A 277,528-nucleotide genomic window follows, 5' to 3' on the forward strand; every position below is an offset into this window, starting at 1 on the left:
GAGCCAGTTAACCACAGCACAGCAAGCACATCACAGCCGATCGATAGCCCAAAGTGCTGGAACAGCCGAGAAGTTGTTGCTATGGATTTATATAGGGTTATAAATTTTAAAGGTAGGTCACCAGAGAATAATCTTAAGAAGCAGGAACAGCAACTTCTCTTCTATGTGGAAGCAAAGAGAGGTGATACCGGGACAGGCAAAGTTGTAAACGTCATATTAAGGCATTTGGGAATGGAGCGAAGGCAAGACGATGTAAAAGCTGGCTTAGGTTGTTTAAAAGATATTTTTATTGCCTGCGGGTGATACATTGAAGGACATAAATGTGGATTTCTCAGTCTGAGTTTCTGATTAAGAAAGCCAGCGAATTACAGACCAGAACTGGAGCCTCTCTGAGAGGCAGCAAGATGGAGTGATCCATCCTCCGCCCCCGCTGCCTGCCCCTGCCTGCACCGCTGCTCCGTGGGGAGGGAGGTCCCCGAGCAGCACACCACCACCACCTGCCCCAGGCTGGGGACTCGTGTGACCCGAGTGGCAGATACAAAGCATCTACCTTCTCGAGGGAACTGTGGAGGGGCTTGTGGCAGAGCTGGCTGCCGCAGCTGCCCTGACCTGGGTTGTCCTGCCCCATTTTCCCCCTCCCCTCCGCCTCCTGCCTGGAGCCACGTAGACAGGCTTTCACGTCCGTATTAAAAGGGATCTGCCAGCAGAAGTATTGCCGTGGGAGGAGAGCATTTACCTCCACCAAAGGGTCTGACTGACCTCTCTGATACATGCAAAAGCAGCTCATGGTGTGTGTTTAGACCAACCTGAATGCGCCTGCCTGCTGGCTGTGCTCTGTACGTGGAACTCCACCACTACACCCACGCTAATCTGTTCTGCCCCTACCCTGGCACCTGGAAAAAATGACCCACAGGGCATTGTGCTGCCTATCACACCCCAAAGGCAGGTCTTGAAGATGTCCTTCAGGTAGGCCAACAGCATGGCGTGCCCTTTAGGGTCATCCTGGCCACAAAACAGCACATAAAGGTGAGGCAGGCTAAGTCTTCAGTGCTTGCTCTGAAGACCTTAGGGATGTTACATGCAAAATCTCACTCCTGTTGTGTCTATTCACCTCTGAAGGTAGGTGACTTTCAAGAGACAGAGAATAAACCCCACCAACAGCTTACAGATCCTTCTGAGGAGCACTGAGAGACAAAGCAAGGTGCAGACCTGATAGAGCCAAGCATTTTTGTTTGCATCTTCACCAGACTGGTCCACAGTTCCCTCCCAGTTGTGGTTTTCCCAGGTGTAGCAAGAGCAGAAGTGGCACAGAAGTGCTAGGGGGAGCAATCCCCTCTGAGGTGACATCCACCCAACTCCTCACACATGAAACACCTCCAAGAGAAGTGGTAACGCTGTCTCAAAAGAGAGGAAAATGGAGATGCAGTTGAGGAAAGGCAGTTCAGGCCAAGAGCAGGAAACCCAACATTTTCACAGTGCCTTCAGGGAAGAGAGAAGGAAAGGCAACCTCTGGGGCAGAAATGAAGGCAAATAGGGGTGTCAGGGTAAGAACTGAGAGAAACAGGAACCACAGACACATATGGATGTCCCCAAAGTGGAAACAGAAGACATGCATCCTATCTGTGCTTTCTAGAGAAGCACCTTGTTCCGGGAGCAAAACGACTTTTCTGATGTTCTTTGGTAGCTCCTAAGCAAGTTTCACTGCTGCCTCATTTTCTCATATCATCATTTTCTGCCCCGCAGAGGAGGAGGATAACAGAGCACAGGCTTTTGTGTAGGTATCCACCTCTCACCTGTTACCACATAGGGATGCTCCACAGAGTGGGATAAAACACTTTCCGTGTCTTGATCTGCCCAGTCATAAGCTGTACTCATGAGACGCACCCACAGCACCGATACGCTCCTCAGTTTCTGTCAGGGATAAGATGGGGAGGGGGTGCTGAGGGGCTCGTGCCCTGCGCAGCACTGCCTGAGACACCAGAAAATTGCTGGAGAGGTGGAAACACAGCCACGTAGCTCAGCAGGCAAACGGGATAAGCAACCGCTTGGGCAGAAAACTAGTTCTGCTGCCTGCATGATAAAGGAGCCCAACTGACATCGTCAAGTCAAGTATCAGCCAGATTCGGTGTGTTTCTGCCTGCTCAGATAAAGTAACTAGTGCCTATTGCAGACCAAGCATGGCTGGACGGAAGAGTATTATTAAGAAGCTTTTATAGATCTGACCAATACTACGGACAACCTACAGTCAGGAAAAAGGTCCCAGTTTTAATGACGATGAAGGCAGAGTCAGAGCCTTCCCCAACCTCTAAAACATATCTTATGAAAGAAGATAATCAGGGATGCTCTGGTTGGCACAATAAGTACCACGTGCTCCTAAAGCAGCGGTGGGTTTCCAGCAGACGAGCCAGCACCAGCATATTTATCTAAATAGGGCTGGGAGAGTGGTAGTGCTTCAAAGAGTCTTTATATCCCCAAAACGCACCTCCCGTGGAACTGATGCCATCTGACAGCACAGCAACTACAATGCATGCTAATCTCTCCAATTTCATTGCAAATGAAGCTAATGCAATTAGCTGTTCCCTTTCACAAATAGGCAGTGTCTGATTACTCTTAGGGCTCGCTATTCCAGCATTACAAGGCCTGGTACAATGGATTGCTCTGCAAATACCTGTCTCTCACATGATGGTCTTTGAGTGCCACGGAGCAGCTCAGATCCCCGGGAGAAGGGACTCCGTCTTCAACCACACCAAGTTGAGAAGCTGCTCAAAGTCTGGGGTTTATGCTCACACACAGATCACAGTTCATCCCCAAACCCTCCCTGCAAAAGGCTTTCTGATGTGTTTATTTTTGACAGAGTAATTTAATCACCTTTGTTAATTTCTTTGAACCATTTATAGAACAGCAGGTGTACAGAAAGGTGGAGCCCTTTTACTTTATTTGTCTCCCATTTTTCTTATTTGCCACTGCACAACTACATATAAAACAGGATACACCACTGTTTGGAAAGATCATAAATGCTTTAGGAAAATCTAACTTTCTACTGATTACAAAAAATTAGCACAGGATCAAAAGCAGAAACCGATCTTGGGAAGGAGCAAGCATATTTTATGATGCATCTTATTTCTGACAGAAGAAACTCATTTTGACAACACCTTAGTATTACCTAGATTAATGTCTTTCTATAAAAAGCAGCAACAACTAGAAGTGACAAGTTATATCTGCCTGCAGGTGTACAATCACATTATCTTACTGTGATGCAAAGGATAACGTGTCACTGAAAGTGATGATTAAAAAACTTCCATCATTCCAAATGTGTCCTAGATCTAATTACATTTTATAGGAGACTCAACCTTTATTCAAACAATCTGTGTCTTGGAGAATGTTTCCAGAGCCTCTCATTCTGCCTTGGTTTTAAATGTAATTACTAATCTGCATGCCACCATCCTGTCAGTGAGAAAATGAGTACTGATCCATGCAAAATAAGCATTATCTCAAGATACAAGGTTCAAGCTATTTTTTAAAATCTTGTTCCAAACCTCCCATGAAAAATCTCATTCTTTCAATTGAGCGACAAACTGAAGCCACCACACAACAAGGAGGCCACTTGGAGAAACTCCTTCCTAGGAAAAACAGCTTTGTTTAAAACCAGACAGGAGCTAGACAGTGAGAAGCAGAAAAAAAAGCATGAAAATATTCCCCAGGCTCAGAATGTCTTTCCTTCCGCCAGAGCCGATTCGCCTCCTCCTGACCCCATCCAGTCCCTGTGCCTGTAGCATCGGAGCCAGCCCGTCCCTGCCATCGCGGCATCAATGGACCAAAACACCCTGTGCTAGAGAAACAAGTGTTTCCCACAGTGCTGATAAACCTCCATTGCATAAAAAAACCCCTCTCTGCCAATATCCTGGGCTCAGCCCCTTTCTCTGCTGGAGGGAATTTAAGCCTGTGGAAACATTGGCCACTGTCGATTGATTTGGTACTTGCAGGTCCAGTCAGCAAGCAAGATTGCTGAGGGACTCACCTTTAGGAATAGGGGTGCTTAAATCCTTTTCCTAATTCTAATCCTAAGCATCTAATTCTCACTTTCAAGTGCTGACACATCTTTAAAAATCTGCCATAGTACAGATTTTACATGCTAACCAAGGAAAATGAGGAAGCCTTTTTTCTTCCTGAGCAAAGCTGGAGAGGTAGATAAACTCAGAAGCAGGAGCTCAATTCACACAGTATTGTTTCTTTTTCTTGATTACAGACCTGTAATTCCTATTTACATAGTCATAAAGAAATGCACGTGTAAAGAGATACAGCTCGACTCAGAAAAAAGTTCCCTTAACAGTTATTTTATATTTGCTGTTTCCACTCATCACCTCCTGTAATACCCGCGGGCACCAGCAACAGATAAAAGCTGGGAACCTACGTGCAGTCAAACGCTGGCAGATATTTTCCCAGGTATTTTCCTCATCAGCCAGGTTCTGACGCCGTGCTCAGCTGTGAGCGAGATCGAGAGCAACCTTGCATCGTCTCACACTGCTGTAAGGAAATAGCACCTCCTGGAGATGCTCCAGTAAGCAAAGACCCATAACAAGGCACAGCTTTCTGGATATGTGGAGGCACAAACCAGAGCTCATGTCAGGTAACACAGTAGTGCAGTGGTCCATCAGTGTGGGTGACATAAAACACATGGAAAGATAAGGAAAACCCAACAAACATGAATAGGACATAGCGAAGGCACTGAGGACACCTCTTGGTTTGTGTACTCTTGGGACGTGATAATTTTTGTTTCTTTATTTTAATGGGTTTGCTCTTTTCATGCATTTGATGCACCATGATTGGATGCTTAGTCTTCCTGCCCTGGACCCAAATAAGTGTTATAGAAACACAGCCTCCTTTGGCTGAAAACAAAGGAAAATGTCGGTTCTTTAAGGAAAACAGTAAGGAACATGGACTAACCAAGACTGGCTGTGCTCAGGTGCAAGGGCTGATGGTGGGCGCAGTGCCCAGCTCCTGCTCTGGTCCTGCCTGTGTGGAGAAGAAGCCTGTGCCATAGGGAGAGCTGCTGGGAAGCCCTCTGCTTGCACAGGGAAGGTGCAAAGATGCTCTGCCCCTGCACCTTGTGTCAGGGGCACGGAGGGCAGCAGGGGATAGAAGAGGTATGTCGTCTTGTAGGTGATTGCCAAGTCTGAGCTTGCAGCTAGAAGCTTAATTGTGCTCAAAGGCAGGGTGAAAGGTGGATCTTGACTATGTTTTGTTCCTCCACAAGGCTGTGCAGCAGTATGTTGGGCAGTTCAAGTGATCCGCCTGTACTTACAATTGTCCACTTGAGGGGTCTGGAATTGGTGATAACTCAAATGATGCTGCAATGAAGAAATGGTTTTGGTCTCTTTTTTTCATGTGTGACACCAACCCGTTGCTGGAAGGGCACACTGCATTTGGCTGATGTATGCCAGGCACCTGTTTCTATGTTGTGCGTGATAAGTTGAACCACTGTGCTCTTCACCTAACACAGATATTAGTATGTTATCTTTTAGAATCACAGAATCATAGAATTGCCTGGGTTGGAAGGGACCTTTCAGGTCATCTAGTCCAACCATCAACCTAACTCTGACAAAAAACATCACTAAACCATATTTCTAAGCACTATGTCTACCCATCTTCTACCCATCCCACCTCCAGGGATGGTGACTCAACCACTTCCCTGGGCAGCCTGTTCCAATGCTTAATAACCCTTTCAGCATAAAAATTTTTCCTAATATCCAGTCTAAACCTCCCCTAGTGCTACTTGACACCATTTCCTCTTGTCCTATCGCCTGTCACTTGGGAGAAGAGACCGATCCCCACCTCTCTACACCCTCCTTTCAGGTAGCTGTAGAGAGCGATAAGGTCTCCCCTCAGCCTCCTTTTCTCCAGGCTGAACAACCCCAGCTCCCTCAGCCGCTCCTCATAAGACTTGTTCTCCAGACCCCTCACCAGCTTCGTTGCCCTTTCCCCTTGCTCTTTCCCTCCCACCATTTGTATTACGATGCCAGCAAAGTAGGATGATAAAAAAAAGAATGGGAATCTGCTGGGTAAAAACCCCTTCGCTATCAGTGTTTGCCATGACGTGTGGACACCACACAGAGATCACGCCACTACTTCACCTCCTGTCACCTTCTGTCACTTCGAGCTGACATGAGCAGACCTGCCTCCGCTGAACCAGTTGCCACATCTACTGGCAGCGCTGAGTCAGCACTTACGTCTCTCCAGGCAGCAGTTGGATTATTTCCATGCCCAGTTACTGCCCTTGATAAATGAAATGCTGCACCCGGAAGAATGTTTTCCCTGGGAGAGCTCTCCGCAGTCAGAGTTTAAACATCAATAGGGCAGGGAAACGCCTGTTGGTTTTCCACCCCAGAGCTGCTCCCTGAGCTTTCAGCTGCAGCAGGTCCCAGGGAGGAGGTCACTCCATGAGGACCGGGCAATGGGAGACAACTCACAGCTCAGAATGTCCCCCAAACAAGCAAAACCAGCATGGGTTCAGGTGAGCTCCAGATGTCCTCATCCTCCATGCAGAGCTGAAGCGCACCTGCTGGGTCGCTCCTTGCCCTCCGAGTCGCATGTCTCCATCACGAAGCAGCAAGAAGGAAAAAACATGGGTTTTTTTCGTTTTCCCCCTCATCTTCTTTTCTTTTTAAATGACTACCACAAAAGCTAGCTGAAGAGCTTAAGAGCAGCTGCACTACCAGAAATTATTTTTACCTCATTAATAAAATTTATCCTTTTAAAATGAGAGCGGCAGAATGGAGATTAGAGCTTCTAGGGCTTCGCCGGGTGTTACTTAGTACCTGTGGATCATTACATTGATAAAAATATGTACAGACTCACTTTTCAGGTTTAAAAGTGTTTTGTCCTTTTGTTTGCTTAGCTAAATAAAGAGGTTTTGTTTGACCTGTGATTTTGAATCCAGCTGGCTTTTTAATATACAGTGACTCATACATAGCAGCCTGCAGAGTCGGTCCTGTTTCCACCGTTACACCGCCGGTTTCAGCAGAAACCTCACAGAAAATCAGGCGGTGGGGGGGGGCTTTTGGCCCGGCTCCTGACCAGGCTTCCTCACCAGAGCTGTGCTCTTCTCTCTCCAACCGTTCCCGCCGAAATGAGGGAGTTAATCACAGCGAGAGGCACTTCACACAAGCCAAATTGCTAGGATCTGGCCTTTCGAGGCACTGCAAGTCTCCCGTAAGACTTTCAAGGTTAGTACCAAACCATTAGTTTCAAATGAAAATTGGAGCTGAGGCCAAGGACTTCCTGCCTCAAAATGGTATTTTTTTATAATGAGATACTGTCATTATCCTGGCTGATGTGCAGTAGAGCATCACTGGTTTTAGTGGGAGCACGCTGGGAGCTCTTTAGACCAAGACTGACATTTTTCTATGTACTTCAGAATAAGCCAAAGAATTTTTAAGGGTGTTAAAGCAGGAAATCTCATTTCCGTTTTCATTATGGAATTTGGTATCATTACCAAACGCTGGGCCTGATCCTTGCACCTAACTCAGTGTGTGTTTTCTCCCCTCACAGAGCGCGCCAGTGACGTGAGAACATAAAAACCATTGAGCACATGGGCCCGCAGGGACAAGGGAAGATCCGTGCTCACCAGTGGTAATGGCAATTCCTAATGCAGTTCTGCAGTCTCTAAGCAGGCAAATTTGCCTGTTGACTTTTGGAAACGCAAGATCAGACACAATACACAGTTGTCCCCATCGCTGGCTCCCCATCAGGGCTGCCTGGGGGTCACGGTGATGCACTGCCCAGCGACTGGCAATGAGGGTTCCAGGAATTTGTCTTCCACAAAACATTTCAGGACCAAGGTAAAAGTGCCGTCATCTGACAACAAGAGGAGTTTGTGGGTCCAGATACTGCAGATGTAACACAATTTTCTCCAATAAATGTCTGCTGTTTCGATAAAACACCCAGCACGGCAAATATAGGCATCACTGTACACAATTCCTGGACTTCCTCCATCAGCTCCTCTTTTTCTAAAGTGAGATGTTAGTTGGGGAGACGAGAGATTATGTAGCCTGCTTTATGTTATTCAGCTCAGGTATCCCTGCAGACCAGGACTTGCTTTGAAAATGAAAGGCCGTATTTTACTGCAAGTGGGTTGACGTCAATTCCACTCTCAGGGCTAACCAAAAACCATCAAAATACTCTCTCCTATTTTGCCTTAGTCTTTCCCAGAAAATATGAGTCAGCAAAAGCTTTCTGAACATGGTATATAGAAAAAAAACCCCACATTTGTATTGTCCCAACAGAATGAATGGTGAAGATCACTGTAACCCAAATGTGCTTCGTAGGAGAGGGGAAGAACGCTCAGGGAAATACCTTAAGTGTGTTGTATTTTTAAGAGGAGGGTCCCAGCTTTATTTTGTAGATAGAGCAAATCATTGGGGAAAGTGGTAGACTGAAAATGTGGTTGTAGAGTAAAAAAAAAAAAGAAAATGGAACAAAACAAATAACATGTTGGGCTAAAAATGGAAAAGTAAGTCATCTAAGTCCTTTCACTCCTCGATTAAGTGGTTTATTAGTGAATTAGGATTCTATTTGTCTAAGTTTTCTACATCTAATTTTTATACGGGTTGTCACTGCTTAATGAATTTATGGTGAAAATCCCTGACGCCCAGTTTCTGACAGACTTAATGGAGGTGGCATCAGGAGCGATCTCTAGCAGATTCTCTCTCCCTAACTTTAGGGTCTAAAAGTATACATAAGAAATTTCTCCTAGGGGCTTTTAGAGCCTATACTGGTCTTCAGAGCCTGCGCAGGGCTCCCAGGAGCCTGCTCAGGTCCTACTCAGCATCTCACACCGAGGTGCAGGTTCAGTGCCGGGGTGAGAGGACGTGCATCGCCTGGCGCGGAGCGCTGCCTGCAGGAAACACTCCGGAAGGGAACAGATGGCAACCCTGTGTCCTGGTTTGAGGTAGAACAGAACCAACTTTTTGCTCAGTGATTTTACTTCTTAGCTAAGCCCCTTCTAACTCTCTGAAATTAACAACATGTTGTGCTGAAAACAGTTCATTCTTAGAGTGATAAGACTAATGTTTAGTTAGTGCCAGGGAATGGTATGCGCAGAGGCTCTTGCTTATACTTATTGCTGTAACAACCAAGGTCACCTAATTTCGTTATTTGCCCTGTTGAAGGGTCGGAAACAAAAGCGTAGAGGGGTCCCACCTGTGGGGAGGAGCAGACAGGACAGGTGACCAAAAATTGACCAACAGGGGTATTCCATCCCATCTGCCCCATGCTCAGTATAAAAGCTGAGGGATCAACGGGTCAGCTCTCTCTTTCTTCAATGGCCAATGTCTGAAGGGGACCCTGTCTGTTCATCTGCCTTTGATCCCGATACATGTGTTCCTGACTCCAGCTGTGGAATCCAGTTCCCACCCACCGCTGAGTCCAGTCTGGGACTTCCCCAGTGTCTGCTGGTGATGTCCTCCTGGGAGCTTAATACGGTTTTGTATATACTGTATCTATTTCATTTTTTCCTTTTTATTTTATTATGAATATTTCATTAAAGTAGTTCAGTTTCTTCTAAACTCCTAAATCTCTTTATCTCTCCTCCTCCTCTCCATGTGCAAGGGCTGTGGTCCACACAGGAATGATGAAGATTTATGAGTCTAAAGCCTAGCAAATGGCAAGTTTTCCAGTTTTACCGGAAAGTTTTGCCAGATTTCACCAGTCTGAGGCACTTGCTGGTCATTTCTCTCAGCAGTTACTACCGTGGGCGATGCAGCATCTTTGGCTGAGTCTATGCAGGTTACTAGAACAGGGCCAGGATGCTCCAGCCAGCAGTTTGGTCCCTGGCTTTGCAGGGGGTAAAGAGCTTGGGCATGATCTGTGCCACCCAGCCTCGGGGCTAGAGGGCAGGCCTTGACCTCTTTTATTTACTAGCTTAGACCCAGTGTATGAGATAAGGGCTTAAAAGAGGGAGAAAAATAATCTTTCTCACTAGCAACTTTAGAGTTCTTAGTCCGAACAATGTTTTGACCTATCATAAGATCTGATTTAAATCATATTTGTAACATCACTGCAATGGTGCCCTGATGAGCTGCGTGCCTGAAGGTGTTCATCAATTACGATGTCACATTTGTAATTATTAGAATTGATAAGAATAATAGGGCTAGCAGAGTCTGGAATACAGTTTTGGTTTTGTTTTTTTTTTTTTTATTAAATGAAATATCTTCGTACTATCAGTGAAATTATACTGTTTTTCATAATACTTGCCCCCACGTAAATACAGCATTACTGATTCACAGCCTCACTGAGGCTTATGGGATCCTTGTGGCCCCAGCTGCTCCAGCCCACAAATGCTTTATGCATTGCCCAGTCATAAGCTGGGAAACACATTAGTCCAAACTTTTTATACGGTACTGTGCGCGTGAAAGTAATTTGTTTCAGCCCTTAAATAAAAATTGAAATGATAGTGATAAACTATAACATAACCAGGATGTAAATGCAGCCTAACTATAAATAAATAAGCAGCAGCAGTGCTTCTGAAATCTGCCGTGGGTGTTATTGCTCTAAATAATCAGTCGCCGGTGAATTTGAACCTGAGTGAAGAAGTGTTTCTGAACTCTGAACAACATTGACCTCTCATGGGCTCTTTGAAGCCACTAAACTGTGGGATTATCAGAAAACTGTGTAGTGCTCCGAGACAGGCAGACAGCAAAGATGCACTTAAATGATTTTGCTACAGCACGCAGTCCAAAAAAAGGAGGGGAAAACCAACTCAGGTTCCCCTCAGAACTGCACTTGATAAGGAAAGTCAACCTATTGTGGCATTTTACAGGCTTTTAGGAAAGAAGGCTGTGACTTGTTTTCTTTTTTCCTTTTCTCCCCTCCAGGGTTAGACTAAAAGAGGAAAAAAGGAGCCTAGCTTAGAGTCCGATTTTTCCCCACAGTTTGCTAACTTTTTAATGGAGCATTATCATAAAGGGCTAACTTATAACCTGAAAATGAAAGCTACTGCAAACCTGGAGAATGACTGTACTTAGCCTGTTTGACTGGGCTTTGTGTTTCTTTTGTTGCTGGAGAATAAAAAGGAGTTTGTGCTCTTCATTACTCTCTCTTTGCCAGAGTAAAGAAGAGACCAAACAAACAAACAAGCAAGCAGGAAGGTGCCTTTCTTGGTGCAGAATTTCATCTCCATAGTGAATGATGATCTCTCGAGGCAGAGTTACATGGGGAGCTTTCAAAAGTAAACAAAGGGACTTTGCTCAACTGGCAGGTTTGAAAGCCCTCTTATTTCCAAAAGCATCTAAACACACAAACTTATATTACCTCTTAAATGTTTTTATTTGTATACAAAATGTTATAATTTATCGATATTGTGCAGCGAAGTACAGATACACACATACATACGTACGCCCCCCCCCCCCCCCCAAACACACACACATGTACAAATACAACACAAATACCACTGTCTTTCTCTCTGCCCTTCAGAAAGGCAACACTGTTTTGGCAGGTCAGCAGCTAGAAATAAGGTGCTATAATTAAGCAGTATCGGAATGTCTTCACTTTACAAATGTGATGTGCAAATTTATATACAACCACTTTTTTTTCCACGGAACCCCAAACTCCATACCCCGAACCACTCTCAGCGATACAAACATGTATAAAGTGCTAATACTTAAGCATGTTTCCAACGACTTCACGACGTAGTTTGAAGTTTAGAACAGGCACTGTAATAGTTCACTGGGTAGATTGTCACTCTGTGCGGTACGACAGAGAGAAAAGTCACTCAGACATCGCTGGGGGACCGGGAGCGAAAGGACACTTTTGCCTGAAAGCAGCCACAGAAGAGCACCCACATGGACCTCTGGATTTCCTGGTTCCTGTAGGCGTAAATGATGGGGTTGATCATGGAGTTGTAGGTAGCGGGTAGAAGTGTGGCGTACGTGTACACGGACGGGTAGTCGGGATCCCCCACTACACAGTAGATGGCAAAAGGCAGCCAGCTGGCTCCGAAAGTCCCGAGGATTATAGCGAGGGTAGAGACTCCCTTTTTGGTGGCCACATAGTGGGAAGCAGTCAGAAAGTGCTGCTGGAGAGCTATCTGATGGGCATGCCTGCAAACGATCTTGCAGATCTCGATGTAGAGATGGAGCATGATGAGGAAAATGAGAAAGAAAGAGGCGGACAGCAGCGTCACATTGCTCTTGGTCAAGGGTCTGACGACGCTGCAGGTGGCACGGTCGTGGAGGCAGTTCCAGCCCAGGATGGGCAGCAGCCCCAGACAGAGGGAGACCCCCCAGGCACCCGCCAGCATGGTATGGATGCAGAGCACCGTCCTCTCCGAGTAGTAGGTGAGGGCATTGTAAAGGGAGAGGTAGCGATCGACCGTGATGGCCAGCAAGCTACTCACAGAGGCGGCGAAGGAGGCGACGAGGAAGCCCACCGTCAGCAGGCTGACCGTCTCAGAGCGGATCACGTACTGGAAAACGAAGTTGAGGATGAGGCCGAGGCCGGCCAGGAGGTCGGCGGTGGCCAGGCTGCCCACCAGCACGAACATGGGGGTGCGCAGGGCGGGCGAGTAGCAGATGATGGCCACCACCAGGGCGTTCTCGCAGGCGATGGCGGTGCCGGAGACGCAGAGCATCACATCCCAGGGGTTGAGGGTGGAGGGCGCGGGGGGCCGCGACGACAGCTCCAGCGAGGCGTTGCCGCCGCTGCCGCTGCCGCTGCCAGCCGGCAGCCGGTGGGCGGCCGCTGCGCTGTGGTTCAGCGCCGCCGGTGCGTCCATGGCCGCCCGGTCCGGCGCGGCGGCGGAGCGGGGGCAGAGGCGGCGCGCGGGGGCGGCGGGGCGGCGGGGCGCGCATCGCCGCGCCCGCCCCTGCGCTGTCTCTGGTGCTGAACCCGCGGAAGTTTCCCGCCGGTCCGGACACCACCCCCTCCGCCCCCCGCCTCTCCAACGGTTGCCCCGCCCCTCTGACGTCACAAGGGGGGGAGGGGCTGGCACGGACGCGGAGCACCGAGGGGGGTTCGTTCGCTCCGGGAGCGGAGAAGGTGGGAGCGAAACTGCCGCCCGGGACGAGCTCTCCCTCCCCGCCGTCCCCCGGCTCCCTCCTGCCCCTGCGACTTTTCCTCGCGCTGGGCAATAGGTTTTTCTCCGCCTCGAGGGACACCCGAACCCCTTTTTGGGGGGAAGATGGCAAGTTTTGTGTTCGTACAGCACTTGCCGTAATGGCTCTGAAGCCGGCGGGGGGCTTCGTACGCCACCGAATGTAAACGTTTCCAAACAGCGCTGTGAATTGCTGTGGAAAAGCCCCCTTCACGCTTATCCTCCCCGAACGACGTAGACTCTAGGGTTAACAAGCTGTTTGCCAGTGCAAGCATCCGCATGATTTCTTGAGGTCCCCCCAGAATATTTCCTGAGGTCCCCCAAAGTGTTAAGGTCAAACCAGAGAAGACACGATTGCATGGGCATAAAAATTACCAGCTTTCTCTTCGTCTCACCCGTTGCACCTCGCAAAGAACCAGCAGCCACTGTTATTTTCCCCTCTAAAGCACACAAATCGAAGCAGCAAAGGACACCTGCCTTGTGCCATTTGCCACCAAACCCAGTGCCAAATGGATGCAGGCAGCTGGCAGTTTCCATCTGCAGCAAACGTGGCTCCCCTGGCACTGAGGGGACAAGCCAAAAGGTGCTCTCCCCAGCCTGGGAGAGCGTTTGTGCTGTAACTGCTGATCAAAAGAATGTGGAAATAAATTGACCTCTTGGTTATGGCAGCAGTGTGCAAACCATTTAGACGCAATTTTGAAAAACTCATTAGAAGAAAATGTGTTTAGTGTCTTGGGCAGTCCAAATGAAGATGGCACACAGGTGGCGCCATGGTGAAAAGTGGGCACATTCAAAGGGAATTAGAGTGTCAGCATCCATCACATCGATCCCCATCTCTGTCCTCCCGCAGGCTAAACACTATCAAGACAAGCTGCGGACACCTTGTATCTCTGTAAACAACCAAAGCCATTTCTTCTGAGGATTTCTGAAACATGAAGCTCAAAACAGTTTAATTTGGAAGGGGCCCATGGAGGTCACGTCTGGGGCACCTCTTTGGTCCCATCACTGGCTCAGAGCAGGGGCAGCATCAACTGTGCAAAGGTTTTCCTTGGGGTCTCGTTCAGTCAAGTCTGAGTATCTCCAAGGAATGAGATTGTACAGCCTCTCCAGACAACCTGTGCCTCAACTGTGAAGATTTTTCCCTTTTATCTAGTGGGACTTTCCTTCACTGCAACTTGTGCCCGCAGCCCTTGTCCAGTGTGGCATCCCGCTGCTGTACATTCTCCCATGCCTATGCAGGCATTGCACCACCATTTAAAGCTGCAGCAAAACCACTTGCAAGAAGGTCTAAGAGGGTTTGCAAGTCTGCACGGCTCAAGCACTTGATCAGGTACCCCACTATTGTTCAGAAAATGCCGTGTTATCATCTCATTCCCTTTGCCAAGTGGAGAACGGGCTGGGTATGGTCAACCTTCACTTGGATTAAGATTAAGATTAAGACTGAGACCACAAGAATCCCAGTGCAGAAACGGGTGCTACGGAGCAAAGCAAAAGAAGGCAAGGTAAAATCCAAGGTAAAGTAAAATTTTCGATTTGCCCAGAGGAAATCCCCCAATCTAGCCCCCAAACAGAGGTGGCTTATTTCAACACTAATTAGAATGGCTGTGACAGAATAATTTATTCCAAACATTTTTCAAAATGGATTAAAAATGGTGCCATTCAAACGTAGCAAGTCGGGTTTATAAACAGGAACCAGTTGGGCTCCACAATGAAACCGTAAGATATGCAGTATTTTTGTGTCATCCATAAAGCATAGAGGGAAACATGTACCTTATCTGCTTTTCAGTAACGAAATGTGGTATGGAAGGTCTCAATTGTGGGTGACTTGCCACATCTTTGACCAACCTGTTACCTCTGGGAAACAAGTGTGTGGCAGGTCTTTTCTATAATAGCATGTATATCACAAGGTAGTGGATGCTTTTTAAATTCTGGATATAGGTCATTTTAAACCTCTATGTTCTCGAATACTTTTTCCTTAACTGAAAACATTGAGAGCCCATGCTATCAAGGGAGAAGTCATTTCACATGTGGTGAAACCTTGTGAGAGCATTAAGATCTCAGAGTAAGACGTAGGAAGAGTTTTCGACCTATGAGCCAGCCCAGCCTCACAGCCCTTGCCTGTCGTCACCCATTTCACTCAGGGAAAGAATTGTTCAAGCATTGCAGTGTGCCTGTGAAAGGGAGATGCCTGTGTCCAGCTTGACTTTGCTCCTTGTTGTCAGGTGTTTTCTGAGTTCTTCTGGCTGTTTTGTCCCTGTGTTTCTCTGGGCCTTTCCCCTTTCAAGAGGAGAATGCTCTTACAGTCCGCGTCAGGTTCTCACTGAGCGCAGCGAGCGGCGCTGTGCATCTCCCTCATCTCCCTCATCTCCCTCACTGTGCCCAGTAGCAATTGGCAGGGTTAGTGACCAGCTCCCCACTTATTAAAATGGTTACACCTCCTTGGGAACTGTTTATATTTCCAGAGCAATCGTTAAAGGCCTTTTATCGTCTCAGTACATCTTCTTGCATCAGTCATCCCAACAAAAGGTGAGCCATCTGGATTGTTCTTGATTTTAACCGTTTGAGGGAAAAAGAGGATTCAAAGAGCAGCTAAAGCTGGCATCTGACAGCCACGATCATTTACCACGGCGCCATAAGGAGCAGCGGAGAGAGAAGTCTGGCCAGACCTCCTGCACCGGCACCAAGATGTTTTCATCTTGGTTTCCTAACTGAGACTGAATCCGCAGACCTCACCATAAAAATAAAAAGGCCATAAAAATAAAAAGCTATGCTTCAGCAGCGCACACCTAAGCACAGCGTATGATGTAACTCAGTAATCATCTTAGCGAATTTCTGAAAATTAAGCAGCAACAAAATTAAAAAGTTGCTGAAATAAATGATCTGAAAGCTCTCTGCTTGACTTCTCCATCTGTTCTGAGGGCTGAGCAATATTGTGGTGTAATTTTAATATGTGATTATTTAATTTCGGTTAACTATGGATTATTTTGATAGTTGGTATTCTTTAATGATTAATAAGTAGGCTGAGTAAATGTTAAGTATTATTATATGTGCTTTACATAGCATGAGTTGGAACCAAAAAAAAAGCACTTCAAAATTTATCTTTCCAATAACACGCTGAAAATATTGAGGAGTCATTTTTCTTCTGGCAACATAAAGAAGCCTTAAAATAAAGGCAGGAGGAGGGGAAGAGAGAGGGGGATAACACAGATGGTGAGCTAACCAGCACTGGCATTTCGGAGATTTCTACACAGCTGGCGTGAAAAGATGTTTTAAACTCTTAGCATTCCATTTAGGCACCTCTTCAGGTTTGTCATTTTCCTGACTCGGTGAACTCAGCCTCGTCATCTGGTGTCACCGATGACTAGGTCCTCACTAACGATACCTCCCTGGCTGATCCTTCCGATTTACACAGGTGTCCACCTGCAAACAGGCTGTATTGCAAAACCTACTGATGACATAAACCTCAGAGGGGTTCAGGCACCATTTAGAATTTCAGTCGCATCCTACACAGTCCCGTTTCTCCGCCACACGCTGTGTTTCTCACACGGTCCTTGACTGGGTTTCTTGGTGGAGCGCTCACCGTGCCATCAGTCCCCTTGGGATGAGTGTTCAGCTGCCTGGCCGCTCTGTCCCTCGCACACATACTGTCCAGAAAACAGCCTGCATGTCTGTAAAATCTATTTCACTTGCACCCTGAGGCTATATGGGACCGCAGAAACACATGAACACAACCGCCATGCTTTTTCTTGGGATGCTTGGGATGAAAATCATGGTTTACTCTGTTGCATTCACAAAGCTGCATTGCGCCAGTGGATTTTATGGGTGCTTTGGAAAGTGGTACTATGTCTTATGTAGTCTCTGAATCACGAGTAGAAAGTGCAGGGACAAACTTTACATAAGCAGGTGCAAATCTGCTTTAAATAGTGCAACAAATACTTATTGTCAGGGATGAATTCAGACTGAACCTTAAGTTGAAAAGTGCAGAGTTTGAGCTATCCTGCATTCCGTTTTCACTGAGAAGAAAATATAAATGCAGGTATGTACGGAAAAACAGACAGAAGCACAGTGAACACTATTTTGAGCTTTCACTTGTGGCTCTCAAAGGACTTTGCAACAATTTAAAGTGAGAGCCTTCCTCCAGCCCTTTTCCTTCGGGGGTGGGATTCCCACCCAGCCTCCCCTCTCCCTGTCCCATCCCGCAGCTTCGGCAGCTGCCAGTTCTGCCTGTGGATGACAGTGGCAGGGTCCCAGGCTATGAGCCCTTCTCCTCCTACCGCTCCCTCTTCAGATGGGATAACTTTTTGATGCAGCTTTGACCGCTTAAGCTTAGTCAGGCAGGGACTCTCCCCTGGGAGGCGCCTCTTCTGAGTGCTCACCACCCAGAGAATTCTTTTTTTTCAGGTGCTTGAGCTTTCCTACCACCTTTTGGTAGGGACCCAGTGACTACGAGAGCGACCTACACATCTGCTTAGCAATCTCCACATCTGTCAGCCCGCTTCCACCAGCCAGCTAGGCTAAGCCAAAGCACCTGGCTTAGCTTCCGAAGGAATAACATTTGCCAGCAACACTTGGATGCTAAATGAGCTCCACATGGGTTTGTAGAGAGTTTGTTAGGAAAGGCACAGTCATTGCTTACCTTTATTAAAAAAGATAGCCTCTGGTCCACTCTGTTTATTTCTAGAGATTAGTGATGAATATACTGAAGCTAAATACACATATTTTGCAATTTTTCCTTCCTTACCCCGCTTGTTCTGTTGATGGAAAGAAATCAGCAGCGGCAAAGGTCATTCATTGTTAGATGTGTCATCAGGCGCAATGGAACAAGGTCTTTTATTGGTTTCATTCTTTTAAACTTTTCCAAAGCACTTTTCCTCAAGTTTTTAAATGGCTTCAAACTAGCCTTTAAATTGTTCAAGGGCTTTTCTGCACATCTAAGTGAGGGAGTCCTGAGTTTACCTAACCAATGTCTTTTTGCGGCTTTGTAAAAACAAGCTGCAAATTTATTTCACTAAAATGTTTGCGTTGTTTCACGTGATCCTATAAGTTGCTGATTAGTTACTACACAGGAGGCCATAGATATATTTTTTTCATTAAAGTTAACAGTGAGTTTGAGAACTTTTCCAGATACTAGAATGCAAACGATAATGCAAATAATACTAGAATGCAAATGACTAAACGATAAGAAAACATAGAATCATAGAATCAGTTAGGTTGGAAAAAACCTTTAAGATCATCAAGTCCGGCCATTAACCTATCACACCAAGTCCACCAATAAACCATATCCCTAAACGACACATCTACACATCTTTTAAATACCTGCAGGGATGGTGAGTCAACCACTTCCCTGGGCAGCCTGTCCCAATGCTTGAGAACCCTTTCAGTGAAGAAATTTTTCCTAATATCCAATCTAAACCTCCCCTGGCACAACGTGAGGTCATTTCCTCTTGTCCTATTGCCTGTTCCTTGGGAGAAGAGACCGACCCCCACCTCTCTACATCCTCCTTTCAGGTAGTCATAGAGAGCGATAAGGTCTCCCCTCAGCCTCCTCTTCTCCAGGCTAAACAACTCCAGCTCCCTCAGCCTCTCTTCAGAGGACTTGTTCTCCAGACCCCTCACCAGCTTCACTGTTCTTCTTTGGACATGCTCCAGCAACTCAATGTCCTTCTGGTAGTGAGGGACATCCCAGACATCAGAGAAGATTGCGTACGAAAAAGACACAGAAGAAAAGACAGGATTTTGTTTGTTAATGGCAAGAAAGCGGGTGAAGAGCTGCTGCAGAGAGGAAGGCTGTACCTTCAGTAGTGGGGCACAGTATGAGGAGAAAGCAAGGTCCCTGCCCACCAGTGGGAATGCTGTCCTGGGGGGCTTGGCCTGGGAATTTGGCATCACAGGCACAAATCCGTACATCCCAGCCAAATGTATTATATGTGAAAGTAGACATTTTCCAGAGACATTAATGACTCAGGTTGAAACCAATACCCTCATTATAATAACGTTGAGTGCTTTACATGTCTTATTTGAGTCTTCCAGATATGAATATAGTTTTGTGTTTCTTTACATGTCAGCTTGGCAACACTTAGCAAAGACATTTCTTCTAAGAGAACAAATTAAAGCAACTTCAAAACAAGTCTGTTATTGCTCAACAGCCTGGGTCTCTGCCAGCAAGAAACAAATTGGTGATTATTTAGCTGTGGCAGTAAAAGAGAATTGTAAATTCTCAGAAAACTTTTTTTTTTTTTTTTTTCTGATCGTGTCAGCTTTAATATAAAAGTGAAGGTGGCAAGGTTGAAGTTATTAGCATCGCAGGGTGCCTCCAGGGCAGAGCGGAGGGGCCGGGACGGTTACATCTCCCAAGGCAGCAGCAAAAGCTGGGGAAGATCCAGGGGCAGAGCGACGCTCGGGTGCTGGCAGCAAGCAAAGCCCATGGCTGTCCCGCGGGCACCCAGCCCAGTCCCCCCCTCCTCACCCCATACAGGAGCACACGCTCGGCTTCGCAGCAGCAAGTGCAGGATACTACACCCAGTGGGGTAATAGCCATTTGTCTGGGACCGCCCCCGAAAAGTGTTCGTACTGATGTAGATCACAAATGAGTAGTTTTTCCAGGCAGAAGGAAAATTGCTTAGTCTCTGTATCCCTGCGGAGGGGCCTGTTTCCTGAGGTGAACGCTAGAACGACCTTTTAATATACGCTATCCCGTTTTCACTATTATTTCCAAAGAGTCCTGTGAGATAGCAGAATGGGTTTGAAACACAGTGCTGGAATATAAAGAGCTTTAAATCTGAAATTATGGGTTGAGTCACTAGCTGGAAGTTCAGGAAAAAATGAGGGAGTCTGAAGAGCTGAAGGTAGCAAAGTGCTCTGGGGAGGGAGGCAAGGAGCAAAACGCAGGTCGAGCATCGATACTTTACTCAGCTGTTGATATATGTGCTAATTGGTAGCATCCACTTTTTATCTAATCAAGGAAGTGTGTATATGTGCCATAAAAAATAAAAATCGATTGCTCCCTGCTATGGCCACAAGCACAGTGTCATGGTGTGCAGCGGCTGAGCTGAGCCTTCGGTTCCTCTCCTTGGGAATCCCAGGGTAGGGGTTGAGCCTCCCTAAGAGACTGCTCCCCTCGTGAACATCAGTATTTCAGCCCGGAGAAAATGTAGAAAATATCACTTGCCACCAATAACAATGGCTTTCGGTGTCTAAAAATAGCAAGAAGGCCTTTTTAACCCCGGCTATATTCAGCTAGAGATAATTTGATGGTAAATTATGTTCTGACAAAGAAGAGTTAATCACTGACCTAAAAATTAGCTGTTGCCTAGGTATCCCTGGTCAGGCTCTGTTGACATTTACCTTGTGCAAACAGAATGCAATACCAACCGCTCAGATGTATATTTAGGCCTTTAAAATGGCCGGTTTTCCAAAGTGTAATGCAACGGCTGGGAACGTGAGTTTAACGGTGGAAACGTTGGTGCCCCCCCGCTTCTGTCCACAATATTGTTTCATTCACGTAACTTCTGCATTCGAACTGTTGGTTACCCTTCGAAGCATGCTCCTGGGGGGCTTGCAAGGCAAGGCCCTGTGTCAGAGCCTTGGCAATCTTCAGTAAGATTGTCATAAGATTGTAAAGAGATTGTAAAGAGATTATAAAGAGAGTGGCAAACCCAACGTGATGAAACATGATTTTGAAAAACAAGTGATAAAGAACGTTTTGCAATGGGTCCAGCAAGTCAGTTACACTTTTCTTTTTTTTTTAGCTGTTGACTTGATTTGATGCTAGGAACATATTTTTATTAATAACAAATTATTTAAAGGCAGTTGCCCTGCTAAAGGGACACTCGGCCATTTCAATGTTTTTCATGTGCTTCCCTAAGAGCCCAGAACCTTTTCTGAGCACAATGGCTAATACCTACTCAATGTGCCATAGTGGGGACGGTCGGAGCAGGGAAAACTCTTCAAAACAAAGCTGTCCCCACAAATATCCCACAGCAGGCAGGGCGGTGGCCGGTGTCCCTGGCTCCAGCTCAGGCTGCCTGTCTGGGGCTGTTGGCTGGACGTGAGCCGCACCATGCTCAGATTTGGACTAGAAATCAAAAGAAAGGAGAAAAAAGGTCCTTCCACTTAGAGGACTTGTGGTCCTGCTGTGACCATGGAAAGGAAGAAAATGTCCCTGAGGCGACCTGCCCATCTCAGGAGGAGGGCTCTAAGCTGTGCATGCCAGAAAGACAGCCATATGACCCTGCTGGTGAAGTTATGGGTGAATACCGCGCTCTCTGCTGCGAACAGAGAGGAGGAAGCTGAGATTGCTGCTCTGAGACGCCCCCCAGCCCTTCAGCGCGGGGGTGGTGGTGGTGGTGAGGGCAGAGGTTTCCTTACCACCAGACCATTTGGACCACAATGCCTCCAAAACAGTGCCCATCGGTGGCGGGGGTATGGTTGCGTGCACATCTGCCATCCACCATAGGGACACTGATTTGAGAGCACCGATAGCCCAGGAGCAAACCCCACCTGGCGTGGAGGAGCGTGACTTTGGGACCCTTAGCCACCCTGCAAGCCTCTGCTCCTCAGGTGGGTTTTGGGGTTTGGGGTTTTTTTTCTCCCCCAACCCAATGAATCACTGAGAGGCGTTGAAAGGGCAGATGGTTTGTGCTGCCTCCTCCTGCCAGCCCACTGCTCCTCTCCTTGGGAAGCAGCCCCAGGTGCAGGCTGGCATGCCAGGTGGGGCTTGCTAATATTAGCTGTGAAGATTGGTTCGTTTGCAAGTTAGGAAAAGATCGCCGGTTCCCCATTTGCACCTGTGGGCTTCAGGCACTCCAGTCTGATTTTTTCCTGGTCTGCTTTGAAAAAGGAAATGTGTTAGAAGATCAGCCCAAAGATCTGCTCCGACGTCGGCCTTGTCACCTACCTCTGCAGCACACGCTTGATGCAGTAGTAAGTGTGTGTTCCCATAGCAACGGGAGGAATTAATTATATGATATTATTAGGCCTTATTTATATGCACACACACACACCTGCACATTGTGCACCCACACATGGAGAAAAAGAAAATGCGCAAGTCCTACTCTTCAAGAAGATCCCTATGAGAAGTCAGTCCTGTAGATGAGGTTCGCAATGATCACAAGATCCTGATTTTCACCTTACAGGTGGAAAACCAAAAGCCGACCTGCCAGCCAAAACAAATTCAGCAGCACAGACCTACGGCAAAGGGGTCCAACCCCATGGCAGCGCTATGGCTGGGAGGGGGAACCCCATCATCCGGAGGCTGGAGGTCCCCCCCTCTCATTGCCCACCCCACATGCCACCTCTTGCCGTGCAGGTGGTGCCAGGCAGGAGGCAAAGCCCCACTCTGCCTGCGCTGCCCACGCAGGAGTGGATTAGCAGTGACATTTCTGTCCCGTCCGAGCCCCCTTTGCGCTGCGGGAGGACGCTGCGCACTGAGCTTCACAGTGTCTTGTCTACTCCATCCCAGTGCCGGTGGCTTTGGGGCAACCTTTGTACCGTCAAACACGAGACAGAGATTTCCATAAGCTCTGAAGCACTTCTTGTCTGTTGCCCTCCTGCTCCTCGCAGTTACACATTAGCCAAATAAAATTCAGGTAGAGCCTAGTCTCTCTTTTCATGTTAAACCACTGGTACTGTACCTCAGACTAGCTCACAAAGAGCTATTCGTTGATGGTAAGAACACCACCGTTTATTCTCAGATACCATTCCCTGAGCAAATTCTTCAGTAACTTTGGTATTGGAACTAAATTGTTCAGAAAACCTTGTTGTGAATTCTTCATGGGAGTCAAGAGATACAAAAAAGCAGCTTACTTGGTAAGAGTTTTCAAAAAATTATGTTCCCCTATCTTTTTGACATTTAAAATGCTAATGTGGCTTTGCTTATATTTATTGTCTAAGGGCGTACAAATGTTTATTTTAAAATGTCCAAAGGGTCAGAGTTCATCTCTAGGTAAAGACATTTTGTAGACCATCAAGACAACTTTCTAAATTAGTTGTCACTCTCAAGGTGAAAAGATTTATCTGAAAGTATTCCAGTACAATTTGAGAGATGAGCCACTCCTGCATTCCCACACATCCCCGTGCCGTGCCCAGCTGCTGCCCTGCTATGGGAGCAGGGGAAGATTTCAGGGCTGGCTTGAAAAAGACGTGAAGCTCATTTTCAGGGGAGCATCCCTTCGTGTGTTCGCAATGACCTCCTTGTTGCTGGTTTGGAGTTGATGTGCAGTGCCAAAATTAAGCACAAGCTTTTTGTGTGTGTGTGTGTGTGTGTGTGTGTGTCACTGATAGACTACGAATGGTGTTTTCTTCATTGGTTATCTCTCAGCTTTCTCCAATAATATTCACAGTTAAAGCACTTTTTTTTTTAATCTACCCAAGTAATGATCTAACTGATCTAATCTCTAGTAGTGGGGATATGCACCTCTATTATGTATCTGAACATTATCAGAGGTGCCGGTCCAACGATGCTCTCACGGGTTGCATCAGATGTCTCCATTTCTAACCTCCCAATTTGCTCCTTTCCTTTCTTGTGCAGCACCAGGGACCTTTAAAAAATCCTGGAAGTGAACAGCTGAGCGACTGGAGAGGAAAGCACAGTTACTGGGCAAGGGGAGGAATGTGATGCAAAGGTGACCAGCACAGAAAAATCTTCTACTTCCTCGGGGACTTGGGCTTTTCACCCCTTGGACCTCCTCAAATGCAGGAGCTGCTCCTCGGCAGCCTGTTGCGGATGGACAAACAGTGCCAGAAGTGCACCTGTACACAGGGATTTCATCCTTCGCTCACGCCGCATTGCTTTTGTACCAACCAGAGGAGCCTGCGCTGTGCTGCCCCTGCATTTTCAAGGAATTTCCTGAAATCCCTGTACGGGGATGACTTGATCTCCATCCCGGCAGAAGCGAGCTGAAAGACAGCAAACCCCCACAGCCAGCAGCTGTTGGTAGGGCAGAGGCAGGTGAATGATAAAAATTACAGCTATAGAGAGAAATGCAGTGAGTGGGATGACAAGAGAAGGTGGGGAGCGTGTCGCAGGGCACGCGCCCTTTGCAAGCCTCTGGCCCAGTGGCTGAGATTTGGCACAAACAGGTCTGGGATTTTATTTGCAGGACGTAGTCTCATGGACTGAAGGGAGCACGGGTTTTTCCCAGGTGGGAGTTGATTTTGCGTTGAAATATGTCTAGGTAGGTCCTTTCTCTGGATCACAGCCCCATGTCCGTGCACGCGCAACAGAGCTGAATGCCTGTGGCTCGCGGGGAGCCTCAGTGCCCAGCGGCAGCAATGGCTGATACCAAGAGAGATCTTAAATAAAGGGCGTTTAACTGCAGGACTGGGCATTTCAGCGGACAAGACGCGACCTGGGAGGCTATAGACCCTGGCAAATGGCACTAACAAGCCCCAAATCCCTCGGCACTGGGCTAAGCAGGGACAGGCAGGGCTGGGGGCTGTGCCGGTCCTGGCGGGAGCAAGCAGGCTGCAGCTCTCGTGGCCTCAAGATGAATCAGAACAAGAAGGAACAGCTCGCTCCTGCCCACGGCAAACAAAAGGCTGAGAAGAAAATGTGTTGAGAAGCTTTGCAGCTCAAGAAATCCAGATTATTCCTCATCATTTGGGGATTGTGGGGAAGGAAGGAGAGATGTGGGATGAATTTGAACACCCAAAGGACTTCATAAAATAACTCTGCGCCATACCAGCAGGATCCCACACAGGTACCATTGCCTTAATCATACTGTGGCTGGTGTGGAGTCTCAGTCTCTGAACCATTTAGGGGTTTAAAACTTCAACCCCAAGAAGCATTAATAAGCCATTTGTCCCCGGTGAGTGGAAATAACGATTGTATATTTTTAAACACAGAAGCAGACACGGGATCATCAGTCCTGTGGGTCTGCACCATGGATGCCAGCTATCCAAGCAACAGCACAAAGGCACGGGGAGCAGAGATTTGGGGATGTAGCTATCCCAGGGCAGCTTTTCAGGGGGCTTGGGCCTTGCTGCATGACACGGTGCCCGAGTAGGGCAGCACAGGCTGCAGCGGGAGGAGGGAGCTGCAAATCCTCGCTCAACAGCACATGAGAAAAAGCCGCGTGTCCCAGCCACTGCTGCTACACCCTTCTCTTGGGAGAGCAGGGAGTCGAGATGCTGAGGCACAAAAGATGGAACCATCTTCATCAAAGCCGCCAATATAAATTTGCCTTTATTTCAGTCCCTTCCCCAACCTGCTGTTACCGCTTTTGTCCTGACTAAATGGAGACTTCATACTTGGAATTCATCCATGCTCCGAAAATATCTGGATACAGAGAGAAAAGCACTGGATGAGTCACCAAAAATCCAAGCTGAAGAGTTTAAGAATGCATTTTAATTATGTTTAGCATCAATTTAATGCTGCCTACAATGCCTTTCATTACAGAGTCATTTATTTTTAGCACCAAAATGCAGAAAAATATGCTTTCCTTTATTTTGGAGTACTTGACTTTAGCATATGCAAGATTCAAAAGGGAGACCCAACTGTAACCATCATGATATAGTTTATAATATTATTATTCCCCAAAATCAGTTGGGTCTTGCAAAGTCACAGGTGGGACACCTGAAAACCTCGAACAATTACTTTGAAGAGTAATGGGAAAGGACGGCAAGGGTTGAGGACGTCAGTGCTCAGAAATGAACTTGGTTCCTCATGCTGCTGAATACAAGGCAGCGCACAGCGAAAAGGCAAAGCTGCTGAGTTTCAAAAAGCTGTTTGCCGGTCACTTTTAAAAAACAACTCTGGTCATGCCTATTTCTAAAAATCTACTTTTGAACCTGATGGCTTAGCAAATAATCGTCTCATATCAAATTTTCCTTTCAAAGCCTTAATGCTGGAACATGCAGTGCTGATATGGCTGAATATAAGCACTTAAATAAAGGTTATTATTTCCAGGACTGTGGAAAAAAAATATGCAGCAATAGGGCAGCTGTGTTCAAAAGATGCTGAATAAACTTATATAAATGCTGATTCTGGTCAGCTGTTCCCCTTTATTACGTTGCTACAAGCCCATGAATCTCTCCTTGCTCCAATGGTGCTGACAGCACCTTCCTTGATGGTCCTTCAGGGGCAACCATACCCCGTTCCCGGGGGTGCCAGTCCACCCCATTCTCTGCTTACAGTACCAGGACGGTGCTACAAGCACCCAGTGTCAAGACCCATTCACGTAGTCAGCTCAGAGAAATCAGAATTTTGTGGTCTAGCCTCTCACTTTAATGCAGGTGGTTTTACCCCATTAGGAAATTTAAAAAAAAAAAAGTCCTGATACTGTCCTCTTGTGTGTTCACTGAAGCCAGAAGCAGCTGCAGGGGGGTTTCGATGCTCCTGTCATTTCAAGCTGTTGCTATACACTGCATTACATTGCATTAAACACCTTTGAGGTCTGCGCATGGTAACTCTCTTGTCTCTTGATTGAGGAAACCACCCCCAGAAATACATGTGTTGGTGTGCAGGGAACCCAACCCATGCCAAACGCAGCCGCTGTGTGCCCTTGACATTTTTTTCTTCTGATGGCCAAATAGTCAAATTCCTTTCTTCCATCTAAACAAGATTCAAGGCAGGGTATGAAGAAAAAGGTATGCCCCACTGGCCTGGTCTTCAGGCCTGTAGTCTGGATCTTCAGGGTTCTGCTGGGTTTTGGACTTCTCTATAGTCATCTTCAAGTTACCTTCAGTCAGTTCATACCATAGCTCTTTACCTACCCTACGAATAATCTATGAGTGTATACACTGCTTTTAGCCACGGCCACAGTCTGCTAAATATATGCCACAGAGCAGCTTACTCCATTGAAATCAATATAATTGCTAGGACATGACCAGCTAATTGCTAGAAGCACAGCCAGCAGGTCGAGGGAGGCGATTCTGCCCCTCTGCTCCACTCTGGTGAGACCCCACCTGGAGTCCTGCGTCCAGCTCTGGAGCCCCCAACATAAGAAGGACACGGACCTGTTGGAATGGGTCCAGAGGAGGGCCACAAAGATGATCAGAGGGCTGGAGCACCTCTGCTATGAGGACAGGCTGGGAGAGTTGGGGCTGTTCAGCCTGGAGAAGAGAAGGCTCCAGAGAGACCTTATTGGAGACTTTCAGTAGTTAAAGGGGGCTTATAAGAAAGATGGAGACAAACTTTTTAGCAGGGCCTGTTGCGATAGGACCAGGGGTAATGGTTTTAAACTAAAAGAGGGTAAATTTAGACTAGATATAAGGAAGAATTTTTTTACAATGAGGGTGGTGAGACACTGGAACAGGTTGCCCAGAGAGGTGGTAGTTGCCCCAACCCTGGAAACATTCAAGGTCAGGTTGGACGGGGCTCTGAGCAACCTGGTCTAAGTGAAGATGTCCCTGCAGGGCGTTTGGACTAGATGACCTTTAAAGGTCCCTTCCAACCCAAACTATTCTATGATTCTGTGATGTAAAGATGGTCGAAGGAGGATAAAGGTGATAGAAGTCACCCTTCAAGGTGTTCCATTGCCTGTCGGTTGGTTTGGCTTCATTCTCTCCCCTCCCTTGGATTTTTTTAAGTAGTTATGGCTGAAGGACATAGTTGAACTCCTTCCCTCCCAGCGCCGTGCCTGGCAGAGAGGAGAGGGAGAGGCTCAGCCCAGCAAGCTGCCAAGTGCTCTGGCCCTCCATCGGCAAAGCACTTAAGTACATGCTTGTCTGTAAGTATTTAAGCAGGGCCATTGACAGAAAGCCCATAGTACGGAGCCCTCAGGATCCTAATCAAGGCTAAACGACACGTGTGGGATCTTAAAATACCTTTTTTTTTCTTCCCAACAATGGTGAAATACTTGCCCAAATGAAGAAACAATACTGTCCTATTAAAAGGCTGCTCATCTGGCTCCTCTCCTAGGTGTACTAGGGCGAACAATATGGCTTATCTAGCTTGGGTGGTTATTATATAAACATATGATATTATAGGATAGAATATATATAATGTATATAATATGATATGATATATATGATGTATTTTATATATATAAAGGGTGGGCCATATCTTTATAGCAGACAGTAATATGCATTGAAGGGAGGGCATGAGAACAACGGCTCTGATTTTCTGGCTGCTCTGCCATGAAAAGCTTCAGCCCAAAGAGTGAAGCTCAGCAAAGGCATAGCAACCAAAACCAGGGTTCTGGACATGGTCAGGGAAGCGCAGTGGATACCACCGCCTCCTATGCTGCCCCTGAGAAGCAAAGCTGGAAGCGCAACCACAATCTGAGGTGCACGTGCCTCTAAGTGTTCCATAAATGCGCACGATTCCTGGGATACATTTCAGAGGAAAATGCACAGGGGCTGTGACAGGTTGCATGGTCTGGTAATTATTATGCCTGTGTGCACCATGTGTGATGTATGATGGATAATGTGTTACAGATTCTGCAGGATAAACACTCTAAACTAGGCGTATTTTCAGCTCAAAATAAGTGAAGGGTAAGCCAAACCACTCAAAATTCAAACCAAATGTAAGTCAGTGCTTTCCTATTGAGTAACCTTAAAAAATAAATGTCATTAACTCTTGATGATTCATCCTTAACCTGCACTATTTCATCCTGGGTTTTACTGACATTTTCCGCAATGGCCTTTGTCTGGTTGTGGCTAGGTCAGCAATGCCTGTACTCCTTGAAATTATTTGTTAACCTATTGACCAGACCTTATCTTCTCTGTGATTTTGAAGTCACTAGAAGTCAATTTATCTAAGCAGATGGGCCTTCAGTGGTAACGGAACTCCAGTTCAGAAAAACATACCTCCTCTTTTCCTGAAGTTAAGTGATTTTGTTCTCAGATCAATGTGTGGTTTATTGAACTCTCTGCTCTGAGAGCAAGTTAAGTTCCTTATTGCTTAAGCAGAAAGTTCTTTCATGCCTGGTCAGACTGAGCCCCAACTCATTCGACTCAAAAAATACAGTGTTCCTGTAGCGTTAGTTAATGGTTGGGTGGGAAGAAATAAGAAATTTCTCTTGCAAATCCATGCTGGATTCTCCATCAATCTAAATACACAAGCCATCAGCAATGGCCACCTAAACTACCTAACTATGAGCCCAAGACCATGCTACTGGTCTCCTTTCCCTGTGCCCTCTTACAGCCCAGATACATCAGTGTGCCCCAACTTCTGCAAGCCCCAGGCCAGGGATGCAAGGGGCCACCATCAGTTGGTGGAGATGTAGAGAACAGAACAGCAGGGAGATGTTAGGACAAAAGACTGTAAATATGTGAGTGAAAGCAAGTGGGTCATCAACACCAGGCAGATGAGAGGAAGCTGTGGTGAAAAGAGGATGGGGAGAATGATTACAGCACATTCCCACCAGCACCTGAAATAAACACAGGATTCCCTGGACTTGGTGCCCCTGTGCCAGGGAATACCAGGGAAACATCTGATTTCATGTTCTCCTTGCGGTTAGTTGGTGCAGAAGGTCACATCTGGCAGTGCTGTTGGTTGCTCTGTGGTCTGAAGTGGTAAAGGCTGAGGCCGTGAATCCACTGACTAAATCTTGGCCATGGACCACCTGAACTGTCAAAATTGCACTGTTGGAAAGTCAACAAAATTGTCAATTGAGGGACAACATGAGCAAAAGCACAGAACAAGAGCAGAGGTGTTTGTTAGCAGGAGAAGCAGCAGGTGGGACTTTGGCCCATGTATAACACCACCCACCTCCTGGCACTTGCAGGTCCCTAAGCAGTAACCCAAGGCAGGCAGACGATGTGAACCTCCTTATACATACCTGAAGTAGCCCCATAACATACACAGAGTCTTTTATGTGGTGGGGAGTGAGCTGGGGGTTTCGGATGGCCACAAACACTGTAAAATGCTGTTCACTTAGCGCTTATCTCAAGCAGCATTGTTACAGGTTGGATGCTGTGGCACATCCCAACCATCACCATGAAAGGCAGCTTCTAGAGAGCTGCTTTGTGCGTGTCTGTGGTGCAGGATCCATGTTTGATACCAGGAGACATTCCTTACTTATTTTTCTAGATCATTTACAGCATCTTTGTACAATGTGTTATCACTTACCTAGATTCCTTCTATTCCATATGCCAAAATATTTACAAAAGTGATTTTATCCATCCCTGCGAATTAGCCAGCACCAGCACTGGGAACCAGAGAGAAGATCCCCAAGTCCTACCCCAGAACCATTGCCGGACCACATCATGTCCGACAGGAATCCCAGCTCAATAAAACCGACATTAAAGTCTCCATGTTGCTTACTGGCACTAAAAAGAAAATATTATCCAAACATCTAAGAGGTGCTAGAACACATGGTACCAACACATAAGCAATGGTGCAGGCTTCGTTTCACTGCCCGAGGAATGTGGTGCCTGCAGGCACAGCACCGGGACTCTGGGCAATTGCTTTTGCTTCCTTCTGGTTCCCACACTGGCTTTCTTCCCTGCCTACATCCCCACCTAGAACTGATGGCTTCGGTATCTAGCTGCTACGCTCTGCCCACAGGTGAGTGTAGCAAAGAAACTGTTGTCAGATGGGGAGGTAGGAAGAATCATAGAATCATAGGGTTGGAAGGGACCTCTGGAGATCATCTAGTCCAACCCCCCTGCCAGAGCAGGGTCACCCAGCGCAGGTTGCACAGGAACGCGTCCAGGTGGGTTTGGAATGTCTCCAGAGACGGAGACTCCACCACCTCTCTGGGCAGCCTGTGCCAGTGCTCTGCCACCCTCAAAGGAAAGAAGTTCCTCCTCATGTTGAGGTGGAACTTCCTCTGCTCAAGTTTGTGCCCGTTACCTCTTGTCCTGTCGCTGGGCACCACTGAAAAGAGCCTGGCCCCATCCTCCTGACACCCACCCTTTAAGTATTTATAAGTGTTGGTAAGATGCCCCCTCGGTCATCTTTTTTCCAGACTGAAGAGACCCGAATCCCTCAGCCTTTCTTCATAAGAGAGGTGTTCCAGTCCCCTGATCATCTTCATAGCCCTTTGCTGCACCCTCTCCAGCAGTTCCCTGTCCTTCTTGAACCGGGGAGCCCAGAACTGGACACAGTACTCCAGATGCGGCCTCACCAAGGCAGAGTAGAGGGGGAGGAAGACCTCCCTCAACCTGCTGGCCACACTCTTCTTGATGCACCCCAGGATGCCATTGGCCTTCTTGGCCACGAGGGCACATTGCTGGCTCATGGTCATCCTGTTGTCCACCAGGACAGGTCTCTTTCAGCTGAGCTGCTCTCCAGCAGGTCAGCCCCCAACCTGTACTGGTGCATGGGGTTATTCCTCCCCAGGTGCAGCATCCCACACTTGCCCTTATTGAATTTCATAACAAGGGCAAGAGAGGAAGAACAAGATGGGAAAGCGAAGCGCGCAGAGAGCAATTACCAGAGAGACCAGAGCCTAGACAGGGAAGAGGCCACTTCTTTTACAAAGACATTTCTGAGGGAAATGGGTTTTGTTGGTTGCATTTTCTAGAGTACTGAGTAAATGAAAGACAGAATTCACAGTGTATTCTTTCAGTTATTCTTGCCTAACACAGGCTGAAAAATGCTGTTACAGCTGACAAAAGACACTATAGTCCGGGGAATCTTCAGGGTGTCACTGAAGATGCCCCTGGTTACACCATCACCTTGCTGCTGTTAAATGCGGTGCTGCTGGACAACGTGAGAAAAATACTGTGTGTATACAGTATGGCATAGTTCTATCTGTGTACCACAGGTTTTAGAAAGTTTTTATGGTCACATTTTAGACCTGATGCTATTCCCACTGAATACAAAGCACTATTCCCACAAAGCTCCATGTGAGAAAGACTTGGCACTAGATATCAACGGCCTTAAAAATGAGTTCTTATTGATGAAGCAGAGACAAAGTTATGTGTACGCTTTCCTTCTGCCATCCTGTTTCCAGAGTTGAAACTCCACCGTAGTCTTCGTAGCTGAAGCAAAAAGCACCTCCTGTCACGTTGGTGTCATTTGAAATGAAGGATGCTCTGCGCAGACTGAAGCGAGAGCAACAGCTTTTAGGCACGTTAAAGCGAGTAGCAAATCTCCAAAAGCCACTTGAGGTTATTGGAAGACTATCTGAGACGGAGCCCGTGGCGGACCGTGGCATGCCAGGAACAAACCGCTGCAAAAGAGAGGAGGGAAAAGGGAGTAAGAGGGAGGGAAAAGAGAGGAAGGGAGCGTGAGTGCGAGGAAGCTTACCAGCCGTGCTGGCAAAAGGCAGCCTGTCAGCAGAGAGGATGTTTACAGTCTTGAAGTTTGGATTCCAAGAGCAAATGCCTGGCATGAGTCCGCACTCCGGCCCCTCAAAGCAGGGGAAGGCGGAGAACACAAACCCCTGGGACCGGCTCTCAGGATAGAAGAGAACTGGAGACTTCCTACTTGTGCTCCTGGCTGTAGATTTGTTGAGTTACAAACCGGTCAACGTGCAAAATGACCCAAAGCCAAGTGCAAATGCATGCTCTAAAATCACAGCACTTACAAGGAAAGCACTGGCAAATCTTTTTTTTTTTTTTTTTTTTACCAGTAAAAAAGGAAGTGAGAAATAGAGAAATATTCATTACATCAAAGTACATTAATTTCTTTATAGGGGTGCTTGTGATTGCTCCCTAATTAGAAGCTGAAAAGCACCCTATGCTTATGAAGAATGCATGCATATCCTTCCCAGAGTCATAGCACTTACATTGAAGATAAACATTTTTCGGAGGATTTACAGACTGATCCAATAATCAGCTCAAGTTAAATGGTTCCTTTGAGAAAATTCATTGGGTACCAAACACTTTGTACTACTGACAGTGTTTTAATGAAATTTTTATTTTGTACTGGAAAACTTATCCTCTAACAAAAAATAAAGCCCTTTAGCTTCAGGGGATTCTGTGGAAAATGCAACGGTCTTTCAAAATGCCTCCCGCTGTGACGGGAACACAAGCCAGCCCGCGCTGGCCCGGCGCCGTTGCCTGTGCCCAAGTGTTGACATACAGCTGCGCAGAGACCCAGCGATGCTCAGCCCGAAACACATTTGAGCAGTTGAGAAGGACGGATGGGATCTGGGAACGTTTTCCATCTTCTGCAGGAGCGGACCGGCGGGACCACCTGCCTGTGCATGGGGGTGAAGAGCTGTCAGAGATTTCAGGTGGCGGCAGGAGCTTTTGATGAAGTTCAAGGGGGAAAAGAGACATTTTGCTTTTATGTCTTCTCAGGCTTTTTCTGAATAACCTTTTCTCTTACGAGGATGTAATGAAGTGTCCCTAGAAGGGTATTTCAGGACTGCACCCTCAGCACTCGCTGCAATTTCAGCCCATGACAACCTGTTGAGAGCACGGAAAGGGTGTTAACTGCCTTCATCAACTGCAGCCTCTATTTCTACAGGCACAGCTCATAGCCTCTGAGCCTCTGATGAGGAAAATAAAAAATTAAACAGAAGGAAAATATTAGGGGATAGATATAACCAGAGACATCTAGTTCCAAGTCTGCCCAAATCTTGCAGTCCAGAAACAACAATGAAGCAAACTAACGCCTCAAGGAAGAATAAGCAGGAAACACACCCTTGAGTAGACTTCCCAGCTTCAATCTTCAACTACAGAGCTGGAAAGGCGAAGGGCAGTTTTGTGATTGCTTTCGAGCAGGAATCGTGGCCCTGTGCTCAGCCCCATGATACTCGAGATGTGCAGAAGGACTTCTAAAATCAGCAACGGCAAAGATATGTAGAATGAAAGCAGTAAAAAAAAGATGTCTAAGTAAGTTGGATGTTGTAAGTAAAAAAATGTAAATGGCCCCTCTGGGAAACAACTAAACCAATGTAGTATTTGTGCTACCACAGTATACTCTGCAGCCAACATTTAATAAATGGGAGGCTGGAGGAGATGAGTGGTGATGATTAAAACAGACCAGTAGATTCAGTGATCTGTTGGACACGTTCAATATTGAACATCCAAAAACGGGATACATGACGTCAAGTGGTGTTTATATTGGCAGGTAAGTGAAGATTCCCAGTTGTGACCAGTTACTTCTGACCGAAAAAAAGCAGGTATCCTTGTCTTCAGGCTGTGGACCCTTTCCTGTGCTTAGGGCAGAGTGATGCTCCCCCAGGCCGAGTGTGTGGCTTTTGCTCAGCAGGCTGCAGTGCCAACTAATTCTATCCAAACCCAGCCTTCGAAGGCAAAGCATTTAATGAGTGGGAAGTGGATGGGTCTGTGGACTCTCTAATGGTATAAATGTTACTGGAAAAGCCATTCCTTAACATAACGTTTGTCAGAGATCCAAGCCAAGGCAGCAGATGGAGAATATGCTGGCAGCAGGCAGGGGAGAAGCAGAGGTAAGCTTTGCGAGTCTCAGAGGAGTCAGGGAGAGTTGGTCCTTGGATGAGGCTCCAGACATGGGTAGAGAAGTGACCACAACCCATCAGCAGTGGAGACGCAGACAAGTCCTGTTTTGGTCAAAGCCACTGATGACTGACAAGCTCTGTCTGCTGACCCCAAGCAGCTTGTTCTCTGCACTGGCTGGTGATAGATCAGAAGTCCCATGTACTCCTCACAACATGGAGTAGACCTGAAGTGGCATATGCCCATATTTTAGCAAAGCATTGTACCAGAGGTGTGTCTGGCTGGAGTGGTTGAGCCAGAGGTTAAAGCCATAAAATCATTTTGTAAGGGACCCGTTGTCAACTATGATGTTATAGCTCTGGTCCCTTATCTCACAACTCTGCCAGGTTTTATAAAGGCTACCAAGGGACTTGTCTAATTTTAGTTTTTTAAATGCAGGTGTCTTGGCTAAGCCAGTTGTGTAGGTTCCTCCGAGGCGGCACAATGGGGAGCAATAAGCACCTGCAGAGGGGTAGCTCATCCTATCCTAAGACAGGTGAGCTGACTCACCTCTGGAAGCACTCCTCTCTGTTTACAGCCTACCTGGCTCTGATGCCACTGCCATCAGGTAAGATGGACTTTAATCAGGTGGTCCTACAGACCAACCTACATCTCCAGAGAGGTGCTCTATGGGTTTCATGCAACACCCAGCAAGATGGGCCCGCTAGGTCAAAATCTGATCACCTACACAGTGTGTCTGGTACACAGCCCCCTCTCCTACGACACCCCTTAAGCAGAGAGCAGAGTAGACGAGCCCGAGGCCTCGGTGGTAGCCCTGTGCTGCACCGCTTGGTTACAACAGCACGTCCCGAGGCCATTGCACAGGACCAGCTGGAGACACTTGTTAATGAGAACGCCGGTACACCGAGAATGACAAATGTGACCTTTGGAAATTCAAATTAGGCTTGGCACATGTATCTTCCAAATGACTGCTGTGACTCCCGTCAGGGTTCATGTGGATATGGGGTATGTCTCAACTGCAGGCTCGCTGCTTGTTTTACACGTGCTGCGACCCAGCCTCCTCCCCACCACGGCAGCACAAGCCCTTCGCTCCACATGTCTCTGTGCGTGTTGGACCCATGCTCACACGCTCAGCTGGGGCTCCGCGACACGGTGTGCTCCGGCTTTGTAATGCCAACCTACACACTTGCCTGACAACGTGAAAGCAAACGAGGTGCGTGTGCCCAGGCTCATGCACGGCTCTTCTGCAGTTCCTAGCAACTAAATTACGGCCTTCTCACCAATCTAGTCTTCCCTGTACATCAGCTTCACTGTTCAAATACAACCCACTGAGGTCCAAGCCTCTATTTTCACTCAGACAACTCTAGCTCTTCCCTTGTTTGCCTTTTTCCCTTTCCTTTTCCCCTTGCCTCACTGAGATGCATCCTAGTTCTGCTCCCTAGTGTTAAGTCCACCATAAGGGACTGCGGTTTACAGGGAGAGAAGGGAGAGCAAAAGGAAAAATACCTAAAAAGCTCACTTAGGCTGTGCTGTGGAAAGGTTAGGAGAGTTTTGGGGAAAAAGGATTCTCTACCAGAGGATAGGTCTAACTCCTCCTTAAAATCCTGCCTCCGTTAGAAGTTGTTTCACTGAATTGTCCCTCTCTTGCTGAGCAAGGAGTTCATGATCCTACAAAACGTCTTTGTAATCTGGGGAGGAGGAAAACAAAACTTCTCAAAATAGAGTGCAGAGCCTTAAGCCCAGCATCAGGCTTCACAGCCAGGACTTGTGACCATCTGAGTCTATTATCCAGTAGTTTGATCAGGGAAAAAACTGGGAAGAGAGTGGCACAGAACATTTATTGTTATTACGGGAGAAGTCGTTACAGGATTTCTGAGCTGTGGAGAATGTTTGAACTTCAGTGGGATTTTGAGCACCAGCACTTCTGCAAAACCAGCTCAACACACACTGTTGATAACTACGTCTGGATGCCCGAATTTTGAAAGAAATGTTGGCAGCAGACACAAGCTATTGCCACCTCTGCGAACCTGACACAGCATGAGCTCATGTCACCTGTCACCTTACTGGCGTGCGTTAGTGCTGGAGGGTGTGCGGGGGGGTGATGATTGAATTCCACTTTGCACAGGAAGTTCTGTGTCACAGAAAAAAAATGGCTCCTGATGCAGCGTTAAAGTAATGTGTTGCTTATCTTCGGAAGAATAAATAACACAGCCCGTAAGCGGCTTTTTCTTATATCTTAGAGACGCTTTAACCCTATTCAATCAAGATATCTGAGAAACAATAGCACATGCTTTAAGGAATGGATGCAGATAAATATTTTCTGGAAGCACTCAGATGAAAGTCACCAGAGGCTGATTTTAAGCATGTGAAGCTGCTTTTCAAACTGAGCTTTTACTCACACAAGTCAACGCGTACCACCCATCCTCCCAAAGCCAACAAAAGGCATTCTAAGTATATTCCAGGATTAAGAGAGTGGGTATAATTAGGCAATAACATAATCAGCATTCATTATCTTCCTTCTTTGAGAAACAATGGAACCCTCCCCCATGTAACCACAAGGGCTGTCACGTTTTGCGTGTGCGTGGGGTGCCCCCTGTGTGTCCCCTGTGGCCCCCGCCCGGGGGGGTTCTGGGGCAGAGCAGAGCCTGTGCTTGAGCTTAACCCTGCAGCACGGCTCATGCCGGTTCGAGCACGGGTGACAGCCACAGGGGATACGAGTCCCATCCCTCTGCATGTCCCAGCCCAGTGCTAATGCCGAGGAAGAGGCACTGGGAGGGAACAGAGGCATCAGAACCCCTACGGGACCCGAGCCAGGCTTGTCACTGCAAAAATCTCTCTCTCACTGGGCACGCCAGTGAACTTTGACACGTGCCAACACTATCTAATTCAAACGGGCTGGATCCACTTTCTTGTGAGTATGAGCAAAAAACCTGCCTCCCTCCCCCTTGGACAACTCCAGGCAGCAGGTTGCAGAGTGCTGTCATAGCAAGACTAGAGACAATCAGAGGGGACCACTTTAAATGCTCTCTTACTTTCTTAATCAGAGCGGCACTTGGCTTTCTCTAGAGGAAAAGATTTTTAAGTGATGTCTACAATTTGTTCAAGCACTAACATCCTGTACCCAAGCAAAGCACTTCTCAAGAATATGTTACCAAGACACAGAGAACCCAAGAGAGACAATACACGCGTCTGTCGCCACCACAGGAGGCAGGGAATTGGGCAGGGCAGAGGATGGCACAGCCTGCATTGAAAAAGGAGGGCTATGGGTTGCCAAAGAAAGCATTAAGGTTTTTCAAGAAAAGGATAAAATTTCCTTCAGGAAGTGAAACCTCCAAAAGGATATGGATATAGTGGGCCAACTGCAACTTGTGGCACAGCTCTGGCTAAAAGAAAGGATTCTGAACCACAGGTGGTGAAGAAAGGGGAAGGGAAATCAAACAAACTACCACAAAATCAGAGGAAAAAGAAGGGAGACAGAATAACAAAAGATAATCATTACCGAAAAAAAGAGTACCTGAGCTGTTAGGGAATAGAAAATAACAGTGCTCTCTCAAGGCCTAGTGTTTCTGAGAGGACTTGGAGGCTGTGACGGGCACGCTATAGCGTACGTGCTGCATGCTAAAAATGGGAAGACGATCACAAATGCATATTCTGCAGCTACTGTAATATCTAAAAACCACACCGGGCTTTACTGCCAGCAGCATAGCTACACCTAGAATGGGAAAATGCAAATGAACCATCAAAGATGGGTCATTACATGCTGCTTGCCCGTCCTACCTTTATTACGCTCTCTCTTTATTCTTCACAGATTAATATATTCAAAAGAATGGAATTTATATATATTAAAACCCTGGGTCGGATGTGGCAAAAAGCATGAATTGCTCCTCCAGAAATATATAGTTATGTTGAACATTGTTTTTCGTGCCTTTTCACAGTACTCTCTCACTTGACTCTAATAGATTAGCAGCTGTACTAGTTTTCTTTGTAGCATACAGATTTAAGAACTCCAGTAGGGAACTGACGCTTACCAATATTTGCAAGGGTTGCAATTTCAATGTATGATTTTTTTTTTTCATTAATAACATCTTGCATGTAACACATTGCACTAGATCCACATTACTTTTAAATCACCACCAAAAGTAACAACTTGAATTAGATTTTCTAACTATACAGAAGACAGAGGGAGGCATTTGGGAGCCAAGCACATTGTATTTTTTCCCTACCAGGCTCCAGGTGATCAATCTGATCCAATCTATGCAAGAAAATGGAACAATACTTTATACGTAACTTAACACTCATGCAACTATTGAAGTATGCACTGTATTTGTATGTGTAATTATTCAGGCGGCACCGATAGGGTGAAAATCCTACGGAGAAGGAAATGATCTCCCAAGTGAAATGGGTATTTCCTCTTACTGTAAAACATGAGTATTTGACAGGCCACCTTCTTTGGAGTTTATACAAGTGAAGGCTGGCCTGAGGCTGCGAAAGCCAGCAGAACCTCCCTGGGATCCTGTGCAAAAATCTCAAAAACTCAACACCAAAACAAAGAGCTGCCACAAATGTCATCCCAGAAGTACGTACAGCGCTCTCACTTTCTCCTCTCTGGTAGCTGCAGCTGCGTGCACATCAAAAGGATCCTATTTCAGGGTCACATCTGAGTCTTTCTGGAAAGGAATGAGAGGGAGAGAACAAAAAGTCAGTGGGTTTTGCAGGTGGAAGCAAAACTCACAAGGACGGCAAACTACCAAAGAAAGTGTTGGGGAATGACTGCTCCGAAGAGGAGAAGTATCAATCTGAAGAGGCTCATAGAACAGAGCTTAAGCTGTTGGACTGGCATCAAAGAACCACTGGCTCAGAAATGATGGAGACCTAACCTGATGTCCATGCCTCTGTGAACCCACAAGAAACGGACCCAAAGTCAATATTCTCCAGATGTACATTTTAGCATTGTATTTCAGTGTAACCTTCAAACATGCTGAAACAAACTAAATATATTTTGGAGGAAAACCAACACATTTCTCATAAATGTTTTATTTGTCCATATAGCTTAATCATTAGCACTTAAGAGTCAAAAAGAGCACCATGTTAGTCTTCAGACCCAACACGGACCATTCTTTTTGTGTTTATACTTATTTTACACACTTTTTCCTCAGCTTCTGAAAGGGAAATACAGGCATTTATTCTGAACTTCTAGCACAATTGAGAACTGAAGCATATTATCACAAGAAAAGAATCAAATAGGTAGATACAGAGGCAGCATCTCTGGAGCTGAACTTGTTATATGGGTGATGAGAGTATTTTCTTTTTAAAGTAACCATTTACATACATTAGGCAGTGGATCAATTCAGCCTGTTGAAAGGTTATCACTCAGGCAGTGCTAAGCTGGAGTCTTGGTTTGTGTGTTTTGTTTTTTTTTTAAACAAACCTAGTAAACAGTTGACTTTAGCACCCTGAGGTATTCTTAGCAGCTGTTAAGAGTACACTGATGGTAGATCATAGAAGCTATCACCCGAATATTAATACCCAAGCACGTGAAGTAATGCACATGGCTTAAATCCCCATAAGCGGCTAGGAGAAACGAGCAGCAGTCACACACACTAAGATTCAAGGGGACACCACGACAGGACTGTCATGGCACACATTTACAGAGACACTGAAAAGCCTGGCGTTATACTACAGAGAACGGACCAAGATATCATTCATCTCTCAAAACTTTGTAAAAATGAAACCCTTTAATCCTCTTTTCCTGAGGACTCCGAATTGCTGAAGTGTGCACGTATTTTCTCTTAGAGCTGTGAAATTATTACAGTTTCATATTTTGCAACATTAGACCTTGAAAAAGAAAGCATCACCTTCTGCCTTATCCATGGTTACGTGGTACGCTTTCAAGAGCAACTTCTATGTATGACCAGTATCCATGAAAAACAAAAGGATTGTGACAGTCTAGAAAACAAGCTTTGAAATAGTTTAAGTGCAGCAAGAAAAGCATGCATTTGCCTTATTAGAATAAGGACTCCAGCTCTACATTTTTCCAAAGCAAGCATTTATTCCTTCAAATTATTTTTCATATTACACAAAAGAATTCAGTACACTTTTTTCCAGAGAAAAAAAAACATCAACAGTTGCAATGAAGTATTATCTAAAGTGACAATTCGTTCTTGCATCTCCTAAAATACATTCCTTTCTCTCAAAACAGGATTAATCAATTAAAAAAAAAAAAAAAAGAGATTGGTCACCAAAATTTTTTAGTAGCTTGAGGTACCATGTTCTCTCACTGTGTACAAGTCACTCCCTGAAACACACATACTTTTATCACAAGAAACTTCTGTCTTTTCCCTTTACCCACTGCATCTTTTCTCTCATTGAATTACTGATGAAAATGCAACTTACTGGATAAAATATGCAAACATATTCAGAATATGTTTGCAGCATGCAGACAAGAATCTGGGGTAGCTGCCCGCAAGCAATTTACTAGGAATACAAACATGTTCTCAACATCTAGCACATGAAGCTGGCTGACATTCCTAAAAGAGTTATTTAGTTATTCCAGAAAATCCTCAAATATGGTCTGTACAAGCTTACAGAATAATGTGATTTGTCAAGGATGCTGCTGACACTGTCAGTACATTTCAAGGCAAAGGGCTAGAAAGCAGTGTTGGGAATTTGGGAATTTTAGCTTGTAATAGCAAATAATAGGGGTTTCAATCCACCCCCCCCCCTTTTTTTTTTAATTTGAGAAATGTTTTAACAACAAGCCCAAATTAAACAACCTATTTTCAGATACCTGCTGCCTCTCCACTTCTTACCTAGCACTGGGCATGATATTCTTGCCTAACCCATATACTGCTTCCTCTTGCATGATCACCCCAGCTGATCCAGTCCCTAACCCTCACTCACCCATCCTGGTATCGTGGGAGGCTGTAGGCTTGAACCTGAAAGCATCTCGCAGGAGCACAAATACGGGGATGGAAAGAGCATGCTGCAAAAAGGGTAACGCCTGTCATACAGAAAAACGACAGGAGGGTTTTGTGCCCTCTAAGAATTTAAACTGAGTAAAGCGGAGCTCATTCCTTCATTTGCAGAGTCAGTCAGTAAGCAGTTCGCCTCAGATTCCTACTAGAAGCCCATGATAATTAGTCACAAGCCATTTTCACCCTGCATGTGGCACAGATTCTGTAACTACTAGCACCAGTGAGATTAGTTTTGACACAAATTAGGGTTACAAAGTTTGTTAGTCTAGAAGCAAATTTTTATTTTGAAATAAGCCACACATTTTCCACTTTTGTTTAAGAAAGCAGTAAATTACAAGCAGTCATTTTAGCACTCGGTTTGCTAAAAATGTCAAGAAATATCAGAAAACATTCTGTTGTAAAAAAGATTGTTTGCTGTCATGGAACAAAGAGGAAGAAAAGTATTATCTTCTGATTTGTATGTACAAATCACTTCAACTTTACTAGCAAACATAACAAAGTAAGAAATTAATAAAAAAAAGCCTAAAGATGCAGTATTTTCTTTCCCATAAATTGCTACTTACTCTTCAGTGAATGTAGGTGCTCTGAATAATCACTTAAGATACACTTTCTCTTTCAGCCAAAGAGCAGATATTAAATCACTTTTTTCCTGTAAAGCACTATACTGTAAATGTATAATAGTAAAGCATAATAAATAGAAATGTTAGATAATAAACTTATTACTGCAAAATACCAAACTAGTTTTCCTTTCTAAAATTATTTTTATGACCTATCAGTGCAGTAGACTTGTCAGGAAAATCCAGCTTGTGTTTACAGGTATCTGTTTCGAATGTACTCTCTGTACATGAGGAAGTCATCTTTTCCCAGTGGTTGCATGTTTCCTCTTCCAGCCTGAATGTGTGCATGAAAAATCTCTATTGATTTCCTATCGGCTCTTGGAGGCTGGACTTCGTAAATATTGTCTTGAGAAAAGGAGGAGATGGGTATTCTGGGAAAAAAAAAACCAAACAACAAAACAATGAAACACAGAATATTTGGAATTTTAGGTAAAAATTTTCCACAGAGATAGGAGTATTTCTTTTCCTTCATATATATATATATCAGTCAATGAAAGGGAAACTTCCCACTAGATAATTCATTTACCTAGATTTTTATCACTACTGCAGACTTGATCAGACCCAGCTTTCCAAGTAGGGTAATTAGGTAAGTTGTCACTAATCACATTACAGAATACTTTCTCACTTCCCTCCAGACTCTGTCCTCATTTCTTCATCCTCCCTCACATCTGCTACCATCAGTAAGTACCCAAGCTGAAAAAGATCTGTGCCATGCATTATAGCCGGTAACAGGAAAACTTTGAGCTATCCACTTAGTGGTAATTATGACATGCAAGTTATCATACTCTGAAACAACATATAGAAAGGATTTATCAGATAAGAATTTTCTATCTGATTACTGGGAAACACCCAACTTACTACCAGCAAAGAGCACTCTGTACACTGGTACAGCTCATATTTTATGAAAATGTTTTTTTAAATAGCTGTGTACCATAAATGCTGTCTTTGTATCCTAATATTTAAATGTACTCATCTTATGAGAAAAAGATGTAGTTTGGAAGTTTACGAGAACCTGAGAATGTCAGACCTTTGCTAAGCACTATTGTAAATCACACTCCCTCATAAAGTAGAAACTGGCCTTTTAACTGCAACTCGTGAAAACTGCATAGCCAACAGGTCAAGTAAAGCGATTGTTTCCCTCTGTTCAGGGCTTGAGCTACCACATGTGGAGAACTGTGCCCACTCTTGGGCTCTTCAGTACAAGACAGACAAGGAAGTACTTGGATGAATCCAGCAAGGGTCACCAAGATTATTAGACAGCTGGAACACATGGCATAAGAAGAGAGGCTGTAAGTGTTGGGTTTGTCCAGCCCAGAGAAGAGAAGCTAAGGGGCACCTTATTGCTTTCAACAGCTACCTAACGAGAGGGTATGAATAGTGAAAAGCCAGACTCTTCCTGGAGTGCGTGATTAAAAGACAAATTTCAAAAATGGAATACATATTGCAACATGGGACATTCTGATTAGATACAAGGGAACTTTTTTGCACCATGAGGGTGGTTTACCACTGGAACGGGTTGCTCAGAGAGGCTGTGGAACCTCCCTCCTTAAGGATAATCAAAATGCAAGGGTATGTGGCCATGACCAGCCTCATCTAATTTGGTCCTCCTCTGAGCAGGGGGCTGGATCAGATGACCGCCACGGTCCTTTCCAATTTATAATATTCTACAGTTCTAAGCCAAACACTTCAGTAGTAATGTCTTCTCCACAAACAACTGCAAGATAGCAACAGAACTATTTATACACAATACATAATAAATTAATAAACACTAGAAGTATCGTGTAGTAAATCACTTCAATTTTAAAGCACTTTAGCTATTGTGAAAGCTGTATTCAGAAATACACTATGTACATTTCCCAGCAGTATTTTAGTAATTTATTTATAAAATACTCCCAGAGCGGAACAGTATAGATGTTTAACCTGTGTAATAGCAGATCATTTTGGATTCCACAACAGAATATTCAATGACTAACACATTGCCATCTGAAGGTAACTTATGCATTAACTTCTCCTTTTGTCGATACAGTTTGATTTAGAGGAAATCAAAGTTTGAAATGAACTCCAAGGAAAAACAATCTGACAGAGCTATGATTATCTAGACCAGTGGATGCAATGCACCTATAAATGCTAAACAGGAAAAATAAATTCCTTCTCAATTACAAAAAAAAAAAAAAAAAGAAAAGACATCCATGTTTCAAAGAACTCTCTAAATCATCAGTGTCATACATTTTTAGTTCCTATTTCAGCTGGAAAAGCTAATTTCCTTTCTAGCTAGCTACTAAAATACTGCTGCTTTACAAATACTTCATATAAACAAAGCTGCCCAAGTATTCAGTACAACACAAAGATCTGAATTCTAGAGACTCACTTTCCTACCACTACGTACACTGAACGCTTCTCTAAATCAGATCTTTCTTTCCAGGTTGAACCAAAATTTCATGGGGCCGATGAGCCTGTCTCATGGAGTAGCTACCAGCAATTTTTAAGGACAGATTATTAAAATAGAACAGGTACTTTGCAATCCCTTCTACAGTATACCCTCCTGTATTTGAGCAACCAGGATTTATGATCTACCTTGGGCAAAATTTGAAACCAGACTACTGTTTCATGAAAAGTCATTTCCACAGGTTTTCACTGTTTCTTCTAGGATTTGACACTCACAGAATCCTGTGGGAATAAATTCCGTTACTTGTGTCTGATGTGACATTCCTGTCATTTGTTATCACGAGCCTGGTTGCTTGTAATTCTTACATTGGGAGAAATGTAAGAATTGCCTCCTCATCATCATTATCATACAACCAAGCGTATTTCATCTCTCTTCATACACTAGGTTTTTTTTGATAAGCCTTGTCACCTTCCTATTTATGCAGAGTTCCAAGGTCTTCTCCGTCCTCCTCGATAATGCAGTGAGGACCAAAACTGCATTTAATACCTGGGATATTTTTTTTAACTAGCTTTTCATTTGCCATCTACTGTTTTAGCTACCGAAGACAAATTTTCTAAATACTTTACATAATAGCATCTTGGAAGAGTAGCCAGCATCAGTGGCTAAAAACCAGTCAGAATGCTATTGTTAAATATTGTATGAGCATATGCACATATTTTTGTGCTCAAAAATTCTCAGGTAAGAAATTACAGCAGCAACTTACTGTCAAAGCTCACTATTTCCAAAAGCAATCATCGACCAGCCCAAATGCAATGAAGATTTCATAGACAGATACTAGCATCATTGCCATATTCCACAGAAGCCACAGTTATGACTCACTATCTGGGTGCTCTTCAAGAGATAAGAAGTTATTTTTGTGTGTATAAACTCCTCTTTTAAAGGGAAAAAACAAGGAATGATGCCTTTGAAGAACTGGAACACTCAAATGATGTCAGAGCCCTTCTATAAATGAAACGCAGTAATAATCTTTTAGTTGCATTATGAGCATAAACTAATGTTTGTCACTGTTTGTAAATCAGGATCTCTATTAAAACTGCCAAAAAAACTTGCGCTCTTATTTTGTAGCCTTTTATTTTATTAAAATACGATAGATTTTGGATGTTTCATCACGTGATGGTTTGTCAGTTTCATAAAATGACTGCAACGTGTTATGTAATATAGTACGCCTAATATTCCACTATAGCTGGAATATTGTATAAAAAGATTTCCATCTTAAAGTCATATTTTTCCATTTTACACAACAATAAATTCAGTTGATTATACTTTGACTGCAATGACAGAATTACTTACAGAGGTATACTATTGAATTTGAGACAACAAAATCACTGGTCACCCACAGAGTTTGGCTGCATCCTTAAAACTAAGTTACATTTTACGAGGCTGTAGACAGAATTTGCTAGGTTATGTCATAGAAACATTCGACCGTTCTAGAATTAGAGAAAAAAGTAAAGCTAAAGAGTTTGCAAAAAAGTGAAGCCTTACCGCATAGAATACATTTTTAATTTTCCTTATTTTAGATTGTATGACAATTGCTGTTTAGGCTTCTTAGTCATAGAATTCTGTGGCACTACAGTGGAAAGTAAACAAATACTAAAAAATGTGAGCAAGTTACCTGCCTGTATAATTAGGATAAAATTTCTAAAATGCTTACCATTTTTATGCTTTTCTTAAACAAAACAAAACTCTTATTTCTAAAGAGTTGAAACCCTTCTGAAGAGTCCAACCTCTGCTATTATGCTCTCACCAAATCAGTGTTTTATTTTACTTTTTGTTGGTAAACTGTATGACTAATACTATGGAAATTCTACCATATTTAACCTTTTCTTTCTATTTTTTTTTTTTCCCTACAGAGTGAGAGTTTCTTCTCATTATAACTATCATACTCTTCTCGTTTATTATAAAACATTAAGCTGGGTGTTTGCAGAACTGGTACTGAACCTTAGACTATCTAAATTTATATCTAGATGCTTTAACAGTAGATTGCTTTTCAAAGCACCCACAGCTTCTGCAGATACTTATTTATTGAGTTTTAAGCACTCAAGCTGGGACTCTAGCAATGGCATTCGACACTAGCACACTGTATTAATTTACCAATGTCACTAACAGCAAAAGACGTCACTTATTCAAATGTAGCTGGCCTGTCTAGTCCACTAGCAAGTGAACAATTAAGTAAAAAAAAAAAAGAAAAGAAAAGCCATAGCACTAATTTGATGCCTTCTCTATTTATTGATTTGTTTCTAAAGACATGACATTTCTGAAGCACTAATGAGTCAAAAGTAATTTCCGTAGGCACAACAGAAACCGGACAGCAAAGCGTATTTAATTTTGAGCGTTTAGTAACTAAATCTCAATTTTCCACCTACTTGCTTCAACATGATAAAAATATATTGAAAGAACCGCATGTTCGCGCATGCCAGTTTTGATTAATAACCCTGTATTGAGATGTAACTATTTGTAAAGTGCTTGTATTATCCAGTCATTTAATTAAAGTAATTTCTCTAACGCTATTCATGTAAAAATCTAATCCTCTTAATAAGTTTAGTATCTTACAATACAGTCATGAAGGAGAGCCCATTATTTATGACTTAGCTATCAGATCTCCCTAGAGACCTGTAGCTCTAGGGCTTTACAGGGAAAATTACATAGATAGGAACATAAACACTATGTCATGAAAGACAGCACCCTTGACATGCAAAGTAGAGTTATTTTCATCCCACTTGTGAACAGGCTTCACGGTGTTATGGTTTCACCAAGAGTACCATTCCCTCTGCAGAAAAAGAGGACACAGCTAAAATCTTCAGTTACAACAAAGATGTTCCACACTTTGAAGGAAAAGTGTGTGGTGATCCGCTTAGCTCTCAGAAATAATAGCAGTCACTAGAAAGCCACCACATTTGTTTCAACACTGATTAGCTCTCCTCAAGTGTCTAAAGTATATCTAAAGGAGACAAAATGTACTCTGGTGCCTCCTTTCAATCCTAAGCAAATATATCTGACCTACAAAACCATGGCAAGTCCAGAGTTTTTGTTTGGGTCGTCCATCCCCACTAAATGATACCCCTTTAAATTACTTGCTGTGCTCTTGAAAGAGCCTTCAGCAGAATTTTCCTTCTGTATCTTACAGAGGCGACGAGCAGCAAAACCTGGACTGTATCCAGGTCCCACAACAATCACCTGAAACTCCACCGGCATGTACAGTTTCAAAGGTCAAAGAAAGAAGAGACTCGCTTTACACAAGTATACATCTAAATGAGCATTTTACAATCCAAATTAGAAGCCGCTTCTCTACAGTGCGGACAGAGGGAATATGAGTGAAGGTCAGAACATCTGATACAGAAAGGTGATCTCCGAGGAAAGATAAATCTTAAGTAGGGATAATTTACGCTGACCACAAACTAATTCAAAATTTAAAGATTGAACACAGAAAGGAACCTAGGGGTAGTACAGGACAAAACAAAACAAGTACCAAAAGAGCTCTCTCACACACACACAAAAGAGGAATATTGTGTTTCTTTTTGGAAAGGAAAAGCTTAGACTTACTTTTTCAAACAGGATTATTTGAGGAAGACAGTTGTGTTAAATGGATGAACAGAAATTTATCACTTTACACAGAAGACAATGGGACAGGCTGAAGAAGGGTCCTGAGAATTTTCATTAACAAGTCTAAAAGTGGATGAGCTAAGGTTGCATATAGTTTAGTACTTCCTGGTTTTTGCTAGAGACTGCTAATACTACAAAATCCCAAATTCAACAAAACCATAATATATAATGTAGAAATAGCTAGATTTCCTGTCATATTTCACAGGAATTCGTTACAGTCACATTTTTAGAGGATATGACTTCAATGCTGCTGACATTAGGATCAAAATGAGACTTCACAGGCAAAAGTGAGAAACACCAGCTCACTAACCCCAAAATAAAATAATAAAAAAAAAAAAACAAGTTTCAAGCCACTGAACTTCTGAAGCATTTTAACAGTGATCACTGTAGTAAAGGATGCAATAGCTCTTTATTTAAAATTTGGAAAAAGGCAAATTTAATAACAGAACATATTTCAACACATTAAAAAACAGGATCTAAGACCAGTTATAAAACTCAAAATGTGTTTCTTTTCTAGTCTTGTGAGACTATTGCATTATCTTTTTAATACATGACACACAGAAATGCTAAACCAGGCGGACAGCAGATACAGACAAATTAAATTTTTATGTATGTTGCAGTGACAAGAAGGTCCCCATCAAGTCAGAATTGTACTGAACTATTGTTTTATAGCTCAAAGTGTTTTTTCAGGTGAAAAAAAAGGCCTTTTTTAAAAAAAGGGTTTTCAGAGACAATGGCTAAATTTCATCACAACAGACATTTCATCGTGAAGGTATGCATGCCACTATTACAGGCTTTTTTTTTTTTTACATCAATGGATGGCATGAAACTTGACATGTAAACTTTTGTTCAGGATTCAGTGTAGATAGGGAGGAAATGTGGAGGATGCAGAGGTCAAGTGTGAACATTTATGTAGTTAAAAATGCATTTATGGTTTTTAATTTCAAACAGACATAAATAAATGAAAATTATGATCTAAATCAGTATGAGGCGGATGAATGCTAACAGTTTTGTAATATGGAGTATCTCAGTTGACAACTCTACCAAAAAATGCTAGGCACATAAGCTTTTTAATCTGAAAAGCTCAGAGCTCAATATTGACAGACCAGATGAATGGGAAAAAGATAATTTTTCTACATACACATGGAGCTGAAGCACAAGGAGTTCAAACCATTTTCCCAAGATCCCTGGAAAAAGTGCATGCTCTGCTCCCCAATCTGTCAAAAGGGTGCTATGCAAGATGACTGAGCCAACCTAACAAGTTGCCACCAACCACATAAGAAAGTGCTGCTGAGTGTGACCCTATGGATCTGCCTCTCTAGTGCTGGCCCCGGTGACAACCGGGACTTTCACTGGTCTAAATAATCTCATTAATCTAACAGGAAACTATTTGCTTTTTTTTGCTGAATTAGTTTTCTGCAGAGTGATAAACTGAACTGATTTATGGAGCAGTGAAACAAGTAGCAAAGCTTGCACAAATAACTGAAAAAGTGCAAGATAAAGAAGGAAGGAAAGAGCAGGACCTCCCCCTTTTGGTGGCAATGAGCTGTTCAGAATTGGCTCAGCTCTTTTGTTAATTCTTCCATCAAATCCAGTCATGCTGTTACTATAATACCAAACCATTCCACCTGTCAAACTTCAGTAGAGCATTTTATAAACCATCACAACATGGACTTACTTATTTCCTTCAGTCCCCAGCCAGCTCTTTTCTGGAGAGCTCTACAACTCTGATCACACTATTGCTTTTCCCCAGACCCTTCCCAGAAGTATTCTTTTTGAGATGTGTGACTAAAAATGAACAGAGCATTCAAGCCCAAAATGACAAAATGATTCCTTTCACGTGGTGTTGATTCCTGATACTCTTTTGTCTCTTCTAGACAACATGAAGTACCAAGTACTTTCAGGGAAAATGCACACAATGACTTTAAAACCACTTCCCCAGAATATAAAATGAAGATACTCTCAATAACAGTCAGCTTAGTCGCTACTACTATTTAGAGATTTTGCATGTGTTTAATGTAAAAAATAAATATACTTAACACTCTAAACATACTTTATTCATTTACTTCTGCCTTTCAACATAATGAACCCCCCCAAGAACTCTTCTGATGTGAATACACAGTAAGATGACAAGTTCAACACTAACCTTTACTTTAGTATGGTTATAAATAAGTGATAATGCCATGTTTACAAATATAAAGCAATTGTTTATCTAATCCTCCAAGAAATAGACCTTATACTAACAGCCATATGGAAGTATTGAATAAACAAGAGAATTGCTCTAAACTGAGGTAACAGCTTTCAAAAGTAACTAGGGTTGTAAAACACTTCATTAAAATTTGAAAATGTACTGTTCTATTTTTACTTTTACATTTTAAAGTGGTGTTATAGATTAAAAATACTTCAGCAGAGCATTTAATTAACATAAATGGAAAACACAGGGTGCTTCACCTCACTGAAATTCGCTTCATTACTTTTATTTTGGTGAGAAAATAACGTATATAATGTGCATGTACACGGAAAAAAAACAGTAAAAGCAGCACACATCCTACTTGTACATAGATGATAACTTGTAGATTGCTAGTTGCCACTCAATTTTGATCACTACTTGGATGATCAGCAGAGTCTGGGTAGTCTTGATTTTTAAAAAAATAAAAATAAAGATTACACATTTAACACCAAGGGAACTTTTGAAAACATAGACTATATGACTTATCTCTTAAGACGGGGCATGTTTTTTAAATATTTAAAGAGAAGATAGCCCTGGACCATGCTGCAGGTATCACTCACTAATTTGTTCTCCTGCTTGAGCATCATCAGTGCCCCGCAAAATCGAACTGGAGAGTAGCACCACTGTATGAATTAAAGTTGTTTCACAAGCACTGTCGCTATATTGCATAGGCCACAACGGGCACAGGCACAGCACTCATCAAGAAGTGGTGCAGTGAATCAGAACACTCAATTCCCTGTTTGGGAGGCAATCACATTTCTCATAGTCCTAGATGCAAGAAGTACATTCGGAAAGTGATTCAGAGTGTATTTTTCCACAGTATTATTTATACCACACCACAATGAGTACTAGGGAACGAGGAACAGGTGCACTGCATCAGCCAACAGGAATTATACTACAGTACTCAAAGTCTTTCTTCACATACACGATAACATATCGTACTAAAAGTAGTTAAGCTCTGTCTAGCTCCATTTAGCTCTAACTAAAATTCTACCTTTTTTTCGTTCACAGAATTTCTATGAACAAAGAGAGGAACTTCAATATCCTTCCACATTCTTCACTCCTCTTCAGTATTATTTCACTGCATCACTGTAGTCCCTGTTCAAGCATCCATTTTTTGCTTCTAAGCTATACTTACAGTTTCTAAATTTAGGCCAGAAGCTTCTCTTCAGTATTTCTACAACGTATATTTGGGTTCATAAATATCACTGAAGTGACATTGTAAAAATAGGAAATATTTCTTTTCATATTGGCTTTCTGTATTTGACAAAAAGGCCACAAGGTTTAAGGTTGTGAGGTGTTTTGTTTTGGGTTTGTTTTGGTTTTTTTTTTTAAGATCAAAAAAGTATATTAAAAAAAAGATTTTCTTGAAAAGTGTGGAAATAACAGCAACTAACCTAAGCCTAAATTATATCTCACTGCTGATGAGAAACCAAAGTTTTAGATTGAGTACTTCACTTTACTATGAAAAGGACTGGGGTTTAATTGCATTTGTATCTAGAAGGAACTACTGGAGAATCAAATTTGCCAGATTGTTTTCAATTTAAAATGCACCTAACATCAAATTAATACAAGTTACCATAAATTTTCAATTTCTTCAAGTGCCCCTTGAGAAACAAGGAAATACACAGTCCAACAAGTGCAAGATGTGCCTCAGCTGCTGTTACTGAAAACTCTCTCAACCTAATCTTGAGTATTGTATGTTCATGCAATTTTATCTCTAAAAAGTTAGTATATTCTCCAAGGAAATTCCTGATTCAGAGCAGCATTTCAAACTCAGTAAGAGAACGCTTCTTTATTTCAACATCGAACAACATGCCTTTAAAGAATGGCTACATTTATGAGTTTTCTTGAAAGAATAATCTGTCATCGTCCAAACAGTTTCTAAACATTTTCTAAAAGTTGCAGAACAAAAGCTGAAGAAAATTTTTAAGCTGTATAAAGATATATTTTCAGAAAAAAAGTTACTGACTATAAGATACCGTTTCCTCTCAGATCTGCACAGAAGAGCACATTTGGTAGAACTGGTAGGGAAAGATGATCTACGTGACTTCAAAAGGAAGAGTGACAGGAGGCACAGATTTGTGTGCTCTATGACTTTTACACTTGTGCTATTCAAAAAACACATGGAAATTACACTTGGGAAAGGAGAAAAATGAACATCTGACTACCCAAAACCCATCGGAATTACGTGTATAGTCTCTCTTTAATGTGTTAATTTTACAGCAGCGTAGCATGGGGAATAATTTACTCTACTTTAAGGGGGCAAGAAACGAACTATTATCTCCTATACTATCAAACATGCTGAGAGATTTTGCAAAAAGGAATCGCCTTTGTTCATAGCAAAAATATTCCTATTATTATAAAACAATTTCTTAATAACCATTTCCCTTCAAAACATTCAGGGTTGTTCCTTCATATTTAAAAACCGTAAACTATAGCCACATTTACCTATAAAGTGTAAGCTTATCAATGATGAACCATGCGCAGTGGTATCACCACTTTAAATGTATATAATGCCAAATATCAAATATTAGGTAGTATTGTCTCATACACAATTTTAAATTGCTTCATGTTATCCTGCTCCCTCAGCGCCACTGAGACATCCCCAGGTTCTATCCTTACTTGGGTAAATGCTATATTCAAGGTTCCCTCACTTCATCAGCACAGAGGGGGTAGACTAGAGGCAGTGCAGGAAACAAAGCTGAGGGTTAAGAGATCACGTACCCCAGAGATAAAAGTAAATAAAAACCTACCTTGATGAAACTTTAAGCTGCCTACAGTATAAGATGATGTCAACTGGGAAGTTAGGACTTGATCATCTAAATTCTAAGACTTGCTTCAATAATACTATGACATTTGGATAATATCATGACCCTTTTTTTATACTACTACTAAGAAAAGATTCACATGATCTGGCCTATCACTAGAGGCCATTCTTGTACAGCAATAATCAATCCATAATCACACACAGTGAAATTCCTTATTTCATTATAAATTAAATATGTGCACCTATTGTCATTTTAGCATTAGAGTTATTTTTCATATTAATGGAAACTTACTCCATTCACAACAGAATACATAGAAGTTATTCCACATGGCAGATGTCCCTGGGGAGCAATCCTCCTAGAGTCCCAGGGACACAACTGGCTTTGTTGAATATGGCTCCCATACTTAACTCTTAGGATTAAAGTATTCAAGAAGTACTTCATTGACAAGAAGCATTTGGAGCTTGACCTTCCCTTACAACCTACCATCATCTCCTTACCTGTTTGGAACAAGATGCAAAAGTTATCTATAGTAACAAACAAACTGTTTAAAAAATTGCCTCCTCAGCTCAAAGCATCACTGACAAATGCATACAACCAGTATGTAACAAAGACCAGACAACCAAAAAAACCCAGGGAGATACTTCTGAGGAAAATGTATCAGACTTTAATTGTTAAAAAACATGTATGTAAGATTCAATATGTTCTCTTCCTCAGTTAAAACACTGCATGCTGATTAAAGCTAGGCTAGATCCTCTGACTTCAGTAACACAGATGGACATCAAGTGCACAAAACAAAGCAGGAATCAATTCCCACTTTACCCTACTCTCTCCAACACTCACCAGAAAAATAAAAATAAAAAAATATCCTGCTTGACCTCTCCAAACTCCTCAAATGTCCACTAAAACAAATATAGCACACTTGTAGCCTTCTCAGAACAACTAAATTCAGATAACTGCACACTACAGGCTGAATTGCAACTTTGAATGTTTTTTAACGAAGAATATGCAAGTCAACCAATCCTTTTCAAACTACCTCTTTCAAAAGTAATCACTCAGTAGCTGAGTACCAAGTAAACTCAGTAGCTTCAGCACTTTGTGTTGTGATAACTCAGCATTGCTAAGAATTTTGAATCTTGGCACTAAAAAAACAAACCCACCAAAAACCAAACCAAAACACCCCCAAAACCACAAATCAAAAACAAACAAGCAAAAAAAACCCAAACCCTAAAAAAATAGCCCCAACCCCCCAAAACCCCAACAAACAAAAAACCACAAAAAATACACTTTAAGTTACAAGGGTGAGGTAGGAACCCAATTCTTCTGCTATGCATTGAATGCCCTTATGCACTAAAAGCAACAGAAGTATGACTCAAACAATTTAACATCAAATTTACCTGATGATTTTTCAGGCCTAATGACAAAAGTAAAAACAGGCTAAAGGGAAAAAGAACAAGAATACTTACAAATTTATAACCTTATCGAAGTGGTGTTTTGAGCAAAATTGCTGGCTGCTCTTGTCTTGTTTATGCTGACTCTGTCCCAGCTGAACAAACCTGTGAAAAGCAATAGACAGAAGAATAAATCAAAGAAATAAAAGAACTAACCCAAAAAAATTCATCATATGAAAGAAAATGGCACCAAAAAATGAGTCTTTAGGTCATGTTATATAAGTCACCAATCACGATCTACCTGCCTGGTAAGTAAGAGGGATTTCTAAAACGTTACAGTGAGTGTATGTGAGAACTCAGCAGCTCCTTTCAGCTTGAAAAAGATTTGCCTGTTAATTGGTGTCACCTAGTATGTCATGGGATAGAAACAGGCCTCCGCTCCTATGAAACTGGCAGCCCGCTACAGTCAACTTCCTATGTCTTTTTCAAAGCAATCAGTCAGATGAATAGCCTATGGGAAAAGTCAGCACAAGAGATAGAAAGCCTCTCAAGTTTCAGATTTAAGTCAGTCCTCAGCCAAATTCAATCTAGTTTATTCAGCTGAAATGCTGTTTGTCCAGATCGCTTATTTACAAGCAAAACCTTTTAGACGAGTTCCCCCATCTCCAAATATTTGCTGGAAGACACTGAAGATGGAAAATACTCTTATGGCTTTTTTTCTTGGCAATGAATTGGAGCAAAATTAAAAAAAATAGTTAATCACTGATCTTATTCACTCGATCTAAGAGGAAAAGTCAGAGGGTTTCAATACATGTATATGCAGTTCAATTTGTTCACTCTCCAAACATCTGAAAACAGAAGTAAGTGTTAGTTATGATTTAACACTTTAATTTTCTGAGGCAGGGGGGGTTTCTTAATAGTTAGCTTCCATTTAGCTAAAAATAGTCCTATTTGTGTATTTCAGAAATATTTACTACATTTTAACAGGGGACAACTAACAGTGCAAAAGCAATCACATGGAAGAGCGTACAAGAGACAAAGGAACAATACATTCCTAAACAACTTATTGTGGCTTTTCTTTCTGCTCCATTCAGACCCTATACTGCAGAAACAAAAGCCTCAGAAACATGCAACATCACTTTGGATGCGAAGGAACAAATACTTACGTTTCTAAATAAGAGAATTATAAGTGGAAATTAAGATAATTAAAATCTAGTACAGGAGCTTGCTATTGAAACAAGCTTAAAAAAACAAATCAAGCTAAACTAAAGGTGTAAGTATTTTTATTAATTGCTTCAAATTATCCAATATTCTGAAACAAACAAGGCCTAAATTAACACAAGCAAGTTACCAGACATCAGTAAGATACCATGCACAGTTTATCTGCAGTACATATCCTTAAATTATTTGAGGAACCTCCTTGTCCCTTCCAGTCTCAACCAAACTGCGCTTCTGTGATTTCTATTTTGATGAGAATTAACATAAGTTACCCCCAGCCATCAGTGAAAATGGGCTGAACAGATTCAAATTACTTTTCATTTGCATAGAGACTTAATATAGATCAGTTGACGTAAAGTAATTTAACCTGAGGCATTTTAAATCTGTGAGTGCCTGATGCTAATAAAGAAAAAAATACATAACATGTCCAATGATGTCAAGTAGAGTCATGACCATATATCTCCATTTCCCTTATTACAATAATAGAAAAAGACTTGAAGTGAGAACTGTAATCATACTGTGAAATAAATTGCTGCTATTTTCAAGCGATGTACATTGTAATGAAGGACGTCAGTACAATCTATACTTTCCACATAAATCAGCACATCAGACCATAAATAGCACTACGTCTTGATAACTAAAAGAGGTAAGGAATTTATAATTGTTATATTTTTAAAACCTGCATTGCTTGAGGGAAATTAAATAAATGCAAGCTTTTTTTTGTCCTGAAAAGGATATGAATAGGGACCTTCAAAGCCCCCATGGAGTTTACAGTGCTACTGTAACAATAGACTGAATGGTAGGTCAGCCTAAGAAATTGTAAAATGGGAAGTAGTTCCAATTCTGGATGTTACCACAGAGTTGCTCATCTGCACAAAGTGACTTGTAGTAGACACCAGCTCACACTGTGCCATTTCCAGAACAATAACTATCCGGTGTACCAAAGGGTAATTGTCAAATTGGCATCCATTTTCTAGAGGTTAACATAAAGAACCAAAAATTAGAGGCACAGGTGAAGTCAAAAATTTCAGAAATAATGAGAAACATCCTCCTCAACCCTTGTCAAGTGTACTATCTTCAAATTACTCAGCATGTAGGAAATAGGTAGAAATAGGAATTTCAAAGAACCAAAGAGTGCAAGAGAAGTAGCTACTCCTAAAGAAAAATTAATAGAAAAAACCTGTTAAATAAAAAGGAAAAAAATAAAGCTTTGAGAGGATTAATGAACTAAGTCAGGATTAATCATTACATATCAACAAATGAGAATGTATCATTGTCGTGGTTTAGCCTCAGATGGCAACAAAGAACCACGTGCCGCTCGCTCGTGCCTTCCTAATACAGGAAGAATCGTAAGAAAAGGCAAGACTCTTGGGTTGAGACAAAGGCAGTTTAACAGAACAGCAAAGGGAACAGGCAAACAACAACAACAACACCACGGATAGGGGAATATACAAACGCGATTACGGAACCGCCGCTCCCCCGCCGCTCGCCGGCCGGACCCGGGCCGCCCCAGCCCGCTTTTAAGCAGCAACTTCCTGCCCCCTCCCCCGGCAGCTCAGGGTGGGCGTGGCTCACATGGCATGGAATACCAGGAAAAGTTAACCCTATCCCCACCGGAACCAGGACAATCATAGTGAATTAAAACTTCCCTCACATTGAAGAGGTTTCAAGTATAACTGCTATTACATATTAGAAAATCAAAAAAATGCACACAAGCCCATTTCAATGCATGCCTCACAGGTATTCACTTCGACATACACAGTGTTTTTCTGAAATGATGTATAGTTTTCTTAAGCCCCTTTTCCCAAACTCCATTAATTCTACATTCTAAGTGGGTGTTTGAAACATTAGTTTATTAAGCTAATGTAATTGATTTGCACTCCTGGTGTCTTGGATAAGCAGTTGCTCTCTTGGCAACAGCACTGTAAGTCTTCAAAACTAAGACGGTCTTCAATTTGGATCTAAATTTCTCCAACTGATCTCCAGTACTGAATTCCCATTATTCTGTCTAGTTTTCAAAGAAAAAGACTGCAGTTTAGGAAAGAATCTCCTCCATCAGGGAGTTACGTAACTTTTCAGTTCAGTTCTAGTTCATCTATAACTGAAATTATTCTAGTTCAGTTTTGGTTTGAGTCAAGAAATTAATTTGAGCCTTTTGAAATTTTGTGATTCAAGAAAAAAAGATTTGAACCAGGTTCTTTTTGGCTCCAGTGTTATTGTGTGCTATTGAGGAGAGAATTTGAGAACAATAGCATAAGTGCATGTTTTTTAACAATGGCAACACGTAGCCAGTGCTCTGTGTGGGGTTATGGCAATTCAGAAACAGCATTCCCAATGCAACGGAGTCACTGCCTTTCGTTGGAGAAGCATACTATTAATTTGCTGTTCGCTCTTGGGGAGCTGGTAGTTCATGGCTCCTGTGGAGCAGTGACCACTGGCTGGTACAGGATAAAGAACAAGTTATCCTTGATTAGAAGCAGAAGCTTTCGTGTAGTCAATACTGGGAGGCGATAGCTTGATGCTTGCCCACCAAACTCCTACCTCCGGCTGCTCACGATGAGGCAGCAGCTCCAGGCTCCTGAGGAGAGCCTGCCGGCGCTGTGCAGCACGCTGCCTCACATTGCAGCAGTTTACCTCAAAGTGCAGGAGCTGAGTGAGAATTTGCTGGACCACCCAAGGAGCGGTAGTTTGTCTTGCACCATGCTCTGACTTACTCATTTCCTGTACGTACGGTTTGAATGCACAAAACCATTTATTAAGAACAAGTGGCAGTACGATGCTGTTCTACATGCAGCATAGAAGAGCACATTATTACACAGCCTGCATTTAGTGCTGTGCATACAGACACACACGCAAACCCGCACACCACGTACATTTGCATGTCATTATTTCATGAAACTCTGATAACGGCAAGGGCCAAACTGACTTCTCCCTCTCCCGAAACTTAAAAGTACAAATATGTGTCACTTAGATATCCATGCTTCTACAGCGTGAGGTATTCTGACCTCTTTGCTCAGCTTTTCTCCTCACAGTCTATACCAGACTTAGCAATGGTCTCCCTGTCTCCCTATCAAATCCACAATTTTTTTATTTCAAGCTCAAAAGACCAAGATGTTTCAAGAAAAAGGCTGAACAGTATTCAGAAAAATAATTGTCCTTGAATGCCAAAAGCCACACAACTATTTAAATTTGAGTAAAAGGTAACAGTTAACACGTACCTCTACAAGACATTATGTTAAAAAAAAGACTTCTGTTGTTTTGTATGCATTGTTACAGAAGAGGCTATTTCACTTATGACTGATTTGAATTAGCGTAATTAGCATAATTCAACATTTGAAAAATGCAAAAAACACAGATTACATAGCTTAAAACCATGAAACCACTCCTAGTACGGAATTTGCTTATTCATTTCTAGGACTATAGTAAGTGACAGGTATTTCTGCTGATGCATCTTTCATTCGATTTAAGTTCTAAATTTTGCATTGAGACATCTGCGTAACTTCCACTGAAACCAGAGCTGACAGAGACTTCCAAAACCAGTTTGATTTAAAAACCAGAATAGCATATATAACCAAATATCTCTAAGATTTATAATTTAAATAAACTTAATCAAAGGCAGCACTTTGACAAGCTGTATTTAACTAGCTCCAATTATCTTTTACTGATTACCACTGGAAATTTATCTCACCTAGCATATATTGCAAGATCATCTTCTGAAGGAACATCTGAAAGATTGACTCCATACACATCTTTTGTCGATTGCACTACATTCTGGAACATAAGAAGAAAGATTCAGACCGAGGATACAGTAACATCCAAGGAAAAGTTTGCTTTTAAGCAAGGAATTCTAAACTTGAAAATAATTTCTAAAGAGCAGGCAAAACCAACCAAGTTTGTCATATACATAGTAATTTTAGCTTGCGCATGTTGTTTTTTTTAAACTAAAAAATAATTTATTAAAAACATTCTTCAAGACATTTGTTCAACAAGGAAAGAATTCTTGAAACATAATGTCAGATAAAACAACATATTAGGATAATAAATTATATTTATAGGACATATAATGACGTAGGTATTAAATTCTGTTCTGTGTTCAAATTTAATATAGAATAAATCATACTCATCCCACATTTGCTCTCACATTTCCTGCTGTCAATTCTGAAATAATTACAAACTTCAGGTTGAACAAAACTATTTTTATTTTATACATTACACAATCATGTCAGTCAACTATAACAAGGAGCTAACGCACATGCAATACTTCACGAACTGTGTCTAATGATTCAGTGTTAAACTGAGGGCGTTTACTGACGAGACACACGTGACTGCAAGTCAGTCAACTATAAAAATAGTTTTCTTTTAGTTCAAAAAGATCCAAAGTCAAAGAAGAACTTCGGAAAGATATGTCCTGACCAGAAGTATAAAAGCATTTTATTGTTAACTTCTGAGAGATAGGAATAGAAAGGACATAGCAGTTGGGGTTCCACCCTACCCAGCCCCATAATCGCACAATTTTTCTCAACTCTACCGTTGCTGATGTAAAAAATACCAAAATTCAAATCCCTCACCAAATATCCTTGTTTAGCTAACAGAGACATAAAATAGAATATTTGTAAGCTTAGGCTTTTAAACGCATTCTTCCTTAAAGTTTCTTTTTTAAGTTAAGCTTAACTTGAAAAAGAAAAAAAAAAGTGTCTGAAACATTTCTATGGTTTACCTGTTCTAGAAAGTAGACGTTTATTTAATCAACTGGACAACTGGATATAGTATCACCTTTTCCAGTCATAGTTCTTTTGTTTCTTGTTACATTATTCAGTTTCGCCATCAAGTTTTTAAACCCTCCATTACAGGTTTTCTTTTTAAACTTTTACTACATGTGTAGACACAACAAATAATTGCCATTTCCAGAGAAATAATTCCAAAACATTTATTGAAAAGCCTGTATTTGATGCTCTGCTTTTTCCTGGTAATGGAAAAATAACACTTCACAAGCTAAATGAAGATCAGCTGGTGAGCATGTTAAAATCTGATGTCTAACACAGTCCTTAAGACTACTGATTTTTATGTTTGGTTTCTGAACAGAATGTTTCCATAAACATCATACCCTCAAAAATAATGTATTTAAGAGAAGCTTTGTACTTTTGAAGAGAATAAACAAATTTGCAATGGTAGGCAGACATTAACGACAACCCAAGTTAATTGCTAATGTAGTAATTCAGCATAACCGAACAGGTAATTCTTTTCAGCACTTTTAATTTTAATAAGCAATGACACAAATTAACAACGCAAATTATGACTAAAATCCAATGCATGAAAAGGTGCCAATAAAATGGAAAATACTTCATGTGCATTACTAAAAGAATCAGAATAGCTCGCCCAATTGTAAGTCATTCAAAGTCAATACGATCTTAAACTATATTTTCTGTTACGTGCATCTTTCATTTAAGCATCTTAAAAATCTTAAAAAGATATCTTTGGTCTGAGTATTGAAGTGTGTTCAATACACAGACAGGAAAACTGAAGTGAGGTAACTTGTGCAACGGTAAGAATCAAGAATAAAATTTCAGGTTGGATTTCTGTTATTAACCCTGTAGAAGCAATCTGTGTTGCTGGAAAACAGGTACTCTTATTCAGAGATAATGGAAACTTTTCAGATAAAACATTGTGCATAAGCAGAAATAAATGCACTTGTACTGACATAACAATTTGAGTTGTCCAAAATTAATACCTTTGATTGTCCACAATAAATAACTTCATAGTTATTTTATTGAAAATGCTTCATTTAGGTTAGGAAGAAGACAGTGCTGTATAGAGGGCTGAAAATCCATTATCTGAGAACAACCAACCCTAGGCTAAAGAATAAATGTAATGAAAATTTGAATTGTAGCAGAAAAAAAAAAGACAGTTCTATTCTCTGTTGCCTATTAGGCACTATATTTTATACTGACTAAGGTCATAGATACTGAAGTTTCTTCAGAAGTGATAACATGTACAAGCACAACACTGTAACCATTTAAATTAGCTGTGACTAAAAAAAAAAACCCAAACAAACCAACCCCCCAAACCAACATAATTATTTTGCAAATTTGTATAATCTCCATTAGCATATCCTTTTGCTAAGACATTTTCAGTGGTACCCAAAATGGATATCTACAAGAAAGAATTTGAAGACATGTTACATGAATTAAGAAAATAGATATTTCCATAATACTTCATACAAATTAATATTTTCATTAAATTAGCACCTAAGGGATTCGAACAGAATTACAGTATGCTAGCAAAAAAGATAAGTAGCACACAACTGAGAATACACATTCTTTTAATATGACTGTGCATTCACGATTTCACTATTATCCTGCCATTATCTTCAATTTTAGTAGCAGTAATAGCCTAGAACCAACGTGACGAAATTATCATCCAAGTTTTTTTGAGTTAGTTTACTTTCTTTTTTTTTTTTTTTTTGAAATGTCAGACCATACAATTATGAAACAGCAATTTAAAAGTCTTCACATAAATCAGGTTGGAATTTAGCCAGATTGAACATTAATTTACAGTTATATCCACAGTGGTAATCATTCAGAAGGAACAGATTTCTAATTGAAAGAGGTGGTGCTCAGGACCTCAGAGCTATACATGTCTTTCATGTGGCTTGCTCCAGATATTAGCTCCCATGGACTAAATGTTGATTAGGTAAGTAGATCAGGTACATTCCCGGAGAAGCACCCAGGAATGCGGGATTTAGTTTCATCCAAACGGAATCCCATTTGTATGCTGCAAGACCACATCATGATGCAAGCCAGAACATGGTAAGGACCAATGATCAGAAGTGCACTACTGCTCTGAATTAGCACACTAACATATATGTATTTTATGGTTAATATTATGGACTACACCTGACCAGAGTACCTTTCAAATGCCATAGGTTTCCAACAGTATTTTTCATTTCTTGAAAATGTTATTTTTCTGTTGTATTTCACTATTACATGACAAGAATAATAGCAAAGTTTTACCATCAGTTTTGCTAATATCTACACAAAGAAAATACGTTGGATGCTCTTTTCGCTTAATTTCTCAGTGCTTTATTTCTGACTGTTCCATAACATTTACTGGTTCTTTTAAGGAAATGTAAATTTTAAGTCCACAATTAGCCTTCTTGCCTACCACAGTCATTTCTTACCTCTGTGATTTTTGTATTATCTCCTGTATCAGTAACCTTTACTGGAGTTGAACGCTGAGAAACTGCACCTTCATCTTCTTTGTCTGTCCCAGAATCATCTTCAGAACTACTTGAAACTGCTTCCTCACTTGGGGGTGGTGGAGCACTAGCAGCTGTTTTGCGCTGCAGCACGGTTTCTTCTCTATTACTTTTGTTCCTATTATGAAAGGCAATGTGTATTTATGAAATCAGCAAGATAGTAACAACAAGTATTTAAAATTCCTAATTTTTATTACAATCTTACTGAGAAAAATGAATTCTATCATCTGGAACAACTTATTACTCATCTTTTTAATCCCCCAATTGATTTACTGTTCATCAACCTCTTCTTATTCCAGAGCATTTCAAGAGAGCTCACAGGATTAAATGCCAGCTTTTCTCAACCAATTCTCTGACTCGTTACTTAAATCCCTCCCCCAGAGGGACTGACTGATGAAAAGGAATAAAAATTAATTGAGGCATATCATCTTTGGTTTTGACCTGGGGAAAAGTTTCACTTTCTGATTAACATTATCCACTCCACTTTCTTATTCTTGGGCCCCAAAATGTTAATCATAATGTCACTTTTTTCCCTTCCTTTTCCGTACCTCTCCCCTCAATTTAGTTCTTTAATCATCAACATCTCCTTATGCAGCATCTTTGTATTTCTTACTCTATAAATTCTAGTCAATATAAAGGGCTGCTTTAATTGTAAAAATTCTTCAAGATACAGCATCTGCATTTTCATAGGCTAGCAGCGGGTTTAGCCGTACAAGCTCTGAAAGGTATACGTTACTTTACCCATCAGAAATTGTACCACCCTTACATCCTCTGTACCCTTTCCTACTGGCCACAGAAGGGTATGTGGTTGCAGTTTCCCCTCAGACACTGTCACAATCTTTCAGGGACTCTGAAGGAAGAGGGACTGGAAGGCAGGCAATGAATATGTTTACAGGCAAATCAGTTCTGGAAACAGGGAAGCAACATCTCCTTGCTGAGGTGACTGTCTGTACATACACTGACACTGTGTGTGACTTACCCTGAAGGAAGGCCCTAGAGGAAGACAGCAGCATGCTAAGAGGCTTTGACAACAGCATGTTGTTTGGTGCAAATGCTATTTTGAGTTGCAGCTCTAGTGTTCTCATCAGCAAAGGCATGGAGGTCACCAGTGTCACTTGAGGTCTAGCGGAGCACACCATGACTATCACAAAGAGTTCTGCCTTTTACAGTCAAACTCATACAGCAATTTATCCCTGTGGCGAATTAGCTAACCTTTACATGTTTTAGGTACACATATAAACAAGCAGGAGAGTCCTCCCAAAGGTTCTTGATGTGAGAGCATACCCCACCCTCAAGGACATTAATATAGCAGAAGAATTCTTACAGCTGTAACAAACGCCTTAAGGGAAAAACAACAAAGGTAAGTTTAATTTCCAACCCAGCAGAAACTGACATGTCCTTAGAAATTTACAGTAAGTTATGAAGACATACTGCATTCTTTTTAGAGAAAATTAGAGTTATCTTCCCTACTTTTCTAAATGAGGTGAAGGTTAAAAGAAAAGCAGTCCTTTCTGAAAGGTGAAGTATAGAGCAAGTAGCCAAACTCTGATATAAATGATATCCCTACCCCTGACACATACTCAGAAGAAAGCCACGATCTAATTGTCCTAGGGGACCAGAACACTTATAGACGAGAACAGATCACCAAATCCTCCAGAAATGTCATAGAGGTCAAAAGATGATGACAAATGTGCAAGGCAAAGATACCACCTCTACCACGGGCTAAATACAGGGAAGGTGACTGAAGACATCTTTTACCCCACTACACAGCCAAAGCATGGGAAGCCTTATGAGCAATATCCAGGGAGTCCTGGAACATGGCTTTGATCCAGCTGATCTCGTAGCAAGCCCTAAAAGTCATAGTGGAGAGCTTGAAGCAAAGTGCCGGAGAAAAATGTGTAACAGTCAAGGATTTAATGAAATGTCTGGACAGAAATTAGTTAATCCAAAATCTGACATTATACCACAGTGGAAGAATAAAGCTTATCCTCAAAGGTACCCATAAACTCACAATTCTTAGCAGAGGTAAACTGTATAACTGCTGAACAGTCTTTCTGCTTATTCCCAGGGAACATCAGTAGCATGAAATCAGGTTCTACTAGCGATAAGCATAGTCTGCTCTCAACATTTATTGACAGTGAGTCCCTCAGGGTCAAGGCCCAATGGATGTTATTTATGAGACAGTCAAATTTTGTAGCTTTTAACAAAATGGCAAGTTTTCAGAAGAACTCATAACGTGTAACAGCACAGGTTTAGTCATTACTGACAATTTTTTTCTTAATATGTGGTATCAAAGAGAGAATGAAGTGGTTCAGAAGAAGAGTCCCCATAGGCCTTGTGTGATAAAGCAGACCAAAGACAACAATGGAATAAATGAAGTAACAAAGCAAGTCCGGGGTGCAAAACCAGATAATTTGTCCCAATAACTGAATTGTTTTATATAATTTCATCTATAAATATTTTTAATAACATTTTTTATCAAAAACTATGCTCAGATCAGATTTATTGCTGTTTCAGGATATGTTTTATTTATTCAAAATTTATTAATTTATTTTTAAAAAGACAACAATAATATATGCATTCCTGTCATCTCCAATGGAGAAGACAGTTGCCACTGGTACAAAGAAATGATCAAATTTTAACAACCTCTGTATCTTTATTCTAGATAAAATTTTCTCATGTGTGTCACTTAGAGGAGTAGAAGAAAACAGAAAAGATTTAAAAAGTCTGAATAAAGAATTCACAGTGTCAAATAAAAATCACAAATTAGATATGATTTTCAAAGTGTACAATTCCACAGTATAACACCAATGATTTTTTTTTCCTATGTAACAGAGAATATACTACATAGGCATACACACAGAGTTTATATATTTGCATTACAATTTCACTATTATTAAACCAGAACAAAATTTAATATTTCAGACTTACCCCAACACTGATTTTCCAGTTTCTTCGGGTTTACGAACAGTAAACGGACTTGGATCAATCCCCACATTCTTAGGCATAAAATCTCTGTCAAAATAGAAAGGAAAAACTGTTCATAAGCAATGTTCAATACATAAAATTTTTAAATTTTATGGAAGAATCACCTCTAACATCTACCTTACAATTAAAAAAAAAAATCATCATAAAAAGAAATATCAAGTTCTAACTTCATCATTACAAGTTAAAGTCATGTAAAGATAAATACCAAAGTATTTAAAAAGCTTTCAATTGCATTATTTAGTTGCATAACACAGCTGCAAACATTACTACTTGCCAAGAAGCCTAGAGCAATGTGCTCCATTCCTGTGCTGAAGAAGCACTGTAACACAGCTGCATTGTTTTCAAAATGCTGCCAACACTCAAATTGGGTCAAAAAGCTACATGAAACATAATCTGCCCAGAAGTCTTTAGCTAAAGTGTGATTAAAGATTATGCCTACAATATCCAGCTGATTGCTGCCAAAAAAAAAACAAAATAAAAAAAAATTGTCTGGCCAGCTGTGAGAACCTGATGAACTGAAGAAAACAACTGTAACACAAAAGCAGAATAATCAGAAAACAATTGTTTTGAAGGTAGCCTCTCTGATCTAATGAGTCCACAGAGAAAAGCCCACTTCACAGACTTCAAGTGCCCAAACTTTTGACACCCCATAATGGAAAATAATTGGAAATTTAAGTGCTATCTTAACAGATTTTTTTTAGAGTTGCATTTCCATTTTAGTATTGTGATTTAGTTTCTAGAAGTTTGCTAAATTTGAAGCTTAAAAAAACCCCAAACCCTCAAAACCAACACCCCAGAAAAGCTACAGTGTTACACAGATTTAATGAAATAAGTCAAATGTAACTTTAATTCACACTAAATCAACTTCCAGTTAAGGATTTATAGTCCCAAAAGATCCCAATATACCGTGTAGAATTGGTCATTGCCAAGCAGAAAGTCTCATCAAAACTGCTCAACTCATATGGCCGGAAAAACTCATTGTGGATATCAATTTCCTCTTCATACTTGTGGAACTTCTTCACTGTCAACTTGTGCCTGTTTTCAGCACATGTCACTGGGGAAAATAAGAAAATAATCTTTTTACTAACAGATAGTGACTCTGCAAAAATCTAAACAAACACTAGCCTGCTTACCTAGGCACCCTACCAGGCATTTTTCTACAGCCATACCCCCTCTAAGATAAGAAAATATGATATGAAGAAGATGATGCACTACACATCTTTAATAAATATGCATTAGCAATCACCTTTGATTTCCCTTCATGACGACAATTCCTAATAAAACATGCTCCACAGTATCCCAGAGAAATAAGACACACTAGCTATAACCTGTCATCTGCAACAGGACTGTAACCACCAGCATAGACTATAAATGTATGTCAATAGGCAAGGGAAAAAAAAACAAAAAGTGTGCCCTGGCACATAAACATATGGAGGTCAGGTTTCATCAAATTAGGTGTCTCTTGCATCCTGCAGTTGAAAAATCATAGCTCATTGCGGCAGGAAAGTATTTCGTAATCATTATGGAAACTTTTTTTTTTCCATATTTGGGATCTAAAACAGTTAAAAAGCATTTGTGACTAAAACTTCTTTTTCAAGATACTCTGTAAGATAAGGAGCAAATATAAATCCTACCTTCATCAAAAGGAAGAGGTAAATGCTTTAGCACACCTGTGGTCCACCAGTAAGTATAGCTGTACAGGAAAAACAGACACACAATTGATACTGATCTTGTATCCAGTATCATGATTTGGTCTTGTATCCAGTCTAAATGTTTGCCCATAACAGTTACCCAACGATACAGTGTCACTTTACTAAATATTTCTTTATAATTCATTTGTGGAAGAAAGTAAAGAATTATCCTCGGATCTAAGATTTCAACAGGCCCCTGCCCTACTACTTAGCTCTCAGGACACGAAAATTAAACATGTGAAGCTCAATACAGGTATGGAGGGAGGAGTGGGGTTTTTTTCCATTAAATAAAACACATTTCAGGTGCTGACCTCTACAGCACTGAAAATTAAGGTCTTAGTATATATAGAGGGTATTTATGTTTTTCTCTTGTTCTGGTCTAAAAAAAAAACCAAACCAAAACAAAAAACCACCAAAACCCCCTGTCAAGCCCCACCCAGCACTTGTTATTCAGCACTTGTTATTCCTATTCAAATTTAGGAAAAGGGTATGAAGAAATGGAGGTCAATGATAATAAAATCACAATATTGTCAAAGCAGTTGAATTCCGCACATAGAAATACATTTTGATGTGACAGCTAAGGACAGATGTCCTAAGTCTGAGAACTGTATGTTGGCATAGCTAACAGCAAAAACCAGGCTCTGCTGGAAGCTTACTCAGGATTTCCGAAAAACAACAAAAAGAAGTTAAGCAACATTCATTAAATAAAGCATGTTTTATCTTTCATTCGTGTTTACATATTTTTATTTTCCCTTCTCAAATATACTTTAATTTCTTCTCTAAATTGTTCTGATAGTTCCTTCTATTTCATTACTTGGGATGAAAAGACATTTATCTGCATTGATTTTTATTTCAAATATGTGTGTATTCACAACACTGTAAGGGCTGTAATCAGAGCATTAACGCGGTTATCTCCTACTCATGTCTATGTAGCCATCTGGAGCAGAAACAATGAGTGTATTTCCATGCCCAGGGTTAGACTTGTTAGTGGGATTTAGCAAACGGTGCAGAACAGGCAGGGCAACATACTTCAGTTCCAAAAACCGTGTATGTCCTAGACAAAAAGGACAAAGTTGTGCCTGACATTCACATCTCTTCCTTAAGTATTGTATCAGGCCATGTTAGCAAGCCATTTTCTCCAGTGCCTTCAGAAACTATGCAGACACACCCAGTTTTGCTGCATGCATAAATGATATTAATTCTGCAGCAACAGAAAGTCTCCTTTTCCATATTTACTGTCCTTTCCTGTGAATCACAAATTACATAAAAGTATATATGAAACTCATTATGAAATCTCTTCTTTCTGATGGAGAGGTAAATAGAATATAGGAAAAGCACAGACAGTCAAAAGACGTTTCAATTACAGGAAACATCTTCCTTCTCTTCCTATATCCTTGATTATATTATGAGTTTTCATTATTTCCTTTGCTGCTCTGCCCAAGGAATCCAACAGAGGCACTGCACAGAGAGGCAGGAAGAAGTTATACCAAGAACTTGTCCAATAGTTTGGTACAATCAAAAAAATACTTAGATTTTTTTTCACCTAACTACTTATTACATGGAGGTGTCATGTTGTTCACATGAGAAAACATCTTGGTTGTATATTATAAGTGCTCAGAAGAAATTCTGGCCAGAATGAAAGGTAAAACTAATTAACAAATAAATGAAGATAACCAACATATTTTTTTAAAATGTTCCACCTCATTTGAGGACAGTATCTGTGACAAGAGACAGTTGTTTAACAGGGTAACAGATGAAAAGGAGACCAAGACATTTGTATATTTGCCATGTATCAGTTGAATTAATTTTTGACATACAATAATGTTCAGAATCAGCAGGCAAGAAAATTGATGTTGCCTGTTTCACGTGTGTCTGAAATAGCACTTGGTTGTACGGCTGATAGGGGCTAGCATTAAGAGAAGTCTCAGGACACAAAAAAAGGACTGAAATTTAGAAACAGTCATATCACATGCCAGCTGCCGTGACAGGTTAATGGAATAAAGAGCCAACAGGGACTGAATACACTGCTTAAACACTTGCAAGTTTTCCCCAGACAAAAATCTACATGCAGATATTCAGATCTACCATTTGTGATACAGAGCCTTAAGACTCACAGAACGAACAAAGATACAAACAGTGAAATTCCTAAAAGATATCATTTAGTTAACAAGTCTAGTACTGCTGTTATTATTAATTTTTTTTTCTGGGGGGTGTGGAGGGGTTTAACACAGTATTTATAATCCTTAACAAGATCATTCCACATTGTGAAGCACTCTGAAATTACTTTAAAGTTTTTATGCTTTAGCTCTATTATTTCTATATATTACTGTGCAACTACAATGGAATGCAAATGAAGCCTAGACATGGCTGAAAGGAAAGCAGAAAACCATGGGCTTCTTGGTATGTACAGCTGCAGACTAAGCACACAAAAAATAAACAAATGTTATTCTCATCACCTAATCTCAAATTCAACACTTAATAAATCTGACCATCAAAAATACAACTGTACGCTGCTTAATGAGACAGCAGTAACCGTACTTCAGTAAAATAGTGAAGCATTTCGCACTGCAAGCTTCTTTTTCAGAACAACAGGAAAATAACATACTAAAGCAAATCCCTCAAAACAACGCTATGCAACATTTTTGGTAATCTCTTGAAGGTTTTGGTTTGGGTTTTTTTGTTTTTTGGGTTTTTTTCAAGTTTTTGTAAAAACTTAAAAAACAATAAGCAAGTTTTTGACAGGCTGGCAAAATTATTTGGTTAACAGCATGCATGCATTTAAATTTATTAGAGCAATACCAAACAAAATACCAAAAAATAAAAATAACAGCAAAATACCTTCGCCTGGTCTGTGACAGACTGAGAGTGTTCTTGTGATGCAAATAAAAATCAGTGGGAAGTTCCCAGAGATGAGGTTTTCCTTCTGTAGGCTTGAAAACTCCCAGAAAGAGATTGATAGAATCTTGCCTGTCCGCATCTGTTAGACAAGAGGTTACATTACACTTAGCGCCAGGAACATCGCAGAGCCCAAACCCATTCAGACTTGTCATGTTTGCTCCTCACGGACGGAGTGTGTATGTCCTACGACTTCTACAGGGCCCTCTGGGCTTCAACCACCGTCACGAAACTTCATTTAGCCCTGACCTTCTGCCACATTGCAGCACGCATTGGGCTGGTACCAGCGCTGCCTCTTTCCTTGGCTTCTCTCACCAAGGAGCTGAGGCAGAAACTCTGCTTAGAGGCTTTGCAGAATCAGATCTCATGCTGCAGCTTGGTCTCCCACCTCTGCATATATGTGTATGCATGAAGCACGTGTATGTATTTATGCATGTGCCAGGGAATCTGACATATCATGATGAATTTACTGCAGTCTAAACAACAGGAGAATGATGTACCCACACAATACACAAGTTTCCCACATGACACACAAATTATGAATTCTTTAGGTTTTTCTAGCCAAAATGTAATCAGTAAAATGATTAAACTTCACAAACACCTTCCAGTAATTTGGACTTTTTTTTCCTATTTGCTCACATCATCAATTTCTCTTGCCATAATCTAAGCCTCACCAAACCAAATAAGGCAATTGCTAAAATCCAGTAGTTACATACCCCTGCAGATGAAGCACAAAAAGAAATGTTGTTGTTCACTCACATCTTTAAGAACTCTCCTGCTACCTATCTGCAGATAGGATGAGTTACAACAGATACGAAAAAAAGCTGGAGTCAGATGAGGGCTTTGGGATAGTGAACCGTGATAAAGAGGACTTTGCAAGCAAAGCCACAGGGGCAGAGGAAGGATCTTCAGATACGGGGGAATATGTGGAGAACTGAGCTCTCTTTGTGCCCTGAGGAATTAGCATGTGGAAGGCTCTCGTCTCTACTCGTTTGCACTTCAGTAATCATCAGACAAGGAATAGTTCAGACTAGTTCAATAGATAGCGTTACTCCTGCAGTTCTCTCCACATTCCAAAAAGAGTATTGTGAGAGTTGAGCGTCCCTTTAGCAACACACTGCATCAAAAAAGTCAAACTGAAGTCTCAGTACACCAGAAAGCAGGTAAAAAACCAGGCAGAATCCACAAAGCGGTGGCATGACAGCAAGGACAAAGTTGGTTCCTGGCCACCACCCAAGTTTCAGTCAATACCTCCTTCTCCCCAGAATTCAAGTGTCTCTTCCCTCCGTGCAACATCTATTTTTTACAGGGAATCAAGACACACAAGCAGCTGACAAATGAAGTACTATGTAGAAATTTGGTGACAATAGGATTACAGAGAAGTATGGCACTTTACAGAAGCGTGCCTAAGTGGAGGCCAATATTTGGAAGTGGGATCTTCTGTATAAACATTCACGTGGTGTAACAGGGCAAGGCACCAAGAAAACGGAAAGAAAGGGGAAACCTCTTGATGTTGCGTGACTCCCCTTCCCTACTTAGAGGCCTTTCATCTGGAACCTGCCTTTTTTCTTCCTTTTCTATCCACTCGTACTCCCTCTAGATATTTACTGTCCCTTCAGAGCACTCTTACAAAAAGATATATTATTTTTTACCCTCTTTCTTGCTCCTCACCTTCACAATTTTCTTACGAGGATCAACATATAAACACTAACTCTTCTACACAGTAATACTCAAAAGCATGTGTAGGTCCTTATGGTTTGCAGGCCATATTGTTTCTGCAAAATAGTGTCACAGTTTAACCAAGACATAAGGAGAGAATGAGAAAGGCCAGAAACAGTGCAAGAAAGCTACACAAAACTCAGTAAAAAGGTCTGAAAAAAGAAACACCAAAAAAACCCTTGTTGAGGACACTGAGAATTAAAAAGAAAGGAAAAGTCACAAGCAATAACATGTATTCTTTCTTCGTGGTAAGTTATTTAGTTAGTGGTTTAACAAAGGTATTGAACAAAACCCAAGAAAGCTCTCTAAGCATAGAAACTGGTGGAGCCCTAAAGACAAAATTAGTTAACATGAACAAATAGGTTAAAATTGGTGGCAATTTCTGAAAGTTAAAGGCAGAGATCAGCCTCCTTTGTTCGTTTTCCATTGTTTCGCCTGCCAGGAACAGAAGGTATACTGAAATTGTTAACTAAATAATTGTAAAACAATTAGATTAAAACCAGATAATTCAGTTAACAAACTGTCACTACATATATGACAGATGCTAAAATGAAATTAAATGAAATGTGTTGTATGACAAACAGCTGGAATTTAAACTCATACTAACTGAATTAACCAATTCACTGTCTGAAACAGTCTATAGCAGCAGTTCATTAAAATATTGTTACCTTTCTTCCACAGCAAAAAAATGACTGCTGTTAAATGTTACCTCGCAAAGAGACTCAAACTCTCTTTACATTTATTGTTTCAGTTGTGCAGTGGTGTTTTAAACTTAACAGAAATACAGGACATTTATTAGAAAATTTCTTTCTACTGTCTTACTTCTCAACTCATAATTTGAAAGTAGGTAAAAAAACATATTACAGATTCTTGGTGCATAAGTCTTCAAGCAGGCACAAACACACACAAGCAACTGGGGAAGCAGATCATTAACTTCAATCCTCCCCTCACCTGACTTTAAGGGTTGAACAATTTTATGACTTAATTTTGAACAAAAATAATGAAAACTTTTGTCTTTCTTTGAAACACGGGCCAGAGAAAACGGGATATTAAGCTTTTCAGATCAATTTTCTTAGCTAGATAGAAAAATCTCTCTTTTCAAAAATAAATAAGAATATCAATGCATTGTGGAGCGCAGACAAAACAGCAAAGAGGTTTTCTCTCTTCATTGTTAGCACTGAATGTTATTGTGTACAAGCAAGTAGAAAGACTGCACTGATTTTTCAAAAGATACTGCAATGTACGTGTATACTAGCACATTTTTGAGACCATTTGAGAAAACAGGAACTGAAAGGGCCATTTAATTGAATTAGCCTACAATAATCTACTGCTTTCAATCTGAGTTTGCAACTGCACTACATGACAAATTACTAAATCATGAGAGATTCAACACAATTGGGACTATACCATCCCATGACTAAAAGGTTATAGTAATTAAGTTTACTTTCATACAACACTAAAAGGTAGTTTACTACGCCCAGTCCTGTTTGTGGATAAATAGATTATTCCAGATTCCAGAAGCTTATTATGCATGTTGCAACTCTAACACTGAAGTTTGCAATGTTACATTACTTTCTAAAAGGCATAAAAGCTAGAAAAATATTATTTGGAATACGATTTTCTAATTTCACTGATAATCACAAATGAAAGAAAAATGTTAGAATTCAACTAATCAGAATGCCTGTCAGAGAGGGCATTGAAGGAACACTTAATTCTTATCTGGATGATGTTGTTCTTTTCTGGTACAATTCGTTTGCTTACAACCAGGGTACTTCGAACAGTTGACTTCTCAAACTACACTGCACCCTCTACTTTTTTCAAATGCTAGAATTAAAAATATGCATGAAAAATTTTTTTTACCTAACCCTGTAAGGTTTTTTCAAGTTACTGTAAAATTAATTGCCTTGTATTTATATGTGGAAACCTTGGTTTTCTTCTAAGTTTTAGTTACTAACTTGATCCTGAGAACATTTTTTTAATTCTTCACTCTTCGATTACCTAGGTAACATATTACAAATTTATAGGTACAGAAAATCTATAGAAAAGCTAAGCCACTTATCATGAACTAGGGTGAAACTGCATTCAAAGTTATCTTTCCTACAAGTCCAAGTCTTATCTACTGGATCAGTATCTCCAGGCAAGTCACTTAACCGATACATGTCCTACTTCTTCTCATCTGTACAACTTAATTAGTAGTGATTATCCTAAGAGCTTTGAGGTCAACAGATGAAACCATTTTCTTAAAAGTATAAATTCTTTTTAGAATCATGTATTTTTTATGACTGACAAACAGAACAAGTGTGGCTAAGTGATTTATTCATCAGGCACTGTTAGAAGGCCACTTGTAATCTTGTTCTGAATCTGATATACAGTATGACTTCAAGCAAATCACTAAAATTTTCTGTGTCTGCTTACTATGGGTACACAAAATTCATACACATTAAAAGGAGTTTCTCAGATCATAAACACAAGGCAATGCTGGCTCGTGAACTGGCTAGCCCTCACGTTTTTATTTGTATTTTAAACACTATGTGATGGGTAGTAACAATAATAAGCACAGCATAGCAAATCAGAATCTTGTTCTAAAAATGCTTCCTTTATCTCTGCTTTCTGAGAAAACATCAAGAATAAAATGATCTCTCTCAAAGTGCCACATTAACAGCCTTGCAGATGCCATGTTTAAATTTCACTGAAATGAATCTTTTAAAATTTCATACTAAAAATGCTGTAAATACAACACTGAATGCTATATTTCAACAACGTTGTCTTCAAACATGAGGAATGCATAAAGCACCAAAAATGTTTGGCTCAAATGGGATTAAATACCAAAACCATACGTAAACTGGGGAAAGCGTGCAGCACCTTTATGAAAGTTTCGTTTTTCCTATTGACTTCAGTAAATACTAACATTTGTTCGTGTACTCAACCACCAGTTCGCCTAGGTGACAAGACGGCCTTTTTTCAGTCAGTGTTCTTTCTTCTTTTTGTAAGATCTTTTTCAGAACAAATTATTTTATTACTCAAACACGTGCATATCTGGACTAGCCTTGTGAGCAGACCACATCTCCAAATGTGGATGTGGAACTTTGCTCAAGCTTCCACCTAACCTAAGTGGCTGGCATAACAGTGAACAGCTTCAGAGATTGGTTCCATCCCGTACTTATCGGTACAGGTGATACTGCAAGCGTGCTGCCTTTTAGTCCTAGGAATTGATGAAGCCATACCTTATTGCCACTGCAAACAATGAGACCATATCACCGAAATAAACAGGTTCTCCATTTCTCATTTAATTTGGGCAAATATGATACTCAAATTACATTAATTACATTCAGAAACAGTACTTTAAATGCTGCGCTCTCACATCTTGTTACATACACAGAATTGTCACTAACAAAAGCAGCAACTTCAGCCAAAGAAACCAGAGATGATTTAAGTATTTCTAGCCAGTGTCCAACTCTCCATTTTAAAATTTACATACGTTTCTAAATAATCGCTGTCTACTAGGGAAAAAAAAAAAAAGCAACTTCCCTCCCTGGCTATGCAGCTTTTGTGAAAAAGAGTCAGAGAGAACTGGCAAAGTATTTAGAACACAGCAGCACTCACTGTTTCTGAGCCTGACATGTGTTAGACTGTCCTTTGATGATTCTTTTAGATCTTTCTCATGACTTCTAAAAACACTACGCATTTTTTTTCAGTTATTTTGCATAAGGTATGGCTCAGCATTTTTCAATAAGATTTTTTCTTAGCAATGCTGTCCAGGAGAAGTAGAACAGTATCAGTGATTGATACAAGCTAGTGAAGGAGTAAGCTAATATTTTACAACTTTTTTCCTCAAAGAATAGTTTGTTTACTTGGTGTGCCTTGCTTTTTAGATTAAATTTTGTCTTTCCTAGCACAGTTAGTAGCTTCTATTCATGCAAGACAATTACATGCATCAGAACTTGCTTTTTGTTTGAAGTCCTCAGGAACACCACAAGAAATACTCCACTTGAAGCCTTCTACTTGGATTTGCCAGTTTCCTTCTATTTGTTGAAGCCATTCTATCCATCTTTTTAACGGCTCTATTACAGCTACCTGTGTCTCTATTGATCTACAAATGTCACTGGAAATTTCAGCGTTACATGTGTACATTTTCTAAACACTTCTTACATCAGTTCACTAACTTTTATCAAATGAGGCCTGCACAGGATATGAGATAAACACTTCATCAGATCAGAATACTCATTTGATATCCACCAGATTTTACTGGATTATTTGGAAATTATCGTATCTCTGACATAAAATCATAGTACTGATTATTGAAGCATCACAAGTAAGATGTTTTTCAAATAATGGCTTAAAAGAAAGCACTTAAAACTAAATTTACCTGAGAAAGCATTACTATAGTATCTTGAGAGTGTTTGCATAATATCTTTGGAATGCTGAGTCCACGGAGCTATCTTTCTATAGGTTTTTACTCTGTGGACAAGCTGAGAACCTCCGTATTGCAGAGAAAGCGTGTCTCCATGATCTTCATATAATTCTTCAAATAATCTGAAGAAAAAGAAAAATGTGACAACTATCAAACTTCTAAAAAGAGGTTTTAAGGAAAAAAAAAGTATCATAATAACAAAGTCTCTGTTTAATGAGCAGTATGTTTTCTTCTCCTAAGCACTTCTCACAGTTAGAAAAACAAGTATTTCATTAAAACATGCTATTAACTTACAAGCACTAAAACTTAAAGCTATGTCTCTATTCTTTAGTCAGATAAATAGTGGAAATTTTATTCAAATACAATAATCACTAAGAAGGATTAGATTGTAAGATTTTAATTGATTTGTAATATATCAGAATGCATTCACACTACCGAATATGCACTTCTGCAGATTTGGGGAGATTAACATGTCGTACTAGCGTGCAGGGAGAACAGAAACCATATACCTTCACAAACTAAGATATTTTAAATACACTAAATGGGATAGAACATGTCAATATCTCAAGGCTATGTTTTCTGTCAAGTCCATGGGGAATGAAGCTAACATCAACATATCTTTCAAAAAGTCTCCCTAGTTATGACAATGATGGACCAAAAGTACAAAGAGAATAAACATGACTTCTAAGAAGTATGAAGGGCAGTCAGATATCATTAGCTGGGACTGGAAAAACATGATCAGCATCAAGTAGTTGTCAGTAGACTCCAAATTAAGAACAGTCCAAATAACAAAAATTATCAAGAAGCACCCCATCAATGGCAAAACCAAGACAACGGTCTCAGAAAACATGGCTACCCTAAGGAGATGACATCCAGTCCAAAAGATAACAGACTGAAAAGTGCTTCTCAGAAATGGGGACTATGGCCTTGCTGCAGCAAGGCAATGGATGATGTCTTGCTAAAAGAGGCTGAAAGTGTAGTTAAGAGGCAAAAAAAACAAAATAGAAGAAATCAAAACCCAAAAAACAACCAACCACTAAACCTGTGGAAATGTACTTCACGTCAGTATATCAAGACACGATAACTCAGGCATCTGCATGTGATACACTGTAATATCGGAGAAGTGGAGTGGAGAGGAAGGCAGAAACAAATAAAACAGCACAACAGCAGCAACACCACAATCACCATAAAAAAACCCAACAAAAGCATTCATTTAAGAAAGTTTCCAATAAAGGGATAGTGCTGCATAAGTAACCCAGCAACCATCTGACTGAAGTCCTCCTCAAAAGGTTCTATATGACGAACACTTATCTGAGCAGCAAATCTATTTCTGTAAAGACAAAGTGGCATCCAGCAAATCTTCTGCCCATGGTCAAGTATGAAAAGCTCCATTAGAAAGACAGAGCTGCTTATTAACTTAAAAAAAAAACACAAACAAACAAAAAACAAACAAAAAAACCCCAAAAAACAACACCACAAAACCACCACCAAACCAAACAAAACAGAAACCCCCAAACCACTTGCCTCCACACAAATTGTTAAGAGCTCATGATGCCATGGATGAGAATCTCCTGTTTGTTTCTTCGGTTTTACTGTGTTGTAGTTGTTTTGAAACAAGGGGAAAGACAGTAAGTAAATCCTGGTCAACTAAAAGCTAGAAAACCAGTTGAAGAAAACAACTGGTAGGTAAAAGTATGATACCTCTCAGAAATTTTCCAGTAAACCATGGGGGATAGATTAACAGAGTTGCAATGACCCTGCAATAAAGGTTCACAGAAAGCAGACAACATTAAATTCATTAAGGATGTTGATCCACTTGATTTGGAAAGGACTTGTAGAATTAAATTATCCTTCCACAGCCCCAAAATACTAAGCCTGCAGTCAAAGACAGACTAGACTTCTGTAGAGAAAAAAGTAGTTAACTACATATGATGAAATGAGCTGCTAGGGGACACTTTGTCTAGGAAACTTCCTAGATAGGACAACAATTACACTAAAGGAATCACTAAGAAATATAGCTCGCAGAAATGGCCCTGTGTGGCAAAGTCATTAAGAAGATTAATCTTGCTAGACACAAAATTGGACTGATCAAGATGCATGGTTTTTTCATCCTTCAGAATGGCCGAGTGAAATTACATACTGACTTCAGAAATCTATTTCAATAGAAATTCTGGATTGTAGCCAGCAGTGAGACCATATGAGAAAAATCAGAAGTATAGGAAGGACGGTCAAAGAACGTGATGAAGAAAAGTTAGTATTTCAGACACATTAGCTAAATTACGGAATACAGACGGCTACAGGTTACCCTTTTGGCCAACTAGAAGAGTGTAAATGAAGAGGCAGAGTATGCAGGAAGCAGATATTAGGTGTGAGACAATGCAGGAGGTCAAAGTGAGAGACCGCACAATGGAGAGAACGTACAACACATGCCTGTCTTCAGATTTTGTTGCACTTTGAAGCAGGATTTTTTAATTATTCTGAATTCAGTAATTCAGAAACAAGTCTTAGCAGATGACAAAACCAGTTTCAGCCAGGCATACAATCTAGTGCAATAGAGAAGAAAAAAAATAAATAAAATGCGGCCAGATAAAAGTAACCTCTTAAGCCAGACTAATAGCTGCATTTCAGAGAGATAATGACAAATAAAGTATCAGGAAAATAAGAGACAAAGCAACTACTATAATCTTAATAGATGATGGTAAGAGATGGAAATTTGTGTGGTTGGGGCATAGAGGGAAGAGGGGGACGGAAGAAGAGACAGGAAATATGGAACACTTGCAGCAGGAAGGAACGGAGGAAATTTGGGAGGGTAGAGGAAGGGCAAAGGTGGTGAAGCTTAAGGAAAGATAGCAAAATGCAGCCTGATGTGCTGAAATGAGTGGTAGCTGTAGAGGACACTACAGAGAGCAGAGATAAGAGACTTGTCCATCTCCTGATCCCCTCTAGTTAGCATCCAACAGTCCTGATTGCCAAATCCCCAGGGGGCTGCACAGCAACTGGTATTTAAAGCAGCAGATGCTTATTCCCAGAGGTAAGCATCCATCACCTAGCAGCTGGGACATGGTGGAGGAGAGGCACTGCTAGCACACTAAGGAAGTCAGGCAGCAGGTGTTCATCCTGACCATTGGGCAGAGGCCAGGCAGGAGCCACCCCTCGCACAGTGAACCAACACGCTGCATTTGAAATTGATTCTGTGGCACATACCTGCTCCTGGCACCAGGCAAGTGCTCAAAGCTAATGGGAGAAAGGAGAGGAGCTGACGGTACGTCTCAAGTAAAGGGGTGGGGAGATTGAGTACTTCGTCTTTTTTAAAATACAAGTTGCATCTCCACCTTCTAAAACTAATAAACTACTAGTCAAAAGCAGCAATGAAGTCATGAGTTTCACAGTCACAACAGGTATAAGGAATAAAAACAAATCAACTCAAGGACTCTTACATTAATTTCTGAAGCATATTCACAAGTTAGGTAGCTTAGGTCCCCCTGACCCTCAGAGCATTTCAATTTAAATGCTGGGTTTTCTTAAATGGTTTGAGGATGCTTGAATAAGTATTGCTGATACTTGGTTCGAGAGAACAACTTTGCTGAAAACTTTTCTTCAATAAATCAAAAAGAACAAAATTATTCCAAGGGAAAAAGTAGGAAATAGCAAGGTAAGATGTACTTCTACACAAATATCAGTTTGACATTCTCCATAAAAGCATGTATTTGTTTCAGGATTTTTTGGGTTGTTTCTTTTGTTTGTTTGGTTTCACGTTGGTTTTTTTGGGGGGCAGGTGGAGAGGGGATGGGGTGTTCTTGTGGGTTTTTTTGGGGTTTTTTTGGTTTTTGTTTTTTTTTTTTTCATTTTGCTTCAAGCAAGTGAAGTAAGTGTAAGAGACTGGGGCAGGTTTTTTGTTACATTTAAAATGGAAACTCTTTGCTTTAAGTTTAGGCATACAAGTAGAATGAAGTCAAGCAGTTATCTTGCAAGAAGCCTGATTAACATACTTTTCCAGAAGAGCACGTTTTCAGCATGACTGGATTTTCTCAAGAAAATTTCAAGTATGGATGATTTTTGAAACATGCACACATAAACATTTTTAAATCATTCCAAAAGAAAGAATTGCACTCCTCTACATAGACATATTTTTTCCTAAAAACCTTGACACTTTATTAAAAAAATAAAAATATTACACACTTTATTAATATATCTTACCTAACAGCATCCGTATCAAATTGTAAATTAGGTTTATCAATCAATCCCAATGAATAGAGTTGGTATGCCAAAGCACATTTTCCCACCATAAACTGGGCTGTGTTAGTGCGATCCAAACAGTCCACACAATTGGTTCGGAGAACTCCGGTCTGGTAAAGCAATCCAAATGAGACTTTTCTTAAACAACAAATTACTACACTCATAATTATTACTTTTTTCCCCTACTGTCCCAAGACTTGTCAAATCTCAAATACTGAATTTTATATCAGTTCACAAAAATTTAAGCAAAGACATTTTTAAAAAACATTAAAAAGCAATTTATCTCTAGCGAGCTACATTAGACTGCTGCAAGCCCTACTTTCAAAATATTCTGGCTTCTAGCATCACACAAACCGCAATCTCCTTCAACTTACAAACAGCCCTAAAGATTTAACTTAAAAAGAAAGACTGTGTTATTTCAGTAAAGGTGGTCTTATTTTCAACTATGTTGTAACTACTGCAAAAAATAAAGAACGCTTTCAGCCTGCTGTGGTTCTACTGTGATGGTGCTTTTATTTTAAGCTTTCCATATCTGGAGTAACACACGTGAACATTTTGTTGAAGATCTCCATCATGCACATATTCTTTTATGCTGCTTGCATCACCATTTTTCAATTCTGTAATGCACATGGAAAGTTTTTTTACAATATGAACAGCTGCAAGAATCATATTTTAATATAGCAGCATGGGGGATTCTTCTGCTCAAATATATGAGCATATACTCATACTACAGACTACATACAAGCTAGCTGGCTAAACTTTTATTATCTTAAAAAAGAAGCATTTTTTGGGTGTGAAGCACAAGATATCTATTCCAAGACAAGAAGAACTGTGATCCAAATGCTTACATAGTATGCCTATGGTGACTACCTCATATAATTAAGTGGAAAGATAGAAAAAATAATTATACCCCTAATACAGGTAAACCTGTAAGACTAATATTAAAAAAAATTAGCTAGCCTTGATATGTTTTAAAATAAAACAGATCAAAATCTGTCTACTCTGCTGTTTATCTGCCCTCAAGAAACATATCCCAGTGATCAGCTAGTAAAGGAATGGTCACATGCTTTCCAACTTACATGAACCACAAAATTGAACGGCAAGTCAAAAGCAACTAATGCTTCTTAAGAATACACCGTGTCCCAAGCATGCAATCATAACATTCAAGTATTACTTGAATGTTATATTCAAGTTACTCTATAGTCCAGTCAGGACTTTTCTGACGTTAAAGAATGCTGTGTTTCAGTTGTATTTTCTTTTTAGTGATGGAAATTACAACAAAGTACAGAATAGTCAGCAGTGGTGAAAATTCTTTTAATAACCCATTTTCACGTGTATGAATATGTCACCAGACTTAAGCATGTTTACTCCACATCTCTTCTATCTAACATTGTATTATGCTGTTCGTTAAAATGCTGCTGCTGTTAGCTGTAGCGCGACTGGTGCTGCTACACTGGTAGCACTACAGACTAAGTAGCAATAGAAAGTAGTTTAAAATATGAGCATTTCTCAGACTACCTCCAGCAAAAATACAGTTTCAACAGCATAAGGTTTTGCGGTACCACCTAAGAACCTTAAGCCCTATTTCCCAGTTGGGTTTCTGGGATGGACCGCAATAATGCTGTTTACTATAAACATTAATTTAAAAGCAATCTGTGAATCACCAATTGGATATTTAAGCGAAATGGTTCACTGGTCCTTTGGGAGAGCTGATCTACATCACTGTAACTATGAATTAGTAAAGTATATTTTAGTACCTGCAAGCGACCAGTGGAAACAACATAACCTCCCAGTTCGTTCCACCTGAAAGGGAAACAAAACAGAACTACTTACAAATCTTTAAAAAAAGCAAAAAACAGATCATACAATGTATAGATCTGCTCAGTGAAAAAGGCTGACAATTAAAAACCTGACACAAAGCAAATCTGATATCTCTGAATAGCACAAAGCAGTGAAAGCTCTATGCAATAGTAAGATTTTGTATTTAAACTGCATTTCAAAAAAATCTAGCCTAAAGCAGAAATATTCTAAAGCCATACAAAATATTTCCTTTGCTCTCCATAAAACAGAGTTAGAGCAGCAGAAGTGTTGCTAGATCGGCTCTTGAGTACACAAAAATTGCAGTAGCTACAATGCCAATGACTGGAAGGTAGAGGCATAACATACACTGTAGCACAAGCTGGTTGATTTAAGTCTTGCCCTCATACTGATTTCTAGACATACACGCTGAATACATACACACACATTGTCCAGGCCTTGCAATTCTATACAGGCCTTAGCTGTACCCCAGAGCTAGAGAACGTGAACGAGAAGTTAATGACATTTTGAGGCAGAGGAGCCATTATGCTTGGTGCAAGTAACCACTGAACTACTGAATATTTTCAAGTTAGTAGGGTGACCCAGCCTGACAGGAGCACTGCTATGGCAAGCCTATATACTACATTCGAGACTCACGGGACTATCTCTACAGAACACAGCATTACATGGATGTATTGGATCTTGTTCGTGCTAGACTGCAGTGGCCACATTTGCTGCACTGCATGGCAGAAACAAGCTCTAAGAGAGCCTAAGAAAGTTTTAGTTCAGACTGTTTCTAAATGAAGATAAACTAAAAAGACAAGGATGCTCTTAAAGTAAAATATGAATGCCCATTTGGGCAGTGATGAATTAGGTCCCTAATGTGAAAATGTGAATCAAAAACTTACTGAACTTTTAACGTGGAAGTTATTTTTACTTCTGGATTTTCAGGACTGATAGAATTCAGCTGAATAAATAACTGTACTTCAGCAGCAGTCTAAGCAAATACAGTTTTTATTTAAAAAAAAAATTTAAATTTTGTATGCATGAATACCATAAAATCCACTGGAAGACACCGGACTCTGTAACATTTAGATCATAGTTATCTTATTAGTATGCCTGAAAAGAAGCCACTTATTAAATTCCAGATGATGTCTGCTTTGTTAAATTTATCCCCAAATTTAGAATTACTTTGGTTAAAGTGAAAAAAACTCCAAAACTTTATATAAATACACATGGCACAAATTACAAGTAACAAATAACGGTTTCAAGTAAGAATTCGTTATAAGTAGAACAGCAGCAGCATGATTGTACTCTCTATAGATTTTTCACTGTATTAGTATTTCTTAGAACATGCTTCTGACTGCAATCCTTTTAGCTATAACTTCGTAACTAATTCTGTTTTTTCATATTAGTTTAAGCCTTAAAATAAGAAATAATGTATTAGACGTAGAAATTCCAGTCAACTTTCCAAGGAATAGATATTGTTCATTATGCATCGATTAAATTATACATACTTTTCATCTGGCCGCAAGATACTGCAGTAGGAATCAGGTCGATTTACAAAAAATCCAGTCTTCTTTACTACACTTTCTGCAATCACATTGAGTCTATCAAGAACATTGCAAAGTTTGCTGAGGAGAGAAAATAAACAAACCACACGGTCAAGATACATTAATGATAAAAAATTTTCACTGCTTGGAAAGTCTTTTAATAACAAAAATGATTTAAAGGAAGACTCACATCACAGTTTCATTTATCCAACAGTAATTATGTCTATTGTTTTCTTAGATTTTACAGACTTGGGAAACAGACACTGATGGTATCCCAGCAATTTTGTTTATTTATTAATAAAACATACTCCATAAACTAGAAGTGAAAGACTTCAAAAATCTAAAATTCCTTGACTTTTATATCACATTAATTTTCCTCTACCAAACTTTCTGTGATTCACAAAATAAGAATGAGGCAGAAAAGGATATACGATTATGCTAAATCATACTCCTTCGTTTTGTTTGCAAGGTGCTGTTTTGTTCAGTAACATTTGTTTCTGTGGATGGCCTTCACAATGTCCTGCATCTCCTGTTCAGATCAGGGCACCCATCCGTTCATTGTTGGGGACTTTAACTTCCATTTACTCATAATTTTACTCTCAAAAGATTTCATTACAGTGTTTACATTTCAACTAACAAAAACAATTATCTATTTTTTAAAGATTGCTTATACTGAGATGGAAGCAGTATTTTGGAACATTTCCACTGGTACTACTTTCCAGCAAACTTACTTCAAAACTACATGTTAAAGCAAACACGTTCTCAGTATTCCTGAAACTGTCAATTCCTTAGGCAGACATATATATTATCTTCCAATCTTAAATATCTCTTGCTTGCATAAATAATTAATCTTGTTCAAGGTCATCAGGTATCCTTTTTATTTCTGTATTAAGGTGGGTATGTATATAAATACACCTCGAGTTTACAGCAAAAAGGGGAATCCTTTTATCACCTAGTATCATTTCCCACATAGGACAGACCACTAAACTTCATCAGCCTCACTCCATATGAAACCCAAGAACTTGCATCTAGCATATCTTCTGAAAGGAAATCTAGCCTTATTTTAAGATTTGCTATTTAATCATAACACAAACAACTGCATATACACCTAGCTGTACACAATACCATTTTAGAATAAAAACATAGCGTGAAACCATGTCAAATTTTAAAGTAACAGTTTCACACCCACATGACCAACTGCATCAGCCAACCTGTAATCTCAAACAGTGAATAAGGATTGTTTTCCAAAGCTTTTTTCATAAAATTTTAATCAACAAACATTAATTATGTTCCTGCCCTTTGATCTAAACCAGGTTTTCCATTGTTACTGACATAGTAACAGATACCTGAAAGGTGATCCAACAATTCTTACCATTCTTCTAGAATTTTTGGCATTATAAAATACAGTAGACATACGCAGGTCAGAGAACTTCACAACCAAGTTGTGTGTTACTTAAGAATAGCAAACTATACCTGTAGATTTAAAATGTTGGTGTCTTGTAAATATTTCTACGTTTAGGAAAACATTCAACCTTTTCACATGTAGTAGTACAGCATTCTATTGTCCAAAATTACAGAATAAAAAGTTACAGAACACATTTGCCTTTCTAAGATACATGCTTCTAATAATCTAATTGTTTTATAACATTGAAATTAATGGCCTCATTTCCTTTTGGAAGAGGAAATGAAAAAGACAGATTGATATGAAACCCCTTGTTTTCCAAAATTTTCTAACTCAATACATTCAATGACTGAAATGTAAAACCTGACAAAATGCAGTATTTTGACTAATGCAAAATAAAATTGAATGTTGATAGGGGTTTTTGTGGCCTTTCTCTAAAATTTTCCTTTGCAGAGAATTTCAAAGTTTTCAGGTCTTGCTCCACTTTGGTAAGAAACCAAAGAAAACATTAAAAATCCTTCAAAAAGCTGAGGTTTTATTCTGTCCGTAAATCTTAATAAAATTCTCTCATCATTCCTAATCTACATTCAACTGAAAAGAAAGATACTCAGTAGCATGCAGTTATTTGTACTGTGGCTAAGAGCGCTATTACAAAGAAGGATTTTTTCTACCTTTTAGTGTATTTGGCCATATCCCAGGGTATGTATATAATTGCATGCTCTGGGGGTAAAAACTGGTTGAGATATGTCACAGCAGCAACAAGTTCTTCACTAAGAATCCGTTCATGCTTTCTTTTTTCACGTTCCTTTAGCAAGAAGAAAAGGAAGGTAACATTACAATTTTCGTTAACAAATCTATGTAACCTGTATACATGTACATATAAGAGAAATTAAAAGTGGAAGCCCTAACAACAGCAGGCAGAACTTCGTAACTAGTACAAATAAATTAAGAATGGAAGAGACAGAAAAATCTAAATGTTCTGGGTTTTTAATAATTGATCTATATTAAGAGCAAAAGTTACCCATCTCAACTGTGAATAATCATTGTCTGAAAAATGGAATCCCATAAAAGCAAAGAAGAGCATAAGGAAACTGCCCAGGGAAGTGGCTGAATCGACACTCCTGGAGGTATTTAAAAGACCGCTAGACATGGTGCTTAGGGACATGGTTTAGTGGTGGTTTTGTCAGTGTTAGATTGATGGTTGTACTCTATATCACAGAGTCCCTTCCAACCTAGATGATTCTATGAAACAAAGTGCTAATATGGAGGAAATGGACAAAGACAAAAGAGAAAGAAAAACACAGGCAAAAAGGAAAATGTCTCATTCAATTCTGGGATACAAGAGGACCCAGGCAAATTTTTCTCCATTACTGACAGGAGATGCGGAACAGCAGCTTCCATCTCCTAGCCTTGCAATAATTTAAAAAAAATGTGAATTATCTTGACATTCTCTGAATATACAGTACGTTTTGGCACTCTATATGCCAAAACATGTATGGCTTTCCTCTCAACTTCATCCAAACTAAAACCCGTTCTGAACTTACGTTACAGAAACTGCTTTAAATATGTAATAGCAGTCACAAATAAACAACCCCAAAGGAAGCCTAATACATTCAGTAGTAGTTAACAAGTTTCTAGGATAAAGGAGGTCATAGATTTATGTTTTATCAACACTTACGAAATCAAATAATAAAAGGACTGGAGATAGAAGCACTTAGCAGTTGTGTAAAAGCAACCGCAACATCCAAACAAAGGTGTTCAGGTTCGGGGGCTTTGCCCCCTGGCAACTTTATTAATTTTTTGATTTTATTTTTTTTTTTTAAGTGGTACATGAAGTCAGAAAGGAACATGAACTTTAGCATCTTAATATTGAGCATCTACAGAGATGGAAAGAAAGAGATGCATTTTAAGCCACCATATCAAAAGCCCTGTGAATAAAAGCATATAATAATTCACGTGTCAAGGTCATGTGAGCCCAGACTCACAGTATAACAATGGCTTTTGAAAGCTATGGCTGCAGGAGATAAAATCATTTTCTTGTCAACAAATGCCATCCTAAGTTGATTCCACAGACTATTGGAGAGTCTAAAAAGCACTCCTATCCAGGAAAGCTTCTAGAAATAGAAAACAGGTTATATAGTTGCCATTTATTACAACTTAAGAGTTTTAAAAGCCTTCCTTTTGTATTTTCCCTATTTTTTATAATAGGAACAGATCCTACATGCACATAAAAGATCCTTTTTTTCTACTGAATACAGTTCAACAACATGATAAACTAAGTATTTTTTTAAAGACAAAAAAGGACTAAGAGACGATTCAAGCAAAACAAATCAATATATTAAACTCAAATATGGAAATAGACACCACCACAGAAAACATCTGGATCAGAACAGAAAAAAAAAACAAAACAAAAATCTGCAACACAAATACAAGACGTAATAACCAAAATTACAGTGCCACCCAGAATACAGGCTTTGTACCACAGCCTCTCACACAGCGGTGAACTGAACTACTGCAGCAATCATGAAGCTCCCCCTGTTAGTCCAGCCCTGCTGCCAACGGCACTGCCCATTAGCTACATCAGATGCTTCAGTTCCCTCTCCCACTCATACTTCCATGACTCTACCAAACCAAGCAAACAACAGAAGATAAGTCTTTATCTTCAATATTTCAATTGTAATATTTCAAATAACTCGGTCATCTGCCTCAAGAGGCCTACAAACTTCACTTTGCACGGAACCACATATTTTAGCATTTTTTAGTGCTAAATTAAATTTAGTGGTTAATTTATTTGGACTTACTCACATCTAAGGGGTAATAACAAAAACCTGAAAAAAAACAACAAAAGGATGCTAGAAGTCTATCAACATGGAAGACTTCTTTTTTTGAAGGGCTGTTGTGGAAGCAGTCAGGGAGTTACATACTATTCCATGAAGGATGAGATTTATGGAGAAAATACATAATTTACAAGGTAGTATTAGTTCACAGGACAACCAAAATTACACAGAGACTGTACAGAAATAAGCATCATATCAAAAAGTAGAAAACACATAAAACATATTCAAAATATTGTACCTTCACAAGATTCAAAATAATAATGGGAGAGCCAAATCTCTGAAGCATTTGGTCAAAGTGAAGAGCAGCAACATGCGCAAAAGGATCTGCTTGGTCCACTGCAACAAATACATATATTCAGGACTATATTAAGCAAGCTGTAGTCACTTAAATCATTTTCCCTTAAAAATACTCTTCACAAAATACATACTAATTCTGCAACAGTTATGATACAATTACATGGTCTCTCCTCTTCTCATGCAAAAGCTGTTAAAAAAAATCTTCCCTTTTCCAAACTGGAAGTGACTTAACCAAAACTTTCATGCGATGCTTACAAAGTGAAATTATTCTGGCCCCATTAAACTTAGCCCAGATGCTTTCCACCATTTTCAACAGGTTCAAAATTGTATCCACAATACTAAGATAAAAGCAACTAACTTTGTATACAACATAATAAGCACAAAGAAAGCAGACACCTTCAAACAGAAGTTCTTTGTATTCCATTTCTGAATGTGAAGTCTAAGATGGAGATTTTTTTCTATTCCATTTCATCAAATGCAGCTTTTTATATGGTTGAATGTTTGTATGCCATCATGTTTATCATGAAGAACACTGGTTTACCTTAAATTATGACCTCCCCAAAACCAAATGCATAGGCAATTTGTTCATTTTTGCAAATTTAGTTTTCACTTTTGCTTGCAGGTGTTGCTTTAGGACAGCGCCAACCACAAACTATCACAAAGAATAATTTGTACATACACGTTATGGGTGGCTTAGGCATCATAGTTGAAATATCTTGAGACCAGTACAGAGGGACAGATCCTCGAACCTGAACATAGGAAGAATAACTTCCTGCAGAAAATGACATAACTGAAGCATCATAAAGTATTTGTTCAGTTTCCACTTCATTAGCAACATCTCCCTAAAACAAACAGAAATACACACGATGTAGACATGACACTTCAGAGCTGCATGCATTACAGAGAACTGATCATTACAAACAGGGTACAATTAAACTGTAAAACACCAAATCATTGTAGTGAGAACACCATGAAGCTTAAATTCCCATTTGTCTCCCTAAATGTATATTATTAGATTATTTTTTTCCTCTATTTAGGAAATAACATTATCTCTAAGCGTAAGAAAAAGAACTGCTGGTTAAGACTTATTATTTTAAAAACAGCTTTATTATCTGAATTAAAAATGTAATGATAGCTGTGATAACATTACCTAATAGCATAATTTACAACGAAAGCCCTAACAACCTTCGAAAACATTTCAGTTCTCCAGTCAGTCAAGCTTAAGCTTACATATTGTTGGAGGGGCAGGGGGGAACCCCTAAAATCACATTTAATTTACCTCGCAGTTTGCTCCTCGTTTCAGAAAACGTGTTCCAGCAAATTTGCTTGATCTTCTGGCTATCAGAGTGACATATATAGGCCGACCATATATTAACAGTTCTTGAAAGAGAAGTTAAGGTTTACATGTCACATGCGATTTTTCGTTCGCTTACTTCATGCAAGCAAAAATGAATTCTAAAAAAGGTGTATGAAGGTGAAACATCTGGTTTACTAAAGTCTCCTTAACAGAGATGAGTATCACTTCCAAATTTCTATTGCAGCTGGAAGAAAGCATTGCCCTTTTCAACAATCATTTTGAAAAACTTTAAAAAGGGAATCTGCGCTACAATACATCAATTACTTTTCACAACATTCGTAGGAGAAGTATTTCTATTTTATGAAGTGACAATGGAGGTGAAATAGGTACAGAATTCACCCTGGGCCGCAAATACTGCTTTTGTGAATACTAGGATTAAAGCCTGGGAGCTTCTATTTTCAGATCAGGTATATTAGTCACCCTAATTGTTTGGAAAAGTAGATACATTTGCAGCTACTTAAGTAACATCAAGTGAAAGCTAGAAGCACACAGCTATGGATGCTGTGGTGGCTGTCTTTCAGGCTTTTTATTTTTCATTAAAAACAAAAAAAGACAGAATAAGATGTCTAGCGTGACTATCACTGCTTCCTTAGCAGAAGGGAGACACAGGAAAGAGGGAAGAAGACATTTTCTCATCAAATACCTAAAGCAAAGACTGTTGTCACTCACAAAGCAGCTGCAGGCATAATGCTGGTGGTCAGATCCACAGCTACCTTTGATTAAGAAAGACCCCAGATGAAGTAGTGGGATATAAAAACAGATCTAGCTTTCCGTCTAGGGACCTAGCCAATGACCAGCACCCTTACAATCACGAAAAAAACAAAATCAAATTTTGCAAAGACACCACTAACCTTAACTTCATAATTGTATTTGCTTCCCCAGATATTTTTCTGACAGGCTTTTGAACTAACATGATACTGATGATGATTAAAATATAGTGTCTCTGTAATATACTAAATTCTTATCAATTAAGATGTTGAGATGGCATTTCTTTATGTGATATGTATTTGGTATTTTTCTCTTCCCTACTACAATGTACACAGACCCATTTACCCATTTTAAAGAATATATAGTCAGGAAAAAAGATTTTCAGATGTTCTAGTGTTTACTTAATTCTCTTCACACAGCAGGCATAAAGTTCTATCATCATCTGCAACAGAAACAGAATTTTTGCAAGTCTCAGTTACTAAAAAGATGTTTTAAAGGAGATTTGTAAGAGAACATGCCTATGTCAGCAATTCAGTTCCGTTTAGCTTTTTTCCCCTTCCTCAAATATCAGTGAAAAATACAACTGAGCCTTAAAATCCTCTCAAGCACTTTATTACTAAACCCCATGCTTACAACCAGTGCCTCACTGAGAATGCAGTCTACATGTCAGGACCCTGTAATAAGAAAATAACCATATTTCCTGTTTAGCCATAAACCCTAGAAAAGTAATACAGATGAAAAAATCTAAAATTGAAAGGTATTTACATGACAAGGAAATAATTCAATGTATTTCATACCTTCAGACTTTTTAAAAGTCGATAAACTAACATTCATTACAACACTAAAAGGATACTCGACTGCCCACAGAATCCGTGAATAATATACAGCAGCCAGTCACGATGAACAGTATTTTTTACTGCCTCCAGAAGTTTGCCATTCCACACATACTTTTCGTAAGGCTTACTGCAAACCCCAAATACACCTAGGAAGTTGTTACAATAAAAATGCATTAGCAATTAAGAAACAAATTCACCTGTATTGAACTGTTTTAAAATCCAGGTCACTGGACCTTTATTTTGATTTTCCCTCAACTGCAGCTCAGCTTATCATTTACTCGCATCCTTGCGGTTTACTAAACACAGATAACTTGAGGCACGTGCTAAAGTTCAGCATTTACAAAGATTTCCAATTTTTCTATGATTGCCACTCACTAATATTTGAGTGCTTTCATGCAGAAATTTCCAGTATTTCCAGTACTGAAAAGAGATCTCTGCATGGTAGCAACAGGGAATTTGATAACACAGGAAATAAATCAAGTAATGAATTACAGTTAAGGCAAAACCACTCTCATAGTAGGACTTCATAAGCTTTTCAGCTCTACATCACGTCTGGAGTTACCTATTAGGCTCTGGAAGATCATGCATAGCCCTGGCCCCCTTTACAAAAAGCATTCTCACATAATTTAGCCTGGTTTTCTTAATTTGCAGTGACACCAAGAAATGCAGCCATTGTTGACCTGCAAATTAAAATTCAATTTCTGATCTATCTGGAACCTAAGCCTTTTTCTGTTTCAAAAACCAGGACCATGATGACAACTGGCACTAAAAGGTGGTGAAGGGAACTGAATAAGCCTGAAGCTTAAAGAGAAGGAATAGGACAAGAACTTTATTAGCCATATTTTTTTGTCTAGGTTTTTCAAATACAGCTTCTGGCAGGATGAGTTATATTGTCGCAGTACGTGTGTCAATTATAGCAGCCAAATGTTCTTCTGGGAGAAAAAGATGAGTCCTCCCAACAGACCTAGTCACCCAACTTAGCACAAGCCCAGGGAAGATCAATGCTTTTGGTGAAGGAGTGTATATATTCAGTGGAACCTGGCCACAAACCCTTGATCAGCTCTTTTTCATTTCTAATAGTATTATTTTAGTGATAATTTGTTCTTGAATGACAGGCAGCTATTTCTTACATATATTCTATCATATGAACAGATATGTTGCTGATATCTACTGGAAATGGAGTTGCGTATGCTATCAGCATGTGCTGATGGGGTCAAGGTTATGGCATCTTTATCCGCCAATGTTTTCGTGAAGAGGTGGAAGCCACGATGCCATTTTAGGGATTCCTGAGGGATCTTACAAGTAAGAGCCTTTGCAGAGGGGGAATTCTTGTTCCCTCCACTCTTTACAGTCATTTCTGATACCCTGATATATACGACCCTGTTACTAATACCTTTTTCAGGCATGGGGGTGGGTAGAAACTTGGGAGGGGTGGTCTCTTTTCTTTAAAAGAAAATACATTATTTGATTATTTTTCAAATTTTCCATAGGATTTAGGGCATACTGGATACACAGCACTATTTTTTACTTTTAAACTTTTAAATGACAATACGCTAGATGTTTACAACTATTTAACACAGTAAGTTCTCGTATCAAAGATGATTAGATATTTACCTAACATTCATTATAATTTTTTGAGTTGTAGTCAGTGTAAGTCTATTCTAGGGTGTCAAAAATGAACAGGTGGACAGTGTACAAGTTTGTCTTGCATAAATTTGGGTTGGGGGTCATTTTGGACATTTTGATATTTTAATTATATGCTTGTCAGACCTTCAGAGGCCCCTCTGGAGACGCAGAAAGCAGGACTAATAAATTCCTTCTTCAGTGCCTCAGAAGATTCACTTTGGGTTAGAAGAGATAGCATGAACTGCATGACTCACCTTCTATGTCAAAGAACCAAATTTACTTTAGGATAGGTACTATATTTTGTGTGCAACAGAGGTTACACAGCAGGTGACTACAAATATGGGTGGTAATGCAGAGAGGCTTTATAACCAATACAAGCACAGATCCAGGCTCTATGTTGCATCTAAGCTGGCTTTCACATCAAGTTGATAGTGTTAAACAAAATAGTAGCAAACTTCCTCTACCCTATTGTTTTCTTACCAGTGATGTATTTAAAAGGCATGGTGTTCTATTACTACCTAAGAAGCTTAGTTGTAGCTCCACAGCTGTTTAAGACCACTTTTACAGCAATGTATTCATTATGAATCAAAGGCAGCACTGTTATTGCTAACGTTTCATGATTAAACAAGTGGTGTCACATGTACAATAATAAAAAGTAAAAAAAAAAATAAAATTTCATTTTTTGTCAAGCATTCAGATAATTAGTACAAGTCACAGGGCAATGAAACATTAAAAAAACAACATCAACAGAATGAAATCCAATATTAAGAATTTCAGGGGAATTAATTTTTATTTTTTTTTTTGAAGGGCGAAGCAAAAGTTTTCCTGGCTGGCTGGTCAACTTCACACACTTATGAACATGTTAGAGCCAAAGTGAAGGCTGTAGTTTTCAACTAAAATCAATAATTTTTCTTAGACTTCCTGATAGAGCTTACTACATCAAGTTGATACTAATTTCATACAATTCCTCTGCCGTCAATATTTTCCAATATGAAACAAAAAAGATTTATTAATACTTAATTAGCTATTACTTCCCACTCTCTTTGTAATTCACTCCTATTTGGAGTTTTACAAGTCAGTTGAAGAATCAATTAATGAAAAATGTCAGCATGCTCAATTATCTCCCTGAGTTGCAATTTAAATTAACAAAACAATGATGAATCACCTCTAGAAATTGCATTGTTCAAATTCAAATGTCTGTAATTGACACTTTATGTAATCTTTTATTAACTCACAACTGTTATGAGACTACTGATCAATAGAGAAGACCCAAGTGTTTCTCAGAAGTAAACTGAAATAGAACATATTCTAAATGTACTCATGACCAACAACATTAGCTTAGTTAGGCATATTGGCTTACCACTTCCACCCTGTGTTGAAAGTCCTTCATCTTCAAATATATCAAAACTCTCTTGTCGGGTCTGAGTTGTTTCAGTTCTTAATGTCTCAAGTGGCATTCTCAGGACAGTAAGATTATACTGAAGGGAGTGAGACAGATCATAGCTGTAACTGATAGACAGTTATCGCTTATTAATAATTGCAGATGCACAGGACTGTTCTGAAAGCCTTTACTCTCCATCTGTACTTATATTTAACACAGTACTACTTTATCCATTAAAAAAAAAAAAGATTTCTAAACAACATACACAGATTCTGAATCTATAATGGCAAATGATACAAATGATTTCCAAAAGATGCTTTACAAACATAGAAATTGTTTACAGTACAATAGCTGAAAAGTCCATATACATAGACAACCTCATTTTTCTGAGGTTTAATTGGTACTCTCTGATTCAAATGTTTTCCTATAACTAACTCCTAATTCTGTTCAGAATTTATATGAAAACCATGCAGAAAAATATGCTATGATTTCAGCCAAGAACAATTTAAATTAAGCTGATGTGTTTATCAGAGAGTCTATAAGAACCTTCTTTCCCCTCTATGCACAACCACAGAAGCAGTATACATTCATCATCTCCAAGCAGAAAAAAAAAAAACTTGAAAGTTGTACAATGTTGGGGCTGGGAGACAAAGCATGGAAGAAAAACATGGATTTTATACTGTGAAAAAGCCTTTCCATGCAAAACCACAAAGCAGACATGAAACTTTGGTAGGTTTCGTCTTCACAGATACAGTCATGACAAAAAGCTTTTATTTTCCAAGAGGGAGTGCGTTCTAGACTGATATACCTTTTGGTACTTGCAAGAGGGTTTTTTTATTTTGTCTTGGGGTTTTTTTTAAGTCTTAAAGTCTTCTAACTACTACTGCCAAGTTTATCGCTACATTTCCCCCATTTTTCTGCTGTCCCAAAAATCTCATGTGTAATAGTAGCTGGGACACAGAAGCTTGGCTCAGGTACGGCATTTATGAAGCAGTAAGCCAGAAAACTAGTAATGCCTAGAATCATAGAATGGTTTGGGTTGGAAGGGACCTTAAAGATCATCTAGTTCCAACCCCCCTGCCATGGGCAGGGACACCTCCCACTAGACCAGGCTGCTCAAAGCCCCATCCAACCTGGTCCTGAACGCTTCCAGGGATGGGGCATCCACAACTTCCCTGGGGAATCTGTCTCTCCACCCTCACAGTAAGGAATTTGTTTCTAATATCTAATCTAAATCTACCCTCTTTTGGTTTAAAAATGTTACCCCTCATCCTATCACTTCGCACCCTGATAAAGAGTCCCTCCCCATCTTTCCTGTAGGCCCCCTTTAAGTACTGGAAGGCTGCTGTAAGGTGTCCCCAGAGAAGGCCCTACAAAATATGCATCCCACACAGGGTATATCTTAGATAAGGACCTATTTCTGTATCTTTGTTTCTGAAATGAAGCAAAGCTTTATTTCTGGAAAATAAGATCAAGAAAGAAAAACAGACAGGACAAGCAAACCCCCTGAAATATACTACTTTCCCAAAGAAAAAAGTTCTGCATAATCCGACAAAGGTGAACAGTCAGTGGAAACAGTCATTTCAGTGTCTACCTTCTACCACGTCACTAATATTTCTACAGTTTTTCAACTTCATGGAGACTGCATTCCTAATCAATTTGTTGGAGAAAGTAGGTTCAAAAGACACAGATGAAAATGGACAAGCAGTGTGATCACATCTTGTTTCCCCAGAACACCAACCAAAAGCAGAATCTTAAAGGAAGTGTAAGTATACAATTTTATAACAGAAAATGGAATTAGTAGCAAATACTTACCTAAAATAGAAGTTGCTAGAAAGGTCCACATTTTGAAAGATTCTCAGATACCTAGCAAAATAATTCAATTTAAAAGGAAAGTTATTCCTTTAACCAGACAGACCCCAAGAAGTCATTCAGAGGATCTCAGAAATTAAACTATATATTAATCTTGACTCCTGCCATAAGTTCTCTAGCTATCTTACTGTAATAGTTTGGGTAAGTAATTCCACTAGAATGTCAGCATCTGGATTAAATACATCAAATAGCCTTTTTTGTTCGTCCAGCATCTAATCATATAAATATTGTTTCGTTAGGTAGTTGTAGATACAGTTATAGTTATAGTTCTATTTTCCAGATATGTGGGTCAAATTCTCTAGGACTTCCACAAGTAAACTCTCAACAGTACTATACAATAATTAAATGTTTTCAAAGTTATTCTCCAATAAATGAAAAAGAAAAGAAATACCTACTTCAACGTGTCATACACTTGCAAATTCTCAGAAGAAGCCATAATGCTGTCTATGAAAGATAAGATGGCTAACACGATAAATATATATAGGTGTAGCCCAAACCATGACAACAGTTTAGATAATGTGGTCTGCTGCATTCTACGAGGGGAGACTGAGGTTTATGATCAGTCATATCTTAAAGTGAAAATGTTTTTAATAGCTACCATTGGCTTGATTTTTTACTTGACATCAGTTTATCAAAATCCAACACAACTTTTAGACTATTCACACTTGGTACAGACTGAAAAGCAGTTTACTGATATAATTTGCCAGGTATTTCAAAGAAGTAGTTACCCCACTGTGAAAAAAACACCACCAAGATGTACTTGTACATTACATGCAAAATTCCCTGCTGATCAAAGGCCCACATGTCTGTCTTTGAAAAGAAGTCACAGAAAGGAAAAAAAGAAGCTAAACTTACCAGTGGGTCAGTTTATCACCCTTTACAACACCCACATTCACAAGATGAGAATCACTAAATTAAATAATCTACTCAGCACTTCTTGAAGGGCACAAAACCTGTCTTCGGGTGAGATTAACATGATGCTAGAGCTACTAACAAAAGAACAGTACCCCAAATAATATAAACCAGTATTAGCATTACTTTGCTCTTGTGGGATCAATGTTTCTATTGGATGCTTCCTGGTGCACATTTGGTAGGATATAGCTTTAACATGTAGGTGACATGGAGATGCGGACAAAAGCTCTGAAAGACTGTAACAGCTGTATTTACCCTCCAGGTTAGAGGCCACAGAACTTGTGGCCCACTCGCCATTCTTCCACGCTAATTTATCAACTAAGATAAAATGGCCTGAATGACACACATATTAACAGAAGGAATTCTATAGCCAAAATTTCTAGTTCTCTATTGCTTAGAAAATACTCAAAAAGTACACACTGTTTACCACCATTACTTACCTGGCTTCATCAGGATGAGTGACTCTTACAGAGTCATTAGGAATGTAGATCATATTCGTATCTTCTATTTTATATATTGCATGACCTCCAATATCTGCCATTTTTCTTCTTTTTGTTATTAACACAATGTAATAGCCTTCTAAAAACCTGACAAAACCTGTTAAAACAGCATTCAAATGCTATTAGTTGGATGTTTGCATTGATTTGATCAAACGTATTTTGAAAAACGGTATCAGAATTGTTTCAAGACCTTACAGAATTTTTCTTTGCTCTTAATGTTGCATGTATAATGTGCATATATATACACATACAAAAATATACATATACATAGACACAGAGTCTTACAATTCACTCCCAGTAAGCGTTAATCAATGAAGCACATAGTTGAGGGTTTTTTTCCCCTTCCACTGGGCATATTTTTAATATTAGGTAGCAGAGTTAAGATGCTGAAAATTCAGAATAAGTTGCTGCCTAAAGATACTTGTATTTGCTTTTTATAGGACTCGTTCAGAGCAAGGCATACCCTAGTTACTTCAGACACCAAAAGGTGAATTTCCCAGGGCAGGGAGGAATCCCAGTCCCCAGTTTTCTTTTCAGGTTTATGTATTCTATACTGGGGAGGGGCACAGAACAGCAAAAGGAGTTGAGGGTACTACAACACCTTTGAGCTCTCTCTCCTTAACAGCAGAGAATTAAATTCCCTGTCTACAGCAGCATCCCCCTCAGACTAGCCATTCAAAGCATCAAGGGTAATCCTTTCTTTCTACTTCCTCCCTCAGGTACCAACACTTGACCCTGCAGAAGTGCAGAGGGCTAAAGAGGTAAAATGGGCAGTGTCTGGCTTTATTGCCTATACAAAGGCGGCTTCTGAAGCCTCCAACCCCCATTCCTTAACACTACAGGACATAACCATGCCTCTTCACTGACTTATTTATTTGGATGTCTCTATTACATATCATTAGGAAAAAGTGTAACAAACCGTTAAATACAATACAAATGTATAAATTAAAATTAAAAATAGGAATAGGTAACCACCCCGAACCCAAATTTGTTTCTAATACGGTATAGGCAGTGATACAGCAGTACTAAGTTTTAATAACCAACAAATTACCTGAGTTAGCTCTTGAAGGTAGCAGCTTTGTGGGTTGCTACTAGTAAAGAGCCTGAAACTCAGTCACTGCTGCATTGTCTACAAATATATTAACTGGGGGAAAAAACGCCTCACAATTCACATTTTTACTTGTATTTATATTCAGTTCTTTTAGCTTTGCATTATAAATTAAAGAAGGATGAGCAAAACACACATTTTCCTCTCTGTCACTGCTGGAGGCTGCAATGTGATCGAATGAACTGCAATTCTTTTCTTCTGCCTTATTAGCCCCCCTTGGAAAAATACTCTCACCTGAACAAGGACAGGAGACCCTGCTGACAATAAGTAACAGTCTTTCATTTGAAGCAGCCAGACTATTGACATTCAGTTGTTAAATAGCAGTCAAAGCTCTTCCTGTATCCTCCAGGTACCGAAGTCACTTACATGAACAGTCTCTACCCTTTGAATTTAACCAAACGTTACACCAAAGTCTGATAAGAAACCCAGCTCTTTCCCTTGGCCTGGTTCTCTCCATTTAAAAGCAACTTCTACTTTCAAACACTATGCAATGAATCACAACTTAGCCTATCAGCACCTCCATTTTGAGTGCACCGAATACAGTCTCTGGTTAATGAAATAACCAGAGAACAGAAGAAAGCTGTCCTTTCCAATTCTACAAAAATTCACCCTGTCCTTCTGACCTGAGCCAGGAGGCAGAAAAAATGACCAGTTTTTACATTCCCTCAAATTACCTGTTCATACAGATATAAGATAGAATCAAGACGGAAGACATCTAAAGTATATACTTTAAAAGTGCAAGGTAATCTGAAGATCACTAAGAGAGCATGTTACTTCTAAAAAAAGAATAATCTAGAAATAGTACACCATATCTGATAACCAATACATTTGTCCAGCTACACAATAGAAACTATCCTGTCATGAGGAGTACATACAAACAAACGTACAATTGGGATGCAAAATTTTCATTGAACACAACCACTTTCCAACCCAATATATTATTGCATGTTTAGACAGTGAGCACTGATGGCTTGTGCAAAACAAGACAATGCTGCAAGACTGTCATAAGTTTCTTTAGGTTTACCTATGTTATTAATACTCTTAAATTAATAAGGAACATAAACATCATCCTAGGAATTTCTGAAAAATGGATCCATTGATAAGTTCCAAAATGCTTCATGGGCAAAAAGAATATAGAAGCAAGTTTGCTTAATCTGCCACTTTAGATTAGAATACTAATAATATTTTTCTTACGTTTGGGTTGTTATGCAAAATTCAGGAGCATCTTTTAAAGTAATTGCATTCTCCACCTCCCCTGCAGCTTTGGATTTAGATGTTCAGGTATATATTGATGCAAATAAAGCACAAAGTATGCTTGGGGGCTGTCAGAGCACGCACAGAGCACACATTACTTTGGAGACATCACCCATCAATATATCAACCTCAGTATCTGACAATAGGGAGGAAAGTAGTGACTTTCAGACGAAGTTAGAAGCTATTAAATCCTTGAAACAATTCTCTACGATTATGGACAGCTGATCAACATTCAGTTGACCTACTAGTCAGTTATACTTGTTCGAACATAAAAGAGAAATATTTAAGTATGTCACTGCAAAACGTTAACCAAAAAGAAAATTAAGTCATCTTTCTGAATAGAGTTAATGAAGAAATAAAACCTAACAAAGGATGTCAACTTTTGTTTTCTTTTAAAAAAGCATTCTATAGGCTCTGGAATTCAGGAGGCCATGTTCCACGTGATTTGTATCCTACAATCAGTTGAGTTTGGCGAGATCTTTAGCCAAGCTTCTACAATTTGGCTATTTCCTAGATCTCTCCCTTAATGACAAAGAAGAAACCAGTTACAGCACAATTCTCCCCCCTGTACTGGCCACCTGTTTTCAAAAAATACGTAGAAACTTATTTATCTTTGAGAATGAAATTTATCAATCATCTTCAGCTTTAAAAAAATATAATAAAATCCAGGGGAGACATAAAGATACGCAGTGCAACACAGCAAGCCTTACCTCCTTAAGAAAGAAAAGATTTTATAAAATCAAATGACACGCTTACCTACTACACCAAAAGCAGAGACAGCTCGAGATAATCCAGAAGAGCCCTTCTGCCCGATCTTTGTTCTGTTTCCCAGGTCTAAACGGCCAAGAAGTTCCCTCACCTCTTGTTGTGTATACACATGCTTTAAAATAAAAATTCATTTAAGTTGGTAGTTAAATGTTACTTTGGTAGTTAAATGTTATTTTGTGTCAGAGAACAGTAGAATTTACTTAATATACAATAAATCAAACATCTGCTCTATATTCTCTGTCTCCTGTTTCAGACCTACCAACAAGCACAAGTTTTTTTTATGCACAGAGTTCACTACTCTCTGCAACAGAAACAGTCGTCATCACATGTGAATTCAAATTTTTCTAAATTTTAAGTGTTAAGATTTTAAACCATAAACGTCATGGAAAGGAATTAAGTCTTCTTCTATTGTGTCCATTAAAACTCTTGTTGCTGCTGTTTATTTTGCTTCAGATATGATATATCAGAAACACTAAAAATTTGGCTAGATAGTAATTAAATGCATTTTGCACTTAGAACAGCATAGCTGAACATAAGAAAACCATTGGGAGCATATATGTAATAAACTGAAACACTTGGGAAAATTTCATTAAAGCAAAAATGCTGTTTGGAGATCTCGTGGCCACTCCCATACCATAACTAGTCATTATCATGCTAATACCGTCTGCATCTGAGATACGAGGAGAGTCAGGATTGAACAGCCTGCAGAAGAGAAAGCTCAGAGGGGATCAATATGTATAAATACCTGGTAGAAGGGAACAAAGAAAGTCTGAGGCAGACTTTTCTCAGTGGTATCCAGTCAAAGGACAAGAGGCAATGGGCACAAACTGAAATACGGGAAATTGCATTTGAACACAAGAAAAAGCTTTTTCACTGTGAGGATGGCTGAACACTGGAACAGGTTACCCAGAGACATCTCCATCCATAACCAAAACGCAACTGGGCATGGCCTTGAGCAACCTGATCTAGTTGGCATTGCTCTGAGCACAGGTGTAGCACTAGACAATCTCCAGAGATCCCCTCCAACCTTAATTGTTATATGACTCCATGATTCTGTAGCATACCTTTGCTGAAACAGATTAAATCTGTAATATTTAAATTAAGCTCAATATAGTCAGTATTATTTGGAATAACTGAAAAAAACCTAAATAGACAGGCACTCACCTTATCATCAATTATAACCAAATCCTTTGGTTCAACAAACAAAAAAAAAAAAAAAAAAAAAAAAAAAAAAAAATAAAAAAAAAGTGCGATCTATTTTCAAACACGATATTTGGTTTCTGCAGGATTACTTCCAACAAGAAAGTACCGCTACATTAAAAAAAAAAAAAAAAAGACTACTGTACAAGATAAAGCAACCAAAGGCCATTGTAACATAAGACATCAACAATGCCATTTCTATAGTTTTTAGACTAGATACATTTCAATTAACATCAAATATCTAATATTCCATATGGATTGTTAATAAACTGGTTTAGACGTCAGTACCTTAGGTAGTTACGTTTGTATACAATCAACCTTTACAACTTAAAAGACCTCATTCTCTCCACTATACAAGGAGGAAAAATTTAAAAAATTAAGGAAAGATGAAAACCTGTTTAGAGAGGAAAAAATTCAACTTACACTAGGTACTGCACAACTATGTCCTGCTCCAGCCATTACTATCTTCCTATTTGCTATGCCAAATTTCGCAGAAGGTTATATACACGAGTTAGTAACTTTTCATGATCTAAAACTACTGTTGCTATATTGTAGTTCAATGCTATTTCTGCCAACTAGTCTTGTGTACTGCAAGTTTTCTTCATTTTTTATTTATATTTGCTATGATAAGCTTCTCACCAATGTTCTTCCACAACACTCAAGTTTAAAGTGACCAGCTATGCTGGTTAAAAGTACTGGGTTTTTTTTAAAAAAAGACTAGCTTTATTTCTCATTTAAAATATCAAAGAAAGACCACAGATAAACAAATGTGTCCATTTCTCATTTAAGGCTATCAAACTATAAATGAATTTTTACATTTAGAGGAATTAACAGTAAGTACAGGTTGCAGGACTGACTTGCTATAAGTAGCTCTCATTTTACTAATTCATTTAATCAGTGTGGTGCTACCACACAGCAAGGTGTAACTCATTAATAATGCTCAGCCTAGTGGGAAAGCATGGCAAATTCATATGGATCTATGCAGCCAGCTCTTAACTTGAAAAGTCACATGGATTTAAGATGTGCGAGAGGAAATCAATAATAACATTCACACAAAACTCAGAATTTCATAATTTATACCAATTAGATGTTAAGAAACATCTTTAGTGTCAAAATATTTAGGGTGATAGAAGAACTTAAAGCCCACTTCGGCTTCCTTGGAATCATAAAAACATCTAGATAGTCAGTAAGCTCTAAGAAAGAAAATAAAATACTTTAAGAGCTATAAAAGGAAACACCACTAACTCCCAGCTCCACCTTGTACACTACCATCACAGTGTTTACTGAGTCGCAAGTTTTGCTGTTTACTCTTAAATAATAGTAAAGAAGGGCCTTCAAAGTCATATGCCATCACGACACTCTCTCACTGAAGCCTTTGAGGCAGTATTTTGGCACAGAAAACTGTTCCCTACTGGCTTTTTTAGCAGTGATGGGCAGCTGTGCACAGCCCAGGCTCCCCCGCCTGCACCCCTCAGAGTAACCTCTGCAGCAGATGCCTTAGTGCCAAGATCTGCGCTTCCCAGGAGGGAAATGATAACAACGGGGAGTGGGTCGGAGCACCTGTGTGGCACTGAGGTAGAGGATGGAGCTCTTCTGCTGGTATCACCCACCAGCATGAAACACCAAACCACTAAGACATCACTTGCTTAGCCCATGCCATCATACCACCTTTTTCTTCATGCAGTAGAAAGTGAATGGGCAGAGGGCAATATCATACTCACTTGTAACACACAGATGATAAGTTAGTTTGCATTTTAAGAGTGCTGCTTCTCTATTTTTAGAAAATTGTTAATTACTTAGAGATAAACAATTTTAAGTAGTCCATAATACTGCAATACAGCTCAGTGATCTCACCCCGTGTCCAGCTCATTAAATGAGCATAATTTCTTCCCAAAGTGACACTTATGGTTACCAACAAATCATCCTGAATAAAAATAGATCAGTACAATTTTAAGATGCTTGTCCAAAGAGCAGTTTGGACCAAAGACCACGTTTAAAATTCGAACATGATACACAAGGGGGTAGGGGGGAAGAGAAAGAGAGAGAGAGATGGATATAGAGTTGCAAACGGTGCTACTAAAGAAGTTCAGCTGGATACTTCTCCATTTCCATTTTAATAGACCTATAGAACATAAGGAAGTGCTACGAGGAATGTATCACCCACATCACCTTGGCATCTGCTATAGTGAGTTATGCACAGCTACAGTGACAGCTTTAAGGAGCAGCAGAGATAGATGATTCAATGAGAAGTAATTGTATCTGCAGACTATGATAGCAACCACCATAATGAATGGTACTTAACAAGTTCTCTTTGAAGTCCTTTAAGGACTAATTTTTGGGGGTTTGTTTTAAATTAGAAAGCTGGGCTGTCTAATGTATTAAGGAAGGTCAGTTGAAAATAGCGTCAAAACCCAGCATCAATGGACCTAAAGAAGCCACCTTCTTAGAAAGCCAGGCAATGGGAAATCTCTCTTTAGCCAATGGGAATCTAACCCACTGCATGTTGGAGGACAGTCTTGTGGAAGTAATAAAGGATACATCTGCAATAACTTTTGAATTTGGACTAGTCCTCAAAAATAGGAACACAAAATTAGACTTCTGCTTGGGAAGTTTTCAGGACTGGCTAACAATCAACAACCCCAGAATTACTCTAAAACCAGCATGATATGCCAGCTCATATTCAACCTTCAAGATCTGAAATGAAAACAAAGATGGTATGAAAACTAACAATGCAAAGATTAAACAAAAGAAGAAGACATTTCAGCATTAGCTGCTTTTGCTACCTAATTTATGCATCTGATGAATAAATAAGTCTGTCTTACTGGATGATACGGAGCACAAATAAAACCATGTCAGTGACACACACGACAATTTAATCATACAGATACTAGGAAAGAATAAAGAAAAATACCAAATCAACACAACACTGAGCATGTAACATCAAATAAATTAATTTCTGAGGTTGTAATATAATTGCAAAATTAATCAAAGTTAAAATGCACCGTACTGTTTACAACTATTTTGATTAACAGAAATCATTACAGTAAAAGAAATGAGAATCCACAGGTAAGCTACAGAAACCGTTCCGGGAGTTTCTATCCTTATTCTCCTATTGTGTTTATGAATAAGTTGAGCTGAATAAACTGAAGCATTTTCCAACTGTCTCAAGCAATTCCGCTCCATAGCAAAGCCACTGCATTTAGATAAATGGACAACCTTGACCAACAAAGTACTCTCTGAACAGAACAGTACACAAGGAGAAACAGTACAGACTTCCTCACACTGCCAAAGTCCTTCAGCCACCACCTGAGATGAAACATGCTGTTTCCAGGTTTAGTCTGCCCTTGGCCTCGCTGAAACTTGTTAACAAGTACACTTTACCAACCGTGGCAGTGCACCACGCAGGTACTTGTCTATGAGATCTGGACTGAAGCTTAATTTATCGCACAATTATCACTAAGCAACCACAAGATAGGAAAAATCATTAGTCACTTCCACTTGGGACTGAGTTTTAACCAAGGCAATCTAATTGAAAGTCTTTACACCCTCTTTTATCAATCTTTTGATTCAGTCAAATGAATAAAAATACCTTCTTCTAAAAGGAGTATAAACAAAATAAAAAACTTCTTACTGCAAATTGCTGTTCATAATGGCAGGATAATAGCAAGACAAAGTTCTGAAATCAAACGTTTTGCCCACAATTATTTTTTTTCCCTTTAAGAAGATTACTTCTTAGAACTCCTGGTCTAAAACTATGATTTGCTTCTTTGTATAGACTAATTATCATTAAGAAACGTTAGCACTGTAAAGAATTTATTTCACTCATCAGTTAAAAAGCAACATACAACTTAATAAGCAGAAAAAAAAACAACGTGAAAATACACTAAAAGTCACTTGAAAAGCATGGCACTCCAGTAATACGGCCAATTTTTAAACCTGCAAATAGCATACAGAAAACACCTGAGAACTTACACAAAATGCTTGCCAAAGGTACCCACTGAGCCCATGGATACGTCCAAAACCGTAAAGCCCTAAGGAGGCGTGGTGGGTTGACCTTAGGCAGGTGTCAACCCCCCACCCAGCCGCTCTCTCGCTCCCCTCCTCAACAGGACAGGCGGAGAAGTTAAGACGGAAAAGGTGATGGGTCAAGGTAAGGACAGGGAGATTGCCTAACATTTACCACCACAGGCAAAAGGAACTTGACCTGGGGAAAATGGAAGTAATTTATTGACAACTAAAATAGGTTCTGAGAGTGATAAGGATAAATTAGAACAGCTCTCCCCCCCACCCCCGCCCTCCCTTCTTCCCAGGCACAGCTTCACTCCCGACTCCTCTACCTTCCCCCTGCCCCGAGCAGCGCAGGAGGGTGGGAAACGGCGGCGTTGCGGTCAGTTCCTAACAGTTCCTCTCTGCTGCTCCTTCCTTCCACCTCACACTTTTCGCTGCTCCAGTGAGGGCCCTCCCCACAAGCTGCTGCTCCTTCGGGAAATATCTCCCTGCTCCAAGCATGGGTCCCTGCTCTGGCGCTTGCACCACCTCCTCCTTCACTGACCTTGGTCTCTGCAAGGCCCTTTCTCTCACATTTTTTCCTCACTCCTCTCTCTCGCAGCTGTCCCATACCATTTTTGGGTTTTTTTTTTTTAACTCTTTCTCAATTACATTATTACAGAGGCGTCGCCATCTTGGCTGGGGCTGGCTGGAACCGGCCCGGGGCAGCCCCGGCCTCTCCTCACAGAGGCCACCCTGCAGCCCCCCAGCACCTGCACCCAACACAGGAAGGTATTTAGCTGCCAGTCACACTTTAGTTTCTTTAGTCAGGCTAAAGAAACACACTGGGTTGCCAGATGAGAAACCTTCATGCAGATCGGCACACTGTTATCTCTCTGCTTTAATTTATGCTTAACTGGGCAGCGCGACGGTAGCTGTCACCCGCCATCAAACCTCCACCCTCCTTCACAACAGGCATAAAGTTATGCAAGGAAAAGCCTCTTTCTCAAACCTTTTGTGGTAGTTTTAATATATACTGCATTGGATTGTAGATCAGAAACCTTCAAGGCATAAACAAGACACTAAATGGGGTTAAAAAAGGTATAGGTTCAGCCTTTTTCTCTACTACACCAATGATGGGGAGAAAAATAGTTACACCTAGATGTAAGGTACACCAAAAACTCTACTATATTCTTTCTTTCTATAGAACCTACAGCTATTCAGGGACTATCTGTCTTTCATCTCTCACAGAAACTGGCAGAATGACATGAAGAAAGGAAGAGATGATAAGGGGCGAAGAGAGGTACCTGAAAATAGCAACAATTCAGTTGGCCTGCTGTCTGCTTCCTGTAATCTGTTGAAACTCTTCAGAAGAAGCTCTTTCAAGAGGAGAAATTTTCATAACACACCCTGCCAAACACCACTCTCAGGACATGTAGGAATGGCTACCCCACTCTGCATCCTACAGCCACAGCATTCGGTAATTCCCTTTTGTCCCAGGGCAACCAAAGCTTTTTTGTCCCAAACAGGACTTTGGTCTTGCTGCTGCACTGAGAGGTTCCTCAGGATTCTCCCTTCTAATTTTCAGCTAAATCTATTAATCACCAATCTATACATTTTCCTTTAGCCAACCAAATATTTCTCTCCTCTTTAACATCAATTCTGCTGGAATACTGTCAGAAACAAAAGTAACTGGATGCCTTTTCAGCACTCCCAACAGACTAACGAAATCTTGCTGTCCCTTTGCTCCTCCCAAGACATCTCTAGCTTGTATGTTGCCTCACTAGACCTTCACTGGACCTGTTCCTGGTTCAATTCTTATTTCTTAAATGAATATGGACAGAAAGTGTACACAATACACCTTACAAGGTGTCATTATAGAGATCCATTAGTTTTTCTCATTAATGACCACACCACAAAAGACCACATCTTCCTTTTTCAGAGTTGTACTTCAGCAGCAGCTCAAACTCCCATCCCGTCTTTAGATAAAACACGCAGATCCCCCTCCTCCTCTACTGCTTCTGAACTGATAAACTCTCAACAAACTTTTATTGGTGTGTAATCTATCCTAAGGTGCATGAAATTTCATACTATACCAGTCTATGCCAAATTATTTATCTACTCCTAAGGGTCATCATAATTTCTTGCTATCTTGTGCTCTGATCATCCTAATCATTGGCAATATTTCAAAACTGTAATCAGAGCTGGCCCACATTTGGGGCTAATAACATTACTGAAAATACTGAAGTATATCAGTCCTAAACCTATTACTTGAAAAAAGAAAAATCAACCCTATGAAATGATTCCTTATTCCCTTCACACTAAATTCTCTAGTAACCTCCCTTCCTCCATTAGCACAGCCAGAGATTTTCCTTGTGGCACTGCACTTTCATAGAAGATTTAGTTTAAATACATAAGGCCATCTGATTTGCAGATGAAGATGTGCAAAACAGCCAGGTTAATCTGATAGCACCTTTGTAAGTCCAGACTGCATTTTATGTCATTTACCTTGATTTTCAATTACTTTCCTATAGAAAATTATGTACAGGACTTCAGAATGGATTAAATATTCCATATGTGGTGTTCTAGTCACAGCACCATCCTTGACTTGAACAACTTGAAAACATTTACCATCATTCCACTGTTTATATGCCTATGTCTTCAAATTCACATGCTCAATATATTTAATTTTATTGCTACACCAACACTGATTGTTCCCTTTTTCAGAATCTTATTCTTGTTACTCATTTTATATTCACCTCTCATTCAGTACATTTATAGTCATAAAGTAAATTCTTACTTTAAACAAGGAAAAATACTCATTTAGTTCTAGGGCCATAACAAACTTCATTTTAAAAACAAAAAAACAGAAATAGAAAATACCTATTTTTCTTCATCCTTCTGTTACATTTAATTACAGCAATTTGTGATCTTTTATCCACAAACCCCTCGTCACCATTCCATCCAGAAAAGTGGATTCAAAACTATATCTCTCTCCTGCAGATCTAGTGACTATATGATGACACCCAGGACAACACAGCACAAAAGAAATAAAACATATGTCACCAAAACAACTTAGGGAGACGTTAAAGGCACACCTTTCACATGCAGCATGGTGCTACCACTTTTGTACTTTATTTCTGTTCTGCCTGAATAGTATATACCCTTCAAAACTTGTGGTGTTCTCATAACTGCTATTCCACCAAGGACCTGCTGTACTCATAACCAGCCTCAGATCCCACATACACCAGTGGATTAAGTTTCTCCATTTTATTGACCATGTATCTGGAAGTATATCAAGATATTTAAGACAGAAGCAGTACTTTCCTGAGTTTCACAAAACTCATTCTCTTGTCCCAACTCCATCCTTTGCTTCATCATGACATTGTTGTTCCTGGAACGTCATTACAGAGGGAACACAACAGTCAGCCAACAGGGGTTGTCTTCTGCTAATGAAACTATTCCAGAGAGACGAAATTGCACCAGCCACTTCTAGCTCAAAAATTATGATACTTAATAGTTGTCCAGTAAATTGTTCGCTACTTTCATAATTTTTAAAACACGTCAGATAACCATCTATATAAATCAGTGCACTTCATAATTCAGTAAAAATTCCGTAGCTTTTTCTGTGACATCATCTTCCACATTAAAGTTTCTCCAATTTGACCACAGACTCACTTCAGCGTTGGCATTGTTAGTATAAAAACATTCAAATTATTTTTAGAAGAAATTAAATTTAAAATAAAAGACCCAAACCCACATAGTTTTCCCTGGTGAAAAGGGCAGAAACATCTACAGGTGATTATGCTAGTCACATTTCTTAATAAGCTTGTGCAAGTCATTTGGATACTGTGAAGATGGAGACTGTAGAAGAACCTGATTAGAATAAAATGATATTAATTAAGCCTCATAATATCCTGAAAGATAGGCAACTGATATGCCTTTATAGAGATGGCACAAATTGACTTGTTCAATGTCACATCACCTCAGGGGAATGCTAATTTCCAATGAACTAACCTACAGCTTTCAGGTGGGCTTCATCTGGGGAAAATACAAAAGTTCCATCTTCTCCTGAAGAAGAGAGGAAAATATCTTTTGTTTCTTATTAGTCATATTGCTGAAATATCTTTACTGCCCTCTGGCGTGCATTTCAGCAGTAAATACACGCATAAAATGAAAGATAATTGGCATTTATCTGAATACAACTGTTTCAGTTCATTTTTCTGACTGCTTCTAAACAAGCCTTCAACTTCACAGGACAAACAGGAGATACAATTCACATCTCCGTAGTATTTACTGACCCAAAGCATCAGTTTTAAAGGCAGGTCTCAGCAACCACCCTAAATATAAATGTTAATAGGAAATACAGAATTCTGCTCTGTTGCTTCAATTGACACGGTGAATTCAGTTCTCCTCGTCTCTAGTCTTTCTTGTTTGAGTCAAATAATGCTACCAAAGCCTTTCCTGTTTGACTTAAATAATGCTACTGTATTCTTAACTCAAAAAAAAAAAAAATCAACCAAAAAACCTCCCTAACCATTTCCACTTTCTCATCCATTTTGTCTCTTCCTCCCTTAACACAGAGAGGTTTTTACAGGAATAAGCACTATGATCAGTGTAAACTCCAGTGTTTCTCCCACTGCTGATAACTCAAGTCATCCTTTCTTTGCCCACTCAAGGCCTCAAACAAGGATCCTTAGGATACAGTTCCATGTTACCCCACATCTGATATAACTCCTGGTCCCACATGGTTACACTGTATCTAGGAAGCGCATGGCCTTATGGAAATCGTAAGAGTAACCTAAACCAGGAGAAAGCTACTCAATTTATGTCTGGGTGATGCTTCCGTCATATCTCTGACTAACTCTCACAGCAGGTGGCCACATGATTGGGAGATTTTATGCAAAGGAGGCTGCATGAGGGGTACCTCGGGGAGAAGAAGTGGGAATTTTTGTCAGCAGCTCAACGTGACACTGAATCAGCTGTAACCACAATTTCCCTCTAAAATTCTCTGTGACCTGATCAAGTCTGAAGACCAGTTTTGGGCTCCCCAGTACAAGACAGACATCGACATAGCAGAGTGAGTCCAGCAGAGAGCTACCGAGATGATCAGGAGGACAGAGCACATGATGCACTGGGAGAGACCAAGAGAACTGGGTTTGTTCATCCTTCAGAAGGCTTTGGAAGGACCTTACTGCTGTCTAAAACTATCTAATGAGAAGGTGTAGATAAGACAAAGGCAAACTCTCCTGAGGGGTGAACAGTGGATGGACAAGATGCAACAGACACAAGTTGAAACATGCAAAATTGCAGCTTAATATAAGGAATTTCTTCCCCACCCGCCCCTCCCCTGTGGTTTGTTTTTTTATTAAACTATGAGGGTGGTCAAGCAGTAGAACATGTTGTCTGCAGAGGCTGCAGAATCTCCATACTCGGAGATATTCAAAACCCATCTGGGACACAGCCTTGACATCATGCTTTTGTTGAAGCTGCTTTGAACAGAGGGCTGGACTAGACAATCTCCAGAAGTCGCTTCCAACCTACATGGATCTGTGACTTCATGAAGTACATCAAGCCTTTTCAAATAATTACTCCAAAATGACTCCTATAGCGTTTTTCCTTTGGAAAAAAAGGACTAGAATTTAACTTTCAAAACTCAAAGGACTGCAACTCGCAGTAGCACAGCATACTTTTTTATTTTTTAATGAGAATATATAACATTCAGGGAAAGCATTCCATTTACAACCCCCACAAGAAGTGACTGAATTAACTGCTTTGAAACACCGTTACACAAGATTTCGAGTGGCAGGTGCGGATCCACAAGCCACTGCCTCTCATGGCTGACCAAAGCCCTTCTCCCTCCTGGAGTGCCCAGGACAGCTGGATCTGACCCTCACTGGAGTTCTGACGACAGCAAAGCGTTCAGGCAAGCCTGCCCATTCGGGCAGATGCTGCCAGCTGTCGCCAACCAGATGTGAAAGACTGTAGTTCCTGAATTAACAGGATCGACTGGAGAGGCCTGAAGAATCGTGGCTAGCTGACAAAGCCCCAAAGCGCAACATTGTCTCTGTAAATGGGCAGGTTGTCTCTCAGCAACTGAGCCTTAAAGCTCAGGGAAAATTAAGCCAGATATCCATGTGTGCCCGTCACAAAAAGCCAAATCTCAGCTATCTGAAAAGCGGCACGGGTTGCAAGCCAAGAACAACTACACTCAGTAATCCAGGACCTGATTCACAAATCATACTTTCCCATACAGCAAGAATTTAGTTGAAAATAAAACAACAGTGTTTTCCAGCAATACTGAGAAAGACGCGTTAAGGCAGCCATCAAAATTCCTTGAAGCATAGGTGAAAACAAGTAACATCCTGGAAAAAAAATCTCCGTTTTTCCACTTACTGGTACCAATAATTCTGCATGCTTTAATTTGCCATTTTGGTGTGTTTTCAAGAGGGTACAGTGACTTCAGCGTAAAAACTATCTTTCTGTTATCACTGCAGGTAACACTTGACCCTAGAACTGGAGCTAATTGTTGCGCTTAAAGCCGTGGTTCCTAAATCTATCCAAAACTACCTCCAGTGAAAAAACAACATACTACAAAACAAGAGAGACTACACAGAGACATTTGACGGGGAGCTAAAGGATGATAAAGTCAGTGGTATCACCTCAGGTTATTTACACCAAGAATCGGACTCTGACTCACACGCTCATCACATGGCTAACGAAGCAATTACCACTCCAGCCTCCAACCCCCTTTGCCCACGGCGGAGTGCTGTCAACAGCACAGCCCTCGGGATTCTGCACCAGAATATCCAGGAATGCTAAAAATCAAGTTTACTGCCAGAGGTCAGACTGAAAACTCTGGCGGTTGCTCCACATGAGCGCTGAAATGTCTCAGAAAAAGTAAACAGACAGGGCACGGGTGGTAAGCACTTCAGCCATCCTCTTTAAATTCTTAACCAAATATCTTAAATCTTTAATTCTGGACAGCTTCGGCTGCCCAGTTTTAATTCGCCCCGGCAGGAGTCAGCCCGGCTGAGCGGGAACGAGCCGGTCGCTGAGCCAACACCACCAGCACCGGCAGCGCTGCGGGGCCTAAACGCCCCGGCCTCACGGCCGGCAGCGCCCGCTGCCGCCGGGCGGGGCCCTCCCGGCCCCCTGGGAGCGGCGGTGGCGGGGCAGACGCTACTTACAGCCCTGGTCTCGTACAGCACCAGCTTCTGCACGGAGCTGATCATGGGGGCGGCGGCCGCCGGCATGGCGGCGGAGCAGGGCTCGGGCCTTGCCCAGGCCCCAAGGCACGGAGAGGGAGGGAGGGGCGGGGGGGGCTGCCGGCCAGCAGCCGAGGGAGGGAAAAGCCGAGCTCCCGCCGAGACGGGGGGAAGGGGAGACGCGACGAGACCGAAGACCAACCCCAACCACCCGCTGCCGGGACAGGTGGAAGCCGGAAGTGGCGGCACACCACTGCGCAGGCGCGCCCGTGGAGACGGGAGAGAAAGCGCCTGCGCCACCGCCCGCCGGGGCGCCGCCCCACGCGTGGTCCCCCGGGCAGCGCGGCTGCCGGCGCGGAGGGGGCGGGGGCGGGCCGCCGGGGCAGGCGAGGCGGGGTCCGCTGCTCCCGGCGGGCCCCGCTGGCTGAGGGGGTCAGCACCAGGAACAGCTCCGAAGCCCCCTGCCCCTCCCCGCCTTCACCGTCTTCCCGAGGGGGCGGGGCGAAAGGGAGGGGGCGGGGCCCTGCGTTGCCCTGGTTACCGGGGTACACAGGCCGGTGGCGAAGGCCGTTGTGCCCTCGCTCCTCCCCGTCCCCCCGCACTTCGCTCGACGTAAGTGACACCCCCTGCCCACCGCCTCCCGCCCCGTCCCCGAGGGGAGCCGGCAGTGGGGGGGGAAACAAGGGGGAATCGTCCGGGCGCCGCCGGGCAGGGGCCTGCTGATGCGGCCCGGGGGGGAAACAAGGCCCCGCCAGGCATTTAGTCGGGGGGAGGGAGTCCGGTTTGTTTCTTTGGTTCGGTTGGGGTGGTTATTGTAATTAGGAAACGTCCCCTTAATTGTCAAGGTTTGGGAAGGAGTGAAACTGCCGGGAATGCCAGGTGAAGTTCAGTCAGTGAGTTTCCCTGAGAGAAACAGAAGGTTGGTCTGTGTGTGGCATGTTTTTAAATATTAAAATACTCTCACTATCGTTCGGAGGTCTTATTCTGGAAGTGTCAGAATGTTTCAGTTTGGTGTTTCAAAGCAATTTTTTTCAGATTTTCATCCTGAAGTAAGATTTTTTAATTTAAAAATGCCTGGGGGCGGGTTTGAAACTTAAGTAGCCCTCTAAAGAAAGCAAGGTTTTGTTTTGCCCTCTTCGAACCATGCTTCATCACGCTCCTTACATTCTTAGGCTCCGTTTGTTTGAAAGGCCCACACAAATTTTGGTCCAGTTTACCTTAATGAGAGGCTTGTTTGTGTGTCACTCTGTTGCATAGCGCTGGATGTGGCATCTCTTGCAGTGCTGGAAGAGCTGGGGTTTATGAGAGGATTACAGAACAGATCATGAACCATGATTTAATTCTGCAAAACCTTATTCATGTACCTAGCTGTGGGCACAGCAAGTAGTTCCTCTGACCACGATGGGGCTCTTCTGTGTCTGAAGCTCACAAGCAAAGGTCTGAGCAGGGCCATCGTCCATTTCAGGGATTTTCAGAGAGAAGTTACAACCTTGTAGTAATTGGAACAGGAAGGAAAAGGAAATGAAACAACTACATGCTGTTCAAAAAAGAGCATCAGACAGTTTGAGAATCAGGAAGAAGTCACCATCAACAACCATGTAATTGCAGCTGGAGATCAGGGGTGGTTCTGACAATCCCTTACTTTTCAGAAGTGACTCTTCTCTTAGTAATGGGTGCATTGTGTTTGTTCACTAAATGCTTTTTCTTCTTATAAAAGCTTTTGTTACAAAGCAGTTTGCCTTGTATCACGTCATTGTTCAGTTCCACTTTTAAGTATGTGTCATTTTACACATATGTAAGTTACTGTATTTTATAACAAGTTTTTTTTTCCTCCCAGTCTCAGTTAATATATGGCTTCACAAGAGGAAAAAACACCTCAGCCCTTTGCAGACATCTTCAATGAAGATGAAGCTGAAAAATCCTTTCTGTTATCCAAGCCCACTTGCTTAATTATCCTTGGAAAGCCAGTAAGATCTCTGATAGAAGGTTTTTTTTCAGATATTCTGCTAACAATTTTACTTTTCCTTTCAAAACATTAGTTTAGTAACAGTGCCAAAAAGATCAAATACCTACTTCTTTATCTTTTCCACTTTGCAGATCCTGCAGAGTGTGGTAAAGATTCTGGTCTCATTTAAGGAGGCTAATTTTTGGCCTGAGTGACCATTCAATTACAAGTAGAAGTATTACTGTAATTTAAAGTCGCATGTTGCTCAAAACCTTTCTTCTCTTTTCACATCAGCAACTGGATTGTTTTTATGTTATTTCAGTATTCTAACTTTAAAAAAAAAAGTCAGGTTAAAGACATAAATAGGCATAAAAGAACCTTCAGGTTTACGTACTGACTTACAGACATGCAATGAGGTGTTAAGTATTTAAATGAACTTTGATGTAATTATATGTCATATGTTTGGGAATAACTGAAGTCTGCCTAGCTGTCCTGAGAGGGAGATCTGTGTTGCATTTTAACTATAATTCAAGGTCTCTCTTTTTCTCAAATAATTTGTGGCCTACTTTACTTAGGAAAATTTGATGTTTTGTAATCACAGACTTCTCAGATTTCTTTTTCCCAAATGTAGGAGGCTCTACAGGTGTTTTTACATTAGTGCCTTAGTTTGCTGAAGGGGGTTCTTTTTGGTGCAAGTTTGCCTTATGTCTATGCTGAATCTGGTATGCACTTAAACATGCTACTGGTGCCCTGAAAGCTGCAATGAAAGTGTGAACACAAGGTCCTTTAGCAGCTTGCCCTCTGCATTTGTGTGTGATTCTGTTAGGTACCACAACAGAGCCTGAAATGACTGCATGAAAATCCGCTTCACGCTGCCTAGCAGGTAGAGAGATAAATGGTGTGCACTTAGAACTGGCAACCAAACTTCAATGCTAGTTTACCCACCAAATCAAGCCCCAAATCAATGCCATAGTGCAAAGATACAGCTACGTTTCCTTTCTTCAAAGACTTTCGCCAGGCTGGAAGGCTTCCAGTCCCTTGTGTTTGCACAGGTCTGCATCCTTTCTTACTCCTTGGGTCCAGTTGCTGGGTAATGCTTGGCTGCAAATCTTTACATCTGACCAAAATGAGAAAGGAGGTAGGGTGGTGTTCTGCATGGGGATCAAACATCACAGTGAGACTGTATAAGGTGATAGCCAACAAGTGTGCCTTATGGTCAGCATGAGACTTGAAAGAGTGCTCAGTAGAAATCTACAGTGGACTGTCTCACCTAGTTTTAAACAAATGCCAAATTTCTAACTTTACATTAAAAAGGTGACTTTACATTTTTATAGACCAAACCATCATAAAATAGTCATTGAAAGACAATGCAAAAAACATACAAGAAATTTAAATTTCTTGTATCTGAAATCACTGCCTTCAGTAGATGCTTGATATTAATGCACTTTTTAAAAAAGGGTCGAAATTGCACAGTCCTGGCCAGAGGACAGGGAATTAAATATTCTATTTTTATGATAATATCTTTTATTGATATGTCTGATGCATGCCTGAGCATCTATCTTAAATAAGATACATTTTTTAAACTAAAAGCATAGTGCCATTTAAAGCAAAATGAAATACATATATCCTCATCACATCTATAAGATGTAAGATATGACTAGGCTGGAGTGTTTGCAGATACACTGTTAACTGGGAGTGTGATTTACTTGTGGTTTTTTACTATTTCTTTAATCACAAAATTTATCTAGGGCAAACAGACTGTCAAAAAAGGTCTTCTTGTATGGCCTTGGAAAAAAGGGCATAATCCCAAGGGTGGAAGATGGTGAGTTTTGCAAAATCCCATTCAGGTAGCTGTATTATTAGAGGCCTCATTACTCTTGGTTTTGTTGGTTCCTCAGGAGTCATGTAAGTGATAAATATTTTGTCAGTATATAAACCATATTTGTTGACTAACAAGGGAAGTTTTTACATATTCATTGTTTTAGTAAAAGCATACTATCCCTACAGCTGAACAAGTTTGCATCATAATTTGCTTTAAGACTGAAGATAATAAATTTTAGTCCTAAAGAGTTTCTCATATGAATTTTTGCGCAAATGATAGCTGAGTTTTACGTAGAATTTAGATAGAGTTACTCAGAAACAAAGTCAGTGTAATTATTTTTGAAATAATAAACTGCAAAGGACAGTAACAGTATATTAGTAATCCTATGCTGTATAAAATAGAGGACGGTATTAAAAAGAGTGTTTGCGTTTGCCCAGTGCGTAGCTCAGAGGCTCTAATCCTGATCCTGGTAGCTTTTAATTGTTTTTATCACATGAAAATATATTCTTTATTGTGTAATATGTTTTGGGTTTTTTTCCTTCTGCCTGTTTTTCTTTTAAATGTGTGTTTTTCATTTTAAGGGTTCTGGAAAGAAAACCTTAGCTAGAAAACTAGCACAAATATGGAAATGCATTTTAATAGAAGGTAAGCATACGCTATATTTGGAACATTGCATTGGCTTCACAATAACTTTTGGTTTAGAATACTGATAAGAGCCAAGTAACCATTTTGCCAGAAATACAAATGCTGAAATACAGCCTTTTAGTTAGAGAGAGGCTTAGAAAATCACTTTTTTTTGTCTCCAGAAGGAGATATACGTAACAGATAATAATCAAGTTCTTTCCCCAATCCTGTAAGGTGATTCATGTGACCCTTCTTGTTCACATGGAGGCAAGTCATTCAACTCCAGAGAGCACAGAGAGTTTCCAACACAGACCATGAAAAAATAGAAGGATCCTTGTGTTTGGGCAGTGCCTAATACAAGGCAAGGGGGGATGTACTCCAGGAAACAGAAGCATAGCTTTTGTGTCAGTTTAAGTAAGAATGGAAGGAATGGGAGCTGGCACTTTAAATTTCTAAAACAAAAACATCTGATGGCTTATTTCAGAAGATGTAGTTAATTTCTCCCACCATGCATTTTCCAGAATACAAGATATTATTTCATTTTCTAAGCTATCAAGCTCCATTTCTGACAGTCCCTCTCAGCAAAGATTTTTGAAGATCTGTGGAGTAAAACCTTTTGCTTACAACGTTACCAACACATTGCCGGAGATTTTTTTTTTTTTCATTTTGAGGCATCTCAGTGAGAAAGTAGGTTCCTACTAAAAATAATTAAGTCTCTGGCAGTTTTATTTTCTACTAATTTTGTCAGCAGTAATGAAAAACATTAAAAAATCTGTAATTTTTTTAAAGTCCTGGTAATATTTTTTGTATCTGTGACATTATATTCACAAATCTTGATTCATTCACTTGAGTTTTATGAGAAAAAAACCTTTTCCACTAAATTTGTCCTACCAGTTTGAAGGCTAATATAACCTTTTTAAGTAGAAGAAAAGAAAGCACATAATAACCTTCACGATGAAGAAATTTCTTGGGTGCCTCTTTGGGGACACCAAATTATAAATCTTATTTTACAGTAGATATGTGTACAGTTGTTCTGATTATGAACTAACTCTTTATATATTGATTTTCATTACATTTTTTCTTTAAAAAGTGCCCTGTAGTATTTTTTATTGTTCTAATAAAAGCCCTCTAGTGGACAGCGTAACACTTCACATCCCTGTGAATACACAGGCTTATTTATCAAATGAAGTATCTTTATCTTGTTTTGAAGATTTGGAATTATAGTATGGTAAAATTCAACTTAAATAAAGTGCTTTTTTGCCTTATGTAAATATAGACTTTTTAATTCATAGGATTGTCTACCAAAAAGTAATACATGGTCCAAAACATAGATCAGACCAAAATTGGCAGGCACCTTAGGAATGTACTGAAGGCAATCCACACTGTTTGAATGCATTTAAATCATTACTGACAAATGTCTATCAAATCTAGGCATTCTATCTCTGTAACACAGTCTTTTCCATTAGAAAGTTTTTCGTAATGACTGATGTAAATCTCACTTACTGAATTTTTATGCCTCATTTCTAGTAGATTCAGAATTATTCTTTTCTTCTTTTTCTCATGGTATTTCTTTTATCTTCTTTTGTGTACTGTATCCACTCATGTGTACACACAAACATATTTCCTCAACTTTTGCTAATAGTTTTTTTTTTTCATTTTCCACATCAAAAAGAAAGAAACAAAGAAATTCAACATACAAAAACATGAGTAATATAGCTCAGGAAGGATCTCCGGAGGTCATTGAGTCCAACCTTCCACTCAAAGCAGGCTCCACTAGAGAAGGTTGCTTAGGGCTGTGTCCAGTTGAGTCTGGAATATCTCCAAGGATGGAGACTCCACCAACTCTCTGGGCAACACCTTCCAATGTTTGACCACCTTCATGATGAAAAATTGCTTCCTAATTACCCCATTGGAATTTCTCATGTTCCTACTTGTGTCTGTCGCTTCCTGTCCTATCTGTGCTTCTGTGAAGACAGTGGTTCTATCTTTGTGCCTTCCCATCAAGTAGTTAGACAGCAATAAGAGCTGTCATGTTTTCTCCGGGCTGAACTAGGCCAGTTCTTTTGGCTTCTCTTAATATGTTCAACACTTTTAATCGTCTTGGTTCCTCCACTCACTTGTACTCACTTCAATGTCTGTCCTGCACTGTGTTATTTATTTAAAAAATAATCAAAGTCAGAGAATAATTACATAGGAAAGGTGTTCACAGACTTTTTAATTCGACAAAATACTTTCTATCCATTTAGCCTGGCCCTAAATACAATGGCTGTTCATTCAAAAATAGTCTGGTTGCTTGGAGCACACATACGTATTTGTGTGTGTGTGTGTATGAATGTATGTATCTCTGCATGTACATGTCTGTATAGAAACTATTTTTTTAAATTATGTTAATTTTATTCTATCTGATGTGCTTTCTCAGCTTTGGAAGTGATTCAAACAAATATTCAGGAAGAAACAGAATACGGGCTTAAGGTAAAGGTCTAATCTTCTATTGAGTTTTGTCACATTCTTAACAAATATAGATTATGTAAGACTATGTTTTGCATTTTACCTTAGTGTCAAGAATTGCTTTTTAAAGGTCAAAGTATTTCTGAAGAACTGGTTACAGAAATGATTCTAAAGAAGATTGAGTCACCAGAAGTTGCTCATTATGGTAAGTGTATTTACTGCCTAAACTTCTTAGAATGAGCTAGCTTTAATTTTGACACACTTTGCATCCATTACTGCTCAAATATAATTAATTTGTATTAGAAGGTACCATCCTTTCTTGTGCTGCTCAGGTTGTGGAATACCTGTAAAATGAGAGTGTATTTAGGGATTCATTTACCAATATGAGAGATCAGAAAGTGTCATACCAATCCTATGTTGTGTTAATTTTGGGAAAATGAATTTGCCCCAAATTTTAGGTGTTGCTATGACTCTCATTTGACAATATTATCTGGTTAGAAAAGTGTTAGGATTTAAAATACAGGTATTTTTTTTGCTTGAATACTTCTATAACAACAACAACAAAAACCCACTAGCAAAAATATTTTAAAAATTTTAAATAATTAAAAAGAAGGAAAACAGACTATTTAAAATGCAAAGTATTATGGTTTGGGATTTTGTTTTGTTTGTCTTACAACATTGTTTATTCCCATTGCATTTTGTCACCGAGAGTACGGTAGATGAGAATAGTATTGGCAGTGGTAATAATTCTTCCTTTTGAGGAAAGATTATGTCATTTGAGGCATTTAAAACTAGTGCCGCAGATCTTGCTAGAGTCTGAACCTGCTTTCCCAAAGAGAAAAACAAATATACTGCTAAGTAGAAAGAAAGAAAAAGAAAATGTTTTTTTTCTTTTTCTGGTGATGACTTTTATTTGAAATTTACATTATAGGAGAGAGACAGGTATAGTGCTAAGAAAATGTTAAGTTTTTACTGCTCTGAAAACTAGCACACTTCTATAAGATTTCAGTTGCAATGCTTTTTATTCCTTCTCTAGTCCAAGACTCAACAGTTTTGCAAAAGATGCAGCCTTACCTGGTGAGGCTTTTAGAACAGTAGGCAAAAGACAGAGAAACAGGGAAGAAATAAAAAAAAAAAAGGAGACTATGAGGAAACAAAAACTCGAGGGAAGAAGTAGCAAAAGAAATGCCACTCTCTTAATCCCTATGTCAGGACTTCAACAAAAGCCTGAAGAGATGTCTGTGTCATCTGAGTTCCCTCCCCTCTTTGAGTTAGTCTGATGATGAATGCCCAAGAAGTGTGTATCACAGAGGACTACAGAGATCCTAGAGACTGTAAACATGACTATAAAGTTGATAAAAGTTTGGTTCTTGTAGCCAAGTCATTTTCTGTATTACAGATACCCCAAAATAGCAAGGAATAGAATAACCTACACCCTCAGTATTTTTCCTACCAGCTAGAACTTATCTCCAAACCAGCTTTTGTTAAGTATTTTCTAGTTCTAATCACTTTTCATTTAGCAACTATTATCTTAATGTAATCCTTGGAAAGCTTAAGTAGGCTTTCAACAGGAACTAATCAGTCAATTCGCTATAAATTATTCATTAACGATTTTAGAAACAGAGTTGTGTGAGAGGCTGAGGTTTTAACTTCTAACGTTTATTTTTAACATTGTAAAATACAAGTTTCTAAACAGTACACACAATGAGGAATTCTTTTCAATTATATTCTTCAACCTAAATACTAAACACATATTATGTTGGAGAATGATGTGTCAGAGTGACTCAGAAATGCCAACGCCAATGATAATATTTAAAATTGTCACTAAAACCAGATTTTATTTTTTACTTCTGAAGGAGATCAAATATGAAGCTTCTAAGCTATTTCTTGACATAAACTGTGTCTTTTTTTAAAATAACATAGGCACTGAAAAATAGCAAGCATTACTTGGTTTTTAGGGTACTGTAGGTAAGAAAATACAGAATTATAACTTTTACATAGCTGATAGGCTTGCTAATTATTTTTTTTTAATAAAACAAGAAAACAACCAGAAGTTCATGTCACGTTAACCTAAATAATATTTGCAAAGGAAAAATCTATGCTATTATCACAGGGGAAAACTGCTCAATTAGCATGATTTAAATCAAATCAGGACCAAAGTTTTTATTGATTTATTAATGGCAAGTAATTAACTGACAAGCCACAGCACTAGGCACTTGCCAAATGTTAATAAACACCTAAAAATTTCTAAACACCCTCCTAAAACTAATTCCAAAGAGTATACTCAAACTTGCATCCTCTCTCAAAGATGGGTGGAAGCTAAAAGTACACATTCCCTTTTCTGAGAATGCATGTTCACCTATTTAAGCACATTTTCTGTTGGAAATGTGGGTGCGCTGGCTCTGTCTGTGTGTGCCATTTCCTACAGTCTACTAATCCACACACCAGTGAGGAAGCTCCTCAGGAGGTCACACACACACTCAAGGTGTGGGTCAATATGTGTTTAACCCTGTTCTGTCAGTCTAGTAGTTGAAATGCAGGTTACTCGCAGCACCCAACAGAGAGGCTGCTCTGTCAGGCCTAGACAGAAGGTTGTAGAAGGTTTGTACATCAAACCTCTTTTGGCTGCTGTTCTTTTACCTTGTTCTTACTCTAAGGTCAGTTTCCCCAGTAACAAATTTTAATGCTTCTTTTCAAGATGGCTCCTTCTCTCCTCAAAAACTTCTTGGTAATCCCTTGGTTACTATTTGATCTGGTTGATGGTAGGTAAACTTCATCATTCTTGGTCTCCTCACAACGTTATCAGTCTGGGGGCAAATATCTTCTCAGAGAACAGTTTGGGATAATCTTTCCCCATGTTAACGCTCCCATTCCTGCCGCCTCAGCTGTTGTTATCTGGGGTGTCTTGATAAGCAGAGGCTGTGGAGACTCCCCACATCTCACTACCTGTTAGAATTCTCTGAAGTTATCAACAACTTGGAATACAGGATTTTAATTTCCTAGAGGAAGAACTATCCATTATGCTCTCACTTGCTTGTCCTCTGCTATAAATTTTGCATCTATAGATAGTAGCTTCCCCCAGGAAGGAGGAGTCTTCAGTCCTAATACCTCTTGCAAAGACTGCTGCTGTTTTTGTGCTGCATAGACTTGCATTTAAATGTTATCACATAAAATTCTAGCATTTGAAGCCACACCATTTCTCTAAGGGAATATTCTCATTATTAGCCTCAAAAAAATCCACCTGATTCTTGTTTAGTCTCACATTCTGGCCTCATTATTGAGTTCCTTGCTGTACAGTAGTTCTTTACTGCTCTGCATGCAGCCATTAGTACTCTCCTAAGAACACGAAGCCACAAGTTCATCAGTTGAGCTGAGCACTCTAATTCTAGGGAAAAGGTATTATTACAACCGTGCTTGGCGTACATAGTTGGTGTCTGTCTGCCAAAGGGAACTCAGCATTGTGAATCCTGAGTGAATGGATGCTTACCAAGCTAAGTGCCTCAGTTTGCATACTGTGTGCATAGTGCCTCCTTTTGAGAGGATTTAATATCCAGGAGCACTACGTATCCCAGAGAGTTGTTCAAGCTCCTTTTATTGTCCATAGAAGTGAAGACCTTTGAAGATTGTATAAAAAGCGTAGACTCCTAGTTTAAATGCTTTGTATCGTAGAGTGGCTAGTTTTTGCAATGCCTTTTGCAATGCCTTTAAAGTGTATTAGTGGCAAAAATGGTCACTAAAAGCTTGTTACTTTTTAGTCACTACAATGTCTGAACTAGGGACGTGAAACAGGTTGTATGAGTATGATCTTTAATGTCTACATGTTTCTTATATTTCTTAACTGAGTTAACAAACTTTGAGAGTCCTATATCAAGTTGAAAACAACACACTTTTTTGTCTGTATTTCATCTGAAGTAGACATGGGTGCACAGTTTTTTTAATAGTGAAATGTCATGTACTTGGTTTAAAATTGTGCCAGTAAATAGATGTATTGTTTAAAGCAGATGAGTATAACTACTCCTATATTTGAAATAACCTTCTAAAAGATATATTTCATAAAATGTGTTTGGCAGGTTATGTTCTCAGTGGATTTCCTTCTCTCTCAGAGGAATACATGACTGTTTCACAGCAAATAGAGAAAATAAAGAATCTGAAATTAAAACCGGATCTCCTGATTAACATTAAGGTAACATCACCTTCAGTAACTTGCTAGTCATTTTTCTAATTATTAGTAGACTCGTATGCTGCATAAGTCAAAAGGTAATATTTTCCCTTGTGCATTTGAGTATAGTATTTATTTATTAAGGAAAAAAAATTTCTTCTCTTTTGTATTGGAATGGAATTACACTAGTTTGTTCCATTATAAGCATCACCCATCTCCTAAAACTTCAGTAGCAGTTGCAGTCTTTGCACCTCTACCAATTAGAAGATGAAAGTTTTCATGAAAAGAAAACTTTGAACGACATGATTTTTAGGGGATTTTGGATACAGGTACATCTGCCATTCATGTATTTCAGGAAGAAACTTTTTACATATGGAAGTTAGAAAGCAAATTGTTTTATTTTTTACTCACTAATTGTGAAACTGCTTCTTAGTTATTATTAATTCATCTAATTTACAAAACTCAATTTCTTCATGAGTAGTAATGTGACGTAACAGATACTTTGCAAAAGTGACTCTGATATAACCAGAGAAACATAAATCATTGTTAGTGTAGGATTAAGAGGACTTTCTCAATGTAACTTAAAATAATGGACAACTTGGATATGTCCATATTAGTAAATAAAACAAGGCAAGGCTGCCAACTTGTTTGGCAGAACACAGCTAACCTGTGAGTCAGAATGGGGTGGCCGTGTCCAGAGTGCCCACTGGGAAAGGCCCTAGGCCTGTGCCATTTTCCAGATTGTGCACAGCTATTATTCAGCAGGGAGAATACTAGCTAGCCCACACCAAATTTTGCCAGACTGCATGCAGACCAAGTAACAGTATGTATAATCATGAACAAGGGTTCAGGCCCTTCCTCTTGCAAAGTTGTATTATCAACAACTAGATTATTTCCATCTCTTACTCTGAATGTGCAGAATGAGCTGCCAAGGCAACTCTGAATAATCAGCTTCTGGTGTTGTGCTCCGTTCTCATTGGTATTTTGATTCTAGTTGTCATATCTATGTGGTTTGTCAGATGCTAAGTTCTGTGCATGGACCTAGTCTATCACTTTGCCAGATTTAAGTCCATGTTTGCTTTATTGACAAGGTTCTTCACATTCCATACTTTTGAGATTTAGTTTGTTTGACCATGCATAATGAACATTTGTGAATATCTAGTTCTAACCTTTTTTTCTTTGCTCATGGAAAGATCTTAAAACATCAGAGAAACATATTTTTGTGCTACTTTTAAGGCAGCTTTGATTTTTTCAGCTACAGAAAGTCAATCTTTGTGTTAATACCAGGTAGTGAGAAATCCCAGTTCTTGAGAATATATGTTGTATAGTTTCATGTGCAACGGTGCAAATAGAAGAGGGATACTAACTACACTAGAAAGAAAACTAAATTCTTGACTTCATGTAGTTCCTCTGGCAAGAAAACTGAGACTGAATGCTCATTAAAAATCCTTGCCCCAAAGTCAAATGAATAATTTTGCCTTTGATTTCAGTGGGTTCAAGCTGTTTTCACAGATATGTCAGAATTTTAACCATTTTTAGTATATCAAAAAGAAAGGAAGAAGGGAGATTCTAGATAACTCTGGGAATAATGAAATATTGCTATTAGTAGACCAATTTAGAGAAGTTTTGTGTCTCCAAGAAAAAGGACAGAAGATGCACCTTTCAAAAAAGAACCATATCTGGTCAAATTTCTCCTTCCCTATTTCAAAATGTGCTATGTCATATAGCAGTCATGTCATCTGTATGACTCACTGTAGAATTATAGAAATATACTGAAATATTTTAATACTTCAAGGGATACCTCAGCAAATGAGTGTAGTGTGCCTATTGCTAGCAATGTGATTTCAAAAGATCTATATTTTCTGTAGAAATCAATTTTCCATTTCTGTAACAATTTGACCTTAACAACTGCAATATTTTCTTGTTATCTTAGGTCTTTCATACATGTTTGAAGGGTAGGTGATAGTGATTAGGAAAGGAAGAATGATTATTTATTTTCTGTTGTGCCCCACCCCCAATCCCATAGTAGAATTTTAAGATCCTCATCTTGAGATCTGTTGGAGATCAAGTACAATTTAGGACAGGTCAGATAGAAGCTTTATTAACTTCGATCATAGTGAGCAAACGTTCAGACAGCATCTCCCCCTCGGATCCCCTGTTCATGTTTAGTTAGGAATGTTTTAGTTAGTTAGGATAAACTTCTTAGGCAGACCTCTCAAATCTTAAATTTTAATAATTTTACCACCAAAGACCACATCCAGATTTATCTGTGTTTAATGTTAAACTAAATTTGTGTCGGCAGAGCTTTTTATGGAAAAACCATTGGTTACTTTTCCAGAGCTCCAAACTGCTGGCCTCTCAGAGCTCTACTATTACCCAAAAGCATAGTGCCGTTATGTCAGAGGCACCTAGTAAAATTGACTTATCTTGCTCAAGTCCTAACCACTTTGGCATTAATTGCAAGAGCAATCACAAGCCTGTCTGCAAACTACTTTTATCCATAAACTACACCTACACTTGTTATACCACAAGGTATAACTTGCATGATAAAATGTGCTCAAGTAGTGGCTACACTGCTGATATGGAATGTAAAATGCTGATGGGGAAAAGCTATGCAAGGCTTTCTTTAATATTTGCTGCTTTTGAAAATTTTGTGTTGACTCAGAACGTTGGTGGAGAAGTTGTATATGAATCCAAATATTTGTCCAACAGATTCCTACTCCACATTCTGCAGTATCTGGAAAGTAATATTATTATAGCAATACAATACACGTGATTTCCTTATAATTATTCCCTGCTAGTGTTCAGACTATGATTTATGCCAAAGAATATCCGGACAAAGGCAACACCCTGATTCAGGGCACGTATATCAGAGGAACCAGTGGGATCCTAACATTATGGAAAAGCATAAGAAAGAGAAAGATCAGCATGAAGAAGAGAATGAAGAAGAAGAACAGCAGGAAGAAGAGGAGGTAAATATTGCTAATTTCTAAGCAGTGCAAGTATTATAATGTACTCTAGACAAAGAACAAATTCCGATATTCTAAAATATCACCATACTACATTATGAATTAATTTCGCTGACTGCTAATCTTCATTCAGTTTCTGTTCTGCTTTACGAGATGGTGGATAATACTTAATTGGTGGGTTTAAATGACAGGAAATGGTGATTATTGTATAGCTTAACCTGGATTCAGTCTCTAACTCAGAAGTCACTGAACTGTTTCTTGCTATAAGTTAAACGGGTGTATCAGGATAAAAATGACTCTATATTGTCTGTTTCTTGGCCTAAGAAAATAAGAGTTCTTAATTTTTGTTTATTGTAGCAAGTTTTACTAGTACTTGCAGCATACTTGCGTGTTTTCTGGGTTTGGTGTTAAGCTACTACAACAGGATTTTCTTTTCTTTCATGAAGGTATTAATTTTGAATACAGGTTGAATTGTTCTCATTTATAATGCTGTCCAGAAACTTATCAATGTAAGTTCTAGGCACGTTCCTCTCAGTTTGCAGAAACCACACTTCATCAGGATAGGATCATGGTCAGCAATCACTGGGTTAATACTCATTGCAGTACTCTGGAAAACTACTTTATTTACCTTTGAGTAGAGTTAAGTATTAGTTTACTACATTAGTTTATTTCTGTATCTTGAAATGTTTAACTTTTCATTCTGCAGATTGCAGAAGATCCACTTAAGATGTTAGAATTTTTGCATCAATTAGTGCAGAGGCCTGAAGATGTTCTTGAAAATGCTGAGGAAAGAGTTGGAATGTATAAGGATATAATGCTTCCTCATTTAGAAGTAAGAAAAAGCTAAATATTATGATTACGCATAACAAAAGATTGTTTAAAATACCTTGAGCTATTTTTTGCGTTTTTTTTTTTGTTTGAGATTTATTGTATGCAGGTGGGAACAAGGCATGCTACAGCATAACCCCAAGTTCTGAAATTCATACTGAAATCAATGATACAAAGTTGTCATCTGTAGGTGTTGTTTCTACTCTAGAGTCGAGATAAAGTAATTGACTTTGAGTTTAAGAGTCAAAGTCGACCACCCAGAGAGGTGGTGGGGGCCCCATCCCTAGAGACATTCAAGGCCAGACTTGATGAGGCTCTGAGCAATCTGATCTAGTTAAAGATGTCCCTGCTTACTGCAGGGGGGCTGGACTAGGTGACCTTTAAAGGTCCCTTCCAGCCCAACACATTCTATGATTCTATGAAACCATACCTCCCACCACAGGCACATCCTTAACCTGGGAGGTGAAGTATTTGAAGAGCCCAGTGTACCGTCACTATTACTAGAGTCCATTCTAGGATGCAATCCCATAAGAAATCTGCTCTTTGCATCCATTGCCTTCCACTCCAATAGATTCCCTTCCTCATCTGCTGCATTGCCTGCAGATTTGTATACCAAATAATTAGCCCATCAGTTTGCTTTATCACCTATTTAATTTCTGCAGCAGCTGTGACATTGTTTTTTTCTTTCCTTGTTGTATTCAGGAAAGTTGGATTTACTATGTATATTCCCCCTCCGCCCCGCTTCCCTCCCCCCGCAAAAAAACCAATAAAACTCCCAAGAACAGGTCCAAAGCAATAATTCATTCTTTTCTGTTTTCTTTTTCTTTAATCTCCTGGTACAAGCAACTGGAAAAGCCTCATGTTTGCTATGCAATTGACAATTGCTGTTTATTCATGCCCTTCGATTTCCCTATGGATTAAATAAACCTATAGATAAAATTGCGTAAAACTGGTATAATGTTCTTTTCTAGAAAAACAAGTTTGTTACTGCTGTGACGGGGAAAGCAGAAAATGTGATATCTTTAATCATTATACAGTCTCACACGGATTTCTCTTAAGCAAACTAATGGAAAGGTGTTTAGATTAAATTACTTTAGGATGTACACCAAACTTCAACACTTTCAACATTAGTTAGTAGGTCTTACTTAGGCTTCACTAATGATGAATGTATTAGTGAACGTATTTAGTGGTCCACTAATCCAATAAAAGAACATAGGGGCCTATCATTGGCCCAGGTAGAGGTTCAGATGATGAAATTGAAAAAAAAAAAGCTTATAAGATGTGCAGTTTGCACTGAACTGGGATAGGTAGATAGAAAGAACTTTGGAGAACAGACTTTGATTTATTGATAAGTTGTTAGGATGAAATTGAGTAGAATAAGTGTGAAATATTACAGTTAGGGAGGAAAGGTAATGAACAACAACAACATGAAATAATTGGCTAGACCTCAGTACTGCAGACCATCTGCAATCTGTGGGGTTTTAGTTCATCATAAACTGAGTCAATAAATGTGCTACCATTGTACAAAAGCAAATATTATGGATGTACTAATAAGACCATTGTATATAAGAGAAACACAAACTACTATCTTCTCTGCAGAAGAGTATTAGAAAGAAGTAATTAGTTATCTATTTCTGCCAAAGACAGGACAAATAATTTAATTTATAGTATAGAAGACTTAGACTAGATTCAAGGAAATGAACTCTGACCATAAGTGTAGTGAAGAACTGGAACAGATTACCTAGAAAGCTGTGAAGTCACCTTCACTAGGCTTTTTCGGGGTTGGGGTTAGACCAACATCTGTCAGGAACAGAGTGAATGTTCTCAATGCTCAGCCAGAGTCATTAACAATGGACATGGGATGTCTATTTTAGTCTAATTTCTTATTTACTAATGGGAAAACTGAAAGTAAGAAAAATCAAATACGTTGTTCAAATTTTATGGAAACAGAGTCGGGACCAAAATGAGAAGACTGGTCTCATGGCTGGTGTTTCCAAGAAATCTGTTAATTGACATTGTCACCATTTTCCAGCAGCAAATTAAGGTAGTTCGACAATTAGAAGTTACAATTCATACACAAAGTCTTACTATATCTAGATACTGTGTAGCTGTCTTGCATTTGAGCTAGGATATTTAATCTTTTTTCTGAACCGATTGTAACTCCAGTTTTGGAATTCTCTCTGTATTATCCATCACCAAATAAAAGTTTCCCTCCAGAAGATTCTATAAGTCATCAGTACAATGAATCTTTGTTTTGATGAAGTCCACAGGAGTCCAGCCTTTGATATGTATAGGAACAGAATGAGCTTCAATGTCATTATCTGGTTAACTGTACTCGATGAGTATGTCTTTGTTCTTAAACAGGACTTGATGGCTGAACAGGATTGCCAATATCTTATGGAACTGGATGGAAATCAGCAACCAGATGATCTCTTTGTAGTAAGCAATGCACTAACTTAGTTAACCTCCACTAGAAAATAATTTCTCCGTTCTGTAGATTGTTTTCTGTATTAAGGTGTTGGCAAAATTTTCAGTTGTGTATAAAACTAATTTAATTACTATTAGAAAACATGACCTTTGAAATGCTTGCTTTTGTTGCTCTGTTAAAACAATTATAAGATTCACTGCACTGCCCCCAGGCTTACATATATGTTACATATTTTCAGGCAGGCTACAAACTCTTGTATTGTATCCATCTGGTTTTAGCTCTTTATTTTGTGTATTAGTGTAAAATATCATTATTAACACGAAAACTTAAAACATTTTCGGTATTATATATTTACAGAATTGGCTTATTTTGTGCCGATGTCTAAAATAATGGCAGAAATTTTATGAACTTTGTTATTGTTTTACAGTGTAATAGCAGACACTTCATTCTTTCAACAATTCTACTGAGTGCTTTTGTCTAGATTTTTAGCTCATAACATAGCAACTCATTCTCCCTATTAAAAACTGCAATGATAAAATTTGAAGGTAAATAATCTTATCCTCTGCCTCAGAAATAAGAGTTGCTTCAAATCAGAACCTAAACTATGGGGTTGAAAATGAAGTGAGAGATTGTCTTTGACAATGTAGGAAGTGAGCTGCTTCTGCAGTTTCCCCTCTGTTTGAAACAAATTGAATCAATTACAATTCTGTAAGTATTATTTCAATTTATGCTTAACTTTACTACCAAGAGTAGTCCTATGGGGAAAAAACCCCACATTAATTTTGCAGAGTTGGAGCATAACATTTCCTCATTTACAATCTGTTTGTGAACATTGCAACAGAAAATTTATAGTAAAGGCAATCAAGTTTTGTAATGATTCCCACCATTTTACCTATGAGTGAGGCAAAAACCTATTATGAAACTAGTGCAAACAACAAAATTTGCTTTTTCATTTAAAGTACACTTGCATTCAATCAAGATTACATTCAGGAAATCCTTCAATTAAATTTAATATCAATTGATTCTCATTGGCAGACATCTGGTTTAAGTATCTTTTGAAATAAATTACCCAAAGCTGTATTACTTCCGAGCATGCATAATCTCATTTCCTAAAGAGATTTTCCTCATTTTTAGATTGGAGCTCTTCTGAATAGTTCCAGTGTTTTGTGGGAAAGAATCCTTCACAGCCTATTCCTTTAGAAGCCTTGGGATTCACAACATAATGAGGACATATCAAGACTGTGGTTCAGCATTTTCCACTGCCTGTATCTACCAAATAGCTTGTTAAAACTCAGCTCAATAACTAGCTTGACTCCAAGCTAGAAACTGGGCCTTAATGTATATGTAACTATTATATAAATAATAACTTACAATTTCATAAATACTTTGGGGGTCCTTTCAGATCACAAAACCGGTTCCGATTAGTACTAAGTCAAGAATTATTTTCTCTTCAGTCAGTGGTAGTTCGACTTCAATCTCTGGGTGTTCGAAATGCAGCTCCTATAATTAGACTTCAAAGCCAGCAAGAAGAAATGCTGGAGGGACTGGAAAATGTAAGTGTGCTTTTCTAAAATGTGATTGACTGTAATAATGATAAAAATATTTTTTATTTTCTGCTGTAAGCTTATAACACCTTTGTTTCACAGCAACCAGATTGTTTTACCATGCAATAAGGGCATTTTTTGAGCCTTGATTTTCTAGAAATGTGAATTTAAGATAATTCTGTGACTGAAATCCACTTAAAAGTGTTAGAAAAGAAAAAAGGTCTGTCATAAAAAAAAAAAAGGTGATTATAATAACATTTTGAACAAAATGTTTGTTTTAGCAATAGAGGAAGAATGAATTCGTTCTAAGAAAAGAAACTTTAGCCCAAGGAGAACAACCTCAGCAGCCAACTCTTAGCTCAGTCTTTATTCTTTTCCTGAATGAGAAAGAGCATGCTAATACAAATTCAGCAACATCCTACATAGCTGAAATCACATACATTGTATTTTCTGTAATGAATTAGAACATGACAAGTTAGTGCTGAATTTTTCTGAATCGTGACGATTGTAATTTCTGTCCCTTAAAACTGAAAAACAGAAGTCTTTGCATAAATGTCTTCACCTATGTTCCCTTGCAGTCATCTTTCCTATTTCTTAAACAAAACTTTGAATATATTAATGGTACTGTAACTGGGAGACCCCGCTACACATTTTCAGATAAACACCCCTCCCTTCACTTTTCTCTTTTCTTAGTCCCTGACAAATTCACAAGTGAAGGACTTCCTGTGACAGAGGTCATCTATATTTATTAGGTAGTCAATTCGTGTGTTTGTGTTAGTATATGTGCAAGCTTTTAGCATCCACAGTATCTGGGGCAAGGAGTTTTGCAGCTTAACTGGACGTTATATACAGAATTGCTTCCCTTTGTGTTGAACCTGCCACCTTTTAGCTCCGTGTCTTCTAGTTGTTGATATGCAAAAGTCAGTAAATAGTTTTGTTCTCTGTATCTGCCCTTTAATAGCTCATGATTTCAGACTTCTGTCCTGTTCTTATGCAGCTATCTTGTTCCTGGACTGAAGAGTTCCAGTCTACTTAATCTTATTTGTTCTTGGATGAAAATCTTTTTCTGTGATTGATCAATCATATTACCTTTTTCTGATTTTCTTTCTAATTCTACTGCATACTTTTTGAGATTAGGGTAGCAGAATGCACTAGCTGTAAAGATGACGGCAGGATTTATACAATAAAAAAATAAACCTTTATCTTCTATTCTCTCTTTGCTAAACATTCCTAACATTCAGGTTGGTTTTCTGACTGGTCTTGGGCATTGACCAGATGTTTTCATGGAAGCATGTATTGTAATTCCAAGGTCCGTTACTGAGTAGTGACAGTCAATGGCAACTCATCATTTTCTGTATAAAACTGCTGTTTTAATGCCTGCCTTCCTAGATTCAGTTCTTCAGAGACAGCATTTGTCTGTACTATTCTGAATATTTTAGAGTCACCACAAACTTCAAGATTCACTCACTATTCACCTTCTGTAAAAGGTCTAATAAACTTACTCCTATCACATGACATTTCTGCATGCCTAAAAGAGATATTTTGGCCTTGCTATTCCCCTACACAGACCGTGGTCCTTTCTTCACCCCCTTTAGAAGAAATCTTGGCCATTTTCTGTCGTCTTCAATAAATGTCTGATTTGTACCTCATTATCATTTTAAAGTTCTGAAAATAATAAACGAAGCCTACAGGAACTATTCTAAGTACTATTTTTATTAAATAAAATTGAAAAACTAAATAGTTTCTCCTTAAAGTTGTCCTACAATTCAGAAATATGTAATTTCTAAAACATATTCTAAAAAGCACGATGTGGGTTTCTTTCTAGGTTTGCTTATTTTCCAACAAAATTTTTCAAAAAAGGCTAAGAACAAGGCCCGTGTATCTTCCAACAAATATTACATTTGCTGTTATTGCTGTTTTAATAAACAGGATGAACTTCTCCGGGTTCTGTCATCTTACAAACTAATAGCACACAGATATCGGTGGCGTAGAAGCAAGTGGGGGCAAGTATGTCCTGTGGCCCTAAAGGAAGGTGATATTGTAATGGGAAACCCAGACTTGGCTGTCAGGTTAGCAGAATTTGACACTTTTTGTTTTTATTTCCATTTTATAAGATAACTGTCTGTATCTGTCAGCTTCTCTTCTGTTTTAAGTTTTCTAGGTAAAATGTATGTACTGTCATCCCCAGAAGCATTGAAAACATTTATGTTGAATCCACGGCCTTACCTGTTGCCACCAATGCCACTTCCTCCTTGTAAAGTACTAGTATTTGGTCCTCCATTCTCTGGAAGAACAACTCTTTGTAACCTAATTGCACACAAATATAAAGGAAAGGTAGGTTTACAAATTTCTTATGTAACAAGGGTATCATCTGAGGCTTGGGAATCAGTTAAGCACATTCTTATTCTTGTTCTGTTATTAACATACACATTACAGAGGAAACATAGTAATGTAGTGAAATTCATTTGTATAAAAGTAGCTAAATTTCAAAAATATGTTTATTTACCCTCTTATGTAAGGTGAATATTTACGTGTCAGTTATTTGCCTTAGCACAAGAATATTTTGAATAACTTTGGTACCTAAGGTAATGAAATGTAAATGCAAATTCAAAATTATTTTTAAAACCCCTGGACTTGAATTATATGTAAATTTCTCTGAAATTTGCAGAGCTTTTCCAAATTCATTTCATGGTATAGAAGTCGGATCAGATGCTATATTTCTCTTCTGTGATATTTTAATTTTTTCAAATCATTTCACTAGGTTCTTGATATGGCCAAACTCATTCAACCCCATATGGAAGAAATAAGAGAAGAAAACATTGAGCAAGTGCGAAGAGATACAGTAGAAAAGGCTATAACAGCAGTGAAAAATAGGTTGGAATTAGAAAAACAGTCAAGCGAATCAGGTGAATAAGGTGTTCTGTGGTCTTTGAAGCTATCTTATTTAACTGAAGCAATTGCTGTCACTTCAACTTACAAAATACTAGAGAAGTTATTCTGGTTGTTGTGCATTAAATATGAACTAAAAGAACATGCAGTGAAGGGAATAGCTGAGTAGAATCCAGTATTTTTGATATATATAAATCCTCTGAAGTTGAGGGCTCTATGTAAGAGTTTTCTGAGCTATTTTTGAAAGAAGAAATTGGTTCTGATTGATACTGGTTGGAAACTTTCCGTTTGAATGACTTTCTCACAAGTTAAATCTCTGTAAAATTGAAATTTTCTTCAAGAAAGCAGTTCGTCAGATAGGCTGATATGAATCCATAACGTACAGATTTTCCACTTTGGAGCAGCCTTCCGAGTATGCTGTCTCAGGTGGCACATTCACAAGACTCTCCAGCTCAGGTCACATTTAGACTTCTTAAGCTGCCCAGGTTTTTGCAGTTTGATATATTCAGAAAATATTTTGAAAAGGTGAAAATAACATGTTCTTTTAATATCTGTTAAACAAAATTTGGATTTTCTTGTTGCAGGAAATTTTGTGGTTTTTTTCAAAATTATTTCTTTTGACATGAAAATTTTCCATTGAATTGGACCTGCTCTTTCTAATTACCTGTAGTTACGGTTCAAATGGACAATCAGGCCTTATTCCACTAAGTAAGGAATCACCGTATTCGACTTACTCATGGGTAGACACATATCTAACAAGAAGTCAGAATATTCCTCTGGTGCTGCAAGACACAGAAGCTGACAGTGATACAAAAACCATCGGTGTTGCAGTAAGAATAATGGTGAACTATGACACCAAAATTAAAACCATTAAACAGTGTTATGTTCTAGAGTCCTGGCTTTGCAAATACTTTTGAGGATAGATATGTGAAATTATATTAGGATTAATAAGAACTTAATCCTTATTAATAACCTTGGAGAGCTCAAGCAATTTTATTGCAAAACACAATTACAAATAGATGAAGGATGTAAATTGTCAGAGAAAATAAGAAAGCTTCAGAAGGGGAAATTAAATATTTTTGGAAGCTTGAATCTAGATCTAGGTAACTATCCCAGAAAGTATTTCCTATTCCTAACAAAATTATTTAGTTAATTACCTAGTAAATTCTGCCTTTTGAGAGAATTAGAGAGAATCACTAAAAATTACGCAAAAGACTTTTAGTCCGTTTAATTAGGTAAATGACCCCCGACTGTCCTGAGTGCTCCCAAGTCCAGTTCAGGGATAGACAGTGATGCTACAAAACTCCACTGAAGTCTGCAGAGTTTCTGTTTACTGTCAGAGTAGGTCAGGAGATTGAAGCAGTTGGTGCTGAGGACTCAATATCCATGTCATGCATGGAGGACTTTCAGACTAGCTGTATTGTGATCTCACGGGCTGAACACTTAATGGTTTCAGCATAGTAAATGTGCATCTGGAAGGAATCAATTAGTTTGCGTGTTCCAAGACTGCTTTGCCATATGTACCAAGGCATGGGAAGGATCAGGAGATTCACTTAAAACATACTCTTATGATTCAAACTAAAAAGGTAACATATACACACTCAGATGGTCTCAGTTTGTTGATGTGCTTACATGACATCCAGCTCAAACATTATTCTGTTTGAGGCAGGGGAAATAGGGGAGGGTATTAAATCCGTTGAACTGAAGAAGTGTTCAGGACCTGGTCTAGTGGGAGGTGTCCCTGCCCATGGCAGGGGGGTTGGAACAAAATGATCTTTAAGGTCCTTTCCAACCCAAACCACTCTACGACTCTATGATGTGTGTATTTTTAAACTTTTTTCTGTCTTTTGTCATATTTCTGATCTCTTTTCTTTTAAGGGGAGAAACAGGCATATAAAAACTAGTACTGCTAGAGCACCATTTGTTTCTGACAGGCTGATGGGTACTAGTCTTGTCTTCACTAGGGCTGGAAAAGTGCTTGTGATTCCTAGGAGGCACTGGAGGATTCCATAGACTGGGAGGCTGCAGATGAAGAGCGGGCTGACATGTAGCTTGTTTAGTCAGATGGATTTTGTGGTGAAGTATTTGTATAAAAGGCTTTCCTACTGATCTAGTTTTCTGTGAAAATAATATGATTTCGTAACTATAGGAGATTTGCAAGAACATAGTAGTGTCAAAGAAGCAGATGATTCCGAAGAAGCCACTAAATCTGGAGAGGGAATAAACTTGGAAGAGGGGATTACAATAAAACCTGCCATCACCTCAGAAGGTAAAGAGTAAATCTTAGCTATTTTAAGCATGTCATTCCATGCCTTCAGCATGTCTTGCAAATTAAAAATTGAAAGATAATATTTTTTTCCCTCGTTTGTAGGACTATTTTAATTTTTTTCCTTGTTGCTAATACTATTGTTTCAAGAAAACTAAAATGAAATGGTGCATTTTGTCATTGAAAGATATTGACCCATTAATACCACATTAGTGCTCAGGGGAAAAAGCTCACACTGACCTTTGTAGGAGCTAAGCATTTTGAGGAAAAGTTTGGTATTTTCATTTACTTATCTTTTTATGTCATAAGATTGCTTCAGAAATTTTTAATTCATAAGGAGAATAAGTGTTAATTCACACACAAACAAAAAAAAAATAAGCAAAGAGAGGACCTGAATTCAGGAGTGGGAGTTTTTGCCACTTGAATATAAGAAACTTGAAAGCATGCTAAGTTTTAATTAATCTGTTGAAATATGCTTAAACAAATGAAATATGTTTGTAAGCATGACATGGTTTACAAACAGTAGTATTTTCTTCATACAGAACAGACTGACATTTCATCTCAACTAAGGAAGACCAATTAATGGACATTAATGAAATATATTCATAAGGATCTAAATGGAAATTAAATAAACATGGATTGTGAGAAATTTACAAATTTCTTTGTCTTTTTAAAGAAAACATTTTGTTCCTTCAATTAGATTCTTCCTTTAATTTATGACATACAGCAAAAGATATTGAAGAGAGCACTAAAGAAAGATCTATTTCTTGAACTGGAGAAGTAGAATACAGTATCTTAAGATATGATAACTGTAAAGTCTCTTTGCTTTTGGGTTTGGGTTGGATTGAGTTTTTTTGTAGAATGGAAACACTTAGTAAGATATTGTCCCTTTCCTAGGGAGACTGTAACTTGGCAAAAATAACCTGATAACATGTAAATTTGTGCATGTAAAAATTATCAATGCAATCAGTGAAAAATCTTGGCATAATTACAGAAAGTATGGCATTTTTTCCAAATTATACTCTTCACATAGTAGATATTGTAGTTGCTTAAAACAGTCCTTCACCAAATTTTATCAAATTAGTATGTAAACTGTGAAATAACTCTGAGTGTTCCTTAAAAATTTTTTAAACAATTGCAGTCATTGCATCAGCAATTAACAACAAAATATGGATCCAATATGAATGTTTTATGCATCTTAGGGAATGCAGGCTTCTTGACTGTTGACAATACACTGTCTGGGTCTATGATTTGTATTGATTTTTAAATTAATCTGGTTAACCTTTTGATTTAGGAATCAAAGAGAAATTCTCAGGTGCTGCAGGTGCCTGTTTGTTCTAGTACACAAACGTAATTCCATTCATATCAAAATAATATTTCACTTAGTGGTAGAAAATACTGTACAGTTAAGAAGTACCCTCTAGAACTGCATTCAGAAGAACTGGTATTTGATTCTTTCTCAGTATGATTGTGTAATATTGCTTAAAATGACTGCTGCACTGTTACTATGAAGTGGCTGTATCTGATTGCCTAGCAGTTATTCCTCACCAGAGGAAATCAGTGTTTCAGAATTTTGTGAAGTGCTTTAAAAAAATCTATATTGTTAGGAATATCAGAGATAACTGCTGACCACCCAGAAGTTCAAGCGATGGTAGAAGAAGCCATAAAAAGTGCATCAGTCTCAGAAGTTACACCGTCACCTGAAATATATGCTGAAGTACTGGAGAGAGCTATTGCAGAGGTAAAACAAGTGCTATGTAGCAAAGCACTTTTTTTGTAAGAGCAACCTGTAACACTTTATACATTATCAATAAATATTCTAAATGTTTCTGTTTGAACGATCGGTTTAGTTTATATCACATAGTTTGAAAGCTTACATAGGATTGAGGAGAGACTGAGCAAGATCATGAAAAACAAATCTATTGAGGACTACTACATATATATATATATATATATAAATTATTTCTGTTTTGCAAAGTACCTGGGCTGCAAATTGTTAAAGGCTGGGAGTATTATCTGAGGAAAATATCACTGTATGCTTGCCCTATTCTTATACTCTTAGCCACTATTAAAGAGCTCAACACCAGATACAAGTGTTTGAAAAGAATTGTATATGAAGGTTTATCCAAGAATCTTGAATTGTTTTAAATTTGTTCACTGGTTTGTAACTATTGAAACTGGAATCCAAATTCTTTATAGGCAAACTTAAAAAAACACTGGCACATTAATCTCTTTTTGTTCAAAATGTTTTTATTTCGTTCAGACATATAAAGTTATAAATGTCTTACTTTGTATTGACCTGAAATGACAATAGGGAAGAATCATAACATTTAGAAAATCATTTTGTATTGTGCAGTCTTTTTGAACAACTCACAGACTATCTTAGTCTTTTTATGTTACTGAACCTGACATTTTATAACAGCTTATGAAGAAGAACAAAGACAGATTTCCTGGTGCTCCAGAAAAAGGAGGATGGGTAGTGGATAATTACCCTCTGTCAGTAGATCACTGGTCAGCTTTATCAGAAAAAGGACTTTTACCTGACACTGTTGTCTGTCTGAAGGATACAGAAAAAGATGGTTAGTAAATGCAGACTAATGAAACTTAGTCTTTTCTTTTTTTCCGTGTTGATATCTGTATATAAAGCACACTTATACAAAAAACTAGTAGCTATGTCCCATTTATAAAGTTTCAGGGGTCTAGAGAAGGAAGAATCCAGTGAATCAACAAAGGTAGCACAAATTTCTTACAATTTGGATTAAGGGAATTACACAGAATTGAAAAAAGGAATACATTACCAAAGCAGTAAAGAAAATACCTCCAATTTATAATCCTATTTTCAATTTCCTCCTATTTACAATCAGCAGTAAATACCACTGGACTCTTGCAGTTCAGATTTTTGTACTCTGTGTCTGACTGGCCACCAGCTTGCGATGTGGCCCTCAGTCAAATTTCCCTGCCTGCCTGTCGTTGCTTTGCCCACTTGCAAAATCAGGTTATAGATATGAACTTTCTCTGCTTGAGAGAAAAGGGGGGGAGAAATACCTGTATGCAGGTGTATTCTGTTCCCCATCCTGGGATCAAAAAAAAGTTGAGCAACTTCTTACCCAGATCGATACAATTGTTTAGTAGCATGAATTCAGGGAAGGGATTTTTACTTTATTGTTTCAGGCAGGAAGGAAGGTTGGTACCCGGCATGAAAAACTGAACAGATTCATACACTGTTAAATGCTTTGCCTGCCAGATGATGACTTAATGGATTATGCCTGCTTGATTCATACCACACCACAAGTTTTGTTGACCTGTGGCAATGTTTGATCATTACCTGTTCAACCTACTCCATTATCAAAAGGTCTTTCAGTAGTAGAAACTTCCCTTCAAGAAAGGAATGATGGGTCTATTCACACTTAGTTCAAGAAAGCTCAGTAACTGCCCCATATTGGAATCAGTTCAGAGAGCTCTTCAAACCCTTGTCCCTGAATAAAAAAATCAACGGAAGCAAATCGAGGTTACATAGTTTACTTAGAACAGATTTCTTATTTTAAAAAAAAAGCTTTTCAGAAGCATGTCATCTGATCAGCTAATCATCCTCGCAACTCAACTACAGTACCTAAGTATCTAAAGTACTTAGTCACGTAACTTTGTGAAATTTTGTAACACCTTAAACATCTTAATTAAAAGTCTTTTAGCGTGGCTGAAACTCATATACAGACTACATACAGACTGAACATTTCTGTGAGAAAGTTCTAGATTCAGTGTTTGTCGGAAAATCATATTTGCTGTTGCTATCATTCAAGAAGACCTCACCTCAGATAATTCCAGAAAGACCTTAAGGACAAATTGCATTTCCAGGTCTCATCTTTGCTTCCCAGACATTTCAAGCATATTGAAATGTTCGTGAACCTAGTTTGTGGAACACAATGCCTTGTCCTTTCTTACAACCACAAAAAGCACCTTATCCCTGCAGTTGGCACGCAGCAACGTAATGTTAATATAGTGTACTAAATAACAAAGAGCAGAGGTCAAGCTCTAGCCTTTTCTGCAGGGAGAGGATTGAGGTGAGAGAGATGCTTTCAGAATTATGTTAACTTTCTCTTCACTTCTCAGAATTTAACAAATTAGTGAATTAATTGGATAAAAGAAAATGTTGTCTCGTTGTCCCTGAAAGGCTTTATTTTAGATCAGACACTTTGGCAATAGATAATTCTTCATGGGAACCATGTTGAAAATTGGTCAATAGTAACTGCCCCATTTTTTTTCTTTTGAGAAGGGGAAAACTTGAGAGTCCATAGCAGAGGTGTTTAAATGAAGATCTCTCTAGGGCTTTCAAATTATGTGCTTCCTTCCTGCAATGTACACCTTTCTACCATTCCCACCAGTTCTCAAAACCTAGCTCCGAATTACTTGTTGTAATATGAAAAATCTCTTTTATACTCTTGATAGCCATCTCTTCTGCGTAATCACCTTCTGTTTCTCTAGTCTGATAGATGGCAGATTCTTTAAAGCGTAAGTGTAAGGCTTTCCTAGAAGTTAGAGAGGTTCTTCGTAAAACTTAAATTTTGTGCTCACAACCCTGACAGTACCTTTGTTTGAACTAACACTGTTATAGTCTTCATATCACATAGCAAAAAAAGACTACTTTCTTAATTACAACCCATTTGGCCCCATATATAAGTAGATTTCAGTCTTGGAAGGAAATGTATTTGAGACGATAATGAGTCTATACCCTAATTTTATCCCTGGAGCTGTATCAGGCTTTCATATGAATCAATGACTGTTTTTCTTCAAAATTTCATTCACTGGTGGGAGGAAATGAATTAACATACTTTAAATGATAACGCATATATTTTTACTGTCTTAGCTTGAAACAAGTCATGTGCAAATTGAATACAAGTCATAGTATTTGTAGCCTATCATAATAAATCAAAGTGAAATATAATACTTAACAGACTTCCAGTTGCACTAAAACAGGACAGTGCAAGAACATTTTTCTTTCAACCCGAACCGGCTGAGCTACCTACAAACCTGTTCCATTAGCATGCTAGCTTATTTCTGGTTAATACCAGTAGCAGATACTCTCAGGTCAGCCACTTAGGACTTTGCTAATTTCTTATCCATTATTCTAAAGGCTTATAGGTCACTTGCTCAATTTAATCAAGTAATATTTAAATCCTTCATCAGATGAAACAATATTGAATTCTGTAAGTGAGGAACACATGTGCTGGTACCCAAGGAAGAAAGAATGGTTAGTTACAGTACAATCATTGTGATTCTACTGGACATTGTGCATATGCTAATTCTGCAATTAAAGCTGCTTCGGTTCAGATCAATGTCATTTGGACTCTGAATAATGAAGGAAATTAATGCTCTTTGGCATTGCTGCTTTTCATAATACTGTGAGAAAACACAAAGATGGGAAAGTGCGCGCCTGGGACACCAGGCAAAGCCACTGAAAACTCTCACAACTTTTTTGCATAAGAATACCCAGGCAGAATTATCTAAAGATGAGTTTACCAAGTACATTTTAAAAAACTTCCTTCACTCACCCTCCCTTTTGCAAAAACACATTTAATTGAAAGCATTGGTTTGAAATATAAACAATTCACACAAAATGATCATCTGCTTCAAATCAACACCAAAGTTCCTGACAATTAAGTAACATGTTTCTCACAATTCAGCATTTTATGTCAGTTGATGATAGTGATCATGTGAGATATGGGAAGAACAAGTATGAGTAAAGTGAGGTGAAAGAGACAAGATCATAATGTCTGCTATAAAATTTGGCTAAAAGTGTAGCTTTTTGCTTATGGATACGTTTCCTTGAATTTAGCTATTTTGTTTCCTTTTTTTTTTTTTCATTTGGGCAATTGTGTTTACTCTTTATTTGATACCCACTAATTTCTGTTGCTTAAATAATAACGTAGTTGTGGAGTATACATTTTCACAGCATTTTGAGTCATTACTTTGTAAGCTATTCCTTGAACTAGTCTAAACTGGCATAACTCCACTGATGGAAATGGGTTTCAGCCACGCAGCCACATATCATAAATCTATTTGCCAAGTAAATTAATCAGTAAAGTTCCTAGTAGGAACAGCATATTCTTCATTTCTGTCAACCAGCTGTAGTAGTATAGGTATGTACATTCTTTATATTTTTATTTTAAAGTTTTTAATTTATTTCTTCATAGCTTTCTTCATACACATACAAAAAAAAATACCAGAGTAATGCATGATATACAGAAATATAAGACAAATCCTTTCAGTGTTGTGTCCCCTTATAGCCTTCATCATAACCTTCCCATATCCCAGACTCAGTTTATTAGGTGCTTGAAATTGAAAACAAAGCTCTAAAACCTTAGAAAGCAACAGTATAATAACATTTCAGTGGTATATATGCCTTTTCTTGCTTTAAAAAGAAGTAGGAAAGTTGTCTATGATTTATTCAATAATTTTCCTCACTCAAATAACTTTAGTTTTATACAGATGCGTAGAACTCATTACTGTTGTGTAATTGTACTGCAGGAGCCTGTATACTACACAGAACGTACTTAGCAAATAGGGATGAAATTAATTCTAAGATTTTGAAAAGACTAACAGATGAAGCATTAGAAAAGCAAGAAGAATCAAGGTAAAGTATTCTAAATATCTGAACGTATAAAATAAGCACAAAAAAATTCTAGCCTTACTTTGTGTTGAAGGTATCAGTGCATTTATCAACACAAATGTACTAAAAAAGTACACTAAGACTAGTTGCGATGTATAGGAAATAATCCAGTATGTGTTAACTTTGAGGAATGTCTCATTTAGATCAGTAAATATGGTAGCAGAAGATTCTTTTGCTAAATGCATTTTCATTAGCCTTTCATTAGTCCAGCCTTTTGATGCAATGAGACAATAACATTTTAGATGATAAAATATATTTGATTTTTGTTTTGAAGTTATATTCCAATTCCCAACAGTATATTTCCACATCTTTGCTTTACATTTAATATATCTGCAACTTGCAGTATTTATACAAGTCTTAAGATGAATAATCTTTTACTTACAGAAGAAAAATGCAAGAAATACTGACGTCAGAGGAAGAGCAATCTCTAGAGGCTGCGGAGGAGAGAAGTGAGTGTATAATTTGACTTCTACTTTACCTAACTATGTGTTTCAAATCATTTAGCAATTTGGGTTTTATGCAGATTTTACAATTTTAATTTCCTTTTTACATACAGCATCTAGAAAAATGACTTTATATTACTATCTTTGCTTCCTTCACTGATTCAGGCACCCATTTCTATGTGTCATTCTTAATAGACATTACAGAAGAGAGATGTGTATTAAATCAGCCAGTACAGTTTTGGTTTTCAATAAATCCAAAGGACAGGACTTTGTATCTCCTCTAGAAAGTTTTCTAAGTGGGTTATTAACTGTATTGAAACTTCCTACTCATCAAAAAATCTTTATCCCCTCACAAGTTAGGAAACATTGTTGGAACTTAGCCAACAGCTAGTAAGAAAATCACAAAACTGTCTGATTTTCTGCTCTTCCTCCAGAAGCTCAGCCTGAAGCAATTGAAGGGGATTGGAAATTATTTCAGGAGTGGCTCTCTCATCATGTATTAAGAATTGCTGAATCTGGTAGCAACATACATTATAAATTGCTGAATCCAATAGCCTGTTAGAGGTGAGGCTGCAGCAGCTCCATGTCTCCAGAGCCATTCAGTAATGTATCTGAGCATGTAGTCCCATTTTTTCTTTCATCCTCTTCTTACTCTTTTGTCCATGCTTGTTCCTCATCAGTCCACTTTGATCCCTTCTTCTTCTTGCCTGTGGTCCTTCTCAGAAATGCCTCATAATATTATAAATCTCTCACAATCCCAAAGTGCTTTTCCTGGCAGATCCCTTAATGAATCTCATACCCTGTAGGTAGTAATGCCCCTCAGCCAGGGACAGCTTCTCTCATTGACTCATTTCAATAGATCTCACACACAGACAATGCCTTCATCGTCCTCTTTTAAATGACCCTGAGGTGAGACAAGTCAAGGTTATATTTGTTCTGATTAGGTTATTGGGGTTCCTCCACCTGTCATTGTTCCTCTCCTCCTTTGTGCTTATGGAGATTAGCCTTTAATAACATAACCTAATAAAAGAAAAAGGGGAATTATATGTATTACATGAGGTTTCTCCTCTAATAACGCTATTAACAAAATATTTTGAGTAAAGACTTTCTTACTTTGCTTCTTTATATATTGACAGAACCACATAGTATTTTTGTTTAGCCACTCTTTATTTCCTGTAAAGATTCTACTTTTATATCAGAATTGTGCTATGATTTGCTTCCAGCAAGGAAAATACAATTGTCCTGGGCAAAAGTGAATAATCTGTGAGGAGAGAGACTTTAGGGGCAGGCCAACTGTCACAAATAGGCTGGATTTTTGCAACTCAGACAATTCTGTCAGTTAGGTTGAGATTTAGAATTAATTCCAGTTATTTTCAATGGTTTTAAACCTCAACAGTCAAAAAAGTTTCAAGGTTGTACTTTCCTCTTTACCTTCTTTCATCACTGTCTACTTTCTTAGAAGGATGTTGCTGTCTGATTTGGATCTGTTGTCAAGATGAAGTACCATGCACAGGTATCTGTATCTACATTAAGAACTAGGTTGGGTACTTTATTTTCTTCCTCTATTAAGGGATCTCAAGGTTTCTCCATCATAGCCTAAATTATCAGCTGAAGCCTGGAGCTGAAATTAAAAATTGAAGTGCGCGAATTCTCACTTTTTTTTTTCTCTCTCAACAGTGGGAGCCTAGACTGCCATTACTGTCTTCCTTTCAAACATAACATACTGGTTTCTGTAGAAAAATATTATGACCAATCTTAAGTTCTGTGTTGTCGATGTGCCTTACATGTGCTTTCTTTCATTATCCAGTCTGGCATTTATTTTAATTATATATAGCAAGGACTAAGTCCTAAAGGTAGCGTAAGACAGAATATGATAACATGCTTTTGATTTTTAATTAGGTTACATTCCACCTACTCTCTGAAAACAATACTCTAGCTTTGTAGAGTTCTTTAAATTGCATATAAACAAAAAAAATTCTACATTATAACTTTTTATAGTTTCTAATAAAACATATAGCTCTTCTCCAAAGTGAATGAGTTCTAAAGTATTAAATATAAAGGGTTCTACACAGATACTCTCTCTATCTCAAACAAAGTTCATCTTAGTTTTGAATATCTAACTCATTTTGATCTGAGTACATCAAAACAACAATTATTAATGATGGAAGTAATATATCATATACACACTTGTGCCCTTAACACGTGATAAGTCCTTGTTCAGAGAAAATCATGTTTTCCTACACCTACGTTTGATTTCAGTAATCAAATACTGACTCACCAAAACAGTTCAGTCATGCTGCTCTTAGCCTGACATCTGTTTTATTTCACATGTACTGCCATCAGCACATTGACTGCAGCTTTTCTCCCATGTGACATGTCTTTACAAAAATACAAGTGAATTATATGTTCACACTTCTGAGGGTTTTTATATAGCAGTTATAGGTATAAAAATGAAAAATCGAAAGAATACTCCAGCGCCCCAATCATGCTCTTTTGATGTCTCATATAAATAAATGTGCATTTCAATAATTGCAATTTTTGTAACCTCAGTGGGACACTGAAGTAACTGGAATTGCTTCAGGACTGAACATATTCAAATTTATAACATCGTTTGTGCTTAAAAGGAAAAAATGGTTCCAGTAATGAGCAAGGTACTTACATGTGTCTTAATGAGAGTGAAAGTAAATGGAGAAGGAGAATTCGGGTAAATTTAACAAATTTATTTAAAAGAGTCAGAAAGTTCAATGCTGAAAATGTCTGCTGAATGTACACAAAACAATTTATGTGGTAAGTCTTGCTTGTAATGTCTAGCTGAAAATTATAGCCCCACATCTTTTTTCATGTCCCTTGGTGCAATTATTCTGAGTTTAAATTATTTTCAGTAATTTCTTACTGTATTTAAGCATTTTTGCAGCAGCTTTGCATGAGTAGGATTTATTTATACTAGGAGACAGATATATGACTTCATGAGAATATATTTCAGACATTGTAGTAGCTTCAGGTAGATCTGTGGGTTCATTCCAATCTTCCTGAGGTAAAACTTGGCATATTTCTTTCTTGCCGTGTTTCAGCAATAAATTATCGCATACAATTGACCTTATCCACTGAAACAGTAGTCATGGCTTAAGACTTTCTTTTCTGTACTTTATTTGTCAGCCCTGCTTTTCTGCCAGAGATTACCCCCTTCCTATAGCAGACTCACCTGGAGCACACGTACGCCTGTGCCTCAGTCGCCGTAGCTCAGGGTGGTGTGTCAGAACAACCCCATCTTCACTGTTGTCTCTTCTGCTACTTTTGCTATTTGGGCAGAAGCTCTTGCAAGCAATCAATAGGTAGCTGTAGCTGATAATTCCTGCTGTCGCCTCCTGTGCCTGTTCTTCACAGCTGTTAATATCAATATTTGTTATAAACTCTTTAATACTGTTCCCAGCCCCCTCCTTTCTCATACTACAGGTGGTGGAGCATTGAATCAATACCCATCTCTCTAGCTTTTATTTTATGTTCTTGCCTTTTTATTCTTGTCATTGTGTTAAATTCAGTAAGATATTTTAAACAACAACAAAAAGTAAATAGAATAATAATTAAACCTGTACGTGTTACGACATTTCCTCTTTAGTCTTTGAAGAGAAATGCTTATTAGAATCAATTGTAATTATAACATTTACCAGGCAGTTGATGTGTGCTCAGTCCTACAGCCTCTAAATATATTTCCTTTGTTTTTCTTGACTGGCTTGCATACTGGTTTGGTTTTTATCTGCCTCTAACTGGAAAGTTTTCTGTGAGAGAGTTTGAACAAGGACAGTTTCTTAATCTGCAGACAAGGGATAGCAAATTACTTGTACGACAAACTTCAAAGCAAGCTGTAGTGATATTACCTTCACAGTTTTTTCAGTCTTTGAGCAAAGTTGCATGATCTTAAAAGCCACTTTCTGCCCTCCTTCATAAGCCAGATACGATAATTACATTTTAATAACTGTAATCACAGCATTTTAGGCAAAGAAATTGCAAAATTTGAAACAGAAAGGTTATAAAAAACTTTCTCAATTACATCCCAAATACCTTCAGTTGTTAAATTCTTTCAGTATCTCATTCAGAGAAATAAAGGCTAAGCGGTATTGGTGTAGTACAGCTATGCGTTCCTTTGCAGAAGAAAAAGAACAAAAGCCTATGATTAGAGCTATCACCCTCTCTGAAATCTCTTGGCACTTTCTGAACATCTATAAGAAAAAAGACATCTTCTTAATTTACTTTGTTTAATGGCTGTGCATCTGTCTTCCTTGACCCTCTCCAGCACCAGTCTTGTAAATGAAATCTCTGAAGTGTTTGGACACCCTGTAAAAATTTAGACATACTTCTGTGCCACAGCTATTTCCCTTGAAGTTTCTAGGACTGTCTGTGATGAAGTTATGTATGCATGTGAGAATTTGCGTGTTGACAGCCTTAACAAAGTGTCTTCCATTTTGCACATATTTTTCTGCATGTCATTTTCCTCTTTGTGTATATTATGGACTCTTGATTTATTTATTAGAGAATGTCAAAACTCATTTTTGCTTGACTGCATTCCTGTATATAACAAAAGGAAATAAGGGACTAGAATAAGTGAAGAATTTTCTCAATTTGACACGTGCTAAAGGTTGTGGGGTTTTGTGTGCTAACCATATAAGAAGATGCTTGTTTATGAGATGAAGTTTCCTGATTCTGCATAAATCAGAAATTCAATGTTTCCAACCTGTTTTTCATTATGTTTGTGGTTTCTTTGCCAAAAAAAGAGATGTACATGAAAACAAATGCCGTAATTTCAGATTTTAAAATATATTCTTGTTTAATATGATTTGAGTTTTGGGTAATCATAACATGTTGAGATGTACTAGTGGTGTTTTATTACTCTAACAATGGTCTAAGGACATAAGCAAAATAAGGCTTCTAGGAAAAAGTTACATTCTTTATTGAACAACTGATACAGTTGGAAAAATTACACCAGCCTTTAGGTGCACAAGCCCTTCTTCAAGTCAGAAGCACTTCTGCCCAACTGGAGCTGTTCTGTAGAACGCCAAGTGTGCTCTTACAAGGTCTTGTTTTTGAGCATAGTTTGAGCTCAGGACACACAGATTATAACAAATGAAAAATATTCTTACATAAAAGCCCTGAAATAAAGTACTTCTCCATTTTATTCACAGTCATATGGCATCTGATAGATGGTCTGCCTTTCCCCACAGATCAGGTTGCTGATTTCAAAATGTTTTGGTCAGTGAGCATTAAAGTAACTAACTCCTTATTTGCAGGTGATCAAATATAAATGTTGCAGTGTGATCCAAAAAATATCTTTATTTCTATAGTGCCTTCATCAACCCTCAATGGGTTTGTTAAAGTTACTAATGGTTTTATTTCTGCCAACAGAATTTGAGGACAATGATGAGCAGCTTCCACCTGAAACTGAACAAATGCCCGACAAACAGTCCAGTGACTCTGCGGGTTATGAAGAAGAATCTAAACCTCCAGGTTGGCCTTGTAGCACATATAATCTCTCTTACTTGCTAGTATCAAGAATTGTACGTCTTCCTTTTCTGCAATATTTTTATATTGCAGAATATTTTTAATTTTATATTATATTTTATTGTGTTTGAAAATTGGCTGTAAACATCATTCCTTATCTTAACCTTTTTTCTTTTAAAGACATTTATAATTGAATAGTCAGGTTCAAGTTATTTAAACACTTATAGATGCAATTAAAGAAATGTTGTAATTTCTTTTTAAAAATAACGCACCGGGTATTTGCACTTTGAGAAACAACAAAGCAACAAAATTGCACTATTACCCCTACTGCCTATATACCAAGTTAATAAATGTGTATATGTATGTGGAAATAACAGATAAAGTGAGTGTTGCTGAAATTCTAGGTTGACATAGCTTCTTCTATTCATAAATCCATGAGCACTCTCTACAGGATGAAGTGATAAGGAAGGGAAATCAGAGGAAAAAACTTTAGAAAGTCAGTCTCACGGAATGTGACACATCCCCCCCCCCCCCCCCGCAAAAAAAAGAAAAAGTAGAAAGAAGAAAATACCAGGAAAAAACGGGGGAAAATACCCCCAGGAAATAATCAAATTGCAGCATTCACAAACACCTGCATGTGCTTGTATTCTACAGACCAATTTTAAATTAATAATATATCCATAATAATCAGAAATTACTAGTCCATTCCCTGTGGCAAGGCATCTTGGGAAAAATAGGAATGGTTGAATTTTAACTTTGGACGTGAATGATCAAAATATGTCCTGTATTTTCCTTAGTCATCCATTGTCCTACTAACAGCTTGTCAGATTTCACATCGAGTCATGTTTTCTTCGTGTCAGTATAAGTTAAAATTCTGCAGCACGTGGAACTCCATAGAACCATAAGCTAATGAAAATATATATGAAATCCTATAGTAGCCTTTTCTCAAAAAACACTTTGAAGGCAACTCATCTTTAATGGAGATGGTCTGCTTTAGTTTATAAAATGTACATTTTAGCTTTTATCTGCTAGAATTTTTAGAATATGTTAAAGTCCAAAAAAGAAATAAATCCAACATCCAACATTTTATTTTAAATAGCAAGTTGTTAAATATACACATTTTTGTGCATTAGGAAGAATCATCTCAATCTGTAAAGTGAACTGCTTTTTTTTTCTGAACACCATAAGTCAGTACACACAATATAAGTTTGTCTACTAAGTACATTTCACTATAATATGCTGAAAATTATTTGGCAGCATATATTTATAAATGAGTAATGAAAAGTCTGTATAAACATTCTACATGGTCTGTTTCAAAAAGACAAATGAAAATATGCTCATAATGAAATGCATATCAGTTCCGAGGAGTGGAAGTGTCACTGTTATCCTACATTTTGCCTTTCTGTTTATTTTGATAGTTAAACCCTAATGAAGAAGACATGCTGGCTTCTGGTGTCTCTGGCTCAGCTTTGGCAGGGTTTGAGAGGGAGGAAAGAAGCATTTTTTCATCTTTTTTGTTGCTGAATATGGACAGAGGGCAGAACAAGTCATATCTAATACTAGCAGAACACTGGGAAAAAAGATATTAAAGCCTTTCCTTCCCCAGCAACTCACTTGGAGAACGTGGGGGCAGAAAGCCTTTGAGGATTGTTTGTCTCTATGGTAACTATGCTCAGTAAAAGCAAAGAAGACACAGAGCAAAAGAACATGAGAGATTGCCATATAGGCATTCCCCGTGAAAGCTCCAGATTTAGGGCTGGGAAGGACTGTTTCCTACCACCTCTGTGATAAGGAAAAGAAATCAAGAACAGCACTGCTAGATAGGCAGCCACCTCCTCTGAAGGAAATTTGTTTGCATTTTTAGATCCATTTGTTTTTGAACCGTTACTGTCTTTTCAAGTGTTTTTCTTGACTATGTTTCTTATTTCTTTACAAATATCTTCTCACTGTAAATCACCTCTGCAAGCAAAATTATTATAACTTATAAGTAATAGCAAAGGTACAGCTGCTTAACTTTAAAGTATTTTCAGTATTTTTGATCCCTGAGACCCATTTTGAAACAAACCAAATGCCAGGGAGGCAACATTTTTGTCATAATGATGTTCAAATACCTGAACCAAAACCAAATAATGTTTGGGTTGTCCAGTTTTGGGGTTGTCCCTTTTTCCTAGGAATGTAATCCTTTTTTTCTTTTGTTACTTTTCCCCTCTTTCCAGCAGAAAGTTTCTCCAGGTCACTTAGGCCTGTGTAATCTATTTTAAAACTCCCTAAGTATGCAATAATTGCTGCTCGATAAGTTTCCTTAAGCAAGAAAACTCTCAGATAGAGGTAATCTAGAGGTGTCAAGAGTAGAGGATCAAAGCTGGAACACATGCTGGTCCCTCATTTGCTAAATACAACCTATCAGGAAAGGTGTAACAGGAATTGTTTTTCTGAGATTAAGGTTCATACAAGAAGCACTCTATTGTGTTACCGTGTTCAATATTCTGTCTCAGATGATGTCAAATATTCATTTAACTCCATTATCCTGCCTGTGTATTTCCAAAGTTTCATGACCTACTCAGAACTGAGAGGTTTTTAAAAGGCAGGTATAAAAGACCATCTATTGAAGGCTAGATCCAGACAGGCCACATTACCATCATCCATAGGTTATTGCTTTGAATAGGGCTGTGGTTCACAAGGCAGCACATGTGATTTCTACAGCAAGAATGTGTCAGCGGTAACACGTGCAAAAAGCAGCTCGCATTACCTAGTTATTAATGTATCCTTTGCTTATTTTCTTAAAATCTGTGTTCCTAATGGAATCATCATTACATACTGCATTAGAGCTGCCCAAAGTTAAGCAGCTGGCTACATCTCTGTCTCATTTGGAATACATCACTGCAGAATGCAACAGAATTAATTGTGGCATTTACACAACATCTTTTAATGTACACAGAAAGGAAGGTATTTTCATGTTCATATTTAGAATCACGGCAAGAGACAGAAACGTCATTGCAGGGGATAAATGATGTAATGATGTATACAGAATGAATGTGTAGTTTAGTAAAATGCAAATGTTTATAAACATTAATTATAAAAATTGATTTCTAATTCAAGGCCAGACTATTTGAAATCTGCAAGGTGTTTCTGCTTAATGATATGCCCTTTTGCACTTCTGATTTATGTTTAGACTAGTCATCGTTCAAACAGAGGGAAGGTTAGGCACTGAGGTGTCAGTCTAATAGTTGTGTTTTTCAAAGCTGTAAAAAGAAGAGGGAAAAAGCATTTAGTATTCTTTGTTATAAAAGATCGCAAAAATACTTGCCAAATGCTTATTTATTAACCTATTAGTTAAAAGTGGCTCAATTAAAATAAAGTTTTGCAGTTCATCCTGGGGACAGCGTGTCAGGACACTGTGAGGGCCAACTGGTCCCAAACGAACAGGGAGCTGGGACCAGAGTGTGGTAACATGGTCATCAGGACAGGGCCTGGCAGCCAGAGACCATCCCACTCCCCCAGGCAGTAGCAGAGCAGCTCCAGCCCTGGGCATCGGGCATGTCCCTGGGGACAGGGGCAAGCAGAGGCCAGGCTGGAATGTTGGCCCATGGGTGGGCCCGGCTCAGCAAAGCCCATGGCCAGCCAGAGCTGTGGGGAGCTGGAGACTGGCCATGCTGTGGCATTGCTGGGGCAGGGGCTGACACCCCGGAGGGGCTGACATGGGGTCCTGGGCCATGGGCAGGTTAGGGGAGTCCCAGGGGCCTGGGCAGGGACAGCCAGACTCGGGGGTCCCCTCAGGTCCCTGAGCCAGAATATGAATTGCCATAGAGGGAGTGATTTATTTCAAATCTCAGTTTATCATGTATATATAGTAGAAGTAAATGGAGGTATTGAAAGAATGAAAGTTTCAGTCTCATAAGTGGAAGAATAAAATTCTTAAAAGCACCTAAGTATCTCGAAATTTACTGTATTTCTAGAGGACTACACATTAAGACCCAGAACCATAAGGAGATGTAGACATTGCAGTGCCCCAAACAGCCATACTAAGTACCTGGCTTCATATATGGAATTAGGGGGTGTAGAAATAAGCACAACAAGTAGGAAACTAGCAAGGGGACAACCTTAGTGAGCCATGAAGAAATGTCAAAAGGAGGCATGTATTTGAAACCCTGCATCTTTTTTAATTTGTCCGATGACAAAAGAATGGGAGTCCCTAACCCTAGCTCTTTGGCATTTAACTCGCTGGAGGCAGGGCACTGGCTTGCTTTCTTCTAGAAGACAATAGATGGTGGCACTGACCTTTGATTTAATAGCTTCAGAGGTAGCTTAGTCATCCAAGTCAGAACAATTTGTTTGATGCGTTCCTTGTCCTGCAGGTGTTCACGTATCCCAGCTCCTATTGACACTTCCAGGTGATGCTTTAGTTGGTAGCATGTTAGACAAAAGTTAGGCAGCATCTCTACTCTGACCATTATGTTTAGTCCTGTTTCCTGCCGAATCTTACTGGTACCTAATCACTGAAATCCACCTACACTGTACTTAGTAACAGCATTTTTTGATCTGACTCTCTTTTGGAAAATTAAATGTGGCCTTTGTGGTTTCTTCAACAATCCAGAAGAGAAGATTGAGAGACATTCACTGCTGGGAGGAAATACTCATTTTCTTATAGAAAACAATTGTAACAGGGCAGTCTAACTCTTCATAAGCCAGAAAAATTGTTTGGATTTTTCAGTTTGGGGCAAACTCAAAATGAATGTTACAGTGCTGGAATTTCACATAGTGAGAGCGCTGTCCTGCTTAATGCCAGGGAGTAACCATAAAACACTGGTTATTTTAATGTTTTGGGGTTTCGTATTTTTAAGAAAATGCTCAAAGCTTTTAACATACAAGGCATTAAGTAAGGCTTTCATTTTTAGTAATACCTCTCCTGTTTATGTGTAGGAAGTTACATAAGGAAAAATAGTAGTAATGGCCCTTTTTTGTAAAAATCAGTAAAAGTTCATTGGAATAGGCTGAACCTGTTGTTGCTTGTGTCAAAATCTGTTCCTGCTATTTCAAACTCAAAACAAGACAGAAGCAAGAAGAGGAGGGGAAAATTATAGCAAAATAGAAAATTGCTCCATCCGCTGTTCAGGTTCTTTCTTGCAGCTTCATTTCTGGCAAGAGACAAACACAGCGTACACTGTAAGTCCCAGCAAACTTACGGTAATAAGTCACACCATTTAAGTCATTACTCTCAACAGCTTTTCTGTGTTAGCTGAAGGCACTGATGTCAGACTTATTAAACCGAACACAAAAGAAAAATGATAAGAAAAAGAAGAAAATCAGGGTTGGAAATTATATGAGTGCAGGGAATGGGAATAGCAGCAACGCCACCACATTGCTGCTGCCAGAGACTGTCCATGATTTAGTAAGGACAAGGTGGTGATGGTGTCATCTAGACATCTCTGTATCTTCTAGCTGAGACAGAACTTTGTCCAGGACTTTCAGGGACTAACAATGTCTAAATGGATATTAATTGCAACCCTAGGAACCTATGAGTATCTTTCTTCTTTTCTGTTTATGTGTCAATATCAAGTTTTTAATTCAATATCTGCTGTCAATATCAAGTTTTTCATTCCCTCTGGCTTTTTCAGCAAAACGGATGGTGGTGGAAGCAGCTATCCCTTTGTTATTTTGCTTACCAAGTATAACAATACATTTGATGTGGTTTTGTCATGTTTACGATGAGTAGTATCTGTGAACTTCTTATTTATGTTAATGCATTCATTCAATCTCTAACTTGTGTATGCTTTTAATGAGACAGTGTTAAGAGACAGGCTTGGACTTCTCTGATCTTAATTGACACTACAAATTTCTGCACAAGGTACTTTAAGAGATTAATGTCTTTTCTTTCCCTTACTCATTAAACAAGTTATTGTATGCAGACATGGCTTCATTAAAGCCAAAATTTTTCTGAGAGTTCAAGTATCCACGGAAGGAAGCCATGATATAATTTTTTAAAAATTTTCATTTGTTTATTCGTTCGTATTGTATTACTATTATTTTCATAATTTATATACTCCTTGTCTTGGAGTGCATTGACTGGCAGATGGGATTTACATCCACAGTTTTTACCCTTGTATAACTATGGATGATTTCCAGCCTGAGAGAAAAGCGTTACACTTTTACATCTCATTGTTGGTACTTCTGAGAATTACTCCACGCACCCATACATTGGTATTGCTTCATAGCGCCAGTATTTGGGTCATAGGCATAACATGCCTTTGTCTGCAAACACAAGTATATTCTTGAGATCCGCGTAAGTGTATACCTGAGAAAGTGCAGAGGGAAGAGCACGCAAAGTCATGCTCCAAGAATATGGTAAACCGAGACTGCTGCTACTTGCAGGTGCTGTGCCAATAGCGTAAGAAAAATTGTTCCTGAGAATCCCGTGAATGACACAGTGACTTTCAAGTATGATGCAACTCCTCTATTTTTTGGGAGGACCTTCAGCCTTCAACACCTGCATGTTCTCCCTACACTCTGTAGGATAAATAGAAGCGATATCCATTTCTTCCAAGACGATGCATTACCACAGTAATTTTAGCATGCTGATCCATTTCACTGGCAAGAGCCAAAATGTCTCAACAGATAACTTATTCTAAATGGGAATTCTTAGTATTTGAAAACAATTTTTAAGACTGGAGAAGTATAAATAGATGTTTCAAGTATTATTTTGTTTGGAGCTTTTAAAGTTATTATCAATGAGGAGAAAAATAACTTTTCTTTTAAATTGGCACCAATTCTCTTGTGATATTCGGTATATTTTTAATGCATATACAGTGCATAATTTATGCCATTATCTGCTGTAAATTTTTCATTACACACGTATAACCAAATTGTCTCTGAATACAGAACAGATAACCTCTTCAGTAATTTCTGTACTTTTATAACAATACACAATTGGAAAGATGCATTCATAACTCTTAAGAGGCCTGCTTTAGTGGTTAAATCATACAAATGGACTTGAAAGTCAGAATAAATTAATTCCCTCTTTCAATTCTGTTGCTGACTTGATTATGAAATGGAAGTATTAGAGTTCTCTGAACAAACAGATCTAAATTTCAAGCTGTTTAACACCCATAGTTTCTGTTTCATATAACTGGCAAAAGTGTGTTCAGCATCTCTGCAAAGATTAAGAATCCCCATTACAGATCACTTTTAAAAGGTGATTCATAATCTCTGTGTACCTACCTTGCCTCATTTGTTAGTTATGGTTAGAGGCATCAGATGTAATTTTAGAACTCTTATATTGCATGGTTTAGTGTTTTAGCTCACTGCTTTGCCTTCATCAATTTAGGATTTCAGTCTTAGCCATCTCCCATATCCTTGATATTTACACTGAAGTGGACTTCTCTGTTTAGTCCCTTCTTTTTCCCTTTTCCCTCAAATCTTCTCTTTTCTCTGCAATTTTGCCATGTTGGTCGTTATATATCTGTGTGCCTTTGTTTGAGTAAATGAAGGTTTAATTCATTATATTGAGATCTTATGCCGAAGAGGAAAAACACCTAGTAGTATGCATTATATTGCTATTCATGTAAGGAGAACATACTCCACTTGAAAAAGAACAAATACCTAACACGCAACCTGAACACTCCACAACAGCTTCAGGAACTGAACCTGAACCAGGTCAGAACATGAAGTTGCTTCTTTGCATGGTGTGCTAATCTTTATTTCTTCCTACAGTCTTTATTTCTTCCTATACTGGCATGTTCCATATGAGGCACAGCCATATGGATAGCCTGTCAAAAACTGTTCATTGTTAAATCATAATTCTTAATATATATTCCGTATATTTCTTTGCAGAAAGAGTCATTATATTTATTTGTGTGCCAATTAAAATAACTGTATGCAAATTTAGTTAAGTAATTTGACCGTGTTTATTTTCCTGGAGAAGCATCAGTATATCCTATATCAGCATAATGAATTTGGCATTTTCAAAGTGTCTCTGTAAACTAGTAATATAATAATTCATAATTTGGGGGGGAAGGGAGGGAGGAAGCAGCATTAAAAAAAATGCCACCGTATTTGGGGAAAATAAAAGTAATGCTAAAAGCATAATGATAATTTTTTAATGCAAAAACATTTTAGAGAAGCATTGCCTTCTATATACTATTTGATTTTTCAGAAGTCATACTGCCTGAGTTTTCAGAGGATGATTTTCCAGATATACCAGAAATGGAAATAATTAAAAGGAAGATTGAGTTTTTCATGCACGACTGGCAAACAGTGGAGTCAGAAATCAAGCAGTCATCTCTAGCTCAGGTTATTGTTTTAGAGATTGCTGAGCAAACTCCAGAAAGTCTGCTTAATCAAACCGTGCTGATTATGGAAAGTAAGTAATACTGTTTATGTGATTCACACTTAACTTACCAAAAGGGATTTTGGAGAGCTTGTATGATGAATATATTGGAGGGGCAGGTTATACTCAGTTCTGTATTACTCACATGAAGTGGGAACAAGACATGCTGTGTTCTGTGGGTGAGCTGAAAAGCACACCAGCGGCCTTTAAGACATAGGAAGAGTGAGGAATATATATGTTCGAAAAATATATAGATGGCTATAGAAATATGTACATAATAGCTCCCTAAACATTCTGACAGCGCATTTCCCCAGTTACTTGCTCTATCTGTTCCTGTCAGGATACTGGTTTGAGAAACTGACAGATAACGTAAGTTTCACTAATGTACAATTATCATTGAAGTCAATGAGACTTTCAGGGTGTGTAAAATAATCTAATCTACGCACCTGCATAGACGGTGTTTCAAGACTGGAATTTTATAGTATTGATATTTTTTACCTTTCTTCACTTCTGTACTCAAATCTCTAACAATTCTGAGTACTGGATAAATAATATTGATACTACATTTTTCCTATTATTACTACAATGCAAGTGTTTATTAACCAAAACATTTATTGTGCTAACTTTATAATCAAATAAAATTTGACTGATGATTTTCCCCAATGAACAATAGGAAAAAAACTGTTGCAAACATTAATGGCACTGTCTGTGTGTGTTTGTATAATACTTTTGTACTAGAAATTCCCATTGAAAATCCCAATTTACTTCAACCAAAAAACAAACAGTAGAATTTCCATTTTTTGGAGGAAGCAATATATTAATTCCTACATCCAGGGAGAACATTTTATTCTATGAGTAGGAGAAGTGCAATATACAGTTGGCATGATTTGCTTTCACATATGTGCTTACATTTATGGACAAAGGGAATATATTCTGGCATAGCCAAATTAAAAATATTTAAAAAAAAATTTAACCTTTTCAGAACCTTTTAAATATCATGGTTGGGAATTATCTGCTGAAGACTTAGATGAGGAAGCAGAAGATCTGGCTGCTGAAGGGGACGATGAAGAAGAAGAAGTTGAAGAAGAGGAAAATGAAGATGAAGAAGTAAGCATGCTGGCTTTGTCTGTTTATGCTTTTGTTTTAACTCATTTATTTTCAGTTTGAACATAACCCCAGAGAAGTCAGATTTTGCACCTGATTTAGTGTGATGCAGTTTTAGCCTTCTGACAGAATAAATATCAGCATATGCTTCAAGAACACTTTCATTGTATTCCTGTGTTCTGGCTGATAGTAGTTTTACTCCAGCAAGAAGCATAAATACCCCATGCTAATAGAGAGAATGAATGTAGTTAGTTTTGCAAGATGGCAAAGAGGGGTTTTATTAGAGAAACAACCGTGAACTTTGATTTCTGTCAACTAACAATGATTCTGTGAGCCATCACAGAAACATCAGAAGATGCAGAGTCCTAATATGCAATCCTCTGTTTCATCTCAGCTATTGATAATTTTCAAACACCCACTGTAATGAAATTAAAGGTCTAGCTTCACCTTTCTTTTATTTTCATCCTATATTGGAAAATACCCATCCCCAAATTTAACAGTACAACATATCCATATACTCTACTGGAGCAGTTTTAAATAGATTTTTTAGAAATTAATTTTATTGGATAAGTAATCTGACTTCATAATACCAGTTCTCATTGCCTTTTCTGAAAAAGTCTACTTCTGCATATTTAAAAGCAACAAAAGTGAGTTTCAAGAGCACAGCAGGAAAAGATTTTATCATAGATACTTCTAACAATTTTGATCTTCAACAGCTAACTATGATATCATTTCAAATTTAAAATGGTCATTCTTTTCTCAATAATTGTCTCACTAGCCTGGACAGTTTGTTCTCTGACTCTGAATCTGAAAAGTGTGTATTTTCATGGACTTATATTCAGCTTACAAACTATCTTGAGAATACTGTTCTCATTCAATGCTCAGTTGATGTATTTGGCATTACTTAATCTGGTCTACTTGATTTACTTAATCTAAGAGAACTACTGAATTAAAATAGTTTTTGAAATTTTTCATATTATTTTCAGGATGAAGAAAAAACTAAGGAAAAGAAAAGGCACATGGGAGACACAAAACACTTTTGTCCTGTCAGTCTGAAAGAGAGCTTTGTCCTTCACCCAGGACTCAATGAACATGCAGCTAAATATCAAGAAAAGATTTATTATTTTTCAACTTCTGAGTACAAAGATAAATTTTTGATGAACCCTGAGGAGTATGTTGCTCACAATGAACCAATACAAGTAAGAATCTTCAAAACTGTTTAAAGCAGATAGTAACAGATTAAAATCACTATTTTCCATTCCCATTTATAACTGTTTATTATTGCTGATTTTTTTTCTAGGTAACGATAAATATATAATGCAAATCCTTGAAACAAATAAAACACATTGCTTCCCTAGTGACTTTTTAGTGTACATTTAAATTAGCACATTGAATTAATGATGCAAATAAAGCAGAAAAGAGAGGAAGATTATAAGGGTTTGTAATAATCATAAGATGTGATTAACAAATCACAAATATTGGGGTTTTTTTTTACTATCTTCAAGTCTTTTTTTTAAGTGAAAAAAGGGTAAGAGAAGGGAAGATTTACCAGAGTTGTCTAATGAGGTTTGATTTTTACCTACTGTCATTAACTGCCACAGTGCATTTGTTCAGTATTTCCAGAGAGCAAGTAGTCTGTTTGGAGAGCAGGTGGTCTGTTTGGAACAGCAGTATAAGGCCTGGAAAAATTAAAATGCAAAATGATGTGACTGCTTTTGATGCAATTTTTACAATGATATTTTGGAAGTGAAAAACAGTAGAGGGTGCACCGTAGACTCCAAATTGTTACAAAATATTCCAATTTTTTCCTATAGGCTCCTCCTTTACGGGTGTGCTTACTTGGGACTCATGGAGCAGGTAAAACTACTTGTGCACGACAGATAGCAGACAAATTAGGCGTTTTCCATATTCAGTTTGAAGAATATCTACAGGAATTGATCTTACCCAAAACTAAAGAGAAAATTGGGCCCGATTATGATGAAGAACCTGAAGAAGATTACAGTAGAATGCCAATTCTGTCACAGGAACTGGACGACTTCTCTCAGATCATGACTAATGCTGAGACTGAAAAAAGCAAACAGGTAATAATCTGATCTTTTTAATGTTCATACACAAAATAACCATTTTCAGACTGGAATAGCAATTTCCTACAAAATTTTAGCTTGATAAAAATCACTTATGTTAAATTATTTACTAGATGAAATGCAGAAACAATAGTTCTTGACATTTTCTTATGAATGCCACAAACGTTCTTTAAAACATTTCCAAAAATTACATATAGGTTTTTTCTAAACAGTGGAGATAGATGCTAAATGGGGCAAAGGAAGACAAACTGAGGGGAAAAAAATGAAGGTCAGAATAATAACAGGAAGGTATGGTTTCCTTCAAGTATTTATAATATACAGGTTCAGCCTGCTGCATGTGCTCCAGTTGCTCAGGAGTTTAGAAATGTTCACCAGCAGTGCTCTCTGCACTCTCTTGGGGCAAAAGAATAGAAAGCCTCGACCAGCCCTTCAGTGTGACCATACCTTGTCAAAAAATCAGAAATATTTCAGTGTTCATAACAGGGTAAACTAGTATTTATTTAATACAGTAGGGTTTGTAATCTGGATTGTAATGTTGTCTTTGCCTATTGGCAGCAGAGTTTCAAACCAGGAAAACCTCTTAGGTAGCATACAATATGCCTTGTAGTTAAAAAACTGTTTAAAATAGCTGGATATTCGTGATTCTGGTAAAATAATTGAATGATAGTTGTCAGAAAATTAGTTCTTTTTCTTAATCAGATTGAATACTGGTTGAAGATTGTTATAAATATACATTCTAATACTTGTCTCTTACAGGGTGCAATTTCCCTGAACAATAAATATTTACATAAATGTTTATCAGGAAAGAGTGATTTGTTTTATTAGACAATAACATATTACGGAAAGCAGACAAGATTTCAATGCAAATGAATTCTTCTTTAGATAGCAGTGGATATGATAAAAGCCTTTATTGTGTGGGGAAATCTCAACACACAGCTGCACAGCACATAAAACTTTCAAATAATGCATAGTACAAAGACATTGAAAATCTACCTCCTAGGCAGTACAAATAAGAGTTTATCCAACTCTCTAGGCTTCAGGAAGAAAGAAGTTTCTGCATCACATTCTAAGAGCCTTTTGTGTGTGTGTGTGTGTGCTCCTGATACCTCCTGTGTTCCTTCAAGTTACTAGGCATCAAAGACCTTCAAAGACTTCCTTCTACAGGATTTAAGGAAGCACGCAGGAGGGGAAGCAGGCTACAGAGGAGTGTAAACAACATCCATGCACAGTATTAGGAAGATGAGCACTCAATCGAAGTTGAAACTAGTGAGGGATCTGAAGGGTAGCGACAAGAATTTCTACAGGAACAACAGCAGTAACAGGAAGACCTGGAAAATATGAGTCTGCCACTGAGTGGGGCAAGTGACCTTTTGAGGAAAGACACTGAAAAGGCTGAGATGCTCAATGCCTTCTCTACCTTGGCCTTTACAAGTACAGTCTAGTCTCTGTCCTCTGTGCCTAATAGGAAAACATGGGTGAAATGTGGTACTATTACTCACAGCAGAATAGTATCATATTTGGGATCATTTATGTAATCTGGACATATACGAATCAATGGAGTGCATTCAAAGGTGCTGAGGAAACTGCCAATGGTGCATTCAAGGCCACTCTCTATTGTCTTGAAAAGCAAGGGAGGTCCCTGATAACTGGAAGGTAGTGTTTCTGATGAAATAATACAAAAGCAGGTAACATTGGAAGCAGATTCTTCAACACAGATAGAGTACAGATCAAAATCATGGATGTCAGAAAAAAAATTCAGGTTTTCAGCAGTTAAATCTAACAGGAGGTTCTTTTGGCAAGTCATTTTACAACTTGGTCATCACAGCCAAAATATGGCAAGTGTTCCTGGCACCAATGGTTATGGCTGGCTCTCTCAGCTTTATTTTTTTGGCATCAATACATGTCTTACACTAAGGCACTTCTGTTAGTATTTTTTCCTCATCACCTTCTTATCTGCTGGTAAACAATCATCTTCTTCCACATTAGTATTTTTTTCTTGCACTTCTTGGAAGGCGCTTTATCTGATGGCATGACTGCAGAGCTGAGGCGACCGCAGTTCAGTTTAGAAACCCATTCACTGGTCCATGTGCAAAACTCTAAAGGATCGTTTTGCAAGGTTGTGGGCTCGCTAAGCATTTCTCTGAGTATGACTGCCACCAGACTCTCCAACTATTGTGTTTTTCACTGACCCACTACCTCCCTGAAATAATTTCATTTCATTTCATTTCATTTCATTTCATTTCATTTCATTTCATTTGTATCATCCTCTTTCACTTTGGCACAAGACACTACAAGTGTATCTATCAAAGCTTAAGGTAAAAGTCAGCTATAACATTCAAAGCAAAAATACTAAAGGCAAACAAAACATATCATAGAGCCTGGTAAGTTTAGCAAAAAGATACCACCCTGGTTGGTTTCGTATGTGTCAACAAAAGCCTTCCCAGCACCGACAGGTCTGTGAAGCAACCTTCTCCTTTGAACCACTGCTCTGCGGAGTGTTCTCTTTTCTGTACCCAGAATATACATCTCATGTTTCTTTTATCACATACAAATTCCATTTCAACAGCTCATCTGCAGTGGTGATGTCAGTGATACAGTTTTATATGGGTTTTACTGTTTTGTTCCCCTTCGCACATTTCTTTCAAGATGCCTCTGTGTTACACATCTGGCAACGACTTTGCCTTCTTAGGTACCTATTACGCCATGCTAACGTCTTGTAATATATACACTGCGTCAGGCACTAGAGAAAATATTACTCACACACACACTACATTAGACCTGTGCCATCCAGCATATTCTTAAGTTCTTTTGGCTACGTTATCAAAATAGATGTCAGGCATAGGAATTCTTGCTCAGATGTGTCCTTGCAGCAAGCAGCTCCCTACCAACATTTTGAAGGTTCCTGAGTCACTTTGGATACTTTTGTTAAAAAGGTTATTCCTTTATTCTCTGACAGGTTATGCTAACAAATTCTTGAGCAATTTGGGTTAATATGACTACTACGTGAGGAAAGGACAACAGAACTTTGCAGTGAATTCACAAAAGAATCTCAGGCGACAACTTAAATCCATTTTTTTAGAGGGACAGGAGAATACCTAGCTGCATATTAAGTTTTCTCTCCAAGTGACTTTGGACGCAACTTAGGTGCATGTTTGATAGCCACTGACATTTAAAAAACACACTCTTTTGGTAGTGTATATCTAGTCTTTTTAAACAAATGTAGATGAGTTTTTACAAATGAGACATTTATAAAGTATGGCAAAAAAAAATCTTGAATTCTTTAAAGGATACCAGATACATTTCTCTTACAAACTTTGCCATTCTATTTTCAGGAAAAAAACCTAATCACCTAACTAGAAAATAATATTTTCTTTCGTGAATATTACCATGAAAAATAAACACAGCAGGTCAGGAACTGTGATAGTTTCTGAATTCTAATGTTGTCTTTTATTTGGTATACTTTTAAAAACATGCATTTTGATATTATGACTGAGGTAAACTAATCCAGAATCACCAATCTATACCCTCTTTTCATTCTTTTTTACTGCAGTTTGTGTCAGGAAGCCATTTAATGAGAAGTGCATCTGCAGCCGTATCAATCTCACAGTGTTACATATTCTGAAAAAACAGTTTTTCACAAGAACTTAACAGCTAGATTTGGTATTTGAATGTTCTGAAATGACTGGTCATAAATACTACTACTGCTCTGCAGAACAATGCTATTGTTCTGATTTCTGGTCATGTGGCTATACCAAGTAACCTTCCATATCTTTCTTTGACATCTTTCTTTAGCTTACGTCAAAAGATAAAAAGTTGCTTTTAAAAAGTAAAAAAACATTCTGATGTAGAGCAGACAGTCTTCCAGCATGAGAACATGGATAACTAAGTGGAAAACTTCCTGTGGGCAATTAGGAGAAACTGTGATCATTTCCGTTTCTATTTCTCTGAATTGAGCGTACATATAATTAAATACTTAATAATTATATTTGGGTTTAGGTTTCATTAGAAGTCAAACAGCGGTAATTGCCCCAACTCTAGGGAATTAGCCAACCCCACACATGGAAAATATCCCAAAATGTGTAATGTAGTACAGTGAAATGTGGTAAATGAGTTTACTTTGTTTCTGCTGGCTTAAATCAAATGAAGGCAGTACCTCACTTACTCAAAAGTAAACAAATGTGTCAGGTAGATCTTTCTTTCTCTTGATTTTTTTTCCTTTTTTTTTTGGTGGATTTTCTTTCTATAAAGGAAGTGGAGTTAACTGATGAGGAAGAAGCAATCAAAGCAAATCTAATGGATAATGAGGCACTGCCTCCAGAAGTCCTTGATAACATTGTTCTTGACTGGTGGAAGAAAGAGCCATTCCGGTAATTGTAATTAGATCCTCTTTCTTTAATTACTCTTAGCGAGTATATAATTGATTGTGTTCACAATTACAAATAACTAGTGCAGAGATTATTTCAATGCTCTTGTACTTCTGTTCTTACCTACCTCTCCGTCTTGGTTTTGTTGCTCTGTTTTGATTGATATTTTGACAGTAATATGGCTTATGCACCCTACACAGGGCTGGACAAAAGTACTTAGTGCACTTGAATTGGATTAAATCTCCTGAGTAGCTGGGTAGTTTTTATGGGCGTACAAGATAGATATGTAAATCAACCTTTTATTGTCATGTAATTAATAAACATGGAGAGCTGGAATCCAGCTGTAACTATTGGTTTCCATGTATTGTAAAGGTTGTGTAGGAAGCAAAGGCAAAGTATCAATGGTCTCCAAAATAGCACAGAATCAGATTATTTTGTACATTCATCACAATCTGTACTCCAGTGGTGTATGCACAACAGACTTCCTTTCACATCAGAAAGTACATCCATAACATGGTGATAAATGTGGATTATTGTTGCAGAAAAATATGAGATCATCGACTTCTAGAAAGGAGACTGGCTTTTTAGGATGTAATTTCAGCAGGAAAAATCCCTTTTTTTCATGTCCTATCTATCTCTTCCATCCATTTCCATCCAGATCATAGCTGCTGGCAACTGGACCATTAGCTTTCAATTCCTAACAGTATAAGAAATGTGTTAAAAAGAATAAACAAGATCCCCAGATAATCTTTTGTCCTGTCAGCCCACAGATCGGGGACAACGTTCCCTTAATGGTGTAAAAATACGGAGATCAGTTTTAGGAAAAAAAATGCACCGAGACAAAAAATTACCCAGCATTACACAAACTGTTGTGATATTATATTATATTTTATATATATTCAGTTTCATCAGGGACTGTATAGCAGAAGAGAACCTTCATCAAGATATATATCATAGTACCCTCCCCCCAGCTTTTTCCCCCAGCATCCAGGACCACCTGTTCTTCCATCCACTCCCACTCCTTGTAGCTTCTTTGGTTTTCTGCAGTTTTACAATGTATCCTATTAGGGTCTACAGAGAAATATTAACTTCGGCGTTACAGAACTACTCATCTAATTGGAGATTGTAAGAGCTCCAACAATCCATAGAGTATTCCAGACATAGCTGACCTGTTTTAAGTATCTGCAGGAAGGGAGATGTAGGTCATGCTGGGTGGCAAAATTCTCATCCTATACTAGAGAAGAAACTGTCAGGCATTTCTGAAAAAAAGAATTTTCAGGCGACAAGATTTCTATTGCAGATGTTACCAAAATAATATTTGGGGCACCTTCTATCTTTTTGAAAGCAGTGGCTAAGAAGTACTGATTTTAGAGTCACACACGCCAATACCGAGGAGACAATTTTTTTTTTTAAGTTTTTTTAAAAGAATAATCTCTGTACATTAAAACCTCAGAAGAAATAAATTTGCTAGTACATCAATAAAACACACAGTGAAGTAGCAGTTTTACACTGTCAAAAGATAATACCTGAAAGTATACTCTTAAGATATACATTCAATAAGGGAGATTAATTTTTTTTTTTGCAATTTATTGCATTTTCACTGTGTTGCACTTTAAACCATTGTGTAATGATAAATATCTTATTTTCCAATTAGGTCCACAGGATTTATACTGGATGGTTTCCCTCGTAATTTACATGAAGCCCAGTATTTGTCAGAACGAGGACTCTGTCCTGATGTTGCGGTTTATATTCAAGTAGAAGAAAGTGACATTCTTGACCGTCTTTTTCCTCCACGTCTGAAAAAGTGGAAAGAAAGACAGTATAAAAGAATGGAAAATAAAAAGAAACTGAAAGACCTGAAAGCAAAATTAAGGGTAAGTTTTCAGTCCTGTCTACTTTTTTGTAAATTCAGCAGCACAGGTCTGAACACAGATTCTAAAACTCCCAAAGCAGTGAATAGCACACAAAGAAACAGATATGGGAGCTAGGAAACACAGTCCCACACATTTACAGCATTCCCAGATTTACCGTAGGAACCAAAAAGAATTTAGGGCGCCTTTCCTCCTCTGTTAAATTACTTCGTGCAGGAGTTTAGGTATCTCACAGCCCAGGAAAAGTGTCTGACAAAATGCCAGACATCTGGAAAGTCCTGGACAAAAGGCAACTAGATGGAGATAGTGACTATGGTCATAAAAAATCAAATACACAGCTCAAGCATGGTATTGCTGTTGCATTCCAGTTTCCCTGAGCACGGCCTGTTGAGTTGATCTGCATCTCCCATCGGTTGACTTCATAGGTACTGTATGATGTATGTGTCTATGTTTCCAACTGTGATACTCTGCACAGAAATGTAAGAGCATTAAGCCACATTCTCAGTGCTGTTGCAGCTGCACACTCTCCCGTTTGAATGAAGCTGTACCTACTACTCAACAGGTTACAAGTTCCTTGAAGTAACCTGAAACCTCCATGCAGACATTTACAATCAGCACAAGCAGCATATTCAAGGTTCCTAACTTTCTATAAAAGTGAGATAAAGTACTTCACCTGTACTGTCAGAAAAGGTCTGAGCATAAGTTACTACAGAGCAGCCGACACACAGGAAGTTAGTACAACAGAATTTGGGTCACGGCTCATACAATACCAGTGTTTTCTGAACTGCTTGTGCCAGAGGTTGGCTCTGAGAATGCATATTATCTAGGAGAGTTAAAAGTATTTTTTCAATTTAGTCCTTCCCGATGCAGGTTGGAAATCTTTCTGGAAAAGGTGCATTCTAGTGACCAGCCTACACTGCTGTACTAAGCTCACCCTGTAAGCAGTAAGCACTCCGACGATTCAAGTGTCAAATACCTGTGCTATGGATCCTAGGTTCCAAACTTCTAATGAAGTGTAGGAATCAGTATTGCTCCTGATGCCAAACAAAAATAACAGGTTCCTATTTAAAACGCACACACGAAACAGTGATACAAAGTGATAAAGGCATTAGGAAGTAAGGAAAGATCAGAATCAGGACTTCCTGAGTAGAAGTAGTTTTCTATTTTCACTTATGTGTATTGCAATATAGTTTTTAGTTACACATTGAGTATATTTCTATAGCATTCAGTTGGTGAGCAAGTTGGATGGTGCTGTGAGAATGCAGCATTGATGCATGTACTGTTATCCCTCCTTTTGTTACTAAAGCTGGAAGACATACAGAGAGTCTGGGAAAAGCAGACAGACCAGTTGAACGCTACCCTAGAGTTTCCTTCTCTGCTGAAGGAAGCTGGCAACAGGATACTGAGACCAATGAGTACACCTGCAGCGCTGTGTCATTCTGGAACAGCAGAGTTTAGTCACAAGAGTAGAGAAAGTCTGTGCAGAGGTTCTTGCTGCTCTGCTTAGAATCCTCTGGTGTTCAGGCCACTTTGCTTGTAAATAACACGGATTTCTAAAATTGCACTGTTGCCTGTGTGTTGATGTACTCAGTTTTTCTGATCTCAGTTCAGGTGACAGCATTACAGTGTGCAAGCAGCAATAGCAGGTTGAATCCCTATCAGTCCCACTGGCCTTAAGTAGAACACTTCTGCATATTACTTCTGCGTTAGGATTTGCGCATTTGTCTGCGTATTTGACATGTAGCTACTTGGTACATATGGGGGACTGTATTTCAAATGCTCAAAATTGGACAGTTTTAAACAGGCACAGGGAACAGCACACATTTAATACTATGCTCAGTCACCCCTTTGCCAAATGGCAAAACCACCTATAAGTCTAGAAACTCTGTAGCTTACCAATAAAAATATTACAATATTTTCAGTGTGATCAGAATCACAGTTCCCCCCCCCCCATCCTCAATCTCAGAAGCTGCAAAGTTAGTTTCACTAAAATTTACTTACATGTTCACCTGGTAGAGAACTATATATAGTCTGCAAAATTTGAAGCTGCACAGATAGTATTTTTTAACGTTAGAAGCAACTAGAAACAGAGTTTTAAGGTGGAAAGAGCAACATTAATTCTAGGTCACATTACCAATACTCAGAGGAGAGCTTTTAATAGCAAATATCATTGTTGTCTTACATCTTTTTTTCACTAACAGGATGAGAGGATTGCTAGAAGAAGGGAAGAACTTTTAGCAGAACGAAAACAAAAGAAACAGGAGGCAAGAAAACAAGCTAATAAAAATATTTTAAATAGAAGTATTTGCATTCATATCTTAGAAATTTCTAGAGCTTTTAGTCACAGAGTTTTCAGGGCAATGCAGAATAGTAGAAATGTGATAGACTCAGAAACGTCTACTTTCAAAAGTAATTTGACATGATGTTTAAATTGTTTTAGAAACTATGAGTTTTAGACTCATGAACACTAAAAACAATTTTAAAAGAATTCTCAATATGCGCTCCAATTCAGCAAAATACTTACAAATGTGTTTTATGTATCTGATTTGTAAGCGTAAGAGTAGCCCCACTAGTTGCAATTAGACGTGTGTTTTAAGTGTCCTGTCAAATCCATGGTTAACCCAGAATAGGATTGTACCAGGATTTCTGCCCAAACTCAATTACATAGTATATTTATGAACGCATTATTGTACTACTTGACTGCTCATGAAATTGTGCCAACTCCTCTTTCAGCTAAGAAGCTTGTTTATAACAAAGTCCTGCCAAACTACAATATGAAAAACATACTCCTCTTATCAAAACTGCAGTGTAGCATTTCAGTTTTTTAAGCACTCTTGGAACTGGTACAATGCTTCACTGTACGCACTATGCAATACCTCTGTATTTTCTTCTGAATTTCTACTAGAATTTACTAGATCTTCGCTATTTATAAAGGATACCCCAAAATGAAGCTGTGTTGAATTAATGATTTTTCTAATTAAAAGAGACAAGAATTCCATATGTTCCTTCAAAACGTCTGTGTCATAGACAAGAAACAACAAAATACTTTACCTTTATAGGCTTTAGCAAATAAGGAGCATTATGAAGCTATGGAGGAAGAAGATGAGAATGAAAATGAAGATGTGGAAGCTATACTTGAAGATGAGTTTGTAGAAGAAGAAGAAGAAGAGGCTGCAGAAGAACAGGAGATCGATGCTGTTGACCGCATAAAAAATGAAATTGCAGAAAAGTTTGATTTAGAAATAGATGGTTTACAAGGTGTAGAGGTACCTAATCCACTGCTTATGTCGTTAAATTATATAATTGCATGATGCAAGAAGAGTTTTCAGGTTTATTTTAGTCATCAAATTCAAAAGTTATAGTGCATAAACAATTGTGCTGCTGTACTCGTGATCTAAATATGTGAGCAAGATGAAGGCCGTACTGAGAAGGTATATACTTTAAAAAGTATATCATTTATGAGACTAATATTGTGTGGAAAAAACAAAGGAAACTTTTGGGTAGACCTACCCAATCTTGCTTGGAGTCCTTATTTTCTTTTTGATAGGTCAGTTGATGCAGGCAACCAAACTAGAAAGTCATAAATATATAAACAGTATTTCAAAATCATTTTAAGTTCTTATTAGACAACTCTAATTTTTTTTATACAGTTCTTAGTAATGTATTTTTCTTGAAATTACCTATGCAGTTACCTGTGGTGAGGTAACCATCTGATCTAGTTAAAGATGTCCCTGCTTACTGCAGGGGGGTTGGACCGGATTACCTTTAAAGGTCCCTTCCAACCCAACACATTCTATGATTCTACGACCTGATTTTAGATATCTGCATCATTAATGCCTACATCTAAGGCAGTAAGGCCTTAGATATGGCCATTTGTTTACTTCAGGAGGAAACTAATCACAATTTAGAAGAAACTCTATTCACTGGCTAGAGAGAAAGTTTACAGAAGTAGATAGCCAAGACATAGATGTAAGATTTGCAAAATTAATCCAACCTTTACCAACACCATAAGTGTGACTGATTCAAGGTTCACTGTATTTTAATAGTTAATGGATTAAATGTCAGATGAATCAATAATAAGCTCCTAACATTCTTTGCAATACAAGGAAGCATAAGCTGTGTGGGAAATACTGTTTTGTGTTCAGAGATTCACCTTTACATTAATTTTGGAAGAAGATGAATAGAAAATACATTCAACTTTCAAAAGTGACCGTAAAATGTCATCATTTTATTGAACTATTCAGTGCATACAATCATGTATTGCAATGATAATCACAAAAATAATTTTAAGGGTTCTGAATGAAGCTTGTTTCTAATTTCACCTTTCTGAGTACAAACTGAATTTGCAAAATAGAATTGGAAAGAATTCAGGATAAGGCCCATGAGAGACAATAAACAAGAAATCCCAATAACAGCTTTAGCTCTTTATGTGAACAATACAATGTTTCAAGTTAAAGCTAGTGAACTACTACAGTTCTTGGAGGATTTTTCCCTCTGTCATTAGGGAGCATATAGTTTGTTACATTAGTAAACTGATGAAAAATTTTATCAGAAAAGGAACAACCAATTAAGAGAGTCAGCAACTTGTGTTTCTCTCAAGAAGTACATAAATCTCAGTGACAAGAGAGGTGACTAGTGTTTTAAGAGTTCATTATTATATTGAGTTCTGCTTATGACGGTAAGTGGAAAGATCCAAGACTGGATTTATATAGATACTATATGTAAGTTGAGGAATTACACAGAAGTAGTATCGTATAATAGAATTACATATTGGCACTAGATACTACTAATATCCCCTAGTTACAGCTTACTGGGTATTTTTCCCATTGTTTTTTTTTTAATTCCAACAACATTTATGCCTTTATAAATAACTTTGAATAACTTACTATTTCTGATTCATTATTCGAGACTCTTCTTTATTGTTCTCTGATTCTTTAATTGTTGCTCCTCTTTGACATTATGGAATCTTGGTCTTTTATGGAAAACTAAATGGTGACATTGAAACCCACTAACACTTGTAAAAGTATCAGGTTGCTAGCAAAAAATTCTGTAGAAAATTGATTGGTTTTATATTTTAGTTGAATAAGCCGGGGAATAATAAGTCACCAGAGAGCAGCAATATTTTTAGAGAGTAACTAAATAAGCCATGCTAAATTGTTTGGAGTAGGGAAAAAATGATATGATTCTTTTTTAATGGAAGATACTTCGCAAGCTTTAGTTTCGTCATAGTAGATTCCTCAAAGTTAACTGTCACATTGTCCTTTTTTCTTTTTTTTTTTTTTTTTTAAAATAGCGTGATACTTAATATAGGCTGGGTAATTTAAACTTCAGTGGGCAGGAAGGGCAATTCTCATCTCAAATCAAATTTTGCTCATTTACGGTGACTGAGAACATGCTCAAGAAATCCTTGATAGTTCACGGAAAATCTTGCTGTCAGGCATTACTAAAAACCTGATCATGCTTATGATTCTAATATTTCATTATGCTTTCATTATACCAGGAAGAACTTGAAAAATTGTTAATTCCACAAATCAAGATCAATGGAGGACGGAAGCCTCACATCGTACGCTACCAAATATATAGCAAGCTGAATTCTCTAATGGAAAATCGTGAAAGCATTTTCGAGAAATGTTACCCAATAAGTTTGCCACTGGCACAAAAGATGCTAGTCTTCTCCTATAAATTTCCAAGTTCTTTTGGTCAGTGGGATCCAATCAAGGTAATGTTCTTAAATAGATGAAGAATATTTTCAAGAAATAATACTTTTTAAAAATATATTTCACATAAAAAATATTACCTGACAGTAGCAACTAATTACAGAAATATTTAATGAAAACGACATCACTGAATCAAAACTACACCACCGAATATGCACAAAATACAGCAGGTGTTGATAATAAAAGGTGGTTGTCTTTCAGAGTTGCAAATAAATAAAGGCTGATAGGCATTTAGTAAAATCTTTTACATTAGCATTAGCAACATAATTAAATACCACTGAATCAGAAAGAAATGCCGAATTCTTAATGATCTGCAAAACACAGGACAACAGAGGTGGTCTTAAAGCCTTCCAGAAGCAGGAAAAACAAAGTGAAAGGATTTGGGGTTTGAACTTGTAAGAAGCCACACAGGTGGCCACCAACCCTAGCAATGGCAAAAAAAGTGAAACAACAAATGTTAAATGCATGTAATCCATCAGCAATAATTCTCTGTTGTCAAAATTTGCAAATTTTGAAGAGCAACAAATCTAATTCCATAATATTTTACTGGATCTGGAAGTCTGGAAAGTCGAGGTCAGAAAGTACCTGTGTCCATCCCCCAAAGTGAGCTGATACAGTTTTATAGGTAGCAAGTGAAATGTTAGCAGGTAAATTTATTTTTTTAATGCTAGAAATAAAAGCAGGTTGGACTGTGAGCAAATCAGAAATAAAAATGAGGATTTATTTAAAAAAAACCAAACCAGTGAAAAAGATACAGAAAACAGGAAGTTCCTGAAGCAAACATACTTGGGCCTTCATTTTACTATGCTAATTAATCAAGTAACTTGTATTCCCTTTTGTATAGGCATCATGTTGTGCCTTCACCTGTTCCAGATCGTGTTTATCTTTCTTTCACCTTCGCAATCAGAACTGTATACAGATCAGCTCTTATTGCAGCTTTATATAATCAAAATACTTACTTAAAGTGGTTTAGGATCAGAATTGCCTTTTCCATGACTGCATCAAACTGGCATCTAATAATCTAGGGATATATTAATAGAAGTAGATATTTCTTCTCTTCTGTCATTTCCAATTACTGAACACCAGCTTATATGTGAAATTCTTATTAGTCCCTACATATTGGACCTTGCACTTTGTTCTGTTAAATTTCACTACATTTTTGTCATTCCATTTCTCCGATTCATCCACTGATGCTGTATAATGTTTTTTTACTGACCAAAAAGCAAGATTCAGTTAGAAGAAGGAAGTCATAGAAAGCTATTAGATAAAAATCAGAGTGGTGTGCTGGCAGTGGAAATGTACGTGCTGACAATAATGAATGGGAAATAGGATCATTTTGATGGTATTTTAGGATATAATAGAAATTATGAAATTGATTAAGGACCAGAGGGTTTTTTGGTAGAAATCTAGATAAAGTACACACCAATTACTTTTAGATTAAACTGGGGGGAAGTAGTTATGCAACTGATTAGATAAGCAGAGAATAAAAATTATGAGCTCAGGGAGGAACAGGAGCAGATATACAGTAGAACAGACTCCTGATATCTTATAAATTCAGCACAAGGACCCTGAAATGCCTTAATGCAGGAACAGGAACCTAAGAACCAGAGAAGGGTCTGGCAAGGTAATGCCACGCAGTAGAACACTCTCATCTCTTGCTGTAACAACCAGATCAACTTATCTGTATATTTACTGACTCCTTCAAAGAATACTAATATATTTGTGAAGTATGATTTCCCTCTACAAGAAGCCAAGTTGGCTCTTCCCCATTATTCCATATGTATGCCTGTAACTACTGGTTTTTTTCCTTAATATATTTCATTTTGCTCAATACGGGGTCAGGTTTACTGGACTGTGTTTGCCAGGATCTATCCTGGAGGCCTTTTCAAATAACGATCACTTTTTTCTACCTTTTTTTGTGGAAGGCAGGCCAACATAAGCAATAGGTTATACACTAGTCAGTAATAATTTCACTTCTGAGACATTTTAGAACTGTAAGGTGAATGCCATCTGATCTTGGCAATTTTTTTCTCCAGATATCATCAGTTTGTTCTAAAATATATTGACACTTTAAGGCAGTTCCTCCAAGAAGGGCTGCAACAGGGACATGACTAAGTTCCTCCATAGTGAACAGTGGTACAAGGAATTCATTTAGCTTTTCTGCAACGACCATTTCTTCCGCTAGTGCTCCTCTTAAATCCCAGTGATCCACCAACACTACAGACTTTCTAGCGGGCTGTCTGACGTGTTTGAAAAGATTTCATCAGCAGTGTGTGTATTTTACCAAAAGCTTTTTTGGCTTGCCTTGTTGTGGTTTTACACTTCACCACAACGTAAGTATTGATATCCTTTTCTGTTTTTTTCATTTGTACATGACTTCTGCTGAATACAATATTCTCAGTATATCTTCTATATGTCAGGCAGAGAACTGGTTTTAATTCCCAGAGGAATAAAATTATTTTCTTTATTCTTTGAAAATTAAAAAAAGTATTGTTATACTCTCTGACTACACTCTCTTGATGGACAGAAAGTGCTACGGTACCACCTACTGGAAACAGTGAATATTCTTTCTCTCTCGAATGTTTACTTCATTTTTTTGTACAAGAATTGCATATGTATGGAAGTTCTCAGACTTGTCAATATATTATGTCCATATGTATGAATTTCAGAATGCTTTGATGGTTTGTTTCACACAGTTGGTACTCCTCTACCTGCCTATAAAGCCACTTGTGTATCATGCAGGGAGAGGAGGCTTTGTCAAAGCTCATGAACTGTTTTCCCTTTTATATATGCTACAGCTAAGTGAAGGAGATGTAATCAAGCCACAACAAAGCCATGAAAACACAGTCTTTCCTGTAATCCATCGACAATATATTTATTTCTTTTCAAGTAAAGAAAATAAAGAAACATTTATGAAAAATCCCTTCAAATATATTCGTCAGCCAAAACCTAAACCAGCTGTGCCAGTTAAGATTGCAATAGTGGGACCTCCAAAATCTGGAAAGACTACAGGTAGGAGCCAGTATTATCTATAAAGCAAAACCTTGTCTAATGACTGAAGCTGTATCTGTCATTACTGCTATTTAGAAATCATAAACCATTAATATTGCTGATCTTCCTGCTTTTCTTGCTGGGCACAGAATCCTTTAGTGACCTTCTCTAGTGTCTCATTTTACAGTCAGATGTTTATGCACTGTTGTGGCGTGAAAAGGGGCCAAGCGGTTTTGGCAGAAGATAAACCCCTTTGCATTCTAACACTCCTCACCGAGGTGGGAGGCCAGGTGCGGCTAGGTTTAAATTCTGAGTGATGCCCAATTCAGCACTATCAGTCCAATCGCGTTTAATATGTATTAAACTGTTATGATTTCGATACACTAATAGTGGGCTGCACCTTCAGTCTAGTCGTGCTCATGAACTAGCACGGCCACTCTCGAGTCTGTGGTCGCGTTCAGTGAGAAACCGAAACGACTAGCTACTTAAACAGAGCCGTTTATTTAAACAACAGATATACAGGTTCTTTAGGATTGCCGGTGATAAATACACTGTCTGCAAGGCATGTGCAAATAAAGATATTGTTAAGTATGCAAAACGCGTGACAAAATTATAAACGATACAGCCTGGCTATAAATGTAGGGTGGAGATTCTCTAGAGAAATTTCTAAGTCCCCAAGAAGGCACTCGGTATAATCGAAGTCTTACCCAAAGGCGTTCCTATGGGGGGGAAGAAAGGGTCAGCCTGTCGATTGACCCCGGAAATCAGCGATGGAATTACAGAATCACGGAATCACGGAATCACGGAATCTTCAGAGTTGGAAGGGACCTCTAGAGATCATCTAGTCCAACTCCCCTGCTAGAGCAGGATTGCGTAAAGCACATCCCTCAGGGCTGCATCCAGGCGGGTCTTGAAAATCTCCAGAGAAGGGGACTCCACAACCTCCCTGGGCAGCCTGTTCCAGTGCTCTGTCACCCTCACCGTAAAGAAGTTTTTCCGTGTATTTGAATGGAACTTCCTATGTTCTAGCTTGTGCCCATTGCCCCTTGTCCTGTCACTGGGAACCATTGAAAAGAGCCTGGCTCCGTCCTCCTTAAACCCACCCTTTAGATACTTGTAAACATTAATCAGGTCCCCCCTCAACCTTCTCTTCTCCAGGCTAAAGAGTCCCAGCTCTTTCAGCCTGCGAATTCTGCGCGATGGTGTCTTCCCTGGCATCCCCTGTCTCTCGGGCTAATTTTATACTATTTTTTTATCTTCAAAGTGGAGTTTGAGTGACTTTAGTCATACGTACTTTTATTATGATTAATGTACTCAAGGAGGAGTGTTCGCACCTCGGGGGTGGATAGACTCCAGGATGGAGGTGTGTTTTGGTACATTGTAGTGAGCAAAGTTCGCACAAAGGACAGCATTTCATCAACATTTGACGAAATGTTGGCTCGGGTAGCGTGTAGGCCGCTTATTGGTTCCGTAGTACCATCTCGTCCACATATCTGCTATTTGTCACAAGGGAAGGCCACGGAACAAGCGCATTCCGTTCCATCCCTCGTGTAGTTTCGCAAACAACCTTGTACAGGGAATCACAGATGTTGCATTCTTCAAGTGCCAGCTGCGGCTGTATTCTACCTCAGAAGCCTCTTGATTTTATGACTTTCCTTAATGTGTGAACAATGCTGTATTTTTGTATTCTTGGCCAATTTAGTAATTATTCCACAACTGTCCATCTGAATTTTATCCCAGCTTCTTAAGAAGCTAGTGATCTGGACTATTTATACCCCCTGTACTGTTTATGATTATTTTCTAATTGTTTCTTATTTCTTTCAGTCAATATGATCTAATGTAAAATGAAGAAATATTCCTAGGATCAAGGACCAGAACGCAAAACTCCACATTCCCCAGTCTGTTTCCAAACTTCTAGATTAAAACCCCAAGATTTTAATCTTTCTCCCCTCTCCTTCTTCCTCCATGACTCTTCCAATCCACACATCTCTGCCTTTAACTGGATGAGGAGAAAATTCAGGAAAAAATTACACCATAGCTTCATGATTAGAATAGGGTGTTAGAAAAAGAAGAAATGGATTCAAATTATCTCATGTTAAGGAGGAAATTTTAAGCGTATTTCCCATTTTCTGGATAAATGCTCTAACTGCTAGGTGGTTCTGTAAAAGAGGCAGCAGTATAAGCGTATTTTCTAAGATATTTTGTAATAATATTGACTATTGCAGCTGAGGTTTGTGTTGAATTGAATGTTGTTAGTGCACTGGGTATGCTCTGCACATATGCAAAGGTTTGGGCGCTTTAGGGGCCTAAGCAGGGTTAGGTACCCACTGACCCGGATTACGCTTTGGAAATGACCCAGGCAATGAGCCCAGCAGTTAGCTTCTAAGATTTGGGACCTAAGACTGAGGACTTTACCAGACTGCTGGGTTGTGATGTTGCTTATGTAAAAGTTGTGTGTTGAAATCAAAATGTTTTGCAGTTGCCAAGAAATTTGCAAGTGTATATGGATTACTGCGCCTGAGTATGGGAGATGCCATACGGCTAGTGTTAAACCATCAGCCAGAGAGCGAGCTGGCACTGAAGTTAAAGTGGCATCTTCACAAAGGACTGACTGTACCTGATGAACTGGCCGTCCAGGCTCTAGATGTGTCTCTGATGAATCACGTGTGTCATACCACTGGGTAAGAGTCTCGTTTGGGTTTCAGGGTATTTTTCAAGACGTGCCAGTCCCTTCATAAGCAGTGATTCCCATGTTATCACTGTAAAACAATTTCACTACAACGCATCAGTGGTTTATGCATTAAGAAAATAGTGTATACAAAATGATATTCCTCACATGACTCCAGGAAACCAGACTGAAGCCTAATTTTCTGCAATTTTCAAGTAAGTATATTTCAGTAAATCCAAGTAAACTGCTTTATGAAAGCTACCTTTTTTCAGTCAGTAAGCCAATATTTTCTATTATCCTTTGAGAACTACCATTTTATGCCTCTCATATCAACTCCAGTACCTACTGGGACACATCCGATTCTCTTTGGTCATGCAGACTGGTTCAGTACTCATGGGTTTTTCTGGTTTTGTTGACAACTGAAGTTATTGAGGAGGAACTGAAAACAGTGAGTCTTTCCATCTCATTCATATGTGATCCTGATTTCCTAGGCTCTTTCTCCACCGCTGAAACATCTTCTAAACTGGGCAGACTACAAAAGATTCATGATTATGATTTCCTGACATTCATCTCATCTCCAAAAAAGAACTGTTAGAGAGAAAGGCAATTCTGGAATAATCTCTGAAAATTATTTGAGCTTGAGATCGGAATTCTTTCAACTTTTCTTTCAAGTTAAATACCAGAATATTGTTTCAATATATTTTGCCCCAGTATTGCCTAATACATGAAAAGCTTTTCTTCTTCAATATGATTTAAAAAACTCTTCAAGTACTGTAAATCATTTTACTTTTCACTTTGAAAACTACTCCTCCCGATCCATATGGACATTTTCCATAGTTAAAATTATGTTTCTGAATGACTGATGTGTCAGAATTTTAAAGTTCACCATTTTTCTGAGTCAGATCCATCCACTTACATTCCTATACCTTTTGCCCTTCGTGTATTTCCTTTACTCTTTACTATTTGTTATTCTATCTACTTGATTTTTATTTTTTTTTAATTTGATTGTAAATTCTTAGGAGTGAAGGCTGTGTCTATCAAGTCAGTGCAGCGACAACTTCATGGCATGGCTGCAGGCTTTTGTCTCTATTGAGAATCTACTAGGAATATACGTAGTCTTAATGGTTAATTAGAACCTGACTTCTTAGGAAAACTGTCTGTTTCTGTTTGTATGCAGAGTTGTAATTGATGGATATCCTGTATCAAGAAAACAAGTAAACCTCTTGGAATCAGCTAGGATAATTCCAGTGAAAATCTTTGAATTAGAAATGGATGCAAAGGAAGTGTTCAGAAGAGCACTGTTGGACAAGGAAAGCACGAATAGGTAGTGATGCTCCCTGATAGCTGCATTTTTATCCACACAATATTGTAATTTCTCTGTTTATGTGTCTCAGTGCTGTACCCAGAGGGGCTGTACCTAAGCTGGTGCCTAACCCCACCTGTCTCCGAACTCCACATATGAAAAGACACGGGCACCAGTCCCTCCACATTGATTTCCATAGGCCAGAAACTGAGACATAAGGAATTTGGGGCATGCTCCGGCCAGATCCCCCGACTGCATGACTGAGGTCGCAGATGTGCAATGCTGTCCACTCACTCCTTACCTTAACTGGTTTTCATGAAACTGTACATCAGAAATGTTACTAGTTCACTCTGCTGCTGAAGGTTATTATTAATCAATTCAGTTATTATCATCATAAGGCAAATGATACTTCATCTAATAAGCTCTCTTTTAAGTCTTGAGTTCTTTTTAGAAGACGGAAACAATGTATATTTTAATAATGTATACAATTCATGAGTTACTCATCTAAACCTTTCAATTCAGCTCACTCCTTTGTTTTTCTAAGGAGATAAATATTCTGTTTAAAGAGTTGTTAGTTGTTTTTGAGGAAGAGCAGTAAGTACTTTATAAATGAACAGAGAATTAAAAAGAACAGAACATTCACCTTAAAATCAAATTGTATAAGAACCTGGTTCTCATTAGAGGAAGTGTTTCTAAGAAGTTCCAGATAGCTTAGAGCATTACTGCATGTCTCTTTCATTTTGTCTCTTTCTTTTTATCAAGTGATCAGTACAATGCTTAATTGTTTACTGAAAGCCTAAAGACAATTTGCATTGCAAAAAATTAAATTAATGCTGTCCTTTTGAAAGCATTTACTTTAAACTTTTCATTTTAAATACCAAACTAATTGCATTTCATAGGCTTAAATACAAATCAAATGTGCAATATCAGATATTTCTGAAAGGTACAACTTACAGAGAAATTAATCCTATCGAAACAGAAGTTCATCTTTTTTTGTCATGATTTAAATTAAGAACAAGAACAGGAAATGCTTCTATGTTCTAGTCAAAATATCTCTTCTGGTCTTGCATAATATTTTTAGAGGTCAGACGGATTATTTTCATTTATGTATATGTACATATGACAGACAGTTTTCAAAATATATCCAAGGATTATGGCTATATCTTGATTTCTAACAACAGCATTATTCAAAAATAAGCCTGTTTTTCAATAAATGATTGATTTCCATTTTTAAAGTCTCATAGCGTTTTGTCTAGGGTACCATTTAAGGGTGTATTGGTAGGGTGTGTGTCAGGTAATATGTGCTGATATATTCCACATCCTTTACAAAATTACTGAGTTGTATTTGAGACATAAATAGCAAAATTTTTGTTCTTTGTTTTTGAACATAACTGTCTGATCATAAGTATGCTGTTTTTCATATGTAACTGGTAATACTCTTAATAAGAAAGTTGTGTTTCTCAAATATGTTCTACAGTTTCAAGTAAGCAGAATTTTGTAAAAAGGACTTGGTGAGCGCTATCATTTATACCTGAAATTCAATGAAATGATCTAATCTTCAGACTCATATTAAACCAGTGTTATTTTTCACTGTTTTCAGACCTCCCTACCCTGAGCATGACAGCTCACAGATTCTAGCTATTAAAAATTCCTTCTATAAACAACACATTGATGCAATTAGGACTTACTATAAGAAGGAGCATCAGAACTGGTGTGTGATTGACGCCTTTCGAAGCAAGTGGTGGATGTGGAACAAAGTACTGCAGGAAGTTCAAGTGGCTGTTAAAGAAATCCAGATATACCTGGAAAGAATAAGAGAAGGTAAAAGAGAACCAAAGTTTCTCAGAATAATACTTGTTTCTTTAAGAAGCTACAATGTAATGAGTGCTTTTCAACTTCAACTTGCTTTGGATGAAGCAAGTTTTGGGCACGTACATCCCCTCGAATTCTTCAATCTCATCTGGAGAGACCTTGAAGAGATCTCTTGAAGAGACCAAAGACAAAACCAACTACAGGACAGTCTGAGGCCATCCTCCAAAGAACAGCGTAGCGGAATACAGCTGAAAGAAGTCAGAGGTGTCATGGTCCATGGCAGGTTCCTCAGCATTGGGTGATAAATCACAAAGGATACCCCAAAGTATACAAGGGGAACTATGACTTGCAGCTTCACTTAAGTGTCAGTGGAGGAAGAAGGAAGGAGGGGGAAAACGTTAAGTTTAAGTTCAGAATTAAGGTTAAATATCCCATCTGAGTTAACTTCTGTGCTGTGGGAGGAAAACCACTTTAGTCTAAAGTGGCAGAGTTCCCACTTGAATTTTTGTGTCAGCATTGGTCAGGATTAAATATGCCTTTTAAACATGGCTGTACAGTTTAACTAGAATTCCTCTGAAGGGCAAACAGACTTCCTTATCTTATATCCACCTTTTGGTTTTAACTTTTACAGCTCTGTGGCTGCACCCTTCTTAAAAATTGCAGTCATAAGCGAAAAAACCCACAAACATTTAAGTTTTTCACATCAAGCTTGAAAAGCAAAAATTTTAAATAGTTTAGGTTTTATTTGACATTTTATTCAAAATTTTTAATATATTTCATCCGTACAGATTGCCAAATTTGCAAGACAGGGATGAATAAATGGGAGGCTTTCATCACGTGTTGTACTCTTTTTCAACACTGTAAATAAAATAATAGCTGAAATGTTCCTTAGCAACATGGAGTAAAACAATAAATCATAAATATAACTGTCCCAGTGAAAACAGACTAGTAAGTTAAGCATACAGAATATCCTACAACATTAATAATGATTATATTTCTTAAGTGCTAGAAAAATTTTATTAAAATTAATTGGTAAAATGGGTTGCAACTTCACTTTAATATCAATCTATAAAATATGCTATTTTAATTCTCACTACTTCATATCATTTTCACATGATGAATTATAACATCTTCTAAACTGTAACATTTCTGCATAGAAATGTTTGATGTTTCTATGTCTTTCATTAATAAAACATTATCTTTAATTGCTTTTATTAACAGGAAAAGCAGCTGGCATTGCTGATTTATGCATCACTCCCGAGGAGCTGCAGTATCGGCTGGGGGAGTTTGGACAGTACTGTCCCGTCAGCCTTGCAGAAAAGGGTGAACTGGTTGACTGCTCCGTAACGTCGTCGTTGCAGTTTGCTGCAGAATTTCGAGGACACTATTACAAAATGGCTTCACAGGAAGAACTGGACGTAAGTGTCAAAAAGCAGGTCGGGAGAGGATTACGGGAAGAGGGAACATTGTTGGCTGGGATTCTTTGACTCCATGCAGAAACAGTCAATACGTAATCTGAATTAGACTAGTGTTGTTAGTCTTCGAGCTTTTGTTCTGTATACTTCTGCTATCAAACATCAAGGCAAGCAGAATGCAACAGAGAGTCCGTTCAAACCAAAGCTCCTCTTTCAAATTGTCATAGATCAAACATTCATTTTAAAGCAACCATTCCCTCCTTTCTCCATCTGTTTTGGGGAGACTGGGGGTAGAGAGTGGCTAATGATAGCGATGGATAGTGACGGATGGTGGGCGGATAGTGATGACTTCAAGTGAGAGTGGGCTGGAAAACAAATGACTTATCCAAGAGCAGCAGCAGCGCCAGCACACTAAGAGAGGTGTTGTAGAAGGAGCAAGCACCTAACATGTGTGAGCCAGTCCTCTGGAGTCTGACTAACGGTTTTACAGTCCTTCTTTCATTAAAAAAAAAAAAAAATATTAATTTCTTTTTCCACAGAAATTCTTGAGCAGACCAGAGGTTTATGTACCACCACTGGCACCTCACCCTCTCCCACTCCCAGATATGCTACCAAAGAAACTGACTGCGGCAGAAGTGAAGGCCTTATTCCCAATAAGTGCTGAAATGCAGGGATACTGTCCAGTCACTTACCTAGATGGAAAACAGAGGTACATCACTGCAGTTTTCATAATGTGCATTACAGACTATGTGTCCTATATTAACCATTAATGAGGAAATACGTTGAAAGTACTTCTTAACAGTGTTCAGAATTTGGACAGGAAAAGCTATTACAATTCTCTATATCGTGCCTATGGCTCTGGACATCAATGTAAACCTTTTGAAACACATACGGCTACAAGTTCTACAAGGATCTGTGTTGGCTTACTGTCTGTTGTGATGAAGACTGCTCAGATATAGTTTGAATTTTCTCTATCGTAAGCCTTCAAAAGTTCAAACAATTCTCTCAAAACCTTACTGATGCAAAACTAGCTTTTACAATTTTTATAAGAGATCCATAAGGCTCCACCATAAAGTCCCATTGATTTCCTCAGCGTGCAGGAATTTCTCATCAAGGTAAACCCGTAGTAGTCAATTCTATGCTGTCCCTTCTTAATCTCCTGAACAACTACAATTGGCATTTTAACTAGAGGAGCTCTAAAGAAGCCCCTTAATAAGCAGATTTTGAGGCAGAGACTCTCTCGGGTTTTCAGCCTTGTAACTGTCAGTCATGCGGTGGAAACTTGGATGATCCTATTGCTACTTTTTTGCAGGTCTTATTCTTGCTAAATTACCAGCAGGCTCCCAGTAGCTCATGAATTTACACCACACAAACGATGTTTTACATTTCTTGTGAATCAATGGTCTTTCTTGCTCTGTCTCTTCAGATACGAAGCTTTGGTGTCTGGCAACATTCAGTATGCAGCAAAATATCGAGATAAGCTATATATTTTTGAAAGTGAAGAAAAGCTTCTGAAGTTTATGAGGTGAATATACCAACTGCATTTTAATCTTTAATCATGTCACGGTTTACATATCTTGAAAGCACTTTTTGTCTTGTTAGGTTACCAGAGAAGTACTGGAATCTGAAGCTTCCATGTAAACTCCCTCCGATAAAGGAGCCAATGCTGCTCACTGCACTTCCGTTAGCTGGATACCTTGAACAGGCCAGTTTTTGCTTTTCTATTTCAATGTGTGACTTTGCAATGTATAGTATATCCCACTCAGTTTATTTCATTTTTAATGCGTGTCTTATGGGATTATATTAATGGGTCTTAATGGGATTATATTAAATTGAAAATTGTGTACTTACAACTAAAAGGAATTTTTTAAAAGCTTTAAAATAATAGGTATTTGTAGCATTAATGGAAAAAAATATAAGTAAGACCATCAGAGGGGAATAATAAACTACAATATTATATGATGGATTTTCTGACTCTTTTGTTTATCAGATCTTGTAAGATTACATTTTGCTTTGGTGTTTAACACCATGATAGACACAAGCTTATCTGGAATCATTTAAGGATAATTGGTTACATTCTGAGGCATGAATATGAAATAAAAAAAAATTATTCATGGTCACTTCCCCCCCCATTTTATACTATTTGTTAACTTCTACAATTCAATAGCTTAGGTATCATCCATCCTATATTGTTAGATTTGCAGGATCACCCTTTGAATATATTTTTGTTCTTGATTTCTGTAATGGTTTTATAAAACTGTTTTCTTTCTTTAGGGAGTAGCAACTTCTCTAATAAAAGCTCTGCATGAAGTAGGCTGCTTAAAGCCAAAGTTTCCATTCCTAAGTGTAAAAAAAACTGCTTTGCTGTTTGTCGCCTGCCATTTAAAAGGTAGAGTATAAAATAATATGCTATAAAAATAATGAATTATATAAATGCAGTAAATCATCTGCTACAACACTGATAACCCAGTTGTGTAGTTTTCTTACGTCCAACTTGGGAAAATACTATTATATAATGATTTAAGTACACACTGCCAAGTTTCTTGGAAAAGGAGGACCAAGGAAGGAAAATAAGGTTAACAGGATAGGTAGATAGGTAAGTGATCTCTCACAAATCATGAGACTTAAATGACATTTTATCACCAACAACCTGATGGCCTTGAAAACATTTCTAACAAGCGCTGATGGGGTTTTTAAATAGAAAGTAAAATTTTGTAATCTAGGTGGTTCTACATTTAAAACTAGTCATAGACAATCTGAATTGTCTTAAAAATTGACTAAAATTACTATAATAAAAGGCTGCTGAAATACTATCCGAGAAACAGTTTAGGTATCTGAATGCTTGCCTTTTTTTCAGCAGTATCAGGTGGTCAAATAAAACTTAACAACAAACCTTGCCTTGCAGATAACTTGAAGACAACTTTCTGATCATACACATCTCCAACAACACACCACCTAAACATGTAAAGGAGAGGTCTAATTGTTTTGAAAAACAGCTGAAGTACACATAGAACACCTATAATTTTCAAGAAAAGCCCTTCTTTTGCATGGGCTCAGTACCGATACACACTAAAGTACTAAAGAATAGATATCCATGCAAGATTGAATTATATTTTTAAGTTTTTAGCGCAATGAAATGTTATTTATCAGTCTGCTTATTTGTGAAATTATCTGTGAAGATCCCAGTATTAATGTGATTTAGAGTATCCATATGTTGATTACTTTTAACAACTTCTTTTTATTTAACTGACAGTCTAATCAACCACCTTACTTTTCCACAACAAACAGTCCAAAATTAAAAATAGGTGGTTTGTACTCAGCCCACAACATAATGATAACTTAAAACCTCTCATGGAGCTACCAGAGGTTAGGACTACTCCTTCACTGAGGAAAGTGCTCAAGCACAAAAGCTCAAGCTTTGTCTCCTGCATTCATATCTGCTATTTTTTAGAAATTTTGTTTGTTTGGGGGTTTTTTTGCAGTCTAAGATAGCAGTTGCAGCTAATAATCTTTAATAGTTTGCAATCGGCATAAATAGTGCCAACATTCAAGATTTCAACAGCCTAGTTTGTAGCTCTGCTGTAGCTTTGGTCTGGTTTCCAGTACTGCTGGAGATTTCTGGAGCAAGACTGCCACTTCTTCAACCCACCAGTTTTGCCTTTTGTAAGCCAACTTGTTCAGTGGGTGAACTTTACCTTGCCTTTTGTTATTTTGAATCTTTACTTATTCTTTTACATAATGGCAATCTTTATTATTTGTCTGAAGTTCTTCACATCCTGTGTTTCCTCATGCAGTTTCCAGAGCCGTCCAGAATTTTCTTGGACTATCACAGATTTTTGATAGCATAGCTTTGTTAAGGAAGACCACTGAACAGTGTAGGTGCACCATAAACCCCTGTATAAATGTACAGTTCTTAAGCCAGCAAAACTGCTTTTATACTGTAGTTTGTTTCATGCACAAAGACTGTTTTCATTCTATTGTTAGCACAGCTTTGCAAACGTAACAATGTCCACACTAGGAATGCTTTGCTCATATATTGCATCATTAAATCATTATTAGCACTGGATGATGAACTGCAAAGGTTATGCAAGTGCACAAATCTCTTCTCCTCATGCAGTGACAAACAGGTTGACCATAGGAATCCAGGAAAACCAGTTATCTTCTTCTAATACAGGGCAGAACTGCTTCCAACTTTAAGATACAGCATTCAAGTACACAGAAAAAACTCCTTTGCAAATACAGCGTTATTTATTATTGTGTGTCTCTTCAGAGTAGCCACACTGTCCTTGATCAAAAACTTGTTCGAAGTGCTTCAAGCTGTGGTCGTCTGGAAATTTTTTAAATCCTATTTCTGTCTGAAGTAAGACTTTCTCATCTTCAACATATGTCACACTCTAATCTCACATTTAAATAGGGGACAAGAAACAATAGTTTAGTTGCTCCTGCAGCTTTTTCTAACAATACTGGATTGCATTCAGTATCCAAGAAGAGAAGGTAAGGGCGATCAATCATAAATGCTGAGAGATTTACTCCTGGAAAAAAGAGCAGGAAACCATACATCACTAGAGTGATTTAGTGCCCTTCAAACTTGACTCCTGTAAGAACTCTACGTACAGCTATACTTGAAAAATCACTCAGAAGCTGTTAAACGCAGTTGTCTACAATTTAAAGCTAGTGGGCTGAAGTGAAGTGTCTCATGGCACAGTTCCTTCATACTATCCAGATTTTGTAATGAAAGTACCATTTACAGGGAAAAAAATGGTTATGATTTGGCTGTCTTAAATCACTCCTTCCCCTTTGCCTCAGTGTAACAATTAAAATAATAAAGAATACTCTGAGGATTGGCACTCAATACTAATGTATGCCAAAAGATGGCTTAGGGCAGAGAGGCAAGAAAGAAAAGAAACAATACTATCTTCACTGTAAAGTTCTTGGCCCTGATCTTTCCTTCCTCCTCTGAAATAGCAGTCAGCTCTTGATTTTTTATGGGCAAAGCACAGGTCACAGCACAGTTGTGCCAGGGACGCAGCGCCCCATGCCAGCCATGCTGTGCCCAGACTGTCCCCAGCAGCATCAGTTCAGGGTACGCGCTGCACCACCCACGTCAGCCATTGCCTCGTGGCTTGAGGGATGGCAAGCTGATGGTGGCTGAGCATGCATTTTGTTATTTCTTCACGAACGCCTTGATCTTTCAGAGTATTGTTACCCTCCGGGACCTGGGATCTTCTGAAACACCAGACTTTTGATTTGTTGTTGGTTTGATGCCAATGGGCACAGCCCCGGGCACTGTTATCTGGATGGATGCCCCATCCTAGAAGTGTTCGAGGCCAGGCTGGATGGGGCTTTGAGCAGCCTGGTCTAGTGGGAGGTGTCCCTGCCCATGGCAGGGGGGCTGGAACGAGATGATCTTTTAAAGTCCCTTCCAACCCAAACTATTCCATGATTCTATGATCTGTACCGCAGATAAAAACATTTCACAGTTTCCGTGACGCCATTCCACGAAGCTGACACTAAGACACGGCTCCGCTTCTTGCAGGCCACAATCCCCGGAGTCCGGCGCCGGCACGGCAGGCCTACCAGAGGAAGCTGGGGCGCTTCATGGAGCAATGCCGCCTCCTCCCCTACCTGGCGGCGGCCATGGCTGGACCCTACCGGCAGCCGGGACTGAGGCCCCCCGCCTTCGACGGCCGGCTGCGGGCTTTCCTCTCCCTCAAGGGCGCCAGCCCCGGCCTGCCATAGCGCAGGCCGCAGGTTCTCCTTCACCCTCCCGGTGTGTACTTTCCATCATCCTGCCGCGGCGTGGCCGCTGAACGACGCCGCCCTCCCTAGAACCAGTTTTTCTCGGGCACGAAATATTAAAATTAAAATCTTTTGTCTGAAGTCGGGCCTCGTTTGACACTCGCTGGGGCGGCCCACGCGTGAGGGGCGGAGGGAAAGGCTGCCGCCGCGCCGCGCTGCGCTCGACGTCAGGACGCAAGGCGCGCGGCCTGCCGCCCGGGCCGGAAGCGCGGCGGCGGTTGCGCAGGGGGGACCTGGCGGCGGAGCGGTGAGTGCCGGGCGCCGCCGGGAGACACCCCCCCCCCCGTCCATCCCCCCCAGTACCCCTCTCGCCGGCGGCAGCCGCGCTGGGGGAGTCCGGGCCGGCGGCTCACCTCAGGCCGGGCAGCCCCCGGCAACGCCGAGTTGGGCCGCTGCCTCCGCCGGCACCGCCTCGCCCCACTGAGGGGGCGAGCGGCTTTCCCCGGGACGGGGGTGTGGGGGGCAAAGCCTGCGGGGGCGAGCTACGGAGCGCGGGGCTTCAGTGGGGCGCTGGAGGGGCGGCCGGGCGGGCGGCCGGCGGGGAGGTCGCGGTGCCGCCAGTCCCCGCGCCGGGGGCCGCTTCGTGCCCGCCCGCAACGGGGCCTGCCCTCCCTGCTCGGCCGTGCTGTGGTAGTCGTGGTCAGCCCCCCAAAACGCCGGTGTTGCTCCTGAGCCCCTCCACGGCTCATCAGCAGGTGAACTGAGCGTGTCCGAGCACGCTGCGGGCAGCACGGGTGCATTCCCCTTACACGCAGGCTTATGCTAGAGTTAGTGGGCTTTCTTCGGTGAGCACGCTGATCGGGATTTTGCAGTCAAAAATCGTCATCGAACGCCAAAGTCCTTCATGTGGTCAAAACCCACAAAACACCTACTGCCCTGTCTGGTCTTAGGGAATGCCTGCAGGCAGAGTCGGCAGCAGCTCTTCAGAGGTTCCTGTCGTCCCCTGTTAAGGCAGGGTGGTGTCAGATCTGAAGCCGTGCTGCAGGGTGCCCCAGTAACATCAGGCAGGCATCCTCCAGAAAGTAAGGTTCCCAGATACACCATTTGGCTCCGGCATGAACTGTTTGGTAGCTGAATGGGGCTAAAGATGGCCATCTCCCTAGCATTTAGGTATCTGAAGTCTGTGTTGTTCCATACAGCATTCCGTCAGTAATCAGAACTGTTGCGCTCACTGATTGCTGTTTAAATACATGCTTGTATTTAAAATGACAGCTTTATATTTTAAGATGGCAGGTACCTAACCTGTTTCACGTTTGGCTCGGCTGATCCTCTTGAAATGGACATTTTTGGCTCATCTCTTGCATAGTATTATTTGGTGCATTCTTCTGAAATTGCTGCATTATTTTTTTTTTATTAGTTTTTTCTGCATTTTTACAATTAAAGGAGCTTGGCAAGCCATGTGGGTGTTTAATAGCATAGTTGACCCTATTTTAGACAGAGCTCTTAGAAAAAGCTGCTGCTGTTCAGCTTTTATTGCCCGCCTCCATAGCCTGAGGTTTAGCAAGTAAGTGTTCTGAAAGAGAAATTTTCAGAAGGATAGAAATGGATAAAAGAAGGTATCCTGGTATGGTATGGAATGGTATGGAATAAGGGGTGGAATGTCCTGGTTTGAGGTAAAACAGAACCAATTTTCTGATCTGTAATTTTACTTTTTAGCTGGGCCTCTTCTAACTGACCGAAGTCTGAAATTAACAGCATATTGTTCAGAAACTGTTCACTCCCAGAGTGATAAGACCTGATTGTACCAAGGAATGGTATGCACAGAGGCTCTTGCTTAGACTTATTGCTATAACAACCAAGGTCAGCTCGCTTCGCTGTTTGCCCTGTTCGAGGGTCGGAAGCGGAGAAGCGTAGAGGGGTCCCACCTGCAGGGAGGAGCAGACGGGACAGGTGACCCAAAACTGACCAACGGGGTATTCCATCCCATATGCATCACGCTCAGTTTAAAAGCTGAGGGATCAAAGGGGCAAGGGGGCTCTGGCCCGTTTTTCCTTCAGTGGCCGACGTCTGAGGAGACCCTGTCTGTTTGTCTGCCTTTGATCCCTGACTCTAGTTCCGGAATTCAGCTTCTGTCCATCGCTGACTCCAGTCTGGGACTTTCCCTGTGTCTGCTGGTGACGCGATCATCGTCCTGGGAGCTGGATACGGTTTTGTATATATTGTATACTTTTTTTCTTTAATTTTTATTATTCTATTATTATTTACTATTTTCTTATTTATATTTTCATTAAAGTAGTTTAGTTCTTTTTTCTAAACTTGTAAATCTCCTTATCTCTTCCTCTCTTCTCTGAGGAGAGAGGCGGGGGAAGGCCATCTATCGCTCTGCTTGGCCAATCCAGCCAAAACCATGACAAAAGGAATGGAGTCTGCTACACTGATGCCAGTGAAGTTTTGTCATTGGTTGCAGGAATTCATAGCCTTGGCCCTGAATAATCTGAAATGTGGCATCTGCAGGGATGAAGCTGCAGTTGACCTTTTTTTTACTATTGTTTGTTTCCACTTAGGAGTTGTGAACAAAGACTTCTTTTTGTCTGATTGTTTTAGTGGTGAAAGGGGTTTTCAGAAGGGGTAGCCATTTTTTTAGATGCTATGCAGTTCACAGTACATCAGAGATAAACAAGTGAAATAATATGCAGTAGTTCTGATCTGGGAAGAAATTATTTGTATTCATTTCTTAGGATTTAAAAACACTTAGTGAAGAAAATCTGTGTCAGCATTAGTGGTGATTTTTTAAAGAAAGTTCAGAGGCCTCAGAATTGTTTCACAAACTATTGAACTCTGTTGCCTAGTAAAGTAAATGATATTTGGTGTTTTATAATGCAGATTTATACAATATTTCTTAATTAAAGCTATTCTGTTCCTGTAGGCACCTCCTTTCATATGCGCAGTAAAAATGGCAGAAATGGCTCCCGACGCGTCTGAGAAACTGGTTGTCATCCACTCCAAAGCTCACAAAGATACCATTCTAGCTAATTTTGAAGAACAAAGGAAAAAGGATTTTCTTTGTGACATTACCCTAATAGTGGAGAATGTGCAGTTCAGAGCCCATAAAGCTTTGCTTGCTGCCAGCAGTGAATACTTCTCAATGATGTTTGTAGATGAGGGTGAAATAGGGCAGTCGATTTACATGTTGGAGGGAATGGTTGCAGACACCTTTGGAGCGCTGCTAGAATTTATCTACACTGGTTGCCTCCGTGCCAGTGAAAAAAACACAGAACAAATTCTGGCTACTGCGCAACTGCTGAAAGTGACTGACTTGGTTTGGGCCTGCACAGACTATCAGGCCAGCCGTAGCCCAAGTAATGCGTTACCAGCTCCAGCTAACAGTGGAGCCTCTGTAGCCATTATTGCAAGCGACAAGAAAAATGAAGATCCACCAAAGCGAAAACGAGGGCGACCGAGGAAAGTCAAGAATGTCCAAGAAGAAAAATCAGCGGCAAATTCTGCCGAAGATGTGCAGCTGAGAGAGAACAACTCCATGCAAAATAAGCAAAATTTTTTGAAAAAAGACACTGCAGAAGAAGAAACAGTTGTCAGCGAACAGGGTCCAGCGAGGAAAGATACAGAGGAAACCGAACCTGCTTGTGGCTCAGAAGCTGCGGTCGACTTGTCAGCTGAGAAAGATGAGAATTACGATCCCAAATCTGAAGGAATACAGAGCACTCAGAGCCGTTATAGCAAACGCAGAATAAGGAGATCAATCAAACTAAAAGATTATAAACTTCTCGGTGATGAGGATGAAAAAGGACTGGCAAAGAGAACTGATGGCAAAAGAAAACGTGCAGGTTCTGAAGCTCGCTGTAAAGACTGTGGCAAAGTATTTAAATATAATCACTTCTTAGCTATTCATCAGCGGAGTCATACAGGTAGGCATTAAGAGACTGCTGCTTTTGGGTTAGGGTTGAGTGACTTGTTGCTAAATGCGACCTAGTTGTTGAGATGTGGACTGTTGTCTACAGGCAGAACTGTCCGAAATAGCATGCTGAGCCAAATTGTGGCGTGTCTCCTGTGTTCGCTGTTTTATTCTTGTCAGCAGATCTCGTTAGCCTTTATGTCTTACCTTGATTGCAGTTTAGTTAATCATTTCTCTGTTTTAAAGTTGAATTATGTGGTGATACTTAAAGAATTGTTTTATTGCTATGGGAAGCTTGTCTCTTAATTCTGGTTATCACTACTCAAAAAAACATTTTTTAGTAGCTACTACATTGCAGTCCATCTCGCTATCAGCTTAGAATATCTGCTGAGAAATAATGCATCTGTACTTAGAAATGTAATGTTTTGCTTCTAGGGGAGCGCCCTTTTAAGTGCAGCGAGTGTGGCAAAGGCTTTTCCCAGAAGCATTCTCTTCAAGTCCATGAGCGGATGCACACTGGAGAAAGGCCGTACACATGCACCATCTGCAGTAAGGCTCTGACAACAAAGCATTCTCTTCTGGAGCATATGAGCCTGCATACAGGTAAATATTTTAGGGCACACATAACCTCTCTCCCCCAAGAATTTGCCTTTCTTAGAAAAGGTATTTCTGCTCTCTCTCATGTGTGCTGGTTTATTTATTTCCTTATGCTTGCTTTGAATGTGGCTTACATTTTAATAAGTGATTTTTTTTACAGGGCAGAAGGCTTTTACATGCGATCAGTGTGGGAAATACTTCAGCCAAAAGAGGCAGCTCAAGAGCCACTATCGAGTACACACAGGTATAACAAGTCTGGGTCGAAGAGCTGGCTTACAGGCCATGCTGATTTGTCCTCCTAAAGATTGGTTAAGGCTGAAAATTCTTCTTCAGCGATGTATTTAGTCTCTGCTACCCTGATGCATGGTATCTTGATATAACAACAAATAGGGTGAAAAAGACAAAATGGTGTATAATAAATGGAATGTTTAGAAAAACAGTTAATCGAGAAGGACTCTTATGATGATTAAAAATTAGTTACACTGTATTTGACGTGCAACTTGATTATTTTAGCCCTGCTGTCTGTGTTACATAGAAACTAGGAATTGTGTAAACAATTGTGTCTGTTGCCTGTTGTGCAAGTTGTCTTGTAGTTTCCCACTACTACTACTTTGGACTAGTAACGGCAAACAAGCTTTAAGAAGTGTCCTCACTTCTGGAGCAGGATGGAGATAAGCTATGGATACAGGAAGTGATGGAAAAACTCAGAAATTACAAAGCTTCAAGAGTTTTGGGGGGAGCAAGTGTCAGTCCCCTCTTTTCCCATGATAATATTAAATAGAGAAATAGGAGTGTGACAATTAACATAGGGTGGAGGCAGTGATTCACCTTTTGTTTTATCTCTATATTATATCAAAGTGGTTATTTTACAGGAAAGTGCTTTAACAAAGATCACTGAAGAGATACACTGACACTTTTTTTATTATTGCGACAAGGCCGTTCACTGCCGGAATGTAACCAGTGTCGTCGCAAATTCATGGATGCAGCTCAGTTAAAGAAACATCTAAGAACACATACAGGTAATGTTGTCCGTCATGTTTGGGTTTTTTGGTTTTATTTTTCCTTGAAGTAATACAAACAAAACAGTGCTAGGCAAATGGCACTTGCCTCTGTGGGATGAACTTCTGCTCTACTTGTACATAATGATGCCTGTATTGCAAATGAAGGGATTTGGCATCAAGAATCAGGAGCACAAAAAAGTTTGTATTACAACAGTGCAGAAGCGGTGCCTATTATAGGAAAAGCTTTTTTTTCCCCCATTCTTACAAAGCCTGCTGCAGAAAATGCCAGTTAGCTCTCCTGTGGTAGAATCGTGGACTGGGAATTCAGTTTATCAGGAGAGGCGCATCCAGCATGCATGGGGCTTGGAGTGAGCTAAGTAGTAACAGAAGGCGTATGTCCTAAATGAGTTGGGCACCCCTGTCTGTGAGGGGTAGGTGCTTATGAAAAATGCTGCTGAGCAGAAAAATAATTATTTCCATTTGCCTTTTTATTACGCTGTAATAAACCAGATGTTGGCAGGAGATGGGCTGGGAGGGATGACTTAATGCAAGTGCATCAGAGGGTGTTTTAAGAGATTTAGAGGGCTAGGGGATACTCGAATGGCTGGATAGCAGGCATAAAAATGTTGATCTAACATCTTGTGATAACAAGGCATAAGCTTCTTAAAATAGGTTTTCTTTGAAGGGTAAGTTCATAAGATCACTTGTAAATGTTTTTTTCTTTTAAAATAGCGGTAAACAGTTGTGGTTATTTCTTCCCCAAACCAAATTATTCTTAAGTATGTTGCCTGCGGTTGTAGTAAAGTATGCACAAGATCAAGTAATGTATCTCATTCATTTCCTTCTCTTCCTCAGTGCAAATAACACGGCTTTAAATTCCCTGGGATAGGATGAGGTCAGAACTTGTGCCTTTGGGAGCTTTTGGTGTATCCAGAATAGCGTTAACTTGTGATACTTATAAATAATGCATTTTCTATTGAGGAGAACATATTGTTTGTTGACGCACATAACAGTTTTGTTTCTGAAGCTGATACAGCTCTATAATTGTAGTGGGAAATGAGAAGAGGAAGCATAGTAGCAAGGTAAATTGCAAAAGTAGATTAATTAAGATGAGTTCTAGCAGAAACTGGCTTGCAATATATTTTGCTTCCAGAAAATACGGGCCAGATACCAGTATTAACGATGTAGAAATAGCAACTGATCTGTCCCATCTCAAAAGCAAAGAGTAAAATTCTAAGGAATTTGGGAACAGATGTTAACATTGGTATGACTGCTTTGGCAGAAGAATCTCATGAGAGTACAGTCTACTTAGGAAGTTGCCCCTGTTTTCAGTAGGAGGCTGGGACTAGCAGATGAGAGATCCCTTCTGACAGATGTTTCTTGTTCTCTCATGCTTTGCCCCTGCCCTCCAAAGCCACGTGAAAGCTGCTAAGCGTTGCAGTTCTCTACTAAATGTGATAGAAAGAATGGACTTCCTTGGAAACCGGCTGCTGCCCCATCCCTGGTTTTAGCATGCTTGGATGGTGTGAAGTACCACAGTGGGATCTGAATTCTCGTGTCTAGTGTCTTTAAGAAAGTTCAGTGTGATAAGGATGTATTATGGTCTGAATTAGGATTTGCTTTTGTTGGGTAGTATCTGTTTCTTGTTAACCTTTTTGTTGCTTAATTTGGCTTCTCTGCTTCTGCTCAATTAGACACAAGAATTCCAAATGCAGTAAAAAAACCGAAACCCAGAGTTTATTCAACCCACCATAATTTAATTTTTTTCTGACTGGTGTTCCTAGGATGTCATAGGTTTAGGATGATGGAGCCTTATAGGAAGACAACCAGCTGGTTAAGATAATGGATTCACTTTTCATGTTTGGAAATCCAGGCTTACTCATCTGCATGGTGTGGCATGTCAGCCTAACATTAATGCCTGCTAGTTCAGGGTCAGCCTTTCTCAAACTTGCCTGTTCCGTGTGGAACACCTGCATCTGTGTCGTAGGTGTGTTTTTTGTTGCTGTGAGGGTTTGGGTCACCTAATTCTTTATCTTCAAAGGGGAGAGAAACATCAGAGATGTACATTTAAAATACTACACCGTCATTGAACTAGTGAGTGTATTCAATTTCAGATATCTGTCCTGACCCATGAAAGAAGCATGAGGCTTTGACATTACACGCTTGATACTGCGTATGGTAAAATATAAAATGTTTAATATATTGATGGGAAGTGCTATATAAAAAGTAACCTCAACTTTCTTTTTGATAGGTGAGAAGCCCTTCACTTGTGAAATTTGTGGCAAATCATTTACAGCTAAAAGTTCTCTTCAGACCCACATTAGAATTCACAGGTAGAGTATGTCTAATTAGAAGTTACATTTTTAAAGAATGTAATGAAAAACTGATACCTGTATGTAGTGCTTGTTCAATTATAGAATGGTCAGGGCTTGTTTGCATTTTGAATGGGTGGTTAAAGATTGATATTTTTGTTTAATCTATTTTAAAGAAATAATTGGTAGTGGAAAGTACCGCACTGTTAAATACTAGTGTGCCAAGACATGGTAAGATTCCTCTTTTGTGTATTGTCTCTATTTAATGGCAATATACTTACTGCTATATTATTTACGTGAAAACTACCATGAATTTTTGGTTGACAGCAGAACAGTAGCCATGGTGTAACAATGTTACTGGAGCATTGTCCTGTCTCCCTATACTCTATCATGTCTCTTTAATAGCATTAGTTATCTTTTACCCATGTCAGCATGATGTATTGCATAAAGATGTGTAAGATTTTGAAATCATTGGAGAACTGTTGTGGGCCTTATGTAAAAGAAAACATTTCCAGTAAAATTTCTCATCCCTTTGAGTTGGGCAGCAAGTTAGGATTTGGACACTTCTTTTTGTTTTAAGGCCCATGCTCTTAATAAACATTCTTTAAACGGCCAGTGCTTGCAGTTGTGCAAAGTTGTTGCATTCTTGTCGAGGTCTATCAGCATAGAATTTGTACCTCTGGTATTATGACAGGAGGGCGGTTATGTTATCTCTGTAGCTCTTGAGTATGTACTAATGAAAGTACAGTTTGTGAAGTCAAATAGAAATAATTAGGAAGTCAAATAGAGAACATTTTAAACATCACTATTATTAAGTGCTTACAATTTAGGAAAACAGAATAATAATTTCAGTTTTTTATTCTATAATAAGTTGCAGTAAACATCACTATCAAAATGAGTGTTTTAATGAGATCAAATGCACTCTTTTGCAGAGGAGAAAAGCCATATTCTTGTAGTATATGTGGAAAATCCTTCTCCGATTCCAGTGCTAAGAGAAGACACTGTATCTTACACACAGGCAAAAAGCCTTTCTCCTGCCCGGAATGTAGTTTGCAGTTTGCTCGTCTGGACAACCTGAAGTCTCATTTGAAAATTCATAGCAAGGAAAAGCAGTTTCAGGAAGCCAGCGTTGCTCCGAGCACCAACACTAATTCAGAAGAAGTGAGAAACATTCTTCAGCTGCAGCAGTATCAACTTGCCACCTCTGGAGGGCAGGAAATTCAACTACTGGTTACAGATGCAGTACATAATATAAACTTCATGCCTAGTCATAATCAAGGCATTAGTATTGTTACTGCAGAAAATGCCCCAAGTATGACGACAGATCAGGCTGCTAACCTCACGCTGCTTGCTCAGCCACCGCAGCAGCTGCAAAACTTGTTGCTTTCAGCTCAGCAGGAGCAAGCGGAACAAATCCAAAGTATCGATATGATTGCAAACCAAATAGAGACTGCTCCACCTGAACAAATGCATGTCATCACTCTTTCTAAGGAAGCACTAGAACATCTCCACGCTCATCAAGGACAAAATGAAGAAATCCACTTAGCAGCATCTTCCCATCCAGCTCAGCACGTGCAGTTGACTCAGGACTCAAGTCAGCAGTCTCACTCTAGCCAAGATACCGTCCCTTCGCATCAAATCAGTGAAGAACAGAATCAAAGCGTACCTGTTTCTGAATCCCATCAGCAGCCTCTGTCAGTAAATGAGTCATCTCATGAGCATCCTATTCAAGGACAGGCTTTCTGAAATGCTTGTTTGTCATCAGAGAGCTAGGCTATAGCATGCTTCTCACCCAGGCAGTGATTACACGTATCATACTCTTTTTTCTGCAGCATAATCTCTCTGAGGATGCATTTCTTGGTGATTTTTGATGGGTGGCTTTCAGTTTTCTTAACCTTATTTATTTTAGACTTTTTTTTATTTTTCCAGATTGGTATTTCTCTACCACTTAGTCCATACCTCACAAGCGATTAACCTGTTTTTTTGTGCCTCATACACATCCATGCCTGTTGAGGAGATATTTGGCCCCTTATTTGCATTTCTGTGTGACTCTCCAGAGGAGTGTACCTTGCTGGTAGAAGAACAGTGTTTAAGATGTCTGCTGATCAGAAAGTACAACTTTTCTGATGAAGTCAACGTTACCTGAACTACTGTCAAGCTTAAGAAAACTGGTACTTTTTGCAAAGCTAACACCATATGTCTTATGTTTAATGATCTTTCTCTCTGCAGGTTAACATGTAATTTTCTATGTGATCATTCCCTGAAGTGCATTTTGATTTATTGACTACCAAATTTGTTTGTTTTGGGTTGAAATTATTGCAGCTTTTGACTGGCCCTGGATCTTCCCTTCTGTTTGCTGTATGCTATACAAGTTTTGCTCCTTGTAAGTGGTTAAGCCGTTGCACTTGAATAGTGGCAAGGAGATGCGGTGGTTACTCTGGACAACTGAAAAGCCCAAATTCTGCTCTGTTAGTTCTACCGCTCACTCCCTGTTTGACTGTGGTCAAGGTAACTGACCTCTGTGCCTTAGTTTCATCATCTAGTAAGTGGGGATAGCGTTCACACGCTCTGCCAAGCACTTTGAAGAGCTCTTGATGTTGAAGGCACTGTCTACTGAAGTGCAAAATTCTCTTCCTGACAGGACTCAGTCTAAGCTTCAGAGCCAGTGTGTATTTAAAGTGTTATTTTTTGTACTTTGGAGAGCAGAATGTAATGTTACTTTTAATATATGTAAAAGCTGGTAATTGTTTTTGTGGGGACTTGAACAATGAATAGAATCACTTCAGAGCATAATGAGCTATATAAATGGGGCATATTGCGTTGCAGTTGGACAGCTATTTTTGCTGACTAGATTAGATGTGTACAGATTGTTTTCAATGACTGACTGACTGACTGCTAACACAAAAGATTTGACTTCTTAATAAAATGCCATGACAGAATACGTGCTTTGCATTTTCAAGTTTGGCTACTGGTAACATCTCACATAGTATACCAGTGTGTTAAAATCCAGATGCAATGCCATTGGTACTTAAAGCAATGTGCTCAATCATCACTTCAGTTTTAAAATGCCATACTTGTGATTTATGTTGATACTTTATGTTTTAACAAATGAAAAATGTAAAAGGGAATTCACCTGTGCAGGTGAATTTAAAAGCAAAGCAAAAGATCTTTGTACATGCTTGGCTTATATGACTGCCCAGAGAGAGTCACTGGCATAAAAGCCTAGTGCATAGAATGATAGAATAATTTAAGGTGGAAGGGACTTCCAGAGGCCAGCTGGTCCATCACCTTCCTCAAAGCAGGTGCGCCTAGATCACGTCACTGTTGTCTGGTTGAGTTTTGAATGATTCCAGGGATGGATATCCACAACCTCTCCAGGCCACCAGTTCCAGTGTTTGACCATATTTGCGGTGAAAACAAGTTTCCTGTATTTAATTGGAATTTCCCGTGTTCTGGTTTGTGTCCACTGCCTCTCGTCCTACCGCTGCACCTTCAAGAAGTGTCTGTCTCTGTCTTCTTTACACTATGCCATTAGGTAATTGAAGACAGCAGTAAGGTCCTCCCAAAGCCTTCTCCTCTTAAGGCCTGAACAAACCCAGCTCTCTCAGCCTTTTCCATCATGTGCTCCAGCTCTTTAATCACCTTGGCATCCTTCTGCTGCCATCAGACAAGTGTGTCAATTCTGTCTTGTTCTGGGGAGCCCAAATTCTGGATGACATTCCTTGTTTGGGTCCAGACTACTCAGCTGGCTCAGCTGTGTTCGGGCGAGTGTCTTCATTTTGTCAAAGTACTAGATCAGTTTTTATATAAACGGATCATGAAAAGGGTAGACAGTGGGAGTAAACCAATGCAAAGAAAATATCCCACAGCAAAACTCTAGTTAGGCTTTTCATGTTTCCTTTTTTCCTCTTGGAATGGAAAATTACAGTTTGTGTACTTCTGCCACCAAAAAGAACCATCATATTCTCCAGTTGTACTTCAGAAACTTGAAGTCTTGATGCTGCAAGAACAGATGAAAAAATACAAGTGAAGCTTGTTACAACATCTGTGAAAATCTTACTGATTAATTGTATAAATTTAAGTTAATGATAAATATTATGGAGGTTTCATCCTAACAGCTTCGATTTTCTCTAAAATACTGTAATGTGCAGTCATAATACTGTCTGGTCATAAGTTTACAGGAGCTTGCACCGAGTCCTTCTGTGCCACATACTTATGAATCCTGAAATGTTTAATAGCTGGTTACAAGCTAAATCCTAAGACTACCAGTAAAATAATACTAACCTCTTTTTTTGAACCTTGATTTGTTCGTTATGAAGTTCTTGCAGGATTAAATATGGTGCTGCAGTTATGCTTGAGCCACTATCGCGTAGTGATTGCTTGATGCTTTCGCTGTAAGTAAAAAGAATGATGTTTTGGGGTTTGGATTTTCCTTATGCTTTTCTACCAAATTACCAATGAAGGAACAAGCTTCTGAGAATAGCACAGCAGTGATTCATCTTCCACTTGCGTTCCTTAAGCTGTCAGCACACATTGTAACTTGCACTTGAGAGGCTCGCGTGGTTTCTCATACCACAAATGTTGCTTTTTTGACACCATTTGCTTCCTTCCTAGTGAATGCATTTCTATTAAAGATGAAAAAAAAAATCCCTCTTCTGTGTGTGCATTTTTAAGGCTGCAACTGAAGCCTGGGATTGCTTTGAATTTGAAAGGAAAGCCCTTCAGCTTTGCTGTTTAGTCCAGCTGCCACCAAGAACCATTTGGCAAAAAAAATGCACGCCTGAAAAACGGTTTCAAAGCAGTTCTCTAGATATCTTTGCTCCTTAGCCAGTAAACACCTTAACTTCTCATTTTCTCACATAGAGTAATCTGTTTAGCAAATCCATCTCGCTGCTCACTATGTTAAAATGAGATTAGGGTTTTGGACATAAAAGCAGGAAAAGAAGTAGACTACAGAAAGATCCATTTCTGTGAGCAATTAACACCATTGTGTGTTTCTTCTACTCCATTTGTAAGTTACCCGGTGTAGTTGAACTCTAAGAGGATTTTACTATTCCTTTTTTGAATGCAGGTTTATGAAGTTTGGGCTTTTTCTGAAGATTTTGGCTGATTCTTCAGGGGAACGTTGAAGCAAATTCCTGAGGGGTGGAGCAAACAGGCGGTGTTAAGCGGGTATTTGAGTGTTGTGTGTATACTTAGTTTGCGTGCCAGTTACATTCACGGTTTAGCTGCAAGTAGCATTTCTTGACCTCGGCAATCTGAAGTTCAAGAGAGTTTGCTGTTCTGCGCGTGGAAGCCCCGACGCTGGCAGTGTGCATTAGACCAGCGGGCCTTCAGTCCAGCATCTTGGTTTTGACAAATGAATGTCAGAATATTTCACGAGCTGTAAAAGCGAATTATCCTGGAAGGAAAAGCTTCAGCCCAGCACCCGTTACTTTGCAAGGGCTTTTTTTTTAACTTGTTTTATGCTCTCTTTTCTGCTCAGAGGGACTTAAAAAGCACTAGTAGGTGTTTTACAGCAATTACTTCTTAGCATCTAGGTGGAAGAAGAGATGACTACCTGGCCACAAACTCTTTCAAACTGAATGTATATTCACAGGTTAAAGTTAGGAGTGTTGAGCCTGGCATCGATCTTGCCAGTCACTCAGGAAAGAGTTTGGCTTGCATCTCTTTATTTGTAAAACACTTGTTTTACTCTCTTAGCTGGTTAGTCATCGAGATCAAGCTCATGGCTGGTGTTTGCTAAGACCTATCCTAATGTGCTGGTTTGGGGTTTTTTTTTAATGCTTTCCCACTTCACCTTAAATGAAAGCTAGCATGGGATACGTTCCTAATCATTGACCCGATGCCCACGGGAGTGTAGCAGCCTTGTACATTTTCTGTCTGCCCACGTCTTCCATTCCTGCAGCAGACGGACTGTCTCACTGACCGGGCAAGTGCCCGCATCCCGGAGAAGCTGGGTCCGACTCGGGAGTGGCAGGGAGGAGACCGGTTTGCAAAGCAGGTGTGCCCTGGAGTCTGGGCAGCAGTCCTGGCTGCTTCCTGGATACCCTTGTCTTCCCCTGGTCAGAAGTCCGTCTGTGCAGGCTTTTTCCCAACCCTGATGCTATTTCAGAGTGTATTCTCTTTAAGAGTGGGGAAGGAACTGGCAATGCTGTATTTGCCATAGCTATGGTTTCAGGACCTCTTTTATCTATTCACTTGAGGCATTAAAGAGTCTGCTTCTTGCAGACCTGGAGTCCTGTGAGCTACGACAGTCCTGTATGCTCCATCCCTTTCCAGATCCTCCATAAAACATGGTGAACAATGAATGGTTTTCTACACCAGATGGACCGCTGTTCATCTCGGGCCCAAGCGATTCTTCCGAATGGAAAAAACCATCCAGGCGTATTCTAGGTGAACCAGGATCTCACTGTAGTATGCTTAGTGCTCATTTCTGTGCTGCATGAGCCAAAAGGGCAGGAAGCTGCTGCCGTGGCACAAAGCTTTGCTGTGGGAGCCGCGACCCCTCTGGAAGTGTCCCCTTGATGTGCCCAGGCTGCCAGCGGGAACGATGTCCCAGCAGCACCCAGCGAATGCAGCTGCGGGAAGGAGTTTCCACATTCAAAAGGAGATGCAGACTTCTTTCAGGGTGTAATTAAGCTGTAAATCTCATTGTCACGGGATTTTGCAGGTGCTGGATTTGTCTGAAAAGCAAAGATGTTCACATGAAAAACAGCCACTATGGGGAATTAAACAAAAAGCTACCAGGAAATCCTTGAGCAGAGGCTCACCGGAGGCTGGGAGAGTAATGGGGAAGCACAGCTCTCATGTTTGCTTGTTCTTACCACTTTTTGCTGGGCATCTGCTATTAGCCACCGTTGGCAACAGGATCTTCATCCTTTCTTTTAAATGATCCCATACTGGTGGCATCCGCCATGAGCTCTGCAAAGAGTCCTTTTCAGTCCTCTGCCCTGCCACACGCTTTCTATGTAACCTTGTTTTCCTTCCTTCAAGGGAAAACAGAAATCAGTGCATTTCCCACCGTCTGACATGGTTGAAACCCGGTTACATTATGCTTGGGAAGTTCTTAGAAATGCAGAAGGGGGGGTGGGGGGAATGTTGGTGTCCGGTGTTGCCATGGAGCTGGACTCTGTTGACAGACTGGGACTCGTGGTGGCTAGGGTGCCATGGGCCCACAGCGGGTGCCGGTAGCGCTGATGGTGGTGGGGCTGCTCCGCGACCCAGCTTTCCACGTGGCCAAGTGCGCCGCAGAGGTAACCCCTGGGCTTCAACCCCAGCGCTGGGTTGGGAGCAGCGGGGAGCGGTGTGGGCTGGAAGTAAATAAGCAGGGGAATGCCTGCACCCGGCAGTGGCTCTTAGGAGGAAAATATTCAGATTTTCAGGTTTCTGCTCTTCTTTGGTGCTGCCAGGCGCAGGCATCGAGCTTTTATGGGCTCCGAGCTGATCAGGGCCGGGGGGGTGTCTCCATTGCAGCATCCTCACCTCCTTGTTCCTACACCTCCAAGAAATTTTATGGCTGTGTGATGCTGTATAAGATTTCAGGCACACCGAAGCTCTGCCCGGCTTGCTCGGCAGCTTATGGCAAGTCCCTTAATGTAGCTCTGTTGGTGCAAATGAGAAAGCAAAAAGCTGCAAGCCTCACGGGGTGTCGTGGACTTTTCACGAGGAGCTCGGCCGTGCGGTGGATGGGGAGCACGCAGCCCAGCGTGGGGTGGCACAAGGCTGACCTGCACGCCCCCCCTGCCCCTAAGAGTTTATCTGCCAGCCTTGTTTCCCAGCATTGCTTACAGCTAATGAAGCTCTGCAGCAGCCTAATCAGCAGCCCTAAGGACAAGCCAAGCCGATAGCTGCAGGAGGGGGGTGCCTCTTGGCTTTTTTCCTTTTTTTTTTTTCCGGCCACCATCCCAACAACAGCAAAAGGGACTCTGAGCTGAACAGAAAGTCACTTCTTTGCTTTACGCCTTTTGAGGCCAGCGGGGCTGGCTTTAAGCCACAGCTTGTGATGCTCGTGTGCCACAGCCCACATGGAGCTGAGGCGAAACTGATGGGCAGCGGTGTCCCGTGTCTAAATAGCGGTGTGCTCCTCCTGAGGCAACGGCACAAGCAACAGGGACGGGAAACTTTCCCCTCGCAGCCTTCACCGAGGCGCTCGCTTGCCCCAAGGCCCTGAGCCCAAACTCCTGGGACAGTAGAGGACCGTGACTCCCTATGTGTGCAAAATGCATGCAAAAACGCTGTTGATGCTCAGCAGCATCTCTGAATGTCTCACTGCTTATACTCATCTCATGGCGGGGGAGTGCCAGCACAATTCAATAATATTTGTGAAGCAGCCCTTCATGTAAAGGAAGACACCCACTACATCCGCAAACAGGGATTTAGAGCTATTTGAGGGTACTCCTGCAAGTGCCAGGAATTACATCGGAGGCATGAGGGGTGCAGTGCAATAACTGCATTAGAACGTGGCTTAGGTTATAGTTGATCAGGGAAATACAAGCTGTGATAGGATATGGAGGAGGGGGTGGGTATTAAACTTCTTGTAAGTAATTTTTTTTCCTTACCTTGAAAATCTAGGCTCTGAAGCTGAAGTTTCCAAGCAAGTTTGCAGATCCTGTAATACAGCCTTTAGTAGAATTTGCATGGCATGAATATTCAGTGGAGAAAAAGAAGGTAACTCTCGCTTTCTCGGGTTGTTTCAGACACGAGTCTTCTCCCCGGGGCTGCAGCACCTCCCAGGTTGGTGCCATCCGCAGGTTTTGGAAGTGAGCTTTTCCACTCCAATTTCTTTAATGTCCTCAGAGACCTCGAGGCAGGATGGGGCTCTCCGGGAGCTTTTCCTATTCAGTCTGAGCTGCCCCTAAGGTGACACCCAGGTGACTGTTGTCACGATAATGTCCCCTAGCAGAGGGATTCGGACCTTCAGAGCACGTAACTGTGTGCAGCATCAACACGCCTCCCTGAAAGCTGCTGCCCAACCCCTTCCTGTTGGTGGGATTTGTGGTTTGAAAAGTAGGAAAAGCATAAAAATATCACAGGCATGATGGATTGTTACTGATTGCTTCTTCACTAAATATGTAAATAATCCCTGGAGGCTTTGTTTTCTTTCTGAAATGCAGGAGCTGAGAGGTGAGGTGTGGGCGTATGCCTCCTCGGTGATGTGCTTCGTTGATGGCCAGCTGTTGGGGGACGAGAAGAAGCTGCTCAAGTGGTCTTACTGTGAGTGGGACTATCGTGACTTTAAGCCCAAGGCACTTTACCAAGCGATTGCTGAGGACTTCTACAGCAAATACCTGAAAAACAGCCAGGCAAGTAGCACTGTTTTACGAGAAGAGTACAAGGTCTGTAAGTGGCTGGAAAGGCTGTCAGGTGAGAGGCCTTTGCTTTCTACAACTACCTGAAAGGAGGCTGTAGAGAGGTGGGGGTTGGTCTCCCAAGGAACAGGCAATAGGACAAGAGGAAATGGCCTCAAGTTGCACCAGGGGAGGTTTAGATTGGATATTAGGAAAATTTCTTCACCAAAAGGGTTCTCAAGCATTGGGACAGGCTGCCCAGGGAAGTGGTTGAGGCACCATCCCTGGAGGTATTTAAAAGACGGGCAGACGTAGTGCTTAGAGATACGGTTTAGTGATGGATTTGTCAGAGTTAGGTTGATGGTTGGATGTGATGATCTTAAAGGTCTTTTCCAACCAAAACGACTCTATGATTCTATGGAAGGGCAGATACCATGAGGAGGAAGGAGAGCAAGAACAGCAGAGGCAGTTTCTTGGTTTCTGCCCTGTGATGGCAGAATCACAGCTGGGGGTGGAGTGGCCGGTGGGGAGCATCCCCTGCCAAGGATGGCAGAGCCTCTGCGCCTCTCAGTAGCCAGGAAGGGGCAAACATTAGCCCAGATGCCTGACACATACTAACTGCTTCAGGTATGAAGAGAGTTCATTGCCAACCATGCTCTGACGGTGCTGCTTCAAAATCCCAAACCTCCCATCCCTTGGGTGTCAAAATTCTTGGGTACCCTTATTCTTGGGTACCAAAAGCCCAACTGCCAAAGGTCTCTGTTCCCAGCCAAGATCCCCTGAAACGCTGTGGTGGCAGGAGGTGTGATGCTGCTGGCACCGGCACAGTATTGAGACCAGAGAAAAATATAATGTCATCCTAAAATGGCTATCGTAGAAGATACAGCGTTGATGGTATGCAGATTTGATGCTGGCTGGGAAGAGAGAAATGTCCATTTTGGCAGGGTGGCTGGTATTCCTATGGATTCATTTACTCCTGCCTGTATGGTATGGGCTGCAGCAGGCACGTAAACAAATGCAAGGGGAAGAAGCAGGCCCTGCCCAGTAGTTCGCTTTAACACACTGTTAGGGTTATTTCTGCCCAGAATGAAGTTCAACATCCTCTACTCTCTTGTTTATTTAAACAAAATAGTAGGGATGCTGTTCTGCAGTGTCAATCCTGTGGACATTTTCTGAGCCCATTTGCACCGGGCAGCTGGACACTGGCCTGAGTTAAGAAGCGAGCGCAGGACGGAGAGCTGGCATTTCCCTCACTGCATTTGTTCTTCTGCTTTAAACAGCACGTGTTTGTGTACCTGGAGATAGCCATTGAGGAACAGCCCGTCGGGAGGCTGCTCTTTGAGGTACGTTACGGAAGAGAAAAGCAAAAGCGAGGAAAAAGCGTACCCAGCTCAATGGTTTCACCTGCTGAAGGAGGGTGACAGAAATCTGCCCAGTGGATGTCAGCTAGGAATTTCACACGTTGTCAGCTAGGAATTTCACACGTGTTTTCCTCTTCTCGCTTTTGCAGCTCTTTTCGGACGCGTGTCCCAGGACCTGTGAGAATTTCCGCGCCCTGTGCGTCGGAGGAGCAAAGTCTCTCCGCGACGGCCGAGAGCTCACCTACAAAAACTCCCTTTTTCATCGTCTCGTGAAAAACGGGTGGATTCAAGGAGGAGGTGGGTTTCCAGGTGTCCTGAGTAAATCCGAAGTGGGGGTGGGATGATCTGCATGAATAACAGCCTTCATCCACAGAGATGTAGCTGAACTGCATGACACAGCTAATCTCTGCAGGACAAGTTCTCAATTAATATATATATAAAAACCAGAAAACTTTTTCTCTTTTAGCCTTCTCACTTTCTAAACATAGGAAAAGTTTGGATAATTTGTTCTTTTGATTATCCAAGACCTTTTCAAAAGAATTTAGGAAATTAATTTAAAACAATAACTCTTTTTCATGAAGTTCTTTGGTAAGTAATTAGGAAACTAATTGGAAACAGGAAAACACTAAGAATAGCCATAGAAAACATATTACTTGTTTTATGGAGAGAGAAATTTACAGAAGCATTTAGCCAAGCGTCAAAGCCCTCCCAAACGTGCTGATGAGTTGTCTGAACGCCAGTGCTTTGCCTGGAGTTCGGCACTGATGAGAAGGACGCTATGAACGATGATGGGTCACGCAGTTTGCCCGACATCCCTAGGGAAGTGAGATAGTTAGGTGTATCAGAAGGCATTTCCTTCATTACTTCCTTTTGGTCTATCACCTGTCTTATCTATTTCTATTTCTTACCTACATTTGCCTTGCCTGCTCCACACTTAAATCCATTTTAAGTTTATACTGTGAAGATACACTTCCTCCTTTCCATGAATAACTATGCAGGTATCTATGTAGTCCATAAAAGCAACCTAAAATTACAAGCTTGCTAATGTAGAGGACTAATCATAACCTGATTGGTGTAAGACAATGTCTAAATTAATTAACAAAACTAGACTTCTTTAAAAATATAAATTAAAAAATAGATGCATCAGGCTTCTTTAGTGTCTTACCCATCAGAAATCTGATTCAATAGGAGTTTCTCTCTTATCAAATCTCTTTTCTTAGACAAGTTAGTGGTCTGAACTCACCATAATACCACAGCTGCATTTTCATCCTTCCTTCTTCTAAGTCTGCTCCATCCGACAGATGTCCTTCTCCAGGATGCCCCTTCCTCGGTTGGTCGCTGCCACCGCAGGAGCTCTCCCAGCAGGAGATGCTGGACCTTCTCAGAGGGGCAGTGACTAAATGTGCCGCATGAAATAGTTCTCCATAGAGAGACCATCTCTTGGGATGGAAGCAGAGCTCTTCCCAAAGGTCTGATAAAATTTTGGTAGTAAAATAGAAAGATGGATAAAGTTGTTCCCCCAGGTTGACACTCAACCCACATCTCTGACTTTGGCTGAGCTGCTCACTGACAGCCCCCAATAACGCCTGTGATAAACCTGGTCTGTGATGGTTACTTTTATCTACCCTGCAGATATCATAACTGGAAATGGAGACGAAGGAGAGTCAATTTATGGTCCCACCTTTGAAGGTATGGTTCTTCAGCTATCTTACTGCACAAATGGCAAATTTCTGCAAAAATCAAGTTGTTTACCTGATCTTATTCATGGAATAACCTGGGAATTTCCTTTCATCTCCGTAAAGCAACACGGTTTGCTTTTCAGTCCGAATTATTATCCACTTGCATTAGCACGAGTGGACTGCTTTAGCAAGGTCACTTTTTGATCTGTCACCTTGGCCCCCTCCTCTGATGTCCCCTGCCCAAGGCTCAGCTCCACCAGCCCCTTCTCCCTGCCTGAATGAGGGTCACCTGCTCGCCAACTTCAAACTGCCAACACTCACCTTTGTGGAAAAGACCTTAGGAATGTAGAAGTGGATTCGCTACAGATCTCTAGGCACCCGATAATATGCATTTAAATGTTTAAATGCATTTAAAGAAATGGAAGTAAGATGGCTTTAACTCTAGATTTCCTGGACCTCGGGCAGCTTTTCAGGCTTGGGGACACCACAAGCATCGCTGCCAGCGGTTACGTGAGTCTGCGGATGTAAGGGGAGCTACTTCTCAATCTCACATAAAACCGTGAAAGTCAAGAAATGACAAACGTGAGCTAAGTTTAACAAAAAATGTTCCCCCATACTGGTATAAAGTAATAAAATGTAAAGAGAAAAAGAGCATTATAACATGCAATATTTAAGAAAAACAACTCATATAATTGACATAGACGTTTGGGATCTTCTGTTTAGATTAAATGCTACCCATAAAGATGTTTTATGACAGTTAAAGCACTTTTGAAACTGATTTATGGTCCCTTATATAAAAGCTTTCCCACTGCCAATGGCGCAAACGAGATGACATTTGAGCTGGCTGGGCAGCAGCCAACCGTGAGATCAGAAATGCCAAATGTAGCTGAAAACTTCCCTTCCCAAGAGGCTGGAGAGCCCACTTGTGAGGAAAAGCCGTTCTCACCTGGAGGCCCCAGGACGGATGGAGCAAAACCCCAGGACAGCTGGAGGCAGGTCACTAGCCCGCTCTGCCTGGCCGAATCGCAGTGCTGGTGGGCAAGAAAGCTGCTGGAAGTGGAAGCCCGGGGTGTGGGATTTAAGGCAGTAAATGCTACACCCTGCCTAGAGTGGGCAGGAAGGGGCAAAAGTCACTTCTTTGATGCTGGAGCTCCTGAAATAGCAGCACGGCTGGACTCTCAGGACATGCACATCTCAGAAAGAACATAAGCTGGTATCGGACAAAACTAGGGCTGGTTGTTAAATTGTTTGCAAGGCAGGCGTCACCGAGGATTCAAAAGCTTGTGAATCCTCTTTTCCAGCAATGCTGCCCATTAGATTTGTGCGCGCGCGCATCTCGCACCCTTCGCACTTTCTGTTTGGGTAGAAATCCTCTATAGAGGAGTCTGGGGGTGCGAGGCATCTCTGCATCCAGGAGAGCTATGGCCCCACGTGCGCTGCCCGGGCTGTGGCACAAAGCCCCAAGCCAGCGCACAGCATTTTGCTCCTGGCTCCATCCTCTTCCTCCAGGCAGAGCTTGTGCTTTCCCTGCACTACCCAGGAAAGAAGCTGCCATGTCATATGGGAAGGTGACAATGCGTCAAAAATCACTTAAGTAATTTTAAGGTGGATTTAATTTGGAATCTGTCAACCTTGAAAGTGTCCCTGGAAGAGTTTTATTACCCATACTGCACATACTCCACATGTTGATGTATTAAAGGAGAGGATTTCTAATTCTTCCCCTCCCCCTTTTTAATTAAAAGTTGCTTTTCATCCATGAGAAAGGTGTTCACTTGGGTATGCCTTTATATTTGAAGGCTTAGATTGCTTTCCCAGTACTTCCCGCCAAACTATTTCACACTGAGGGCAGAGGACAAATATCTTCGATATCTGAAAAGGGTGAGAGATGCCTCTGTCAGCCAGTAATGTTCCGGGAGATTCTGTGCTTGGCACGTGTCCGGGCACTGCAACGCTTGCTGAAATTAATGGGATGCAACCGCATTTTACTGTAATGAGCTGAAAGGACTGAGGTAATTACAGAGAATCACTCGGATTGGGAGCGTCATGTCATAGGACAAAGCATCCTATGCCAAAATTAGTCTGCTGAAGTCATTTTGCAAACCACAAGGCAGCGGGCAGGGAGTAACTGTTCAGTTAAAATTTAATTACCTTTTTTATGAATCGGTTTCTGAGAAGGGCTCTCAAATAGGGTAAAAAGAATTAAAAAAAAAATTATAGAAAACAATAAAATCTAAATATTTCTAAAGTTTCCTTCAAGCTTGTTGAGAGCTCCATGGGGCTCTTGACTATTCAGTGTGATGAGGCCAGAGATGGGTGATGGAGGAGGTCAGGACCAGTGGACTCCCTGCTCCCCAACTCATAGCCAGGCTCCGCTCCCCAGAGCAGAAGGAATCAAGTCCTTGCCATCATTCCCCAAACCTGAGCATGCCTAATGCCTATCCTTCCCCAGTCATCCCTCTGGAGAGCCACTTCTCTCCCTCACCAGTCCTTCCTCAGCTGACACTGAGGATCCTCTTCACCTCCTCATGGCTCTTGCTCCCATTGTCGGCCTCCTCTCCTCACCCCGGAACAAAGCTTCTGCTCTGGGAGCACCCCGGCCTCCTGAGCTAAATATCTGCTCTCCATTGATTCAGCTCTGTCATTTTATTCGGCTAAAGAAGTCTCCTGCTCGCCCCCCGATGTGAGTTGCCGAGCATCCCACCCCAGCCAGCCATGTCCTGCTGTCACAGCCCCGACTGTGCTCGTGGGGGATCTTCTCCTCTTCATCACAGGCAGCAGCATGAGGGAGGCAGAGCAGAGGCTGTGCTTGGAGCATCCGCTTTGTCTCCCGCCTTCCTTGTCCACACAGTGGGAATAATCCCAAGTAGCCACAGAGAAATGCTGTGCTAAGTGCCCCAAGCTCCTCCGGCAAGAGGCATTACAGACCAACAACAGGGAGCCAGAGGCATCATTGTTGTGGCTGTAATACTCAGAAATACCTAGAGTGCTCTTTTGTGGATATTTTTTCATTAGCTTCCTCACTGGCTCAAGCACTAGGGAGTAGTGGGAAGCTCTTTCTAGGAAGGTCATTGACTCAAACCAGACTTTGCTCACATGATACTTGATGAGACCTTTGGGGGAACAGGAGAAGGAAAAGGGAGAGGGGGGAAGGAGGAAAGGGGAGCTTGCGGGAGCTGCAGGGGGGAGCTGTGTGGTGAATAGCAGCAAAAGGAGCAACACAAACTGCAGCCTTTCATCCCCAAACTCTTTCCCTAGATGAAAGCTTCTCCGTCCGTCACAAGGGAAGAGGGGTCCTCGGGATGGCCAACAAGGGCCGGCACAGCAACGGCTCGCAGTTCTACATCACCCTCCATCCAGCTCCCTACCTGGACAAAAAATACGTGGCTTTCGGGTAGGTACACACAAGCTTGCATGGGAGGTCACCCTGGCCCCGCAGGATGATGCCCAGGATGAAGCATCCATGAAATCCCTATGGCAGCTGCCTCTGGCCAGGGGGAGGATGGACAAGGTAGATTTGAAGTACCTAATGACACCCATCCCTCCCTTTCTCTGCCCTGGCCTGCCTTGCTCAAGCTGTAAAACCCTATGGCAAAGCTGCGCCGGAGCCTCTCCGGGATGATGGCTACAAACTGATGGCTGCATGGCTCGGTGCCAGCCGAAAGGGGGCTCTGACGGGCAGGGGGGTGTTGAGCAAAGCCTTCGGGCTCTGCTCTGCCCTCACAAGCTGAACAAATTTGTTTTAGCAAATGCGTGCTGAGAGTTTGTTCTCAGTAGGTCAATGTGTATGGCTGGTCCTGTTAAGACTTTTAGGTTTTCAGGAATATAACAACATTATTGCTCTGAGCAGTTTGCTTGATATAAGAGAGTAAAATATATATGTATTGACACAGAACAAGAAATCCACAGCCCCGATTCCGTGTAATCACATCATGGAGAAAGACGGCATTTTTAAAGGAAGCAAAAAGCACAACTGTGTAACCTACAGAGAACAAACCAAAAGTGATTGCTGGCTGGCAGCTTTCACCTCCAGTTTCTGCCTTGCCACCAGCTCTGTGCAATCTGAAAGGTGTGGGATCCATGATCTTCCAGCCAGGCCCTCCTAGATCTGAGTGGGAGTTTAATTCTGAGGAAGCAAAAAGCAGCCATAGTATACAACAAGGACAGCCGGGCACTTTCCAGCTCTGCTCTGCTCAGTCCTGACATCCCCACTTGGTACCACTGTGCTGGATGGGATGGGGTGGGGTGGGATGGGATTCAGTATGAAGCTTCCCAGAGCACTGCTGGCATCCATCGCCGTGCCGGTGCCTGCAGGAGACACAGCTCGTGCTCCCGCAGCGTGGGAGCCAGATAGGCTGAAAACCATCCAGATTGCAAAATGTTGGACTGTTTTCAGGATTCAGATTGGCATTGTGAAGGAAGGGAACGAAAGATGTTTCTCATGGAGTCACTTCTAATACTGTCACTACTGACAGCGTGTCTCTTGACTTCTTTCTCCTCAAAAGTAATGGCCATTTGTAGCCAGGGCACACGGTACAATGCTTATTTCTTTAAATAAATGTAGCTGCATAAAGCCATAGTATTTTCACCTCTCCTAAAATGCCAACAAGAGGCTACTTAATCAAGGACTGGTGGCATTTGCAACTCCACTGCAAAGAACAGCTTTTTAAAGAGCAGAGTGGGTGCAGCCTGTCGGTAGGAAACCAGTGCCTGCGTTTCCTACGGCCCTGAACAAGCCGGAGGCTGTGGAGCTGGCTCCGGAGGGAGGCGGATCATATGTGCACTTTCTCCACCCCATAGGCAACTGATCGAGGGCACGGAGGTCCTCCAGAAACTGGAAGTTGTACCTACATATAATGAAAGACCTACAGTACCCTGCAAAATTATTAACTGTGGGACGTTCAAGCCGTGATCACCGGCTGGTTTTCCTGCCCGCTGTAAGGTAGAGCACTGTTTTCTGCTCAGCTTTTTAAACACCTTGATGGCTTTCACTTAAGGCAAAAATAAAAGCACTTCTTGCACACATGAATGGCTTGTAAACGTTCTTTTGGCTTAAAAAAAATGTTCATAAGCTGTTAAAAAGAACTTTTACAGGAGCATAGAAAAAGACTTGTGAACATATCTCAGTCCCAGTCTACAGTTTATGGGAAATGCTGTTACTATGATTATATAGTTGAAAAACAGATATGATAAAATGCACTTATGGCTGAAGCACAGATGGACAGATGGATACACACCTACAGAGATAAAGCCAGCTATTCCTGGCTACATTCTGCCTCTACCACAAGTTCCACAGCACAATTGTCCTGCCAGGTTTGCCCCATATATAATCTGCATATGGTAACTCAGACATCTTGGAAGAAAGGAGAAAAAAACTGTTTGCAGGACTGCGGCCTCTCTGAATGCCATACATTTGATCCCACACTGATTGCTACAAACTAAAAGTAATGCCCTGGAAATTAGGTTGGGCTGCATCAGGCCAAAAGCAGGAAATGGTAGAGCAGGCATAAGCTTTAAGTAATTATTTTTGGCAGATGGTCTCAAATAACAAAAATGTGACTATTGCCACTAAAACAGAGAAAAATATTGTTTATAAAGTTACTGCAAACCAGGAAATTTTAAGGTTACGTGCAGATGCAAATATATAATACACAATGATTGCTAGTGTCAGAGATTTCTTACGTGCAAGATCTCTCTGATGGGTCCAGAGGAGGGCCACGAAGATGATCAGAGGGCTGGTGCACATCTCCTATGAGGACAGGCTGAGAGAGTTGGGGTTGTTCAGCCTGGAGAAGAGAAGGGTCCAGAGAGACCTTATAGCAGCCTTCCAGTGTCTGGAGGCGGCCTGCAAGAAAGCTGGGGAGGGACTTTTTACAAGGGCATGTAGCAATAGGACAAGGCGTAATGGCTTCAAACTGGAAAAGGGTAGATTTAGATTAGATATTAGGAAGAAACTCTTTACTGTGAGGGTGGTGGGGCACTGGAACAGGTTGCCCAGGGAGGCTGTGGATGCTCCATCCCTGGAAGTGTTCAAGGCCAGGCTGGATGGGGCTTTGAGCAGCCTGGTCTAGTGGGAGGTGTCCCTGCCCATGGCAGGGGGGTTGGAACTAGGTGATCTTTAAGATCCCTTCCAACCCAAACCATTCTGTGATTCTGTAATTCTATGTACAGTGCAGAGCTTGGGCACGGACGGCTTCAGCACAGGATGGCAGGTAAGCCTTAAGAGAAATGAAGATGTGTGGAAAATCAAGACGCAGACTGGAAAGAGAGGCCATATCCATGTGCATTGGAAGTTCACAGGAAAGAGCATTCATTTGTCAGGCTTGGATGCAGATACAAGGCCAAACCAGCACTGCGCTGACAGGGCTACATGGGCACCGTCGGTGTTTACAAACAGCTCTCGCCTCTGTTTCCAGCGCTGGGAAGAGCTGTGCTGAGTGACCTTTGTTCCTGGGCTCACCGTATGAGCCGCTAAACCCCCCAAACCCCACCACAGTAAGATGGGAAAGGCTGAATTAGAGAAGTATTAGGAGAGACCTAATTTTGTCTGAGCTTAAGCCCATGGATTTCATGAAAAGGAACAATCTTTACGTTTATTTGCTAAATGGGAGTGAATTTAACAAAACAGCAAATGTTTAACTGAATGCCAGAAGAGGGCACAGACTTAAGAGTAATCTCCACATGCTCTGAATGAGTACAGGGATCGTCTTAATTTTAGCAAGGGGATTAAGTTTTTTCTTTAGTTATGGTACAAAACAAAAAGATTCTTTAATCTAAAATATCTGCATATGTCTGTAGCTAGCTAAGGAACCTTTAACACATTTTCTCCTTTTATTTTCTAAAGCACTTTGCAATCTATACCGAGACTGCTATATAGGAACTAAGTCTTCTGTAGGAACATTTCAAATCAATTAAAAAGCCTAAAGAATAATTATTTTCACTTCATAGTTCTGTGCCAAAAATGAAAATATGGTGGTGTATTTTCTTCATAAAATAATACACTTCCTGACAAATTACTTTTCATAAGTAATAGAGACTGTTGCTATGAAAAGATATGGCTTCAAAACTCAGTACTGGGACAGAGGTTTGCGGCTCTTATTTCTTGTTGGGATTTTAAATTGTACTCAAACATTTAAACATAAAAGTCAGAAAAGTAATTTTAGTTCTGCAGGTTCTAGAGGACAATGCTAAAGACCAATTAATTGATTTTTTTATTTGCTGTTGGCTTGGTCGGCCATGGCAGGTCTGCTCTGTAGCATAGCTGCACCCTGATGTCCCCAGTGTCCCCATGAGGGACCAAGCCAGAGCACAGCGTGTGCTTTGAGTCCAAACAACCTGATCCGAGCAGTGGTCAGAGCCCAGGAACTCATGCTCTGGCAACAGGCAGTGTTCAGGATCCCTCAGGGCAGACAAATGCCTGATCATGTCAAGTATCAGAAAGCTGACCCTGTGCCAAGTCACAGACCTGCTAACGAGTGTCATGGCTGGATGTATGACATACGGGGTGTTGTACGCTTGGGATCCAGGAGAGCCAGGAGGGTAACTGGGCAGGGGACAATTGGCTGAAGTTAACGCCACATGGAAAATGTTATAACGAGAAGAGGAGAGTACAACCAGGAAATATTTTGAATTTCAGGCATAATGATCCTTCAGGCAAGCCACAATTACTGTATTTGCATTGGTCACGACAGGACATTCTGCCAGAAAAAAATGTGGTTAAATCTTTCATCCGGTATTCAGGAGGTCACCTAAAAGAAAGAGCGTGTCTTTCAACCCTGGTTCCCCAGTGCCTGCAAGTTGGATATACTTAAGGAGCCCAAGGTGATGAACAAGAAACAGGAAAGGAAGAATAGTCTTAACCTCAATCCAAAATTATGTTTTGTGCCTTATTTTCTTTTGTAACCTACATCTCTGATCAAGTCACTAGGAATGCATTGCTGCTTCTGAGAGAGCCAGACCCAAGAAGTGGTGTGCGCAAGCATCCAGAGGACACGCAAGCCCAGAGGCAAGCCATGGGTTATCCAAAAGTCCGGGAAATTCAAGGGCAGATGGGGAGGTGAAGACGTCCATTGCCAACTGCTGGTTTTGGAGAAGGTCCCTTCCCAGCAACCATACACAAAAACTCCCTTCTATAAAGGGCAGATGGCAGCATCCTGAGTCCTGAGAAAACTATTATCTTACCAGATTACACAGTGTTTTATTTATGTAATGTGTCACTGTTGTAAGAAAAATCGGTCTCTCTCAAGTTTTGCTTTATTAGTTTTATGCTGAGCTTCTTACTTCAGCAAAACATTCTCTTAGGAACTGCTCTAAACGAAAAGCGATGAAAGAGGCCCTCAGACTACATACAAAGATATTTTCTTCATACAGGTGTATGTGTTAAAAGGATAGTGTGCTAATACACCATGGACAGTAGGCTCCGTTACCCCTTCAAGCACTGAGCAGATAAAAGTTGGAGCGTGAAGTCATTAACTACAATGTCGTTTACCTAGCCTGAGGTCAGAGGGTTTCTGAATCTAACCCAGGAAGGCTTCTAAGGTCAACAGAAATTGTGAGGTGACCCCTCACCTATGTAGGTACTCCACACTGATCTGGGGAAGCCCTGGGATCTCTGAAGGATCTCTGTTTATTTTAATTGTATCAGGTGGGCCTTAAATAACATATTTCATCTTCCTACAGACAAACCTCACTTGCCTTTTTAGAGCATCCTGGCTATAGCACTCTCCTATTGTCCTTTGTATAATTACTGCCTCGGATACACTTACTAAAATACTGTTGACCCCCAGCTGAAAGTCAGAGACAAAAGAGTTCCTGCCACCAATTCCAGAGAGAAAACCAGTACTCCAAAGGACTGGGTTTGGGAGAACTTTACTGAAAATATCAACTATGCAGTATATCCAATAGATCAGAATGATGTGATGCAGCTACTGCATGAAGAAAATGGGTAAGTGGAATGATTTTACAAACTTAATAGGAAGAATCTTGATATTTGTGAGCGGCCAAGCCAACAACAAATAAAAAATCAATTAATTGGTCTTTTAGCATTGTCCTCTGTAACCTGCAGAACTAAAAATACTATTCTGACTTCTATCTTTAAACATCTGAATACAACTTAAAATCCGTGCAAGAAATATGAGCTGCTAACCTCCGTCCCAATACCAAATATCCAATTCTGATAAGGTTTAGGATGTTAAACACTAATGGGTCGTCAGCTCGACAGAGCTCAGTCATGCCCGTGCCTCAGATGCTGTGAGGGGAGAAGCACTAGTCCGCTTACCAGGGTGCAACAAGAGCCGAAGGCCGGATCAGTGGTCCCCAAGGCCAGGCACAGGCAGGGGCTGTTGCCACCCCCAGGGTTGCAGCTCAGGCAAAGGCCAGATGCAACAGCCTCAGCCCAAAAGCATCTCCCAAGAAAAAGCTGGGGAGCCCCCACTGAGGTTCCTTCTCTTGAAAATCTTCCAAGCTGGCCAAGGCATCTTTTACCAGCCAGCCTTGAGCACAGAGCTAAACTCCTGGGAGCTGGGGGCGTGCTCTGGCCCTGCCACCAGCCAGAGCCCACTGCTGTATTACACCATCACCAACAGAAAAATGCACATTACAAATACGGTAAATGGATGCATTGCTGCAGGAAGACTCCATCTAAACATCAGCCTTATTTTAATTTGGTTACCTGAACCAGCCTGACCTTGTTCTGTGGTTGGTCCCAGCTGCACAGGTGAAATGCTTATTCCTTCCATCCCATCTCACCTCTCCCTATTGCCTTCCTCTCTTCTTCTCAAGACATCTTTCTTTGGCTTGCCTTAGGCTAAAAGCATTGGCCTGTACCACTATCTCTAAAAGAGCTAAGAAAAATCTCCTAGCATTATTATATCCTCACCACCACTCTGCATATATATATTTTTACCTGTTCCTTATGTTAAAAGCAGCCTTTCCACCCCACCTGGTGGGGCTGAGCACAAGCCTGTACCACAGCATGCGTGAGGGGCACCAGACGCAGCTCCACCACAGGCAGGTGCCAATGTCCTCACCCAGAATTTCTGCTGGGGACAAACACCGGGCACCTGCAATGACACTTAGACATCACACAGCATGGCATGCACAACCCCGTATTTGCCTTGGGGCTGTATCCAGCCCTGATCAGACACAGCGGGATTTACTGTCATACCCATCTGACAATGCAAGGATCAACCAAGGTTATGAAGCTCTGAGCACGGGAATTGATGTGTTATTTCTGAACTATTCCAAAGGTGGTGAATGGCACCAGAATCCAATAATGCATCATTATGTAATGGTATGAAATACCCTAAAACCTCTTTGGATGGTGTATTTCCCTTGTTAAGGGAATACACCAAGTAATACAGAAGTAAATACACCACTGTGTATTTACTTCTCTTTTCATGCAGGCGAAATGACAATTTGGAAATGAGCACAAATGTTTACAAACTGAACCAAATATATGTTCCCTTTAGCTTATCTACTAAATTATTTTTTTCATTTATTGCTACCATCCCAAACTGCAGTACTCTCCTCTGGAACCTCTTCAAAAGCCCCGTTATCATGTCTTGCCCAGCATCAATTGATACAACACAATCTGCTGCAAATCCTAGGCATTTACTAGTTGAAATGTGCTTCCCTAAAAAGGACATCTGCAGAGCCTCAGGTTTTACCCATTTTTGCCACGGACTTTACATAAATTTCCAGTAATGCAGTGCTGGAAATTCCGTATAGATTCAAAACAGAGGTAAATGCCTTACTAACCACTAAGTATATAACTGCACAATGAAAAACGAATAGAGTGATGAATGTGATATTTTGAATCCAACAACAACAACCCAGACTGCTATGATCCTGCTGACTGTATGCTACAACAAAGTCCCGAGATGCTGACTTTAAGAAAAAAACAGACAAACCACATTTATCATTCACTTGGATTCTCACCAGCCCCCAGGATTATGACAGGCATGTTTTCACTTGCTTGTGGAGACAAGCTGTAGCTGTAATTCTTGCCCTGCTGCTAATCTTAGTTTTGTTTTATTACCTACTTCATTTTCTCCCAGTTTTTCCATATATACACACACTGATTAGAGTCTTGTCTTTTGTCATCACATTTAACATGTCGTATTTGTTTTCCTTCTCAAAAGGAGAGATTTTTAGCATGCAGTCCTCATGAAATGCAGATTGCAGCAACCATGACACTTCATGCGTCCAGCACATCAACTGAACTGCCACTGCATCCTTCATAAAACACTATGATAACTGCTGGAGATGTATTTAATATCATAACTCACAAGAATGGCAAAAAGGAAAACCAGAGTTCAAATAATGCTAGATATCTAGTGAAATTACAAGCAATCCTGTGAATCAAGCCCTGAACCCCGTAGAAGTTCCTTGCCCCAAAAGGACATAAAAATCTCTGCAGGCATGGCCAGGAGGCATGAGCGGAAGCCATAGGAAACACCCATATTCAATGCTCACTACAGTTTCAGTTATGTTGCAAAACGTATTTATGCCGCTCCTCAATTTATTTTACATGCTGCTGCTTATTCAAAGTTAGGACAGAAACACAGCATTTTACTAATGAATGTGAAAATTATTTCTTCTCATTAAAAGGCCAGCAACTTTAACCATACTGCAGGAAGGACTGTTTTGCACTAACACTCCTGTAAAAAGCACATGCATAATGAAAGATAACTAAAGTGAGCGAGTGACTTCAGTTACTTTATCACTTTTCAGAACTAGATTCAGATGTCACTGACATTTACATCCAGCAAAACACACTGGGTCATTTCACTGCAATTGCTACAAGGTTCCTGTTCATATCACAAAATTTATTTCCTGCTGTTTTCTTTGCAGCCTTTTTTTTTTTATTTTCACTCTAAGACTCCTTTGCAGGAAGGCAAAGCATTAGCCACCTTGCCCATAGCAGAAGCACCACAATATATGATGGTACAGATGCTAGTCAGAAAAATCTATACCCAAATTACATATTACCAACAGTCCTACAGAGCTTTCAAGAGCTCACACAGTAATCACGATAGGTAGCTTGCCTTAAAGTTTCTGGTGTTGTATTGGTCTCTTGGCTCTTAGCAATAAAATACCTTCAGGAAAGAAAGTAAAATGGAAGATTAAGCTAGAGATTTATTTGGCAGTTTCCTCTTTACTGCCCAAGCCCAGCTCACGCTTAGGAGAAACAGGGGAGAATTTTCCAATTATAACTCATCTGTCCTTTCATTCTGATGGTGCCTTTCTCGAATCAGGACCATAGTAAAATTTGCTTTATAGCTCTAGCTTGGCTTTTTTTGATTATAAGCATGAATGTTTGCCTTGGTTTCCCAACATTTGCCTGTGTTGGCATTGCACAAAACATTGAGGCAGATTTACACAAACTTTTATTTGTAGAGTCCACAGTTGATGGTATACATTGACTCAAGTTGCCTCAAGGAAAAACAAAGGACAGACACACAGAAGGTGACTCTCCTCTGTGACGAGAGCCCCAAACATCCTTCTCCAGGTGCTCTCTACAGCATGAGCAGAGGTGACAAGAGTGAAGACGGAAGTTACAATTTTTACCATGCTTCCTCTCTAGTACTACAGACATTTATTTTATCATGGACTTCCAGGGTGTTGTTCCGACCTGCGATGGCACCACCACTGACTGGAGCACAGTGCAACAACAACATGTAACTGCTGGATGCTGTTAGGCTTCACATGTGATTGTTATTGACTAATATTTATTTTAACTACTACCATGCACTATCTGCTAAGCTTTTTCTGGGTAGAAAAGGGCAGGGGCAGAAGAGATGAACTGCGCACCCGTGAAAATCGCTCCGAGAGAAATCCACCACAAAAAAACGGCACTGGAGTTGGCAGGGGCACAAGAGCTGGCGCCGTGAGGGCAGGGTAACAAGGCGGCAGCCGCTCTGCCTCGGTAACGTCAGGGAAAGTCGCAACAGCTCAGACGACTCGCAGCTCCGAATCGAGTAGGCGGCCCCCCGCAGCCCCCCAGTCAGGAGAGGACAGGCCTGGGCAACACGGAGGATCGCCAACCCCTCCCGCCGCCCCACGCTGGAACAGCCACAGAGCACAGGCCGGCCCTCCCTGGGCCGCTAGTGTCTGCCGGCTGGGCGGGTCTCCTTCCCCGCCGCTCGGTGCGACACCCGCAGCCGGCCCCTCACCCACTCGAGCTCCCGGGAGAGCGGGTGAGAAAAACGGCCAACCCCTAACGGCCGTCCCCCCGCGCGCCTCTCCCGACGCAGGGCGCCTGCGCGAGGGCGGAACCATCCCCACCCTCCGCCGCGCCCGCAGCCAATGAGCGGCCGCCGTTCTGCCAACGCAGCGGGGGGGGCGGATCCTGCGCCGGGGTGGGAGGTGGTCGCGCGGGAAACGCTCCCCGGATGTGGGGAGGCAGGGGGGACTGTACCATTACGCGTCGAATGTGGGGGGAGGAGGCTGGACGGAACCACGCCAGCGTCCCGGTCGCTGCGGCTGGCCCGCGCGGGGGGGGGGGAGGCGTGGGCGGGGCCAGCTCGAGGCGGTGGCGCTCACGTGACGCCGGGGGCGGGGCGGGGGCGCTCCGAGGGTGCGCGGAGGCAGCGGGGCGAAGGGACCCGTTGAGGAGCGGGAATCGCTGTCGCCGCTGCCACTTCCCCATCTCTCGCTTCACCGCCGGATCGCCGCCATGGGCAGGACAGCAGCGCTCCCCCTCGCCGCCCTTTGCCTGGTCTGCTTCTACGGGCTGGCCGCGGGGCTCAGCGGCAACGCGACGGTTGGTGAGTTGCCTCGCGACCCCCTTCCCCCCCCCGCCTCTTCCCCGACAGTTGCTGACGGGGCAGCCCCTCCCGCGCTCGCGCCCCGCCCGTTGTCCGGCCCTGAGGCGGGGGGGAACGGGACGGGCTTCGCGCACCGATGCCGGCCGGGCGGCCGACCCTCCGTGCCCGCCGGGGGCGGGGGGGGCACCGCGGTGCCCCCCCCGCCCCCGGCGGGCACGGAGGGTCGGCCGCCCGGCTGGGGAGCCGCCCTGCAGCTCCCTCACAGCTCGGCCGCCACGCCGCTCTCGGCGCCTTGGCCGCAGCCCGCTGAGCTTTTTGGCTCCCTTCTCTCCGCCGCCGTCTCTTTTCGCTTTCGTTTCTCCCCTCGAGGCGTTCGTTGTCCTGACGCTGTTCGCCCCGCGGGTTCGCCTCATCTTTCTTGAGCTGTTCGCTAAAGCGTTTACGTGGCCAAGAGCCGCGAAACGTGCCGCGTGCCCCCCACACCCCCCTAAAAAAAGAAACGAAAAAAAAAAAAAACACGAAGGAAAGAAGTTGTTCTGGAAGTGCTTGAGTGTTTTTTGGTCGCATTGCGTAATGGCGCTGGGCGCCGCTGTCCCGTAACCTCGGCTTCAGCCCTTCTAGATTTCCTCTTCGGCTCTACCAGCGGCAACGTGATGTAGGCCGATATCGGGCGCCCTATCGGAACCGTGAACTAACTGCTGCGAGGACTGCTGAGAGTCAGAGGTTAACAACCTCTCCCGTGCAGCGAGAGAGGGCACTGTTGGTCCAGCGGGACAGACTTCTGTTAGCGTTTCCAGGTTTCCTTCTCAAGTGTAAGGGGAATATCCGAATTTGCCCCGTGTAAGGGCCAGTAAAGCAGACAGGTTTATTTTGGGAGCAGACGTGAGCTTGCCCACGCTTAGGAGCTGAGTTCATGGTACCAGAGTAATTTTTTCAGTGAAGAGTAGGCATTTGCTGGTAGAGAGCTGGGGAGCTTGCCGTTGCCGTTATCCCCTTTAAAGACCCTAAGAGAGCGTTTCACCGCAGGAGTAGCATTGGGAGAACATCTGACACCCTGAAGTTAAGAGCTCATTCTTGAAGCCGTTTGCTGTGATAAAAATGTCTCCTGATCCTTTACTCTTGCAAATCTGCTCCTCCCCCATGCTAGTCTGGGGAAGATGTTTTGAAAGTAAACTAGAAGTTCTAGTGCACCTTGTATGAGCTGGCTGCACCGACTGTACTCCTGTCTGCACAGAAGTACTAATTTTTCTGATATGCTAATGAGAAAATTAGCTAATTTTTCTATGTACCAGCGAGGAATTTACAAAAGTGAACGTTGTTCATTTGTCAGAAGTGAGCGTTGTGCGTGCTATGATCGTTCTTCAGCTGTATACCCAGAATAATAAATTACCTTTTTTTTTTTTCCCTGAAGTCTGTTACCCAGAAACTGTCCTATAGGTCTTGAAGTGGTTTAAGTGCTGTATTTCTGAAGGGAACAAGGCAAGTCTGTTGCATACCTCACTGATGCTAACCAACAAAGGTCTCTTCGTATCTTATATTTCTTGAAAGTGAAGAAACAGCACTGGTATTTCCAGCCTGATCCTACCCTAACTAAGAGAAAGGCCAGGGGGATGCAGGCTTAATTCAAATTATCAGAATACTGAAGTTAGGTAATGCATTTGTAGCTCTTATCTTGAGATGTAAATTACCACGCTGATTGCCAAAGATCTGTGAATAGCAGCGTTCCCTTCACTAGGGAGCAGAGCAGAGAAAAGTGAAAGGTCATCCAAAGGTGCCTGGAGTAGGTGGGTATGATGTGAAATGTGCTGGAGAGTATGCGGCTTAAGGAGCTGTGGGTTGTATGTGGGTTTTCTGAGTATGATGGCTGTATGAGTAAGTCTTAATTAAAACTAATGCAGTAAAATTGTAGATTGGGAGAATATCTTACTTGATCCAGATAGTGGATGTGTTGTCACTGTGGTTTTAAGGCAGAAATGTTTGACAGGGATTGACATAAAAAAGCAATTGGACTGGTTAGGTTGCTGGCTTCTGCTGTGATCAAAATATGAATAGATTGATTTTTTTTTTCTGCTCTCCTCTATATGCATTTGTATACAAAGTCCTCTAGGTTTTTGTCTTTATTTCCCATACTTTGGTTGCTTTCTACTGTAGGGTTGTTTATAGCTGGCTTTATTACCTAAAGGAAAAATGTAATCAAAAGGAACAAAGTTCTTACCATCTATGGTTTCAATGAACTTCTGCAGAATTAATTTGGTGGACTTCAGTAACATCACTTGGAGTAGTATATCCTCTATTATCTGATTTTACCGTATTTAGAGGTTGCATGAGACATAATCTTGGTGTACATGTCGGGTCTGGTGTTGGAGTATCAGTAGTGTCTGGAGGGAGATGTATTTGCATCTTGTCAAATGCATTCTAAAGTTGTAGCTTTCAGTTATAATTAGTTCAGTAAGGAGGATTGTGCCTTAACCTGGGAGATGCACATATGGGAAGGTACAGATCTAAGTTGTTTCTGTGGGTGAAGTTGCTCTTTTGACAGTGGTAATTTTGTCCTAATCAATGCTTTTTTTTTTAGGCACCTGTGAAAGCCGTTCTAACTGCAGTTCTTGTATTGGTAGTGACGTAGATACATCAGGCTGCAAGTGGATCACATGTGATGAAGGTAAGGAGGACTACGTAGTGCAGATTCTTACTGTGCCACGCAGAACCTTAAACCCAACTAGACCTACTTCATCTATATTAATGTTCATTACACAGGTGTACTGTTCTGTCTGGTAACCTAATGGAGTGTTAACTCATAAGTTGTATCTGTTGTTAAACATTTCAAGTTCTTACATGGAGACAGATGACCATGTTCAAAATAATCCCAGATTTTTAAGGCTTCTGATTTAAATCTGTGCTGTTGATAAGCTAATGTGTCCCAGATGGTTCAGAATGTTTTTACAATAAACTAGTCACTTGTGTTTGCTGTTAAGGAGTCATGAGTAGATTTTGACATGCTGGCACGTCCCTTTTCCTCAGTCCCTTTTGAGGTTTTGTCATAGATGTGGTCACAACCACTATTGCTGAACTGAAGTGCAATAAGGAAGAGGTGTCCATTAAATAAGATTAGTTAAGAGTAGTTTTCCTAAAACTAAGAATTGCAGCCCACTGAAGGGAACATGACAGAGCCAAAGAAGCAATAGCTGTTCTCATTCAGAGCTTTGTTTTTCCCATTGTAGGAGAGTTGGATGTAAATACACTTAAGTGACCTCTGTTACTCAGTCCTGGAGGATATGAAGTTACTTTTGACAAAGTCATACAAAGATGACATAAGTAGTCCTTAGGTGGATTATTTGTACTACTTATGTGAGGTGGAAAGAGAATAAGAGGACAGAATGGCTTGACTGTAATAGGGATTTTGATTGTAGTTGACCAAAAAAGTTATATGTGAAAGCTAAGATGCTTTGGAACTAATGAAAAGAATTTTGAATGTAACTTGTCCAGTACAAGAGTGTCCTTCAGGAAACTCTTTTTCTGAATTCCGTGCATGTTGTCTGACCAACAGGCGCATACTACAAACACCCAAGAGATCCGTGTAACTTGTTTGAGGCAGAGGTTGAAATTTGAGTCAAGGGAGAAAGGTGTGCAGGCAGAGAATAAAAAACTGATGCCTTCAACAATTTCAAGGTCAAGGGTCTCTTTGAAAATCTGGAACTAAATCTTGCTTGCATGTAGGAATTTTAAGACAGTAAGATTATTTTTTTTTTTATGATCCACCATACAGATGAAAAATGTTTAACTTGAAAAATGCTACAAATAGTAGAAACTGCCTAATTTTATAGGCTATGAAGAAAAGATACCAAGCTATACTGTTATTGCAAAATGGTGCATAACAATGTGTAAGTATTGCCTAAGTGTTGATTTGAGTGGTAGACTTAACCGTAGTGAAAGAAAGCACTAAATCTTTTATAATTTCTAGTTATCAGTATACTGAAGTCCTGCATATTCAAGTAGCTTTAATATTAGCCTGGCTAGAAGATAGTGTTTAGCTCGTCCTGTGAACTAGTATTTAGGAACAATGTCTCAAGCGCTTTAAAGGTCTGCTGGTGTAAATATTCTTGTCTCTTCTTTTCTGATAGATGAAATGTGTGTAAATGAAACAGAAGGAGATTGGAAAAGTCGCAACTGTACAATTGAAGAACAGTGTTCTTGTAAGTATTTAGATATTCGGCTTTCACGTTGTTTAATGTGAAGCAGTTGCATTTAAAACTCCTTCATCTGTTGACCTTTGTTTATATGCCTTCTACAACTTACCTAAGCATGTACAAGTATGTAAATAAGCCCTTTGCTTCCAACTTAAGCCTACGTTATTTGATACTAAAACACACAATTGCATTGTGCGTTCAGTTAACTGTTTACTGTCACTGTTTCAAAAAGCCTGACATATTTTACTAGACAAGTGCCTGGCTACTGCCTTGGTTTCTTAGATTAAAATGGGTGACGTTTCCTATTAGATATAGCAGATCCTAAGGAACTTGTCAGCATCCTCAGGACAGTAAGCTGTCACATTCGGGGAAAAAAAAAGTTTCACCTGCTAAGTCCATTGCTTCATCTGAGATGCAGTAAATAGCAAAAACTTAGGAACTTCTCAGTTTTAATTGTTAACTAGCACAGCTCTTCATGCAGTCCTGAAGTGCAGGATCTGGGTTATAGAATTGCATATAGAATTGGGTAAATCCTTCATGCTAGGAACATGCTCAGTTGCATATCTACTTCAGTCTTTTCATAAACTTATGCTTGCTGTGCAAAGCCAATTTGCAGAATATAAATAACTTAGACTAAACCTTGACTAAACCTAAACTTTTGTGAAAGTCCCCCAACTTTAGTTTTTTCTGAAAGGTAACAAGGAGTGGACTTTAAAATAGGATTTTCTGCTTTTAAGATCTAGAACAGCAAATGAAAATTCTTAATACTCTTGCCTAGATGCGTTCAACAGTGACACTGAAGAGGCTGGCTCACGCCAACAAAGATGAAACTTCCATGCTGCTATGGGCTATCTTGTCGTAGTGGCAGCCAGTCAGAAATAATTCTGCTTGACTTAGACTTCTGTGTTGTTTCTAAAATTGTGACAATCACTTCTTAATCAGGAGTGTTAAAGGTACAATTTTTCAGTGTTTTCCAAAGAGAGCATGCTGTTACAATGCCTTGTTCGGTATCTAAGAGTAGAATTTCTGCAGTCTGTTCCTGTTAAACTTGTAGTGGTGTTACCAGGTTGTGTTTTAGCTTCTGCATATTTGAGGAAACTTAATTGTCACCTTCAGTAGAGGATCTTGGTTGGCGTGAGAGGAACCTGTATACCTTACCAGCTCTTACAGTGTCATGGCTCAGCAAGCACTATGTTTGGGGATTGACATGGACAAACATTAAGGTGGACCTAAACTGACTTGATGTGAGTGGGACCTGAGAGAATGTAGATTCTGATATATCCACCCTACCTCTGTGGAAACGGTTGACTCTGGTTTCCCACCATGCTGTATTGTTCCAAGATGTAAGTAAACACATGTAAAGGACCCTGGGCATTAAAGGCTTCAGGAAGTTTGCTGATGTATCAGTGTATGATTAAGCAACACTTTAGGTAAACTGTCCATGTGTGATTAATTCAGTTAATACAGTGCAGGAGGCTGCACATTTGTTGGTTTGTTTTGGTGGTTTTTGTTTTACAGCACATGCTAAAGCTGAAAGCAACAGCTCTCAGAGCAGAAAGCTTTAGCTAAACTTCCAAATTCTTGAGGATGCCTGGGTTTTCTCCCTGTGCTGCTTCAGCTGTCTAACCACTCTGATCTCTGGTTCAACTGGATAGGTTCAATTTTAGTTGCAGTGAGGCTGGGAAGCAGTACTGAATACCTAGCTTCCTATTGTGTAGAGCATGCACAGTTAATGCTTCTACAATAGGACTCTCCTCCCTTCTGTTTGCTTTGAGGAATCTTGAGTTGCCAGTTGAATGCTGGACTGATTGGGCTGCCTGTTCATGTATTCGCTCATGCAGCTTTTGCTGTTAGTGTGGTGAATTGGGCATTCAGCTGCTTTGCAATTTCAGTCCAAAACTACGATAGAACTTGGTGCTATATGAATTCCCTAAAACTCAGCCTGCTCGTGTTCCCTTTTTTTTTTTTAAGTTAAATACTGTCATTAATCTCTTTAATGTAACTCTCTTTTTTTTTCATAGCTCCTACAGTTGTTCTTTCCAATGTTACTACGCCGTCTTCCAATACTACTACGCCGTCTTCCAATACTACTACGCCGTCTTCCAATACTACTACGCCGTCTTCCAATACTACTACGCCGTCTTCCAATACTACTACGCCGTCTTCCAATACTACTACGCCGTCTTCCAATACTACTACGCCGTCTTCCAATACTACCACAGCCAGTTCTGTTACCACACCTCATCCTACTATAGGTAATATAGTACTGCTGAACATAGAATGGCAATAAACTAGGAACTGGTGAATAAAATAAAGGGCGAGGGCTTTTTCCACAGATCACTGCAGTGGCATGATTACTAAACATCTGATGTATGGGATAGATAAATGGTCCCAAGGTTTGGAAGAAGTGGATTTTATAAAACTCTAACAGAAAAAATGCTTTTTTCCTATATAACTAAGAATTGGCTTAGTGGTAGTTGTTTGAATTGGATTAGTCATTTCCACTAATCATGAGTTCTTAAGGGGTTGATTTTTTTTTTTTGTTGCCCAGTTCAAAAATGTCTGTTTTCACATGTGCTGCCATCTTAACAGTGAAGTTCTTAAAAAGGGGGGGAGGGTGGGGGAAATCTCATCACTAAAAGCATCTGCTGATGGGAGATAACGAGTTTGTACTTGATTAGGCTCAGAACAGCCTACTGTACAGGAGGATGATGTTTAGCTTTGAGTAAACTTACAAATCTTGGCACTTGTCCCAGGCACATAGTGGAACACAGATTAATTTTCAGTAATACTGATCTGGGGGGGGTGGTCAGAGACCCAATGTTCTGACTTGATAATGGAAGAGCTTTTAGGAGACAGTCTAGCTACAGGTGAGTATCTGCTTATTCCAATTATGTCAGTCACAGTTAGTGTTTTGGGGATGGGGAGAAAGAAGATGTTTTGCTATCCTGTAAGTGTTTTATCTCCTGTCTAGAGATACTGCATTAAGTGCTTTTTTAGTACAATAAATACTGATTCTAAGGGCTGTTTAATGAAAGTCCTTTGCCTTGATGCATATTTTCAGTGGTCTTGAAGCAGCTGTCTTGATTCTTGTTCAAATACCAGTGCTTGAAAGAAAAGTGGGTTTGTCTGAATGAAGAATCACTGCCTGATCTGTGGAGAACCTTGAAGTATTTGGCTAACAATGGTATGCAAGTTTGATAAAAAAACCCTTATTGCAGAAACTTGGCTTCAAGCCATGCAGCTGAACATCTAAATTGTGTGGGGTACAGTCTGAGGTCAAAGTTTATCCTTGTTTAAGCAAAACAAGACAAATCATTTACATGAAAACTTCATTGCTTGCAAACTTTGCTCTTGAAGCTCATGGTATGTACATACTGTCTTCTCTCAAACAGCTAACATCACCAATGTAACTACACATGCTCCTCAACCTACAACTGCTGTAACTCCAGCTGCCAGAACAACCAGTATTCCAGGTAACTGCTACTACTAGCATAATTAAAGCATAAAATACTCAGAAAGTAGTGTAGCTTTAATAAGTGTTATCTTGAAAGACTTAATGAGTGACAAAATTGAAGTAGTATTGGTGTATCTGTTGTTGTCACTTCTAACTTGAAGGCCCATCTAATTTTGTTGAGGTTATGTATGTATGTGGCAAGGTAATACCCTGAGAAACAGAGCTAGATAGCGAGACATTAAAAGTCAGAAACCTGTTGGTGAAACAAAATCAGCTGGCCACTTTTAATAGTGTGGCTGGAAGTCACTTGTTAACTTGGTTATCTTTGGGAGGTGGTATTTTGTTTTTCAATTGCAGCATTATAATGGGATACCTATTGTAAAAAAAAAAAAAAAAAAAAAAAAAAAAAAGTAATTGGGCTACAGTGATGGGAATAAGCTGTAGTATTTTATTTCAGCATCAGTCCTGAATGTGCTATTTCATGAAAAGCTCTTATGAAGTAAAGCCCTTTAAAACTAGCCATCAACAGATGGCTGTAACTTCCAGATTTATAAGTGTTGTGTCTTCAGCTGATTTCTTTAAGTGTAACTTGACTTTAAACAAAAAAAACTGGAGCAAGCAGCAAAGATTGGAAGATGTGTCTTGAATGTGAGCACATCAATAATACAGTTCTCTGTAAAGGAGGAAAGCTTTGGCTTTTTTAAGTACAAATAGTCCAGCTGGGACTTGTTCAGTAGTGAGATCCAGAGCAGTTTGGCTATAAATGACTCTAGCCTCGTACAAACAGTATTCAATGAGAATTTCAGTATCACCAATCTAAATACAGCTGCTGACATGTCTTTACTTTTGATTATTTTTTATTTTCTTACTGGTGTTTGGATGTTTTGTGTAATCTTAATACAAGGAAGTCAATACTAAAGTCTGTAAAACTATTGGGAGCATTGTGCATTCACGAACTCTTATGTGGTGTTTAACAGGTACAAATGCTACTGTGACTCCTGCACCTTCTTCGCGCAAATCTACGTTTGATGCTGCGAGTTTCATAGGTGGAATTGTCCTTGTTCTGGGTCTGCAGGCTGTTGTTTTCTTTCTGTACAAATTCTGCAAGTCAAAAGACCGAAACTATCACACACTTTAGGACCTGCCACTTTATAATGGACTAGTAGCCCAACACGTGTAGTTCACTGAACCAAAATATTTTCTGTTGCTCATTGAAGACAGCAGTTCGTAATATCCTTTAAATCTCTAAAAGAAGACTTTAAAAGAATATTTTTGCAACATTATACTTGGCAAGAGGTGATACGAATCTCTTCAACAGGATTACTTGCAATATGCTGCATGGGTTCTAATGGCTGTCTTATTTTCCTTTAGTGGCTGCTGCTGTGGGACTTTTTTGTTTTTCGATATGCCAAATGTAGACTTTCAGAGATTCTTATTCAGTGGCAACACTGTCTTGAGTAGACAATCTCATGATGACTTATTGTGAAGGCTAATTTAATCAACATTTGATACAGTATCCCTTCAGTTTTATCAAGATGTGAATTATTGGTGACTGACTTCAGGGAGTGAAATACCATTTTTACTAGCTTGTGGCTCTTACAGCGTGCTGCTAGAAAGATGAACAAAATTGTAGAAGTAGGTAATGTCTTAACAGAGTAACATAACCCATATGCTTTTTACACAAGAATAAAGGTTGCCTGGTAAAATATTGCATTCCAAATAGAAAACCTGTGCCCTTTCCAGTTAATGTTGAGGGTGGAGAGGGGTTGTAGGGATAATCCTTTAAAAGGGGAAATGAAGACTAGTGCCTTAAAAGATTGAAAAACAGTAGGCTGCAAAAGCATCCCACCTATCTGAAAGATAAATAAAACTATTAAGTACTAGCTTTACATAGGAGAATGGAATACATGTGACTTGAGCATTCCGGTTTAAAAACTTTCTACACTAAGTAACTGTCCCTTATTGACTTTGTTTGAGGGTGAGGGAGCATGGAACAGTAGTGTTCAGCTACAAACAGAAGCTTTAAGTTGTTTATCTCTTGTTCTGGCCTTCAAAGACCAACCATAGAACTAGTGATAAAATTCAGTTCACTCCCTGTATAAAGAGGCAACAATTTACACTTATACTTGAAATACTGGTGTTTGGTAAATCTTGAGGTTTTTCTTATTCAAATGGTTCTTAAACTTGTTGCAATTAATTTCAGGGGTTTGGTGGTTTTTTTTCTTTTTTGCCCTCCTCTATCTGTGCTTGCTGAAGGAGCAATTAAGGATTCAGAGGGTCTGATTATTTGATCCTAGTCAGGGATTGCTGTACTTCTGGGGCTGCTAGGGCTACATCTTTTTTCTTTCCCCTCCCCCCTTCCTGGCATCAGCTTTGTGTCACCCTGCAGTTAACTGGTTAAGGAAATCTATTAGGCCCAATAGTTTTTTGGTTTTGTTTTTTTTTTTCCCTTGGCCAGATAAGTCATGTGATCTGAGTATCAAAGGTACGTCATATGCAGTGTAGATTGACTTAAGTGCCTGTGAAAATAAACCCACAGGAAAAATGGAAGTAAAGATAAAATCAAGTGGTGGATGTAGCACATAATACATAGTTTTTGATGATATCCCTTGATCATCAGTTTCAGGATAATCTGTAGTACTCTTACTAGCTCTGATTTGACTGGAATTTGGCACCCAATACAGAATGTTAGTATTAATGCAGATAATAGTCATGGCAGTGGAACTTAAATATGAAGCAAATTAAGTGCACTTCAGTTGGAAACTTAAAAGTGCACAGCATTGCTTTTTTGTATTCTTCTAATTTGAATGACATTGTTTCTATTGTGCTGCATAGAAAACTCAAATTGCTGCAAAATACAGGTAGTCAATCAGCAGTACTGTATCTTTGAGTTCGTTAGCTTTTGGTTTTCTAAACAAAACTAAGACAATCAGCTCAGGTTTATTAAAACAGCAGAGTGAGCAGCCAGTTTCCAGCAACAGTGTGTGTGTGGGTTAGATGGTATATCCTTGGCCTTATTGTGAAGTCACTTAATCTGTCCTTTCCCTATCTGAGAACTATTTTATTACATTTATTTGTTTAAAAAGATATCCATGAGCTCGTATTCTGTACTTTGAAGTGAGCAAAACATTCTTCTAAAGTGTGACAGACTTCTCCTTCAGATCAGCAAAGCAAACTCTATGCCTAGTGTATACTTTTTTTGGCCTCAGAGGGCTATCTTTTGGGAAACTTGCAGAAGAGTGCTACAGAACACTTCATAATGTGGAAGGCATTGCCACAAAAAAGTTGTTGCTCTGTAAAATGTTGCTAAAATGCTTGTTCATGAGCTGTGCTGATCCCGATTTAGGTGGCTGATAAAGTATGCTGGTAAAGCAAACTAAAAAATAGTTTTTAAAGTGCCTTAAAGCTGCTTAATCTTTTGCCTCAAATTTTGTTTAAAAGGGTAGAAGGGATACCTTGCCTTAGTTACTAAATTTTTCTTGGTGCCAGCAATTGCTACTTTCAAAGACTTTAGGAAGCCCAGGATCTCTGACACATAGAGACACCGATCTGAAAAACTCAAGCTTGCACTATATCAATTTAGTCATGTTCTGGAAAGCCTGCACCACGCACCACTTGCTCGTTAGCCTTGCCAACAAGGTATAATCCACAGTTTGCGGAGTTGTGGCTGGGATTGTTTCCCTTTCAGTTGTTTGGGGGGAGGGGAGTCTGGGTTATACATCTTCACCGTGTGCTTGGCTGCCTCACTATAGAAAGTAATTACTCCTTTGTGAAATGGCAGTATCAGCTGATCTGTGCTGTGTACTAGCAAAAAAACCTGAAGTAACAACCTGCAGTTTTTCTTGGCCTTGTGTTTTGAAGTGGAAGGTAGCTCATAGATCTGTAGTTGTATTTGCCCCTAAATCAATTTTAGGCCCTGAACTGTAGTGACTCTTCAAGTTATCTGGCTTTTTCTTGAAGCCAATTTGTGCAAGTATCAAGCTGTTATCTTACGAATGTTCTCTGCAAGTGTTGCTGTAAAAGTTTGTATTTTGTCTTCAGTGGAAGAAAACTGAAACAGTTGTAATTGCAAAACCAAATGGATAAATAAAATCTGTTGAATGGGATTCTACTTGTAAACTTTCTTTAATGTGAGCAGTCCCTGAGGGGGCTGTCTGCTGACATTCTGGAGATAAGAGCTGCTTTCCATAGGAATTGGGAAACACTGTAGGGAAAGAGGGAGAATGAAAGGTTTGAGGAGTTAAGTTAGCTCTTCTAAAGAGGGTATTAACTTTGCTTTTAGTATGCATAACAATACTGATTCAGATTTAGAATTGTCTCCAAAATAATTCTTTTAGGTCATGTTTTCCATGTTTAATCCCCTTTTCCCCTTAAAGCCAAAGAACAGCAAGGTATCTATTAAGTGTTCTACTTGCAACAACCTGTAAGGTGTAATGATCCTCTTTCCAATAGCAAAGCTTATAATACTGGGTGTCAGTCTGTGGGGTGGAAGAGGGACTGCAGTCTTGGTTCCAGGGAGGCTGTTAATAACCGCTACGTTGTAGCATCTTTTCACATTAAGATCTTTCACCTTCATGAAAAAGGTATTGCTCTGAGCCTAATTTCTTTCCTGATTGCATGAGAAAGCGGAGGATATTTGCTAGGGAATAACTGTCAGTATGCTTGAACAAGAGAAGAGAGGGTGTGCAATTCTGGGGTTGCAGACTGACTAAAACGATAACCAGCTCTAAAGGAAGTAATCTCAGCAGTTTCACATCATGATGTGGATGCTGTTGGAGGTAGTGAATTTGTCACTAGGTAGTAGTGACAGTCTCATATTATGGGAAATGGCAAAAACTTAAGTAGTGTTTCTGGAAAGGCTGTATGGAAATGAAGGAAATGGAGAGCTTCCTAATGTGCCTAAAATTGCTATGCCTTCCAGAAAATCATCTGTTTACTGCACGCAATCAAGGACTGAATTAAGTTTTTGTTACAATGCAGCACTGAAAGCCTCTGCACGATTGTTTCTCTCTATAGTACCAGTCTTGTGTTACTGCAGTTCTTTGAAGGTAGGTGTAGGTATAGCATTCATTCAAAAATCATCTTTGAATTTTGCTGTATTACATTGAGTAACACTTAAAGAAGTGTTTTATCAAGAAGCTGTAATGAGCCTGAGACAGCCCCTTTTTACTGCTGCAATGGCACATAAGTGCCTCATATTTATGATATTGTCCTACTTCCAAATTGGCATCTGTTTCCTGGAATGTGCTAGAATCACATTTCATGGCTTCTCTAGTGAGAGCTGACCTTGGATAGTTATCAGTCACCTTTTCATTTGTTTAAAACATACCTTAAAAATAACTCATGTCATTTGATAACTGATTCCACAGCGTTCTGAGTATGTTGTGACTTGTTTTGATGTAGCAGCAAGCTTGAATGAAATAAAGCTTGTTTCAGGTTTCAGTAATGGTAAGGGATGTCAGCCTTATTCTAGGAATCCTCTGTCTCTAAATACTGCAGCATTTCTAACAGAAGTTAGAGTTCCTTTAGCTGGTGTTTAACCAATGCAATATTGTTAAGGGTTGCCCAAATTTAATTCTAGGACTTAATTATTTATAAAAAGAGTACTGAGGTATTTGATTATTCATGTTCACAAGCCTCTGGATGACGCTGAAAGGCACACCGGTTAGCATTCAAACTCATCAAAAGCTGCAATACAACTTGATGCATCTCTGAAAGACAACTTTGAGTCTTTTATTGGCCAAACTACAAAAGCAAGCTTTCTTCCACGCAAGAGAAATATAGATAAATCTATGCTTCCCTCCACCCCATTTTCTTCTAGTTAGTGTAGTGTTGTGCAAGGAGCAGCCCTTCTTCCCTGTTCTAGGGGGAGGGGAGAGAAGGTACTAGGGAAGGTGGAGACACTGATGCGTTTGATGAGTCATCTTTAAACAGGCATGAGAAGTTCAGTGTACAGGCAGCAGCCTCTGGGGGTGAGAGCACTGCGTTGGGCAGGATGCAGTGGTGGTCAGGGCTTGCGCTAGGGAAGCAGTTAAAAAAAAAAACAACCACCAAAACACAGAACAAAAAAACCAACCCCAAACACCAGACCCGCTGCTTTTGCTCTTAGCACTTAGCTATGCTTTGCACCATCATGTTCCTAGGTTACCACAATAAAAGGAAGCCTTTTTGTTTTGACCGATATCCTTGCCTTTCTGTACTGTGTTGCAGTGTCAGTGAGGGGAGGATGTGCAGTGCTGCTCTTGCTCAGAAGGATCTGCATCACCCAGTACTTAAAATGGATTAGCAGATTAACTGACTGCAGCTGGTATTGGACAGTGCATCCAAATTTGTTCAAGTACATATGCACAGCATGGAGTATTACTGCCTCCCTTTGATCTGTATATAAGTTGTCCTTCTCTTATTTCAAGGTTGCCAGTTGAGTGGCATTTTCTAAAATGCCCTGGACTGATTTAGGTTTACTTCTGGACCAGCCTTTGTTTCCGTAGCTGCATGAAGACAGTAAGAAGAGACTTTTCATTGAAGTGTGGTAATAGTCTATCTGCCATTATCTCCTTCCATCTGCTAGGCACCTGAAAGCATAAGTAACACATAGAAAGAGTCACCAACCATGACATGGTACTTTTTTTAAAAAAAAAAAAAAAAAAAAAGGAGAGGAGAATCTTTCCTGGATCACTGCTAACTAAATACCTCCCTCCTGACCACTTTCTTTCATCAATTTTTGGGACATTGGGAACATTTTTTTTCCTGTTTGCTAGCCATACCTACTGTTCACCTTGCTGTTAAAGATAAATCTTCAAAGAGATTTGGCATCTTGTCCAGATGAAACCTGCCTAGGTATATATACAAACCACAGCTTGCAAACTGGCAAAGAAGTTGCTCCTTTTGCAACCGTATCAGCTTATTGCCAATGCCACTGTTACTTACTGTCTTTGGTCTTTGAGTGTTTCCTCCTCTTCCCTTGCTGCTTCTTGGGTCAAAATTCAAAGGATGCCGCTGGTAATCCCCATGCTGAGTGAGTGCTGAAAGCTTGTTACTCTGGACCTGAGCTGCAGAACCTGGAATGTTATCAACACCACAAAGTTAAAGCAGAACTCGAGTAGACGTAAGAGCTGTTGTTTCTGACCTCTAAGCAGAATGTCAGGGTGAAAAGAAAAAGAAACACACACCCAAAAAACCCAAACCAAATTGTAAACACTCAGCATAGTACTAATAGAATAACAGATTGCTTAGTCTGGAAAAAGTGGTTCATGGATGATCTTGACACAAAATAGAACAAAAACTATTTGCAGATAGTTGCAACTATTGGCAAAAACTATTTGCACCTATCTGCAATTTTTGCAGCTCACCCCACAGCCTTTTCATTCATAGTAATGAGTGTACCAGCACTCATTTCTCCAGCAGGAGACACCTCAGTAAAGCAGAAAATTCTTGCTGCCCCAAGTCTGCTTCATTATGCGTGACTATTTTCCCCACAACTTTCAAGATTAAAAGGTGTGTGGGAAGGTGGGTGTTAATGATCTGTTCCCAGTGACACTAGCTTCCCTAGTGAGTTCCAGTCTTCGTCTTTGTAGATTTTGAAAAGCAGAGATGCAGCCACTTAATGCCAACCCTTCAGCCGCTAAAAAAATCCCCACTGAATCAAATGCTACGCTTGCTATTGGCCATAATGTGATTTAACCCTGATGTGTATCTGTGTACAATCTGGTGTTGCTATACCACTTCTTAACCCCATGTTAACTTTTCCCCACTAACTTCAGGTAAAAAGGTGAAGGTATTTTTGCTGTGTAGCCCTAATCCTGAACTTACTGAGCCAGTGTTCTTCCCGCTTCTCAGATATGATCCAAGATGTTTCAGACCACATTGGTTAGCTGTTTCTGGCATTATTTCAGGGTGCGTGTCCAAGGGACTCTGGCCAGGAGAGCAGCTGGCAGCTGCCCAGAGTGCACAACTGCCCAATCTGGTCAGACTGCGCTCAGCGTCCATGCATCCTGAAGCAGAGGCTTGAGAGGCCCGACTACAAAAGCATCACATGAACCCAGAAAGAAGTGCAGCAACTGCTTTACATTACTGAGACAGGCCATGACTCTGCCTTTCAGAGAGAAGAGGAAGAAGATGTGAAGATAGAGGAGAAGGAATGGGGAAAAAGCTAGAGGATGTGGGTCAGGCTGCTAACCCACAGATTATTCTTACAAATTGATGAAATCCTGGTCTATGTGGGCAATTCCTGGAGTTGACATGACCCATTTAAAAAACACCTTCACCTTTACAGTCAAAACAGGCCTATTGCAAGTAACAGCTGCCACCCCTATACAAATAGTCTGGCCAAACACTAGTAGGTCTGAAGTCAGGTTAGTGACAGAGTGCAACTGAGATTAACAGAAAAGACAAATCTTTACATGATACAAGTCTGGATTGCCGTATGAGAAGTACTAGTATTAATGCATCAAAAATGATAGCTATTTAATATTGACTTATTACCTGGAAAATGACTTCTTATACCTCTTGTACTATGGGACGACAGCTCTGCAGTCCTGCTTCTACATTTTTGAAAGAAAAAACAAAACAAAAAAACCAGCACCAAACCTCACAACACCGATTTACTATTACAGACATAGGAATAAAAAAAAATCACAAGTAAAAAGATAGCTACAGTACATTGCAGAGTTCTAAAACCTAGTTTCAGACTAGGTGTCTATGGTTTGATGGAGCTCCTGTGCTGAGCGTAGAGAAATCCAAGCTCCACAGCCAGTTTTTCCAGCTCTGTATCACGTTTAACAATGGTAACTCACTGCAGGAAAATAAAATAATAATTCATCTCCTTTCTGTCACAGCTACTTTCCTTGTGCTCAGTAGCATCGATGTGACTTACAAGTTTTGCACCAGCTTTTCCCCTGAACTTGATTGGTTTAAAGCCAGAGAAACCAAGTATATTTGTGCATTAATTAAAGATACCTCTCCGTTCTTTATTTCCCCATGTTTGGTTCAGCAGTGTGCTAATGAGCATTTCTCAGTTTTCTTTGGCAGGAATAACTAACATTTTCCAGCAGAAGGGAACTATAATTAAATTTGTAGTACTTTATATTCTTCATGGCATAGAAATGCACCTTGAAAGATCATCGGAGTTTTTTCCTGCTTACTTAATTTACTCGGAATTTATGTATCACCCGTCAATTTTGCTGCATGAGTTTGTCAGACTGACAGTAGGATTTTGATACCACAGAGAAAAGCAGCAACTTCAGGCAGGTAGGAGTAGAAATCCCTAATCAAGCTTTTTAAGCTACATGAATTACATAAGCATTATGTTAAAAAGTTACCTAACAAACAGCCGAGAGGAAAGATTTTGTTTAAGGTTTAAGTTCCATCTAATTCAGTTAAGGGCTACAAAACTCTCACTGCTGTTTTGAGACCCTCTAAAGATACCTGCAATCATAGCCAGGTATCTAATCGAATTACAAGGGTACAGTCGTGTTCGGCTGCCCCACATGATTGGTAAGTAAGCTGTTCCAAGACCAGAGCCACTAATGAAGCCTGATTTCCTACCACTTGTGATCTTTTGTTTCCTAATTGCCTCCTCCCCTAAATGCAGCTCCCCTCATATTTCCCATGGTATCCCTACAAAGCAAAAGACAACGCGAGTTATGGTTTAAAGTTACTAAATTAGGAGTCAGTGTTTCTTGTGCTGCCTGAACAGCTGCAGTGGAAGAAGGCATATGGCTTTTGAGTTGTCTGACTTTTCTTCAAGACTGCTTTAGGTCTTTCTCCTCTACCTAAATGCCTTCATTACAGAGGAGGTCTTCTCCTTCATATCTGGCTTAATTGCCTATTGCTTCAAGGTTAAGGAGGGATTCAGAGACATGGACACATAGCTCAGAAGACTTATTTCCCCAAGAAAGCGGGTTACAATGCACAACCTGTCTTTACCTGCAGTCGCATTCCTCTGGGAAACTGCAGCTTCCAAGTCATAAACTTGACACTGCAGTTCATCAGCCTGCTGGAAGGCCTCCCGTTTTAAACTGCACTCTTGGGTTAACTGGCTTCTTACCTAAAAGGTGGTAAAAGGATTAATGACAGCAACAAAAAATTCATCATCTGACAGATCGGCCTCAAAGCAGGAGCCTCGATTTAAAGGAAAATGTGTTGTTGCCCTGTGAGCTCTTGTGAATGAGAGGCCATCACTTCTTGCCGGTTGAAATAATCCATAATTACAGCTTTGCTTATATATTCCATTAGCTATAATAATCCATTAGCTTTGCTAAACATATCCATAATCCCTCTGAATGCAAAATACAGCACAAATAGTGGAAATTGACATTCTCATTATTGTTTAATAATCTGCATTTCAGGCATTGCTGGAGGAAGATAAAAGCAACACAGAGGCCTTTTCTCACTGTTCTCTGCATGTAACCCTAATTCGACAAGACCCTACCTCCATTTTCAGGGTAGAAGTATGTGGGAAAAGCAGCAGCTCTTCCCTCATCTCTCTCACGGACTTTGTAATTTGTTAACTAAGTTTAAATAATGGAGTTTGTTAGTGTCAATAACCATGTAGGTGCTAGCGCAGCTGGGACTGTTGTGTGGCAATGAAAACCTACACACTCCAGTTGCCATTTTCCTTCCTGTTCTCCTTAAAGGCTGATCCAGATGTTGACATCTCTGATCTCTGAAGGGTTATTTTGTAAACACAGCAAAACAGTTCGGAGCCCCATCAAAGACAGATACCAATGAAATCAGTGGTCTTTTGTGTCTGCACCAACTGCTATAGCTGTGTTAAAGTCTCTCATATGATTTTGGTTAGAAAACATGCCAGCAGCCTGAGAAATTATTCCCAGCAAAATGGCATTTGTCATCTTGACTCTGGAAAACAAATGGCCCCTCTTTCACCTTGATGCTTTGGAAGCCTGAAGACAGAATATACTTTGCTTAGTTTATAAGAGAGGCATTCAGATACATTTACGAAGCTTTTTTCTCTCCAGACGCAGAAAGCAAGGGCAAGGAGATTTCAGTGGCAGCAAAGTTGTCAGTTAGTAGATGGATTCATCTAGTTAAAGTCTAATCAAGTGGTTTCCAAACACTATTTTGTTCTGCAGGCTACACTACAAAAGCAGCACTGCACATTTCACAGCCAAGAGCCCGCTCTACCAGCTGTGCTAAACACAGAGACTGTATTTACCTGGCCAAATCAGTTTTTAAATTGAAGTGGTTAAATCTCTTTTACAGGAAGATAATCTTAAGAGTGGATCTGGTTACTCAGTTACACTAAATCAATGATTAGCAATGCAGTAACAGATTTAAACTCAATATATCAGTTCAGTACAATGGCATCAGTTTAGTGAAAACTAATGCCATTTATGTAGCCAGACTGGATTAAAGCAGTTCCCTTCCCAGTCCGTTCATTTAGTAGCCCAGAGTTTGGGAAACAGTGGTGCAATGTATGGGAAACAGAGGTGAGGGCAGAGGGTTTACGTCAAATGCAGAGTAGATGAAGCAAAAGGACAAAGGACAGCAGTTTGTCAGCTCTGCAGCACTGGTGTCAGAGCCCTGCCTGGGAAATGTCACAGGGAGAGCCAGGAAAGCCACAAGCGCTGCAGACCTGGGAACAGCAGGGAGGCAGAACCTCGGCAGGGTTCCAAAGCTCCCCATTTAGTCTGGTGACAAGGATGGCAGTTACAGCAGAGGCCCAGGGCAGACCACTGGGAGACATCCCAACAGGGGATGCGTGGCTGGCCAAAGCCTCCGGAGCCACTGAGCCCAGCCACTTGCTGCTCTAGCTGCTGTGCCCCCTGATTGCCCAGGGGTGCAAGCATATTCTGTCAAGGACCGCACACCCATTCCCAGCACCAGCATCATACGTGAACCCTCAGGCAGTTTGCCTCTAAAATAAGGAGAATAATACTCATTTTCTAGAGCAAAGGTACCAAACCAGGCTCAACAGGAAGGTCCTGGGAAGCAGCAGAAACATGAGATGTCACCAAAAGGTGGAACATGGCCCTAAGCGCCCAGCAGGCAGGGCCCAGCACAGTGCCGAGGCTCATGCTGCAAGACCCTCATCCTGAGCACTTGGAGGGCTACAGTGAAGCTCTGTGAAGCACAGACAATGTTAAAACTTGAGACAACTCTCCAGAAGCACTACCATTTCTATTTTTCAAGTCTGCATTATGAGTTTACCTGCTGCATTTCTTTTGATGAAGATGGCATATTTTAGAAGATTTTTCAGCTTCCTTGGTTAAGCATTTCACTTTCTGCTCTTTTTCTTTCATCTCTTCAAGCATCTTCTCTGTGGTTTTGGTTTTCATCACACTGAGTATTTGTTTCTTCTTGGCTTCTTGTGTCTTTCTCTGTACTACTTCCAACAACATTTGTTTCTACAACATACAGCCATGAATGTTTCAGACTTGGACTACTTTCCTCCAATTCCCATACACATCTTTTTAGATTTCCTTTTAAACCCTGATGACCAGTCCTCAGAGGTCATGCCCAGCTGAGCTGAATGAGGAGAAACCCAATCTCACATGGCTTGGCACTGGAGATAATGAAGTGTTGGTAAACAAATCTCAATTATCCTATGATCTTATGAAAGGACCAGAGTCAGACCTAAACCGAAAGAAAATCTGGGTTGTGGGAACAGGGAGCTCAAGGGGAGGGTAAGGGGGAGAAAAATGCTGTATTTACATCATCGCTTGTTAGAGAGAGAAGCCTCAAAACAACATTCATGCGTAGAACTCATTCAATTGCAAATAAACAACAAGGCAGTTGCTTCCAATTTCCTCAGTCTGCTGTAATTTGCGTTCTGCAACCAGCCTCTGGTCTGCATGTGGAACTTGTTTTTAAAGCAACGTATGAACAAGGAAAGAGAAGGGGAAAATAAGCACAGCTTTTTCAGATGTTGCTGGTTATACTTGGTTTGTAGAGACAGCCAGTAAGTATGGCTGCATTTTACTGCCTGTACCACAATTGAATGCAATGGTACGACAAGCCATGCGTATCAGGTCAAACCCTCCTCTACAGCAAAGGGTTGTGGAATAGAGTTTGCTGTTTGTAAACACTGTCATCACAATCTGTACCAAGGAATGAAGTTAGGAAGAAGAGAAAGAACCAGCAGCTGATGTCAGAAACTCAAGAAAAACAAAAACAACAACAACAACAGCTGCTAGAAAGATGGTAGATGCAGTGGGTCTTTTGGAAGTAAATTGACAGCTTGTCAGTGAAGAAAACCAATTTATCAGCCAAAGGCAACTCCACGCTGCTGAAAAATATGAACACAAATAGCTAAAAGCAGTCACAGCCCAAACATTTTCCATTCGGGAGCTCTCTAAGCCTTACTAAGGTTGGAGTTCCATAGACTGCCAAGCTCAGAATGGAGCAATTGAGCCATCGGATGTGACTTTTTAACATCACATTTACCTGAATTACCCTTGTATTGGAATGAGCAAGTTGGTTTGGCTAAACTGTATTTCCCAGAAAGGCATCTGGTCTTGACGTGAAGATACTCAGTCATATTGTCATTTCCACGGTTAATCACATTTTGAAAACATTGTTTCTGATTTCCCATTTTCAGTTTGTCTCGCCTCAACTTCTAGGCACCACCTCTTGAAATACCTTTCCCTAAGAACCCTTTAATATCTGCTATTCTCTCCCAACAAAAATATATGTAGACTGTAATCAAGTCACTCTTCTTTCATCTAGGCTAAACAAATTGAGCCTTTTAAGAACCCTTTGCTAGAAAGCATTTCCTGCGGCTCCCAAATCATCTTCGTAATTCTTCTCTGCACTCTCTTTTTTTTTCTTTGTCTTTTTAAAGTAGTACACCCTGGAATCAGCAGCAGTATTTCAGTGTGTTGAGATTCAAACCCATTTTTAATGTATCTATCTGCACTATTCCCCTTTTTATAAACTAAAAGATTGCAGCATCCATCCTTGCAAGTACCACACTACGTGGCCAGTCACCTGCCTGTTACGATCCGTGTCCTGTCCAGGGATCCATTCACCCTGTTCCGTAGGAGTCCTGCTTTCTTCTCGTTCTTCGTCTACTCAGGCACTGCAATACATCTCAGAGGGATAATAACCAAGTGACCGAGCTATCTGTATGATTCTGTACTCCTGCTCTGCCCGCATTGTTATTCACTAAATGTGCCTTATCAAATCCACTAACGTTCCTCCCCAAATATGTCATCGGCAAATTTTATAATCTATAATTTTATATTTATTTCCAAGCCACTGACAAAGATGTTCAATACTGATAGTTCTGCTACCAGCCCCTGCAGAAATCCATCAGAAACCATCTTCATTTAATGAAAATAGCACATCTTTACATGTCAAAAAAATCTAGCTCTCAATCCATTTAGCATTTTTATTGATATTGTGTAATACTAACATTTAAAATACGAAAGTTATGTGCTGCTAACTCAAGTGTTACAAGGCCCTTCCAAATATGCATTACATCTCTAGCATTATGCTTATCTATCTAACTTGTAATCTTATCAGGAGAATGAAATGAGGTTGGTTTGACAAGGCTTATTTTCCATACAATCGTGTTGCTTGGCATTAAGTATATTGCAAGTGAAGGGTGTGCTTTTCAGTTTGACTTTGAGGAATGGGCTATTTCAGCATGTGTAGCCATGTGTAGAAATGAAAGGGAACTTGCTGGGGCAGTGATATATCCATGAAGGTGTTCAGATGGGGAAAAAAACCAAATCAAACCATGTAATGAATTTGTTCTGGATTTAATGACAACACCCCTGAACGTCTCCTTGAAATTTAATGATTTGGTGGAAGACTAATAACCTCAAGATCTGCAATTTATTTTTTTTATCTGCAGAATAAAATATTAATACTGTCTTTTCCTCAACTCAAACATACATCCAGCCCTGTTGATCGTGTATATAAATGTAGTGCCTGTAGCTGTCATTTTGGTACGTGACTCAAACTTTATCCGAGATGCTACAGTTTTTTCCCTCGTTCTCTCTACCTCCAATGGTGAAAACACTCAGATGAACATGTTGTTTCAATGACGTAAAAAACGCATCCAGCTTCAGTAACTGTGTCATGTGGTCAGTTTTGAATCCATTTCTCTCCTAGAATAACAGCAGGCAAAATCCTCGTTAAAGCAAGTGAGATGGAAAGGAGAATTCTACTTGTTGCACTGATGAATCAGGACCTGTTGGATTCAGATGCCTGTTTCTTTAGCTTGTCATTGTCTGCTTGAGATTTTGCAAGAGCTTTCCTTACAGACGTGGGCTGACCCTGAAATGAAGTCACCTCTTGTTCTGCCATCATTTTAGCATTCAGACACTCTTTTTTGTTTTGAAGAGCTTCGTGTAAACAGAAAGTACATAACAGAAACAGTGATGAGAGCAGTGATTTCTCTTTCTTTTATATAGCAGTAGTGGGGTTCTTGAAGCATAAATCTCTCAGACATTCTTAGTAAAGTGGGGTTCAATTGTTCCTATTTTCTAATAAAGGCTGGACCCATTTTAAGGCAAAGTGGGGAACAGGATGGACAAGAGGGGTCCTCTACAGGGGAAAATGTCAGATAATGTTTCATATGGGTACAGCTGCCCATCTTTAATTATATTCACATGTCAACAATTCAAGTTCTTGCGTGCAAACAATGTCAGAACAATGTAAATCTTGATCTTTCCTATGCATTACAAAGACCTGTCCATCTGCTAATCCGTTTATTCCTTCATTATCTCTAAAGTAAAAACGTGTGTGATGAAGTTTGTTTTCCTTCTGGGCAGGGTCTTTTTTGTTTGTTTTAAACACAAACACAAACATGTATACACATGTTGCTATGTCAGGCATGGACTTAGCAGCCCTCTCTCTTTTCCAAGCCATTTAGACTGGAAAAAGCAAGGTCCATGATCCTCTGCACTTGGAGTGGAGGACAGTGAAATACATCTTCTTAGATCTTCAGGATCATTCCAAAGTCAGACACAAGAAAGCTCTGTCTGAGCAAGATGAGTTAGTTTCTAATTTTAAAAAGCCAAATTTTCCCATTAATTTTTCTGTTTCAGACTTCTCTTTTAAAGCCTGTGAAGATAGCTCTTATTTCTTATTCAAATCCACAAATTTGCAATAATTCAATCCATCTTTGACTGATCTGTTTAATAAAATATTCTAATGGTTTAGCATCTCGCTGATATAACTGAACTAAGTGTATGCACATCCAGATTTATTTGGGTTTAAAGCACACAAACCCCATTTCGTTTTTTCACTCTTTTTAAGTTAACAAGTATGATCCATTCTGCCTTTCCTTTGCTTGACATGTGCAGCTAATTAACTTATATAACAATCAATAACCTGTTTGTTCCATTCTAATCAGCCTCATTTAAAGCAGTGAGGCACTTTTCTTTCCATCCATCTTCACTTTAGTTTAATTTAGTCATTTTTGTGCTTCATCTTGTATTTCTGTAATTAAATTTATAACCTCATCCTGTGTTCTGCTTTGTTTAAGCAGATACCAATTGAAAAAAAAAAAAACCTCAGCCACCTCCCAAGCCAACAGTCTAGTTCATTTTCACTTCATGTCTGCCTCTCTTTCGTATGTTTTGGTCAGTTGTGGAATAGTTGATTTTGATACAACGTCATAATTAGTCTTCTGAGTTAATAACAGAATTAAGAATACTATAGGCTACTTGTACTTCCTAGACTCTTGTTTCAAGGGATTTGTTTCACGCTCGTCACATTTAAAGACCACCCTTATACCCATAATATAGAGGAGAAAAATGTTTAGAATTTGTACCCAAAATGTGCGGTTACGATGAGATCCTGTAGACTCACTGAGTAATAGTGAGCCTGCCCAATCTGACCATTAGCTTTGCAGAAAATTAGACACTAATAACAGATGAAATGGTAAGGAAATATCACCTTCTCAGCATCTCTAAGCGTTGCAGAGAGCTGTGCCTTCTGAGTGATTTGCTTCCAACAGTTCAGAGCCTTGAGCTTACAAACCAGCTTGCTTAGCCTGATGTTTTCATCCCGCGAGAGCTGCAGCTGTTCCTGCAAGGGAGACATCGGTAAGAGTAGACCCGCAAAGATTACTTCCCCCAGGAAGAAACGTGTGGTTTGGAAGTAAATACAGTTGTAAAAGCATGCAACTATTTCTATTTCATTTTAGTTATCAAATGCTCAAACTTTGCAATTTGAAACAGTGCAGCCTTTGGCAATAAATTTCTATTACTGTGTCTCCAGGGATACAGGAAATGTGACCATTGCCCAGAAACCAGGAAAAAAAATGGAAGAAATTTATTCCAAAACAGCAAGCAGGTGAACCCCTCTGAAACGAAGCACCGTTAGTGGTGATAAACACTATTATGCCAAATGGGGATTCTGGTTCATAACACATTCAGTAACCTGGTTCACCCTAATCACAATGTCCTTAATAATAACAAAATTAGTGGATTCATGAGAAGTATAGTCATCAGGTTTTCATCTTCTTTGTTCAAAATAGCAGACTTCCTCCTGAAAACTGTTCTTAAGGCAGAGGAAAGCAGTTTCATTATGCAAAAATCATAGAAACAAGGGTCACAGAGGACGGCTGGAGGTCCTGGCCCTCCTGGCAGAGGTGTCTCTGCACAGACGCTCTACCATTCAGTGTCAACTCACCTTCTTACCCTTGGTGTCCCATATTAGTTTTATCTGCAGCTGGGCTTTGGCCTTCCTGATTTGATCCCTATGGGTCTGAACGCTGATACTCTACCTTTGTTGCCTGTCCACGTTTCCACTACTTGCAATTTCTCTTTTTGTATTTTAATCCTTTAAGAAGCTCCTTGCTGAGTCAAGCAAGGCCAAGTTTCTGCTAAATTCCCTGGTATTCTTGCATAAGAGGGTAGTTGGTTTTGAAATCTCTTTAAAAATCAACCAGCTTTCCTCAGTACTTTTCCCCTCTTGGCAGTTTCCCAGGGATTCTGCCTAGCAATTCCCTAAATAAGTCCCAGCCTGCTCTGCTGAAGTCCCAAGTCATAGCTCTGCAGCATAATTTTGCAACCTTTCTCCTGATCCTGAAAAAATTTCATAGTCACTGCAGCCTCAGATGACATACATCTGTGATGATATTCCCCACCAGTTTTTCTCTGTTTGAGAGCAGCAGAAGTAGGGATTTACAGCAGCTGGCTCCTCTAGCATTTGTATTTAGGATGAGACTCCGCCTGGCATACTGTGTCCAGCTCTGGAGTCACCAACATAAGAAGGACATGGACCTGTTAGAGCGAGTCCAGAGGAGGGCCACAAAGATGATCAGAGGGCTGGAGCACCTCTACTATGAGGACAGGCTGAGAGAGTTGGGGTTGTTCAGCCTGGAGAAGAGAAGGCTCCAGGGAGACCTAGCAGCCTTCCAGTATCTGAAAGGGCCTACAAGAAAGCTGGAGAGGGACTTGTTACAAGGAAATGTAGTGATAGACAAAGTGATTGGCTTCAAACTGGAAAAGGGTAGATTTAGATTAGATATTAGGAAGAAATTCTTTACTGTGAGGGTGGTGAGGCACTGGAACAGGTTTACAGGTTACCCAGAGAAGTTGTGGATGCCCCATCCCTGGAAGTGTTCAAGGCCAGGTTGGATGGGGCTTTGAGCAGCCTGGTCTAGTGGGAGGTGTCCCTGCCCATGGCAGTGGGGTTGGAACTAGATGATCTTTAAGGTCCCTTCCAACCCAAACCATTCTATGATTCTATGATTGCCTAGGAACTGCCTAGGCTTTCACAGTGCCGTGTTCCCCTTCCGTTAGATTTCCAGATGGATAAAATCTCCATGAACACCAAGGCCTCAAATCAAAACCACTTTTCTTAGCTCTCTATAGACAGTCCCATCCAATTTATCCTCTGGACCGGGTAATCTGTAACGGATCCCCACCACAGTCATCAATCACTAACATTCTTCCCTCCTCTGACCTTGACTGATAGGCTTTCAGTAGTACATCTCCATGTTCATACAAGAGCTCTGTGTGGGGAATGATCTCCTTAAACAGAGTGTAATTCTCGCTCCTCTTCCGCGCTGATCCTTCTTAAACATCCTGTAACCACCCATGACCATGGTGTGCACCAACTCACCGAGTTTCCATGACTCTGCTCAAACCATAGCCCTTTGACTGCACATGAGCTCCCTGCCCTCCTTGTTCATTGCCTCAACACACTGCCCTTTCCAAGTGGGGATGTGGAAATCTCCCTGCAGCCTTCTCACACATGGACCTCTTCCGTTTCCACTGGTTCCTCATTTACTTCTGTGTTTCCCCCTCCCCCAGGTTCATTGGGGGTGTGGAAAGCCCTTCTCACTCTGTTAGTGTTAGATTTATATCCTGCCTCACAAGGTTCTCTGCTTGAGAGATCTGCAGGCATATTTGCTTTAGACAGAAGTATTTAGCCATTATCCATTTGATCTCATTTATATTCACTGACTGACTACCATAATTTTAGTACAAATTAAACTTTGCCGAGGAGGGATATGTTTGACTATGAAAGGGATTGATTTGGAAGTTGTAGCCTGGAAATTACTTTCCAGGTTTTAGTTTATAATTCCCAGAACATCAGTTTTGGGGACACTTTTTCAAAACATAAAGCTGAATAAATTTTTGATTCTAAGTAACTCCCAAGTGGAAAAAAGGATTCTGTCCCCGTTCTTTTATGTGACCAGTTTGCACAATAAGAAGATTAAACTCCCATCAACACATTTATCAGGGTCACTGAAACATCACTTTCTCTTTCCCCCACCCAAAAAAAGAGACAATGACAACACATGAGAATGCTGACATTGTAAGTTCAATGTAAGCATGGCCAGCAGGTCAAGGGAGGTGATTCTGCGCCTCTACTCTGCTCTCATGAGACCCCACCTGGAGTACTGCAACCAGCTCTGCAGTCCCCAACATAAGAAGGACATGAAACTGTTGGAATGGGTCCAGACGAGGGCCCGGAAGATGATCAGAGGGCTGGAGCACCTCTCCTATGAAGACAGGCTGGGAGAGTTGGGGTTGTTCAGCCCGGAGAAAAGAAGGCTCCAGGGAGACCTTGTAGTGGCCTTCCAGTATCTGAAGGGGGCCTATAGGAGAGATGGGGAGGGACTCTTTATGAGGGAGTGGAGCGATAGGACAAGGGGTAATGGTTTTAAATTGAAAGAGGGTAGATTTAGATTAGATATTAGGAAGAAATTCTTTACTGTCAGGGTGGTGGGGCACTGGAACAAGTTGCCCAGAGAAGCTGTGGATGCCCCATCCCTGGAGGTGTTCAAGACCGGGCTGGATGGGGCTTTGAGCAGCCTGGTCTAGTGGGAGGTGTCCCTGCCCATGGCAGGGGGGTTGGAACTGGCTGATCTTTAAGGTCCCTTCCAACCCAAACCATTCTGTGATTCTCTGATTCACATTTATACTTCTTCAGATCCAAGTTCAAGTCTCTGTTGTTCACCTGTGTAGAAAGCATGGTGTTAGTTTCAATCAGAACAGACTGAAAGCAGACTTCCTAAGTTTAGAAACAAATTCAGTTCAAATACATGCAGATAATCAGGGTCTAAGAGCTGGGTTTGGTCCAAAATTTCTGCACTTAGAGCATAAACACACAGGCAAAAATGATTGATTCATGACAGCCTGACAAAAGAGTAGCTATTAACAGAGTCTAGTAATGGACCACCTCCATGCTCTTCACTTAACCAATGTCCCAGATAGAATGCAATAATTTGAGACATCTTCAGCAAGCTTAACCAGGATATTATCCTTGTGTTCAGTTACTGAGACACATATGTATTTCCTTACTTTAAACAAATGTTCTTTCAAGTCACCATTATTTTTAGTAGAGCCAAAATTTTTCTTCAGATCAATTATATTGTCAGCTCCTTCTCTTCTCACTTCACTGATGATTTCAAACACTCGTTGCTCAATGCTAAGGCGATAGACATCCAACTTTCCCTGCAGTTACAAACAGAACCCATAAGAGATGGAGTGTGCACATATGGGGTGACAACGTTCATATTTCAGAAGTCTTTCAACTACAACCAGATGGTCTTTCTTCATAATTATTTCCCAAGATTCGATGTATCGGGAAGTTAGAGCAATATTCTTCTTGCATCCAGGCACTACTAGAAGTGGAATTTCAGTTGCATCATTTGCAGGCAACTTATTGACAATCCTGGGATGTATGTATCTAATGGAAGCAGCAGCACCATGGTGAAAAAAAAGGCTTTCAGTTGAAAACTGGACTCACCCTCAGGATTGGAAAAGATATCACAGTATTCGTCAAGTAACTATTGCTCTGGCCACAGACATTAATGGGCTTGTGGACCATCAATCAAAACCTTGGGGATCCAATGCAGGTAGTTGCTCTATAATACACGTGGTCACAATCAGCTCAGTTTTTTTTCAGGCTAGGTTGGGGTATCTTATTTTTGTAAGTAATGAAATATGTCACCCAAAAGAAATCAGTGGACTACTTGAAAACAAAGGCATTGTTAGAGTGAGCAATACAATTACACAGTGGACATAAAGTTTCCAAGAAAAATAATGCAGAATATTACAAACTGAAGTATTATATCCAAAAAGTTCCCTCCACTGTAACTAAAAAGAGCTTCCATCACTCTCTCTAATGTGGTAGCTGTTCCATAGAGAATACGCCTCCTCTCTTGGAAAAGGTACACTATTTTTCTACCAGACATTTTTACAAGATGCTTCTAGCAGCAGGAGATAAATGACTCACTCATTCATCCACCTGGCACACTGCAGCAATTTATTCCTTTGAATGTACTCTTGTTGGCAAATTATACAGCAGCACAAAAGAGACCGATCAAGTACCCCCTCTTATTCTGTACCTACTTTTAGACGGACACAAGTCACAAATAGGTTCCGCGCTAATGATTCATATTCATCCTGCACTTATTTTCCAATCTTCTCTTTGAGACCAAGATTTTCTTCCTCTAAGTCAGCGAGCTGGGATCTGAGAGCAGTTATTTCCATAATCATCCCATGGCACTGCCCCACAATCTGTCACAGCAGAGAAAGTGAATGAGCAAAGCTAGGGACGAGCAAACACCATAGCCTAGGAGCAAACGATCCAGAGCTCTGAATATGTTGCATGATACCTAATTATACAGAGCAAGAATATCTTCCTAACTGAGTGGCCTGATGAAAATAATCCATTGATGATAGGGAATAATTCACTTTGTACATCTCTGTTGGTTTTAGAAACACTTGTTCCCTGGAAACACTAGGAACAATTGTGGCAGTTCACAACCAATATTTGAAAGTTTCATATATGACCTTAAACAGACTGGTTTTGGTCATCAGGAAAGAAACATCTTCTCACCAGTAGGTGTGAGAACTGACAGAAGGAAGTACGTGCAGAGGGCAGAGGAGCAGAAGGATTAGGGAGCAGGATTAGGGAATCTGATTTTAGGAGAAGATCCCGTGCATGGCTCTGCTATGTCGGTGAGCCTGACCTCCCACAGCATAATCTCCCCTGCCTCCAGAGAGAAAGTCAGAAGAATCGTGACCAGGCTTTGTTCAGTAAGCTGTGAGGTAATGCATTTATCAGAGCAAATATGCTGTCCGCTGATAAGGTTGTACATACAGACCATTTAATATATGATAAAAACAATTATATTTTCCATTTCTTGATATTTGACAATTAACATACCCTCAGAAAGGGCACGCAGGTTAGCACAAACAGGAAGGTATATGGTAGAAGTTAAAAAGATTTAAATGACAGAATTTAAATTTCACATAGGTAGGTCATTGCTAGATATAAATGTTTGGTCATTTTCATACCACTAAACAGCATTTGCAACGAGATGAACACAACGGAGAAAAGCTAAAAATCATTCTCCACGTATTACGTTATTCAGAGAAGAAATAGGCACAACTGCAGACCGTAGGCACAACCAACAGCACAATCTGCTTTCAAGGTTGCCTGGCACCTCCGCATGCCAGATCCAAGTAGTAAATGCTAATAATGTCACTGGATTCTTGCTTAAATTTTCAGTGTCAATTTTTTTTTTTTCTTACAGCAAACATTACTGAGACGCTTCTGAAAATGAATGCTGGGGAAAAACACATGTATTTTAGCCCTGCTGAAAAATTCTGGTGATATTCATTCAGAGAAGTACTAGTTTTCCTCTGTTTTGTGTGTCTTTTTAGTAAAATCAGCAAAAAGTTTGTCAAATCCTAAGACTTCATTGGAGAAAAAGAAACATCATTCATGTACATTCCTTACAGACCTTTTCGTTTTCAAACTACCTGCCATCCCATTTTGGTTGATCATGCCTGAACCTTTCCCATGGTTTCTAACACCTCCACTGAGCAACTGAGCTTGCTCTTCAGACTTGCAGTAGCCTCTGTTAATTGCTTTAGGCCAGTGAGAAGTGGAACTGGGAGGAACTTCTGAGGTTAAAGCAGAGCCCAGAGACAGCAGGCAGCTGCCCGGGGTGGTTGGTCACAAGGGATGAGCTCTGTTGTACTCAAGGGAAGTGGCAGAAGAGACAGGGATTTGGTGGCAATGGGCTAGCAAGGTGGAGGTGGGGAGAGACTCCACTGCCCATAGGCTCCAGGAAAGTCCTACCGACTCCTCCTGTGTCTTTCCACACAGCTGAAACCTTACACGTGTTTCTCATTGTCTCTCTCACTCCAGTCTTCCCAAACATATGGACAGGACAGTGAAATCAGGGAAGAAGGGAGGTTCCTGACAAGACACTGTACAGAAAAGGATATAGGGGCAAAAAAATGGAGAGAGCATGAGAAAGTGGGGCAAGAAACTGATAAGAAGCCCAGAGAAGAACTCAAATCTTGTAGTCAGTGATGAGGACAGATGAGAAAGGGAGCTCAGGAATGAAATCCAAAATGCAGGTGTTCCAACACTGCTATGCAAACATCCCTGAAACCCAAGCAGTCTTCTCCGTAGTGTGGGTTTCTGTAGAAGCTGACAAGCCTCTAGCAGTGGAGTTTGTGTTGATGGTGCCAAGCCTTCAAGTCAGCTGATAGATGACATGGATATCACATGATTTCACAAGATGGCAGTTCTGATTTATTGGCTGGGTTTACTTCTTTAAAAAATTCCACCCACACATACCAGCTATCCTAAAGAACGCAGCGGAAGCCGCAAAGTCAAATACTCAGAACTTAAGAAGAGTTGGTTATGCAGCCACGACGTAGCATAGCTGGTACCTGCATGGCAGTATGGCCTCCATGCCTGACGCACTTCTATTTCCTGTCTCAATGGTTGAATTGCCCTGGGAAAATGTCTTGTGTAGGAGGAGAGATCCATCAGTAGGAGTTTAAGTTAGAAAGTTACCAGTACGTCATCCATTGTGAACATGAACCACAGAACAGCAGGCCGCTACATTTGCCTTCTCTGCCTCCCATCCAGAGAAACCACCTTCCCCTCTTCTTGAAGAGCAGAATCAACGTTCTGAGCATACTTGTTCTTTTTGGTAAAGTAGACGGTGCTGTTGGCGCAGGATATTTTCATAAAACATGGAGCAGGTCTCAAAGTTGCTGCGCTCTCTGGCAAAGATGTCACAGCCCGGTATGGTGAGACAATGTTGTAAATGGCTTTTTTTAAAAGTAACCTAGAAAAAAAAACAAAATAAAAAACCTTGCAGGTCACCTGAGTCATAACCGCTGCTATATACAGCATACATCAAAATGAAACATGGTCACCTTATTGTAAATTAAATACTTCTGCAATATCAAAATGAAGCAAAACCAAAATTATTCAATGTAACCGTTTTTGCCCAATCTGCAGTTTCACTGAACTGATGGAAAACAGATTTGTCATTTTTTTGACTGGTTCTAGCTGCAACTACATAAAGTACTTTTTTTCCATCTGAAGCTGAAAGAGAATTTTCAGTAGAGAAATGAAATCACCAGCTCAGCAACTGCCTGGATTGCAGTTGGGCCCCAACATCTCTTCTCTCAAAAAAACATGTTTTGTGTTTTTTAACCAGAAGTGGTCATATTTTCATAAATATTTTCTTTAAATTTCAGTGGAAAAAAAAGCCCTAAAAGTACTTCCTAACATGGTGGTGGACATTTGATTTAGCAATGACTCAGGAAGAAGAGTTCCCACTCCTGAATCCGTGAATAAAGTCCTGCAATCCTGCATTGCAGTTGCAGGTAAACCTCCCGCCCTAACTCATCTTCGCATTATTACAGTCCTGAGAGCTGACATAAACCTGTCAGAAGGCAGTAGGGCAATACACAAGTTTGCTGCCAACACTGCTGTTACAAACCAACATAATCTGAATCTAAGCTCTAAGCTTAAGAAATGTGTTTCTCTTTCAGGTCACTGATTAACAAGAGCCTTAATAAATAAAGCTGTAAACATGATTTAGCTGTTGCTTAGATAGAAATGCAGAATATCTACCTCTGTATCTGATTCTTGGTAGTTTTCCATCAGCCTTTGAACAAATATTTCAACTATCTGTGGTCGTACAACTGAGAAATTTTCTTGCGTTACCCTGTGTTTCCAGAGCTCTGCAGGAACAGAGGGAGGAAAAAAAAGGGGAAAAAAAAAAAACCAACAGAATAAAACCACACATCAGTGGGTATCGCTGCCACAAAATATTGATCCTTCAGCAATCCCTGGGATTTGACACTGGGTATGCTTTATAGTTTAGGGTTTCTCAGCTTTCCTAAAATGTTTACAACAAAAAGTAAATGTCACCGCAAATAGACTGCAAAGCCTGTGTTGACCAGCAATATCAAATTCGTTCTGGTATCAAAACCAAAATGCAATTTCATTACAGACCAGTTCTGTCAATAATGACCTGGCCCACAATTGTGTATTAGAGTTTTCTGTAAATAATGAGTAAAGAATATGGCTTTTGTGTGAAATTTAACATTTCTGTGCATTAATTATTGCTGCCTGCAACCACAACCAGTGGCAGAAGGGCACATTTTTCTTCCCTTTTATTTCCACTTTTTCTTTGTTTTACTATTTGTGCCTGTGAATACCCAAATTGCCCAGATCCGTGCAGTAATTGTACCAAGTAACATCTAACATAGTAAAAAGTCTGACATTTAAATTGCACTGCTAGGCCTAAAATATTAACACTGCAACACAGAGGAGCAGAGAAGTAATTTCCTATAGTTTTTTTCAGGCTGGCTGAAAACTCCAGAATAATTAGTGTTCACCCTTGTTTGCACAATTGTTTTTGCAATGATTATGGCTAAACACTCACTTTGTAAAGAGAAAGGGAACTCTTAGATTTAGGGAATTTGAATCTGTTGAACAGACGGAATAAACAGGTCAATGCAGGAAGGCATATGGAGTGTCGGGACACAATTCTTCACGGCTTCCAGCTAGGTGTATTTCTGGAATTTCTCACAATGGGGTCTCCAAAGCAGATGAGAGTTTCCCGAGGGTAAGCTATTTTTCATCAGTGACACCTTCCCCATGATTCAGCTGATCCCTGGCCTCCAAAAGGATGCACAGGGCAGTGGGGAGCTGAGGGCAAATGTGCTGTCCCCTTCACACGCAGGACAAGTCTTTGCTGCCTTTAGGCACCGAGGCTACTTTTCCCACTCAAGACTGGGGCTCCCATATTTCTCAGGAAGGGTATTTTAATTCTCCTTACCAGTAGGGAGACTGCTCTCTTGTCTGGCTCTTTCTGATGTCACTAGAGTCGTCTCCTGGTTAATTTTCTTCTGCACATCATGGATCATGTGAATTTCTAGGCTTTCCAGAAGCTTTTGAAGCTAGAATCAAGTTTAATACTCAGCTCTTACTAAATCTCTATACTGCTTATAAAGCAACTCGCCAAATAGCAAAAGCTAGCAGACTAAACCAAAGCAATTCTCTTTCCTTTCTTCCCTAAAATACAGTACTTTTAGATACAGTACCAAGGTTAATATCATTTGGGGGTGACTGTGAGCCAAGTGCTGTGCCACAAATACTCCGGATAGAAGCAGGTTCCCTTGCTGCTTTGGGCTGTCCCAGGACCCAACCCGGCTCCACGCAGCAGAGGTGCCACTGCAGAGCCTCACAGGTCACCCACATCTGCCCAACTTCCCCCCACAACAGCCCCCACAAGCCTCCGCTGGGACTTCTTTTATCAGAAATTGCAGGAAAAAAAGACATTGTGTGGTCCCCTGCAATGCCCCATAATTGGCCTCTCCTTACATGCTCCTCTGGGGGGGAGTACATGCTGAGTGCTCTAACGGGCTCTCCAAACTCCTCCTCTGTGCCCGCTTGTCTGACTATGGCTTTCATGGCTGGGTACAGGATATCTGCACTAGAATCACCAAGACATGGGTATTTCAGACATTCTCTCACAAAATCACTGTGTTTGCATTCGCTGACCTTGGACCTTAACTTTCCTTTTTCTTTTTCTTCCCCTGCCCCTGCCCCTGTTCCTAACTCATGCAGAATATGATTAAGTCTCAGCTCACTGCATCAGCTGCACTTGACCTATAAGCGGGGCAGGGCAGTCTCTTCTTCACTGGTCCTGCCTTGTTACATAGTTCGGTAATTTCTCCAAGTTCATAATAATATAGAACTAAAACCGAGGGGAAGGAACAAGGGGTTGACCAGACAAAGCAGGGAAATCTGGTCACTGGAAAGAACTTGTCTATGACAGTCACTCATAGACAATAGACCAAGAAACTCCCTCCACCTCCTCCCTCTGCTCTCCTTCCTATCTGATCATGGGTTTGCTAAGTGCCTCTGAGTGCTAAGTGCCAAGGCAGACACGCACTTTGCTCTTAGAAGCAGAGGAGCCATTAGCAAAGCTTATATACCTCGTTACATTTTATTGCTTTAATCACACTGCCTTTTAAACCCTTGGTGGTGTGACACAAAGGTTAGGACAGAGCTCAGAGAGGGAAGCAGGGAGCTCTCAGCTGTGGAAGGGGAAGGGTGGAGATGGGGGAGAGGGAGACACGGTGGGATTTTTGGGTACGGTACGTCCCAGGTGCTTTAAAACAGCCCCCTCCTTACTGCAGGCAGATCTCCTGCTACGAAAGAGCTGTTACAGGTGCCACTAGAGAATCTTCTCCCGCTCAAAGGCCAGAGTAAGCAAAGCCAGGGAGCTCACCTTTCCTCCCAGGAAGCAGTAACTGCTAAGCCCGATCTCAGGCACCACCACAAGAAAGCTCGGGGTGCAGAAGGGCCGGGAGATGCTGAGGCCAGGGATCTCCAGCAGCTGCCCAGCCCCGTGGGTAGAAGCACAAGCTGTTGTTTGCTCTGCACAGAGAACTTGCACCCCTGGCTCCCAGCCCTCCTGCAACCCAGTCCTGCTCTGCCCCGGGGCTGCTCCTTCGGCAGAGTTTATAAATTAGTTAGAGGCAAAGACAGTGTGCCCCCAGCATTGGGCTGTGCCCCTTCCCTATCTGGTGGTAATGCATGGGAGGTAACACTGGATATAGATAAATGGAGACCAGAATGGAGTAAATCTGATACCAACTCTTTACACACACATAAATTTTCTGTGATGGATTCCGATTTGTCGGTCTAAAATGCCTTGGCCTTGTAGGGACAGGCCCACTGAGCAATTGCTCCCTCCGCACTCCATTGCACAACAGTGTTTTCCAGTGCCTTCATGCACGGATTTCACCCTTACTGCATCATCTTGCTCCTTTCACTTCCTTTCTTGTGGTTTCCGGGGACAAGGCTTTTTAAAAAGCGATGTTCCATTTTCTGCTTTCAGAAGGGCCTCTCTGATGGAAATCTTCCAATATTTTATTCTTGACTGCTCAAAGTTGAGCCAAGTAGGAGGGTTAGGAAGAATTCTGCTACAATTCATCTAACAGGCTTCCAAAATTTCCATTTATTCAAGTACCGTATTTAACATTGTTTATGGAGCCTGAAATACAGACGAAGGTCACACGACTGAGAAGAATGCACTTGGAAAACATCATCAGCAAACAGTCTGAATAGAAATCGAAAGAGGGGAAAAAACAACTGTACTGAAACAAAGAAGCAAAAGGTAGCTCTCAAGCCGTTCGAGAAAAGCAAAAATGCTAGGTTAATTATAAGCAAAAATAAAGAAAGGTAGAAATTAAAAAAAAAAAAAAAAAGGAAAGTGAAAGAGGGGGACAGGAGGAAAATGGATGGAGAAGGCAGAGACTTTTCTAATTTTTCCTCTTTTCAGTCACTCTGAGTATTCTTGCATCCAAGGTAACTTACCCATATTGCTCACAAAACTCTTTGTAGAGAGGAACTGTATTGATATCCTCAGTCCTCAGTTTGAGATGGCCCCATTCTGCCTTTAATATTTCTAGTTGCTTACATGGTATCAGAAAAGATCTCAGCAAGTTATGTGATATGACTGGATCATGATGCCTTAGCAAAAGTTTGCACATCTTTTTGCTGTTCTGCAACCAGTTAGCACTTGAGTCGACCATTTCTGCCAAATTCTGCTGGAGGTCACAGGGAAATGTTTTGCTTCAAAAAGCTATGACAAGCTTTTCACGAGCTTTTCTTTGCTTAATCCAATATACAGTGGGACAAGACGCGTGACAGGCTATTGCACAATCAGAACTTGCAATGGGTCCTTACACCACTGTTCTTCAGAGCATGGTGCAGGGAAACCCTGGGCTAGTTTTTGATTGCGGTGAGTACTCACACACAGCAGAGATGGGGATAAAATCACACAGAAGTTAAATCCCTTTTTTTTTGTTGCTGCTTTCCTCAAGTGAATTGCTTTCAACAGCAACACACGCTGCTTGGTCTCTAACTAAAGTACTGTTACAGAAATCAAACCCTCAACTCAGATCTTGAGGGAAGCAGACCTTAAAATTACTAAATTTGTCCTTTCCATCCATTTGACCTTGCAAATCAATCAGTGTATCTGTTTTCCATCACAAACAGTTTGAAACTCTCCCCATTCCTTGAACCAAATCTTTGTGTAGTTTCTGGCAGGCTTTAGGAGCCCCCAGCAACCATTCCACACAAACACAGCCACAATGCAAGTACTTGGAGAAGTACAGCCTGGAAGTACCTTGCCTCTCCTTGACTAGATTCAGTTTTAGACAGTGGCCAGGCTGTTCCTTTCCCCTTTGTACTGAGGAGCTCTTGATAAAGGAAGAGCTGGACCTTCAGTGGGGTGTAGGGAGACGTCAGGACAGTCTCTGTTTTCTCCAGAAGTCTGGTGCACAGGCCCACAAGGGGCATCACTCTGTAGGGATCTTGGGATCTATCTAGGGCTTCTCTCAAGAGCACGCAGGATTTATAGGAGATGTTTTCCCCTTTGCTTCTCACCAGATGGACAGGAGTAGGTGAGGTTATTACAGCGTACCTCAGGTCTAGGTTGCTTATATGCACTGAGATTTGGTTGCAAAAACTAACGGGAGTCCTACACAGAAGCCAGTACAGTCCCAAACAAACTGAGTCGTCAGAGGTACCTGCTTACTCTTAGCTAGGGAAGCTTGACAGTCAGCGTGATCTTCCACAGCAGAGCTGTAGCTGCTCTGCCGTACATCCTCCATTAGAAACTGCATTGCCACCAGCTCCCCATGCGTAACTCTTCAGTCTGCATCACTCAGGCTGCACAGGCACAGCTGGAGAGGGAGGGAGAGTCTCTGAAGGTCTGCTGCGCGGAGCTCAACCAGTAACAGCAAATCTCAGATGACTGTCAGCACAGGGGGGTTTGTGTCATAAACACAAATAGATTTCAAACTTTTAGCACCATGGTCCTAAAGCACATATGCCCGTGCATAAATTTATTTGATTCTCTAGTTCTAGCACACTAGGAAAATGATAAGCTTAGGTTCATTATCAATAAAAATGCTCTGCTCTCCTTGAAGAAAGATCAAATGTGAATTAATTGGTAAAATGGGCTTTTGGACAGAAAAGGGGGAGATGTTTTTTTTTCAATTCTATTCTTTACAAAACAAAGACAGGAAACAAGATAGTATTTGTTTTCCTCCTGCATCACAGATTCATCTTGTCTTTATTTCTTTGGACATAAGCACAAGGCTGCTGTCTCACTGTACCTGCATGTTGTAATTTATATTAATTGTGTTGTTGATAGTGACTGGAAACAATCCTCCATCCATTAGGAATGTCCTCCAAGGAAAATGCATGAGTGTCTGAAAGAATAGAGATGACTGTTCATAAATAAGAACAACATTCAATTAGTTATGAGAGTCCCATCTAATTTGATCAGGAAAAGGCAACTCAGAGGCCAAGCTGCTATTTGATATGTGATACACTCGGCTCTGACTTTGAAAATAGGCCGTGTGCTGGAAAAGAGAGAAGCATCTATTATCACTCCTTGGGAAAGAAGCAATAAGTTTCATTCCAGAATACATTTCCCACAAAGATGCTCTGCTACTTCTGCCTCCACAGAATAGCTCCCACGTCCTTACCTACTTACTGTCAGTCATTTATTGCTGGTCCTATCTCAGAGGCATCAGGACATCTTATTCATCAAAGACATCTAGATTTTGCGTGCCAGTACAAATCCTGTTTCTCAGTTATGCTAAGGAGGTCCTATGTGTCGTTGTCACCTAAATCAAGGCAGGGGGAGCAAAAAATTGTATTCCTGTAACTCATTGCTTGGGAAAGGCATTATTAAAGGTGAAACAGTAGTATCTGATATTGGATAATTAGCAGGATGGAAGAAAATGAGCAAACATGAAGTTAGAATGATTATTTTAAACTGCTTATTACCTTGGAATATGCTAATATCATCAGCAAGACTCATCTTTACTTCCTTTACCATTACGCCAGCTTTCTTTGCCCGCGTCATTCAAGGTGCCTCTTTAGCACATGTGTATCTCATTCGACATTATTTAGCTCCATGTGACCCTATAGCTAAGAAACCACTAGACCTAAATATCATGCACACAACCATGACAGACACGTTGGGCAACTAAAACTGCTGCCAGGTGATGAGAGAACTCAGAAGGGTAATTGCCAAAACTGAAAGTTAGTAGAAACAGCAACATCTGTTATACAGAAGAATTCCATTTTGGTGACATGAGTGTGATTACATTCCATCTCAAATTTTTATTACTCACTCCTGTAGAGAACGTTTTGTAGAATTCCTAATGGTGAATCAAGTTAATAAGCTGTGATCATGGGATTCTTTTTTTAATTAGCTATTAGTGGTTCTTTACACTATGGTAGGGAAGGAGTAAGCACACCAGCAAGAACCACAGAGGACTTTGTTCTCCAAGGAGCTTGGTGCAAACAGAGGAAGAGTGCCTCGGGGGGGTGAGCTTTACTCACCCTGCAGCTTTGCCAGTCCAGAAGCTGTGGGAGCCTTAGCTGTGAAGCAAATGCACTCTGAATCGCAGAGTTACTCAACGGAGGCAGCGCATGGTGTATCCTGTCTGTAACACTCTGGTAGGCTGAAACATTCCCCAAGGACAAAAATCTCTCTCTGTAAAGGCAAAAAAAAATGTTTGTATTAAAAAAAAAGTAAGATGACTTCAAAATTCCCCAAATGGTTGATAACAAAATTAACTGCTCCTCATTATAATCCAACATGGGAGCGAGTGATAAGGATAGCAGCAGATATGGCAATTAAAACAAATAGACACAGGTGCATCTGACGGGGGACGTTTACAGCAAAACATATGCCTGTGCTAATGGAGAGGGATGCTCAGGTCGCTAATAGACTGGATAGTAATCCAGGAGCTCTACTACTTCCTATTCCAGATATTAGGATAATTTCCTATACAAAGTGGGAGAACCACTAAAGATTTTCCAAGTTTTCAAAAGTGCTTGTGAAGCTTTGGAACCTAAATTATAGGATGCTTGAAGTCCAGAGCTAGGTCTAGCAACAACACTCCCCGCTGATTTTCATGAGACCTGTTCTCACCCAGCGAAGGCTGGGCCACACAGACACACCAGAGCCCGGCTGAGCAGCAGGAGCTGCTAAACCAGCAGAGTGCTCTTCCAACCAGAGGTGTATGGCACTTCTGGGGCCCAGCTGGCTCCTCACGCTTGGATTGCATTATGCTCTGCAACCCCACACATAAAACTACTTTTACGGCACTGTATTCATCATGTAAATACGTTACTCAACCAAGCTTAGCTATGACTTTGTCATTTCATTGCAGTCTCTTTTTCACCCTCCATTCTCCTGTACTTCATTCACATGCTTTTAAAACAAAGAGCCCCTGATCAACTGGTTCTTGCAATATAAGAAGCAATCTAGGCTGCAGCTCTTTCTGTAGCTGCGCATCCTCCTTTGAATGGCAACTCAAAGGCGGGGATCTTGTTCTTTTGTTTTCGTCAAACACTCACAAGCACTTCAAAAAATGACGCGCGGGTTCTGTCGGTTGCAGGACTAACAAAGGGATGACAGGGACAAATAACAGCTTCTGGGATCAAACTTGGCAGAGAAGTTCAGAAGAGATTAAATGTGATTTAGTGTCACAGTGGAAGCCCTGGTGTGGAGAAAATGGAAACTAATTGCACTGGCAATAAGGAAAAAGAAAGATGAAGATGAAAGAAAGATGAAAGATACAGCATTTCTCCTTACTTCCTGTTAACGCACAATTCCTTATCTGAGGAAAAATTTGCCCTCTCCAGTTGTCCCTATAGTATTTTAATCATGAAAACACAGAAATAAAAGCACAAGGTAGTTTGATCTTCTTGCGAGTCTCCAGAAGAATCTTCAGTCTACAAATCTGTACAATCACAGGTCCACTGGGTAGCCCAAGAGTGGTCATACTGGGTCAGAGCAAAGGTCCATCCAGCTCAGAGTCCTGTCTCCCACAGTGACCAAAAGTGGATTCATTAGAAGATTACAAAAATCTCCAGAACAAGCATATGCTGATATTTCCCACAGATATTCTCATGGCCTCCAAGAATTTGTAGCTCAGGAATTTGCTCAGCCAGAGGTGATTGTAAATGTTTAATAATCCTTGGTAGATTTGTCTTCCACGAGCCTGTGCAGTCTCCCTCTGAGTCCTATGAACTTTTACCACACACCACATCCCTCAGCAAGAAATCCCACAGCCTAATTACAAACCATGTGCAAGAATGCAAGAACAACCTTTTTTCTTTTTTGTTCAGAGCTGGCTCCCTGCTGTTCACCTGAGATGCACCTTGTGCTCAAAAAAAACATGAGAAGACACTCCTTGTTTATCCCCTGCCGCTGACTGATGGTTTTACAGAGCTCTTCCCCAGCTGTTCCACCCAGCAGCCTTTCATCATCCCTGTGGCTCCTTTGGGAACCTTTCTGAGTTCTGTCCTTTCTCAGCTGGGGACCAGAACACAGATTTATTCAGCAGTGTAGTAGTGGTTTTATTTTTGTTCTCCTAAAAGGAATCAATTTGAGGGGTTTTTTTTTTATTTTTTATCTCTACTGAGCTGAAATTTTGACAGAATTATCAGTCATAACTCTGATATTTCATTACTGCATGGTAATGGTGAAGTCAAAGGCTGTCATTTTATACATTGGGATTGTTTTTTTTTTACCAACACAGTGAACTCCATCTGCTGTTTTATTTTGCAGTCACTCTGTTTTGTAAGGTCCTTCTCCAGCCAGCCCCATCCTTGGTATGCCCACACCCTGGGTGTCTCAGTATCACGTACACACTGTACCGCCTCAGCTTCAGTCCCTTTTCAATGTCACCTATGAGCACCTGAACAGCCCAGGAGAAAGTTCAAGCTTTTGTGAGAAGCCACCGGTAACCTCCCTTATCCACCACAAAAGCTGCCCATTTACAGTCTTCTCCTTCCTAAATTATTTACAAATGTGACCACCTCCTCGCATATCCAGCGGCTGCTCAGACTCCTTAAGAGCCCCTGTCGCAGCTATTAAAGCTTTCAGGGAATCCAGACAAACTGTATCAACCCCTTACCCATGTTTGTTAACACCTTCAGAGAACCCCAATATCTATGTAAGGCATGACTGCACTTCCCAAAGGCAGTGTTGACTCTTCCCAAATACATCACGTTTGTCCGTGCATCCACTTCACTGCAGTTTCTGCTAATTTGAACACTATGGATATCGGGTTAATCAACCTGTGATTAGCCAGATCACCCTTGCGGTCCTTTTTAACAACTGCAACACATCAGACACTTCCAGTCTTCAGGTATCAAGGTTAAGCAAGAAGCTTAACCTTGCTTCCGTTGAGCAAGAAACTACACACCATAGCTAATGCTTTGGCTTTTTTGCAGAAAAAAAAAATAATTAAAAATTCTTGAGTTCTCACAGAATTCTTGAACATTGTCTGGTCTTGACAACTTGTTCATTTTCGTTTCAGTCTGCTTGTCCCATCACTTTCCCTGGCAACACTTCCACTTGCAGCAGCTCCTCTGATTCATCTCCCATAAAGAAACGTTTTGGTGTGGGAACCTCCTCAAGTTTTTCCACAGGGAATGAAGAAACAAACAGATCACTTTTAAAAACGTGTGCTGTCAACTTACCTTCACTGAACGCTCCTGATCACCTACTGGCCCTACGGACTCTCTGGCAGGTTTCCTGCTCCTGGTATATTTGAAACAAGTTTTATGATTAGTGTTGATGCCTTCAGCAAAATTGTTCCTCAAAATATTTGCTGGGCTGTCTTGAATCCTTTTACATTTATCCTGTCACGGTTCATGGTCTTTTCTATTTTCTTCATTTGCATGAATGTTCAGCTTTTTGAAGGACGCCTTCTTGCTTTAATAATCTGTTTAATCCTGCTGTTTATCCATGCCAGCAACCTCTTACCCTTTCTTAAGTCTTTCTTCACATGTGGTATGAATTTCTTGAGCGCCTCCAGTATGTCCCCAAAGAGTCTCTATGCCATCTGCAAGGATTTAACTCCCCTAGCTAATCCTTCTAGTTTTTTTTCAGTAAGTATTCTCATTTTTATGTAGTTTCCCATTTTGAAGCTGAGCTCAGCTATGGTGATACTTACTCGGCTTTCACTGTTCCTTCAAGGATGTTTTATGCAAGCACATCATGGCTGCTTTTAGATAACAGCTCTTTAACTGCAGCATTTTGAACTTGGTCCTGAGTGTTACTCAAAAGCAAGTCCAGGAGTTGTCTCTCTTCTGGTGAGGCATCTACAGAGGGGGGGAGAGTCGAAATTTACTTTACTTTTGCATGTCCTGCCCTTGTTTTGGTTCTGCCAAGGTTATTCCACTGGGTACATTCAAACCATGCTGTGACTACTATTGACAGACAACATATGGGAGAAGATGGGGAGAAAAGGGAGACAGTTATTTTTCAGAAAGTCCTGAAAAGTAGATCTTAGTTGGTTTTCTGTGGTGGGGTAAACAACATTTTACAGGAGGGTAAACCTAGTAAGTCCTGTACCTGCTTATTAAATAGTCTTTGATAGAGGAAAATATAAAATTAAATGTAGATCCTTCAGGAAAATAAGAACATGAACTTCTAAATCTACCTCTGTAGCAGCTACCAGCCTCCCTGATTTAGTAAACTACGAATCACAATAAAAGGGTGATATAATGCTCAGATAATAGGACAGCTGTACTCTGACATGATGTGTTGAGATCCCTCAATGAAGCATGTAAGGACTCTCACCACTTTTAGGTAAAGGAAAATTGGTACTTTTAGTGAAAGGAAAATTTCTACACTTATAGGACACATTTCATGGTCTTGGAACAGATACCATAGACAAAATTTAAATTAATCTTTCTTACATTTTTTTTCTGTTTTTTTGAATAAAAAAGCCTCTTTATGAATAAAAAAAAAGCCTCTTTATAAAAAAAGATGCCAGCCCCATCCCTAAAAGGCTCTAATTCCTACCGTAGTTGATGTCTGATTGCTGCATCAAACTGTAGAAAGATCACTTCTCTATGAGCAGCTAGCAGCTGGCTACTTCACTGGGATCCAGTGGATTATGGAGGCTGTCAATCATTTTCTGTATCTCTTGAAGTTCAGTCCCTGGAGTCCCAAGAACAGTAAGTTTATCAGACAAGGTTTCAGGAGATACACATAAAAATCTCTCAGTTCAGTAAACTCTTTTTTCCTCCAAGAGTTTTGTACTTCATGACTTTCTTCATTTTTCCTCTTTCCCCTCGGAGGCGGAAGAAGAATGCATTTATATCCCCTTCAACACTACAAAAACAGGCTTTAAGAAAAGAGAATACGGCAGGTGGGGAATTATGAGGATGCAGTAAGGTCAGGGAGGAAAAGGCATAGGAATGAAAAGTTACAAGCATTTCAAAAGAATGGTTCTTTTATTATCCTTTCCCATTAAAAAAATCAATTATTATAAAAGATGAACAAGGACTGTCTTTCCATTATCATATCTGGTTGGACTAGATGATCGTTGTAGGTCCCTTCCAACTGAAAATATAGAGATTAAATTTGTGAGACAGGAGCAGAATCAGGTCCTGAGATGGCATTGTACTTACTTCAAAGACCTAAACTAGTTATTGCGTGGTAGGGAATGACAGGGACAACTTAATCATAGAATGTGTTGGGTTGGAAGGGACCTTTAAAGGTCACCTAGTCCAACCCCCCTGCAGTAAGCAGGGACATCTTCAACTAGATCAGGTTGCTCAGAGCCTCATCCAGCCTGGCCATGAATGTCTCCAGGGATGGGGCCTCCACCACCACTCTGGGCAACACATTCCATTGTTTCACCACCCTCATTGTAAAGAACTTCTTCCTTAATGCCTAATGTAAACCTGCCGTGCTCTAGTTTAAAACCATTGCCCCTTGTCCTATCGCTACATGCCCTTGCAAACAGCCCCTCCCCATCCTTCCTGTAGGCCCCCTTCAGGTACTGGAAGGCCGCTATAAGGTCTCCCTGGAGCCTTCTCTTCTTCAGGCTGAACAACCCCAGCTCTCTCAGCCTGTCTTCACAGGAGAGGTGCTTCAGCCCTCTGATCATCTTTGGGGCCCTCATCTGGACCTGCTCCAACAGGTCCATGTCCTTCTTACACTGAGGGCTCCAGAGGGCTCCAGAGCTGGACACTTCTCCAACTGCTTTCAATAAAATACTACTGGGGGTCGATTTTGCAAGTTAATGGATGTTTTTCTGCAGAAGCCCTAAAGTTTTTTTATTCCCTTTAAGCCTAGCCAAAAACTTCCTGGAGCAATGGGTCCCTACAAGTCATTACCCTTACAAAAGCACCTGCTCTTACTTGGTGTTTGTAGGAAACGCATGCACAGGGCTTGACTGCCTCCCAGGGCACGGCCACTGCAGACGTGATTTAACTTGAAAGCACCTGTTATAGAAACCCAATGTTCTCTCTGTCAGGCTGCAGGGGCTGCCATCTTTTAAGGAAGTTAAATGGTCTGATGTGGGGGAGAAGGAAATTATTCCACGTCAGCAGCAACAAAAATGATCCTTTGGTCAGGAGCAATGGTGTTAAAATGTCTGTGCAAAATGCGTTACAGAGGCAGCAGAGTACTGAGGACTCCATCTTGTTTTATTTTCTGTTTTAAAAGCGTGGTAGCCAGGCACACATTAGACATGTCTGAAATTGAAATACATCGTACATAATATTCCTCCTACATCTGGTTATGTGGATTCTCACTGATCACTGAGCTGAGTCTTCTTGATTATTTCAAAGCTCATTAAACATGCTAATCTACATGGGCTTTCTCAGCCATATACAAATGAAGTTACTAATATGCACTACAATGAGCGCATACCACAGAACAGGGAGTGCCTTTTGTTAGAGAAAATAAGCCCACTTCAAAATCAAACGTTCACAAGCACAGTATTAAAATAAAAGCTATAACAAGTATTTATGATTCACTGAGTCCTTTCTTCCCTTCCAAAATTAAATTTCAAGAAGATAAATTCAGAACCAACAATAAAAATCTTACTCACATAAAAAGAAAAATACATAAGGGATAAAATCTGGAGACATTAAAAGACAAAGCTAGTCTTTTATATATTTTTCTCAATTCTTGAAGAATTTAATATTTTTATGCAATTGTCATAATCAATTTTTCATTTTTAAGAGATGCCAGGACAGAAGTGAAGCTGTGCAGGTAAAGTATTTACTCCTGAGTTGCGTCTGAGCAGTGCCAAATGTACAGATATAGAATCATAGAATAGTTCAGGTTGGAAGGGACCTTAAAGATCACACAGTTCCAACCCCCCTGCCATGGTCAGGGACACCTCCCACTAGACCAGGTTGCTCAAAGCCCCATCCAGCCTGGCCTTGAACACTGACAGGGATGGGGCTTCCACCACCTCTCTGGGCAACCTGTTCCAGTGCCTCACCACCCTCATGGTGAAGAACTTCTTCCTAACGTCCAGTCTGAATCGTCCCATCTCTAGTTTTAATCCATTCTCTCTAGTCCTACCATTACCCAACATCCTAAAAAGTCCCTCACCGGCTTTCTTGTAGGCCCCCTTAAGATGCTGGTAGGCCAATATATAAACATGGGCATGAGAACAGTCCAGCCATGCAGCACATACCTCCGCAGAGGAGAACGTGTGCATAACATGCCAAGTTTTGAAACCCCAGCTCACTATACTGTGGGAATAATCCAGTGGCTGAAAAGCCAAATGCCAAGAACACTTCAACACTTGGGACAGGATTAGCTCATCTGACTTTAGTTGCCTAATTATCAGGCGCTAAGGTTAATTGTGCTCCTGCAATCTTGGGCACCTCTAAAGAGGGTTTCATCCCACTTTGAACACATTTTAGCTTGGGATGAGCAACTCCTCTGGAGATGTCTTTGTAACGGTGTCCAGAGAAGGCATCCAGTCACAGCAGAGGTACCTACCCAGTTGTTAGATACCAGTAGCTATGTACCTAACTGGTAGCCACTACAGGTAGACACATCCCACTCCTGCAGTACAGTTTAACATGAACATTAACATTAACATTAACAGCAGGTCAAAGCCATTAGGCGAACCAGTACCATTTCTGTAAAAATACATGTTCATGCAGGACGACACACACCTCAGCTATTTGATCCTTTGGAAAGAGAACCAAGCAACAGATTTACTAGAGGAACCAAAGCCTGCCTTTTTTAATCTTCTGGCAAAGACAAAGTCATCATGGGCTGACAGATGGCTTAACAGACACTTGCTAGATGCGGAAGAGCAATTTTTGGACTATGTTCTCTGTTCTCTGCCAGAGCAGACCTCCCGAGCCTTGTAGGTATGTTGCTTTTCTGTGAGTTTGTGACAGATCTGTGATGCTGTGGACATGCTACCAAAACCCAACAGTCTTCCAACAACAGAATGGAGCAGGAAAAAGAAAAAAATAAGACTGGAATTTAATCTTGATTTTATTCTTCAGTTAACATCAATCGCATGTTCATGCTCCTTTTGTCCCTTTCTCACCATCAGCATTTCATACTTTTTTGCACCTGGAACCATCTATCTTAAGCACACAGTACTTGTTACGTACCAATCCTGTCAGTCCCTCCCCAGTCTGGGGTCAGAGGCTCTGGGTTTAAGGCACAAAAGCAGTTTGGGGAATTTCCTAACTGAGCAAAAGCCAGGAAATACAAAACCACATCATGAAATGCGCCAACAATTTCTAGGCTTAGGTGGAGAGCTCTGAGATCAGCCTGCAGACAAGACAAATGCACAAAGTAAACGATCCAGATGCTCGTCTCTAAGCAAACACGCCAAAGTAGAAAATACTTTTGCTTCCCGGGCCACAACCACTCCTGGGCACCAAATGAGACCTCCCTGGGATGCCACCAGGGCTCCCAGAGCAAGGTCAAGCCCTGGATTTTGTTCAGGCTCAGCATATCACTCCCAGCTGTCACCATCCCACCTGGTGTTACAGCTTCTGGTTCAGAAACTGCTTCCCCAGTGTCTCCTACAACCCCTTTTTTCAGTGTTTATATCTACCCAAATAGATAGTCATGGCCAGGCAGTCCTTCCCCCCTGCGCTGCAACACCTCCAGCTCCCGCACCGCCAGGGCCAGCCCAGGTACCTCCTCCCTCCTGTCTCCTCTCCTTATTTCAGCAGAAATAAGTCAGAGGACATAAAGGTCCCAGCCTGCCACTTCTGTGTACGCGGGGACAGGGACAAACCTTGATAAACTGGTGGGATGGGGAATGCTTTCACAAATAGGAAGAGGCAGCACAAATGGCTGGGGTTTAATTACTTCTGATCATTAAAGACCTTTAGATATTTAACTAGAGGATCCTTCCTTTGCTTTTACTGTTGTTTCTACCTCTGAACCCAGAGGACCAAAGGTCTCTCCTCCCTGACAGACACTCCGCCACCACCCTTCATCAGTGGCAAATGCTAGCTGCATCCAGATTAAAATCACTGATGTTTATTTCTGCATCTCCAATGACAAGAAAAACTGTAATGTACATGAAAAGATGTGCGTGGCCTGCCACCCAGAACAAAATCTCTTTTAGCATTAGCAAATACTGACCTTCTCTGGAAGCATTTTGAACATGATCAGCACTTCAGTGGGGTGAGGGATGAACCACAAGTTCAGGAAGGTGTGTCCATCTGGAGACAGCAAAGAGCGTGGTTGAGGATGGAAGGATCTGAATTATTGCAAAAAAGTGAGAGGTGTTTAGCATTTTGAGGATTCCTTCTGCCTGTCACTTTCCAGAAATATATATGTTTTTAAGTTTGATAAAACTGTTCCTTGGACATAAGATTCGCCTTTATGATTTGGAGCAAGTGTATTTTAGACCTAACATGATTTAGCTTTGATGTGTAGAATACCGGGTAAAGGTTTGACCTCCAAAACCTGCTGAATGTGAGAGAAATTTGAAAGAAACTTTCTTAAAGCACCTGATCTATAAAGCAGGGATGTGAGCTGCTGTGCTGAGGGCATTCAGCGTCCCTTCCTCTGGGAATATGCTTTTGCTGGCTAGAACAGGAGACAGGCAGGGCAAAGCAGCAAGCAGGTATTAAAAATCTATACCATTATTTTAAAATAGGATATGCAATTACTAGTAGGCAGCCCACTTTTTTTTTGCCAGAAGATATGAAAATACAACATTTATTACATGAATAATGTATTTTCCTGTTTTTATATACAATGTGCCATTTCTTGTCTTCACATACATGAAGATGAAGTATAATACGCAGCTAGTACATTCTGAAATAAAAGATAAATATTCAGCTTGGAGATTAAGTTCAGCTCTTTCTGAAGTAAGTTTTGCAGGGCTTTTAATTTATTTTTTTTTTCCTTTTGTCTGAAAAAAAACCCCACAAGGCTGAATGCAAAAAATAGACCTTTGGTTTGGGTGGGATGGAGTAATGAAAGGTTAAATACTCTGTGTTGTATGCACGGAAATTATATTTGGGCAGGGTTTGTTTAACCAGCTGTGCCCTACTAACTTTTGCACTAGAATGATAAGCACTAATTGTACCTAAAGAAACCATATAAGTGACGCTTTTTCAGGGTGAGATTAGTATTCACACTCTCCATTTCCTCCCCTTTACATCACAGTTCGTAAACGATACCAGCGGGGAGAGAGCAACCAGGGTTTCCTCCAAAGGCAGAAGCACACACACTTTCCAGATGTGCTTCATCTTTACAGGCTTCAGCGGAAGAGGACTGTGGGCAGCCTGCCACAGAGGCTGTATTTCCCCACCTCACCACAGGACGTTAAGGGTGGCTTCTCCGTAGCTGCGTTTGTGAAGGAGTCACACGCTGTGTCACCCTGCTATGATGTGGCACCTACCTTCTTCGGCCAGAAAATGAGGACAGTCCACTGCATCCAGATAAGCTGCTGCCTACCCTGGCAACACATGAACGATTTGCAGTGCCGTCTCCCAAGAAAACACAGTTTAATCCCAAATAAAACAGATTTTCTACATTGTGTAAAAAAAAAAACCTAACCCCCCCCCAAACATCCCAGAGATGCTATGTCATGCTCACAGAGTGACTGCTGCTTTTAAAACATGTATGGCTAAGAGCTATGACCTAGTTTCATATGCCAAGTCCAGGAACAAAGAAAAAGGCTGGGGGAAGGGAAGAACAGGATGGCACCACCACACAGAAACCACAGCCCTACATTTTCCTTTCTTCCTGCTTCTAACATTTACTTTTAAGACAGCAGTCACTGCAGGAATCTTTTATACTGCTACGGCTTAGGTAAGGCAGCAAGGGTGGGCGCAGGGTTTGTATCCACAGCCTTTCCTGCTGCAGCTGGACTCTATATAACATAAAGACAGCAAAATGAGGAAGGGCAGGGGGTTCGTCTGACAAAATGCGGATGTTGACAATACGAGCACCCCCCTTGAGTTGCCAGAGAGAGAAAGACGCACTTCCAGGACACGACCCATCTCATCCTAAAGCAGGAGTCTGAAATGGGTCATTCCTTTGAAGCACCTGCTGATTATCAGGGGAGCCTAGTCAGATACAGGCATCTCAAGTTAGGTGGGCTGTTCTCAAACTTTTCCCATCAATGTTAATGAATTATAGGCTTATGGAAATACATACATATATTTGCAGAAAGCTCTTCATTATAACTATTCCAATTATCGTTTCTTCCACTCCTCCCCAAGAGTCTCTTCTTTCCTTTCTTCCTTTCTTCTTTATTCCATTTGTTTTTCCTCTTTTTCCCCCTCTTCACTCCAAACTATCTTTTTCCCTCCCTATATTTCCTCTGCTGTAACCAGCCACCTTCCCCCCCACACGCACTGTTTGTTCCAGCCAGATGCAGGTCCTTCTCAGAGGAAGGGAGAGGGAAAGCAGGACCTGCTCACCCCCGAAACCCTTGGCAGCCACAAATGCGTACTACAAGATTAGTTCAGAAGATAAGAAAGCAATTGAATTAGTGTCCCGCTACAACCCTCTAAATGCAGGCAAGATGGAAGCTAAATTTCTGCTTTCATCATAACTAATTGACAGTTGCTGTCTACAAGGTGCTTCTTAGCTTCAATTGAACAACAACAGAAAATGAAACATTAACTGGTAATAACTGATAAAGCGGGGACAAAAAAAGGGCATAGGGGCTGAAAGGGCAGGGGCCATTTTTAATTAAAGCCTTTTCTCCAGCTCCCTGCAGCTCCCTTTCTGGCGTGAACGTCAAGGGGCAGGTCGATGCAGGTGCAAAGGGCGTGCTGCAGCCATCCCCGCAGTTGCTGCTGGCCGGACACCTTCACGTCTGCCTCCCTCCGTCAGATAAGGATTTGCTCCTGGTTTCCTTTCTACATCAAATGCAGAAAAGCAGCATGGTATAGTGAGTGATATGAGTGTGGATGGGCCGCAAGCTGCTGGACACAGGCAAGTGGTGAAGCACAGAAGGAGAAAAGGCAACCTCAGAAAATTCGGGGCTACTTAAAGAACAAAAGGGCATATATTTTCTAGGCTGTTTCATCGTTTCAGATGTTCCATTTTAAAGAGTAAAAGGACAACCTGTAACTCCTTATAAGTTACTATGCTTATATTAGCATTTTGGAAGTGTAATAGTATAACCCTATACAGTATTATAGGGTATTGAAATATTTTCTTGCTGTTGAAAAGTTACAGGTCCAAAAGGCACGAACCAATATCTGATTAGGGTGCACAATGCTAGGACTTGCTGCTCTCTGTGTTGAATGTTCCAACAGAGGCAATGCTCTTCAAGACCTTCTCTGTCACAAGATGGATGCTCCTGAAACACACCACGGCTTTATTCTTTGCTTGACGTCCCCATGACACCAAGAGTAGGAGGTAGCGCATAGCATGAACTGCAGAAGCATAGGTTCTGCAGCTGAACTCAGTTTCTCTGGGCAAATAAATCATATTTGACCTAGTCCTTGCTAACAAGCTAGGATGGCAACCAAAGCAGTTGCTATGACATGTAACCATGCTTGGTCCTAACTCCCAAATGAGTTCAGGGCAGAAGATGGACACTGTGTGACCCACAAACCCCCAGACTGAAACAATCTGGCATGGGGGGTAGCTTCAGCTTGAAACCTAAGTATACTAAAACATTTTGCTCTAGGATTACTAGTATCTCTTCTGTTACTGTGTCCAGAGAAGGCTCCTTCTAAAGCAAAGAGCAAATGTGTTATGTATGGCCTGTGTACAACTTTTTATGATAATATGCAAAATACTATAGAACTAAAGCATCTCAGGGCATCCGAGACAGCAGTACCTTAGACAACATCCAATAAAAGCAGGTAGATAAAGGAAGAAAAATGGCCCATGCCATGGGCCTGTGATGGGGTAACTCCCCAGCAATTACTAGCAAGACAAAAGGTAGCCCAAGACCAGCGTAGCTCCACAGGCCTGCAGCTGGCATGCAGTTAAAAAACAGGGAAGGGGTGATGATGATAACCTGCTCAAGTATCTTGTTGAGTCACATTTTATGACTTGTTGTGCTTGTAACTACGCTCCCAACCTTTGTAATCAGAACTAAAGCTTTTGACTGAACTTTAACAAGTGGGGGCTTTTATGTTTACCTCTGAGCCTCTCTGTTGCTGGGAACAAGGTGACCAAGAGCAAAACCAGTGTCCTGGGTGACTGCTTTCACATCTAAAACCATCTGCCTGCTGGTGCTAACATGGGGAGTCCAGACGCTTATGGAGAGTCAGCAGAAGGGCTCGCCTTCCTAGTCACAAGTTTTGAGGAAGGAGATCCTTGTGACATGGCCAAAAAAATGTCCCTTCTGAAAGGAGAAGATGACACAGGGTCATCCCCTAGTCTGTCGTGTGCTCTTCCTCTCCTTTCTTAACTTCTGACAAGTCACAAGCCTACAACTTATTAGCAGGTTTTGTTTAAATCTTAAATAAATAAAATTTAAGGGTAAGACAACCCTCACTGCCTAGGCTGTCATTAAAGCAGAAGATTTACATCCTGAAAATGAGATTATCCATTTCTTTCCCCCTTACATGCGGTGTTGGGAGTAGAAGCAAGCACACTTCTAAAGTTTTCCTTCTTTGTATGCCAGCTTTTGCAGGCAGCTCTGACTATGCACATTCTACATCCACCAGCATTGGCTGAAAAATGGCAGAACACACTGCTCGGGGCACTTTCAGACTATCATTCCCCTTACAAACATGTATTCACCTTTGCTTCGTAATACACTCTGACTGAAGATGCTGGCCCCCAGGAACACACTTGCAAACATGAAACAAACCTGGGATCAGGTGCAAGGTTTTTCTTTAAATCTTGCTCCTCTTTTTTTCCTTGAGGTAGTCCAGTTATGAAGTACTTGTCTCTGATGACAGGGAAATCACCTAAAAGGCTTCTTAGGCTATTGTAGTACCCAATGAGCTGAGCTCTCAGGGCATGCTGGGACACACGCTGATTCATCCTGAAAAAGAATAATTAAAATCTGTAGTGTTGTGCAGGGCGACATCTGTCCAGATACACTCTACCTTTGTTGAGGTTAATCTCCTTCTGTATGGACAACTTTGGCACCTTCTACAGCAAAATTTACAAGCTACGATTCTTCTGTAGCGTGACAACCAGCAGGATAAAAATCATGAAAGTGGCATTTAAGAACCAAGGTAAACTTTAGATTTAGTGCTTTTCATCACACAGATGTCTTTACAATGCCTTGGAAATATCTGCAAGCTAATACAGCAGCCGCTTTGTGGGAGCTGTTGATGCTTACGTTATGATAAGGAAGCAGAAGCAGGAAGGAGGTAAGTGAGATCATGAGTTAACTGCAGAACTGGTAATGAGACGGTGTGACCCTGAGTCAGATTCCATCGTCACTGAGCTGCACTGAAACTCTGCTCCAGCCCCTGGCCGCAAGCTGCCTCCAGACCCATGGGTCTGGCCTTACCTACTCACTTGATAAGCTGTACCTGGGCTGAACGCAGTCTCCATCTGCAGCGTGACACAAATCTACGTCATTTGTGAAACATGGCTTACTGAAACAGCCGCCCTACTTGCAGCTTGCTCCTTGCCACACTCTTTCCCAAGGCTGCTCGAAGGCA

The 277,528-nt window shown here is 40.3% G+C and overlaps 6 protein-coding genes and 1 pseudogene across 15 annotated transcripts; 4 read left to right on the forward strand and 3 right to left on the reverse strand.

Moving 5' to 3' along the window:
• Positions 1–11,767: 11,767 nt before the first annotated feature.
• Positions 11,768–12,769, reverse strand: GPR6 (G protein-coupled receptor 6). Its single transcript, XM_054196481.1, has one exon. The coding sequence runs from the start codon at positions 12,767–12,769 to the stop codon at positions 11,768–11,770; it is 1,002 nt and encodes a 333-aa protein (XP_054052456.1).
• A 19,274-nt stretch (positions 12,770–32,043) lies between these two features.
• Positions 32,044–102,133, reverse strand: FIG4 (FIG4 phosphoinositide 5-phosphatase). 2 transcript variants are annotated; one of them, XM_054195287.1, is made up of 24 exons: positions 101,741–102,133; positions 100,984–101,107; positions 97,806–97,962; positions 96,397–96,447; positions 94,561–94,709; positions 91,592–91,720; positions 89,953–90,053; positions 89,353–89,515; positions 88,615–88,712; positions 86,211–86,344; positions 84,102–84,218; positions 82,545–82,590; positions 80,749–80,897; positions 76,507–76,673; positions 70,365–70,503; positions 67,470–67,528; positions 66,742–66,889; positions 65,779–65,862; positions 62,770–62,965; positions 59,281–59,363; positions 54,450–54,539; positions 40,204–42,310; positions 38,933–39,015; positions 32,044–32,151 (listed from the first exon to the last, which is right to left on the reverse strand). In XM_054195287.1, the coding sequence occupies exons 3-22, from the start codon at positions 97,904–97,906 to the stop codon at positions 42,133–42,135; spliced, it is 2,382 nt and encodes a 793-aa protein (XP_054051262.1). In that variant the 5' UTR covers positions 97,907–97,962; positions 100,984–101,107; positions 101,741–102,133; the 3' UTR covers positions 32,044–32,151; positions 38,933–39,015; positions 40,204–42,132. The 2 variants fall into 2 exon arrangements, with proteins under 2 accessions (XP_054051262.1, XP_054051263.1); XM_054195288.1 differs by lacking the exons at positions 32,044–32,151; positions 38,933–39,015; positions 40,204–42,310 and adding an exon at positions 63,827–63,969 and having other exon boundaries at positions 54,486–54,539; positions 100,984–102,133.
• An 11,787-nt stretch (positions 102,134–113,920) lies between these two features.
• Positions 113,921–189,342, forward strand: AK9 (adenylate kinase 9). The gene is made up of 38 exons (XM_054195285.1): positions 113,921–114,002; positions 115,228–115,357; positions 117,739–117,802; positions 120,201–120,253; positions 120,338–120,434; positions 124,300–124,412; positions 127,190–127,360; positions 128,064–128,189; positions 130,550–130,624; positions 132,068–132,166; positions 134,087–134,226; positions 134,311–134,491; positions 134,919–135,063; positions 137,196–137,315; positions 138,920–139,053; positions 139,735–139,891; positions 143,835–143,940; positions 144,361–144,425; positions 149,817–149,918; positions 158,062–158,268; positions 159,218–159,342; positions 160,326–160,538; positions 161,154–161,420; positions 165,672–165,790; positions 167,442–167,661; positions 169,860–169,922; positions 170,718–170,924; positions 173,159–173,377; positions 176,174–176,387; positions 178,846–179,047; positions 180,212–180,358; positions 181,938–182,158; positions 183,371–183,567; positions 184,104–184,273; positions 184,991–185,089; positions 185,167–185,269; positions 185,839–185,953; positions 189,101–189,342. The coding sequence occupies exons 2-38, from the start codon at positions 115,241–115,243 to the stop codon at positions 189,301–189,303; spliced, it is 5,376 nt and encodes a 1,791-aa protein (XP_054051260.1). The 5' UTR covers positions 113,921–114,002; positions 115,228–115,240; the 3' UTR covers positions 189,304–189,342.
• A 207-nt stretch (positions 189,343–189,549) lies between these two features.
• Positions 189,550–199,755, forward strand: ZBTB24 (zinc finger and BTB domain containing 24). 9 transcript variants are annotated; one of them, XM_054196335.1, is made up of 8 exons: positions 189,552–189,610; positions 191,417–191,524; positions 192,230–193,229; positions 193,652–193,819; positions 193,974–194,057; positions 194,749–194,832; positions 197,066–197,147; positions 198,059–199,755. In XM_054196335.1, the coding sequence occupies exons 3-8, from the start codon at positions 192,257–192,259 to the stop codon at positions 198,870–198,872; spliced, it is 2,205 nt and encodes a 734-aa protein (XP_054052310.1). In that variant the 5' UTR covers positions 189,552–189,610; positions 191,417–191,524; positions 192,230–192,256; the 3' UTR covers positions 198,873–199,755. The 9 variants fall into 9 exon arrangements, 8 of the variants coding, with proteins under 8 accessions (XP_054052312.1, XP_054052310.1, XP_054052311.1 ...); XM_054196336.1 differs by having other exon boundaries at positions 189,558–189,610; positions 191,417–191,510; XM_054196337.1 differs by lacking the exon at positions 191,417–191,524 and having other exon boundaries at positions 189,550–189,610.
• Positions 199,756–204,251: 4,496 nt separating this feature from the next.
• On the forward strand, positions 204,252–214,426 carry PPIL6 (peptidylprolyl isomerase like 6). Its single transcript, XM_054196341.1, has 8 exons — positions 204,252–204,382; positions 205,701–205,796; positions 206,243–206,431; positions 207,697–207,759; positions 207,927–208,074; positions 209,410–209,466; positions 212,712–212,847; positions 214,254–214,426. Exons 1-8 carry the CDS (start codon positions 204,296–204,298, stop codon positions 214,363–214,365), a joined length of 888 nt encoding a protein of 295 aa, XP_054052316.1. The 5' UTR covers positions 204,252–204,295; the 3' UTR covers positions 214,366–214,426.
• Positions 214,427–223,013: 8,587 nt separating this feature from the next.
• CD164 (CD164 molecule) lies at positions 223,014–234,972 on the forward strand. The gene is made up of 6 exons (XM_054195565.1): positions 223,014–223,222; positions 225,798–225,884; positions 227,344–227,415; positions 229,431–229,664; positions 230,805–230,885; positions 231,844–234,972. The coding sequence occupies exons 1-6, from the start codon at positions 223,132–223,134 to the stop codon at positions 232,002–232,004; spliced, it is 726 nt and encodes a 241-aa protein (XP_054051540.1). The 5' UTR covers positions 223,014–223,131; the 3' UTR covers positions 232,005–234,972.
• Positions 234,973–237,324: 2,352 nt separating this feature from the next.
• LOC128907522 (coiled-coil domain-containing protein 162-like) lies at positions 237,325–260,175 on the reverse strand (annotated as a pseudogene).
• Positions 260,176–277,528: the final 17,353 nt, after the last annotated feature.

This window comes from Rissa tridactyla, chromosome 3 (assembly GCF_028500815.1).
Source record: "Rissa tridactyla isolate bRisTri1 chromosome 3, bRisTri1.patW.cur.20221130, whole genome shotgun sequence".
Classification (NCBI taxonomy): Eukaryota; Metazoa; Chordata; class Aves; order Charadriiformes; family Laridae; genus Rissa; species Rissa tridactyla.

What these genes read in the sequence shown, in the direction of transcription:
- GPR6 (XM_054196481.1), bottom strand. Translation starts at nt 12,769, where the DNA reads ATGGACGCACCGGCGGCGCTGAACCACAGCGCAGCGGCCGCCCACCGG.
- FIG4 (XM_054195287.1), bottom strand. Translation starts at nt 97,906, where the DNA reads ATGGCAGATATTGGAGGTCATGCAATATATAAAATAGAAGATACGAAT. An exon ending in ACTGGAAAATCAGTGTTGGG is followed by an intron (nt 62,966 to 65,778) that starts GTAAGTCTGAAA and finishes CTTTCATAATAG; the next exon opens with GAACAAAAGTAATAGAGAAG. An exon ending in GATCTTGCAATATATGCTAG is followed by an intron (nt 54,540 to 59,280) that starts GTGAGATAAATT and finishes TGCTTTTCACAG; the next exon opens with GTTTGTTCAGCTGGGACAGA.
- AK9 (XM_054195285.1), top strand. Translation starts at nt 115,241, where the DNA reads ATGGCTTCACAAGAGGAAAAAACACCTCAGCCCTTTGCAGACATCTTC. An exon ending in AAACAGAATACGGGCTTAAG is followed by an intron (nt 120,254 to 120,337) that starts GTAAAGGTCTAA and finishes ATTTTACCTTAG; the next exon opens with TGTCAAGAATTGCTTTTTAA. An exon ending in CACGTGTGTCATACCACTGG is followed by an intron (nt 179,048 to 180,211) that starts GTAAGAGTCTCG and finishes GTTTGTATGCAG; the next exon opens with AGTTGTAATTGATGGATATC.
- ZBTB24 (XM_054196332.1), top strand. An exon ending in TCATCAGCGGAGTCATACAG is followed by an intron (nt 193,230 to 193,651) that starts GTAGGCATTAAG and finishes TTTTGCTTCTAG; the next exon opens with GGGAGCGCCCTTTTAAGTGC. An exon ending in ACATCTAAGAACACATACAG is followed by an intron (nt 194,833 to 197,065) that starts GTAATGTTGTCC and finishes TCTTTTTGATAG; the next exon opens with GTGAGAAGCCCTTCACTTGT.
- PPIL6 (XM_054196341.1), top strand. Translation starts at nt 204,296, where the DNA reads ATGGGCCCACAGCGGGTGCCGGTAGCGCTGATGGTGGTGGGGCTGCTC. An exon ending in AATACCTGAAAAACAGCCAG is followed by an intron (nt 206,432 to 207,696) that starts GCAAGTAGCACT and finishes TGCTTTAAACAG; the next exon opens with CACGTGTTTGTGTACCTGGA. An exon ending in AAAAAATACGTGGCTTTCGG is followed by an intron (nt 212,848 to 214,253) that starts GTAGGTACACAC and finishes TCCACCCCATAG; the next exon opens with GCAACTGATCGAGGGCACGG.
- CD164 (XM_054195565.1), top strand. Translation starts at nt 223,132, where the DNA reads ATGGGCAGGACAGCAGCGCTCCCCCTCGCCGCCCTTTGCCTGGTCTGC. An exon ending in CACACCTCATCCTACTATAG is followed by an intron (nt 229,665 to 230,804) that starts GTAATATAGTAC and finishes TCTCTCAAACAG; the next exon opens with CTAACATCACCAATGTAACT. An exon ending in CAGAACAACCAGTATTCCAG is followed by an intron (nt 230,886 to 231,843) that starts GTAACTGCTACT and finishes GGTGTTTAACAG; the next exon opens with GTACAAATGCTACTGTGACT.